The 248,767-nt window shown below is 37.6% G+C and overlaps 15 protein-coding genes across 41 annotated transcripts; 12 read left to right on the plus strand and 3 right to left on the minus strand.

Moving 5' to 3' along the window:
* The first annotated feature begins 233 nt into the window (after positions 1 to 233).
* chd4b (chromodomain helicase DNA binding protein 4b) lies at positions 234 to 16,362 on the plus strand. Of its 8 annotated transcripts, XM_079470464.1 has the most exons (42): positions 234 to 433; positions 528 to 598; positions 1,174 to 1,246; positions 2,663 to 2,772; positions 3,088 to 3,354; positions 3,511 to 3,629; positions 3,752 to 4,047; positions 4,269 to 4,387; positions 4,860 to 4,980; positions 5,512 to 5,681; positions 5,850 to 6,098; positions 6,176 to 6,379; positions 6,634 to 6,845; positions 6,932 to 7,063; positions 7,158 to 7,254; positions 7,341 to 7,532; positions 7,621 to 7,821; positions 7,963 to 8,100; positions 8,262 to 8,383; positions 8,474 to 8,647; positions 9,071 to 9,212; positions 9,310 to 9,441; positions 9,550 to 9,667; positions 9,870 to 9,994; positions 10,174 to 10,266; positions 10,442 to 10,589; positions 10,701 to 10,724; positions 10,857 to 11,026; positions 11,111 to 11,300; positions 11,653 to 11,742; positions 11,853 to 11,944; positions 12,031 to 12,164; positions 12,243 to 12,387; positions 12,468 to 12,624; positions 13,156 to 13,253; positions 13,393 to 13,558; positions 13,717 to 13,770; positions 13,852 to 14,016; positions 14,113 to 14,221; positions 14,590 to 14,722; positions 14,941 to 15,136; positions 16,025 to 16,362. In XM_079470464.1, the coding sequence occupies exons 3-42, from the start codon at positions 1,198 to 1,200 to the stop codon at positions 16,198 to 16,200; spliced, it is 5,829 nt and encodes a 1,942-aa protein (XP_079326590.1). In that variant the 5' UTR covers positions 234 to 433; positions 528 to 598; positions 1,174 to 1,197; the 3' UTR covers positions 16,201 to 16,362. The 8 variants fall into 8 exon arrangements, with proteins under 8 accessions (XP_079326590.1, XP_079326592.1, XP_079326594.1 ...); XM_079470466.1 differs by having other exon boundaries at positions 234 to 598; positions 13,720 to 13,770; XM_079470468.1 differs by having other exon boundaries at positions 234 to 598; positions 11,111 to 11,288.
* A 1,465-nt stretch (positions 16,363 to 17,827) lies between these two features.
* ptpn6 (protein tyrosine phosphatase non-receptor type 6) lies at positions 17,828 to 33,094 on the plus strand (the record flags this gene model as incomplete). 5 transcript variants are annotated; one of them, XM_079469548.1, is made up of 16 exons in its annotated part: positions 17,828 to 18,004; positions 20,061 to 20,089; positions 20,909 to 21,031; positions 22,536 to 22,730; positions 26,019 to 26,199; positions 27,516 to 27,632; positions 28,420 to 28,551; positions 28,963 to 29,059; positions 29,160 to 29,239; positions 29,332 to 29,478; positions 29,699 to 29,833; positions 30,603 to 30,757; positions 31,497 to 31,564; positions 31,742 to 31,893; positions 32,093 to 32,166; positions 32,754 to 33,094. In XM_079469548.1, 15 exons carry the CDS (start codon positions 20,082 to 20,084, stop codon positions 32,848 to 32,850), a joined length of 1,761 nt encoding a protein of 586 aa, XP_079325674.1. In that variant the 3' UTR covers positions 32,851 to 33,094. The 5 variants fall into 5 exon arrangements, with proteins under 5 accessions (XP_079325674.1, XP_079325671.1, XP_079325672.1 ...); XM_079469545.1 differs by lacking the exon at positions 17,828 to 18,004 and adding an exon at positions 19,292 to 19,409; XM_079469546.1 differs by lacking the exon at positions 17,828 to 18,004 and adding an exon at positions 19,691 to 19,804.
* Positions 33,095 to 33,819: 725 nt separating this feature from the next.
* On the plus strand, positions 33,820 to 36,028 carry rbp5 (retinol binding protein 1a, cellular). Its single transcript, XM_079470083.1, has 4 exons — positions 33,820 to 34,238; positions 34,572 to 34,756; positions 34,907 to 35,008; positions 35,424 to 36,028. The coding sequence occupies exons 1-4, from the start codon at positions 34,163 to 34,165 to the stop codon at positions 35,475 to 35,477; spliced, it is 417 nt and encodes a 138-aa protein (XP_079326209.1). The 5' UTR covers positions 33,820 to 34,162; the 3' UTR covers positions 35,478 to 36,028.
* An 885-nt stretch (positions 36,029 to 36,913) lies between these two features.
* Positions 36,914 to 42,819, minus strand: LOC306901894 (tumor necrosis factor receptor superfamily member 5). 2 transcript variants are annotated; one of them, XM_079470082.1, is made up of 9 exons: positions 42,591 to 42,819; positions 42,402 to 42,457; positions 41,149 to 41,268; positions 40,775 to 40,930; positions 40,512 to 40,605; positions 39,609 to 39,691; positions 39,295 to 39,411; positions 38,260 to 38,376; positions 36,914 to 37,298 (listed from the first exon to the last, which is right to left on the minus strand). In XM_079470082.1, exons 2-9 carry the CDS (start codon positions 42,439 to 42,441, stop codon positions 37,135 to 37,137), a joined length of 891 nt encoding a protein of 296 aa, XP_079326208.1. In that variant the 5' UTR covers positions 42,442 to 42,457; positions 42,591 to 42,819; the 3' UTR covers positions 36,914 to 37,134. The 2 variants fall into 2 exon arrangements, with proteins under 2 accessions (XP_079326208.1, XP_079326207.1); XM_079470081.1 differs by having other exon boundaries at positions 42,549 to 42,817.
* A 2,245-nt stretch (positions 42,820 to 45,064) lies between these two features.
* On the plus strand, positions 45,065 to 55,732 carry c1s.2 (complement component 1, s subcomponent .2). Its single transcript, XM_079469000.1, has 22 exons — positions 45,065 to 45,191; positions 45,429 to 45,627; positions 45,841 to 46,021; positions 46,299 to 46,421; positions 47,594 to 47,787; positions 47,877 to 48,024; positions 48,163 to 48,275; positions 48,665 to 48,743; positions 48,927 to 49,052; positions 49,133 to 49,216; positions 49,509 to 50,248; positions 50,704 to 50,843; positions 51,261 to 51,462; positions 51,592 to 51,766; positions 51,926 to 52,066; positions 52,457 to 52,659; positions 53,097 to 53,244; positions 53,745 to 53,863; positions 54,029 to 54,107; positions 54,258 to 54,392; positions 54,497 to 54,571; positions 54,677 to 55,732. The coding sequence occupies exons 1-22, from the start codon at positions 45,178 to 45,180 to the stop codon at positions 55,444 to 55,446; spliced, it is 4,188 nt and encodes a 1,395-aa protein (XP_079325126.1). The 5' UTR covers positions 45,065 to 45,177; the 3' UTR covers positions 55,447 to 55,732.
* A 227-nt stretch (positions 55,733 to 55,959) lies between these two features.
* LOC306902144 (gamma-aminobutyric acid type B receptor subunit 2) lies at positions 55,960 to 64,156 on the plus strand. Its single transcript, XM_079470457.1, has 19 exons — positions 55,960 to 56,329; positions 56,924 to 57,061; positions 57,166 to 57,333; positions 57,596 to 57,697; positions 57,781 to 57,846; positions 58,005 to 58,196; positions 58,352 to 58,579; positions 58,808 to 58,868; positions 58,954 to 59,031; positions 59,257 to 59,407; positions 59,616 to 59,748; positions 59,889 to 59,996; positions 60,169 to 60,291; positions 60,597 to 60,707; positions 60,955 to 61,179; positions 61,275 to 61,499; positions 61,645 to 61,741; positions 61,909 to 61,987; positions 62,121 to 64,156. The coding sequence occupies exons 1-19, from the start codon at positions 56,084 to 56,086 to the stop codon at positions 62,275 to 62,277; spliced, it is 2,688 nt and encodes an 895-aa protein (XP_079326583.1). The 5' UTR covers positions 55,960 to 56,083; the 3' UTR covers positions 62,278 to 64,156.
* Positions 64,157 to 67,661: 3,505 nt separating this feature from the next.
* LOC306902226 (uncharacterized protein) lies at positions 67,662 to 69,108 on the plus strand. The gene is made up of 4 exons (XM_079470618.1): positions 67,662 to 67,845; positions 68,025 to 68,172; positions 68,277 to 68,385; positions 68,498 to 69,108. The coding sequence occupies exons 1-4, from the start codon at positions 67,767 to 67,769 to the stop codon at positions 68,621 to 68,623; spliced, it is 462 nt and encodes a 153-aa protein (XP_079326744.1). The 5' UTR covers positions 67,662 to 67,766; the 3' UTR covers positions 68,624 to 69,108.
* Positions 69,109 to 70,643: 1,535 nt separating this feature from the next.
* Positions 70,644 to 82,745, plus strand: phf20l1 (PHD finger protein 20 like 1). 8 transcript variants are annotated; one of them, XM_079469763.1, is made up of 24 exons: positions 70,651 to 70,774; positions 71,718 to 71,863; positions 71,944 to 72,112; positions 72,364 to 72,459; positions 73,092 to 73,176; positions 73,516 to 73,604; positions 74,034 to 74,193; positions 74,313 to 74,447; positions 74,556 to 74,620; positions 74,706 to 74,931; positions 75,150 to 75,284; positions 75,490 to 75,678; positions 78,094 to 78,153; positions 78,292 to 78,582; positions 78,915 to 79,103; positions 79,211 to 79,267; positions 79,346 to 79,447; positions 79,550 to 79,690; positions 79,890 to 80,074; positions 80,249 to 80,348; positions 80,467 to 80,662; positions 80,834 to 81,098; positions 81,180 to 81,345; positions 81,473 to 82,745. In XM_079469763.1, the coding sequence occupies exons 2-24, from the start codon at positions 71,781 to 71,783 to the stop codon at positions 81,613 to 81,615; spliced, it is 3,327 nt and encodes a 1,108-aa protein (XP_079325889.1). In that variant the 5' UTR covers positions 70,651 to 70,774; positions 71,718 to 71,780; the 3' UTR covers positions 81,616 to 82,745. The 8 variants fall into 8 exon arrangements, with proteins under 8 accessions (XP_079325893.1, XP_079325889.1, XP_079325888.1 ...); XM_079469762.1 differs by having other exon boundaries at positions 70,677 to 70,774; positions 79,208 to 79,267; XM_079469764.1 differs by having other exon boundaries at positions 70,693 to 70,774; positions 74,037 to 74,193; positions 79,208 to 79,267.
* Positions 82,746 to 84,629: 1,884 nt separating this feature from the next.
* tg (thyroglobulin) lies at positions 84,630 to 115,744 on the plus strand (the record flags this gene model as incomplete). Its single annotated transcript, XM_079469001.1, has 48 exons — positions 84,630 to 84,714; positions 84,894 to 85,002; positions 85,614 to 85,711; positions 86,710 to 86,898; positions 87,030 to 87,189; positions 87,442 to 87,548; positions 87,650 to 87,793; positions 87,943 to 88,125; positions 89,016 to 90,053; positions 90,529 to 91,119; positions 91,214 to 91,447; positions 91,542 to 91,679; positions 91,829 to 91,906; positions 92,628 to 92,728; positions 92,843 to 92,963; positions 93,154 to 93,357; positions 93,494 to 93,697; positions 93,787 to 93,932; positions 95,092 to 95,248; positions 95,408 to 95,572; positions 95,797 to 95,946; positions 96,324 to 96,488; positions 96,903 to 97,022; positions 97,135 to 97,250; positions 97,640 to 97,748; positions 98,179 to 98,376; positions 98,463 to 98,633; positions 98,773 to 98,859; positions 99,205 to 99,288; positions 99,717 to 99,854; positions 99,966 to 100,139; positions 102,462 to 102,573; positions 102,646 to 102,725; positions 102,828 to 102,971; positions 103,124 to 103,189; positions 103,279 to 103,413; positions 104,273 to 104,437; positions 104,660 to 104,867; positions 104,992 to 105,076; positions 105,226 to 105,364; positions 106,694 to 106,890; positions 111,065 to 111,229; positions 111,317 to 111,484; positions 111,604 to 111,791; positions 114,186 to 114,293; positions 114,865 to 115,005; positions 115,094 to 115,287; positions 115,474 to 115,744. The coding sequence occupies 48 exons, from the start codon at positions 84,630 to 84,632 to the stop codon at positions 115,608 to 115,610; spliced, it is 8,196 nt and encodes a 2,731-aa protein (XP_079325127.1). The 3' UTR covers positions 115,611 to 115,744.
* Positions 105,494 to 110,749, minus strand: sla1b (Src like adaptor 1b). Its single transcript, XM_079470611.1, has 7 exons — positions 110,473 to 110,749; positions 109,633 to 109,732; positions 109,107 to 109,193; positions 108,917 to 109,014; positions 107,755 to 107,886; positions 107,511 to 107,640; positions 105,494 to 107,386 (listed from the first exon to the last, which is right to left on the minus strand). The coding sequence occupies exons 1-7, from the start codon at positions 110,549 to 110,551 to the stop codon at positions 107,152 to 107,154; spliced, it is 861 nt and encodes a 286-aa protein (XP_079326737.1). The 5' UTR covers positions 110,552 to 110,749; the 3' UTR covers positions 105,494 to 107,151.
* A 1,187-nt stretch (positions 115,745 to 116,931) lies between the features above and the next one.
* ccn4b (cellular communication network factor 4b) lies at positions 116,932 to 120,447 on the plus strand. The gene is made up of 5 exons (XM_079469092.1): positions 116,932 to 117,122; positions 117,649 to 117,925; positions 118,066 to 118,323; positions 118,435 to 118,628; positions 118,710 to 120,447. The coding sequence occupies exons 1-5, from the start codon at positions 116,982 to 116,984 to the stop codon at positions 119,007 to 119,009; spliced, it is 1,170 nt and encodes a 389-aa protein (XP_079325218.1). The 5' UTR covers positions 116,932 to 116,981; the 3' UTR covers positions 119,010 to 120,447.
* A 26,455-nt stretch (positions 120,448 to 146,902) lies between these two features.
* Positions 146,903 to 169,139, plus strand: ptp4a3b (protein tyrosine phosphatase 4A3b). 4 transcript variants are annotated; one of them, XM_079469110.1, is made up of 6 exons: positions 146,903 to 147,078; positions 159,905 to 160,523; positions 160,686 to 160,778; positions 163,629 to 163,759; positions 165,908 to 165,982; positions 166,269 to 168,508. In XM_079469110.1, the coding sequence occupies exons 2-6, from the start codon at positions 160,419 to 160,421 to the stop codon at positions 166,384 to 166,386; spliced, it is 522 nt and encodes a 173-aa protein (XP_079325236.1). In that variant the 5' UTR covers positions 146,903 to 147,078; positions 159,905 to 160,418; the 3' UTR covers positions 166,387 to 168,508. The 4 variants fall into 4 exon arrangements, with proteins under 4 accessions (XP_079325236.1, XP_079325239.1, XP_079325237.1 ...); XM_079469113.1 differs by having other exon boundaries at positions 147,067 to 147,219; XM_079469111.1 differs by lacking the exon at positions 146,903 to 147,078 and adding an exon at positions 159,050 to 159,281 and having other exon boundaries at positions 166,269 to 169,139.
* A 48-nt stretch (positions 169,140 to 169,187) lies between these two features.
* csnk2a1 (casein kinase 2, alpha 1 polypeptide) lies at positions 169,188 to 178,931 on the plus strand. Of its 3 annotated transcripts, none has more exons than XM_079469114.1 (15): positions 169,188 to 169,436; positions 170,432 to 170,521; positions 170,788 to 170,864; positions 171,205 to 171,333; positions 171,489 to 171,600; positions 174,026 to 174,127; positions 174,326 to 174,376; positions 174,462 to 174,521; positions 174,606 to 174,689; positions 174,777 to 174,887; positions 174,975 to 175,076; positions 175,211 to 175,311; positions 176,044 to 176,192; positions 177,499 to 177,588; positions 177,710 to 178,931. In XM_079469114.1, exons 4-15 carry the CDS (start codon positions 171,233 to 171,235, stop codon positions 177,832 to 177,834), a joined length of 1,188 nt encoding a protein of 395 aa, XP_079325240.1. In that variant the 5' UTR covers positions 169,188 to 169,436; positions 170,432 to 170,521; positions 170,788 to 170,864; positions 171,205 to 171,232; the 3' UTR covers positions 177,835 to 178,931. The 3 variants fall into 3 exon arrangements, with proteins under 3 accessions (XP_079325240.1, XP_079325241.1, XP_079325242.1); XM_079469115.1 differs by having other exon boundaries at positions 169,398 to 169,869; XM_079469116.1 differs by lacking the exon at positions 169,188 to 169,436 and adding an exon at positions 169,439 to 169,739.
* Positions 178,932 to 194,607: 15,676 nt separating this feature from the next.
* Positions 194,608 to 196,885, minus strand: scxb (scleraxis bHLH transcription factor b; the record flags this gene model as incomplete). Its single annotated transcript, XM_079470633.1, has 2 exons — positions 194,608 to 194,646; positions 196,322 to 196,885. The coding sequence occupies 2 exons, from the start codon at positions 196,883 to 196,885 to the stop codon at positions 194,608 to 194,610; spliced, it is 603 nt and encodes a 200-aa protein (XP_079326759.1).
* A 15,630-nt stretch (positions 196,886 to 212,515) lies between these two features.
* mroh1 (maestro heat-like repeat family member 1) lies at positions 212,516 to 246,433 on the plus strand. 3 transcript variants are annotated; one of them, XM_079470320.1, is made up of 43 exons: positions 212,516 to 212,747; positions 213,128 to 213,222; positions 214,203 to 214,348; positions 216,080 to 216,211; positions 216,420 to 216,582; positions 216,954 to 217,052; positions 217,162 to 217,313; positions 218,071 to 218,211; positions 218,336 to 218,428; positions 218,979 to 219,057; positions 221,605 to 221,718; positions 221,873 to 221,946; positions 222,555 to 222,677; positions 223,315 to 223,422; positions 225,063 to 225,207; positions 225,679 to 225,722; positions 226,803 to 226,944; positions 227,471 to 227,523; positions 227,713 to 227,820; positions 228,318 to 228,437; positions 228,753 to 228,875; positions 229,506 to 229,652; positions 230,640 to 230,666; positions 231,359 to 231,481; positions 232,091 to 232,170; positions 232,275 to 232,413; positions 232,698 to 232,793; positions 232,877 to 232,981; positions 234,795 to 234,930; positions 235,563 to 235,675; positions 235,805 to 235,957; positions 236,516 to 236,670; positions 237,186 to 237,351; positions 237,874 to 238,079; positions 239,942 to 240,079; positions 240,535 to 240,649; positions 241,145 to 241,291; positions 241,684 to 241,872; positions 242,013 to 242,162; positions 242,502 to 242,636; positions 243,357 to 243,459; positions 243,941 to 244,006; positions 244,270 to 246,433. In XM_079470320.1, the coding sequence occupies exons 2-43, from the start codon at positions 213,192 to 213,194 to the stop codon at positions 244,344 to 244,346; spliced, it is 4,956 nt and encodes a 1,651-aa protein (XP_079326446.1). In that variant the 5' UTR covers positions 212,516 to 212,747; positions 213,128 to 213,191; the 3' UTR covers positions 244,347 to 246,433. The 3 variants fall into 3 exon arrangements, with proteins under 3 accessions (XP_079326446.1, XP_079326447.1, XP_079326448.1); XM_079470321.1 differs by having other exon boundaries at positions 212,531 to 212,741; XM_079470322.1 differs by lacking the exon at positions 230,640 to 230,666 and having other exon boundaries at positions 212,534 to 212,747.
* Positions 246,434 to 248,767: the final 2,334 nt, after the last annotated feature.

A 248,767-nucleotide genomic window follows, 5' to 3' on the forward strand; every position in this document is an offset into this window, starting at 1 on the left:
TTGTTGCTCATGGGGTGCACCAAACACCCAGGCAGGTGGACAGACAGCGGCAGAATATTATGGGCTGTCACCAGCGGCCTTGGGTTTCCCTGGAGACAATGTGACTAGTGTTGTTATTGCTCTTCCCTCTCTTTCAGGAGTTGTGTTTATTATGGGATGGCAGAGCAGCCTGCTTATGACTATTATGGGATGTTCGAGAGGGGGCAGTGTCTCCATAGCAACGTGGTTGCTAAGGGGGCAGGGACTTAGAAAGGGGAAGGCAGAGTGTACTTGCTGCTAGTGTGTGTGAGGGGGAGATGAGTATTATGGTCTGTAGGTTGCGAGGTAACTATGCAGAGTTGAGCGAGGGAGGGGGAAGCGTGCCTAGGATTATTATGGGATGTCTCGTCACCCCCCTGATTTCTTTGTGTGTATGTGAGGATGTTAGCTTCTGGTCAGTAACGCTGGGGATAGGGGAGAAGAGTGGACGACATATCCCTAACATTTACACCTTTAAAGAGATGTTTTAATATTATTTGTCGTTATAGGCCAGCGTTTGATTTGAGGATTCGCGACGGACTGATCGTACCGTGGACTAATCTACACCTTGTGCTGACCTGTAAGTCAACACCCCCCACCCACCTACCCACCGTCAAACACTGTCGGGCCGCCCGCGTTAACATACACAAAATAACTCTGCGGTTTCCACATTGAAACAGTAAACAAACTAATGTTACAGCTAACTTATAATTGTCTTACGTCTGTCACGTCGTTTTGTGAACCGCCATATGGCGTTTGACGGGGGCGTCGCGACCTCCGCGTATTATTTCTTGCGAGAAGTTTTAAAGGAGCGAATGCGTGCACAAATGAAGACAGATAAGCGTTTTAACTCAACTCATCCAGCCGGCTGCCATTTTCCCCGCAGCCGTATCACTGGACTCTGTTTGCTAGCTTTGCTAACTTGATTGACAGCTAAGTTTAGCCTTCTTTTACGAGAAAGTTTACGAAAACTGCCGAAACGACACGATTCGTTTAGCCCGTTTTTACACTCTGTAATGTTGTAACGTTACTTTCGAAATGTCACAATCGTTAATTTGTTTTATTCAACGTAACAGTTAGCCTCCCTGTCATCTCTGTCTGTCAACATGGGGTCAGGCTCGAATCCACACCATTTTTACTCTCTATTTTATCAAGAGTCCAGACGTTTCCAGAAGCATTATGTCGGGGAGTGAAGATGACCGGGACCATTTTGGACCCACGAGAGATGGTAAGAAGACCTAATTTGTTGTAACTGGATAACTGTGTCCAAAAATGAACGTGGGACCCCATTAAACAAATCATGGTCATTATAATCCTCCCAAATGAGCCAACATGCACATTACGTCCTGAAACGTCAAAATACCTCTGGACAACGTGAGCAGAGAAAGCTGCTGACATTTCATGACAATAGTAGTTCAACTCTGTGTTTATCTGAGCCACGTGCTACGATTCTCTCATAAATAAAAACAAATAGTGCAGCAGTTTATAATGCACGCGCAGCTAGCTGAATGCAAAAGTCGGATCACTTCCTGATTCGTCCAGCCGATCAAAACAGATGCGATTTATGCTGCATTCACGCGCTCTCGGAAATTCCCACTTCTGATGTCATGTTTCCGAGATGGTTCTTGTCGGAACGAATGGAGGACCCCAGATTCATGCTTGCGTGTGTCTTGGGAAAATGTTATATGGTAATAGTTTCAACCGTACATCCTGTATAGTTTTACTATTCAGCTTGCTGACTATTCTGGAATATTCGTGAAATACATGCAGTATGCTTCAAATGGTTATACATAAATGTAAACATGTACTAATTAAACGACAAGGCAACGAAGCTGTTGCGGAAAAATGAATAAATCATATCTGTCACAGCAGAAACCCTTCTCCCATCCGCCATGTTGATTGTGTAAGGCCCGCCCATCTCGGGAACTCGGGTATCAAAATGATTCAAGTGGTGCTTCCCAACTTTATACCCGAGTTTCCGAGATGGGCGGGCCTTTGCAACAGCTTCAATGCCTTGTCTGGTCTTTAAGTTAGTACTTATTTTACTGTTACATATGAATAAACCATGAATCTGGCATCCTCCATTTTTCGACAACAAAGCACCTGAACACAACCTGCTCGGAATCAACCTGCTCAAAAGAAGTGGTTTCCGGGGTAAAAATCATATACGAATCAAATTCTCTCTCACTTGCCCCTACAAAACATTAACTTGTTGCGGACAAGTGTTATTGTCGAGCCCTGCCTGTATACATTTCTTCGTTCTTATGAACACAGAGAAAGGATGTTCAGACATTTTTTTGCAGCTGACATTTTTGGAACACCATTGACTACCATAGTAGGACAAACTTATTGTATCAGTTGTTTTGTTCTGCTGAACAGAAAATGAAATATTTGGAAAAATTCAGGAAAGCAAACCTCTGACTACCATTTCCTTTTTTCTTACTAGTTTTTTGGGGTGGAGAGTATCCCTTTAAATTTGCAAACCTATGTTATCTTATAACCATTGGGTCATGTAGATAAATCAGATCTAGTGGCCTATTGGCTCACATGGGAAGGAAGGCTCGACAATGTTTTTTTAATGCTTTTATTGTGTTATGTATGTTTAATGTTTCATTCTGAGCTTACTAGTTTGTGTTTTGAACAGATGAAGATGAACCGATCTCAGAGCCAGAAACACCCAAATCCAAAAAGAAGAAGAAAGCGAAAAAGAGCAGAGAAAGTAGGAGCAGCAAACGACAGAAAGTCCAAAGAGAGGTTTGTGGAGCACCCCAAGGGTCCAGATGGCCCAAGAATTTATGAATTTCACACCCGAGGAATGGAGCTTGAAATTGCTCTCAACCAAAGGCTGTGTTTGGCTTGAGAAATCGCTGTGAATCAGAGCCAGTATGTAAAAAGTTAGCTTGAGGCACGAATGTGCAAATGCAGTCTGTTCACCTCTGCCTTTGTTGCCATATTAATTAGATATTGGAGAAAAAATATAACCAGCTTAATATTTGTGTTTGAATTGATGATTTGCCATTTCTTAAGTGTTTGCAAAAGTTGTTCTAATTAAAATTTTTGTTTGTGTAGGAAATTCCTGTCAGCTCTCCTGAAGCCATGGAAGCCATCAGAATGGTAGCAGGGGAGGAGGAGGAGGACAGTAGGATGCGATCCGAGAGCGAAGGAAGTGACTATGCACCCAGCAAGAAGAAGAAAAAGAGATCAAGCTCCTCCAAGGAGAGGAAGAAGGGAGGTTCAGCTGGGGAGAAGGCTGGCTGCTCATCAGGAGGGAAAAGCAAACGTAAAGATCCAGAGCCGGAGGAGGAAGATGATGATGATGACGACGATGACGGGCAGGTGAGGTGTAGCAGATTGGTGGTCTCGACAACCATTGACAAAAATTCAATTGAGATGTTTATTAAAGCTGTGTTTATTATGGAAAATGTATGTACTGTCTAATTATTATCTTCCTAGTACGGATTTCATCTGTGATACTATATTCTCCTTTCACAGGAGCCCAAGTCTTCCTCTCAGCTATTAGCAGATTGGGGAATGAAAGACATTGACTACACCTTCACCCAGGAGGACTACACTTCTCTCACCAATTATAAAGCTTTCAGCCAGTTTGTCAGGTAGGGCAGTGCAGCTTCTTTGTCATTTTGTCCAATTTCTATTATATCCTCAGGTAAATGTGTCCTGTGCTTTTCTTGTGGCTCATCTAAAATGGGTCTGTATCTGTCGATCTCTCCCTCAGGCCTCTTATAGCTGCTAAGAACCCTAAAATACCCGTATCAAAGATGATGATGGTTTTGGGAGCAAAATGGAGGGAGTTCAGCACTAATAATCCCATGCGAGGCTCAGCGAGCGCCAACGCCGCTCTTGCAGCTGCCAACGTAGCTGCTGCGGTGGATAGTATGGTGACCAGAGTGGATGGAGGAGGGGCTGCACCGATGGCCCCGCCCACACCAATAGCAGCCCCAGCTGCTCCGCCTCCTCCACCCGCGCCCCCAGCAGTCCCCCTGCGGAAAGCCAAGACTAAAGAGGGCAAAGGTTAGCCGAGAAAGAGATGTGAAAAAAATATGAGTTTGGAAGGGAATTAAATGGACAGGGTGAGAGTTAAGAGATAACAAAAAAAAAAATTATTTAAAGGTATATTTAACAAAAAAATTATTCTGACGTAATTTGCTGAGGGTCATGTAATTTCGAGCTCATAATTTATTTTTTTGTAGAAAGAAAAGGAATGTTATCTGTCATGTGTATTTTTACTCTAGGTCCAAATGCACGTAGGAAATCCAAGCCCACCCCAAAGCCCCAGGACAAGAAGTCTAAAGCCAAGAAAGTAGCTCCACTCAAGATTAAACTGGGCAACTTCAAGAGAAAGCGTTCCTCTGTAAGAAACCATTTTTAATATGCACGCATATACTTACTTATGTAGGACACTTCAGATATGGAGGATGAGGAGTGCCACTTAAACTAAAATATATTTAAAAAAAAATTGTAAATTTAAAAATTCCAATATACAAATATAAACACAGACAAATTAGAAGACTAAAATACATATTTATTTTTGTTATTTTATTTATTTATGTATGTTTTTAGAAAACAAACTGTTAATAACAATAATTACTATTATTTTATATTCAAAGTATAAAACGGTGTAAAATGTTTGTTTATTTTTGTATCTAGGACACATGTACAGTGTATTTGTCAAGTTTGCATATACTGTTTATATTTAAATTGAGTTTAAATACATTTTAATTTAAAAATCATTCTCCATGAGCGCAAACCATCAGTTCCGTATGTAATTTATGACTTATGTCACCAAAGCTGACTTGTTTTGTTCCGCTTGTTTGTTCTCTCAGAGCGGTGAGGATGATGATGGAGAGAGTGACTTTGACAGTTTTTCTGTCAGTGATGGTTCCAACAGTCGAGCCAGTCGCTCCAAGAGTAAGAAATCCAAAAGCTCTAAGAAAAAGAAGAAAGGTGAGTTGCTATACATCCATACCCATCCATATCCATCTATTTTGAAAGCATAAACCAAATTTAGTACAAGGCTGGTGTGATAAAATCACATCAAGCTTTTCTGGCAATATTTGTAATCCAGTTTCACTTAGGCAAACTGTTTAAACAATTTACACCAGCACACCTGAGAATTACTTCTGTAGTGTATAACCTAAAGTGATGCCAAAGTTGCGCTTTGAAATGAGCATTTAGCCAACTTTTCAGTTGATCAAATACTAATACTGTTTATTGAATATTTAATGTAATAACATTTCTGCTTTAAAAGCTTCTGTATTTCATTCTACTCTCTCTCTCTCTCTCTCTCTATCTCTATCTCTATCTCTATCTCTATCTCTATCTCTATCTCTATCTCTATCTCTATCTCTATCTCTATCTCTATCTCTCTCTCTCTCTCTCTCTCTCTCTCTCTCTCTCTCTCTCTCTCTCTCTCTCTCTCTCTCTCTCTCTCTCTCTCTCTCTCTCTCTCTCTCTCTCTCTCTGTCTCTCTCTCAGTAGATGAGGATGCTGATGGTTACGAGACAGATCATCAGGACTACTGTGAGGTGTGTCAGCAGGGCGGTGAGATCATTCTGTGTGACACCTGTCCACGAGCCTATCACATGGTATGTCTAGACCCAGACATGGAGAGAGCTCCTGAGGGCACATGGAGCTGCCCACACTGTGTACGTACCCACCGGTTTAAAAACACCTTATGTTATGACAACGTTTGTGTTCACAATGCAAGATCTGTCCTTTCTCTGAGCTTTTGTGCACTCAATGATTGAAACTTGCATTTAAATTTAATGACTGAGGTTTCTGGTGTTTATGCATTATTTATGCCTCTCGTTCAGGAGAAGGAGGGCATTCAATGGGAGGCTCGTGAGGAGAGTTCGGAAGGGGAGGAGGAGAATGATGAAGGCAGGAGGGATGAAGGAGAGGTCGAAGAGGAGGACGATCATCATATGGAGTTTTGTCGGGTGTGTAAGGATGGAGGCGAGCTGCTGTGCTGCGACACCTGTCCCTCGTCCTATCATTTACACTGTCTTAACCCGCCCTTTCCAGACATACCCAATGGAGAGTGGATCTGTCCTCGATGCCTGGTGAGAGAGTGGAAAAATATTTTTGGTTTACTTCAAAGAGCTGTGAAACACACTCTCATAATACATTTTCTTCTCAGAGTGCTCCACTTAAAGGGAAAGTACAGAAAGTTCTCACCTGGCGCTGGGGTGAAGCTCCTCCCCCTATGCCTGTGCCCCGCCCTGCTGACCTCCCAGCCAATGCTCCAGATCCTCCTCCTATGATTGGACGTAAGGAAAGGGAGTTCTTTGTGAAGTGGTGCAACATGTCTTACTGGCACTGTTCCTGGGTCCAAGAACTACAGGTATTGCAAATAAAATATTTTTAAGCCAAGAATGCCACTTGGAATAAATGTTATTGGTTAAATTATACGGATACATTTTTAAATGACATCTCAATGTAAAGGCACTACATTTCATCCGCATAAAGTTTTACAATTGTACAACTATCAAATATTGGCCAATTTATTAGCTTTTCCAATATATTGGTCGGCCACTACTAGCGTATATAATTATTCGTAGAGTTGTCCTATCAGTACTGCTATTTTCCTTTTTTTAGTTGGAGCTGAACTGTCAGGTAATGTTCCGCAACTACCAGCGAAAGACTGATATGGAAGAGCCCCCCAATCTAGAACTTGGTGCTGAGGGAGACGAAGATAAGAGCACAAAGAGGAAGAATAAAGATCCCGTCTACGCCCGCATGGAGGATCAGTTTGGACGATTTGGAGTGAAGCTGGAGTGGCTCCTCATCCACCGAGTCTTAAACCACAGGTGAGAGTCATCAGATACTGAGACTTCTGGGCTCTGATGAAACCATCTGCTAAAAAGGTTATGCTCTCTTTAATTCTCTCTTTCAGTGTGGATAAGAAGAATAACGTTCACTACCTCGTCAAATGGAGGGATTTGCAGTACGATCAGTCTTCCTGGGAGTCTGAGGACATGGACATACCTGACTACGAGACTTATAAACAGCAATACTGGAACCACAGGTACCTGACTTTGCAGAACTTCATGCACGCAGATGTGTGATGATGCTGAATGGATAGTTTGATCAGCATATCTTTCCTTTTTTCTCTGTGTAAGGGAACTTATGCTTGGAGACGAAGGCAGACCAGGTAAAAAGATGAAGAAGGTGAAAGTGAAGAGGGTGGATAGACCTCCTGCAAATCCTGTGGTTGATGTGAGTAACAGCTCTTGCATGCCTTTTTTAAGTTCCTCTTGATGTTCATGATGATCTAATATTCCTCTCCCGCACTGTTTTATCAGCCCACCATAAAGTTCGACAGGCAGCCAGAGTATCTAGACGCTACAGGTGGCACGCTTCACCCGTACCAGCTGGAAGGGCTGAACTGGTTGCGTTTCTCGTGGGCTCAGGGCACAGACACCATCTTGGCTGATGAGATGGGTCTCGGAAAGACCGTGCAGACTGCCGTCTTTCTCTACTCGCTTTATAAAGAGGTTTTTGAGTTTGTTATGACCAACAGCACATTAACTGTACATTTGACACAGAACAATGTTTAAACCTTTTACTGTGCGATTCTTTTAGGGTCACTCGAAGGGGCCGTTTCTGGTGAGTGCCCCTCTTTCCACCATCATTAACTGGGAGAGGGAGTTTGAGATGTGGGCTCCCGACATGTATGTGGTCACTTACGTTGGTGATAAAGACAGCAGAGCTGTCATACGGGAAAACGAATTCTCTTTTGAGGACAACGCCATTCGCGGTGGGAAGAAAGCCTCCAAAATGAAAGTAAGAGACGGGAAATGATTGAAACTAAGTGTTACATTTTAGGCATGTTATCGTTAGAAAAGCAGTTTTGATGATGACGTGCCCTTGTCCTATCTGTCTGTGTGGTTCTTCTCGGTCTGAAGTTTTCCCTTACGTCTACAGAAAGAGGCTTCTGTGAAGTTCCACGTGCTGTTAACATCTTATGAGCTGATTACGATCGATCAAGCCATCCTGGGTTCCATTGACTGGGCTTGTCTAGTGGTGGATGAAGCCCACAGACTAAAAAACAACCAGTCAAAGGTAAGCCGTTTTCCACAACAGAAATGTAATACTAGGAATGGGTGATGAATCTTAAACAGTACGTCACATGCAAACACCCTCCAAACATATCTGACATACCAGCAGAATTTTACAGGCCAGTTATGGATGCAAAGTGAACACGCGCTCTTGTTTTTCCTCAGTTCTTTCGTGTGTTGAATAACTACCCACTCCAGCACAAGCTGCTGTTAACAGGCACTCCTTTACAAAACAACCTGGAGGAGCTCTTCCATCTTCTTAACTTCCTCACGCCTGAGAGATTTAAGTGAGTGTGTGTGTTTTCTGGGTAAATGTGTGTGAAGAGCATGTTTGCGAGAAGGTCAGATCATCAGTACTTGCTGTGTGTGCGTTTCAGTAACCTGGAAGGCTTCTTGGAGGAGTTTGCTGACATAGCTAAAGAGGACCAGATTAAGAAACTGCACGACATGTTGGGTCCACACATGCTCAGACGACTCAAGGCTGACGTCTTTAAACACATGCCCTCCAAGACCGAGCTCATTGTGAGAGTGGAGCTCAGTTCAATGCAGAAGTACGAGATCAATTCAGATTCAGGATATGTCATCGTTCTGTCTGATTTCCTATCCAACTCAAACAGTTATATTTTATCAAACAGTTTGCTTGCTAAAATGTCCTTGTACTACGTCTAAAGGGATAGTTCACCCCAAAAAAAATTCTGTCATCATTTATTCACCCTCGTGTTCTTTAAACATGTATATAACTCTTCTGTGGAACACAAAATAAGATATTTTGATTGATGTCTCAGTGGTTATGTATAAGTACATGAAAGTCAATGTGGGCCAATTTTGTTTCTTCAAAATACTGTGTTCTGCAGAAGAAAGTCAAACGGGGTGTTTTATGATTTTTCCCTTTAAATGTAATGAAGAAAAGCCTACAGATATTGAAGGCATTCTACTAGAATCGTTTGAATTCAGTGTTTATTGTTCTGCAACAGGAAGTACTACAAGTACATCCTTACACGCAACTTTGAAGCTTTGAACACTCGTGGTGGCGGAAACCAGGTGTCTCTACTCAATGTGGTTATGGACCTGAAGAAGTGCTGTAACCACCCCTACCTCTTCCCTACAGCTGCTAATGTAGGATGTCACTCGCATTCTCTCCTCCATAGTAACATTTTACATTAGCAATGGGAGGAAACATTAAAAATGAAAATTGTTTGGTTGGTTTGTACAGGAAGCTCCTAAGATGCCCAATGGCATGTATGATGGCGGTGCCCTCACAAAGTCTTCTGGGAAGCTGTTGCTTCTGTGTAAGATGCTGAGGAAACTAAAGGACGGTGGACATAGAGTGCTTATATTCTCACAGGTACAGATGCATACTAGAAACAAACACAGAACACAAATACTAATGAAAACATATTTTAGTATTTAGTTTCTTATATATATGGACTTGTTTTTACATGCTTGGTTATAGATGACAAAGATGTTGGACTTACTGGAAGATTTCCTGGAAAACGAGGGATACAAGTATGAGAGGATAGACGGAGGAGTGACTGGAGGAATGAGACAGGAAGCCATCGATCGGTTTAATGGTGAGGAAAGATGCCACCCATTTCTGTTTTTATTTCAGATAACTGATTAAGGAACAGTTTACCTATGAATGGTCGCCCAGAAGATTGTGTTCTTCTAGACCTGCATTACATTATTTCTGCTGTTTAACACAACATATCATATTTTAAAGATAATGTCTTTCTCTTATGTTACCTAATATACCAAATGTCTTTCTTACCAAAGCTCCGGGGGCTCCACAGTTTGTTTTCCTCCTGTCCACCAGAGCAGGTGGTTTGGGCATTAATTTGGCAACCGCTGACACCGTCATCATCTATGACTCTGACTGGAATCCACACAACGACATTCAGGTAGAGATGTCATGAAATGCCCAACAACATTGGTTGTCTCACTAAGAAGCATTTTCCACCATTATGTAGAAATGTTTCTTGTATGATAAATTGTGCCATTTTCTGTGTCATGTCTATCTGCATATGAAGATTTGATTTGCCTTGCTGACACTGTATCTTTCTTGTAATGTTGTTCTTAGGCATTTAGCAGAGCGCATCGTATCGGTCAGAATAGGAAGGTGATGATCTATCGGTTTGTCACAAAAGCATCTGTGGAGGAGAGAATCACGCAGGTAAGAAGTAATCTTCATTCTTCATACTATAAACAATGCACATCAAAGACAAGATGGAGGAATGGCACTATGAAATGACAAATAGAGAATTGATCTATATAGTAAAACAGTCAACAAACAAAAAGTATGTCTGGTAATCTCAGAGCTATCAAACTCTCTTTCCTGTGATTCACAGGTGGCAAAGAAGAAGATGATGTTGACCCACCTGGTGGTGCGGCCCGGTTTGGGCTCCAAGGCTGGATCCATGTCCAAACAGGAATTGGACGACATCTTGAAGTTTGGCACGGAGGAGCTTTTTAAAGATGAGATCGGAGAAGGTAAAGGTATACTTTCACATGAAATAGTATATACGTTTTTTACAGATGAAGAAAGTGTTAAAATGTCTTGAAAATATTTTCATTTGAATACAAGTCTGTTTTTTTCTTCTATACAAGCCACAACCACAAGCCGACAACAGCGTATGTTATCAATTGCTTCGTTTCTATTTCTGCTGTTTCTCAAAACCTAAATCATTCTTGTGGAACCTGGCTGTACATACAAACATTTACCTACAAATAAATTGATTCTCTCTTTCTTTCTGTCTCCTCCAGGTGACAATAAAGAAGAGGACAGCTGTGTGATCCACTATGATGACAAAGCAATTGATCGATTGTTGGACCGGAACCAAGATGCAACAGATGACACCGAGCTGCAGAGCATGAACGAATATCTCAGCTCCTTTAAAGTGGCTCAGTATGTGGTGAAAGATGAAGATGAGGAGGTGAGCCGGTGACTTGTTTGTATGTGATGTCACCTGTTGTGTCACCTGTATAGTTTTTCACAGCACATGTGGTGTGTCTCTCAGGAGGAGGATGTGGATAGGGAGATCATCAAGCAGGAGGAGAGCGTCGATCCAGATTACTGGGAGAAACTCTTGCGGCATCATTACGAGCAGCAGCAGGAGGATCTGGCGCGTCACCTGGGCAAAGGCAAACGCCCGCGCAAACCTGTCAACTACAACGACTGCTCACAGGAGGACAGAGGTAGTAGACGGGGTACAGACGCACTTTTAAAGCTTTCCTTTGTCGCCTTTTACCTGTGTGTGCATGTGGTGATCCACGTGTTTCGATGTTATGGCATGATTGGTTATGAAATGTGAGGAGAACGGATGTGTCCATCTTTGTTAAACATGATCACATTCAGTGGTTTTAATGAACGATTTATACAGAGTTTTTTTAAATGATGTTAAAAAATTATATTACGCATTTCAAATAATGCAATTCACATCTGATCGGAGTTAATATTGAATGTTTAGGTGTCTGCATGAATTCAGTCGTGTTTTGTCTCCTCCAATCAAATATTTGTATTGTTAAGTGAACTAAACCACTCGCTGGCTATTTGTGATAGGAGATTGGCAGGATGATCAGTCTGATAACCAGTCAGATTACTCAGTGGCTTCAGAAGAGAATGATGAGGACTTTGATGAACGATCTGAAGGTGAGATACACTACATACATATAAGCAATGTTAACGTTAAATCGTATTTTCATATGAGAAATGATTATACAGTTGCTTATTTGTATTGACACGGGTGTTTCACTTGTTAGCTAACTCAAGAAGGCCCAGTCGCAAAGGCTTGAGAAATGATAAAGACAAACCTCTGCCGCCCTTGCTGGCCAGAGTTGGAGGCAATATTGAGGTTTACCTTAAATTACCTCACATTTTTTCATTATTAACTCCCTCCATTTAGTACAAAAATCCTGAAGACTTCTTTCTCCTCATTAGGTGTTGGGTTTCAATGCCCGTCAGAGGAAGGCATTCCTGAATGCAGTGATGCGTTATGGGATGCCGCCACAGGACGCCTTCACCACCCAATGGCTCGTTCGAGACCTGCGGGGCAAGTCAGAGAAAGAGTTTAAGTAAGTCTTGAAGTGTTTGTGTGTCTATATTTGCATTCGATTAACTTAAAGTTTTAACGAATTGATGGTCTTTCTCAGGGCATATGTGTCGCTATTTATGCGTCACCTGTGTGAGCCGGGCGCCGACGGGGCAGAAACCTTCGCTGACGGTGTGCCACGGGAAGGCCTGTCACGACAACACGTTCTCACGCGCATAGGTGTGATGTCACTGATCCGCAAGAAGGTAAGCAATGCTTTATTTAGATTTCTGATGTGGTATGATTGCGTTCTTTTCTGACTGTTATGATTGGCTGTTTGGAACAGGTGCAAGAATTTGAGCATGTCAATGGTCAGTGGTCAATGCCCTGGATGAAAGAACTGGAGGAAAACAAGAGAGCGGCAGCCATCGCGGCTGGAGAAGAGCCAAAAACGCCCTCTTCTGGAACACCTGCTGATACTCAGCCCAATACACCAGCACCAGGTAACGGGACGCTCTGTACTTTATAAATAGTTTATTATTTTTTTATCTTTATAAACCAACTTGCAGTTTTCTTAAACACAAAGTGACTTAAAGGTCCAGTTTGTTATATTCAGTGGCATCTACGGTGAGGTTGCGGATGCAACCAACAGCTCACTCCTCCCTCATTCTTAGCCCTACGGCTGACACAGAATGAAGATGTGGTCATGTTTTCTCTTGTTTGCTGAAGGAGATAACGTATTTACGAAAAATGCTGTGTAGAGCAGTTTGTCCGTTCAGGGCTATTATAGAAACAACATGGTGAATTCCATGCAAGGGAACCCCAAGTGTATGTAGATAGAAATAGGTCATTTTAAGGCCATAAAAGCATAACGCTTCACTATGTAAGGTCTTTATACACCTCTGAAGACATTGCTCCTTTAAAGAAGATTTAGAGTATGTGTCTTTATTTCACAAGATTAAATATGAATAGAAAAAGTGGTATAAGATAAAAAAGATATTTAGTTTTAATCAGATTCTCATTTATAAAAACAGAAGATCTTTCCAAGAGTGACGACACAGTCAAAGAGGTGGAGGAGAAGACGGAAGGAGACAGAGAGAGGGCAATGAAAAGCTCCAGACAGGAGGATGAGGTACAGTACCAGTTATTTACAGTCTCACGCTTTCACTTCACCTTCTTGTTTCTCTTCTCTGTGTTTAAGTTCTTTGGTAAACACCTGCTTTACTTTTTCTGTCTTCCTGACTCACTCTCGATCTCTGCCTTTCTCATAGATCATTGAGATTCCTGATGAAGGTGAGAAATCCCCCAGTCCACCAAAGAAAGACGAGAAAATGGAGGCCGTATCTCCGTCGAGGGATAAGGACGGAGCTAGCAGAGAGGGAGAAACAGAGAAAGATGAAAGTGCAGAGGCCAGTAGCAGCACAGACAAAACCAAAGGTGCGTGAATTCACTGAGAACAAGCTTGTTTTTATGACTGATATATTGACTTTCACTTCTGCAGTTGAATGTACACATTTTATCAATGTTTTTATTAAGACGTCTGGTTAAGCGATTGGCTCATGCAGACTTCACCAATCCCTCTTCTTTTTTTTCAGAAGAATCTTCTGATGAGAAAATGGACACCGGCTCAGCTGTAGAAGAGAAGAAAGGTACAATACACCCAGATTTATGTCATACAAGAACCTAACCCAGTCTCATTCTCTGAATCATATTGCTAATCCTTTTCTCAGAAGTGAAAGAGGAGAAGGATGCAGTGAAGTCAGAAGAATCCACTAAACTGCAAAATGGAGACAATGCCAAAGAGATGAGCGGAGGAGGGGATGGAGTGAGTGAAGAGAAGAAGAAAGCAGTGAAGCAGAGGTTCATGTTTAACATCGCAGATGGAGGTTTCACAGGTACACTGGGAATTTACTGCGTGTGTGTGTGTGTGTGTGCGGGTGTGCGCACACGTTGTGTATATGAATCAATGAATTCTCTGTTTGTCTCTCCAGAGCTTCACTCACTCTGGCAGAATGAAGAGCGAGCTGCCACGGTCACCAAGAAAACTTATGAGATCTGGCATCGTCGCCATGACTACTGGCTGCTGGCTGGTATCATACAGTATCCTAAACAGTTACAGTTATTAAACTGATTATTATGGCATTTGAAGTCATTTAAAGCTTCAGTCTCAAACAAACCTCTGAGACCGGGGCTGCTTTATGGAGCTCCTACATATTCTTGGCACTTATTCACTTTTTGTGTTTGTAGTTTATAAAGAAATATATACACTAGTGCAATTTATTTGTTTTCAAAATGTAGATACTTCATTATATGCCTTTTGGCAGTCAGTTTATGTAAACTTTTTTTCTACTCCTAGGGTACAATATATCTGAACTGCTATTGAATATTATATGTTTTATTCAAATTTGTAATTATTTGGTGGGTGAACATCAGAAGCTGTGTTATGCCCTTCACCTCTGTACCACCAGCCACGGCTACGCTCGCTGGCAAGATGTGCAAAATGACCCGAGGTTCGCCATCCTCAACGAACCCTTTAAAGGAGAGATGAGCCGCGGAAACTTCCTCGAGATTAAAAACAAGTTTCTTGCTCGAAGGTTTAAGGTTAGAGACACATAAATATATTCACACAGCATATATAATACTTATTTTGTAGCATCTTTGGTACAGTTAAAAGAAGTAAGTAAAAACAGCAAATCAAGGGTAAATTAAATAAATGCACAAATGAAGAATTTTAATTCTATAAAATATTTTATACAATGGGGAATGTATATACAAAATATGGGATGGACAAAATACACTATTTATCTGTCTGTGTGCAGCTGTTGGAACAGGCTCTGGTGATCGAGGAGCAGCTCAGACGCGCAGCATATCTGAACATGACCGAGGACCCATCTCACCCCTCCATGGCGCTCAACACACGCTTCAGTGAGGTGGAGTGTCTGGCAGAGTCACACCAACACCTCAGCAAAGAATCAATGTCAGGAAACAAGCCTGCTAATGCAGTACTGCACAAAGGTACACAAAGCTTCCTGCATTAAACATTACTGAATCATGGCACTGCACACTTGTGTCCTAAACAACGTATTTTACACTGTGCACTTACACTATGTGGTGTAGGTAAACAGTGCATAGTTTATGGTAGAATGGTCTCAAATGCACTCTGTAACCGTAATGAAAGCGTTGTGGGTCCCCAAGTCTAAATTTACAACCACTGTGCTAAAGTACACAAAAAGTAACTGCATGTAGATAAAATATAACACCCCACAGAAGCGTATTTCCAACACTCCACTGCTCAAAGTCACACAATTTCACACCTCAGTTGATATCTCGGCACAATTTTGGACACCACATGTGGCTGTGCTATTATAGCCTATATCTGAGATATTGATCTGTAGAGGCAAAGGCGATAAGACTGTTGAATCTGCATATTTAAATCCTTAAAGGCATACTCCACCCAAAAAATGAAGATTCTGTCATGAATTACCCTCTAGTTGTTCCAAACCTGAATAAATGTCTTTGTTCAGTTGAACACAAAGAGAGATATTTTGGAATAATGGAACTGTTGGAACCAACAGTTCTGAAGCACCATTGACTGCCATAATAGGGAAAATTTAAATGGTAGTCAAGGGTGCCCAGGACTTTTTGTTCTCCTACATTTCCCAAAATATCTTCTTTTGTGTTAAACATAACAAAAAAAAAACATTTTCAAACTATTATACTATTGTAGGCAATGGTGCCTCAGAATTGTTGGTTGCTAACATAATTCCAAATATATTTCTTTGTGTTCAACCGAACAATTAGAGGGTGAGTAATTCATGACAGAATTTTCATTTTTGGGTGGAGTATCCCTTTAATAATAGCATTTTTGAAGTTTTAAAATGATTTCATCACTTGGTTCGTCAGTTCTGAAACAACTGGAGGAGCTGCTCAGCGACATGAAGGCCGACGTCACACGTCTCCCAGCAACCATCGCCCGGATACCGCCTGTCGCTGTGAGGCTACAGATGTCAGAGAGAAGCATCCTTAGCCGGCTGGCCAGCCGAGGGTCGGAGATCACACAGATGCAGGCGCCACGTTGATGTCCTCCGGAAGAATTGTTCACCAATACCTCCCATAACTTCAGTCATGATGAGGAATCACATGACATATTAACATACAGCACACATGCAGACATAAACCTGGGTCAGGTGATCAAATGCTTTGTGAATATATATACATATATATATATATATATATATATATATATATATAAAAACAAGGTCAAGCTGCCCCATCAGTTGGGGAGTGGAGTGTTCTCTAGAGCTAGCACACTGTGGCTCCCTTACATTTCCTGTAAACTCCTATAAATGTAGAGTCATTCCATCTCTTCCATTAGGAATCATTGGGCACACACACCTGATGACCTAAGAGGTGTGTAAGCCTGTTGAAATACACAGCACTTCGCTAATCCATTTCAGGTTTTTCAGGTCACTTTTACACTTGTAGTCTAAACAGGGCAGGGTTTAAACCCGATGTAGATTCTGCCTTGAATGGATTGGAGTGAAAGCTTTGAGAGATCTTTGCAGCGGAAACCCTTTCCTCCTCAGGTGTGCATTATGTTATCACTCACACTATTTGAATCCCTGTTTTTTGCACCAATCTGTTGGAGCTCTGAAACGTGATACGGTTTTCATCTCGCCTGTACTGTAAGCAGTACAGTCATCTGTTTTGCAAGAATAAAAGGTTTTCGCAGATGTCAACACATACCAACTCTTATGATAAGGCCATCAAATGACCTTTCATTCCTGTAGATTTAAAGAAATGTGTAACATTTTTCCTATCATGAAAACTGTTAAAAGTCATTCTGTTCCATATACACATTGTTTCTGAATTAATTTTGTGTTTAAAAAACATGCAGAGTTTTGAATATATCACTTTGTAATGATCATTGTTATCCTGTTGTTGTTATGTCTTTCCTTTCAGTTATTCAGACCTGCAATAAAAAGGTAACAAATTGTCATATGGAGTTTGTTTATTTAGACCGCTATAAAGTTGGTTCTCTGGCACATCTGAATCCAGATCCCTGTCTGTGTTTAGTTATAATATAACAACTAATTTTATGTTACTTCCATTTGTATTCAATTAATTTATATTCATATTTTTTGTGTATTAATAACATTCAATTAAAACTACTCAAAAGTTATAGATTTTTTGTTTAGGTGTTCCAGAAGTTAAGTTTTGAGCGTTAGTCTATATTGTTGCCGCTAAACTGTTTATTTATATTAAAATACAATTTCAAAAGGTTCCTTAGTATGAAGCCTGTCTGAATATTTCTGCGGTGCCATCTAAGCTTAAGGACACAGACTAAATTCAATATTTTTCAAGCCTCGTCAAACACAACTGAACCAGCTAATAAAGTTCTTGAGAATTAATTGGAAAATACAGGAAATCAGAATGTTATGTGTATGTGTTTAAATAGAATTGGATCTCTTTAGGTTAGTGGCTCTTCAGAAGCTAAATTGTACACTGTGGTCTTGACTCGACTGAAGCTGCCAGTGAGGTATTCCTACAGTTAAAATCTTAAAGCAAAACTCTAAAACAGTGTGATGGTGCAGAGAGAGAGAATGAGTTCATGTCAACAGACAGGATGAGGAAAATTATAACAATTAAAGAAAATGGTTGGGTGGAGACCGATAACTTAAACTTCTCTCTGAACATTCACCGGATAAGAAACAGGAGATGCCATCAAGAATGGATACGTTTGTTGGGTCAACTCCTCATTATTTCATGTTCTGACATTGTTAGTTGACAGTATTCCATGTTTTACTCTCTATTATCGTTCCACATAAATAGACAGAATTACTGCATGTTGCAACCTGTGTGGTGGAGAGGCATGTCATACAGGTAAGACATATGTTTCCAGCTTGACATTTGTGTTTGTAAAGTGTACGTGTAGATCTGTACTGGACTGTTTATGTTATGTGGGTGTCACGTGATGGTGTATTCACAAAAGCACTGCTGCATGCAAAGTATTCTACACATCTTCCTGTTATCAGTTTATCTTTTCTCTGTTTACATCTGATTATCACTGGTGAGGTAAATCATTGGTAGCCTTGCAAAAATATAATGAAGTGCCATACTACGGTGATGGCATCAACAGGTAAAACCTGTATTTAATGATGACCTGCCAAGTACTATTTATTTATTTTAAAAAAATTGAATACATGCAAAGTATTCTGTCCTTCTTTGATCACAGAATTATATCTGAGCTTGGCTCTAAAACGTCAGCATGTTTGATATTTACAATTTACAGAAATGCTTTACTATCACGTTTGTGTGTTGCCTCTCTCTAATCTTTTAGTCATTTAAAAATGTTGTCATTTATTATTTTATTTTGTAAAATAATAAATCTCATCTGATGAAGCTGAGCATCAGTTTATACTGCAAGTATAACTATGCAACATAAATGCAACCTTTGAATGTCAAAGTTTTACATCTTTGATGATATATTTGAATTGAAAGGAAGATGTAAATTTTTCTTAGTTGGACACCACGTTTGGCCAATATGTCATTATTTTGGCTTGACTTTATACCTGATGCCTGCACATGATTTTCCCTTACCATTTGAAATGTTAAAGTGTCTTATAGATGTTTAATGCTTTGGTCAGTCTAACCATTGTAAACTTCTTTTGGTGATGACTAGTGCATGTTTGTTCATTTGCAAATGTTGTTTCCATTTCACCATAAATAATCTCATAATAAGCATTTTGTTATGTGGATCCTGGACTTTGCATGTATTCAAATTGTATATGGATTAAGTACAGTCTGGTAACACAACATTTGCAAGGTGAACAACAGTTGGACCCTTTCTGGTTAGACGTATGGTTAAAACTTTCAGATTTATATTCCTAAAAACTTTCAGGTTTTATTCTTTAATTTCATTAACCACGATTTTTAGATTTACAATGACTTGATTATGTTTTGTTTATTTCAATGCCGAGGCATGTACGCCTTCTGATACAATATGGGTTTAACAACTATGTGGTCATGATGTAATTATGTAAACGCAATGACCCTTTCTAATATTCCAATAATATGCAAAGCAGCATGTGTGGGTGGGTCGGTATGTGTTTGTTTTCCCTAAAATTAAAATTGTTGGGTGTGTGAGAGGGCAAGGTCTGTGAATAAGGAAGTGCAGTGTACACTTAAACTACAGTATGTATATTTTATGGTCAGTCACTGTCACACAACCTGTGAAGTCAATCTGCAAGCAACTGGTGTTGGTGAATCCTGGAGACTGTAAATGAGGGTACTTGTTTTTCATTGCTGTCATTGTTATTTTGCAAACCTTGCAGGTTCCTCTTTTAATCCTTTGCAGTTTCTTAGAATCCAGTCTTAACATGCGTCGTGATATTTTATTTTGTTTCTGTTGTGAGATGAACCACTAAAAAACAGGAAAAGAATATGAAATGTATCTGACCTCACCTCTCTCTATATTTGTCTCTCTACGTCTCTGTTGCTTTCACTATTTTATAAAAAAGCCGCAAGAAGGAAGGAAGACGTTAGAATGTGACAGAGCATGAGAGAGTTAGAGAGGGAGGGACGTATGGGGGGGTATAGGCTTATATACGCTGTCTGAAGGACGTGCTCTTCTGAAAAGACTGTTTATGTTTCAAGAGAGAAGTTGAAGCACACTGGGCGAGGGTATGTATGAACCTAAATGCGTGAAGCATTTTGGGAGGGATGTCACTGCACAGGTTTTTAGGAGAGAGAGACACAAGAAAGGGGAGGGGTTTAAAAAGACATGAAGGATGAGTGCAGACTGTGAAGATCACATTGTGAAACCAACAGAGAGTGAAACATTGTACAGTACTGTGTGGATTAATGTTTCTGAGTGTTCTGTATCTATCTGAATATAAATATAATCACATTTCAATTCTTTTATTTCTTTCACTGGAAGAGGAACATTTGAAAAAGGAAGATGGTTCGGTAAGTTGAGCTGCTGTACACTTTTTGCACTTGTTCTCTGTTTGGCTCTTCATCTTCCCGTTTCTAGTTTTACTTTTCTAATGTTTTCCACTTGTCGGTTGTGTGTTTTGCAATGTTATTTGAGCAATTGCTTTTTTGTTCTATTTGCTGTTTCACACTTTCATATCCACCACTGTGACATGCACACTGTGTGTTTGTATGTTGATGCGTCTGGCTGCGCTTGTGCGTGCATCTCTGCAAAATACGCATGGTGGTTAGATACAGACCTACAGCAGGCCTTACGGTCTATATTTGTGTTTGTAGACTGTATGGTTTTTGCATGTGCTTATAAAAAAGTAATAAAGTACAGTTGCAATTTGCTTTTGAAAGAGCTGAAGAAATGCTTTTGGTAATGTTTGTTTGAAATGTGCAATGGTCCCAAAAAGTAGATGCTTAAAAATATATTTAAAAAACTAAATTGCATTTTAAATAGCATCTATTTTAGACAGGTTCCACTAATGTTTAGCTAGTTTCTGTCATCTTTAGAGTTCATATGAAATTCCCATTTTCAAGGTGTCCTTGCACAACTAGAACAGTTCACATTTCATTATTAACATGTTTCATGCCAAACATTTTGCATATCTATGCTTTATCATTTAAGCCCTTTGCTTAAAAAGTGTGCTTTTGACACCCTTTTCAATACCTGTGTGTTTATATACACCAGATTTCAAAATATTGCCCCCCCCAATTTTACATTGTACACTCTTTCGTACCACATATGTGTCCTTGTGGAACTGTACATGTGTATTTTATATAGAGTTATTTTGGTATGTTGACCAGGTGGTTTCACAGAGAGCTCTCAGGTATAGGGGCAGAGACCGTTTTGAAGTCCCGGGGTGTCCATGGCAGCTTCCTTTGCCGACCAAGCAAGAAGAATGTGGGCGACTTCTCCCTTTCTGTTAGGTAAAGCGCTATGATATTACATAATACCCTAATTAATGTATATCCAAAAATGTGGCTGGTCCAATGACCGCCCTTTTTAAGTCGTGTTGTGTCTGGAAAGTTGCCTTCAAAACTACTTAGATCAAGATGTATTTGATTTTCAGTTAAAACATGCTTTCTTTTTTCCGTTAAAGTGGGGGAAATTAGTTGTAAGTGCAACTGGCTCCTTCGGTCATTATGGAAAGTCACACAGAGTTATGCTGTGTTATACGATGTACGGTCATTCATTTTCTAAAAGCAGCATTTTTATGAAATTCTTTGAGATAATAAAAAAACTATTTGCTCTTCACTTTTCCCATATGAAAACAACGGTTTTGTCAAATTTGGAAATGAATTTCACTGAATTTGTCCAAGAGCTGTTGTTTAAACGTGTTTAGTTCTACTGATTTTGAGATTATCTGGGATAAATATTCTATTCAATTCACGTTTATTTGTACAAGGCTTTTCGCAGCTTACACTATTGCATGTAGCTTTACACATGTAGGCTACATAATATAAAAAGACGTAAAAAAACCCATATATATATTTTTATAACCACAATTATATAATCAGAAATGAGTTCCAGATCAGATTAGATAGCCTTTATGTAGGCCTACTTAACTTTCTCTTTAAATTGTGTTGTGGTTTTTAAATCACTGGTTTTAAGATTTAAAGATTCAAATGTTCGAATATTTTCATGTATTTAGCAAAACAGCAGTCACTTCGTTCCTAATAATGTCATAATATTAATCTATTTGCGTGTTTATTTCCATGCACTGTTAAATATGATTTATTCTCTAAATACTCACCAAAATACAACAAAACTGACAAAAATAGAGAAAATGCACATTGTATTACTGAAAAGACTGAAAATTCACTTTGTATAAATGTGTTTTATAAATAAACAACATTCAAATGATCCATTTAAAGTAATTGTGAAAATGTCTATGAAAAGTGACAGCAACATTTGTTTGCCGTGTCCACTTGGCTATTTAATGCAATGGCATTTGTATTAACTGTACTTTACAGTAAATGCCCAGATAAAAGTTACAAATTGCTACAAATTGTTCTTCACAGCGATGCCGTATAAGAACTATTTGTATTTTTTAATTTGTTCATTAAACATTATGACAAGCCAACTGATTTTGTGTGACAAATGTAATTTGTTTTACAAATATTAAAAACATGTAGCATGTCTCTTAAAAACACTTGCAGTGAAGTAATTATTACTACACTGTAATTGTTTCTACATGCTTTCCAATGTTACTGTTACTCCATTTCCTCTGCAATTCCTGTATTGGTGTTAACATTCCGGTGCTTTTGAATTTTGCCACAAAATAGCCTGACTTATCGTAATTGTCACGTTCAATTCATATCATCCTTTAACGCACAAAACACATTCAATAAATAGCTAAACTCAGTGAATAATACATTTCCTTTATTTAGCATGATGTGCTCTCACTCTCGTTCCATATCTTTCTCTCAGAGTAGGGGATATGATCACGCACATCAGGATTCAGAACACCGGCGATTACTATGACCTGTATGGTGGGGAGAAGTTTGCTACTTTGGCTGAACTGGTGGAATACTACACTGCAGACCATGGCGTTCTACAGGACAAAGATGGGACACTGATTGAACTCAAATACCCTTTAAACTGCTCTGATCCCACTACTGAGAGGTAAGACATCACATTTCACCATGGACATGCCCCATTCTGATATCAGTTCACTCAAACATATTTTTGGTGGACTGTTGACTACCATTGTCAGTTTTACTATGATAGTCAATGGGGTCACAAGAACTGTTTGGTCTCAAGCATTCGTCCAAATATCTTTCTCTGTATTCAGCAGAGCAAAGACATTTATACAGGGTTGGAACAACTAGAGAGTGAGTAATTCATGGCAGAATTATCTTTTTTTTTCATTATGATTGACCAAATTTACATATCCAGAATTAACGTAAAGTGATGGCCATTGGTAGTCGTGATTTCAACCGACCACTGATTATTTTTCACATGTTAGTTTATCAGTATATACCACCACTAATCTGCTGTATCAGTCTTCCAGGAGAAAGTTGCATCTGTGCTGTCCGAGACCTTACATTCTTACAGTTTCTCAGAGTAAAGATACATATCACAAATAAACCTTTTTCCTATTATATGTATAGGCACACAAGCTTAAACCTGGTTTAGCAATTTAACATCAGGATCAATTGTGTTTTGCATGAGTTCACAAAATATTTATAGTGCATGTTTGGGTGCATGAATGCCGTTTATAAATGTTATGAGCTTGAAGCATTAGAAAAGACACGTATAGTTTGAATACAATACTCTTCTCCACACTTACACAGTACAGTTGGTTCTATGCATCGGACAACGAAATGTACATTTTTGGTTTACGTGTTTGTGGTTAAGTTCTTAAAGAAGATCAAATACAAAAAGTAGAAAATAGAAAGTAACTACATTTATAAATATTTCTAGAATGGACAATTCTACATTAAAACTACAAGGACATATTCTATTAATATTCAATACATTATCGGGTGTGAGATTTTCCATGATAGTCGTTTCCACAAACTTACAGCTTGTGTGCTGAAAAATGCTTTACAAATACAGAAGATGCTGATGTCCAATAACCTACTCTATCGGCCGTATGAATGAATGATAAATGCTTTGACTGCAACTTTATACAGTGGTGCATTTACATGCATTGCAATTTTAGAACAGGTCAGTTCAACATATATGCCAGTAAAAGCATGCAAAAATGCAAACCGCTAATGAGCTTTATGATTTTGTACACTTTTAGCTTTATTTCATGTTGCAGCACCTTGAATCGCAAACTCACTCCACCCCTCCCTCTGCCATGTCTGACTTCCTCTTCTCGTCTGCGGTTGGAAACTTTAGTTTTGACACATTTGCAAACAGTGACCAGAACCATTTAGACCTTCCTTCATGTCTCTCCACCCCTCTGACACTGTTTTTCCTTTTTTTGGTCATACTCATTCTTCTGATGGATGTCCTTTTTTTAATGGACAGAGAATCTGCACACATTTACTGTCTGTCATAGGCAATCCCAGTGTATGACTTTCCTGGATGCGTGCAAGTGCTAATATAGCCTATGTGATACGGGAGTTGAAATGTCGTAGCCGAATATAAAAAGAGCAGGCCTATCACTGTACCCAAAAGCCGCTGAAAATGTCAAGTTCTCATGTTTTCATGTGAACAGCTCCAAAAAATCTGTAATTCAAACAGATCTTATGGATTTCTTAGGTTAGAGATATTCAAAGGCAAGAAATTCCTACACAAAAAAAAGTGTGACAGAAGTCTTGTGACTTCTCCGTGCTGCAAAATGTCATTGTTTATCTTGATAGACTTCAGTTCCCAAACAAACCGTAATAGAAAACAGCTTTCTCATTCTGTCAAATGATAGATAAGGGACTTTCAGATCAATGATAAACCACACTGTAAGAAAAAATCCTGTAAAAACTGTAATATCCCATCAGCTGGGGCAACAGAAAAAAGTGTAAACAAACCTTAAATCTGTTTTTGCTTAAAAGTGTATGTTAAAATAACACGTTATTTTACACCAACTAAATGTGCAGTTTATTCCTGTAATTTAAAATTGTTCAATATGTGAAAAACTTTAAACGTAAGAACGTAAAATTACTGTTCTTTTACAGGGCATAAATAAACAGCTATATGGGACAAAGGCCAGTTCTGTAATGACATTAAAATGTCGGTATCAGACACTCATGGGAGACACACAACGCATCAAGAACAGACGACACTGTTGCGCATATAGTGGAAACATTTTTAGAGGCTTCTATCCCAAAAATAGTTACAATAGTTACCACAGTGGTCTAAACATGTGGTGTTAATATAGAAATATAAAATACATATAGATTGAAGTGATAGTTCACCCAGAAATAAAGATTCAGTCATCATTTACTCCCTCTTGTCATTTCAAACCTTTATGACTTTCTTTCTTCCGTGGAACCCAAAGGAAGATATTTAGAAGAGTGCTGCAAGCTGGCCCCCATTCACTTGCATTGGTTTTGTGGGCCATTTAGCAGATGCTTTTTTCAAAAGCGACTCACAAAGACTTACATTCACTTCTATACAATAAAAGTGAATGGGGGCCAGTGCTGTCCGGGTACCAACGTTCTTTAAAATGTCTTCTTTCGGGTTCTGCAGAAGAAAGAAAGTCATAAAGTTCAGACAGAATTTTCATTTTTGGGTGAACTATCACTTCAATGATGCATAAACATTTAATTGCATGTCTAGATTTAAACTGAAAAGTTGTACAGGTCCTTAAAATTTACATTCAACAGTAGTCTATTATATTGACCATTATAAAATGAAATCAGTTTTATATTATTAATTTTATGTAAGAATATACTGCAATTTCATGTTCATTACTCAAACTACTCATTTTAATATTTAATATTTTAAACATTGTTGTATAAACATCAATAAAATCTAACTCTTATTGAACAATCATGGAAGAACCCCAGAGAGGTGATGTAGCAAGCATTTTTTTTCACAAGAGAAGAAGGAAGGACAAACTAAAAATAAACCATAGTCTCGAGTCAAGAAATCTTGTCATCAGAAAATTTTCCGACCACAGTACAGGAAGCTGAAATGCAGAAATTGAGAACTGAACCCAATTGCTAACTCGAATTTTAGAGGTACCTCACTGCTAAAAATTCAATTGAGCTATATTAAATTGGGACATCTGTGCACTGCAAATACACACACGGAAAGGTGCTATAATATTCATGTTTGTGTTTTTGGCTGCTGTGGTTGTGAAGCATGTGACGCAACTGAATGTATTTCTTTTTAACTGTAACTGTCATCCTCAAAACGGCTCTGGTCTGTGTGTGTCACATGTGTCTTCTGATCCTAATGTGTAATGATAGCTGTCACAATAACCAAAGGCCTTTCTCTTTTACTCCTGTGTGTGTTTAGATGGTACCACGGTCACCTGTCAGGTCCAAACGCTGAGAAACTGCTCCGCGAACGCAATGAGCCTGGAACGTTCCTGGTGAGGGAGTCGCTCTCCAAACCAGGAGACTTTGTGCTGTCTGCACTGACCGATGATCTGACCAGTACCGGCAGAAGGGTCTCGCATATCAAGATCATGTGCAATGTAAGTGGTTGTGTGTGTGTGTGTTTGGTCTCACATGTGTAATTGTATTGAATCAAGTTCTGTGGCCTTAAGATCCAAATATGCAAAAACCGCTGTGTTGAATGTAAAACATTATACTGAAACTTGTTCGAATACACTTCAAGTACATTTTATAGCATTAATGACACAAAAAAGCATTAGACCGCTAAAACATTGAGTAAAAAATGCTTCTTTAGGTCACATAAACATCTGGAGTGATGTTATAAATATATATAATCTAAATAGATAAGTACATGCGTTTAACGAAAAAAGTGAACCATGGCTATAGCACCACATTGTACAAGCAGAGCTTCAGGAACACTTATTTGTCTTGAAATCTTAAGCAGATTTTGTTTAAGGCAAACATCAAAAATAAGGATTTACTTCTATTATCGAAACATAACCACAATATAGCAGCAACTAATATATATTTACAAATATCCACAGCACAACATTTAAATGCATCTAAAATCGCCGCATACGATCAGGACTTACCCCAAAGAATCTAGACTGGACTTGAGTCATGAGTGTGTGTGAATGCTATAGTGGGGGTGGTCATGTCCCACTCAGAGCTCAGAACCTTTGAAAATGAGGTCACTTGTCACTTGGTCTATTGTTTTATTTATTCCACTTGTATGTACAGTATCTACGTATGCATGTCAGCAGAGGGTCAAAGTGCTCTGCACTGCATTGCATTACTGCGTGATTAACACAACAGATTACCTGAACAAACACTGTTCTGTGAAGAAGGTTTTAATCAGCTCAGCTCAAAACTGAACAATGCAGTCTTAAGATTTATGAAACCGGCGTAAGTTAATCCTGTTTTATCCAGGAGGTTTTAAAACCCCCCACCAGAGTGCAGCTTCTGTAAATTTCGGTGATGTAGTACAAAGTTTTAAAGAACAAATACGAATTGACTGTTAAAATGCGATTAGTGAATGTATTGTGTAGAAAGGAACATCGTATTATTATAATGTCAAACATTTGTTTGTCTATAGTTCATGTGACTAGCTGCAGCTGTAGTTACTCTGCATATGACACCTGTGTAAACTTACACCTAATAAAATTACTTTTGGACATTTTGGTAAAAAGTAATTTCAGAAACAGCAAAGTTGTTCCTGGGTAAAAGTTTAGCATAATGTGTTCGCAAATGCCATGTGTTTTGATGCAACCATATTCAGTCATTTTAAATGTGCCAGTGGCGCTAAACCTAACATTGTTCATATAGTGAATTAAATGCGATTGTGACTGGTAAATTTGAAAACCTAAAATTCTTATGTTTGTTTATTTCGTTTCAGAATGACCGCTACACAGTTGGTGGTAAAGATATTTTTGACTCTCTGACAGACCTTGTCGAGCATTTTAAACGTTCTGGCATTGAGGAGTTATCTGGCACCATGGTTTACCTTAAACAGGTAAAAAATTATAATAAATTCATTGCTTTTCTTATTTAATCCTAATGGGTTCCATGGTTTTGATGGGGAATGATCAAGGATCACTGTACATTTTTTATATAATTTGTTATGTAAAAAAGAAAACAGTTAAATTCAGGCATTAGAGCATTGCGTTTTAGCAATGCATAGTTACCGTATTTATAACGTATACAGCCATGGAAAAAATTAAGAGACCATCAATGTGTAAGGCTGAAAGCATAACAAGACACATGAAAACTGTGATAAAAATCAAGGTTATCACTTTAAAAAAAGGTATTTTTACTTTTCTGCTAATAGAAACAATATTTTTTAGTGTTGATAGTTCACAAAATGAAACAAAAATGATAATTTTACCTAAACGCATACCTATAAATAGAACATTTAGAAAAACTGAAATGGTCTGAATTTTTTAATGGTCTGTTATTTTTTCTTTGACTGTTGAAGTTACTTTGGTTTACCATTTTGTTAGATAAAATCCCATTGATGATAATATTGATCTTTGACATTCAAAGTGCCTAATATTTTAGTTAGATAAAAGTATTGAACTGGAAAATATCTGTGTTGACATGAAGTCATTTACTCTACGGTGTGACAAAATGGCTCAAGAACTGTGGGAAGCACCTTAAATGTTGTGATTAATCTTTGCCCTCTCTGTCTGCATCTCACCTCCTCTCTAATGTCTGACTTTCTATCTTCACAACTTGTTGGGCCTCTTGCTATTTCTCCGTTTGTCTTTTTTAATATCTGCCCACCTCTCTCTTTTCCCCAGCCGTATTACTCCACAAGATTAAATGCGGCTGACATTGAGAGCAGAGTAAAGCAGCTGGACTTGACTTCAGAGAAAGAAAAAGCGGATGGGGCTGATAAAAAGATAAAAGGCGGATTCTGGGAAGAGTTTGATGTGAGTCAATCCTAGTGAAAAATGACATTGCTCAGATGTAGCTCAGAATATTCTCAGTTATGTTGGATTTGGGTCCATTTGATAAAAATGTTCATATTGAAATCTCCTTTTGCAACGCAGCATCTATGATAGCAAGACCTCAGTGTGGTTAAAAAATGTCTTCATTCAAACCATGTTTGTGATTACAACACCTGACATAGTATGGCTCAAGACATTGTTGCTAAAATTAGTGTATTCTTATTACTAAGATGCTGTTTGGTCGGAGTAAGGTTAGACCACAGCTGCCGAACGGTTGTTCAGAATCACTCTCAACAGTCAGGATGTGGTCATGTAGAAGGATCTCTCTGTCGCTCATCATTTCCTTGCCTGTATTTACTATTTTCGGTCTATAAATCAATTTTTTGTCTGTAGACGCTACAGAAGCTTGAAACTAAGGTAACAAAGAGCAGAGATGAAGGGATGAGACCAGAAAACAAAAGCAAAAACAGATACAAGAACATCCTTCCCTGTGAGCATAAACTGGATATTTCTTTTCCCGTACAGTTATTAGTTACACATATAACTTCTTTCATTTAGCAACACATTCATTAATTCTTCTCTTTTCTCAGTTGATGAGACCCGGGTTATCATGGAGAATGCAGATCCGAATGTTGTCGGCTCTGATTACATTAATGCCAACTATGTAACAGTATGTACACAATAAGTCATGACGCATAGATAAAAACAAAATCTGTTAAACTTCTCTCTTCCAAACTTTTTTCTGTTTCTGTTTGTTCACAGAACAAATTAATGGATATTGATCACCAGAAAGTTTACATTGCGTGTCAAGGCTGCCTCATGACCACTGTAAACGATTTCTGGCAAATGGCATGGCAAGAAAAGTCACGAGTAATCGTCATGACAACAAGGGAGGTTGAAAAAGGAAGGGTTAGTACAGTAAAATACAGTATTTATAATCAAGTTGAAATGTGTTCAAATAAATGATAACTGTTTATTATCGAGACTAATATTATTCATGTAATAATAAGTATTATTAATATCAAGGCTTTAAAATAAAACGATTTATAACAAAAGTGTAACTTCAAATGCAATATTTTATATTCTGTAATTAACAACCACCCTGTTCCTGCACATGTGCTCTCTACAGAATAAATGTGTGCCGTACTGGCCTACGACTCAAGGAGAGACCAAGGAAGCGGGCAGATACTTGGTGACGTTACTATCTGAGAAGGATGCTGCTGATTACAAGGTCCGAGTGATCGAACTCTCAGCTCCTCATCGGGTGAGAAAAGTCTTTTTTAATATTATGTTTTTCTGCAACTTAAACAGTAGAGTGTAACGCTATGCCAAAGCAATGCCAAGATCTTGGGTTTGATTACCAAAGCATACGCTAATAAAACAAAATAAAGTCTATAAAGTGTCTTTGGATAAAACATCTGCCAAATATATATACGTACGTGTGAATGTACCACTGTGCAGACCTTTACATTAGTACACAGAAGAATTTATCTGTACCGCGAGATACTGCGAGACGGGTGGGTTTGATCTGCGGCATGTATAGATCAAATGCTCTTAGTTAATGCGATGCTTTATCAGTTGAGCTACAAGAACACGCTTGTGTCTTCTGGTGGATAATGAAATGCAGCAGGGATAAAATGTTGTATTTGCATTTTCAGCCCGGTTGAAATAATCATTATTGAGCCATATACATTATCTGTACATTACATTTTTTTGTCATTTTAATGTTGGACAGGCATGAAACATTTGAACTACTGATCATTGGAATCTTGCATTTCGATTTTCATTGTTTTTGTAACAAAAACATTTATAGAAAATGTAATTATGTCTTTATAAAGATTTGTTTGAAAATAAAAATTTTGTTTATTAACTCAGTTTGGCATTAAATTGTAGTTCGATTTTGGGTTAGTTTTGCAAATCTAATAACAAATGAGGTATTAGATAAATATTCAGTGCCTACTATAATATTTATATCATATGTATGAATTCTATTCATTCATTTAGACTACATCTCTGTAATTTTCTTATTCCAGAAAGAGCCAGCTAGGACCATTTGGCACTACCAATATTTAAGTTGGCCAGATCATGGCGTGCCCCAGGAACCTGGTGGGGTTCTTAGCTTTCTGGAGCAGGTCAACATCAAACAACATGAATTTTCCTCATATGGACCAATGATAATTCACTGCAGGTACTGCCATAAACACAACAAGAACTTTTTGTAGCTTATTATTGCTCTAGAAACAACATTAGTATTTTTTCAATTTTACTTATGGTTGAGTCATATACAACAGAGCGGCCATGGTCACAGTTCTCTGGTCTTTTTGTTCCTTCACTCTCTGGGATGTAATGTAATGCATCCCCCCGAGTAGTGAGATTCATGCAGCAGTCACACCACTCAGCATGCAGTAAATACTTGAACTCTTCATGATCCCTTAATTCGAAAACTAAACCTTTAATTAATAGTTTGTTTACATTTGAGCGTCAACATGTGCTGTAGGACACTCATACTGACTTGTGACCTCCGCAACTGGATGAGATAGCCTTAAAGAGATGCTTCAGGCTTGAATCCAAATTCCCCCAATGTTTTACTTGCCTTCAATGCATCCTAAGTGAATGTGACTTTCTTCTTGAAGAATAATGCAGTAGTTCAAATGTTGCATTGCCTGTCCCACATAAAAATACAAAATACTCAAATGTAATGTACAGATAATGTATATGGCTCAATAATGATTATTTTTATTAATGATTACAGATGTTTTAGCCAAAGCCACGTTTTATTAACTTACGCTTTGGGAATCAAACTCATGATATTGGCGTTACACTCTACTGTTTAGGTTGAAGAAACATTTAGTCAAAGGTGTCATTTGAAGTTTGATTCAAGCCAGAACTATCAATTTCATATGTGGCTTCTTGATGTGTTTTGTCAGTGCTGGTATCGGACGAACAGGAACCATTGTGGTGATCGATATGCTTATAGATGTAATTGATGCTAAAGGTGAGTTTACAGTCTCTCTATTTTTAAAAACGTATCACTTCTGTGAAGTGTTTAAAGTCAGCAGGAGTAAAAAGGTGTTTATTTTTGTATTCATGACATGGGCATCTCAGGGTTTTTGATTAGAGTCCTGCCAATTACTGAAATGCAATGGTATTCTAATGATGTTGTCTTTGACAGGTCAGGACTGTGACATTGACATCCAGAAGTGTATTCAGATGGTTAGGGAGCAGCGTTCTGGCATGGTGCAAACTGAGGCTCAGTACAAGTTCATTTATATGGCCGTGCTTCAGTATATAGACTCGGCCAAGGTCATACGTAAAGCCGGCATGGTACGTCATAAATATTAATTTGTGATGGGGTATTTTTGTGTGCATGACAATTAATATAATGGACAATATGTAAAATAGATAATAATGAATATTTGTCTAATCAACACCAAAATAGGAGATAAACAACTCCCACTCCCTGTACGTCTCTTTTCTGTTGTACTTGGTGTCTCTCAATCTTATTTTTCACTTTCTGTTACAGGAAACAGAAACTGAATACGGAAACCTCTCAATTCAACCCAAACACCAAAAAGCTAGTCGCAAAGCCTCTGCAAAGTGAGTGTGCATCTGATCCATTTGCCTACTATCATGTATCCCTAAATACTCCATTTGTACTCCACAAACATTTCACACAGTCCCTTATCTTCCACTAACTAAAGACCAGTTAAGTCAGTGGTTCAAAGTTCTCTCAGTCACACGGGTCATTCTGCTTACACTTGCAACTTGGAAGCCTAGAATAGTTGTGCAACATCCCATTCAGAAGAGAAAGAATGGGATCGAGTGGGCCTTCTTATCTCAGATCTGCTATAGTCCCTGCTTTACCTTAATCTAATCACAGTGAATCTAACTAATCATTGGCTTATTAGTATACCATGTTTGTCAAGTCTCTCTCTCTTCTCTGTCATCTGTGTACTGATAAAACATAAAAAAAGATAAATGCATATGTAGTGGCGTATTAATAAAAACTAACAACTAACAAAGTAGAATGGCATGAATTTTTATATTTTAAAAGCGTTTTAATGAAGATTTTAAGGATAATGATTCATATGGAGGGCAGTTTTTAAGTTGGAAATGAAATTCTTTTGAAGTGAAGTTTTTGATGATTAATATAAGTTTGTGACTCTCAGCAATTTTCTTTTCAGAAAAAATGAAGATTCTTATGAGGGAGCCAAGGGAAAGAAAGATGTCAAAAGTCATAAATCAGAGGATAAGAAGAGTGGCTCTGTGAAAAAACGATAAGATCTGAACGTTGCTTTTTGGTTGTACAGCTTTCTTCAAAATAAATATTCAGCTGTTCTGCAGACATTCTGTTTAAAAGCAAACTGAGCCAGGGGTTCGCAGGTTAGCAGTTCTGCAACACTGTTGTTTGTCTTTAAAAATAGTTTTACAAAATAAAAAAAATTAACAAAGAAAAAGTTGTATCTGATCGATCATGTGTTTTCTGTAACATGTTGTTCTTGGTTTTAATAAAATCTCAAAGTTATCCCTGCTGCCTGTTGCATTTATCTACTGTAAAAAGATAGACATGTAGCCTATTTCCGGGAAGATATTATTCCAACAGGAAAGGTTGATGTCCCGGAGAGATGATAAAGACAGCCCTTGGATTGATGCCAGCTGAGAAGCAGGTGCCTCATTCATATTCTATACATCAGAGAGCAGCACACATATGGGTCAAACATGGCGCTTGATCACTGAACCCCACACTGCGCTGACCCCATTTAACACTGAGGCCCAGCAGGAAAAAACATTAGAGGAAATAAATGAACTTTACAGAGTGCCACATAAACAACAGCATGTCAGAGAAAATGAGTGCGAGAGAGCGCATTGGAAATGAAGTGTTCAAAAGGTTTTCCGAAGCAATAATAAAACAAATCAGAAAACAACTATATAGCGTGTGTCTGGGGTCTTATTCCAGTGTTTTAGTCAGTGGTGTTCAATTGGTTTCCATTTGCTAGATAACGAACATCTTATCAACACATTTCCACATGGAGAGACACAGAGACTATTCAAGTGTCCAAAGACGGGACAGTTAACCCAAAAATTTCAATTCTGTCATGATTTGGAACAATGGTGAACTGTCCCTTTAAATCCAATACAAATCATTTTTATTATAAATGTGCACATTTCGGTATATTTGATAAGACTGTCCTTTATTTGTATGTCATATTTTGATAACAGCTAAATATTCTAGTAGCCTACCCCCACACTAAGCTCAGTTAGGAGGTTGGATTTGGACATTTGTTCTGAATGGATTTGATCTGTTCTGGGAGGAGTCACGGCCGCTTTTGGGTTACTTACAGAGCGACTTACCGATCGGTCCAGATAGCTTCACGGAAACGCGGAGCTGGGATTCTGCGTTTATTTGCATTTTCTCAGTCGGAAACACTGTGGAGAACACTATTCTTTATAACCAAATGAAATAGCATACGATGCGACAGTGCCTGCAAGAGATCAAGAGAGACACCGCAAGGAAAAATCGAGTTCACAGTTACCATTCAGACCAAGTTCGGTTGTATTCGTGTCGAATCTAACTTACGGAAAAAAGTTGACGATGGCCAAACCTAACTATACTGGCGTTTACCACATGGTTTCCCAAGACAACTTCGAAGAATATCTGGCGGCTTTAGGTAAGCAACGTTTATCCTTTGCTTTTTACGTTTATCATGTGTTAGTACTAAATATGTAGATGTTGAGTAAGTTTGGCTTATTTTTCAAATAATCTTTTCATAACCAAAAAATGACAATAATTGGCTTCATGGTTGCTGACCGTGATGTTTCTCCACCTGTCCTTTTAACTCTGCGTGCAGTCTTCCGACGGAGACCTTCCTTTCATCTGTGTTCCTGTAATGAAATACAATCTAACAATCTTTTTCCTATCGGGTAGAAGGTGTAGCCGAGGTCACAGCATTTCTACTTGACTGATGATGTCCCTTTATTTGTCTCCTGTGATTCATATTTAGATGTCAATTACGCGTTGAGGAAAGTCGTCTGCCTTTTGAAACCAAGCAAACAAATTGAGCATGATGTAAACACTGGAAGCATGAAGATAAAGACGGTCACTACATTTAAGAACTTCGACATGGACTTCACCTTGGGAAAGGAGTTTACAGAGGATCTGGGGCCGGTTGATGGGCGAAAGTGCCAGGTTTGTTGATCTCTTACAAGCTGTTTAGCTGTCATTGAACTTATGTGTTTGGGTTTCCCCTCTTGCTGATGTTATTGTGTGTGCGTCTTTGAAACGGTCACACAAAAGACTTGGAGCTTACTAATGGATAATGTTCTCCATATGTTTCAGACCACGGTAGACTGGGAGGGTGATAAATTGTTGTGCGTGCAGCAAGGAGAAAAAGAGGGGAGAGGGTGGACACACTGGCTGGAGGGAAACACTCTTCATTTGGTAAGAAACAAAGGCCAGGCAAACCGCTTTACGTTCTGTATATGGGTTTTCAACTCTTTGTGAATGTGTTGTGAAAAGTAGCTTATTTTTGTAACATTCATTTTTCTGTAAGGTTGAGAACCATAGAGAAACGGAAAGTACTTTGTTTTAGTTCAAGTTTATTTTGTACCACATGTAGTTTTCATTTATTTTACTACATTAAAGAAAAATTCATAAACAATATAAGAGTGTGAGAACCGGACAGACACAAACTTGCAGTTTTGTTTTACTGCAAGTGATACATTGTTCTCCAGTGTCATGTTCTTTCATGGTTTCATTTAACATTTTTATTTAAAGCAACATGGAGCAACATTTTTTTAGGCGGTCTGACAGGGTCTTCCACGGTATTCTTTATCTTCTCTTTCTCTCTCTGCAGGAGTTGAGGGCTCAGGGTGTCACTGCCAAGCAAGTCTTTAAGAAGGCTGACTGAAGGATGGCAATAGAAAGAAAGAGAGCTTTTGAGTTCAGTGTGTTCGTAGAGCTCAGGGCTCAGAGAGAGGCCATGTTACCACAGAGATCTGCCCCCAGCCCCCCATATGTCCAGCAAATAGTATTGAAACAGAGACCACCAATGACAAAATTGTTCCCTTTCTATGAAATGTTTCAACTTTACAAAGTCTATCCCTCAATGAGTTCAGTTTCAGCCCCATTGCCATAAGGAAGCATTTATGAATCGTACTGTAAAGATCTGTTTTCCAGGCTGGATTCATGAAATCCTAAAATGTCTTGCTGAGTATGAAGAAATCAGCCAGTGCTTTTGTATTTAGATAGTCAAGCACAGCTTGAGTAATTTCAATTCGTAAATATAATGCACGATGTCCTGCTACTGGATTGGAACAATAACTTTGTGATAAATGCACTGTACTTTTAAAACCATGCCCAAGTGCTAAAACATGTATAGTCCCGGACACGATGCCGTGTTATTGTGTTCTCAACTATACAATACTGCAGTTTATATTACCATAAAATCCACTGACTGTGAAATATTTGCTTCTGGTTGCTTTTTAATACTAATCCACAACTAAATGCACTCACAGCAGGGTCAGGGAGACCCTGCATCACAGAGACCCTTCATCTGTGTCTAAATTGAATTAGATCTGTTGTGTGTGTGATTACAGTTCAGTTTTATGTTTGTTTTGTGTGTGAACTATTTTTCTCGTTCTTTATACATCAGAGTTTAAGTGTTAAAAATGACAAAATGACTATAGTAATTAGATTCCTCAAACCTAGTAAACCTTCCCTTCTGCCAATCCTTCATTTGACCACCAGGGGGCGATAAGAGACCACTAGTTAAACAGCTAAAAAGCTACTCTTATTTTTCCGACAATAAAGCGGCTCTTTGTCTTTCTTATCTAAAATTGGATATCTGAAATCTTGCTTAATCGGGGCATACATTCTGCTTGAAAAACAAATCACGTGACTATGGCAGACTGATATGCTTGTCAGTGGAATTCAATATAGACGACTATTAATCGGCGTGCTCTGGTGGTCAATTGCGACATCTACTGGTAAGACAATGGTATTGCACTAACCAAAAGTCATAGTTCACTTGATCATTTGCTCACTCATTCAATCTGCTTGACTAACTTCTGCTGAACACAAAATAATATATTTTTAAGAAAGTTTGTAACCAAACTATACTTGCCTCCACTTCCATTGTCTGTTCCACAGACATTTCTCAAAATACCTTCTTTTGTGTTTCATGGAAGAAAACGTTATAAGCTTTGAGCAACTTAAGGGTAAATAAATGATTAGTTATTTTAGTTTTTAGTAGGCTACCTAATCACAGATTTCATCATCCAAATGTGAACTTTGTGTTTTTAACTCTTATTATGTGTCAATGCGAAAGCATACAAACAAACTATACAGGTGAAAGTTTTCAGGTTTAATTCATCTAGCTCACTGTCGATGTAAGGGGATCTTTGTGAGTTGTAGAATATATCTGTTCTGCTAAACAAATGGAAATCAAATATTTTCTACCGGGATCAAACTGTATCGAGTACAGTTTCTATACTTACAGAGATTACAAAACATACAATACAAAATATGCATAATGGTTAAATAATCAGGAACAGGTTAATGTTCTGTTAATCATGCCATTCCGACTCTTGTGGCTCTGATTGATAGATGGAGGGAAATATGATTCTATCTGTACACTCATTTGCAGTCTTGTATTTCTCTGACACTCTCATGACTTGCGTTGTCCCCAAATCACACGTTGTGGAACAGTCCATGTTTGAGTTATTTTCAGCTGGGGAAGAAAAATCATACACATTATTGAACACAAGTGAACATCTAACCTGATATTAAGTTTCTTACAATTTTAGCTAAATTAAGATGGCTTTTTGATAACATGTAATATATTAACATATTCAGAACAGTTTCAATACAACGGATGCAGCTGCAGAGGAAATCATTTAATTGACTTGTGTTACAACAGTTTGTGAATCAGGGCTTGTCTTTCAGCTGATACATCAAATACTTTATCTTTCGCACTAAACTATGTGCAGGAGGGATGTGTAGGAGTTGTGGGAGGCCATTGGAGTTTAAACCGTGTTCGCCTCTATGTCATGCAGTGAAAGACGACACTTATGTGGTTTTTAACCTCCTGTCTGTGTGGCGATAAGATCATAAGAGGTCAAAGGAAACTTCGTAATCGTTGATACAGTGACGCAAAGCCATGGTTGAAATAGCACAAAGTGTGTTACTGTTCATTTCGAAACTCTCCCGACTGTTATGGTTGCTTATCGGTGGAATATTTGGTAAGACTCTAGAATAGTGTTTGAGTTTTATTTGTCAGACCTACAGCCAGGTCACAGCCTCGGTAATACTAGAGGTACGGTGTTGTCTGTACAGGCCTGCCTCAGAAATATGTGGATGCTGATCAATTATTCATATAGTATTACTGTAAGTTCAGTATTGGATTGTAACACAACATTGCACATTTATTATATTTCCCATGTTGGAAATTTGACTATCATTTTAGACAGTTAGTGTGCTACAGAATTCGGATTTGAGTCAACAGACACAAAAAACGAAAATACAAAAAAAACATGTGACTTCTGTTTTTCTTTATAAAGGGCATGCCTTAGGCATAATGTGACTGGCTAAAGGTTACTCGTGAGATCTGAGTATAAAAAAAATGTAACAGTTATGTGTGCAAATGACACAATACAATGCGTTGTGCGTATTATTAACAGAAAGTGTTTTACCTATATGCGTGAGTTTCTGATCGTCTTGATATTTCTCAACACCACAACTTGCAGGACATTTCAGGATGTCTGGAGGAAATGTCATCGAGGTGGGGCTACAATACGCTGAAAAAGTGCCTAAAAATACAAAAACTGTCATCAGATGCCTCACCAGCCAATCAGAAATCAACAATTGAAGTTTCTTGGTAAATTGTTTCTGATCTCGCTGCAGTTAGTGCATAGATGTTTGCTTTCACTGGCTGTCCACTTCTACCAATGCAAAATATTAAATTTTTTGCTGTGCAGCTATAACAAAAAATGTTGAATGTAAGAAAAGGTTTGCAATTTGGTAGATAATTATCATACGTTGTTTCTAACTTCTATATAGCAACCTCAGATGTTTTTGATTATTTTTAAGCGCTTGTGCAGTCGACACCAAGGTGATAAAAGTCTGCGAGTCTGTGTGTGCCATTGAAAGGATGTGGTCTACCAGTAGCATATTTTTCAAGTCTTGTGCACTTTGCAGATAGTTATTGACAAAGCACACAGTATAAACGCATGCATGATGTATTTTCTCTTCACTACATATTCACTGATGATAAAAATTTGTGACGACAGCAAAAGTTTTACCATAGATACTGTAGTATTTCATCAGCACAGTGACTTCTGGGAATGAGTCATTGTACGTATATGTGGTTGTGTGTGGTTATATGTGCATCTATGTTTGTGTTCATAGGCTTGTGCAAGAGTTCGGGTTTTCCCGTCTATTAGCTCGAAGCATTGACGTACAGTACACAAACTAGGACCCTTTAATGTACGTCAATGCAGGTTTGATCTGATCTCAGCATGGCTTAGTGAGGCCACTGGCTGAATCATTTATCACTATTGTTTTTAGTATGTTTTAAAATTCATGGGCAAAGACTTTATTAAGGCTTATCTGTAAATTTTTTATCCTTCACCCAAATGTTTGTTAGCTGACTGGGATTAGCTGCATGTCTCAGATTACTTCACACAATTTGTTTTTACACTAAGACAAATATAGGACATTAAACTTACCTGAGTTTTTTGACCGACGTTTGCTTCTCCAATAGATAATAAATAGGACCAGAAATATAATAAGGGCAGTAACCACAAGCCCTGCCCACAGACCAGCAGGTAACATCCAATTACAAGCTGATGGAGAATAAAGAGTTCCCAAATGGTTACATTTAACAATTTATAAATTAAATAAAAAACGTTCTTCTTTTTTCAGGTTTCTCAAAAACCTTTTGAGTTTGCTATTATTGGGTCTAATTTATAAAAGGTCAATTATACAACTCCGGGTATGAACGATTTTCTTATTTTGAGTAAAATTATAGGTGGACACTTACATCTACATGCTTTAATATCTCCACATTTTGCATCTGTCGTTGGGGTCCCAGGATCCTTTACACCTCGACCCAGATACTCACAACTGTAAAATAACAGAGAATGCAAATGATCTCACAATCAAATATACATGTTTGAAGTTGACTTCACTTTTTTCATATTTTTTTGGGTTAGTTGTGTGTGTGCGTGTGTGTTAAGAGAAAAAGGAAACATTTAATGTGCACCTTTACACATGTCTCATATTTAGAGATAGGTTGAGGAAGCAATACCTGCTTTGAAACCCACTCCTTTATGTACCTTTAAACTTCTTGAGTTGTATGTTAGTACACTGAATGTGCTCTTATTTCGTGTAAGAGAATGACATCAGACACATTTACACAAATTCCTGTGAAGGAAATTGCATACAGGCTATGCATGCATACCCCCTTTCTTTGTTCTTTTATAAAACCAAGCGAGAGATTTATTTCAAATACAGGAAGATAAATTATAGATACATAAACCTTTCTCACATGCAGAACACATTTCTGTGTCAGTCAATCAATCTGTTGATCTTAATATAATTATTTGACATAATCATAGCTTTATGTACTAATAACAACAAATTGGTTCATGTTTACTAAATATGGCCAAGGAAGAGTTGTTTGTGTGTGTCCGTGGGTATGTGAGTGTGAAATGGAAATACTTGTGTGATTCAGAAACCCGCAGTTCTGATGACAGTTTCGCAAGTGATACATTTACTAATCACATTCGTCTGAATCAAATGATTTAGTCATATGTCCGGTACCGCATGAGCTTGTATTTGTGTATGATGAGGACATTATAAAGATATAGATATAAAAATGTGACATGTCTTTGTCTGCTTTGTAGTATCATATGAGCAACTGCATGATCTTTCTGTGCTTTACCTGGTATGATTTTGGCAGCTGGAGATGTAGTCTGTCACATTACTGTAAGTGCCGACTGGACAGGGCTTGCACTTTGTGTCTTCCAAGTCCGTGTCTGCAACACAACTTTAGTTATTCAATATTCCACCCAGAGCGCTTATGAAAGCTCAATTGGCTTTAAACCGTGGCCGTCTTCCCATCATAGCCATAAACACACAGTACTGTAATTTTATTAATTGCATAAGTAATTCACACCGATATCAAATGTACAGTAGATTGCTTACAATTCTTGGTAACCCCTTGCCCTGGGGGGCACCTGGACACAGGAGAACAGTGTTCGCAGTGGTCTTCCATTAGATTTTTGCAGTAGAAGCCTGGCTTACATTTGCACTGTCTGTTTCTGTCTGCCCCACACTCCACTTGTGTCATTAAATTACTCTCTGTACAAAAACAAAAATGAAAAGGATGAGGGACTATACTAGACACTTTTCATTAATAAGGTACTAAATAAAGTTTTAAAACGTTTTTGGTGAGTTACAAAAAGGTACTTCAGATGATGTGCATCATTGATATGTTACAAATCATCTAAACTTACATGCACAATAAACAATCATTGAGAATTTCAGACTAAGAGATGAAGAATGAAATGTGAAATTACTGCTGGGGCACACTCTGCAGGCTAAACATCTGTCCACATGGTTGGCTACAGCAGTGAAGGTGTTAGGTGGGCAGGGTTCACATTGTGTAACTGTAGCATTACACGAATGGATAAATGTTCCTGAGAAAGAGAGAGAGAAAAATATCTTAAGATTCGACAATCATGTAGAGAAATTTAAAATGCTGGCAATGCGATTATTTGCTAATTTTGTTAAGGAATTTTTCATCCCATCACAAAGATATATGTTTCGTATGGTTTTGGACCCTAACACCACTCAAAATTGTATGAATAACATCAGTATGTAAAAGTCAGTTCCATTAAGTTTCCACAGGTGCTTAACAGAGTAACAGCCGGTGGAGTTTTTAAATTTTTAAACACCCATTTACTCACCATCTTGTCATTTCAAAGCACAAATCACAACGTATGAATTCATAAGCATTAGCCACCTTGTAAAACAGTTACAAACTCCTGTGAGAACTCCAGGTTTAAAACCTTTATGACTTTAAACGGAAAATATTTGAAACAATGTTGGTACAACTGCAGTACCTATTGAACATCAAACAAATGCAAGTCAATGGGTATCGCTGTTGTTTGGTTTCCAACATTCTTCAAAATGTTGTGTTCCGCAGAAGAAAGGGAGTCATATTTGAAATGACATTTACATTTACACATTTGGCAGACGCTTTTATCCAAAGCGACAAACATTGCATTATACTGCACATTTGTTTCTAAGAATGTGCAACCTCTGGGATCGAACTCGAACTGCTTACCTAAAAAAGATAATGTACAGTATCCCATGCTCTAGTTTATGCATTATGCATCGTCCCCCCAAAATAAAACTGACAACATGGACAGGATTTCCTGTGTTAAACACAGACTCTGATGGGCTGATTTGATCTCGATAAAAGCTACAATACAATGTATGAAAACTAACAATAATGCGGCACTTCATATTTAGTGCCTTTTGGTCAACTGAATGACCAAATTGTGTTACTACATGGAATGCAGATGCATTTTACATCACCACTGTAAAAGTATCATAAGGAAAGTCAAAAGACAAGTCCACAAAAATTATTTTCACACATGAATTAAATAAACAGCGTGGTTTTATGTAGCATTTTTAGATCTGTAGTTTCAAAACAGTATTGATACAATACTTGTATAGGTGTGTAAAATTCTCATTGTGACCACCTGGGTGTAACAAAATAACTGGTTACAGAGCTGTTTATACAATAATGATATGGAACACTTACCTTTTTGACATTTTGTTTCTTTGCAATTTTTTTCCCCCATTTCTGCTTCTTCTGTCCTGTGAATGAAGAACAGTTTGAAAAGTCATATAAAGCCTGAAATCCTACTTCCCTTTGTAACCATATGGTTTATTTTGGTGTAATTGTTACCAAGGAATCAAGGATTATTCAGTCATGCAAGTGCAGTTTAACCTTTTATCTTCAGTCCTCGCTCTCTTTCCTCACTCTTTCTCTCTTACTCTCGCTCTTTTTTGCTGTCTCTTCTCTGCTGTCTTTCAGCATTTGAGTTAATTCACCACAATCATAGGAATTTAATATTTTTCCTCTCTATAGGTCTCGCTCTTTTCGTGTCACCCACTCTAAACCCCCTCTGTTACTCTTTGTTTGCCCTCTGCAATGGAAACCCCCGCTTCTACTGTACGCCCTCTGCATTTTGCTTACGTTCTCTTGCCTTCCTTCCTTCCTTCCTGTCGTCACAGCACACGTCTTTAATACATATAGGGACAGAATGTATTCAATTTTTGCACTTATTTTGTGTTGCTTTTTTTCCACGGTCAATGAACATTTTGCAATCATTTACTCACTCTCAGGCCATTTTATAGCAGTGTGAGAATATTTATTCAGGGTTTTTCGAGAAGCAAAATGTACAAATAGACTGGCTGCTTATGCCCTTAACATGCCAAAGGCTCTAGATGAATATCATGACTTCCAGTGAATAACTTTATTATGATAAATGAATAACTTTATTATGACCTGTTTACACAAATATATCATATCTTATAACATTAGAGGACCTGGAATATATGGGCTTGGGTTATAACGCTTAAAATCCTTATATGTGTCATTGCTTACAATGCTGATGAGTGCATACAATGCTGATGAGTATCTGAGATGTGTCAATAGGTTACAAATAAAACCACTGAATTACATAGAAATTATTTTACTCTGTGAAATGAGGAAGTACTGCATCAGCATTTTTAAGACCTTACTGTTACTGAAAAACGATACATTGTGTCAGGACAGGCAAGTCTTCTCAATATTTCAATTCATATTGATGATTACGGGTCATAATACTTTTTTGTCACTTCATTTTTGTTCACTAAACATAATTAACATTTTCTACTGTTATAGCTCTGAATCACTCACTGACTGTAACCTACTTGTCAGAACAAAATGAGGTCTCACTTGAAACCCACAGATGACATACAGCAATACCATCCCTGTGTGTGTGTGTGTGTGTGTGTGTGTGTGTGTGTGTGCCTACTTCTTCCGTCTTTGATCAGACGTGCTAACAGTAACGTTTCATTCATTACTGTACTCTTTAATGTTGTGAGCCCACGGTTGCTTGCCTCACATACTGTATCACATATTCATGACAAAATAATTTTTATATTTAACCAATGTAGAGCTAGAGTAATATTACATGACTTTGGAGCAGATAAACAAGATATGCTGTCTTTAGAGTTACATTGAACAAATAAGTGTTAGTACATTCATAATGTTAATTTTAACCTTTTTTTACCAAAACTCACCCTCTTGTCATTTCAAACCTGTATGACTTACTTTACTTACTCACAAATATGTTGAAGATTGTTCTGCAGAAGTCATAATATATATTTTGTCTATAGCAGTGGAGAGTTTTACTTTAAACTTTCCCTTTTTCATTGTGAGGTGTGCATTATATACTTTGTTATCAGAAATGTGAGTCATTTATGGGAATTACTAACTATGATGTTAAATGTAATGTAATGAAATAAAGGTCAGGTTTACCCCATGAAAAAACAAACATACCCCTTTAAAAAGACATACTAACTATAACGAATTAAAAATTAACTTGTAACACATATTGCCAGTGGCCATATCACCCTGTAGCCCAAGACTAGTGACCCGCTAATTGAGCCTGGTCAGTACCTGGATGGGAGACCTCCTGGGAAAGCTGGGTTGCTGCTGGAAGAGGTGTTAGTGAGACCAGCAGAGCATACACACTGCGTGGTCTGTATGGGTCCTAATGCCCCAGTATAGTGATAGGGACACAATACTGTAAAAAAACACTGTCCTTCGGATAAGATGTTAAAACTGAGTTCCCGACTTCCATTAAAGATCCCATGGCACTTCTCACAAAGATTAGGGGTGTCACCCCCGTGTGCCAGAGTCCCTCCACTGGCCCTTGTCAATCATGGCTTCCTTAAAATCCTCACCTTCTGAATTGGCTCTATATCTCTCTTCTCTCCACCTATAGCTGGTGTGTGATAAGCGCAATACTGTACTGTGGCTGCATCTTCCAAGTGGATGCTGCACACGTGGTTGAGGAGAGACCCCCCTCATATGACTGTACAGCAATACACAATAATGTGCTACATAAATGCTTCACTCACTCACTTATTTTTAACAACAATTGTTACTGTAAAGGATGGGAAAACCTTCAATAGAGGGCAGAAAAGCATCCTGTTATTTAGGCCTAAACATCTAAGACTCATCCATTGTCTTTCTTTTCTCAAACTTTCCGGCATTATATAATATGAATCAGCTATCTTGTTTTTTGGGTTCATTTTTATATTGATAAGTATTGATAATCCTCTAGGCTGTGTTTACTGAACATTGGTTTATTTGGTTCACATCAGTTTAGGGTTAACACCCAGTGATCACTGTTGGGAAACACTTGGCTTGTGTGATGGTTGTTTGTTAAGGAAAACGGGGGATGGGACATGATGATGAATACGGAGTCGGAAAGTGAAAGTAAAGAGAAGAGATGACGAGCTTTGCTTAAACATTTCTCATCATGATCATTTTCTGGTATGTAAACATCTCTCTAAATAGACACTGTTAAGCTTTCTCTATTCTTTATTGAGATTCCTATAAGTGGTCTTTTCCCCACCATACCTCTTGCATGTTCTTTGAATACTGTTTTATCTTTCCTGTATCACAATTTTCTTTCTGTTATGCTCTTCTCTCTTTCCCCAATACTTCCCCCCCAATGGATTTCTTTCCTGAATTCTTCAATATCTTCGTCTGTTTGTCTTCTTTGTCCAGTATTATTGTCCTTGCCCTTTCGGCGAGCGAGTCAAAGCCGTTGGCCGGTTGGGTGCAGTCACCTGGATATCCGCGTGGGTATGACCCTGATTCAAGCCTTAACTGGACAGAATGTGCCCCTGCTGGACTCAAATCTACACTCACTCTAACACACTTAGACCTGGAAGAAGCCTATGATTGTGAGAATGATTTCTTGAAGGTGTGTATGTTACCGTGAAGGTTTGGTTTTGAAAATGTCGAACATGTGACAACATGTTTTAAATTAACTATCCAATTGCACACATGCTTATTTTTAATATATATATTTTTCCTGTGTAAAATCTCTCTCCAAACAAAAATAGCAATATACATAAACATTATTAGATTATATTTTTACTATCTTGTATGCTATCTTGTTGCATTTTTTGGTCAGATATTTGCAGATGGGGAGCTCTTGTTCAAACTGTGTGGACGCAAGTCAATGAAGGAGCTGCAGACATCCATAAACCCCTTCCTCCACTCCTCCTCTGGAGGCTGTCTGTTTCTTTCATTTTTAGCAGACTACTCGAATCCTGTGAGACACAATGGCTTTCGGGGCTTTTACAGCATACAGGGTGAGGAAAAGATACACTGTTAAAGGTGTAATTCACTTCAAAATTTGCCCCCATTCACTTTCCACGGTGAATTTTATTCCCACATGGAAAGTCACACTGTAGAGTAAACCCTATCATTATTTTTGGAGTTTCTTTTCGCAATCCTAGTGGTGCAGAAATTAATCTTCAGGTTTAATTATTTTCATTATTTTACACCACATTCTGTTGTTCTGGTATGGAGAGTTGGTTACCTAACCTTCATTACTGTGTATTTGTTTAACATCCTGCTGATTTTCAGATGTTGATGAATGTAAGGACCCTGAAAATGAGTGCACTCAACTCTGCAATAACTACATTGGGGGTTATCGCTGTTTCTGCAGACCAGGGTATTTTCTCGACCCCGATCAACACACATGCAGAGGTATTTTATATACAACTTTCATTTGACATCACAAGTTTAGCGCAACAAAACTTAGCATAAGGGGCTTCTTAGAAAAAGCAGTCAATAATATTTTTTCAAAATTGAAAAAAAAATGGATTTAATTTTGTTTAGATTTTTTAAATATGTATAGGTATAACTTAAAATATAAATACTAAATATATGCAAATTTAGTTATAAACATTTAGAGTTGCATTGATACACATTTTGTTTGGCTTAATATTTAATATTTGTATTGTGTGGTAACTGATTCGTGTTGCGCCTAACAACGCCAATCAGTTACCTATTAGTCACCCTTAATGTTTATCACTGAGAACTGCAAAAGTCTAAACATTTAAACAAATTAAAAAGAGCTTGTCAGCTTTAACATATTTTATCGTCTTTTCAGGGGCAATTTGGACATCTAAGGTTTTGATAAGACTGCAAAGATATATATAAAATAACTTTTTAATCTTTGGGTTGTATCAAAAACCACGAGGTTAAAATCTAAATTAAATCAAGGTCTTTTAACTACTTACAGTTAAACCTATAGTTAAGCCTATGGCTTTTATTTAATAATTTTTTTACATACAAGACATGTTTCTGTGTGTCGTTCACTGTGCCCCTTAAACAAAAGGGGTGCGTGATGCCCCAGGTTGCTCCTAACTTAAAAAGTTTGCTCTTTGAGTTTATTTTCATTGTAAATCTAGATCAATCTTAATGATATTTGCTATTTCAACTTGCATGGGGTTTTAAATAATGAAAATATACATACATGTCTACATTTAGTGGAAATGTTTGGTCAAACAAGGAAAGACAGAAACCATGCTTCACACATACAATGCATGGCATTTATTATAGATTACTAAATCCACAGACTAGATTGTGAGGGGGCATGGCTGACCTCCAGTCTGGCTTGTCCGTTGTGAAGTGGTGTAACACAACAACAACAAAACTAGAACAAACAAAGCCCCATTAGATCTAACCTCTGCTTAATTTTAAATACATTGTTGGCGAAACCCAGCTAAAATGTTTAAATACATCAAGTATTTAATAAAAATACAAAAATTATTTAGAAAGATAAATACTGAACTCATTTTTTTTAGAAATGTTTAAATGCGTAAGCACATGCATCAGCTTTGTCAAAGTAATTTTTAATTTTCTTTGTCTTTCAGTTAGTTGTAATGAAGATCACACAGACTCTCAAACGGGTGCAGTGATGTCACCTGACTGGCCTGGGTTATACCCGGAAAACCTTGTCTGTTCTTACACACTGTCTGCAAAAGAGGGTCTGCAGTATGAGATAACATTTACAGGACAGTTTGATGTGGAGATGACTGCGAACGGACAGTGCAAGGACTCATTAACTGTAACCCTGAGTTGTGAAACATTCAACTGTACATCCTTGAATACAAGATTTCTTCAGGCCTCATTACTTTCTAAATAATTTCTTTCCAGATAAACACTGTCTCTGGTGATGAGATGTACTGTGGGAACAAGCGCCCTCCTTCCCCATTCATAACCAGGTCTCGACATGTTGAGATTACCTTTAGGACAGATGACGGGGGAACAAACAAAGGGTTTAGACTGACGTACAAAACCAGAGGTTTGTCGTTCTCTATAGAGCTTATCATCATTAAAAACCAAACTGCATATACAGCACAGAGCCTTCACAACATTTAAACGCATCTTGAGAAACAAAAAACACGTTGTGATGTATTATTGCTGAACATGTTTTTCACAGAGATGACATGTCTTGGAACTGTGACAGAAAATTCTCATCTGATCCCACATAAATCTGAATATTATCTGGACAGTGAGGTTACAGTTCAGTGTGATGAGGGTCATATACTTAAAGTAAGTGTGGTGGAGATGTTAAATAACCTGTTTAAAGGGACAAAAATGTTAAATCAGTCATCATTTACATTACATTCCAAATCTTTATGACTTGAATTCTTCCGCAGAACACAAGAGAATAAGATATTTTGAAGAAAGATGGTAACAGAACAGCACTGGACCCCGTTAACTTCTACTGTTTGGACACAAAATGCAAGAGAATTGGGTCCAGTTTTTTTTTTTTCTAAATATCTTTTTTAGTGTTCTGCGTTTGAAAGACAGTCATACATATTTATAAATATAATGATTCATATTGCTATTAATAAAATGCTGTGACTGTCAGAATACATGTCATTTTTTCCGCATTTAATCAATACAAGTACTGTATGCTTCATCTTTGTGTTGCTTAGTCTCTCGATGAGGTGAAACGTGAGTACAAATCCACATGCAAAACCAATGGACAGTGGAGTCTGGTTATCAAATGTGAACGTAAGAAAACATTTTCATTTGTCTTGAGTTCTTGATAATTCTAAATAATATTTTTCTAAAAAACAACACTTTTAGAATTTGACATTTGGGGAAAAACAACAAAAAGGATTCTAATAGCCAGCTGTTTAGATTGTTTCAGAGAAAGCAATTGATAATGTTTTGTATTGTCTTTATCCCCCCCAGCTGTAGATTGTGGCAACCCAAATTTTCCAGATGTGTCAGAACTAACAGAAGAAGATCCTCTCACAACTTACAAGACACAAATCACTCTCAAGTGTAAATCTGAATATTACCGGATGACTGGAAAGGGTGAGATGCGTCTGGTTATGTGTAAACTATACTGATGTAAACTAGGTGTTTACACCTGTGTTTATCTTCTTTTTCCTTAGATATCTTCACCTGTGATGCCGGTGGTAACTGGGTATCTGAGAGTGGTCAAAAACTTTCTGAAGATTTGTGTATATGTGAACCAGGTAAACTCAGTTGTCCTGAATTCCTTATGAAGCACATAAATACTCTTAAAGTGATAGTTAACACAAAACCGAAAATGATCATATCATACAAATGCATCTTTTCATCTGTTTACATAAAAGGAGTTTACCTGCTGAATGTCAAAGCTTCCTTTCTTACAATAAATGCGAATTGGACTTTTGTGTCCCATTCAGAAAAATCATTTAAATAAGGTTACATTTTTGGGAAAAAAATGTGATATTTTGGGGTGTTCTTTAAAAATGTTTTCCTTCTCTTTCATGTTCTATTTTTCAGTGTGTGGAATGAATACAGAGAGCACGGTAGGTGGAAGAGTCTTTGGTGGGAAGCCATCCACACTGGGACTGATTCCCTGGCAGCTTTTACACAGATTAAATCCCAGAGGTGGTGCAGTTCTGATCAGTGATTATTGGGCACTCACAGCAGCTCATGTAATAGATGGATATGAAGATTCCACCATGATTTGGCTCGGGGGAATGGTGGATGCTCAAGCTAAAAACATAGTCACCATGGAGACAAAAAAGATAATAATTCATAAAGATTATAAAAAAGTGGGCAAAAATGGGGTTCAAAGAAACTTTGATAATGACATTGCACTGATCAAAATGTCTGCCAGAGTCCCACTTGGTCAAAACCTCAGGCCGGTGTGTCTACCAAATAAACCTATAGCGGAGGGATCATATGGCACAGTGTCAGGGTTTGGAGCAGCTGAGAAAATTGAAAAAAGTAAATTGTTGCGTTATGGGGATGTTAAAATATATCCTCTTAATCAATGTGATTCAATGGGTCTGACTGTAACTGACAACATGATCTGTGCCGGAGATGAAGGTGTTGATAGTTGTAAAGGTGACAGCGGTGGTCCATTTATTTACCCCGGACTCCAGCCTAAATCTGCAGATGAGCCCTATAGGCTTCTTGGTCTTGTATCGTGGGGTCCTTCTCAATGTGGAGATGAAAGATTTAAAGGTTTCTACACTAAAGTGCATAACTACATTGACTGGATCAAAGAAACCATTGCACAAAACTAACATCAGCACATTGAAATTACATTTTGCTTCACCTGTTATTCATTGTTGTTGTTAACATCCATCAAATCAACATGTATATGACTCTGCTATTTAGATAAACACTGTTTGTATTTTGTTACATACATATTTGAATCCGTGTTTCATCATCTATTGTTCAATAAAACACTTTTTTATGTGTAAAGGCATAGGGTCTTATTTCTCACGCACAAAAATTAAAATTGTCATGGTAAACACTTGTGGGACCTTAAGACATCGATAATATTATTTTATAATGAAAACGATGCTTCTTTATAACAGACAAAGATAATGTACTACATGTAAAATTGTAAGGATTTAAATGGATTTGATAGATTATGTGGTATCTGTAGACTTTAACCCTTGCTGTTTGATTAAACAGGTTAAACACAACATGGTTTACAGGAAAAACTTAATCTCCCTCTTTTTCTGCCATAGCCAAATCAAACAAGTTTACCTTTTTCTTGACTTTTAGACTCTTGTTTTCTACTTGTGATGCCTGTGTTTTTACCCACATTATAAGACTGCATTACATGACTGTCATGGGTGAAAAATGTCTCATCATTTGGTGAGTTCTTTATTTAATTCCTTATTGTTTTATAATCAAATTTAATTTCGGTTTGCTTGAATAAGTCTGTACCTGAACAGTACCGTCTTAAAAGTAAAGCTGCTCAAAAGGTTCTTCACAGCGATGCCATAGAAGAACCATCTTTAGTTCCACAAAGAACCATCTCTTTCTTACTTTTTTATAACCTGAAAAAATTTCACCACAAAGGTTCTTCAGAGGTTAAAGGTTTTTTATGGAACCAAAAGGTTCTTCTATGGCATCAAATAACCTTTAGAAGCGCCTTTTTTTAAGAGCGTTGGCCAAAATGCTAACAACAATATACAACAATAACAATTTTACGTCCTATTTCTCTTTACTAAAATTATTCCAGCAAATGTCCCTCTTTTCTATTTTTTTCTGTTGAAAACAATGATCCAGCCTGCTGTGGGCATTTATGAATCTGTGTGAGTGTGAGCCGCTCATGTTTGGAGAGGTGACTTCTCCATGGTATCCCCAACCATATTCTACAGATCTCAAGGAACAATGGGACCTAGAGGTGCCAAAAGGGTATCGGATCCAGCTAACATTCAATCATCTGGACATTGAACCCTCTCCAAACTGCTACTATGATTATCTCTTGGTTAGTGACTGACGCTTCAAAACACCATTTTTGGTTTACTTAACGGCTCATACTTGACTATTGTGACCTTATTTGTACAATCCATGTAGCTTCTGCTGTTTGTATTGTATTGTGATTATTTATGTTCAGGTTAAGTCAGATGAGAATGTTTTGGGGTCGTTCTGTGGCAAGAATTCCACAGACAGGTTTTACCCAGGACACAAGCCCATTTTAGCCCCTGGAAACCGTCTCCAGCTGATTTTTCATACAGATGACTTAAATCATGAGTCTCATCTGGGCTTCAATGCCTTTTACCAGGCCGTTGGTTAGTTCTAAAGTAGTTTGTCTTTTCTTAATATGTTACAAACTATTTATTGTTCTGTGATGTGCCTTACAATCCAGCAGTTTCATTATAATATCGCAGTGATATGTGTATACTGTATCAGGTAATGGTCTGACGGACTTTATATACCTGTTCCCATAGACATTGATGAATGTTCCACTTCCAGTGTGGAGAATGGATCTGATCCCCCATGTTCACAGATATGCCTCAACACTTTGGGCTCCTACCTGTGTGCCTGTCATCATGGTTATCAACTGAGACCTGACAATCGCACCTGCATCTGTAAGTGTTTTAAGTGATGTCTGTGTGCCATTCTTATTAAGATGTTATTATACTTTATTATACGCTCTAGTTATGTGGTTGTCCGACCGTTTTATGCCCACTGTCAGAAAAAATGGTCAAAACTTATCCTAGCAGAAACTGAGTGGTACTATTGATTTTCACCTAAAGAGTGCATATTAGTACGTCAGAGGTACATATTGGCAACAAATGTACCTATCCGTACATAAGTGGTACTATTTTAGGACATTTTTAAAGGGTACTGTCCCAGTGACAGCTTTGGTAAATGTGTGACTTTCTTTTTGTTGTTTCAGTACATTAAATAAAGAAGCAAAATGAACTGATAACGTATAACAAGGAAATGATTTGGTTTGTGGTTCCTCACTCTGTTAGTGGACTGTGGAGGTGGAGTCTACACTGAACCAGAGGGGACCATCTCCAGTCCCGGCTACCCAGACCCCTCCCCACTTGATCTGGACTGCCTCTACACCATCTCCTTGCAGCCAGGCTTCACTATTACCCTAAGCTTCAGTCAGACCTTCCAGATAGAGCAGGTCAACAATCAGGGACCAACCTGCCTCTTCCACTGGCTGCAGGTATTGTATATTTAACTACAAATGTTTATTTGTCTTTCCATCCACCCAAGCTACCTCTCATTAAAATGTAATACATTTGTTTTCATAATGGTAAAATATCTGCCATCATTTATTCACGCACTTTATTACAAACCTCAATAACTTTCATTATTTTGTGGAAATACAAAGAAGGTATTGTCAATATACAATGCTATACAATAGAAGTCTATGGTGAATTCAAAATATAATCTTGTGTGTACTGCAGGAGAAAGAAAGTAATGTAGGTTTGGAGTGACTTGAGAGTTGAAAATCAATGAATCTTGATGAGAAACAATGTGTCTTGGCACAGAAATTGTTGATATATATATATATATATATATATATATATATATATATATATATATAATGATCTTGTGGTGGCTTTTACACTTTTTCTAATGTATCTGTGGTCTTCTTAGGTGTCTGTCCCAGGAAAAGACCCTCAGAAGTTCTGCGGAGACAAAAGCCCTGGTATCTTGAACACGGGCTCCCACATCACCCAGCTGGAGTACCACACTGACAGACATGGACAGAGCCAGGGATGGAGTTTACATTACACCACCCAGAGTGAGGGAGAATTATAGACATACAGTAGCCAAACTACTGTATATGGACACTAATTTATTAAAAAAACGAATCTAGGAAGATGCTTTATTAGATTTAAAATAGAGAAAAAATAATTCCTTAGCCAATTTTCAATAAATGAGTCCTTTTTTATTTATTTCATTCAACAACACAGCTAAAACAAAGCTAAATGATATTTAATTGGTCCTTTTGATGGCCATATAATTGTAATTTTTCCCCATTTCAAACATTTAATAGTTGATAAATGATTGATATCTACAAATGATCATGTAAATAAATGGGAAAAAATTGGTTTTATTTAAAGCTTATATAATGCCTTTTTATGTCACGTAGCTAATATTAGCCTTTTGATCTTCACAATAATCTTTTTTTTCGCCCATCCGTAATCTAAATTCTGCATGTGAGACAACTGTACATGGCATGATAGTAATATTACTAAAATCCTCAAATAACTGTGCTAAACCACAAACATTCACTTACAGGGGTGAAGTGTCCAAATCCGGGGCAGATAAGCAATGGAAAAGTCACTCCAACATATCCTCAGTATTTGTACAGAGACTACATTCAGGTGTTTTGTGAGCCAGGATACAAACTCATGATGGTGAATACATTTGCATATAAACAAGAAAGTCATTATACATCGACACTTCCAATCCTGTTGTCTTTTCTGACAGGCAACATTGAGAGTATGATCATATTGTTTAACATTGTGTTTATTATTATTTATTTATCTAACTAAATCATTTTCTCTCTTGCCCTGTATTAGGAAGAAAAAGAAATTAAAAGTTTTTTATCCATGTGTCAGAGTAATGGACAATGGCACATGACATTGCCATCGTGTAGGAGTAAGTAAAACACTACATTTGATCAATTTATTGTCATTGTTTTCCTTTGCATCAGTCTTAAATAAAATGCCATGGCATCCCCAGAACCCATTTTTGTAGACGTGGATGTGGTTATACATAGCACACACTTTAAATTGTGACATTTTGCAGTTATTGATTGTGGCCGGCCAAAGTCCCTGCCAAATGGAAACGTTACAAATATCTCTGGATCAGACAATGAGTATCTTTCTAGCATCGAGTACCACTGCGATGAGCCATATTATGCCTTTGATGGAAATCCTCAAGGTCAGCTAACTTGAAACACACCTTAATTCTAGCAATTTCAAGAACTTTTACAGCGTTAATTGAAGTTTAAATGTGTTCTTTCTTTCTTTCTTCCTCTTGTGTAGTTCGATACACCTGTACAAGAGAACGGAAATGGACAGCAGTTGGCCACAATGACATCATTCCTCCCTGCCTTCCTGGTAATGACTGTGGCGAAACTTGACAATATGTTTAGACAGAAAGACAGAACACACGCAAACATACACATTCATGTCAAACGAGTGACACCTCTTTCTTTCTCTCAGTGTGTGGCATGAATACAGAGGTCCTGGTTGGTGGAAGAGTCTATGGTGGGAAGCCAGCCAAACCTGGACAGATTCCCTGGCAGCTTTTACACAGACCAAATCCTAGAGGTGCTGCTTTTCTGATCAGTGATCAGTGGGCGCTCACAGCAGCTCATGTAGTAGATGGACGTGAAAATAAAAGCATGGAATTCACTGGAGGAATGGTTAATGAAACTGATCAAGGTTCAGTCAAATTACAAACCGAGAAAATTATAATTCACCCAAAATATAATAGGGTAGGTAATGATGGAGATCAAAATAACTTTGATAATGACATCGCCCTGATCAAAATGTCCCAACAAGTGAAACTCGGTCCAAACATCAGGCCGTTGTGTCTACCAAAAAAATCTGATGGACCTGTGTTGGAGAAGGATACGAAGGGTACAATCTCTGGTTTTGGAGGGATTAAAGATAAAACAAAAAGTTCTCTTTTGCGTCATGGGGGTATATTAGAGTATCCCCTTGAAAAATGTGAGTCCTTCAAACTGCATGTATCTGATAACATGTTCTGTGCTGGAAATGAAAATGAACGTATTGACAGTTGTCAAGGTGACAGCGGTGGTGCATTGTTTTTCCCTGCTTTGGGGAATGCGTCTCCAGGTCAGCGTTATGAGGCGAGGGGCATTGTGTCATGGGGTCCTGCTTTTTGTGGTCATGCAAGTCATAAAGCTTATTACACAAAAGTGCGAAACTACCTGGACTGGATCAGAGATACTATGGTTAATAACTAATATACAAGATTCCTCTTTCAGTTTTTTCTTTTACAAATTTGTAATCTTACTTAGACTTCCAAACATTCAGATCTATTAATTTTTTTTAAGTTTGATTGTTTATTGTGACTGTATTTAACATCAAATAAAACATTTAATACTGTGAAAAAAGAGGTATGTTCAATCTTGGTGAAGTATTCACATATACAGTATTTAATGTTGACAAAATGACAAAATGTTATATTGTAAGTCGCTTTGGATAAAAGCATCTTCCAAACGAAATAAAGGTAATATTTTTTGACTATCATTATATCTGTCTTTTCTCACACACCACATACTGTATGTCATTTTTAATTGAAGTGCCAAATATTTGGTTATAAAATGGGTGCAAAAGGCCTGTGGGCATTAAACCTGAGAGTCCTGAGATTTGTGTGCAGCAGGGTTTTCTTCTCTTCTAAGGATTTAGTGTACAGCAACAGATGTCAGCAGTCAGTCATTATCCCTTTATCCCTGTGGAGAGTGACTGTTCTCCCTATGTTCAACAGATGAGGCTTTAGAATGCTTAAGAAAGCAGAACCTTATTCTGGCTCGCATATGGGCATAACAGACTTAAGATACCGTGAGAAGCTCACATTCTTAGGCCTGGTTTTCTGGGAGAATGTCGTATTGGTGGATCTTGCTGAATGTTTTCGCTTTCTGGGGTCTGTCTCAGGGGCTGTTGTGCTATTGTTTGGTGCGACACCAATTACCTGTTTTATGGATTATGCCACTTGGCGAAGAACCAGGAAGGGGCAACATTACAGCAGAAGTTCTACCTGCTGTTCAGATGGCGCTGCATCATTTGAGTGAGCAGCCACCTCCTTTAGGCAACTATGAGCTTCAGTTTCAGCTCACAGACTCCGAGGTAACACAGATGATCACCATTCTTCTGTTATGTTAAACTAACCGTGCAGGGCAAAATCTGTCCTATAAAATTTCAAGACATTTTTACTATAGTTATTGTAACTTTTGCCATTTTTGTCTTTTGGGGGGGGGGGTATTTTTCCGGTAAAAAATATTTTTAATCTTTTCTTTTCTGACATTTAATGTTTTGTGGGTCACCACTATGCTGAAGAGTGGGTTTAAGTCAAGGTCAGCCAGTGAGGTACTAATATTATGTTGCATGTTTTTTATTTCAAAGTGACTTTGATGTTTTTTAATGATAAATTGCAAAGAAATAATAAGTAAATGTAATGTTTTCAGTTTTATGCATTAGGTCCTTATTTTTAGTTTATATTGAAAAAAAGTGTATTTACATGTGCAATTTTAAATACATGCTCTTCATATAAAATACTAAAATCTAATAAGTTCATGCATATCTTTTAAGTTTTTGCCCTGAAGTTTTAAACTGCAAAGCTGTTTACTGCATTTTATGGAATTTTAACCGACAAAATCTAAAATCTATTCTTCCATTAAATCTACGGAACATTTTAACAGTGTGTTTTATTTCTGATTTTAGTGTAATAATGCCAAAGCACTCAAAGCATTTTTAGATGCCACATTCTACGGCCCTAAACCCCTCATGGTCTTTGGAGGGGTGTGTCCATCAGTTACATCAATCATAGCGCAGTCACTAGAGGCCTGGAACCTTGTGCAGGTAATCAATCGATGAATTGTCATTATTTATTGATCTAATGCTTTTGGTACAATTTAAGTCCAAAATGTATGTTGTATATCATTAAAACTAATGCTGTTTTCCAGTTGTCATTTGCAGTAACGGCCCCTTCACTGGCAAACAAACGTTTTCCAAACTTCTTTAGTATGGTTCCATCAGACAGTGCAGTCAACTTAGCTCTGGTCAGGTTTCTCAGGCAATATGGATGGAACAGAGTTGGTACATTGACACAAAATGACCAGAAATTCAAAGAGGTAAGCCTTTTATGATGCTTTTGCTTGTTAAAATTAAAAAAAGTTCCTCAAGACTGTGTCTGAGACTTTATGTTTAGTGGATTTTCAGACAAATTGTTCAACAGCTACAGTAAGTGAGGCAAAAATAACAAGTAAAAGCTAAACAATTCTTGTTGTAGTAATTGTTGAAACAGTTTTAAGAAACATTTCCTGCCAGACCAAATGACATCAAGCATGTTTTATGCATGAATCAGTTGGTGTTTTCCCACCTGCTTTTGAAAAGGTACAGAAAGACCTTAGCGGACATCTGGAGGTGGCAAACATCCAGCTGGTGGCAGCAGAGAGCTTTTCTGAAGCCTTGTGTGATGGTGTGCAAAAACTGAAGGTATATGTGAGGACGCTTAAAACTGAGTTAGAATTTAAAAAGACTTTCTAGTGCTGACATCAGTTTATTGTGTTTGTTTGCAGGAAAATGATGTGAGAATAGTGATTGCTTATATTGATGTGCGCTTAGCTGCTGAAGTCCTATGCTGTGTAAGTATGTTCAGAATTGATTTAAAGTACCAAAGGTTCTGAGGTTAATTGGATTGAAGTTCTTGCCTTTTAAATCTTGCTCTTATAGTCAAATGATCTAAAACAAAACAAAATAATTATTTCTACCAGTTAATAGTGAGCATAATGTTACGTCACAGGCGTATAATCTCAGCATGTATGGTCTGAAGTACCAGTGGATTCTACCGTACTGGACACAAGACAGTCCCTTGTGGACCATCACTGACATCAACAACTGCCCTACTAACAACATACTGACTGCAATGGAGGGCTCCATCAGTGCAGGTTTTCAGACCCTAAGCTCCAGACACATCAGAGGGATCTCTGGTAGGGTATGTTTACAACAGTCTGTTGATCATGGACAATGCCTATGAGGAATAAGAGCATCTAGGTTGATTTTGCTGTAGTCCACATTTCCGTGGACAGCCACTTGAAAAGCATTATAACTTTTTAATTTTTCGTAGTATCTCTGTTTGTTTCTGCTCAGAAACCTCAGGAGTACGAGAGCGAGTATGACAATGAGCAGCAGTTGAGCAAATTTCATGGCTTTGCATATGACGGTACATGGGTGATTGCCAAAGTTTTGACAAGAGTCATGGAGACAGTGAGGTACAGAGAAAGATACAACATCCATCGCAACTTCACTGTCACTGACCAGGAAATGAGTGAAATGATTCTGGAGGCCATTGAGAAGATCAACTTCTTTGGTGTGACAGTGTGTACAATGTTTCACAATTCTGCATTTACATTTTTACATTTACATTCATGCATTTGGCAGCACATTACATTTGTTTTAACTTTCAATGTTTTTTGATGGGAAGTGTACTTTATATATACAATATGCTTAGTTTTACTTCTGTATTTTATTATAATTTTTCAGTTAAATGTTGTGGTTGCTTTTGTTTCACATTTATATGTAAAATTGCTTCAAACTTTTGTGTAGGGCCAAGTTATGTTTCTGAAAGGTGAGAGAGTGGCCAATGTGCAGTTCGCTCAGTATCAAGGTACAACATCTTTAAATGTGATTTCTTATCTTTCTTCCCAATGTTTGTATTATGTTTAAGCAGTAGCCTATATTTTTTTTCACAGATGGAAAGGCTGTCACAATGGGAAAATATAAAACCATGACAGATGAACTAGAGATCACCAGTCCAGTCCAATTTCAAGGTAAAAACATTAATTGGAGAATCAAGCGTTGTCACTGGAATTTATTGGGATGCTCTGTAATGACAGCAGACCAAACATCTGAATCACACGGCAGTTATTTTATTCCCTTATTTAACTTGAACACTGTAAATCTGAGCAGTAACAAAATGTATGTACGTATGTAACAATATCTTTTCATGACTTGAACTGGTGATGAAATGAACCACTTGTATTTGTCTTCTATAGGGGCCGAACCCACAAAAGACCGAACTCATGTGTACAGGCAGAGAAAACGCATCAGTATATTTCTGTACAGTATCATATCATGTCTTACTGTCTCAGGCATTCTGACAGCTTGTGGTCTCCTAGTGTTTAATGTGAAAAACCGCAATCACTGGTAAGCCATGCTGATTATCCTCATTGTTTTAATCATTGCATTAATGCATCAATTTCTTCCTTCTGTCCTTCGTGAATTCAATTATTCATTTAACATTCAATTTAAGACTTATTCATTTGTCACTGTACTAAATGTTGCAACAGTGTTCATGATATTATGCAAAAGTAAGAGTTTTCTACTTATGACTGTATGCCTTTATCATTCGCAGGTCCATTAGCATGTCAAGCCCTTTTTTGAACACTTTGATTGTTCTTGGTGCACTTTTGTGTTATCTCTGTATCTTCTTCCTGGGGCTGGATGGGTCTTATATTTCTGATCAAGCACTTGAAGCCTCTTGTTCTGTGAGTCACCATGTCCTTAAAATAATGTTAATTAGTTTCACATATTTTTTGTATACTCATTTGTGAGATATCGATACTGAATGCAATATATTTTATGAAATATATATAGAAAGTATTTGTGACATTCTGCTGTTTCACAGGTACAAATATGGCTCCTGTCTATCGGATGTACAGCAGCCTTTGGGACCATGTTTGCAAAAACATGGAGAATTCATGCTATCTTAAAAACCGACAGAATAGAGAAAAGGGTAAAGATTAGTTTTATTTCATGTGACTTTATGTTTTGGCAAACAGTTATTTACTAGGAAACAATTAATTAGGCTGACTGATGCAAAAATATTGGTTTTCATTGAAGGCTCATACATGTCTCATCTTATTCTGCTTTTTCTCCCTTTAATTCTCTTTGGGGGGCATCATCAGATCACAAAGGACCACGGGCTGACTCTGTTAGTCCTATTTCTTCTATTGTTTGACCTGAGTTTGTTAATTTGTCTGCAAGTTTTGGACCCTTTGAGGAGGACAGTAAAGGAGTATCAAATTCAGGTGCGATTGAGCAGCAGGCAGAACTTAATTTGGTCTCATGGACAATATATTTATATTCAAATAAAGGTTTGGGAATGGAATGATAATACAACATAAATTTTGGATTCTGTTGTTGTTGGAGCAATTCATTTGGAGGAAGGGGTTAGGGAGCCAATGACCACTTTAAGGTTATGTCTGTACATGTTCAGTGATGAAGTGAATAAAGTGCAATACTGTAGCTATTCACTTGTCAATGAAAACGGACATTGCGACCCCTATTCTCTTTATTGTGCACATCAATCTCCATGTTTCTCTCTCCATTTTAGCCTGACCCTCATGGAAGAGATTTCTCCATTCAGCCCTTTTCAGACCACTGTGAAAACACACACATGGGTTTTTGGATAGCTGCATTTTATAGTTTTAAAGGGATACTTCTGGTATGAGATCATATACTTATATATTAATGTAGTTTAATAAATACATTGATATTAAATTTATTCTTTTGAAAATTGTACATTTAGAAAAATATTTGATCAATGTTAATGATTGTGCTAGGAACCAAGAGCTTTGTGATATAGATATATAGTTCATGATATAGAACACTTAGCACTATATAACATTATTGAGAAACATATCATGTTTGTTTTTAAGTTAATATGTTTGGACATCTTGTCTTCTGTCCAGCTGAGTACTGGTTTCCTGGTCTGGACAAAACGCCACGTGAACACACCTTCTATAAATGACATCAGGGGCATCCGAATCAGTTTGTTTGTGTCTGGCCCAGTGATTCTTATTGGTACATATGCGCCCATGCTGTTCCAGGAACAGCCGAATGTGCAATTCTGCATTATTGCCCTTGTAATCATCACATGCTGCTTGAGCACTCTGGGCATGCTGTTTGTTCCAAAGGTAATGAGATGTCTAAGATGGGTCTGTCTGTCAATCTATCTGCATGTCCATATACAGTATTTATCTCTATTTATCGGTCTAATCTAACCTGACAGATTCTCATCATTAGGATGGGTCCTACGGCCTTGTCTAGAAGACACCCCACCCAGTGGGACAGGGAGCTTGAACCAGAAAGTGAAGAGCATTGTAAAGAGGAAGACTTTAGGAAGCAGAGGAACTCGGGAGCATCTGACTACGTAATTGATATCAAACACAACATCTCTGCGACCCTCGATAGTCGGCTCTCAGATAACCTGCGTCTCCAGCGGCGCATTGCTAAAGTGAGAAGCTTCCAAGGGCAAAATAGAATAGTGATCATGCAGACTGTGCAATAAGTATATGTGGTGTTATATGTCAACCAAAATAATGATGAAAGATTCCTTGAGTCCATACTATTTGTTCATGTATTTTTGTTATCACCTGCAGCTGGATTCAGAGTTGGAGTATTTGACCAGGCGACTGAATGAATCAAGGCCTAACCTTCTAGAGAATCCTGTCATCAGAATTTCTGTGCACAAAGCAGGTTCGAAAATAACCGAGAATGCTCTTGTGCAGATGCCCTGATTTATAAAACAATGATTAAAATGAAATTAAATATTTTGATGAAATGTAAAATCGGAGGGATTTCACATCATTCATTATCACTGATGATAACTGATCATAATTACTCTCCATGTTGTGTCTTTTCAGGCAAGAACAAATGTCTAACTCTCCCTGAAAGATCCAGCTACAGAAGGAACCTGCTAGAGGACATTAACTCGCCTGAGCAGTGAGTTTCTTATGTCTGATGTCTGTGTTATTTATTTTTATATACATTGGAATTTTATGTCAACTGAAAATCCACATTATAAGTGAATGTCCTAACGGAAGTGATTTGGGTTGGTTTGTTGTTTCCTTTACAGCATTCAGCGCAGACTCTCTCTGCAGTTTCCTATTCTGCATCATGCCTACTTGCCCTCTATTGGAGGAGTGGACTCTAGTCCAGTGAATAGCTCCCATGACATCCGTAAGCAAAATATGATGCCTGAGACAGGAGAAGTTTTGATGCCAAAGCCATAAATTACTCAAATACTGTATACTCAAAACATGTCATACCGTAGGCAATTCAATCAGTCATTTCAGTCTGTAGCGAGGTAGGCGGGACGTGAGAGAGGACCATGTGTTTGTGGTTTATGGCCGGCAGTCTACCGTGAGGTGGCTGCCAGTCTTAACATCCGTGTTTATTGTTTGTTGTTTATTTTTTATTAAAGTTTGTTAAATGTTCGCCGGTTCCCGCCTCCTTCCTTCCCTTTTATGAAACTTTGTTACACAGTAATTTTCACTTTAAATGAAATGTACAATAAACTTTACAGTATGTAGATTTGGTCTCACAGCAGCTTTTATTTAGAGCTGACAGAATTAGTTTTGGTTTGATACTCCGACTGAAGCTCTGTCAGGTGAGGTTGATGGATTTTGATGGGTCTGGTTTATCTCTGCATTTCTTAAATCCCATAAATAACAGAATCAGAGAGATAAAAAACTCACATTTTGGTGATACTGCATTAATAAAACAAGCTTATTGGAACAGGCAGTTCCTTTAAAAAGAAAATGTCTAAAAATCTAATCAAACACAGAACATAACATGACATCATTGTATGTCAATAATCTCAAACTTTCAACAACACACTAGCAGTTCATCATCAACTACATCCATGTTTTACTCACCTGAGAAATATTTTGAAAGCTCGAAAATGTCATTTGTTTTTCTGTGGTGTCATGTGTTTTGTTCAATGGCTGACACCATGTGGTTGAACGAGATCCGTCAGTCCTTCCCATGAAGTTCTTGCATGAAGTATTGTCCATCAAAGAACAGCAGCATAATCCAAACAATGGCTATGGACTTTTTTTCAAGTTACAGTGGAGTGCAAACAGTTTGAACATTCCTGGCTTTGAATATAATACGTGAGTGTGGAGGAAAACAGAGCAGGAATCACAAAGTATACTAAAGAGAACATCAGATTTGTCTGTGGATTGCTGTGGATCTCCAGTATTTTTTCAAGACCCAGCAACAAAACGCTAATGATTTGAATAAACGCCCTTTTTCACCCAATGTACCCATCATGATCGTTTGTGTTGATGAGACAGAAATGTGTTGGGACTAAAACTGAAAGTGCTTGCTGAATGGCTTTTGCACAGTAATGCACAACCTACACATTTTGGATTTTAAAGCTAATTTGTTTGCACAAATTTGTTCTTATGTCACTGACAGTCCTGTTTCTTTAAAAGTCACTCTTCTGTGGATGTGTCTTGGTTGAGACTGTTCACCATGTATTTATACATACAATTGCACATTTTGTAATGATATACGTTTTATATAGCACTGTTTTAGGGAAGCTCATTGCTCTCATGCAATCTCAGCCAGTAATTTAGGTTTCTGTGCATCTGTGCATTTTCCATAATTCATTAATATATCATTTTATGTTTGTTGACTAATATATTCAATTTTTTAAATATTAAATGATCGTAACAGAAAGTAGATGTCACTGTTTTGTGCAAATAACAGCATGCATGTATTTTCAGGATTTACTGTATATACAGTATAATGCTTCATGAGAAAGTAGCGTGTTTTTTTAAGGTAAAAAAAATGATGAACACTAGCATCAATTCTAGTTGTTAATAATCACCATCTTACTGTGTGTAATCTCTCCGCATGTTACTCTTCCGTTTTAGCAAAGAATTAGATCAGGAGCAGTGCAGTCCCAGTTTCTAAGTGAAATTTGAGGACATTCTAACCATTTTACTACAGTGGACGGCTACTAGAATTATTTTGACATTTTAAAATGAATTGCATGTCTGTTCCTGAGTGCTGTTAATGTTTACATTATATTTGTCAGTCGAACAACACAACTTCTGATCGTTGGATACAAACTTCAGAAACTTAATAAAGTCTGTATTACATAAATATCTTGGGTCACTTTCCTTGTCAAGTAAATGTATCTTGAATTTCAGATATCTAGATATTTGTACTAGAAAACAAGACAGAAAGTCTTAGCAAGAAATGTCTTCCTTACTAGATGCAAGGTTGAATTCATTACATTGTTATAGGTGAATTTCAAGCATGAGGTTTGTGAACATGAAGGATTATTTTACTATATAATAATTCAATTCTGTTCAATGCTGTTAGGTCACGAAATACTCAAGAACACCCATGTGTTCATGCAATGTTTTTGAATCAATCTTAAAAAAAGAAATTTGAATCTAATTAAAGGTTTTTCCTTTTTCATATTTTGCCAAGTGATAAACATAAACAGTAACTTGCACATCCTGGCCTTGTGCTTATCATAATTCATAAGTGTGCGATTTAAGTCTTATCAGTCTAATCAGTAAGTGAGAATGACAGGATGTGGGTTTAAGACTATGATAAGAAAGCATGCAGTAGGCCTACAATACAGTATCAAGACAAAGTTGGCATTTAATAAATGTTAGTAGCAAGATCCAAATCAAGTGAAGTAATTCATTGCATTGTGCCATTCCATTCTTTAATCATTCAACCTCAATGGCATAGGCCCAATATAATACAAACAGTTAATTCAGCATTAACATTTGGTCATGTTACAAAATGCAATGCACTGGGTATAACAGGACGTTGTTACCGATAACACTTAAGTCACATGAGAAACAAATGCATATTTGAAGAGTTTGATTCCAAAATGAGATAATTTTTTCAAATGACTTTTCAAAATTCATGATTTTTTACTGTGCATTCCAATTAATATCAATCAAACTGCAGTTGGTTGGTTTTGATCTAAGCCAAACACAAAAAATACAGCTAACTAACACAATAAAACACAACAACAACATGATAACATAATAAAAAACATGATTTTTGAAGATTCTTAAAAAACTCTTCATTTAGATGTAGGTCAATAAGACAGTGGCAAAGCTATAAACTATTAAAATGCAAATCTATAAATCATCTCATTCATGGTTCAATCTTCTTTGTGACTAAATAATGGCAGATTTACACCTTTCAGCATTAGATGTCATTAATTAAGCTTTGCTACGAGATGTTGGAGATTGATCCATCATATCCACACGGTTGTGATCTTTGGATCTGGTCTAATCTTTGCCGAATCTCTTGCATCCAAAACATATCAAAACCAGAGTGATCAGAAGCAGAACGCCCAGTCCCACTGTCTAAAGAAAAATGTTTGTGTTAATGTTTAAGGCATTACATAACAATTCAACCCATGCAGGCTGGCACATGGTTTCTTTGTATCAAAAGCATTATTGTGAGCATTATAGCCTTATTAGAACGGCAACAAATGATCAGTCAAGCATCACATTCATTATCTCAACGATTTACTCACCTGAGATATATTTCGAATCTCAGAAAATGTCACTAGGTCAGCTTTGTTGTCAGCAGTAATGTTTTCAATAGGCTTACACCATGTAAAAGCAATATTATCCGTTTTAAACATCAGTCCTTTCTGTGAAGCTCTTGCGCAGGCAAGGTATTTTCCATCAAAGAACAGCAGCATGACCCACATAATGGCTGGAAGAAGACAAGTTACAGTGGAAAACGAACGCTTAGATTTGCATTGCGGGCTTTGGACGTAAAACATGAACGCGGATGAGAACAGAGCAGGAATCAAAAAGTAAGCTAAAGAGAAGATCAGATTCATCCGTGGATCACAAGGACACGCAAAATCCATCCCCAGAATCTTTTCAAGGCCCAGCTGCAAAAAGCCAATGATCAGATTTGCGTAAACGCCCTTCTTTTTCATAAATTTCTTTAAGCCAGACAAAAATTTCTTCCCCATTGTTGTTGTTAAGAAGCAAAAAGGTTTTCGGGCTAATACTGTTGGTTCTCAATGATTGTACAGTGATGTATGTAACACCCTTTTATATGTTCGTGTGTCTGTGAGGAAAGCGAACATTTGATCTCTATCTTACACGTATGCTCTTCACATTGGTTATGAACATGTCTTTGAGAGATTTTAACCTCTGCAACGTGGCCCTTTTGATCATTATAAGAAAATCACCATAATGTATTTTCAAAAGACCTTTTCTCAATACCGTCTCAGGTAAGAGCCCAGTATTCTAAACCAGTGGGTTAAGTTTTCTCTGACATTATTAAAAAAAATATATGTGAAATATATGAAAGAATCTATTCGGTTATAACCAAAAACAGTAGATGTCAAACTTAGATATTTACAGTTTCATTTTATTTCTTGACAAACATCTAAGTAGGGCTCATATAATACAATCGTGTATTAACATGACAATTTTGCAAGGCCAGATGCGGTTACTTAAGCAAATCGTGTGAGAAGCAAATGCACATTGTGGGGTGCAAATAAAAAGCAGAGATATCAGAACCACAATGGCCAGTCCCACTGCCCAGATAAAATTGTGTTACTGTTTGATGCACATAGCAACACTGTTAAACTTTCCGTATTTTTTTTTAAATATGTGCATTATTAAAAAAAGGATTCATTAATCATTAAATATTTATACTATACTGATGAGTTTTTTACCCATTTTAGTGCATTAGTGCCATGGTCATTTCACTATCAAGAACAAGTTCTGTCAAACAAAGTGTGTTTTCTTTTGAATACGTTGCACAATTTGGGATTTTCCAGAGCTTTATTTGGCAGTAAAACAGCATAACATCTGGAAAATATCCTGAGCAGTACCAGAAGTGCACCAAACCAGTGATTGATCTTGTTTTGGTGTGATGCAATGGCAAACTCCCCCAAAAAAGATTAATCCTATTTTTTATAATTAATAATAGTTTTTTGAAAAATATAGTAATAACACAATTTACTATACACTTCTCTGTTCTTGGACACATGCTTAAAGATCTCACCGACATGTTGAGCTTGTGAACCCTCGTGATCACGGCATAAAGAGATTTGCTTCATGACAAGAGCCTTTTTTTGGGTGTGGACCAGGTCATTTATGTTCTGTATTTGCCAGTTGTGTTCTTCTTTTGTTAATCCGATCTTAAGTGAGTAACTATAACATGCCTTGTAACATGCCCAGACATTAAGTCAGTCATTTAATCTTTGATGAGTGCTCTTTTAATAGATGCCACCATTGCCTGAACGGTGGATGAACTAAAGGAATTTGTTTAATTTAATGTAATGCCTCGACGTTTGCTGTTTAAAGTCTGCAAATTAATCTTATCTGGATTACTCAATCATTCACATCATTTCAAGTGGAACCGATTGATAAATCTCTTAAAATTGTGGGTTGTCTTTTATAGCCTATGTTTCCGAAATTACAGTCATTTTTACACTTTATTTTAAAAGTAAATAATAAGTGTTGTTTTTCTGTACATAGGTATTTAGTTTGTTGGATCTCAGTAGCCCTCCCTAAAAATGACTTTTTTGACATTGCGCAATCCAGCTCTTTCCCAAAGCCCCTCCTGCCCTGTCATGTTTTTTTCTATTAAATCGTCAACGAATATTTGCAGTGAAGGGAGGATCATTGAATCAGAGAAGTATAAACATTCTGCCCTGGTGAGAAACTCTTAGACTTCCAGGCGTTTCTGTTTGCTGTAAACCATGATCTCCTGCAGGACTACACTGGCCCTGGTTCTTCTGGCCATGTTGGCTGTGCTGTCTGAATCCTCATGGGGCAGTGGTATATTTACAAAATATTCGTTTTTTGTTTTGCCTAAAATACCTAACAGTAGCCTACATTGTCTGCAGCTTCTCTTGAAGTTAAAAGTTCATTCTACAGTTAAACTTAGTCATTGAAATTATTGGTCTGCCTTTGTTTTGCACTTCGAAGTAGTTATACATTTTTCCAAATCTTTTCAGGTAAAGGAAATTCATATAATTATGATCTCTCCAACATGTCGGATCTGAGGAAGTTGTACAACTCCAAAGTGTTCAAGGCGGAGAGAATGACCAGACCTCTAGAGAGTTTGTCTTTTCAGCTTGGCATAATCAGCCACTCAGGAGTCAGGTGATTAATAGACACCGTCAGCAGTTCTTTAACTTAAGTTTAAACAAGAAGATCAAGACTACTGTTTCAGTTTTATGCAGGTATTCTGTTGGTTATGCTTTCAGAGTTACTCTTGAAGATGGTACAAAATGGTTGGTTCATAAAGGGGACGGCTATGGCATCTCAACTCAAACTGTTGTTGTTGATGCCCGTCACATGAGCAAAAACTGGAAGGCAAGTATTTGCATGAAATGGGTGTAACCTGTTGAGAACAATTTTGGTCTAGTACAATTGCATCTGTTCTGATGTAAGTACTGTATATAAACTACTATATTTAACTGGACAGATTATTGAGACGAAGAATTTTGGTGGGAGCAAGACGGTGTCTGATTTTGTGAAGGCTGGAGGAACCGATTACAAATTCATCTTTGATAACTGCCACAATGCATCTGGCCGGATGATGAAAGACTGATAGGACAACTGCAAATTTGCTGCACGTTCTAAAGAGAGTATCAGTCTAATACATGGTGAAATGTAACATGTATTGCAGTTATGTTGCTTCAATAAATATTTGATGTCGCATTTTGTTTCGTTTGCTTTTCGTACATTTTTCTTAATTTTCAGGTGGTTTGTTTCATACTTTTGAATTACAATATTTTATCATGACATAAATAATCAGATTTATAAATAAAACTGCCGAGAGTCACATGGTTACATGCAACCAACCCCCTTTGAGATTGCTGATAACGGCTTTTATTGTGCAGTTGTTGACACATCACAGATTCAGCAAAGTTATCTTATCCCTTAAACAACATATTTCAATAAAAGGAATAAATGTCAAAATAAGAATCATACTGTAAATTATGAAGAATAATAAAGAAACTTTAACTGTTGTTAAATTGTCATTATTTAATGTGCTGAATGATATGATATGCATGACATCTAATGGTTAAGAGGGAAATTACACCCAGAAAGTAAAAAGTAGACTGAACTCTACTGCTAATATTAAAATTCGGTTCGACACATCTGCATTTTCCACAGGAAGACAAACATGCAAATAGCATGTAAAAATCCCTACCTGCCACCCTAAAGTGATTCCCTTTGTCCTTCATAAGAATACATTTAGACAATTTTCAACTATTTGGCAAATCTTAATTTTTCATGTATAATTAATGATTACGTTTCAAGCTGAATATTTTGAGTGAAAAACATGTATGGAAGAGGTATAGAGACAGTTAGCACTTTAACATTTTTAGGAATTCATTGGATTCAAAATTGATTTTTGCAGTTTAAGAGAATGGAAGAAAAGTGTAAAAAGGTGATGCATGTTATGAGGTGTTTGAGGGGGTAAATGGGGTTCAAGTATCATCACTGAAAACAATAAATGTAGCGTTAATTCGGTCAAGCCTATCGAAGTATAATATATGGATCAGCAGCTAAGTCTCAGTTAAAAATGTTGAGGTAGTGCAGGCACATGCTTTTAGGATCTTTTAAATCAACACCTGTGTCAACTTTACTGTAATGCAGTGTTTCTCAAAGTGTGGGGCGGGCATTTCTATTAATTACTTAATTATTGACCATACACTCAAAACCAAACAACGACATTTAAATGTAAGCCTTACTTAAAACAACATCAGATTGCAAATAAATTGCAAGAAGGATTTTATGTCAGAGGGTTGTGACATGGAATGAAATGAAAACTGTAGATTCAGCACCGGCAGAGAAAACCAAGACAGACAGAGAGGACCTAAAGTTTATTACCATTTTGTTTTTGGCAATTGGGGACAGGTGGGGCTCGGACCCCTACCCGACCTCCAAAGCGGGGAATGGCAGAAAAAGTTTAAGAAACACTGTTGGGAGAACTAAGAAGGAAGCAGTTGATGGGAAATTACTGGGCAGGTAAAGGGGAATAATCATTCACAAATTCCATATGGAAATGCTGGCAGTTTTCATTTCATTATGTTGGGTGGAACACACAGGACAGGATAAAGTTTTGATATGTTCATTTACGTTTATTAAATAAAACACTCGAGTTGATAGGGAAGCATGAGACTGGTCTATGTGAGGTGTGTCAAGAAGAGGAATCATCAAGTAGAACATATTATCTTAAGATGTAATTAGTATGTGGCACAAGGAGAGGTGACGAAGAAGAGGATGCGAGAGGAAGGCGTTGATCTCGTCACATTCAAAGGGTTATACAGTAGAAAATAGGTTATATTATATTTTTTGGGGATTTTCTAAAGGAAACAGGGGTTTATATTAGGATATGAAGGAAAGACTATACCTAGTGGAGTGTTAGTGTTAATAAATTTTTATTATGTAACAGGACAGATAGGGAGTGAGAAAATGTGTCTGAATGGGAAAGAAGCAGGGAGACGGATGATTGTGTGTGAACTCAGTCTCTGGTCCACACTCCGGAACAGAGGGTGGCGGTAATGCACCAAGACGCTGGATGGCAACCGCAGTAAAACAAGAAGAAGATTTTGCGCGTTCCTGTTTTCAGGCATTTCGTGCGTAGCACGTACGTGCGCGCACCCGACCAGTTTGGGTAAAAGTAACTGAGCTGGAATGAATACAAAACACTGTAGGAATTAATTGCTAGCCTCTCAATGAATTTTCAAAGGTAAATCCGTATGAAGTACATTCAGCATACGCCAAAATCAGCTGTTATTGTTTGAGCCGTTTTAACAAGGACAAAAACTGGCCTGTCATTGTTTTTCTTTTTAATAACATTTTTATCCCATCGGAACGGTTTAACGTTAGCTAGTCAGCTGGTACAGCATTAGCTGGTTGGCTAGCTCTGCTGTGCTACGTGGAAATGTAGAGGTTTGGCATCAAATTGAATCTAATGAATGTTTACAAAATATTATAGTGACTTGCTTATTTCCGTCAGATTTGTAGTTCTTACTTAAAACGTTGCAGTTTATTACAGGCAGCAGAAAATAAAGACTACTTGTTAGCAACCACATAGCATTAGCGAGCTATGATAAACCAGCGATAAGAATCAGTTACCCTGTCTTAGTATATTTCTCTTTCAGTATTTTCCTCTTAAAGTTACTTTTAGCTATTTCGAAGTGTTATTTTGCCTTTGAGGATAACCAGATTAAATTAGTGCATTTTATTTGTGTGGCAGGCTGTTATAAACGGAACACAGTTGCTTGTTAGCTTACTGTCCAGCCAGCAAGCCTTTCTCTTCACTTCAGTATAATTGCTTGAATTCTGTGGTTTACAGTTAACTGAAATACTAGCTGGCAAGGGAAAATTTCCTGGTTTTAGTGACATACTGTTAAGATTTTTGACCGAGAGTGAAGCAGAATACTGCGGGTTAACCAAAAGCCGGGTTTAAGTTACATTTGGTACAGCTGGTAAAAAAGTTTAACCATTCAAGGTACTTTCACCATGGAGCTGTTTTGCAATACTAGCTGTTAAAAGTATAAAATGCATGAAACTGTCAAAAAGACTTTATTACTAGACTAGTCTGTATTAGTATAAAGTTCATAGTGTGTCAAACACTTTTACATTGTTAGTTGTTTCCTTATAATATGATAATTTCTTCCCATTCATAGGTGCATTCAAAGGACGAGCGAGGACTTGTGTTTGGAGAAAGACCTGGTAACAGTACAGTCAAAATGAGCAAGAAACCCCCAAATCGACCAGGGATCACTTTTGAGGTTGGAGCAAGGGTAGAGGCCCAGGACTACCTACAGAAATGGTATAAATTCATTTTAAAAGCTACGGCCATTTGTTTAATAAACCGGCTATTAAGTAGTCTGTTCTCTTTTTTCCTTATAGGTACTCTTCCCGAATCGAGGAGATTGATTATGATGAGGGAAAGATGCTTGTGCATTTTGACCGTTGGAGCCATAGATACGATGAATGGATTCTGTGGGACAGCAACAGACTTCGGCCAATAGAGAGACCGGCACTCCGCAAAGAGGGTCACAAAGAAGAGGAGTTGTCTGTATGTTTAACCTGACTCCTATAACGACATGTTTAAGAGAGTATTTTGTCAGATTTTCACCTTTATAGTCTAAAATGTCTAGGATGATATTCCCAAGCATGAGAAATGCAGCGAACTTTATTGGCTGCTATAGTGTAGACCAGCGTATAGCTGTTTTTAGCTACTCAAATTAAATGAAAGAAAATCTCATTGACCACTTGTTTATGAGATTATTCGTGGATTGATTGTTGTTTTACGAACATTTCTGCCAGGAGAGACTCAGCGAGATGAGAGCATCTCGCCTTCGTGAGCTTCCTGGAAGTACAGAGAGCACAGAGGACCAAAAAGACTTACCACAGCAGAAACAAGTACATACCTCAATTGCCCATCCGCTTTGATCTGGCTCTCTCAACTCCTTGTCCGATCATTGTTTGGGTTTTCCTCCATCTTCATAGCTAAATGTTTCAATGTTCCATTAGGGGAAAAGCACCATTCACATTTACATTTAGTCATTAGCAGACGCTTTTATCCAAAGCGACTTACAAAGAGTTCGGGGAGCAATAAGCGATATCATCCTTAAAATGTATTTAATTTAAAGCTTTTGGAACAACATGTAATTCCATAATTCCGTTATATGTCCTTTATTGCATTTAGAGAGCCACATCTTCTTCGTTTTAGATACACATCAGGAAAACAATCACTGGGAATTCATTGGGTTGAAAACACAGTTCATTTACATCTATGAGTTGTTTGAATGGAATTTAAATTGGTATCTTTGTGGTTATTTAATTTATTTGTGCTAAATTATGTAATCTGAGTTTTACCTTTTTCATCAGTTTGTTCTGAAAAAACAACTCACCTAATCACAGCACATGCACATCCCATATTCTCAATTCAGGCTTGGTTGGGTTTACTTGTCTAAATCATTGCTCATGCACTGATGAAACCCAATGTAATATAACTGATTGCAATTCTGTTTTGTTTTTATTTCGTACTGTAGGAATTGAGAGATGGTGAGGAAGTGCTTGCTCGGTGGACAGATTGTCGCTATTACCCTGCCAAGATTGAAAGTTTCAACAAGGAAGGTAAGATCATACGGTGTCATACTTGAGCCTGTGTGCACGATGGATGATGAGATAATGTTTATTTTATTACTTTAATATCGATAAAATGATCCAAAACCTAAATAATATTATAAAATAAGTAAAAACAGATAACTGAGCTCATATGTTAAAGGGATAGTTCACCCTAAAATGAAATTTCTGTCATGAATTACTTCCTGTGTCGTTGTTACAAACCTGTATGCATTTCTTAGTTTGGTTGAACACAGAAAAATATATTAGGAGGAATAACCCAACCGGTTGTTGGCCACCATTGACTACCATGAAATCGTATTTTTAAAAATGCTGTTATTTTTTGTGTAGGCACTTACACTGTACAGTTTTACGATGGAGTCATTCGGTGCGTGAAAAGAATCCACGTCAAGTCCATGCCGGAAGATGCAAAAGGACAAGTAAGTTTTTCAAGGACTGTCATGCGTGAGGTTACAAAGCGTTATAGATATGCATTTCTTTTCAGCATGATAACTGTTGTGTGACCTAATGCCATCAATTCTTAGCATGCTACAGTATATAGTCAAGTATATATTGAAGTGTGGCCCTCTGCTGTATTGTCCTTGACCTCTTCCTCTCTTTCAGAAGGTAAAATGCATGGGCTCAATCCTGAATAATATTTGAAGACACAAGCAGCACGTCCACACAGCTTACAGTTGCTTGAAGAGTCTTTGTGCCAGTCAGGCAGCTCAGGGATGCCACCTCGGTTCCCTTTACTACATTATTAAAGCTAAAAAGAAACAACTTTTTGCATGCTAGCCACGGCCAGAGGTGTGATTTTGTGTCTAGTAGATGTCAGTTGTGACTTATCATTCCTGTTTTTGTTCAAGCAGGACTGGATCGCTCTGGTGAAGGCTGCTTCAGCTGCAGCTAAGAGTAAAGGAGGGAGCAGGCCACGCACCAGCGCCAACAGCAACAAGGACAGAGAACAGCGCTCAGATGAAGAGCTTGACAATGAGGATTACAATGATAGTGAATCAGAGAAACTCGGTATTTGAACCAAATCTTCACCTATTGCGTCAAATTTTGTGACTATATTAATGCTGTTATGTTGTAATACTGCTATGTTGTAATGCTGCGTTAACCATGTGTGTGTTTTTCGTTTTTAGCAGCAGACCTGGAGTCAGAAGAAGAGGACAGTAAACCTGCTGCCGAGGAGCTTGAATCTGCTACGGCAAAGAGGAGAAGCAGAAGACAAGGCAACATGTGCAGTAGTAAAAGGACTCGTGTCAGTAAAGGGTCAGGTAAGCATCTGTAGAATGCACCATTGATCCCATCAAAGCTAATACATTACCAACATTTTGTGATTTTGATTACATTTTTGGGTTTGCTTTTAATTTATTATCATCAAGAATATCCTGACACAGAGTCTGAATGCAAAGCAGAGCCGAAAGAGCTTCCAGTGACCTCACAGCAGGTACAAATGAAACTGACATACTGTTATCAATCTCTTTAAAATGCTAAAGTACACTCACACTGACATTTATCTCACTGCCCCTCAGAACTTGTCTGGGCCAGAGGACACTCCAGCAGAGGAGAAATCACAGTCTGTCAGTGCTCAAAAACCTCCAACATCTCTCTCTACCTCCTCCCCGTGCAAGTCCCGCTCCAGAAGACTGAAACACGACTCGGGAGAGTCTACCTCTAGCAGTCAGAACACAACGACAGCTCTCGAACCCAGTACTTCACCCAGCTCGACTAGTGCCATGCCAGATAGCAAACGCAGTGGTGGGTTAGCCGTAGGATGGATCATCTTTGTTGTATAAACATGTTGGGGAGTGTCAATAGGAGTGAACACATGTTATCTTTTCTATAGATCTACAAATATACTGGTTATATTTAGTCATATTAAGCCCCTTTCACTCATTCAGTTTTTGGAAATGTGATGGAAAGAAAACCTGGGGTCTAAATTAGTGTCATTTATATATGTGACTTTCTCTGCATAGCCCCTCCCAATTCCTCCCTAAAAAGGAGACGATCTCAACGTCTAGCGACTAGCTCTGATCAGACCTGTTCCACCTCACCGCACAAGAAAGATTCTAGCTCCCTCCCTCCACCCCCAGATGGCTCTCAGAAAACTGGTGAGACACAAGTTTAAGTAAATGGACCATTGGTTTAGGGTTATTCTTTGTTTAGTCTTCAAACGTCAATTCGACATCATTTAAAATAAGTACATAAAGTAACCTGCCATTTTAGGTTTCAAATATAGATGGCAAAAGTTACAATATTGCCTCTTATTTTCAGATCTGATTTATTTAAGTCATGCATGTTAAATCCTCTTTGTAGATGAAGAAATCAACACCGTTGTTAAAACAGAACCACCTTCACAAAAGCCAGTTTCGGGAAGCCCATCCACAGCTCCTCCCACTGACAGTGCTCAATCACCAATCCATGGGAAGGACAAGATGATTGATGTATTACCTTGTATTCAACTGAGCTCAACAGTTGGAGAGAACTCACCTCCTGTAGTGACAGGTAGGTTGTACATCAAACCAAAAGTTTTCCAAGAATGTCTTAAAGCAATTGTTTAGTTGATACGACTGAAAGGCTGCCACCTTTCAGTCGTATAAAGTTTATACGCACCACATTAGTCACTTTACATAGCTGTTCGCTCTAACACTACCGATAACTTGGATGAAGGAATGCTATTGTGAGCATGTTTAAATGGTTTTTTTTTCCAAGGATGTAAGAGTAACATGGTGGCTAAAAATTAGGAATATGAATCCTACGTTTGCCAGTTATTTTGAGCATATGTGCTGCATCCCTCTGCCATCTGTGCGCTTCAAACGGCAGCCACATCTGCTTCATTGTGTGCAGGACACAGAGCTCAGTTTTCAAATGGTGCGGATGGACAAACTTGGGTTCCTGTGACATTCCAAAAAGCTAAATGTGTCTTAATTCATTAAGATTCAATATACACCTTAATAAAGCATATTATGTACAGAAATCCAGAAGAGCCTGAACGTAAAAGGAAAGCGCATAGATAAAGGATCACAGGACAAAGTATGAGTGCTTTGCATTCATGTTCGAGGCTTCTGCTTTTCTTTACATAGAAATATATATGTAATATACATATGCTTAATGATATGGTGTATACAGAACATTTAATTACATTTTATTTATATAGCACTTTTCACAATGTGCATTGTTCCATAGCAGCTTTACAGGTGAAAATAAGATAAAAAGAGAAAAGGTAAAACACAGCACAGTTCATGGTGTTTAAACAACAAGCAAGATCGTTCTACTAAATAATATCTAATAAATGCAGTCTCCCAGTGAGCAAGCAAAAAGGGCCCTATAGCGAAGAACCCAAACTCTAATTATAAATAATGGAGAAAACAAAACCTCTGGGAAACTAGTAAAACTGAGTAAATGTTTATGAAAAATAGTGAGAGCTTATTAGTTGTGATTAAGGAAATGTCATTTGTTGAAACTGTTTAGGTCTAATTGTGTCTTATTTTGTGATCAAAGAGGAACGTTATAAGCAGGGAAAATAGTAATGGCATAATGTGACTGAGTGCAGCTATAACTTCGAACTGCTGTCAAGTTTAGCATTAAAACTAAATTTTGACTAAATTATAAAGTTTAGCATTTAGTGTTTTGGAATGTCGCGGGAACATAATTTTGGTTTATTGTTGGGAAAACTGATATCTGTGTTCTCCGTGAAACCGGTTCGCCCGTCTTTATGAAGAAGAGCATGATGGCAGAGATGCAGAAAACAAATGAAAAACTGAGGTCAGTTAAGTTTATGGTTTACAATGGTGTAGTGTTTAGTTACTGCTTTATATTTTATTTATTCGTTAATACAATGTAATGAATATATTTATTTATTCCTATTTAATTCAATTCAATTTTATTTATATAGCGCTTTTCACAATTTGCATTGTTCCAATTGCATTGAATGCTTGGCTGAAGAAATGCGTCTTTAATCTAGATTTAAATTGGGCGAGTGTGTCTGATCCTCGAATAATATCAGGAAGGCTATTCCAGAGTTTAGGTGCTACGTATGAGAAAGCTCGGCCCCCTTTGGTGGATTTAGTTATTCTAGGTGTTATCAAAAGTCCTGCGTTTTGAGATCTTAGAGAGCGTGATGGGTTGTAGTGTGATAGAAGCTCTGTTAGGTAGGTAGGGGCTAAACCCTTTAAGGCTTTATTAGGGATTAAAAGAACTTTAAAGTCAATACGATACTTAATGGGTAGCCAGTGAAGGGTTGATAAAATTGAGGTTATTTGATCGTATTTTCTGGACCTGGTTAGAACTCTGGCATTTAATGTGTTGCAGCCTCAGAGTTTTCTGTGATTCTCTTGATTATCTCCACTGCTATTTTTTCTTTAAAGTGCTTCAATTTGCTGTATTTTTATTTATTAATTTATTTACAAGTTATTTTATATTCTACGTTTAAAATATTGCTACAATTTAATTTAGTTTTTGAAGAAAATACTCACATTAAAGGCTTTTTTTCACATTGTATGCTATTATTGCAGTCTTTGCATTTACTCCATCTTTTGTTTTTCACTAGTTCACTATAGAAATATTATATTGAGACGTGTAATCATAACTTGTGTCTGTAATTTAGAGCAATGTTACATAAAATATATTTTTCATACATGAAGCTTAAACCATCATCTGATGTCCCCATTTCCATGTATATAGAAATATTTAAATTAATATCATAAACCTGCGAATAGTCAACTAATGGCCTAAATGAACAACTACTAGTCGACTAAAGAAATCTTTAGTGGAGGGCAGCCCTAGTTGATACTGTAAACAACAGTCACACCAGTATATCTGAAAATATCAACAGCAGATTTGAAATAGGATGATGGTAGTTTCACATCACTGGAATTTGGTGACAGTCAACGCTGTTTGATTTCCTTATTTTATGTCCAGCTGCTGGTCAGAAGGTTCCTTCCAGGATGCCTAAAGCCAACAAACATGCAAGAGAGCCAAGTATGAATCATTGTTTGTCATCCATAAACTTCATGTCATGATATCATATTTATTTTAGCTACAGTTTCCAATCAAGAGTTTTCTACATTGTTTCAAACTGTTGTTTTCTAAATATGCGCACGTTTGTGTTATTTCCAGTTATGAACACCAAGAGGTCAGATGACTCTTCTGCTTCCAAAGAGTGTGTGATAGATCTGGATCATAATAAATTTAAGTGCAAAGTCTCTGGCTGCTCTAAAGCGTTCCGGAAAGCAAAACTGCTGGACTATCACCTGAAGTACTATCATAACACTGAGAAAGATATGGACAGCGAGGCATGCTCACCAGAGAGGGTGGGCCGCACCAGGGCCACGTCTGCTTCCATGCCTACAAGCACCCTGTCTGATATCCCAGACAACAAGAGACGCAGGACCGTCTCGACTTCCTCCTGTAGGTTTCCTCCTTCCTGTTTATGTGTGCTTTGTGTTGGTGTAGGACAGGGGTGTCCAAAGTCAGTCCTGGAGGGCCATTGTCCTGCACAGTTTAGCTTTAACCCTTATCAAACACACCTGAACAGATAATCAATGTCTCACTAGGCAGACTAGAAACTTCCAGACAGTTGTGTTGGGCCAAGTTGGAGCCAAACTGCAGGACACCAGCACCGACTTTGGACACCTGATGAAGTAGAAAATATATTCACTGTCATATGATTAGCAATGTGTGTTTGAACTTGAATGACTAGGACAGGATATTGAGTATTATATGAATATTTCCTCCCTCAGCTCTTTCCTCTCAAGGTTTTATGCTTCAGATGGACAGCATGGGCTCTGCAAGGCCTCCTTTGAAGTTCTGTAAGAAGAAACGGTCTTCTGCCTCCATGAGTTCAGACAGTACAGAGGTCTCTCTACCGCCTCCAACCTTTGATAACCTTCACGACAAGATTCTGAAGAAGGAAAGGCACCTGGATCCAGGTGAGCTAATTCTACAGACTGAAAAGGTTATGGACGGATGGGTTGGTGGGTAGATGGATTTGTCTTTGGTTTCTTATATTTAGCCTGAAAGTTTATTGCCTTAGCAGGGCTGTGTACAAAGACAGAGAGAAAATTCAGACTGGAGGATAAATGTCAGTTGTTTGGTGAGTTCACTAAATTGTCAAATGTCATATTCTTTAACCTGAAATTTGCCATCTGTAACATTTGTTTCTCTTCCATAGGGAAAAAGAGAGATAAAGACAGAAGGGACAGAAAAGACAAGGACCTTTTCAGAATAAAACAGAAGAAAAAAAAGAAGAAGAAGAAGAAATCAAAACAGCACTGTAAGTTGGAATTTGACGTATTTTATTTCTTGACATTTCTATGACTGGTTGCAAATGTTCTCCAATGAAAGCGTCATATTTTGCTCTCATCTTTATGCTTAGGTTACTCTGACCTGGAAGAGATGTCTTTGGCTTACTTGGAGCATTCGTCTTCCCCACTACAACGTTCTTCCTCCAGTGCCTTCAAGCACAGCACTTTCCAATACCCTCGTGCCATACTGTCTGTCGACCTCACTGGGGAGAGTAAGTCAATAGTCTTTTTTTAGATAAGAATTCGTCTTCTGTTGGTGGTCTCAGTTTAGCTGTAATATGCACTCATTTATTGTACATATAGGTCTAATTTCTTATGTGCATGAAACCTGTACTGTTTTTTTATATGTAATCTTAAACATATTGTTTTTAAGTATTTAGTCTGAATCGCTTTTTCCTTTCTTCCTCTCAGACCTATCAGACATTGACTTCCTGGAAGACTCTACCACTGAAAGTTTGCTGTTCAGTGGAGATGAGTATATACAGGATCTAGACTCTATCACTATGGAGGACTTCCAAGATGAAGATGATGTTGGTGCTGATGAAATCGTCCGGTGTATCTGTGAGATGGATGAAGAAAACGGCTTCATGATCCAGGTGGGATTACTATCGACAATAACAGTTAAAAATGTGTATTCCAGTTAAGCAATCGCCATATCTAGTTGAATTATTGTTGGGAAAACCGATAGATCTAGTTTAGTTTCTTTACTTGTGAATCTGTTTTAATGTAGAATGGTTATTAATAGTGAAACATAATTGTTTTGTTTTCAGTGTGAGGAGTGCATGTGCTGGCAGCACAGTGTGTGTATGGGGCTTTTGGAGGACAGCATCCCAGAGCAGTACATCTGTTACATCTGTAGAGATCCTCCAGGTGAAAGCCTCACATTGACAGATGACTTGTTATCTGGTTTACAGATGTTTCTCTCAACTGTGTGCTTCTACTGTTGTATAGACGTCTAATGTAAAAAAAAACTGTGTGTTTTCATCAGGTCAAAGGTGGGGTGCTAAATACCGTCATGATAAAGACTGGCTCCAAAAGGGCCACATGTATGGCCTGTCCTTCCTCGCAGAGAACTACTCGCAACAGAACGCCAAGAAGATTGTCTCCACTCACCAGCTGCTGTCTGATGTTTACAATGTCAAAAACGTGCTTCACGGCCTTCAGCTGAAGATGGACATTTTACAGTAAGATCCACTGTGCCCTACCATAAAATTGTATATAATGTTAAATTACTCTTTATCTCTTAGTACAAAGCTAATGCCTTTTTGTTGTTTTCTAGACCTGTCCCACTTAAAATAAATACTTTTTGTTAAACAAAAATATGCAAGAACAAAACGCCTCTTTCGTTTTCTCAGGAACAAGAATAACCCAAGTTTGCACTTATGGGCCCGGTCTTGGGTGAACTCTGATGAAAACCAGCCCATGGGGGGTGTTCCGGACTGCCTTCCTTTTAAAGAGCACCTTATCCAGAACTCAAACCCTGAAACTTATATCACCAGCGAACACAGCTACCAGAAACCTCCGGGTATGGGCCTGGAACACATGCATGGCATTCAAAGAGATGAGCAGGGGACACAAACTCCCTCACACACGATGCAGTTTAATCTGAAGGAAGAAGAGGTGAGCAAAGATGAATCAAAACTCAGATCAGGTCTGCTTCAATCACAGTTGATTTGAATGCAGTGTTTATGGTTTGTGTAGGTAAGCAGCGCCATTGCACTATCAGGCTGCGTGAACGACAGCAACCGGGGGTCCATGGAGCAGTCCAGGAACTGTCTGCAGTGGCAGATGAACCTGCTCACGCACATAGAGGACATACAGAACCAACTGTCGGGTCGGATGGACCTAATTGAGAAAGAGCTTGATGGTAAGGTGAACTTAACAAATAATTACAAGAAGCGTTTCTTTGAATGGGTTTCATTTTTACTCTCTCTCTCTCTCTCTCTCTCTCTCTCTCTCTCTCTCTCTCTCTCTGTCTCTCTGTTTGTGTGAAGTGCTGGAGCACTGGTTTGACTTCACAGGTGAATTGGAGCCCCCTGATCCTCTGGCCCGACTCCCGCAGCTCAAGTGTCGAATCAAACAGCTTCTGACGGACCTTGGAAAGGTGCAGCAGATGAGCACGCTCTGCTCTGTGTGATACACAACACACATTATATTGTGTGTTCTGAGCTTCTAACACCCTCTCCTGTTTCTTCATATACACCCGCTACACGTTTGAAGAGATTTAAAGCAATGCTCCTGTTTAGTAGACGTGAGTGCACACGTGAAGTAACAATGGAGAGAAAATTGGTTTGCTCTGCTACAAACTGTTTTACAATGCTTTGCACCACAAAGTGTGAGATAGGACAATTCACACATGAATGTGCAAGACTGTAACTGAGTCTAAACCACATCTGCTTAATAGGAAGAGAACACATGCCACAGGGGATGTTAAGTTTTAAATGGACTGAAGAGGTTATGACATCTTATATCGTGAGAAAATTCATATTTTCACTCTGTGAGCTTATGGAAATATGAAGTTTTAAATATGACATTGACTGAATGGGGTTACTAAAAGCAAATGGGTTGAATTTATTTGATGGATAGGCGCCTGCTAGTCAAAGGGTGAATGGTCACTTTGAAGTGCCAAGAGAACAGACGGCTGCGATCTGTTTTTCGACACGTGATATGATTAAAGGTTTGAAATGGATGTTTCTTGCTAGATAAACCGTGTTTCCAGTTGGTACACTGGCACTAAAAGTTCACAATGCCAACAATTCATATAAGCGACAACTAGGTTGTTTTCATGAAGCAGTTCCTGTGTAATACTTGTTTTAGCATGTTTATTTACAGTCTTGATGGATACTGTTGTTGATTTACAGGAAGACTAGCTATTCGGTCATTATTCAGCCCAGAGATTGGTGACTCTTCTCACTGAAGTCTGTTTATCATGTTGATACTTTAAGAGTTGCTACAGTAAAGTAAGCTAATCCTGAGATGGATGTAAACGCATATAAAAGATACATTTAGTTCATTTTGTGGGGGGGGGGTGTATTTATACAGTTTTTATAACTGTCTGAAAACAACAAAAACTAAGGCATAGGAGGTCAACACTTGCCTGTTTAATCTCTCAGTTTCTATTAATCTGTACAAAAAGTGTTTTAGAATTTAGATTTAAAACTTGAAGCTTGTTTTGATGAGATACCAGCTGTACATTAAAGAGTTTATTTAAAGACCTGATGTAATTATCTGTATGTACAACTTCATTAAAAATATTCTTGACATTTTGCAAGTTTACTTTTCTTTAGAATTTAAGAATAGTTTACCCAAAAAATTAAATTTTGTCATTTGTTTACCCTCAATGTCATTTCAAACCTGTATGACTCTGACTTCTTCAGAACACAAATAAGAACCCCACAGGCCCCCATTACATTTTTATTTTTGGAGGAACCGTCCCTTCTATCCCACTCTTGCTACCCAGTCAAAAGCAGATTGTGTAAAATTAATTTGATCATATTTGTAATGACAAAAGGGCATACACTTCATACTGTATGCCCTGTGTTCCAAAATTCATACATGTCTCAAATTCACACTGCTGACTGTTTAGCCCATAACAAAAGAGTTGATGAGCCTGAAAATTGCTGTCAAAGAAGGGGATCAAATAATGCTGGCAGATGAGAATGTCACTGTCAGATAAGGTTCTCCAATCTTCAGCAAGGGATAAAGAGAGGATGGGGTAGGGTTAGGCTGGGTTAAAATCAACCATCTCGGATTCACGAGTCAACAGTTCTAACCACTGGACCACCATATTGGTCCTTGGCAGGCCCTCCAAATTTGTTTTCTTCAACTTCAAAGATTTGTCCATTATAAGTGGGGGAACGGTATCTGTCATCTGTGAATCTTCTTGTCACATACGGTTTCCCCTATGTTCCACTTGATAGAACGTTAAACATGTCTCAAATTTACACTGCTGACATTTTAGGCCAGAACAATATTATGGCAACATTTTGCCATCAAAGAAGGAGTCAAATTATGCTGGCAGATGAGTTCCCCCTTGCGGGTTCCTCTTCACTGTTTGCACACTGGCTACACTCGTTTTACTCGCCGGGGCTGCTGACATCAGCTTTAGAATTTTGTATTTGTTAATATTATTTTTAAATGTAAAATTGACCTTGAATTATTATGAACCCATATAGGAATTGATAGTCTGCATAATATATTACCTGTGTTTCTCTTCTTGTATCTTCTGTCTCTATTTCTCTCCTGCATGGATGGCGGCAAGGCGACAGTTTCAAAATGCGAGATTGATATGATCTAAGAATGTTTTTTTTAACTAATGTTGAATTGTGCAGTATTTAATACAGAATATCATTTTAAGAAAGTTAATACTAAATAAAGTGGTATAACACTAACAAAGTGTAGCAATTATTATCCTACAATTTCGTACAGTTATAGCATACTACAGTAGGAGAGAGCAGATGCTAAGACCAAAATGCATGTACAGCTCTGGATAACTAAGACCATTTTTTACTAAAGGTTTGTGCTTATACAAAAGTGATAATTTTTGTATCTATTGGTGAACCACTGACAATATTCTCCCAATTTCCAAGTAAATATGTTGGATTTTTCTTTGCATTTAGGCAGAAAGTGCTGAAGCTGCACAAACTGGCATAGATTACATAGAATATGCAATGTTTTTATTCGTTTTTAAATGGTATAATACTCATATTTCACTCATTTTATGAAATCAATAGATTTTTCATGTAATTTATTGGAATTCTATCGGAATAACTCACAGCTTTCTATTGTCTTGGCATGGTGTCTGATGTTCAAAATTTGACAATTCAATGTAAATTACAAAAATGAAGATTTAGCTTTCTTTCTTAGGATTTCTTTTTTTATTGGTTCTGGCAGCAGCCGGGATGGTTTAGCTGGCTCTTCACTGAAGCACCCTCAAAAGCTTCGAGCTTGGCTGCTTACTGTAGAACAAACATAATGTTCTTATTCACTCCTATGCTTTCTAAGCAAGCTGAAGAGGTTTGTGTTTTGTTAGTAAAAACTTGAAACAACAGAGAGTGCTGAACAGGTATGACGATGCACATCCTGTCTGTGGTATATAAATTGCTCCAGTCTTAGGTCTTCTGCTAGGAGAGTTCTTGCATCCTTGAGAAGATGCAGAATATAAAACAGATGAAGCTACTCTGTTTAACAACCTCACTGCTTGGCATTCTCTGTTTGACGTTTGGCAAGATTTCAGGTAAGAACCTCCTTGGCTTATGTACAGCAATATAGGTGAGCCTAAAATACCACGATTGTTTACTGCAAATTGTTATAGAGCCTGATCTGCATTCACAATATCAGGCATCTATGTTTGACATGATCTCTGTATGAGTTTGTATGGATGAAGAAACCCATTGTCCTGTTTTTCGTCATCAGAGTATCAGCTGGAGACAGAGACTTTGAGTCAGTGTGAGCAGCTCAGAGCTGTTAGTGCGTCAGAGGAACGTGAACATGTTGCTCAGTGTTCTGAGGACGGCCGCTTCAGGTGCAGTAACCTCACCCAAATTAGTATATACAGTATACTGTTAATATGACTAACAAAGAAGTATCATGTAACTTGTTTTTGGCAAACCCTAGAGAATACGTGCAAACCTTACAGACCCTCTTAACTGTGTATGCATTAAAGGTCCAATGTCTAATTGTTTGGTTGATCTATTAAAACGCAATATAATATACAGAAATATGTCTTCAGATGTGTATAAAGACCTTGCATAATAAGGCATTATGTTTTATACCTTAGAATGAGCTATTTCGATCTACATACACCTTGCATGGAATCGCAGTAGCCCTAAACAGACAAACTGCTCTACAGAGCAGTAATAAATAAGTTATATAATACATTAATCTCCTCAGGCAAAGAAAATTAACGTGAGGACATCTTAGTTCTGTGTCAGCCACCGTAGTGTGTTGACAAGGGTGGAGTGAGCCATTGGTTACACTTCTCAACCTCAACTCTATAGATGCTGCTAAATTTAATATACTGGACCTTTAGGTTTGAATTAAATTTCAAGTTTTAAACATGAGGCCCTTATGTCTTATTTACATAAATTATGGCATGTAGGTATTGTACAATTAATAACATTGTTTTCCTTGAAGACATGTTCAGTGTAATCGTGGAGGTGGCGAATGTTGGTGCGTAAATGCAGAAGGATTGGAGATCCCTGGAAGTCAACAAAATGGGTCCACGGTTCATTGTAAGCCCCTATACATTTACCCTGACATAAATCACCTGTAATGTATCACCTAACCATATACAGGAGTTCTGCAACTTGTGAAATACAGAGCACAATAAACTGGGATTTAATATGTCCTGGATTGAAAAATTGCTATTCAAGTACCTTTTTTGAAGTTTACGGCTTTCTCAGCAGCAGAAGTCATCATAGTTGGGTAAAGTTCTATAGCGGTAAATGGGAGACCGCCACAAATATATTTTTGCATACTCATTTGCTCAAATAGTAAAAGAAAAACTCAATGATAGTGTTTTTACTACTTTCAACAAAATATAAGTTTCTGAAGACGACTGTCAAAAGAGAGAATAATGTCAAAAATACTGAGACTTCCGTAGAAACACCCTCGCATTAGTGTTAATAATGAGTAGTTCACCTTCAAAATGAAATTTATGTCATCTTTTACTCACCCTCTTGTAATTTCAAGCTTGTATGACTTTCTTTCTTCCGCAAAACACAAAAGAAGATATTTTGAAGAATGTTGTTAACAGCCCCCCCCTTGCATTGGTTACAATAGAAGTGAATGAGGGTCCATTCTTTTGTGTTACCAACATTATTCAAAATATCTCTTATTTTGTGTTCTGCAAAAGAAGTCATACAGGTTTAAAAATGACACAAGGCTGAGTAAATGATGACAGAATTTACATTTTGAAGGTGAACTTCTCCTTTCACTATTGTTTTTTTGTAATTTGATGCAAAGGCTTATTTATTTAATATAATACAAAGTATAGTGTTTTAAACGTACATACATAAAAAATTACTTTCAAGGATTTACTATGCTGATGACCATTGAACGCATCATTACAGGCTTGTGGAAAAAGGTCCATTATGGTTTAAACGCAAATGCAATTACATTTGGTCCATAATTAACACAATGAAGCCATATATAAAGGTATTTTTCACAATCACCATATCCTGAATTAACCATATGACTGAATTGTCCACATTTGGTCTTTTCCCTATAGGTTTGACCTCATGCCAGCTCCAGAGACAGAGGGCACTGCAGACTGGAGACACAACCCTTGTACCTGTATGCCTGGACTCGGGTGAATATGAGCAGGTGCAGTGTGATGCATCACGTCGCCAGTGCTGGTGTGTGGACCAAGAGGGAATGGAGATCTATGGAACCAGACAGAATGGAACACCCTCAAAGTGTTAGTGTGACTACTGAGATGCTGGATTTATGTTTTTGTTTTGAGTGCTTAGTAGCCTATAGATGAACGCGAACGCAAAGTGAATGCAAAGTGTTTTTGGATAATTGTTACAAAAAGACCCTTGACCCCAGGTCCTGGTACGTGTGAGGTGAGACAGCGGCGGATCCTTCATGGTATTGGAGAGCCCTCACCCCCACAGTGCTTGGATGATGGGGGCTTCTTACCCGTGCAGTGCAAGTTTGTCAACACCACTGACCGTATGGTGTTTGATCTGCTACACATCTTTAACAGGTGTGAAATGCTCAATTTCTCCAAAAAAATTGGACTCATTTAGCCTAGCGTAGGAATCGTTTGGTGTAGTTTTGTTGCTCACCACTAGACAGCAGTGTAGTATTATATATACATATATAATATATAAAAGTGTGTTGACAAGCATTTGAGCTGGTCAAGCTCAAAACAAACAGAGCTTTAATACATGGATATATTGTTGCACATTTTTCAAGGAAATAAACAATATATTTTAAATTGTAATATTTTTTACAGAATGCCAGAGGTGTTCCAGACTTTTAGTGGCTTCAGAAAAGCTTTCCCAGAGGTCTCTAGTTATTGTTTCTGTGCAGACAGTCGTGGAAGAGAGATGCATAGTACAGGTGAAAAATAACCTAATCTCATCATGATATCAATCATTATATATTTTACAACTTTTCACCGGTTTCATATCTCTTTTCTGTGTTTATTGGCATTCATTTAGGTGTTGAGCTGTTGTTGGATGAGGTGTATGATACTGCGTTTTCAGACCAGACTACAAAAAACACCTTCTCCCAGTCAAACATGTACAGAATCCTACAGCGCCGCTACCTCGCTGTCCAGCTGTCTGTCAACGGTAGATTTCGGTGTATGTATGCATCTTCTTTTTTTAAACTGAACACCCCTTCAGATGTAAAGAAGAGTAAAGGACTAGAATCGAGATTCGGAACAAAGTAGAATCAGAATTTAGTTCTTAAATCTGTATGATAATGTCAAACTTATCTCTTGTTGTGTAAGGTCCCACCCCATGTGAGAGTGAACGAGCTGCATCCGCGCAGGCTGGTAATTTCTTTGTACCTTCCTGTACTGATACTGGAGCGTATGTCCCGACACAGTGTCAGTCGGGAGGTCAATGCTGGTGTGTGGACGCTGATGGCAAGGATATCTTTGGTACACGCCAGTATGGAGTACCACAGTGTAGTGAGTGTATTGGATTTCTTATATATAGTAGACATCACACATCTTGCACGTACAGCTGCGGAAGAAATACAGAAAGACCATTCCAAATTTTCATTTATTCTGCATTTCTAGATGTATTGTGGCAATTCCAGTCAAGCGTCAATTTAAATTAAATCAAACCTCAGGAGTGACAAAGTCATCCAACAGCAATGTGAAAGACATATGAAAACTTAGATTTTTTTGTTTATGTACAAATATTACTGTTGCATTTCTTAAAAGTGAATATTAACTTTTTGGTATTTGAGGTCTGAAAAATACAAAGCATCTTTTCTGTTATTTTGACCTGTTTCTTCAGTTTTCATTTTCTGCAAATAAACGCAAATAGGATTTTTTTCACGAATATTTGGGAGAAATATTGTTAGTAGTTCACAGAATGAAACAAAATGATAATTTACCTATATAACACATACCTATAAATAGTAAATTCAGAAAAACTGAAAATTATTTTGAGATGGTCTCTTAATTTTTTCAACGGCTGTATATATATATATATATATATATATATATATATATATATAATATCTGTGTTAACCAGAAAATCACAAATTGATGTTATCAATCAACAATGTAAGTTAGAAGTCAAATACTGTAGTACTTACAGAACATCTATGTATTGGTATACTGGTTAATTCAACTCAGTAGTGTATCTTGTATGTTCATTTAATGTTTGTTGTTTTTCCTCCATAGCTGTTTCAGTGGGTTGTTGTGTGGTCATTGTAATCTTAAATGTAGACGAGTGATTTTACTGATCAAGAGAGCGACAAACCAAAAACACTTGAAACAGATATTCTGTTGAGTAGAAGAGTTATGTGTGTCAGCGATGTTTAATATTTTGATTCATGTTTGCTTAGGCACTGGAGTGAAAGACTGCCCGTCTGAGAGAAGACAAGCCCTCTCCGGTCTCTTTTTTAGCACAGCTGGAGACTTCGGCAAAAACAGCATGCTCTCAGTTTCCAAAGAAAACCGTTCCCTTCTTGATCCATGCAGCCCAGAATTTCAGGGGCTCTTGGCCAACTCTGGTCTTTTGCAATCGTTGCCAGACTTACAGCGTCCAAATGTTGGGGACATGTTGGCAGAGGTCCTCCAAGGAATGTTTCCCTCCGGGGCACTTGCCCTGAAAGCACTTGCTCTCACCCCTAATCCCAAAAGACTCCAGGAGAATCTCTTTGGAGGAAAATTCCTGAGGAACGCTGGAAAGTTCAACTTTACAGGGACTGTTGGGACCAGAGGTACGCTAAGTTTCACTCAGGTTTTCGGTCAGATAGGTCTGACACAGACTGCAGAAGACTTCATGCAGTTGGCAAAGACCTTTTCGGAAGACTCTGCTAGTGTAAATCTAGACCAAGTGATCACTGATGCCTATGGCCGTTCTGTAAACCTAAAAAACAACCAAGAAGTGATTAAACTGGTTTCACTGACTCTTGAGAATCAGCAGTTTCTCACTAACCTTGGAGAAACCATCAAACAGCTGAAGGCAGAAGAAAACATTCAGTTAGGTCAACTGTTCCGAGCCATTTTCCAGAATTCCCAAACAGATTTTTGTAAACCTGTGACATCCACTGCGACTCCATACGTGCCCCGTTGTACTGAAGATGGACGATATCAGGATGTTCAGTGTCAGGGCTCAGAATGTTGGTGTGTGGATTCTCGTGGTCTGGAGATAATGGGTTCTCGCTCCACCGGACCCGGACAGAGATGTCCATCCAAATGCGAGAAGGAACGTCAAATGGCTATTGCAGTTAAAGCCAGCAGTTCTGCAGGCTCTGAGGTTTTTATAGCTAAATGTGAGAGCAATGGTGCTTATGTAGCACAACAGTGTGTTGGAAAGAGTTGCTTCTGCGTGGACCGATCTGGAACAAAACTCAAAATTTCAGGAAGTTCTCTTCAATGTGAGTCAAAACACTAAACCCAGAGTGTTGATTTTACAGAGTGAATAATCCTTATATGAGTTAGACTCATATTTATAGGGACATATTGATTTGCCATTCAAAACCTGTATATGACTCTTTCTTCTGCGGAACAAAAAAGAAGATATTTTGATAAACGTGTTATTGTTTTTGTGTCCATACAGTGGAAGTCAATGGGGGCCAATGTTTTTTGGTTACCAACATTCTTCAAATTATCTTTTTTTGTGTTCTGCACAAGAAAGACATACAGGTTTGGAATGAAATAAGGTTGAGTAAATTATAAAAGAAGTTGAATTTTTGGATGAACTAAATAAGGATAAGACACAATATTTTAACAATGAAACATGGCACACCTGTAAGTGCTTAAAATCGCAACGCATTCCATCAACATTTTACTCCATGAAAACAAGAACCACACCATGATACTTAAGTATAATATTATTCTCTTCTTTTAAAGGTCCCACGAGTTGTCAGGCCACAGCAGTCCAACAGTTCCTGACCGCAGTTCGATCTGTTCTGTCAGATCCATCGTCAACATCCCAGCTTTCTGACATTTACATTCCTCGTTGTGCATCTGATGGCAGCTGGCGCCAGATCCAGTGTGATGGACCTCCAGAACAAGTCTTTGAGTTTTACCGTCAGTGGATACACATCACCAGAACGGACCTACCTGTGTCAGAACTTCTTGGAATTCTGCAAACATATGCAAGAAATACAGAAGCAATGGCAACATTTCGAACCTTCCTGGCTGAATTATTCAAAGCTGGCTACTACAAAGTATTCCCTGCCCTGGCCAGGTTCGAGAAGTTCTCTGATATTCCATCTGACATGTTAGACGGGAATATTGAGGCCATTTCTGGACCATCAGTTTTCCTGAACCCATTATCTCTATGGAGGCTTATAAGAGGGGACGATTCTGGTTATCCAGGCCCACTATCAGACTTCAGTGTTCCTCTTGGGAGCGTTCATCTGCGTCAGTGCTGGTGTGTTAACCAACAAGGCGACATGGTAGCAGCCAGCAAAGCTCCTGTTGGCCAGATTCCCAAATGTGAGTTCTACTCTAATAATTTATTATCTGTTTTTCCTTATAATTTATTAAAATCCTCTTCTTAAGTGTTCTGACTCCTTCCTGTTGATTTCAGGTCCAGACACATGTTCTGCGGTTCACAGCGAGGTCTCCGAGTTCCTGAAGCAGGCTGAAGAGCTCATCTCTCTTTCCAACAGCTCACATGTGCCAGTGGGTCATGGGTTTCTGCTGGCTGAGAGTGTCTATATGAGCCCTCAGGAGCTGGAGCAGATGCGCTCTTCAAAGTTCTCCATCGCTCAAACTTTGTTGAGCAACACAGACTCAGCGCTGAGACTTGCAGCTCATTCTAGTAATACAATGTTTTGTTATGTGATTATGTGGTTTAAAGTCATAGGGTTGTAATGTTCACATTGAGAATTGAAAATTCTTTAATATCTCGACAGCCCTACATTTCTACTGGCAGAGCAAACTGATGAGCAGTGAGACAGACAGGCAGAGTTTGATGCTGGGCTATCAGCCCTACATTCCACAGTGTGATGCTTCTGGCCAGTGGCTGCCCAGCCAGTGCTACCCAAGTACAGGTGAGCATCCTATGATTATTAGTCAGGATATGTCATATAAAATAATTTGTTCGCAGTATGCAAACGCATTATTTCATTCATTTTCTTAGGAAATGTTGAACGCATGTTTAGATCATGGAGTCTATATTGTGATCTGTTTAACAATATAGGTCACTGTTGGTGTGTTGATGAGGAGGGTAGATACATCGCCGACTCTCTCACTTCTCGGTCTACACCCCCTCAGCTGTGTAAGATAGTTTCATCTCTTGTTTAAAGGCATCTTTGCTATATCCAAAAAACACTAGAACAGTGTTATATAAAGCTGCGGAAAGAATTAAGAGACCATCACAAGTTTCAATTTCATCAGCATGTATTGTGGCCATTGTAGTCCAGAGTCAGTTGAATTTCAACAAGATCAAACTTTAGGAGTGACATAAGGTCATCCAACAGCAATGTGAAAGACTGACACATGAAAACTGTGATAAAAATCAAGGTTGTTACTTTGAACTTTTTCTAAATACATAAAAAATATTACAAATAGAAATATTGTTTGTAGTTCACAGAATGAAACAAAAACAATAATTTGACCTAAACACATACCTATAAATAGTAAATTCTGAAAAACCTTTTGAATTTTGAAATGGTTTTCCACGGCTGTATTTTGTATACTTATGTTCTGACAAAAGGTGGACATTTCTTTAAGTATCTGTACATTATCACATATTTTACTTCACTTATTTTACTTCACTACATTGTATAATAGCCTACTTTTCAGTCCGCTACATTTAACAAACATGTGTTGTTTTTACCTTTAGTACTTAAGTGAATTAAAAGTCTTAAATGTTTTACGTAAACATTTTTCTTTGAGTTAAATATCAAAGTCCTACATTTAATTTAATTGATCTGTGCAATGCCTTATTGTCAAAACAGTGAAAAACGGTAGAATTTAGTTTTTCTTTAAACTCTCAGGTCAAACTACATGCCAGAGACTTCAGAATCACTTCCAGCTCTCTGATTGGACGCAAACAAGCTTTAATAACACATACACATACAGCCCATCATGTGACGAGGTGAGTTTGTTTTGAGTTTGTTTTGAGTTTGTTTTGGATCGTAGCCATTAGTGGCATATCAAAATATCTCACCGTGTTAATAAATCCTGTGTATGTGTGTGTGTTCATCTGTAGGACGGCGAGTTTTCAGTACTCCAGAAGTCCATTTCAGGCCGTTCATTGGGGTTCTGTGTGAGCCCAATAACTGGACAAATCATTCAAACTGCCACCGTCAATCCATCTGGAGACCTGCAATGTAATGGCTTAATTCATCTATCCAATAATTCAATTTTTTATAATCTACACATGGTTACAGTTCTACAATAACATAATTTTTTAAGCTAAATGTAACATGTTTTATGCAAAGGATTTAATTAAGAAAGTTGTTCCTGTCTTCAGGGTATTCAAAGTTTCAGTACAAGCATTTAAATACTTTGGAATTGTAGGTCCAGGTTGGTGTTCTCTTCAGAAGACTCAGGCACTGCAGAGAGATGCTGGTTTGGGGTATGAGCCTCAATGTGTGCAGAATGGAGAGCAATTTGCTCCTCTTCAGTGTGACTTGTCTAACTGTTGGTGTGTAACGCAAAGTGGAAAAGAACTTCCAGCCACACGGACTACCCGAAACACAGGACTAACCCCAGCCTGTGACAGTAAGTGAATCAACATGAACTGAGTTTCACAAATTCGCTGATTGTGTCAACCCGCCGGGGATGATGTCTGTAAATAATATTGTAGGTTGTACATAAAGAAATGTGGCACGACATTATATTCCATTGTTTGTTACAGGTCCTGAGTGCCCCCTTCCATTTGGAGACATTTCCCATGGTGCCATTCTGTGCGACACTGAGAGCGTTGCAGGTCAGCAGAGGCAGCGCTGCGAGCTCTTCTGTGAACAAGGTTATGCCAACGCCCTTCCTGTCACGAACTTCTTGTGTGATCCTCAAGCAAAGACCTGGCTGGATGATGCACCTCTGTCTTATGCCTGCCAAAGTAAATAAGAACACACCACACTTTTTTCTCTTTGAAAACAAACCAAAACAGTGTTATCTATTAATTTGATTTAATTTTATATTTATCAGGGTCTCAGGTATTACAGACAGTCCAAGTAAACCTACAGCTTCAGGTGACCTTGGCTGAAGGTCAACGGAGCTGCAGCACACAGAGCGTTGAACTACAGGCTTCTTTACTGCGTGACATGAGAGCTGCAGGCCTCTGCAGTTTACAGGTACAATACACATCAACTACAACACAACAAAGCAGCTGTTACCCTACAGGCACACTACAGCACAATGCAAAATGTCAGGGGTGTGGTGGAAGAACCTAAGCGCAGACAGCGGTTGTACACGAAAAGTACACGAAAAAATACCTTTATTTTTAACAAAACAAAGACCCACGATGGGGTAAAAACACAGACATGACTACAATAATAACACGATGCAACATACACAAAGTGTCAGCACGACCACCAGTGCGAAGAAGCACAGGACGGAAGACACGAGGGCATTATATAGGGAAACTATGGAAGGAGATGACAATGGGCAGATGTGGGTAATGAGAGACAGGTGGGAAGCTAATAATTTAATAGTAAATAAATTGATAATAATTTGACCACAATTAAAGCAAGAACAAAGGGTTTAGCCTTTTCCACAATTGTACATTGAAAATACACCAGATCTAGTTGTGCAGACGGTTTCTTCTTAACAACATAAACAAATGTTACTGCGCATGCTCTCTTTTGTGACCCCAGCTCAACTTCCGGTACACATTCGCAAAAAAACTGTAGATTATTTCTGATAACAATCAAAAGAAACCGAGAAGAACTGTTTCTTGGCTAAACTTGTCTCCCCAATATTTAGAATTTACTAAGAATAATACCAAGCTCAACCACTAGAAATCAATGTACCATACGGTTTGTTTAAATGCGTCAAAACTACAGGACCCATTCAACAAATTCTTTATTTAATGAAATGAAAAAGTAAAGTTTTAATAGTTTATTTAATACCATTATCATGCAATAAAATAATAATGTAAATTAATATTAACATAAAATAAAATAAAATATAAATAGTTAATATTTATAATAGTAAATATAATTAGACACCAAACACAAACCGGAAGTTAACTGGGCGTCCGATGAAATGGTCTATAACTGTCCTTTTATTCAAATGTAGTTTAATATTTTAAAGTACTGCCCTTATTTATTTACCAAGTACATTTACCAATGTCAACTTCAAGGCCCTAAACCTAATCCTGCATGCTAATTGGCTGTTGAGAGATGTTGATCCAGATTTTATACAGGTGACAAATGATTTAAATGTGTGCTTGTTCCAGTTGTCTAAATATATTTGCTGTTAAAATGTTCCATTTGTGCATGTTGTTTTTAGGTGACCTCATTCGGTCAGACCAGTTCTGTCGGGGTGTGTGACGAGTCGTCTGTGTCTCTAGAGTGTATGAATGACAAGCAGGTCAATGTCCGCATCACCTTTAGGAGCCGCTTTTCTGACCTGCCAATACAGTCACTGCCTGATCTTCATGACATTGGTGAGGAAGTGATTAGCAACCTAGGGGTGTTACACAATCCTACATATTAATTTTTTATTTGACATCATACCCTGGATTTTGTAATGTTTTGAATCCCAAAACATTTGGTGTACAGGTTTTCAATGTAGTTGAAGCTCAGTGCATGTTTTTGTTTCTCAGACATGGCACTAAGTGAGGAGAGGTTGTTAAATGGTGTGATGGCATTAATCCAAAGGGAATCGTACCGCTCTGTCTTCCTGTACGACGGCTCTCTGACTCTCTCCACACCTCCCTCGTTTAGCTGCATGCCTGGCTATATGCAGCTCCCACAATCCACTGGGTGTGGTATGTTGGCTTCTGTACCCATTGCTTCTCATAATGATAGACTGGCCTGTGGACTGTAAAGAGAATGGTTTTACTTGCACTTCTGAATGTTCACCTTATAAACTTCTCCATAGCTTATGCATGTGAGTTTACTCACAAAAGTAGAAACGCATGGTGTACATACGTGTAAGTGTGTTTATATGTGTATCGGTGTTCGCTTGTGTAACCGCCTCTCTCTCACACAGTGTTGTGTCCAGCTGGTTCGTTCTCAAGTGCTGGTGTATGTTTTCCATGTCCTCGTGACATGTTTCAGGCGGAGGAAGGGCAGGTCTTCTGCTCTCCCTGCCCCACCGGAACATCCACTGTGGCCCAGGGAGCCTTCAGTCCTTCCCACTGTGAGTGAGAAGAGCAAACTCAGCTCTGCCAAACGGTTTTGAAGAACACATAATTATTTATAGAGTAATCACAGCACATAAAGAAGATATGAAACAAAATGAAGCTCCAATAAAATCAGGTGTAGATGGTTTTGGCTTTAAATTCATATGCATAGCTGTCGTAGATCACAGGTTTTAGAAACTTGGATAATTCCAGTGGCTTTGAATAGCTTGCTGATATTTGCCGACGTGCTTAAATGGAAATTTATAGTTTTGTAGTGAATGCATCATTTTGCGAGGTTCATATTTTATCGCAGTTAAACCATCGCTCTGTTTCTCTATAATTTGTAATGCTCTATAATTCTCTCATGTTCTCTCTCACACTCTTAATATTTAAGGTCTTACTAAGTGCCATCAGAGTAACCTAGAATGTACAAATAAAGGCGACTTCCTGATGGCCCAGATACACCCTATGTCTGGAAAGTGGTTATGTGTCACTTCACAGGGGAAGGAGCTTTCTTGGACATCTTCTGATGGTCCAATGACCGTTGAAGAATGCCAAGGTATGTGCTACAGTTACATTAATGCAATCGGCAGACACTGTTATTCAAAGCAACTCATTTAGGTACACTAAGTGCACAGTACATTTAATCAATATATGGGTAGATGACAAGTAAATGTGTAACTTATTGATTTTTTTTAAATTATCTTATGCTATATTATATAACATGAATGATATAAAATAATATATTATTAACTGTTTTTAAAAATGTCACACCATAGGACACCTGTACTGTATATCTGTCAACTACCCATATATTATCTTTATGTGCATTCCCTCGTGTGAACCCATGACCTACGCATCGCTGATGACATCACTTGTGCTGCTGTTTGTTAAATGTAAAATTAATTAACATAAGCATGAATCATTTTTTGTGTTGAGAATATCAGTGTCTGTCTTTCTCACTCTTGTGTAGTGATGGTGAAATTTGAGATGCTGTCCACTTCTTCCCTGCTGAAATCAGAGAGCGCCGATATCCTGAGCTCTGATTCTTCAACCCTTCCAATAGTAGCACAGCTTAAGAAGTGTGTGCTTGGTAAGCTTTACTGTTTCTATTGCTGTTGTACACCTGTATTTGTAGCAATGTCACTTCATTAACTAATTACTGTAAATAATATTAATCATTTTTCTATATTGGTTTCGTTTAGATTGTGCTCACGAGGACTTGTGTCAACATGTGTCGATTTTCAAGGACGAGCAGAAAACACATTGCACGCTTTACAGCACGAATGCGAATAATGCTGAATGCAAGACCTCTCAACAAGTACGGCAAATAAGCGCATACAATTTCACCCATGTGAATGGCATATTTAATGCTGTGTATTTGTTAATGGATGTAGGTTGAAAATTGCAAAAATATCAATTGTATTTTACTTTGAAAGTCAAACTGCTTTACACAAAGCTTTGGCAAAAATATACAGAATAGCCACTCCCTACATAAAACTAAGACCCGCATTGTAATTCCTTACTTAAATCAACAAAGAATTGGACAAGGTTAGACCACTGTGGGAGTTATAGTGTTTGTGCTAGACCACCTGTCGGAAAATTAGGGCATTAATCTTGTTTCAGTGTAATTTTCATTATATGGCACTTTGGGGTTTTTCTCTGTTTCATTATTGCAAAAAAAGTCTTGCGGTTTGTTTGGCATTGCAGAACAAAGGGTTACTGGGAAATGATGGCGCTGAAACCTTCCAGACTCTCAGCTGCGTTCTGAAAATAAAAGAAGGAGATGAACCCAATCTGATAGTACTGAGAAAGAAAGGTACCTTTATGTACACCACAAGTCACACTTAAACATTCAAGTGTTAGTCCTGAATACAGAAAATGTACTTTTTTGTAATAAATTGAGGCTGTGCAGTATCACAATGACCCGCAACCCTAAAGAGAAAGTTGTGGTTTTTGGGTGATGATTGTAGCTTAGTGGCTATGTATTTATGGCAATGTTATTATCGTAAAAACATTCCTTAGGCTTGTTCTGTTATTAGATTAAATATTTCCCATGTGAAATAAACAACTTGATACTTAAAATCTCCTCTTTGTAACAGAGGAAGCTTGAACTAATCTCTCAGTCATTAGTTGTTTTTGGCTACTCAAAAGCATTTAGATGCACTTGTGTTCCTTGGCTAACTGCTGAAGAGTTTGTGTTCTTTCTCATTCTCATTTACTCTCCACCCTGCGTTCTTTGCCTACAGGTCAAGAATTCAGCACAGCGGGACAGAAGAGCTTTGAGAGACTTAGTTTCCGTAAGAGCAGTTCTGGAGTGTATCGCACAATTGTATTTGATGCGAGCAGGACTACGCTGGCTGATGTCCATCGCTTCTGCGTCAACTCCTGCAGCCTTGAGAACTGTTGTGATGGATTCATCCTTAACCAGAATGTTCTCAATGGAGGTCAGAGCCACAAAATCACACATTACAAATCATTTTTTGGTCCCCTGTGATCCTAAAAAACACATTCATTTTTTTGTGTTGTGCAGGCTCTGTGATGTGTGGCCTTCTGAGTTCTCCTTCAGTGCTGCAGTGTAGTGATAAAGACTGGGACGTGAGCGGTGCGGCCTCCTCGAGTCGAATCTGTGGTGCTGGTGTTGAATACAACAAACAACAGAAACGTTTTACTTTCAGCTTTGGAGGATGGAATTTCACCATCTGTATGGCTTCACATAAACAGACGTTCATAATAGCAGTTTAAAACGTTACCCTTTGTTGTTTACTATGGTTGTTGTTTTTAAATGATTTGGTACATGTTTGTTATATTGATCCAAAGTTTCTGGTTTACTGTAAATGCAGCTGATGCAGCGTTACCAGCATCCAGCAAAAACAAAACCGGTTACCAGGAAACTCTCATCAGCTTCCAACGAGTCTATCTGTGGAGAGGTACTGACATAATAAACACTGATAAAGCTCTCTGTTAACTTCTATTGCATTAATATTTATAAATATATTTGTAGTATATATTTTAGCTAACATTAACTAACAATGAACAATACTCATCTTTATCAGTTAATTAAAATGTATTAATCTGATGTTAGTTAATGTCAGTGGTTGTGCATTAACTGATTTGTTTTTTGATGGAAACAAACAATATTCGTTGATAAAGTAATGTGTCTGCTGATGACAAAAATAATAAAACATTTGAGAAAACACTGAGATGTATTATGATGTAAATCAACAATTCTAACAATTACAATATTTCTAACAACTTCAATATTTTTTTCTCAGAGTCTGAGATGAATACGCGTCCAAAAAGTTCCTCAGCTTGCAGTGCATCCGCTTCCTTCGATGATTCCAGAATTATAATTGCTGGTATGACTGACATGCATCCAAACCCCAACATTTGTTTTGTTTCATCCTCATATAGAGATTTTATAGAAATGATATATCATTTTCTGTAAATCATTTTCATTCACATGGTAGTACCATTGTTTACATTTTTTGGAATTCACAGTAGATCAAAGAGTTGTAAGTAGAATATTTAGTCATCTTTAAATCTGTATTTCATTGCATACAAATCATAATTTATTTGTGAAATAATATAAATGTTCATTGAGTTTATAGAATGCACGAGATACTTGTTTTTAAAAAATTTAGTTTTTATTTAGTTGTTTTTATAGAATCATTATTTTTGTTTAAAAAAATAAATAAAACCTCTTTATGAACAACAATGAAGATCTAATACAGTACCATGATAATTCCACAATAACCATAGTATATAATCAAATTCATCCCCTCAGATTCAGTCAAAGAGAATTTTGATGTTCTGGAAGTTACCAGTGTCAAAGTGGACCCAGATAAGGAACATCCCAGCCAGATTTACTGGATCTTTAAACATCAGTACACCTTTCAGGAGGCTCAGCTGTGGTGTCTAAAACGTAAGACACAAAGCAGAGAAGACTGACACCACTAAAGCATAATCTCTTTATTTATAGAGCAATACTGATTTCATATTTGACAAATGAATACGTGCATGATTTGTGTTTCAGGATGCGAGGAAGAAGAACTTTGCCACGTGTCCGACATTCGGGATGAGGCCCAGTTGTATTTCGAGTGTGTGTTATATCCTGACACTCGTGTTTGTGGGGCTTATGACAAACCTCTCAGACAGGCATGCAGTCTGGTGCTGGCACGGAGCCCTGAATATACACACCAGAAGAAAAGTGAGTCATCCACACACACATGATTGTATGTCGTCTATGTTTCCACTTTGCATTAACATTTTAAATACTACATTTTATTTCTTACATGCATACAGTGTACTTGACGGACTTTAAAATGCATCTTACATAAAAAATAAGTGTAACTCAAAGACCACCAGACTCTTATTTACGCTCAATTCACAACCCATCCCCACCAGTTTTGCCTCTGAAAATATTACAATTCCCATTTTCTGACACAGTGACACATACACCATATTATTAAATATAATACACACCTTCATATTTCTCAGTTTTGCTGGTCTGTCATTGATCAGACAGATGGCCTTTGCATTACGCTAGAACCTTATGGCTGTGGTCACTGAATAGTCTGATGTCAGACTTATAGTACTTATCCTACAGTTGAGTCTTTCTGACACTTCCTTTGCAACTGAATGTGGAATGCAGATGATTCAGATGTTAATAATGGAAATGGGGAAAATGACCAAAGCATATTTGTAAACATAATGTTTTAATTCTTGCAAGGGCTCTCATTGCTTTTGTCGCACATTTTACATTGAATATCATGCAATCTAGAGAGCTGTGTAAGAATTGTACAGTAAAGTTTACATTCTTTGTTAAATAATTGTATTAAATTGTAATATTTTTCTAAATTAAAAAAATATTTATGTTGTGTTCTGCAGCAGCAATAAGGTCATACAGGTTTGGGTGAGTAAAGGATGAAACATTTTTAATTCTGGTTGAATTATCCCTTTAAACCAGAACCATTATCTTAATTTCTCCTATTCTTTCCACTAACTACAGTGAATTGGTGATGCGCTATAATGGATCATAATAGAGACCATACGTAAGTCTCATTTAACAATTGAGCTAGCGGTTACAGGAATTTGGTTTGCCATTCTGTGATCCAGGCATTTAAGTGAAGTGAAGTGGCAAAACTCCACATCATCCATGTGGTGTCCAGACAGAGATGAGCTCATCCTGTCTGCGGTGTATGGAAGTAAAGACTAATCTAACATGACTTCCTATAATACCCACAGACCTGTAGAATCAACAAACTTGAATTTCTTCATTCTTCAAAGTCTTCTAGTTAAAAAATAAATATGGGTTTAATTTGGCCTGAGTCATACATTGTAACGTGACAGATTTCATCTTCATTTCAACATCTGCGCCAGTCTTCACCGTTTCCATTTGGTATGTTCCTGTAGCTGTCAGTCGAGGAATCCTGGGACAACTTTCTGGAAAATAAACATTCGATAGTTCACGCACGATGCTCACTGTTACCTATAAATTAGAAATGGAAAATAACCGTTATGCAAGACTGTGAGTGAGCAAACAGTAAAGCGGCTACTCTAAATGTCTGTCTGAACTTCTGTACAGCTCCAGGATTTGAAAACACAACTGTTTTATTCTATCTGAGCGGACAGATGGAGTCTCTCAGATTGCTTATGTCATTCATTCCTCTGGCAGAGATGTTTCAGTTGCTCAGGAGTTTAATGCTTATTATTAATCTCTAGTTTTCTTCTTGTAATGATATGGACTGTTTGAGAATTATAGACTATTTGTTTAGCATTTAGTTTTAGACTTAGCACAGTACAAGACTTTCCTTCTAGGGGGGTGTCTGGTAATTTGATGTTAATTTGATCACTGGAAAAAAAATCCATATACAGTTACGGATTGTTACAGGTAATACTGCTTTACACGATTTATTTTATTTGTGTTGAATGAAAAATTGATAAAATATTTGTATTCTATAGTTTTTTGTGCTTAGAGCAGAAGTACATAATAGGGGGACACGTGGGATTGTATGTTTCAAGGCCTATAAAGTAATCCACAACAAAGAGGCTCGATCATAAACTCAAAACATGTGGTCCGTCTGCTGTAGATGTTGAAAAGTGGAAAATCATGCTACCTATTTGGAAATCAGCTTTCTGTAAGTGCCATAAATCCAGTTTCCAGTTTTTTACCAAAGAAACTTTTTTTCTCAATGATCATAACTTGGAGGTTTCCATTTAAAGGGATAGTTCACTCAAAAATGAATATTCTGTCATCATTTACTCACCCTATTTTTAATCCAAACCTATGAGTTTCTTTCTTCTGCAGAATACAAAAGAAGATATTTTAAAGAATGTTGGTAATCAAACAACAGCGACACCCATTGACTTGCATTGGTTTTGCGTCCACACAATAGAAGTGAATGGGTTCTGTTGCCAAAGTTCTTCGATGACTTCATTTCAAGAAGAAAGAAAGCAAAATGTTAGTTTGTCACTTTTTTGATCCCAACACTTTTTATAATGTGTCCATTGGTGTCTTTGTCTTGGTCAGTTTCTCTGACAGGAAGTGTGAAGAGCTTCTACAGTCGTGTTCCATTCCAAAAGATGGTGTCTTATTCTGTACGCAATAGAGTGAGCATGGCCAATAAAACCATCACTGAAGGGTAAGCAGAACGGTTACCTTCTGTCTTCATCTCAGTCCCTCGTGAATAATGCTGTTTGACTTTCTCGTGCAGGTTCTTTGAGTGTGAAAGGCGGTGTGATGAAGATCCATGCTGTCGTGGCATTGGTTATGTCAGAGATTCGGGTGTGCCAAGTAAGAAAGATATTTTACACTCAACTTAGACAAACTATACAGATCATGACAGTTTCTATGGGATTTTGCAGTGACAGACGGTTGTGTTTTGCTTTTGGACAGGTTCAGATGTGTTGTGTTTGAATTTGAATAGTCTGGGTATCCAGACGTGTGGTGAGAATGATGCCACAAACTGGAGGATTCAGGACTGCTCTCCATCCAAAGTGCAGACTGAAGTCCATCCATTCGGCTGGTATGAAAAGCCAGGTGTGTGTGTTATTTCAATCCAGATTTGTTGTGTTGTGCACTTTCAATCTTTGTGATCTAATGGGAATTGAGGAAACAACTTCATGGATTGTTCCCCGGAAGTTTGTTTGGATTGTTTTTTTATCCAATCATCTTTGCGTCTGTCTTTGTAGTGAACCAATGGACAAAGAGTCCCAGTGTGTGTCCACGATTCAGTCTCCGCTCTCCCTCAAAGAATGGTAAGAGACTCTTGAGCTTAAACAAACATGTGCTGTATATACACGTATTACATGGGTCAAATCTTTGTGGGTGTTATATTGCTCAACAGTTGATTTACAGAAGTGGAAGCAGTTGGATTCCTCCTCTGTTCAGGTGGATTCATCTGTGTCTGCATTTGACATCGTCCACATTAGCAGAGATATAGCAGAGGACATGGATAAAGTCAAAGACTGGTGTCTTTCTGGTAACTTTGTTTTGTCTTTCACTGTTTGCTCGTTTTCTGAGGAAGCTGTTGTGCCATCTTGTGTTAAATACCACACATATGTAGCAGTACATTTACCTTCGTAAATAAATAGCAAAAACTTATTGTGTTATATTGAATAATTATTATTTGTATTTAATATATTTGTATTATTATTAAAGGAACAGTTAACCCAAAAATTTTAATTTTGTCTTTATTTACTCACCCTTATAGGGAACCCAGTGTAAAGAGAGATGTATGGCTTAATGCGTTGTAAAAGCCTTACACTACTAGCATTTGTGGTTAGATACATATCAAATATTTTTAATTCTTAAAAAACAACAATGTAATACAAATTTTAACCTAAGGATGCCGCCATGTTCTTTTTCGATGACTTAAAATGGTTGCACCCACAGCTAGGCAGCCAAACTAAACACAGACATACTAATCAGTTCTTTCTGTATATAAGGTTCTTTAGGATAATATATATATATATATATATATATATATATATATATATATATAATGCTAAAATAAGAAAGAAAATAGAGATGCTATATGGTGTATTTTCATACATTTTAATATTTGTTTGTCAGAATACTGAATACTGTGACAGTTAAACTGTTTTTTAGTTCACAATTATAAAGTCAATGCCATTGTTCATATAATAAGACGTACATCGCTCTATACCCAAGGATCCTACCAAATATGTTTCTCTATGTTCATCAGACCAAAGACATTTACACAGATTTTGAACAACTGGAGTGTGAGGAAATGAGGACAGAAATTGTATTTGTGGGTGAACTGTCCCTTAAAATTGATGTCCCAGAATGGATTCTCATAACAGTCTTGTTTCCTATAGCCTGTGAGGAGAGTGAGTCCTGTTCAGCTGTGTCTATCCATAGCAGAGAGTCTGCCGTAAGATGTGTGATGTATCCAGACACACACACATGCCTTCCCGCAAAAAGTGGCCAGCGCTGCTCGCTAGTTATCAAAGAGCCTGCTGATTCAGTTTATATCAGGACAGGTAAGAGTTTGAAACATTGAATATTATCTCTGTACATCAGGAATAGTACATTTCATTTCATTTATGCATTTTGCAAATGCTTTTATCCAAAGTGATTTATAGTTCAGTCATTTTCAAGTAATCTTAAAGACTTTAGTTAGCTTGTTCAGCTAAACCCAGCAGGACAGTGGCCCTCCAGGGTGCAAGCCAATCTGCCTAATCCAATATTTCTGTATGTTGAAGGTTTACAGGCAAATCTGACATCTGTTTCCATTCCTGATCATGGAACACTCATTGGAGAAAGTGAAGTGAAACCAATAATTGGCTCAGATAGCAAGCGGGTGTCCTATTTCCTGGGTGTCCCTTATGCTCGTCCACCCATCAGAGAGCTCCGTTTCAGCCCTCCGCAGCCAGCTGACTGGACCAGCACCTGGAATGCCACAATTTCCCGGTATGTAGAGTTTGATCGCTTGCTTAAAAGGATTTATATGCTCTTAGAAACAGTTAATCCCCAGAATGGCAACTACCTTAGTAAAGAATGTATTACGGTCGATTCATTTCATCTATTGTTTTAGACCCAGCTGTCTTCAACCAGGCGACATCAGTGATTCTTCCAGTGAAGACTGTCTGTACCTAAATGTATTTGTACCTAGTAGCGTGGTAAGATCTCAAGACAAACTTAAAGTTAAAAAATGTATTCTTTTTGCAATTTTTGTACTCTTATATACGATATGTTATACTTGTCAAATTGGATTTATAAACATGCTAACACGATAATTGTGCAATTGTTGCTTAATTGTTTACCACAGAGAAAGGATGCATCGGTTCTAGTGTTCTTCCATAACTCTGGATCAGATCTCTTAGATGGTTCTTACCTGGCTGCTGTTGGCAACATCATTTTAGTGACAGCCAGTTTTAGAGTGGCTGCTTTTGGATTCCTTAGTACAGGTACACAAACACACACAAAATTAATCTATATTGCTGTTTACAGTCATAACTTTCCAGACTGCCCAGGTGCAAAACCACTGAAGAAGCCGGAAACAGCAAAAATGTGTGGGGATGTGCAACAGCTATATTGTATATTTAATTTACTCTGAAGTTTATTTATTTACTCCAAAAAGACATGTTTGTTTAGGGAAACAGTATATGGTAAATGTATGTCATCATTAGTTATGAACACTATTTAATACATACTGAAAACCTACATTATTTTAAATTATGTATATACAGTCGGGAAAACAATTATTATTTTCAGTTTTTCAGAATGTACTTTAAGTTAAGTTTATGTATCTTTAAGTTAAATTATCATATTAGTTTAATTTTGTGAACATGTGAAAACATTTCTCTCAAATTTAAAAATTAAAATTATTGTATTGAAACGGGACGAACTGGTCAAAATAACAGAAAAGATGCAATGTTAGCAGATCTTACATACTTAAAAGAAAACAAATTCATATCCATATTTAAACAACACAATTATAATATAAAACACTATTACATTGTTTTTAGGATCAGTTCAACCATGAATATATGAAGGAATAAACTTTCACAACTTTCATGTGTCTTTGCATTCTCTCAGGGTCATTCCTGAGGTTTGATTCTGTTGAAATTCAACAGACACTGAACTGGAATTCCCACCATACATACAGAAATGCGAAAATTGAGTGTTTTCATCCTAAAAGCTCATTTCATTATTTTTGGGATACATATTGATGTTAAGAAAACAATTGAATTATATAGTATTTGACACCGGTGTTAAACCATGTCCAGTAAGCTGCTTTAGCTTGGAACCAAATTACGTATTGCAAATATTGGATAGTTTTTTCCATTCAATAGAAACCCAAAATGGACTGGAATGTGGTTACATAAGGTCCATGTGAGAAGTTCCATTTAAGACACAGTGGTTGTGAAAATAATCAGGTTCTTTTCCCCAATGCCACCAATGTCTGAATAAGTTTAAAGACGGAGACTTTAGAGTCTGTAAGGCTGGTATTTTTGAGTGGCCTGCCAAAATCATCAGATTTGAGGATATAGAACGTTTGCTGTCCCTCCAGAATCGTCAAAGAGTAAAGACTGTAGGGAAGCCTTTATACAGCTTTGATGATGATAAACATTTAACAGTTTTTATTTATGTTCCCTGCAAAAGAAAAACCTTTTCACTGATTTTACAGGAAAAGCTTTATAAATAAGATGATTCCTTCATTTCCTTTCTCAAGATTAATCTTTCGTACTTGGATAATGTCTAGTCACACAGTCTTTCCTGTTGACTCTGTGCAGGTTCTAGCTCTTTGCCAGGGAATTATGGGCTGCAGGACCAGGCAGTCGTATTGGGTTGGGTTCAGAAGAACATTGCTTTGTTTGGAGGAGACCCCACTAAAGTCACAGTTGGTGGAGAGAGAAACGGAGCCGAAGTCGCAAGCCTTCATCTCACCTCACCGTCGGCCTCATCGCTATTTCGTCGAGCGTTACTCATGGTATGACTGTTCTTTTCTGATGTGGAAAGGAAATGCACTTGTGTAACACGACTGATTTCCCGGGTCACTTTTACAGTAAAATCATATTAAGGCCAGCGATAATGAAACAAGGTTGCACAATCATCTTTTCACACTAAAATACTTACAACAACATTAATGAGAAACAATACTGAACATTTAAATGATTCATTTTGATGCATCTAGTCTTATCCTGACCCAGTCTTTGTGAGTTATCTCCACCAGTAAGCCTGTTGTCATCTGTCAGCGCACTTCCTCATAATCATCTTCCACAATGGCCAAACTCTCAAGCCTGTCGTCAGTGACCATGTGGACAGACCTCCATTTCTTTTTCTTCAAGCTAAATTTTTTCTTTGCTGGTTGCTCCTGTTCTCCCAGCAAGCTCACGTACGAGGACACACTGTCTTGGACCCCGTGGCTGAACGCTGAGTCTTTGTTAGCAGCGGAAGGGCTTGTGTTGTGGTGGATGAGCTCCGAGCTGAGAGAGGGACAGTGGATTTATTTATTTTTTCTTTTACTACATTGGTGAATTGAGAAGTTTAAAAAGTGTTTTGGATTCATTTTTGTACCTAGTTTTGATAATTCTAACTAGCTTTTAGTACCTTCTCACTGCTTTCCAGTCAAAGGACTTCTTTCTCTGATCGGATGCCGTTGGAGGGAACAGGCTCAAATTGGTTTCACAGACGTTCAAACAGGGACCAGTTAGAACACAGCACAAACCGTCTGCTCTGTCTGAAAGTGAGCGAGAGAGAGAGTAAAGACCAGACCTTTCACATGGTAAAGCAACACACAAATGGTTATTTGTTGGTTTGCTTCATTCTTGCGTTGGTGTATTATGAAATTTACCAGAGTAGTGGTTGACTAGCTCTTCCAGGCATGGGAAAGTGAGACTTGGGGAGATGTAGTACCAGTTGTTAGGCATCCGAACTATTCGATAATGCTTAATAGCTCTGTGGCGAACAGACAAGGTGTACATTCCTACAAACATGCAAGCGATGTGATTAAGTCATCCGTTGTGTGATTGTAACATCAGTTTATAGATGAGAGCAAACATTTTCGTTTAGTTCATGCCTGTACACTCCTGCTGTTATGGAGCTCACCAAATCAAACACACCTCAGACATACATTGGCCACTTAAACATGTCAACGGTGTCGCAGGACAAAACTGCCACATGCAAGTGGGAAGGGCACCATGTGGACTACAAAGACGATAGCAAACATCTCAGATATGTCTACTTGATATCTGTATTATATCTAAAAGAAGTCTTTCGTCAGATGTCATGCATTTATAAGATATCCATAAGATCCTTTATAATTTAGAACATTTATCAGATATTTTTTCAGATCTTTAGCAGACATCTTACAGACCTGTGTTTTCTGGGTTTGTCATCGTTTATTTAGTAAATATCTTCTTGCAGAAACATATTTTAGTTTTTGATAAATTGTTACTTTTTATACAAAAGAAACACAGCTCCCTGTTCACTTGTATGTGTTTATATTTCTCGAGCTTCCCAATATTGCGGTGCCATTGGCTGATCTATTTATTTTGCAGACATTTTCATGCAATATGGTGCAGAATGTGCAGTACTTCAAAATAAATAAAGGTAACACTTCAGTATAGGGGCAATTCTCACTATTACACTATTGGCTGTTTAAACATGTGCTGCTTACAACATATATTCTGCATGTCCATATTTTACATCCCAAATCCTACCAAATACCTTTACCTAACCTAACTACATAACTAAATATTAATAAGCAACAAATTAAGAGTTTATTGGGTGAAAAGTCGTAATTAATATTTTTTTAATGGCGAGAATTGCCCCCGATACTGAAGTGTGACCTACATAAAAAAATATAATGGTTTTCTAATAACCATTACACTATAATAAGTACAGTTGTTGTTAACAGGCTATTTCGTGGGCAGAAAGAAACGTTCATAGTGGAGGTTATCGAAGTATGTTCTTCATGCGAATGTAACGTTTTTACATTCAAAATGAATTCTGACCTTTCGCACTTTCTCTGATCAGGAACGACCCGACTCGGTTTCCAGGTAGACGAAGCAGTTCCTCAGCTTTTGGTCTGCTCACTGTTTCAAACAGCCATCTGAGCCGGTAAAAATGTTGGCATTAGCACTAAGTGAGCAGAAAGAGTAAACCTCTAGCTATCACGGAGGCCATTTAGGGATCAGAACCTACCCATGGTAGACTTTTGTTCCATGACATTGCGGTATATAATGCACTTCCTTAGTTTCTAATGAGTAGACCTTCCACCAGTACCCTTCTCTGAAAGAGAGAGAGAGAAATATCACACTCACTTATCACTAGGCTCACGACACCTATAGAAAAAAAAGCATATAGACAAATGTTTTTTTCTTCTATTCAGTAGGTTGAAGCATCAGACACTGTGAATGCTGACAGAGGCAACAGAGAGGTGGTTTGGTTTCATGGTCAGACACTCACACTCTGTGCATCAACATTTTTTAGTGTTATCTTTCTGTACACATTATTAACATGTGAATATACATTTCAGTTTTTACGGTGTAAATAAAACATGTTGTAAAACTTAATTCAAGGATCTTATCTAGGCTGTATATCTTTGCCTAGGCTGACATATCTTGAGCAAAAGTGTTAGGTTTAGGGTGGTCATCTTTTGTGAAAGGTGACACATTTTCTGAACACAGCCAAATATATATTTTTGGAAACATGAGATGTTGATGCTTACTCAGACACTACTTTCAGCCAATCTCCCATATGAAATATAGGCTCACAGATATGAGGAGAAGGGTAATCATCCAACACTACCGCTGTGTCTTTCTCATGCACTACAAAACAGAACATAACACATGGTTATATTAGTATAACATTTAGTTAAACACCTTTTAAAACATTTAGCTATAATGCATAGTTCTATAATGTATCACAACCTTTTGATTTTAAAGGTCCTTATTGTCTACAACATGAAAGCACCTTCTATCCAATTAAATTTTCAAGAGCTTGTCATAACCAAAATGTGTTTTTATTATAAAAATAAGCTTAACACTAAAGAATATCTTGCTTTTGAGTTGTTTGAGTTATATTTTAATGTTTGTAAAATCATCATGACCCTCTTGTTGAGAAACACTGCTCTAGTTTCAAGGAGTCATTCATTTAGCAAAGTAATAAAGTATTATAGAATATTTTATAAGTACATTTTACTCTTGTCATGATAGCTTTGCATATTCTCTGTGTTTTTATATCTACGTTGCAATTTCAGGAAGTGATTCGCTCTAATGGCTACTGTTTGTTTAAGCTTTTGCCTAATGTTTTAGTTTAATAGTTTAAGTTTGTGGTATCTTTTATCCCTCTTTTGGTGATGTGCGCCAAGTTTTGCATCGATAAGTGTTTTATTCACGGTAAAAGTTGTGGTAATTCTCCAGTTGTATTTGCCCAAAAAAAGAAGTTCAGTTTTAGATGTGCTTGAGTATTAGATGAATAATAAGACACAGTTTTTACAGTTTTATCATTTCGTGGACACAAGACATAACACTGCGTGAATGAGTGCATGGTATCAAGTGTTTCATACCTCTCGTGGGAAGATCCTCATAAGTAATAGTTTGTCTGAAACCTTCTGGGGTTCTTGGGCTTGTCTGAGCGCCTCCCATTGCCACTCATAAAGTCCTATTTCTATTCTTTATCCCATTCAACCAGCCACCCGACGAGTGTGACCATCCAATCTTCTGTAATTATGTTAAGGCACATTGGACTCCACTGATATTTGTTGTTACTTTCTGCTGATGAGAGTTCACAGAGTGTAAATGGGGAAGCTGCGTGCATCTCACCACACTTTCCACTTCACATATGAGCAAAAATAGGAAGCTTAAACATGAAAAGTCAGTTTAAATGGCATGCAAATGTAATGAACAACGTATGAAACTAGAGCAGGTTCTGGTAAAGCCGTGTATAAATAGCAACAATATGCAAAGAAAAGCACTCATGGTTGTACGATTTTCTGTTTTGAAAACATAAAGGTTAATAAAGTTCCTCCAAATGACTTTTGGCTGACAAGCATTCCTAGCTAATTTGATAAACCTCTGATCCCGTGAACACACTACAATGATCTCAGCACCAATCAAGTAAAAGAATATACACTGTTAAAGCATCCTTTTGTTTGTTAGGGTGGATCATTGTTCTCTCCAGCCGTTGTGATGAGTACATCTAAAGCCCAAGCTCAAACTGCGTCTCTTGCTAAAGAACTCGGCTGCACTGCCTCTGACATCACACAGTTACTGACCTGCCTGAGAAGCAAACCAGCTCAGAGCATCAACGCTGCCCAGACAAAGGTATGTGTTACCTAAAATTGAAATGCTGTCTGTATTATCCGAGTGATGAAAAAAGTAAAAAAGCAACCATTCTTCATGTGTGCGTAGTTGTTAGCTGTTAGTGGACCCTTCCAGGCGTGGTCACCTGTGGTTGATGGAACAATAATTCGAGAAAATCCCTCTGCAGCCCTTAAGTCTGGACGCTTCCACAGAACAGACGTACTGCTGGGGTCATCGGTTGAAGACGGCCTTATCAGTAGAGCGAAGAACATCAAGGTCAGAATGCAAACACATTCACGCAAATTGTGACATGGAATAGAGACATTGAGTTTTTTTGAAAATGAAAATACTCTGAGATTTGATTGTTGAAATCTGTTTCTTTTATTTTTTTAAAGAATTTTGAGCAACTTCAGGGAAGGGCTGACAGTAAAACAGCATTTTATGAGGCTCTGTCTAACTCTCTGGGTGGAGATGAGGCAAATGCTTTCGTTAAGGAAGCGGCTACCTGGTTCTACTCTTTGCAACATTCCCCTACGCCTTCGGGATACAGCGTGTTCTCTCGTGCCCTGGAAAATGCCACAAGGTAATGTTCAAGGTCAAATCAGTGTGTGTATGATATATGAGGTCAATGATGCATATTTAGTTTCGTCATTATGTTGCATACAAAAACAAATGTGCATCCAACATAAGTAGGTAAAAATTAACGTGAGAAACATGATTGATGAACAATACATTCATCATTTTCAGCATAAACAACATAAACAAGCGTTATGCGGCCCAAACTTATCTTCCGGTAGACCTCCGCAAAGAATCAATAACTGTAGAGTAGTTTTAATTGAATTTAATACAATATTCTATTATAATCGAACACAGACCGGAAGTTTACTTCAGGTCAGGTGCGTGCGTCTATTGAAACCATCTTGTTTATGAACCAATATGGACCACATCAAATGTGGAAACATTGCTCATCGGTTTACTGTGTCATTTTAAAGCTTATATTAGTGGCTGCAACTGTTACTCTAGATGGCAAAATGAACACTTTAAAGGTTTACTCCCTCGCTGTGCTCTCAGTTGCCTTTGTAAGTAAAGAGGTATGCTTGTTAGAAAACCTCAAAAGAACGTTTAAGTGGTCTGGAATGCTTAGGAATCCAGTACTGAAATAATTTTGTGCCTTAAGGGCTGTTACTCTCAGCATGAAGCAAGGCCATCTATACAGCCTGCCGTCATAGCTTTACTAAAGGTAGAAAGGAAGGAAGTGGCATAACGTAGTTTGACAAATAAAACTGGGGGATGAATGTGTTAGCTTTATGTGACTCTCATCACTGATCTGTAAACATTTTATGGTGTTAACTGTAAACTGGGTAGAGCGGAGATAGCAACAGGAAGAAAATTGATAGCTCATTTATATGTTGTGTCCATTTCATCATTTTGATAAAATAACATTTAATTGCACGTTTTACTCTCCCTATTCAGCCCTGTGTAAAGCATGATGGAAAGTGGAAATCCTGTTCCTATAGTTTCTGTACTTTAATACAACTAAAGTCATGCATGTGTTGTGTTAACTTGATTTGTTGAAGTAAATTGAACAAGCATCCAATATTATTTTGATCTGCTTGATTGAAACATGTTAATTTAAAATGTAAACATTTAGTCAAGCCAAAACATAACTATTTTTAGTCTGTTAACACAATGCAAGTGTTTTTGATCATAAAACCAAATACAATGAATTGTTTAAATGAAGTGAACAGTATTTTTAAGTGATTTATTTTTATGAGGAGTTTAAATTCTTCCATTGTGCTGAGCATTATTTCAGTACTATTATGAGGACAGGTTTTTTTGTCCAAAACCGTCTGGAAAATATGCATTCTGTGGGTTGGAATGTGGAATTTTGTGTGTTGGGTGATGAGAGTTCATTTAACAACCAGTTCATTCTTTTCTCTTTGATTTATTGCTATTTATGAATTTATTGCTATATTTTAAAATATTGTAGTGTATTAAAATGTGAAAACAGGCAAACATTTGAAATGAAGAAGCATTGTGTATAATGGAATTTCTTTGAAAAATGTTAAAATGATATCCATGTTATTGTAATACTTTACTTTAACAAGACTTTACTAGCATTGCTAGTGTCAGAATCTATAGCTTTTAGCTGAAAGGCAATGAAACATATTTCCATCTAAATGTCATGCTTTGCTTCAGGGCCCCTCTGTCCTTAGTTGCACTAAATTCTTGCTGCTTTTTCTATGTTTATTTTGCAGTAAATCACAATGTAGTTCAGAAAGAGGGTGAGCCTGCAGTCCACATAATCATTATTGTCAAATATAGAACAGACCTGACCGACATGTGACACGCCTCTCTGACCCGCTGCACACGCTGCAACATAGAAACTCAAACACACCAGTGACAACAAGCCAACTAGAGCACACTATACATGCAAACTCATATATCCTTGACTTTTTCTAAATAGGAATTTAAATCTGCATATGCTCCAAAACATTCTGCCATGGTTTGGGTCTGGCCTGCATAATTCTCATCATATTATCAACAATGTATATATGGTTCCTACCCTTAAGGCTCACACTCCCAAATAACTGGCGAATGCATGATCATTAGAACAGACCAGATTATTTCAGACCAATTTTATATAGATCTGGTTGATAGTTCTGCTTCTGTTTATTCTCTAACATAAGGTAGCATGGAAACTTCTGACTGCTGTAGCTCCATATTTAGTCAGTGTGCAAATATCCTGCGTTCCCTGGTGCAAAGCTGAACCGTGGGCTAAAATAGCATGTAAGCTCTTGTGAAACCCTCATTCAAGATCTCCAAAAAAGGAAATAATTAAATAAAAAGCATGGGCTGATTCTTTAAATGTGTTACAAGTTAATTGCAAGGTATCTAAATCCCAAGTGAAGATTCGGGTATGAATGTCTCCACTTTTCCATGCGTGCATCCACATCATGCCTCTTTATTTTTGCAGAGATCTTTTTATCATCTGTGCCGCTGTGAACATGGCTGAATTCTGGGCATCAAACACTCAGTCCAGCGTCTACCTGTACCACCTGCCTGAGGACACCGCTTCCAACAGGTGCGTCTTAATCCAAACACATGATACCAAACAGACCACATACACAACGATTATTAATAAATATAACTTCATTTAACTTCAGTGCAAGGTTGTATTTGTTATTCAGTATACAATAATAAATGTAATAACATTTCTAGTTCACTGAAAGAAAGCTTTCACTGTTTTATTATGAGTATCCAGGGTTATTTTGAAATCAGCATTTCTTAAATATTTACAATGTAATACTTTTGCACATTTTTGTATGGAGTTTGAATAATAGCTGTTTTTGGTTTTACTTTGTGGCTTTTACACAATCAGTGAACAAATAGTTGCTCTGTTAAGAATGTTTCTAAACAGTAAGCAGCCACATTTCTAACTGACTACATCATTTGAAAAGCGTCTGGCAAGGAGAAGCCGAACTGTGACTTGGTCTGCCCTTTCGTGACATTATTTAGTAGTTACGCAGACAGTGATGAAGTGGCTCTTGTCATTTTGATAAATAGATCTTTGAACTGACACAATTCTCTAATCTGCTTGACTTTAACAGAGCAACAAAACTGTTTTCGTTTGTTTGTCTGTGTGTTCGTAACAGTGTCGATCTGTCAGCTCCCTTGGATGTGCAGTATCTGTTCGGGGTTCCTCTTGCCCCGGAGCAGCGTGACCTATTCAGCTCTGAGGAAAGAACTCTGAGCCTGCAGATCATGAACTACATGGCAAACTTCATTAAGTCTGGGTGTGTATGATGAACTGTTGGTGTGTTACAAATGGTTGATTATTTCTCTTAATGTTTTGTCAGCCTGTCCATTATCTTCTCTTCACAGAAACCCAAATTTGCCTCTTGCTGCATCTAGGACATTCTTCAGTAAATTTTTGCCCCTATGGCCTAAGTTCATGTCTCATCCTGGTGGCCGGGGCTATAAGGAGATGTCCTCCACACTCAGTAACCGCAAGAATCTCCAGAACCCTCAATGTTCCTTCTGGTCTCAATATGTGCCTGCTCTGATGACCTCGACTGGTTAGTAGTTTCCAACATAGCTTTTGCAGTTAAGGAGGTGGAAGAGGGTGTTGGCCCATGCCCAATGTACATGCAAATGAAACAGGACTGGAAATGACTGAATTATTCGACTGCTTGATACATTTGTTGATGTTTTCTGGTAATACATGGGTATACCTTAAAACCAATATTTTTTATACTTTATAGCCAAACTCTCCTGTGGAACATCAGTAGGAGAAACCGGAGGTATTCAGACTCCAACCCAAGAGCCGAAGTCGCTAGCAGACTCCAGCATCTTTCTGACTCCAAGCAAACCCAAATCGGAAAAGGATGCTTACAGTTAAAATATGATTGATTCCCATTTCAATTCCAGATCAAATTCCATTTTAGCACACTGATATGTAATTTGGGTAGTTCTGTCTTTTATAAATCAATGACCATTGTATCCATTGTAGGATGTAAACAATAAACTACATTGAAAACAATTTCTGTTTCTGATTCTTTTTTGTTTGTCTGTTTTTAAAATGTTATCTTTGGGACCTTGTAATGTGTGAATTAAACAAATCCCCACTGCGATGTAGTGATTATAGTGAAAATGGTGATATCTCTAAGTCATTTGGAATAAAGAATGATGAAAGTGCAAGGAAGGACATATGGGTAATTCTGACTGTGGAGCTTCTCGCATGTCTCCAGATGTTTCTGCAGTATTGTGTGCAACTGGCAGAGGGGTATTCTGAGAGCTAATTGTCACTGTATTTTTGTAAATTATAAGAGGTCTTTCCTCTTTGTCTAGACTGTTCTGTTCCATTATTCTGTGTCTAGACACTTTTTTTAAATGTGTAATCAGACATTTTTTTTAATCGCTTCCCCATGTGCTATGAAACAATCTGTAATTTGGGTTTATGTAAAACAAATGCATTTCTGTTAGTCTGGTGCATAGGATATAAACATTTCATTGACTGTTTTCCTGTTAAGTGCATCACTGGCATATTGCCATGTCAGCTTAACTTTGTAAACAGCCGTACATCAAGAACACATTTTGGCAAAATGTGAACATTTCACACAAATCCTTGCTATAGCTTAACTGAAAAGCATTAGTTAAGGTTTTAAAGGTTTATGTATATGAATACATTTATATTCACATTTTGTTTGCATTATTATGGTATAGGTTTTGATCAGTGTATGGTTGGGTTTCGGCCACAGGTGTGTGAGTTATCAATGCAGTTAACAAAACAGAGAATGTTCACCTTTTGAATGCATCAACGAACACCAGCTCCTTATTTGATTAAGTTGTTTGTTTCTAGATCTGCGTTTGTTTACTTTGTTAGAGACACGACGTTGTCTTTTCTTGTCCAGTTGCTAAGCTTGAATTAATGTTTATTTTTTCATTCCCAAAGGCTATAGAAGTAATGAACGAACGAATGTAATTCGATTCAGATAAAGAAAAATAACAAACATTATCATGTAAAGACATCGTATCCTCATTTTTTATTATTTAATTAACATAACACGTGTTCATTTAGAAATAAGGGTTGGTGCAGAATAAAACGGGAAAATTGGATTAATAAAGGATCGCTATATTTGATTGCCTTTTAAAACGTGAACCGGAGTCAACTAAAGGAAAATCTCCGGGCAAAAAACCACATCGTTTTACAGACTGACGTAAAGCAAGACCGAGCGACACGTGTGCGAGCGTGCCAGTGCGCGCTCTGTGGATGCCACGAGTGGACGAAACGAAGTGTGCTGTGGATTTGAACTGTAACAATCTACTTTTCTTGTTTCAATGTATTTCATTCAGGAATTTAGTAATGTGGAGACTCCTGTCGTGGATTTTTCTGACAGCCAGTTTGCATCAGGTGAGCTTTCTTATAATACTGATCTTATAAATCATGCTTTTGAATATTTGCACGTGATGTTTATTATAATAACACTAGACATACATTGACGATTCATGGCGTTATCATGTAACAAAAATGAATAGAGTTGGACGAGAAGAGATATGTTATGATTATAGTGTGAATGAATGCATGGAGATTTTTGCATTTAGAATAAAAATATATTTTTTATTCTTTGTCTTCATATCACTCTTCCATGCTATAGCATAGGCAGTGTTTGCTTTATTAAAATTAAAAAGCTATGTAATAAGCCTTTGTATTTCACTATAATTGGAGCGCATTTATATGTACTACAATAAACAACCCCAGTGCAGTGTAAATCTAAACATACTGTCTTGATGTAAAAAAATACATCTACTAAAAATTGTTTATTTGGGAACTAACAAAATATAGGGCCCAATTTCATAGCATAGCATACTCTCTGCTGCCCTATTGTGGCGATGTTTGTAATAGTGCCTGTTTTTATTTTGTTCTCTTCTGCATGTAGGCCAGTTCCCAAAACACCACCAACTCACCTCTTGTGACCACAGAGTTGGACCCTTATAACCGGTTTCGATACTGCAAATGGCCTTGTAAATGCCCGAAGAGTGCCCCCTTGTGTCCACCCGGGGTCAGCCTTCTGACGGACGGATGTGACTGCTGCAAACACTGTTCCAGGCAGGTGGGCGAGATCTGTAATGAGAGAGATATATGCGACTATCATAAAGGACTGTACTGTGACTACAGCGCTGACAAGCCGAGGTACGAAAAAGGAGTATGTGCGTGTAAGTGATCCCAAACATTCTCTAATTCCACTTGATATATATTCATATTTATAGCTTAATCATATATAGGTATTTTTTGTATAAATCTTGGTTTGTGAACCGAACACCCATCATTATATTTAACACGTTCTGTTTTTCAGATGTTAGGGGAACCGGCTGTGAGTATAATGGTGTGATTTACCGCAATGGCCAGAGTTTCCAACCCAGTTGTAAGTATCGCTGTCTCTGTGTGAATGGGGCAATTGGGTGTGTGCCCCTCTGTACTGACTCCCAGCCACCCCGGGTGTGGTGTCAGTCACCCAAGCGTGTGAAGATTCCAGGTCAGTGTTGTGAGAAATGGTTCTGTGAAGAAACGCGTAAAGTGCGCAAGACCAACCCCAGACATGCCCCTGAGGAGGGTGAGCAGTGCATGTTTGCGTTGTTTAACATTTATGTTTTTTTTTGCAGTTTTGCTCTTTGTGTTTCTGAACGGTGAATCTCACGCTCCGCATTTATGTTGTCTGTTTCAGAGTCCTTCTCCACTAATGATATTCAGGATAAAAATTGCATTACCCAGACAACCCCATGGAGTCTCTGCTCAAAGACTTGTGGGCGGGGCATATCACTCCGTGTCTCCAATGACAATGCTGAGTGTGTGATGGAGAAAGAGACTCGACTGTGTAATCTGCGACCATGTGAGGTGGACATCACTAAGCACTTTAGAGTAAGAATGCTACTTCATTCAGTCATTCATGGGATTTGTTTGATCTCAGTTCACTAATCAATGGTCTTCACTGTGCCTCAGCCCGGTAAAAAATGCCTGAACATCTACCGTGAGCCAGAATTTCAGAACTTCACCATCTCAGGCTGCGTCAGTAAGAAGCAATATTGGCCGAAGTACTGTGGAGTTTGTACCGATGAGCGCTGCTGCATTCCCTACAAGTCGAAGACAATCGAGGTGGAGTTTGTATGTCCTAATGGATCAATCCTAACCTGGAAGTATATGTGGATCAACGCCTGCTTCTGTAACCTCTCGTGCAGGAATCCAAATGATATCTTTGCAGATCTGGAGCAATACTATGAGGTTAATGAAATTATGAACTAATTCGTTAACAAATAGCCATTTGAAACCTTTAAGATCTTATAAGTGGTTCATCAAAGGCATCAATGGTGTGGTTTAATCCTCAGAAAGAAATAATTCACCGTGGATGATATTTGCAGTTACACCTGTTGAAATGGCTTGTGAGAAGAATGTTAATTTAAGATGAAGGACATTATGATACAAGAAGATTTTTTATGGATGCATGGAGAAAAACAAATTCAAGAGTATATTTAAGAAATATATTAAGAGAAAATTATGAGGTTCGTTTCCGTCCTGTTTTCGATCTGCAAAACTAAAACTCAGAATGACAAAAAAACACGCATTTTTGAGAGTAGGACGTCTTTCAATTCTTCTTGCTTTTCTAGCAAAAATATTTTTTCTGATAATGATTAAAGGAAATCTCAATAAAATGAAAACACATCAGATCTTAATTTATGTTAGATAAAATAATTTAAATAGATTTGGTTTAGAACATTACAAATATGTATATACAAGAGAAAAAACAGTGATCTCTTTGTTATTCAGCTACTTATTCTGGTCCTCATGGGTATTTTCATTCTGGGAATATTGCAAGTATGTATCTTTTTTGATAGAAAGATGTGTGTCTATGCATTAGCTTGTATTTATTTATTTTGGTACTCATGGTAGTGTGATATACAGAAACACTGCAAGGTGCAAATGTGTGAAAGTCACGGCACCCATAACGTTCCTTTTTGAATTTGTGAAATTTCATATAACATTTTATATACCACACATCTAATATAATTTGGACAAATTATGTTGTAATTGTTATTTAGTGTATTGTGTTGTATTATAGTTTAATGGAATGTTTTACAGCACCTCACTTGGAGGGTGTTTTACAGATGTATAAAACATATTCAGCATCGAGTTAGTCTCCAAATGTACTTTTTTTAAATACAGTTTTTAGATACATTCAGAGAAGTTCACAGTTGTCTTGTTTATCAATATAAGGTCAGTGGGGCCAACATAAACCACATAGATGTTACATCAAAATGTATTTATCAATAACCCCTGTATATCCTTAATAGCAATCCTATCAGTAAAAAGAAAAAAAACTAACATATTAAAATTATATGAAATGTTTAGATAGGTAAAATGTTTCGTTTGATGGAAACCATTCAACACATTTTCATGCTTATTTTACCATTGTAATATATCTGTACAAATTCATTTATAGAACCAAGCTGTACACGTCACATGGAACCTTAAAACAGAAATGTCCGAGTGAACACGACAGTTAACGAAAGCTGTCGCATTAACAGGTCGGTTATGCAAGAGACAGTGGTTGAATCTGCAAAATTTGTAATTTGGTATTTTTTTTTGTATGTTGGTAATGTTTTGCTCTTGGTCTTCTACTAGTGCTAACAACTTGTACAACATATCCGCGTTTTTTTAATTAAAGTTAGCTGTTTGTCTAATCAAATTATTGTACTCAACGATCAGATTTAAATAATGTCCTGTTGTTGGCACACTTTGTAGACAATCCCCCCCAAAAAAACAATGTACAACAATGCCTTCACAAAAAAGAAGACAGAGAGAGAATGAGCGAAGGGAGGCTGTTAAAGGCAGTTCAACACTGCAAACATGGATTCAAAGCTCCAGTTTAATTCTTGTAAATATATTTCCCATTGTAATCACTTGTCTTAGTTCTGACTAGCACATCTTAGGCTCTAAATGAGTTGTATATTAGCATAGTAGGCTATATAGCTTAATGCTGTATGCTAATATGAAATTAAATGTCTATTACTTATTACTCCATTGAAGATGAGGCAGAGGCAGGCTCAGAGAGTGAGGGAGAGCCCATTGAGCATCAGCCAAATCAATTCAATTCAATTGAGTTCAATTTTATTTACATAGCGCTTTTCACAATCTGCACTTTTCCAAAGCAGCTTTACAGGGGGAAATAAGAAAAACACAAAAAAAGGTAAAACACACTACATGAATAGTTTAACTTGTTATATAAACACCTAGTAAATAATATCTAATGTCAGCATCTCCCGGTGTTTTTTTTTTTTTGCATATTTGCTTTAAGTGAATGCTTGGCTGAAAAGATGTGTTTTTTAAATTTAGATTTAAATTGGGCGAGTGTGTCTGATCCTCGAATAATATCATGAATGCTATTCCAGAGTTAAGGTGCTACGTATGAGAAAGCTCGACCCCCTTTGGTGGATTTAGTTATTCTAGGTGTTATCAAAATTCCTGAGTTTTGAGATCTTAGAGAGCGTGATAGGTTGTAGTGTGATAGAAGCTCTGTTAGGTAGGTAGGGGCTAAACCCTTTAAGGCTTTATAAGGGATTAAAAGAACTTTAAAGTCAATACGATACTTAATGGGTAGCCAGTGAAGGGTTGATAACATTGGGGTTATGTGATGATATTTTCTGGACCTGGTTAGAACTCTGGCAGCTGCGTTCTGAACTAACTGTAGTTTTTTTATTGATGATGAAGGACAAACACTAGCGCATTACAGTAGTCAAGTCTTGAGGTCATAAATGCATGAATAAGCTTCTCTGCATCAGCAACACATAGAATATTTCAAAATTTGGCAACATTTGTTAGGTGGAAAAAGGCTGTTTTTATCTGAGATGTGATTTCGAAATGACAGGTTGCTGTCTAATATAACGTCTAGATCTTTAAATGTATTTGTTGGAGTAACAGTACATCCTTCAACTTGCAGTTTATAATCAGAAATATTCGGTTTGCGTGTCTTTGTTCCGATAAGTAATATTACTGTTTTATTAGAATTTGGAAGACGGGAAGAAATGGAGAGTGAGGCAGCCACAGCCATGTACACAAGGGAGAAAAAGCCAGAAGACTGAGTTTTTGCTTCAGTTACAAAATCCATCAGATCCTGCGCAGTTAAAAAAAACACAATATAATGTACAATGTGGTACAATGAACAAGTACGTTCTTTTCAGGGACAGTGAAGAACACCCCTGGTTAGAGTATGTTCTATCAAAACATCTACAATAAAGTCTAAAATGTATTTGAGCGTGCGCTGAATTCTTTTTTAATTGTATATTTTCTAATAACTGGATAATTTGTGTTAACAAGCAACCACCCCCTTGGTGCCCCTTTTTTTGGTTTAGGCCACTGCCCCTCAAAATGTCTGTGCACGGCCCTGCTGTTGAAGATCAGTGAGAAGATGGAGGCCAGCTGGTCAGCGCAGGTCTTCAGACAGGCTGGAAAAAATTCTATGACACTTATTTAGTTAAAATGTATTTCTGCATTGCTTTCTATGGTGCTTCACAATAATGACATATTAGTACACGATGAATAGATGACAAAATAAATGTTTGTGACGTGTTTATATAATATATGTGTGTGTGTTGTGTATATCTGTGGTCCAAGAGGGACAGCCTTAGGGCATAGGGAAGAGCCCTAAATGGAACCCAGGGTGTCACTTCTGGTGTCCATTCAGAATGCACTCGTGCCCTGTGTGCTGACCCTGTACACGAGTAACTTAAATCCTAACAGTTAACAATTGGATTATTCAGTTTAAAGTGTTAATATTCAGATGTGTTTCTTCGTTGTTAGGTGCTGATTTTGTTTAGCAACACCACATTTTTAAGTTCTTGGGTCTGCACTATTCCCTGTTAATCAAATAACAGTGCAACTATATTTGTTGTGCTAGAGTTAGTCAGAAATGTGCATGTGCTGCACAATTCAGACATATATTATGTTCATATAGATTGGTGCAGGGATGTCCTATTTAGGCCAACCTGGAAGTTAGCGCCGCACTGGTTCCAAAAGCCTATACTGTATATTTTTCCCCATAGACTTTTGGAAGATGGCAAAAAATAAGCTATCTTTGGTTTATGATACTACTCCATGAATTAATCTCCATCCACGATTTTAGAGATTTGTGCCCATGTTGCGTTATATGTAAGATTTTTATGTGTGATGACGTTTAATGTCGCCGCAAAAATATGAAGTCGCTTTTAACAACTTGTTTTCAACCACTGTTTTTAAGACACAATAAAGCATTAAAGGGATACATCATCATTTACTCACCTTAGAGTTGATCCAAATCTGTATACATTTCTTTGTTCTGATGACAAAAATATTTGGATGAATGCTTATAACCAGACAGCTTTTGCCCCCCAATGACTCCCACAACTAATTACTTTATAATATATTTTGTTCTGTTTAAAACAAAAGATGACATTGGATTGGAGGTCTAGGTTCAGCAACGTTATGTGCCCAAAAATGAGGTCAGCGGACTACCTGAAAATTCTGTACTGAATCACCAAGGCTCGGTTTTTCAAAAGGTTTAATCCGGATAAAATTGATCCGGATTTAGTAATCCTTTTTTTGCGATCCGTGATCACGTAATCCATTTTACTTTTGGAGCCAGTTTTTTAAAGCAACATCGGATTGGATCAATCTGATCCGGATAGGAACTTTTCAGGATCACCAAATCTGGATAACCAGTGCTCAAACAGGATAGGAAATCACAATGTAGAACTATAGATATGTAAAGAGCAACAAGTGGAATAGCCAATGTGGGGTCAATATAAGTTTATTTTTATTTGAAATGAAAACACACACATTTTAAAAAAAACTAAAAACAAGAAAAACCCCACCCCATCCTCTTCCTGCAGTCCGCTCATCTGAGCCCTACAACACAAACACTGTACATTGAGGATATTTATAACAAGCATCAAGTATAGATATATTGAATTAAAAAAAAGACTTAATGTCAAATACTCCACAATAATTTCAGATTTCCTCATCTGATGTGGAGAGACCAGCTTGTCTGAGAGTAGCCTTTAGGAGGCGGATCTCAAGTCTGGCCTTGGTTTGCTGCAGTTTGGTCAGAGTCAGTTGTTCCTCTGCCAGAACGAGCAAACAGGACGTGCAACAAGGGACGCAATAGTTAGACACTATTTCTGATTTGGTTTTGTATTGGATTTCAAAAATCAGTGATTGCCATTCTTTGCATTTTTTTGGTTATTCTGTAATCCTTGCATGCATCACTAATAAATATTCTAAAAACAAAAATATTTTCGATTGTGATGAATATATATATCAATTAGTGACAGAATAAAATTTATTGTTTTTGGTTTGGATAATTATTTTATGAGGCCAAACTCTTTCTAATTTGCTTTAGGCCTATACTGAAAGGCTGAATACGTTTAATCACTGTAGCCTGACGGATGAACAAATACAATTAAAACCTTATGAATTAATAGGATATCTTGTAAGATACTGCATGATCCAAATATAGTATTATTTGATAAATTTTTTAAGTTTTCATTACATTTTGGGCATGAAATCCACGCTGAATCCTCCCTTCTGATGGGATCAGTTAAATCCAGATATTTTGGATCAAAGTGATCCAAATCCTACAAAAAAGTTCAGAAAAACCCAAACTAAAGGTTTGATCCGGATCAAAACCAAGATTGGATTACGTGATCTAATCCGATTATGTGATCCGTTTTTTCTTTTGAAAAACACATTTTCAAGATTTGATCCAATCCGTTATCCAAAATCCTAGTGGATTACTTTTGAAAAACTGGGCCCAGGTTATTCTATCAAAGAGTTTGTTCTTCCCTGATGGCACGGCATATTTAAAGATGACAGTGCCAGGATTCATAAGGCTCAAACTGTGAAAGAGTGCTGTTCAGGGAGCACGAGACATCATTTTCACACATGGATTGGCCACCACAGAGTTCAGACCTTAACCCCATTGAAAATCTTTGGGATGTGCTGGAGAAGACTTTGCGCAGCAATCAGACTTTCCCATCATCAATACAAGATCTTTGCAAAAAATGTATGTAACCCCAGACGGGGAAAATTTTACATTCTTGACATCACAGAAGCTTATCGAAACAATGCCACAGCGAAAGCGTGCCGTAATCAAAGCTAAAGGCGGTCCAAAAAAATATTAGTGTTTCTTTTAGTGTAGTCTTTTTTTGGACGGGCAGAGTGTAGCACAGCACAGCCCAGTATTGTACTGTACAGAAGACCAATCAGGTGAAAGTGGCGTTTCATCACCACCCACATGAAGCCATAATTTGTAAATTGTATTTTCTGTTTAGTAAACTAAACTAAACAACATGTCCTCTTATTCATTTATGTTAAAAAAGAACAGTTTTAACAGTTGGCACTCTAAAGTTAAATTAAAGATTTTTTTTCACCACAAAATTAAAAGTTTTTAGTATTATGAGAAATATTTAGTCAATTGATCCTCAACTACGGTATATGTCTAAAGATTGTTTTCTCTATATGGAACAATCTTTTCTGAGGTCTCCCCTTCCTCCGGAAGTGCCCTTTGGATGGCAATATATACTGTGTGCAGTTATATTGAAAGGAATGGGTCCGAAATATAATCCGGATTGGCCAGTGAACGTGTCCATCACACATTCCAAGACCCTTCCATTTTCGTGGCTCCTCCTCTTTCATTCCAGTACTCGTTTCCTGTGTAACTCACAAGATCAGACTCTACGTACGTTCCTTCAGACGATTGGGCAAATTTGATGTGGAAAGTCATTGGCCCGGTCAGAAACAAACACACATTGGATGAATGTTCCATTTTACAGTAATAATTTATTAGTCATATTTATGAATTTTCAGGTTTTGTTTCCTATGTTTTGTTTAAATGCTCCTGAAAACTCTGAACTACACTGCAGAACCAATTATTATATATACAGTTATTTTCTGTGCAATCTGTTATTTTAATGTGTATGTTTCAGTGTTGTCAGATGAATTTGTACACAAATAAATATCTAAGGATAAAAAAACACATTCTGAGTAATCTGAATTTTGTTTATTTTCCGAATGTGTCCTACAGAGAAAGAGAATGCTTCATTTTTACTTAAACATCATCTTTACCATACAGTACATGTATAAGAGACATTTGGCAGATTTGTCATCTCAGTAAAACTGGTCACAAAGTTCACATTTACATTTAGCAGACGCTTTTATCCAAAGCGATTTACAAAGAGATCAGGGAGCAATAAGCGATATGTCAACAGTTGACAGCATAGAGCACAGGTGAGTTTAAAACCACATATTACGTTTTCCTCAAATGAGTAAGACATTAGTTTTGACAGCTTTTGCATGACATTTTTTTGTATCATCAAACGGTATGCGCTGTATAAATAGTTCTTGACAATCACAGTATTTAACCTCTGCTAGACACATTTGGGCTTGCACTTAACTGTGATGTAGCTTTAGGCTCAATATACCTGACAGAACCTTGAGTCTTCCTCAGACAGAACCTTAAGTCGTTTACACATTCATGTAGAGTGCAGTCTTTTGCACTGAAAGGACACTTAAATCGCTAACACCGTCACAGACCATCTGGTGATCCATCGATCCATAGCACCCCTGGAATACTTATAAGACCAGATGCTGCAACATGGAGGTCTGCTTGGAGGTCCTGCATTGCCCTCAGGTACGACTCTCTGGCAGTGTCCTCATTTTTAAGACAAAAGACGGAGTACAATTCCTAGCTTTTAATCATTCCTATACTTATATTAGGGCATATTAAAAGTATTTGAACTATTAAAATAGCAATAATTATAACAAATACCTGCTCTGGTGTGAGATGCAGCTTCTCAAAGGTCTCGGCACCCTCCTCCAGCAGTGCTGGTAAATCCATTTCAAGTCTGGGGCTTGCATAAATAGTGTTCAAAGTGTTGGCAGATCCAGTAGTACAGTCTTGGGCATGCATCTGATGGATTGGCCCTCGATGACTGACAGGATGGCACTTTTCTTGGGCTCTGCTTCTTGGCCTTCACTTTAGCGCTGTTCACAACAGAACGTAAACTCATAAGCAGATGTGCAGTCTTATGTGCTGCAAATGGGCTTGATTTGCAACTTTCACTAAGTTATCAAAGATGTTAAGATATCGTACTTAACTTTCTCCTGATTTGCTTTGTCCATGTTATAAGAGAGTGAATTAACACATTATTTGTGTAGTATATATGGTTGAAGGAAAATTTGCATTAAAATCCGTGTTTGTTGCAATTTCTTAACTCTATTATCAAAAGCTGATCTTGCATACCCTTCCGAAAATGTGCTGTGGCGCCCCTGGTGGAATATCGATATGAAACATCAAACACTTGTTTCAAAAACAATTAAACACAACTAACATTAAGTCTTACTAGAGTAACAGTTACTAATGTTAGCGGCATGTTGGCCCTTTAGCTGATAACTCACTCACGTAATACTACAAGTATGTATTTATTAAATGCTAGTACTTATTGTTAAAAACTGAATTTGTATTCAATGTATTCAGTGCCTATTCTATTTAAAAGGCACTCGTAGTTATTCCAGTCTGACATTCACATTCTAGGTCTTACTGAGACGTGGATTCATCCTGAGGACTCAGCCACACCTGATGCTCTCTCCAACAACTACTCCTTCTCTCACTCTCCCCGCCAAACTGGAAGAGGAGGAGGCACAGGTTTGCTAATAAACAATAGTTGGAAATATTCCACCACACTATCTTCCCTGTGCAACAACTATTCATTTGAATACCACGCTGTAAATATAACTTCACCTACTCCGCTCAGTATTGTTGTAGTTTACCGTCCAGGTCCTCTGCACAACTTCATTGAAGAGTTAGATGTTCTGCTCTCATCATTTCCGGAGGATGGTGTCCTTCAATGATCACATATCAAAGACAACGCGATCCTGTCGATATGCCTTATTCAACATTCGAAAGGCTAGACCCTAACTCACTGTGCGTGCGGCACAACTCCTAGTCCAGGCCCTGGTAATCTTGAGGTTGGACTACTGCAATGCTCTCCTTGCTGGTGTTTCTGCAAAGGCTGTCAAACCCCTTCAGCTGGTCCAAAACGCAGCAGCACGCCTCATCTTCCAACAGCCCAAGAGGGCTCATGTGACACCCCTTTTCATCTCTCTCCATGTAGAGGGCAAGAATGTTGTGTTAAGAACAAGAAAGTCCAAGTACAAGTCCTGTATAGAGTGTTTGTATGTGCACTGTGTGTTTGTGCATTAGTCTTCTGCATCTCCTCCAGTAGGCTCCCTGTTTTAGGATTCAAAAACAAAATAAAAAATTAGAGCAGAATCATGTTTTTTTGATTGTGCATTCCAATTAATATCAATCACACTGCGGTTGGTTAGTTTTGATTTAAGCCATAATAACCAAGAAAATACAACACAATAACAGAAATCTGGGAAAACCCATCACATGTTGCAATGTTACATATTACAGGTTTTGATATCGTATGAAAGCTGGGTTTTCCTAATTTTATTCATACCTTGTATGTAACAAAAATTGTTTATCAGAAGTTGGCTGAATGTTACAATTTGCAGGAATGGAATTATTAGGGTTAAAGATCATTATGTTAACGTGGTCACTCTCTCCCACCCATCGGCTCTGAAAACATTGTGAAAAATTTAAACATTGCGGAAGAGATTAATTAAACGTTCCGAATTCAGAAAACATCATTTTGATTCGTAAAAGTAATAAAACTCCTAAGTGGCAGCAATCCTTAGGCTACCGGTCTGTAGTAATCTATGGCAATATCTGCCGGGAATGACCTTTAACATCAGCTTGCTACTATCATTTGTTATTCTTTCGCAACAAAAATTGCATTTTTCAAAATTCAGCCATTTACACTGATGATAGACCTGATGTTATATAGAATACTTTATTTAAAACCTAATTTTGACAAAAGACGACAAAAAACGTAAAAAACATGTGATCACGTGTGAAAAATGTGTAAAACTCATGTGACTTTTCTGTAAGGCCGGTCACAATTGTTTTTTACCTGTCATATGTAATGACTAGTAGTCAGAATGGCCATTGAAGAGTCAAATCGCAAATCTTACTAGTAAAATAAAACATTTTACTATTGAAAAAAGTACTAGTATCTCGTGAACAGGTACTAGTATAAATCTAATAAGTACTGGTAGCTGATAAACACATTTACGTTTCTGATAAATAAGTACTAGTACCTAATAAATTAATATTAGTACCTTATGAATAAATACTAGTACCTAATAAGTAGGTATTAGTGACTATCAGAAGACACATTAGTCAGAACTGAATAGTTGATATCTAAATGACAGATCTCCAATCTGAAATATGTTACTAGTCAAAATTAAATCATTACTAATTACTGTCACTGATGTAATAAATACTATAGTATCTAATGAATAAGTACTAGTATCTAATGAATAAGTACTAGTATCTATTGAATAAGTACTTGTATCTAATAAATAGGCACCAGTATCAAATTTTTAGGTACTTCTATATAATGAGTACTAGTGTCATGATCGTAAGTGGTGAGACACGGAGAGAGGACCCAGATGCAGACAGTGGGTAAGGGGTTAACAGAAGACTTTAATATAAAAGACAAAACAAAACCTACGAGGGGGTAACGGAACAAAACATGGGAATATAATGACAAGACAGAACAGGACTAAGACTAAAACAAACTTTAAACATACACTACATTACACTACATTACACTACATTACACTAGACTACACTAGACTACACTAGACTACACTAGACTAGACTAGACACCACTAAACACCACTAAACACAGGAACTCACCACACAAACCACAATGAACCAGCACAAGACAGAAGACACAAGGGCCTTAAATAAGGGAATAATCAAGATGGGGACAGGTGTGGGGCATGAACTAATTAACAAGCAATAACAAGGTAACGAGAGGATGGGAACAGAGACGAGACCGGAGAGAGCGTAAGGAAGTCCAAAAGGGCCAAAAATACCTCTCTCCACACAAAACATGAGTTTCTGACATGATATTGCCACTAAACCAAAAGAAACATGACATGATGCGGCAGAATCATGACAACTAGTATCTAATAGAATAGTTACTAGTAACTCAACAATAAGCCTAAAAATAGATACTAGTAAACGTCAAGGGTTAAATGACAAAATTACTTGACATAGTGCTGGGAGTGTCTACTGATACTGCATAGAGACAGAAAGATCGGATGTTAAGGAGCTAAAGGTGTTCATGTACTGTTTTCATTATCTTAAAGGGATAGTTCTCCCAAAATAAAAAAGTTCTGTCATGATTTACTTACCCGCAAACCTGTGTGAATTTCAAGTTCTGATGAACACAAAGATGTGTGGAAGAATAATCAGCAATTATTTTCAAATAACTTTTTAAGTGAGTGTACAGAATTATGGCATTAGTGTACAATGGGAGAACATCAAGCCCAGGACAAGGCAGATGTGGAGATGTCCCGGACTGCCGTGAGTATTGGGCTGCAGTGCACCACACCACTTCCCCAACGCTTGAGGCTGAACTCGGCGCACAGTGTGAAGCCTCATCCCGCTCCAATGCCATTCTTCACATGGGTGCATGAAGTGCTTACTAAGATGTGGCAGGCCCCCTTTTCGGTGCATGCATGTCAGATGAGCTTGGGCGCCCTCACTTCCATCTATTCTGGAGCTGCTAAAGGATACGTCAATGTACCCCAGGCAGAGAGTGCAGTTGCGGGGAACCTGTGCCCGCAGACAGCCACCACCTGGCAGGACCGACCAAGGCTTGTACGTTTTGGTCAGTGCAGTGTCGGGGCAGAGGACGGGCCCATTGCCCGCTCTGGTACTTCCTGACCGAGGGCCCCCTTGGCATGGCTGCCTTAGCGCACAGCAGGCGGCGGGACTAGTGAAAGTACACCTTCCCCCCCAGCGAGCCTCTTCTCACTGGTGCTGAGCAAGGTTAGGGAAGAGGAGCATCAAGTGCTGCTAGTTCACCTTATTGGCCTGACCAGACTGGGTTCGCGGAGCTGACGCTTCTGACGACAACTCCGCCCTGGCTGATTCCCCTGACGAAGGACCTGCTTTCTCAGGGGAAGGGCACGGTCTGGCACCTGAGACCAAATCTCTGGAGACTCCATGTCTGGCTCCTGGACTGGGTGCGGTGTGCAACGGGCATGCAGTGTCGGGGCAGTGGACGGGTCCCTGCCTGCAGTGGCATATCAACTGCCTAGAGTTGCTGGCTGCTTGGCTCACATGCTACCCCTCGTTCAGGCCAAGCATGTGCTGCTCCGCATGGACAACACAACTGCTGTGGCCTACATTAACCACCAGGGTGGCATATGGTCACGGCAGATGTCGCAACTCGCCCAATGCCTCCTTCTCTGGAGTCATTCCCCGGACAAAGGACCTGCTTTCTCAGTGGAAAGGCACGGTCTGGCACCTGAAACCAGATCTCTGGAGACTCCAAGTCTGGCTCCTGGACGGGACGAGGAGATCCTGATGGGCCTGCCCTCAGGGGTCAAGGAGACCATCAATCAGGCCAGGGTTTATGGAGGAATTATTTGTTCAGATTGTAAACTAAAAGTCTAAAACTAAAAGTCTAAATTTAATACTAAAAGTCCAAGTCGAAAATGAATTTGGTTTATAGGATTGGAAATTTGGTATTTAGGATAGGGCATTTTGTATGTAGGATTGGGCATTTAATCATTTAGGTTTGAAGATTTGGGGATTTAGAATTTGGATTTTAAGGTTTGAGGATTGGGCATTTGAGGGTTGAGGAGTGTATGCAAATTAGAAGGCGTGGCCCAAGTAATGGAAGATGGGTTTGAATTGGCTGGTGCTCAGAGGCTTATGGACAGCAGAGGGAGCTCCCAGTACAAAGGAGCACACTGTAATGAAACCAAAAGGAGCGAGTGAGGGGCTGGAGCGAGGATATGAGGCGCCGTATAGGGTTTAAATCAAACTGTGCTTATGAATACATGTATATGTGTGTATGCAAGCTTTTATATATGGCTCACATATACATGTATAGTATTGGATGTTCAAGCAAACACGTATGAAAACAATGTGCGCACTAATGTGAAATCCATAACAATACATATTAAGTTAGTAATGCATGCATGTACACTTTTTCACGCATACATATAAACTCGATGCGTGCAAACAAACCTAAACAACGCTTGCACATACATACAAACTATAGCACACACACACATCTATAAAACACTCGCACATATATTCACTCTCGATAATATAAGCAATATATAAAAGCGTGCATACACACATTTACATGTATTCATAAGCGCAGTTTGATTTAAACCCCATACGGCGCATCATATCTTCGTTCCAGCCACTCACTCGCTCGGTTTCATTACAGTGTGCTCCTTAGCACTGGGAGCTCCCTCTGCTGTCCATAAGCCATTTCAAACCCATCCTCCAGTATTTGGACCACGCATTCTGATTTGCATACACTCCTCAATCATCAACTGCCCAATCCTCAATCTGTAAATTCCCAATCCTAAATCCTCAAACCTAAATGGCTAAATGACCAATGTCCAATCCTACATACAAAATGCCCTTTCCTAAATACCAAATATCAATCCTATATACCAAATTCATTTTCGACTTGGACTTTCAGTATTAAATTTAGATTTAGTTTTGGTTTAAGACTTTTAGTTTTAGACTTTAAGTTCACAATCTGACCAAATAATCCCTCCATAAGGGCTCCTGCCACTAGGCGCCTCTATGCCTACAAGTAGCTCCTCTTCTCGTCCTGCTGTGCTTCCCGCCGCGGAGACCAAGGAGTTGTGTGATCAGTGTAGTTCTTAAAATGTATGTTGCCGCCATTGCTGAACATCACGATAGAGTTTGGACCAGGTGACTCCTACGTTCTGTTGAGACCCTGGCCAGGCTATGTGCCCAAAGTTCCCACCTGGTGGGAAGACTGGTGCGTCATACCATTCGCCAATTTCATTGGCCTTTTAAAAAGTACAATCAGAGTTGATAGGTTGTCAAGATCAAACCCCATCTGTCGGTTCGACACAACGTCTCATTCCCTCCATCAGGGAACTGAGGTTACATCCATAACCAAGACGTCATGTTGGCTTGAGAAAGCCTATTTATTTATTTAAATTAATGATTGAGTAATTGACGTCTTCAAGACTTTTTGTGCTCTACCAAACTCGGCTCAGTCCTTCAAACTAGCCTGACATGCGTTGTTCTGGTCGACTTTTAATGCTCTGTTAAATTTACATTGATTTACATTATTTTGAGCAATAAATGCAGTAATTCTTAATGCTGTCCACTAGAGGGGGCGACAGGATGATCTTATTCATCTTTTCAGTATAGTTTTTCTTGTTCGATTATGTCAGTTTAAATGACAAGTAAATGCAAACATTTTATTATTACAGCCAGGAATAGGCCATATATGTGTATGAAAACACTTTAAGCCGTACAAAAGTTCCCATTGGGGCTTTCTCACTGTGTGTTCACATAGAGCGCGAATGAGGCATCAAAAACGCGCTATTCGCGAGTAGTTGGACGCTTGAACATTTTGTGTTTACTCGCTTCATTCGCGCGTGAAATTCACTTTTAACAGGTCCATGACTAGAAATGCACCATCCAATCCTTTGAAGTAAATGAAGGAAAAGATCAGGAACTGTGATCTATGTTTGGATGTAGTGAACCTATAGTAGTGTAGCTAGTACAAGCTGAGGCAGGTTAGCCATTTATTAGTTCTTGATTCCTCATCATCAGTTCATGTGGAAGGAGTAATTCATTCATATATTAGTACTTGATCATTCATGGACACTTATTGTATTGTTAACCATTTTTTATTTAATATTGCATTCCTCTATAATGGGTGCCTGTTTTTTATCAATTTCATAACATTACAATGTCAGCCACGTCTTGAATATTCCACTCCTTATTTTTTAGTTTTTTAAATGTTTACAATAAAATTTGTGGTTTGTAGTATAAAATTGTATAAGTAATTCATTAGTAGTCTTATACATTATTTACTGATTTTGTTGTTATGAAATAAAATTAGTTGTTGAATTAGTATTTCATTAGTAGTCTTATACATTATTAACCAACTATAGAATAATACATTCAAGTACGTAAATGCCTAAACCTAACCCATACCTTCATGGACACTTATTGTATTGTTAACTATTTTTTATTTAATATTGCATTCCTCTATAATGGGTGCCTGTTTTTTATCAATTTAATAACATTACAATGTCAGCCACGTCTTGAATATTCCACTCCTTATTTTTGAGTTTTTTAAATGTTTACAATAAAATTAGTATAAGTTTACAATAAAATTGTATAAGTAATTCATTAGTAGTCTTATAAATTATTTACTGATTTTGTTGTTATGAAATAAAATTAGTTGTTGAATTAGTATTCAAATTAGTATTTCATTAGTAGTCTTATACATTATTAACCAACTATAGAATAATACATTCAAGTACGTAAATGCCTAAACCTAACCCATACCCTTAAGCACCTAAAGATTACCCTTATGCTAACCTCAACGGTCTAAATCTTACTCTTAAACTACTGTACCCTTAACCCCCAAGTACCAACACTTTAGTGAAAATGGTCCTAAACTCTACATTATTTGTAAAACGTGTATATATAATACTAATCAAGTATATATGTACTCTATGAATATATATATATATTATATTTGTCTGATTATATTAACTAGACACTGGCACTATTAAGACTATGCGTCAGGCATTTGGAGAGGATAGCCATGCCTTCGTGGTTGGGATAATAACCATCCCCCCCAAACAGGTCAGGTCTATTGAAAAAATATTTCCAATTGTCAATAAATCCAAAATTATTTTGTGGACACCACTTGCACATCCAATCATGCAGTGACGATAATCTACTATACATTTCGTCGCCCCAAAAACAGGGGAGGGGACCAGAGCATATTACAGTGTCTGACATAGTTTTAGCCAGGTCACACACCTCTTTAATATTAATTTTGCTGATCTCGGACACACGGAGTTGAACCTCGTTAATTCCTAGTTGAATAATAATTCTGTCAAATCTACGGTTAGCATTAGCCAAGACAGTTAGTTTGTTTTTAATGTCAGACGCTCTGGCCCCCTTTATACAATTAACCACGGTCCCTGGTGACTCTATTTGTACAAGTTTCAAAGTAGAGTCACCTATTACCAGGGTGCTTACCACAGACAATCCAACCGGATTCTCTTCGCCGGAAGTGGATCTGTCTGAAATTATTACAGGAGCAGGATTTAAGCTCCATTCCACCTCATGAGCATGTTCCTGTTCAGGAACAGCCTGGACTTCAGATGAAGATCTATAAATACATAAAATATTGTTAAGACCTGTTGAACATTCGAACAACAAGCAATTTATGTCTGATAAAGGACAACAGGTAAACATTGCAAACATTTAAGCTAAAACTAAGAGGATTTGCTAAACTTACTGAGACTTATCGAAGGGAGAAACTTCTGGATCACTGAAGACCACTGAATTTGGTGGTTTTGGGGCGAGTGGAGAAGTTGCTGAGAACAAAGCACAAACAGTAAATGAAGCACATTATATGTTGTTGCAGCCTTTAAGTCCTTGAGTAAAAACACTCCTTAAATGTTTTATAAATGTCTTTGTTCTGATGAACACAGAAAGAAATTTGGAAGAATACCAGACAGATAGTAGGAAAAACTACTTTATACTTTTTTTGTTTTGTTGAACACAAAAGAAGAAATTTAGAAGAATGTAGGACAGCAAAAAGTTCTGGGGCACTTTTGACTACCACTTAAAATGTTCCTACTATAAAGTCAACAATATGCAAGTCGCAAAATATGTCTGGTTATAAGAATTCTTCCAAAACTCTTTCTTTTTTCGTGAGTAAATGATGACAGAATTTTCATTCAAGTAAGTAAAGCGCCAGGGTAACTTTAACTGACTAAAAAGTGCAGATTTCTCACATCGCCTAACTAGAAGCATCTCACACACATTTTCAGTCAATGTTTAAACTTCTTAATATAAAAAAAGTTCAGCCTTCATCCACCAATATTGTGATATTAAGACAGATGTAGCAAACAATCTCTGAACGCTAACCCGATTACACATTTGCTAAAGAGTTGACAGTGAGTTGATATCAAACACTTATCAGCTAGACAGTAAAGCTTCATTCGAAGAACAACTGTGAAAGACAAACTTACAGATTTTCTTCTCGTCAGAAGGCGGTGGAAAATAATCGCTCCACTTAGGCACATCTATCTTAACATTTTTCTGTGATGTTGAAGCGATGTCAAGCTTCATCTCAGTCCGCCTCGAACAACGTGCAGACTGGACACGTAGCGGCCTCCTTTGTAGCAACATCTCAAACTTCTCTATACGCCTTTGCTGTTAATACAACAGACAGAGAATGAATACATGTGCCACATTCATGGAAAAATTAAAGTTTCATGTAGTCATTGTGGTGAGGCATCAGTTATAACTCTAACCTTTGAATCATCACTATTGTGACGACCGCTTGGAGTAACAAGCAGAGGACGTGCACTCCAGGTGGATACAGGATCCTGAGATGAAGGTCTATAAATACAAAATATTGTTAAAAACGTTTCTGTAAACATTCAAGGACAAAGCATAATAGTTATTTTAATTAACACGGATAAACCTAAACAAATCTGTCTCTTAGAAGTTATTTTAAAACTTAGTAACTGTTCATTAGACTTTGAACTGGTTCTTTATGTTAACTGCGCAGGATCTTTCATTACCCTGCAGCGAAGGAACTGTTAGTCCCAGCCATCGGTTCATAAGATGTGCAGTCCACTCTTCTGGTCTTAACAACTGGATCTGTATATACAAAAAAAGATCATAAACATAACAGTACAACAAGACTGAAAGAGCACAGCAGCATATTGTCAGATGGGTGAGAAAGACAAGTGATGTCAATAACATTAAATAAATAAATAAATGGGTACGTTACCTTATTAGGTTAACTCTACTATACAAGATAAGCAAACATCATATTTATTCTAGATTTGAGCAGATACCATTACCTGAGCTTCTCAAGTTATTTTTAAAGGGTGCAGCCAAAAAGTAACAATAAAACTAAAACGTATATGTAGGGCATCGTGTGATTGGGCCGTAAAATAACTTCAGTGACAGACACTGTCCGATGAGCAACACAATCAAATAAATAGATATACTTTATGGATGTAAATTGTTAATAACTTACAGATTTTCTGTACGATTTTCTGCAGTGACTCGAGCGCAGGATCTTCTCTGTTTTTGACCAGGCGCATATAAGGATGGCCTGTCGTCCTCTGGCGCTTCAAACGGAGCTTAATTGAGCTCAACGCTTTCCGCTGAACAGAGAAAAGCTCAGTTGTTTCCTGTAAATACAACCGACAGAGAATTAATACATGTGACAATTGCAATGTAAAAATACATTTTGTGTAGTGATTGTGAGGAAGTTTCAGTTATAACTCTAACCTTTGAATCATCACTAGTGTGACGACTGCTTGGAGTAACAAGCAGAGGACGTGCACTCCAGGTGGATACAGGACCCTGAGATGAAGGTCTATAAATACATACAAAATATTGTTAAAAATGTTTCTGTAAACATTCAAGGACAAAGCATAATAGTTATTTTAATTAACACGGATAAACCTAAACAAATCTGTCTCTTAGAAGTTATTTTAAAACCTTGTAACTGTTCATTAGACTTTCAACTGGTTCTTTATGTTAACTGCGCAGGATCTTTCATTACCCTGCAGCGAAGGAACTGTTAGTCCCAGCCATCAGTTCATAAGATGTGCAGTCCACTCTTCTGGTCTTAACAACTGGATCTGTATATATAAAAAAGATCATAAACATAACAGTACAACAAGACTGAAAGAGCACAGCAGCATATTGTCAGATGGGTGAGAAAGACAAGTGATGTCAATAACATTAAATAAATAAATAAATGGGTACGTGACCTTATTAGGTTAACTCTACTATACAAGATAAGCAAACATCATATTTATTCTAGATTTGAGCAGATACCATTACCTGAGCTTCTCAAGTTATTTTTAAAGGGTGCAGCCAAAAAGTAACAATAAAACTAAAACGTATATGTAGGGCATCGTGTGATTGGGCCGTAAAATAACTTCAGTGACAGACACTGTCCGATGAGCAACACAATCAAATAAATAGATATACTTTATGGATGTAAATTGTTAATAACTTACAGATTTTCTGTACGATTTTCTGCAGTGACTCGAGCGCAGGATCTTCTCTGTTTTTGACCAGGCGCATATAAGGATGGCCTGTCGTCCTCTGGCGCTTCAAACGGAGCTCAATTGAGCTCAACGCTTTCCGCTGAACAGAGAAAACCTTTGAATCATCACTAGTGTGACGACTGCTTGGAGTAACAAGCAGAGGACGTGCACTCCAGGTGGATACAGGACCCTGAGATGAAGGTCTATAAATACATACAAAATATTTTTAAAACTGTTTCTGTAAACATTCAAGGACAAAGCATCACTTTGACTTTCATTCTAAACTTAAAAGAATCCGTCTCTTAGAAGTTGTTCATAACCTAGTTGCCGTTCATAGACGTTCAACTGATTCTTTATGTTAACTGTGCATGTCTTTTTTTACCCTGTAGTGATGGAGCTGCTAGTCCCAGCCATTGGTTCAGAAGACTCGAGGTCAGCTCTGCTGGTCATCACAACTGCCTTAAAATGAAAAGCACATCATAAGCAAAACAATACAACAAGACTGAAGGAGCACAGCAGCACTTGTCATACGTGTCAACGACATTAGAAAAATAGTGACCTTAAAAGGTTTAGCATACTCTACTATACAAGATAAGCAAACATCATATGTACACTACATCTGAGTAGATATGCTTTACGTGAGCTTCTCAAAATATTTTTACGGAGCAAGTTACAATAAAACAAACACTTTTAGGGCATCGTGAAATTGGGACGTTAATGCTTCGGTGACAGACACCGTCCGATTAGCAAAACAGTCAAATAAACATATATACTTTATGGACGTAAAGGATAAATGACCTACAGATTTTCCTCGATATCTCGAGCGCGGGATCCTCTCTGTCGATTGTTTGTTTTCCGTCGAGAGTGTCGCTGAACCCGTAAAGTCGTTGCAAGCACGGAACGCTGAACGCTGAACGCTTTACTGAACGCTTGGAAACGCCAAAATGCAAAACAAACTCGATAAAGCACCGTGAGCTCTCACAAGCATCAAACGACCGAACCGAGTGAGTAAAGCTGGCAAAGCGCTCGAGTTTAAATAACTTTTGCTCCACTATGACGTAATGACGAACGTACGCGTTTAACTGCAGAAAGGCCAAAACAATATTCAAAGGCTATTTAAAGGTACAGCGCGTATTTTTTTGGGCCGATGTATTAATAGAAATGCAATATACATAGCTGTGTCCTCAGAGGTGTATAAAGAGCTTACACGATGAAGCCTTATGATTTTATTACCATGTAATTCGTCCATGTTCTGTCAACCGTCGTAGTGTTTCGAAAGGGAGGGGTGGAGTGAGCGTTTGCTTGCAATTCTCAACCTTGTCGCTGGATATCACTGACTGGACCTTTAAGCTTTGCATGAAATACCTCAATAAATCCTTTTCGATATATATAAATGTTACACGTCCTGGCAGTATTTATATATGCTAACAAATGAAAAGTTTTAGTTCACTTTATGTTACACGTTAGATTTGTACACTGATCGGCCTTATAGAAATAAAACTGTTGAGGCAACTTGACAGGGACGTGCACAGGGGGGTTGCTCTGGTTGCCCGGGCAACTGCAAATATGCCCTTCTCGACTCACGTTGCCCTTCCGAGGTGGAAAATAAATAAATCATACAATGGATGCAGAATTTCACACACGTCTAGATCAGCAGCGCCTCGCCCATAGAGGGCGCCGACCTCCCTGACAGTTTTTTATTTGTATTTGTATTTTTTAAAAATAGTTTTTTTCTAATAATCTCTCATTTTGAAAAGTAATCTGTGGTAATTACATGATATTAATGGTTTTACTTTAGAATGTGTTCAGAACTCTCCAGAATGATATTTGCATGTCGTGTAGTAGTAGTAGCCAATAGGCTGTCTTCCCTGGGCTCCAGTTCGCTCAGCCCTACAGTGCTGGAATTTGCCAATGATTCCCCGGTTGCTACGCAAAAAAGTTTATATTTCGCCAATCATCGTGGTCTAATTTTAAGGTTTAGGGGCTCTGAAAACAGGGCCCGTGGTACCAAGATTAGAGCAGTGCACCACGGGACATTTACCTCAGAGCGGAGTGCGAGTGCAGTATGGCGGCGCCGGCGACGTTGAATAGCATTAATGTAGTCGTGGGAGTTAATCTTGCCCCAGATTCAGTTAAATCTCTACACCTGTATCCATTCGAAAGAAGAACATTAGCGGAAAAACTAATTGTAAAAGAACTCGGACCAGACAAGCCAGAAGTGAATGTAACCCAACAGGTGCGAGAAAAGGAGAAAACCTAAAAGAACCTTTTCCCGAGGTTGGTTCGATCGAAAGGTTTGCTTACTAGCTGTGGTTACGCCAATGCAATCTTTTGCTTCCCTTGCTTACTGTTTAAAACAAGTGCTTGTGATAGCTCGTGGACACAGACAGGGGTTACAGACCTGAAACATATGTCAGAACGCATTAAGAAACATGAATGGGCAAAAGTGCATATGGACAACTCTGTGAAGCTAGCCCGAATTAGCATAGCCACACAGCTAGATGAGGGACACCGCATTGCCATAAGAAGGCACAACGAGGAGGTGGACAGGAATCTGCATATTTTGTCAAAGATCATTGATGCCGTGAAATTTTGTGGTGCCTTTGAACTTGCTTTGCGTGGTCACGATGAGAGTGACACATCAGAAACCCCTGGCATTTTCTTGGGTCTAATTGATCTTATGGCCTCAATCGACCGTGAGTTGGAGGTGCACCTGGAGAACGCCACTGTTTTTAAAGGCACTTAACTTGCTGAAACGTCAGACATCATTTAGTCCGGAATGGACAAAAGAGCACAACTTTATATAAAAAAAAAAAAGTACAGACACTTTTCATGGATGTCGCCGTGAAGTGGACGTTTGTAGTAAAGGGACCTGCGACATGCCAGCACAGAAAAACAAAAAGTCACCGACAAGCTGCAGGAACATCTTCCCTTAAACTTAGGTCAAATATTAATTGCCAGACAATTAAAAAAAACGAGTAGACGGTTTCAGAATCACTGTATCATGAGACCATCGATATGATGCACAAAATTGTATTGTAGTTGCGAGTACACCAGAGTCCTATGCTATTATTCATGCCTCACTAAATGCTGCAAAGTGTCCTCCTTTTTGGTGTTATGGAAATAGCCACCCTAACGTTGTCAGAAAAGGTGAGTTTGTGATGTATAACAAACGAACGATCATCATCAAGTTTTATGAAATGAATTCATCTTCAAAAATCCAGGCTGAGTTTGCTACGTTTAGCCTAAAAAATAAAACAGATAGCTTGAAGACAAGCAGCCTAGGCTACTATTTGTTTTTTGGTAGGTAGGCATTAGGCAAACTAAGCTACTGTCATGGTTCTCGTGGTGAGACACGGACAGAGGACCCAGGTGCAGACAGCGGGTAACAAGGGGTTAACATATTTAATAAATAAAACAAACATCCACGAGGGGGTAACATAACAAAACATGGATACAATAACATGACTAAGAGTAACTACACTTAAACAAGACTAAAATAAACTTTCAACATTAACTACAAAACTACACATGCCTAAACTAGACTGACAAGAACTCACCACACAACCTCAATGAACCAGCACAAGACAGAAGACACAAGGGCATTAAATAAGGGAGCAAATCAAGAGGGGAACAGGTGAAGGGCATTAATCAATAACGAGGGTAACGAGAGGATGGGAACAAAGACGAGACCGGAGAGAGAGTATGGAAGGCCATAAGACCAATAATTGTCTCTCTCCACATTAAACATGAGGTTCTTTCATGATCCTGCCACTATACTAAGAGAAACATGACAGCTATGTGTCTAGTGATATTTAGTTTCTCACATTTCGTTTGAGCAAGAAGAATGATTGATGGAAGCAATACATCACATTAATTATTTTATTCTAAATGGTTAAATGCCTAAATCCTTTCACTATTTTGGGTATTGTTTGAAGCCAAGATGCCCACTGAAAAGAGGCTGATTCAGGAGAGGGAGAGATATTTCAGGGAGTTATGTTTTTCTGTGTTATTATTAGTACTAGTTACGGTGATTGAGTGCTGTATTTCAGTGTTTTACTTCTTTATATATATATATATATATATATATATATATATATATATATATATATATATATATATATATATATATGAATAAAGATCCTGTTATTCTCAGTCCTTCAGCCTGTGAGGTTTTTTTTGGGGGGGTTGCCCTTTTTCTGGTCAGAGCAACTGCCCCTCAAAATTCCTGTGCACGTCCCTGATTATAAGAAATAAAAGGTTGAAACATTTGAGCAGATATTTTAACTTAATTGTAACTACAGCCACAATGACAAATTTAGGTACAATTTTGATATTTGCACAGGTTCATTAACAGAAAATGTGGGTCCTGAAGGGCTGTGCTTTGTCTCTATGCTGTTAGAGGTGCTGTCCGTGGAGACGCCCATGCTGACCCTGTGATGTTACATCGGTTGACTACTTGAGCTACTAAATGAGCTACTTCCGGTACGAGCCGAGTCTTACCAGCAGATGGCACTGAGAGAAAAGACAAAATACATGAAGAACTCTTTAATTGACCATAAATTTTAATGTATTTATGATTTAATTATGTTTGATAACAAACACCTTCAGGGGCCCATGGCGGCTTTACACTAAATCATAGCTCAAACAGATGGCTAATATTTAGCCGACTAAATGGTCTGTAAACGTATTGTTAATTATTAAATGTAAGATAAGACTGCTTCAAAATACACTGTGGCCCATGCCCTAGATGATATATTTGAAAGCTTCAATAAGTTTACCAGGCAGCAAGAAAACAGAATGCCATGTAAATGTAAAGATTCAATTTTGCATGTTATTTTATGTATTCAGAGAATAGGCTATACCTGATCAACCTGTGGAAGACTCAGCCATCTAGAAAAAAGGACCACGGAATTTTTAATTTGGAAATTACATTCATTTACATTTCTACAGTTGAATGTTAAAATATAGCTTGAGCAAGGGGGACTTGAGGTGCAGGGTTCATACACATTAGCGTTTATAATACATACGTAATTATACGTAAATTCAAACCTCTAATATACATGTAAGTGTGCATGTGTTTTAGTAGTTGTCCCTACCTTTTTAAAAAGGTGTGAAATAGTATCAGGGAGAGCATGAGTCCAGCGTGTGATCTATTTAGTTATTCAATGTTATAAATTTGCACACTGCATGTGCAATAAGCGTTTTATCATCAGATGGACAACCATTTCTAATCCCTGTTAATGCAACTCAAACAAAATGAAAAAAGCATTGTTGTACCTTTTGTGCGGCCTAGTTATTGAATCCCTCTGCCTGAGCACTCATATTTATCAGAACAAGACCTTCAACCAAGTTTCAACTTTGGGAGACAATGAATAAATAAATGATTCAACAATTAAGTTTTCACATTCATGTGTATTAACAAACATGTACTACGTGATGTAATTATTAGGAACTGCCAGTGTTGACATTTGTGGCAATGGACACCATTAAAATTGCAGAAAAGAAGAAAAGCATATAAAACTCAATGCAAACTGGGCAAGAATGTTGGAATGCACCAGCCCCCACTCCAATCACACTCCTTAGGCTATGAGAGAAAAGAGCTACATTTCAGGTAGGGTCTATTTACAAGACCACCAAATAAGTAAACGTTTTAACCAGTCAAACACATGACTTCAAGGTCTATGCTAGTTAGAGTCAAACATTCAAGACATTCACTTAACCAAAGTGCTTGAGAACCATCAGCAAATCTATGCTAACTGATCCATTGAAGGGTATGTAAAGTTTCAATAATAGACAATGAAGTGAGAATTTAAACATTGTTTTAATTGTCCGTTTCTGTCATATGGTAAAATATAGCACAGTTTGTGCCGTTGTTGAGATCCCTTTTAAAATCTCATTTTTAAACTGCGACGTCTGTGTTGCATTTAATCTCATTCCTTTTTAAGAAAAACTATAGCAATTTCAATAAAAAGTCACATTTGTGATTGATGGAGGTCATATATATGCAATCATAACAGGTCAAGATTGACTAATGGCGTTTCTGAATGTTGCTCTTGATGGTTGTATTATGGTGCTGGATGTCAGTTGTATTTCTGTAGCAGATGGCAGATCATAAACATGTTCTCTGTTCCTCTCAGACACAGCGACAGGCATGCTGACCTACATTCTGCCTGTCTGGTGTAAGTGATTGGAGTTATCCGTGTTAAATATAATTCAGAATAGATTTCCTTTCTTGGAAAGATTGAGGAAAAACATTTAGGCGGTGTTTGACTTTGTTGACAAAACAAAGTCACCATGACAATAATTTGAGTATTTTATTTATTTATTTATGCTTGCTTAATCCTTGCTGTTGAAACTGTGTGAATTTACAGCTATACTCACGTTTTAATCTTCATCTCGCCTTTGCAATCACTGGTAAACTATTCTTTTACCACATTGACCTCTCACTTACACTGTGGAGAACCTGCTTACATCATCCTGCTGTCCCGGGGCATCAACATGGCACACATCAAAGTGTTGCATGATCTCATGATCTCTTGCATGTCTTGGAAATAATAAAAAACACATATCTATAATAAAAATGTGCGGAACAATTATCAATATGAATTGTATGAAAATGAATTGTAAATAAAAATGGAAATAAATAAAACACCTCACGATTCAGGGCACGGCGGTTAAAACTGGGTGGTCGGCTGAAGCGTCAATTTCAGAAGATAAATTATTTTAGGGCACCATGACCACGGATACCGGTATTGGTACCTGTCGACCACAGCCCACAGCCGACAAACAGCACCAGAACACGACCGAGGACGACCCCCGGAAACACAAACGGCTACGGAAGAGGCCCGTCCACCCGCTCGCGATTCCCGTACTGCTCTCTTCTCTCCGCCTGCTCCAGTCGTGAGCTGCAGTTTTTTTGTCTTTATTTTTATTCATTTAACCGTGTTAATTGATTTTTTTTATTTCTTATAATTTAAAGTTCTGTTTATGTAAATTGAGGGCCCCCACAAGCTTTGCTTAGGGCCCCAAGACGTCTGAGATCGGCACGGCCTGAATATCTCTGTGATCTTTTAAACCCAAATACATCTGTTAGATCGCCGAGGTCTTCTGAGCAAAGTGTGTTGATGGTCCCGAGATCTATTGAAGTTGAGGGGTGACTGTGCTTTTTTAATTGCTGGGCCGAACCTTTGGAATAGTCTAGTCTCCCTCCGATTAGTCTCTTCAGAATCTGAATTTAGATCCAAGTTAAAAACTTTTTCCAAGGCTTATGACTCTCCTTAGAGTGTAAGGATCTGTCACCTATCAGTGTTTGTTTTTCTCCTTTTTAGCGTATTGCGGTCATATTGTTTGTTAATTAATTTGTGTTTTAAGAAAGGTTTGTAAAGCACAGTGGTCAACTACTTTTGTTTGTATTGTGCTATATAAATACATTTTGATTGAAATTTTGATTCTTGCCACATGTTTTTGCAGGCGTGAAGCAGTTTGGACCAGATGGCATGTGTCCAGACGTCAGCACCGCTGAGTTCCCACTATATCTGCTGAGACGCACAATGGTGGCCTGGAAAGCAGAGCGCTGAAATCTTCTTGGAAGCTCAGTGTGACGGCGCGAGGTGTTTACTCCCTCATCAGTGTGTCACTGTTACAAAGCTCAGCTTTTAAGCGTTAAAGGCTCAAATGAGAACTATCAGATGAAACTCTGTAGCATTTAGAGCAATCATTTTAAACAGATAAGTTAGAAACTATTTAACCACACCAGCATGTGCATTTTGTTTATAGAAAATATCAGGGATAAAGGATATACGTGTATAGCCTAGACAAGTTTTTGGCTTTGCTTTGGTTAACTTAAATCAATTAAAATATACTTAAACATCTTCTGCAGAAGTGCAAGTCAATGGGCACAGCTGTTGTTAGGTTACCAAAAATATTCTTTTGTGTTCTGCAGAAGAAAGAAAAGCATACATGTTTGAATTGACAAGAGGGTGAGTAGAATTGTTGTTTTGGGATTAACTATCCCTTTAATAAAGGGTCCTTATCAATGAAGTGAGAATTTGCTAGCCCATCTTCCGTAAGACAACTGTTTTCTGCTCTGTTAAGACCAAACTGTTGATTTTGTCATTAGGCGTACATTGTCACCTTTGATCAGCATAATACAATGATATTAGAGCGTCTAACGCCATCTTCATATAAAATTTGATCCTCAGTGATCCAGGAGATTCCAGCATAGATTTTGCAAACCTTTGGGTTTAGCCTACTGTTATATTTGAAATCAACAGTTAACATCCTGGCTGACGTCAGGACTGACTATCCATCTGTTGCTGCACACATATTATCCAGATCTTTTATTATGTAATGACCTGCATAAATTTGAAACCAGACAGGATTTAACATATAAAGCGCGGTGGAAAAACGGTTGACCTCATTATTTTTTTAACAATGGAAAGCCCAATAGAAAAAGGAATTGTGTAATGAAATCATAAAATAGCCAAATGAATCTTAGTGCTTTATCATGCGTCAAAATACTTTAGATTTTTTTATAACAATGTTTAGGGGAATAACTTGTATGAGTTAATATAGAAACATTGTTCTTAGTTCTCTGTCATTTATATTCCACATAATCTCTGATCTACTGAGACGTTTTCATTAATGCTGCACGCTAGGTGGCGCAACAACAACAGTATTTAATTTTAATGTTTCATTTTTTACACGAATTACACCATGTCAATTGTGACGATGAAAATGAATTTGATTAAAAACCTGACTACACCTGCTTTTTTAACTGAATTCAGCCGTATATTTCAACATTGATGAAATGGTTTACATTACAAAACTCACAAAATTGAAACGCACAAATCATGTGTTACATGTTTGTTCATTACCTTCTGTGCATTAGCAGAAATGGAGAATGTGAAGTCACTGGAATTGTTCTTCTCGGTTGCTCTGGGTGACGCTGCGTCTCCATGGTTGCAGTCGGGGGAATCACCGCACGCACGCACGCACGCACGCACGCCACACCACACACAGCGATAGATACACACACATACAGTGAATCACATGGAGCGACTCTGACAAATCTGTGAGTATGAAAAGGCTCAAGCTGTATGAAAATGTGCATAAAGCCGTCGACATAGCTGCGTGGTTTATCAACGTGTTTAACAGAGCTTTGTGAAATCAGTTGCGCACGAGTTGTAATCCACGAGTATTCTGTATAAAGGCGGTGAGTTCGTGCTGGGCGAATTTTTGTATAGTTTTGGAGATGTTATAGACAATAATTTCCAAATAAACCATATATATTATATGCACCAGTAATGCCTGACGTATAATGATTTAAATGTTGTTTTCGTCTATTTTGTAAAGTTGATCTGTGAAAGAAATCAATCGTATTGTGACCGGCGTTTTCAGAACAAAAGCGACGACGGCTGCTAATCCGCTAGCGCGTTGCTAACAGTGTGTGTTGGCATTTCCCTCACACAACACCAGTTATGATATGATATTGTCTTTGTATTTTTCTTAGTTATAATAATAATAATAATAATAAAGAGACTGAATATCAAGTGTAACGTTAGTTTCTTTTCGCGCCGTACGTCAACTCTGCATGGACAATGAAACAGCTGCACGCACATCAGCATCATCACATAACGATGCAACTTAAAGTAAAATAAATGCAACTTTGATGCACACGAGCTTTAGTTGTCTCTATTAGCCTCAGTTAATTATATTTCAATCATACGTAGTTGCACAAAGGCAACAGGTTGGGATCAAGCTGTGTTCGTGTGTCTGATCGGTGTGTGTGTGTGTGGTCTCTTTGTCTGTGCATCTTTGGGCGCTGTAGTCTTGCAACATTTACTATTGATTCATCGGTATATGATTTGCATAGTAGCTGTTATATTTATGGCACTTGGACTGCCTGATGTCAGGTCTGTTTGAATTGTTGTTTGTCTTCTCGAGAAGACGCGATCTTAGATTAAAGAGCTCTCTCATTCTAGGTTATCTTAAATTCATGTTTTGCTTTTTTAAATTTATGACTGTGTTACAGATGTATGCTGGCGTTACAAGCGGACATAAAGCTGTCTTTGTTGAGATATCATCTGTGTGAACCACAGTATTTATACCTTCTTAAAGTGCTTTACTCTGTGTCGTTGGCATACGAGCAGCATTTGACCCTTAAAATGGAACATATAGGCGAAAAGCATTGTGCTTGAGTGGAAAAGTCACTTTCAAAAACTTTGGATATTGTATTTAGCTGGAAGTTTTATGACAATGCATGTGTCTGAGGTTTCTATTAACTTCTGGTGTTTTTGTCAATCCTTTTTAATGACCTGTATAGAAAGTGTCATGTAACCTTACTGTAAACAGGCCTTTTTTAATTATTTGGAAAGTGGGCCATATAGGTTTCCTGTCAATCCTCTTGTATTATGCAGACCCGACACGACTTCTTTTGCAATGGAAGGAGGTTAAGCCCACCTCTAATCAGCAAGGCAGGAAGAGGTTAGGCAGGGATGGGGTTCCTCCTACCTGCCGTGCACTCCACGCTGCTGGTCACCCACCCACCCTGACGCTCCATCCACTGTTTGGAATGGAATGTTGGAAGAGTTTCTTTTGGCTCTGTTTGCTGAAATTTAATGAATGACGTAAGCTGCCACCACGGGGCAAGGGGTGGCTTCCTCCATAGAAAGTGAGTTACTCCCCTTTTATTAGGAAAAAGTGAGAAGTGTTGGAAGCCCTGAAAGAAGTGGAGAGAGAATAAAGAGGTTGGGTGTGAATGTTTTTTATTTAATAATATTTTGCTTGTATATATTTCACAGTTTTACCACCTCTGCCTCTCTGTTCTGGTTTCCATTTCAAAACTGATGTTATAGTTTGTTTTTTATTAGAAGGTAAGTTAACCAGAGCAAGCAAGTCTAATCAAAGCAAACGGCTACATTCGAGGAAAGTCAGCCCCCAAGGATATGTGACATTTACCCAGCATGCACTGATCTAAAGCCTGCTGCTGGGAATTCCTCCCTCTTAGGGAGTCTTAGAAACCTGTTTCTTACTGCTACATAATAGTAGTACTTTCATTGCAGAAATAGGCCGGAATGGAGCTGATCAACCCACTTCAATTCTGCCTGTCAATCATAGTGGCCTCATATGACTTAACAATGCCTGGCAGTTCCTGGCTGCCCGCCAGTCATATAGAGAGGCAAAAAAGGGGAAGAAAGTATCAGAGTTTCAGAAGTGCACTGTTGCTTGCCAAATAAAGGGTTATGCTGCGATTCCCAACGGTGCCATTCTCCCTGTTCCTCCAAACTGGCATTTAGGGCCATTCATTTGATTCAGAAAGCACAATATAGTAGGGCTGTGCAATTAATGGAACATTAATCGTAATCGTCAATTTTAGCCTTCATCAATTACAAAACAAAATAATCGAGGTAAACGATTATTGTGCCGCATTCCGTTTTGCAAGGATCCTCTCTTTTCTTGCAAATCCACAGCGCACACCTTTCCTTTACAGCGGTTCAGCAGTGCTATTTCTTCTTTCAGTTAAATTCAGAGTTTAAAAGCCAAGTTTATTATTTACGTTGTTGTAAATGTTAATGAGTAATCGTGTTAAATAATCGGGATCTCAATATTGGCCAAAACAATAGCGATTATGATTTGTGTCATAATCGAGCAGCAATAATGCTTGGTGGCATATACAAACTCACTCGTGAACAAATTCTTTGTGCACTGTATTTTAGAAAAAACATTTAAATTATAATGGGAAAAATCTGTCGTTTTTTATTCGTGGTCTCCAATGAAAGATGTGTACAGATTGTCCGCTGTTTGTCGTTTAAACATCCTCATTTTAGTTGTGAAAGAAGTTTTGATGTTTTTAAAAAGGAAATGCACCACAAAGTAGGTCACAATGGCAACTTTAGGGCGAAGAGAGTGTGCAGTGTGACCAAGTTTAGCTACAAAGGTGGTCAGAGCATATTACAGCTTTAGTCATTTAGTTCGTCTTTAATCTTTGTTGAGAAACAATAAGTTGTCCCTTGTTGCCTTTAGGGTTGGTGTTTCATGTGTTCTTCACGAATGACATTGCGCTAAGCTGCCTGCTTTTTGTTTATGGCATGCTTTTTGGATGTAAACAAGTCAAACATTTTCTAAATATCTACACGTTCTGTATTAATGTGCCATAGTTAATACTAATTATATTTGCTTGGCAACCATAAACACTGGATTACTAATATAAATAGGGCTGCATGACCAAATTCAACTTTTTTCAGGATCTACAGGTTTGTGGTTTGCACGGCATCAAAGAAACATAAACATAATTCCAAACTGAAGTCGTGTATGCGGGAGCTTTCTGACTCCCACCCTTAAACAGCAACGTAACTGACATTCTGCGCTTTGAAGGGTACAGTGGAATATCAATTTATTGTACATTTGGGTATAACCATTACAAAAGCTAAACATGCAGTTCTCTAATTTTGCATTAGTTAATTATTATGCTTGACTGATTGGTTAACTGTCATTTGTTAACATACACAAAATGAGAGTTCACACAGCACAGTAAACTTATTCACAATGAATGACAACAAGTTTATTTATTAAACATTGTTCAGTTTTAAATGCAGTTTTATCTATACAATTTGACATGAATAATTTATTTTTGAGGATATTATTTAAAAGCAAATTATGATTTATGTATTAAAACTTTTAGATTGTATTTTATATCACCAGATTTCCCTCCACAGCGCTAAAAATAGTAATTGACTTGTTTAGCCTTAAAAAATAAGTTTGTTGTTGTTTGTGGAGGCAGTTTGCAGACTATGTTGCAGATTAGCCGCTCTGCTTATCATCTTATTCATGCAGCAAAAACAGTGTTTAAATGCCTCTTGCACCAAAATTCTAGTGCTAGTGCTAGACTCGCATGCTTTCCAAATTAGATTTTACTAAAATTAATCCTGCAGCTTCTCAGATGACTGATGATGTTCTGGGGAGTGTAAATGCTTGGGACTGTGTTGCTGTTTGTTTTGTGGTAGTAGAGGGCAAAAGTATGAATGCCTGACAGGAGATAAAGAATCGGTGTGATGAAACAGAAACCAAAAGAAATAGCGCAGCACAAACTAGAGAGAGATCAAGCTGATGTCCAAGGCCCATGAGATTCCTTGTGGACAGTGTATAGAGGCACAATGAAAGGGAATATTTCCGGTGGAGATCCCGTAGAGTTCTGCGTCCACTGCACCGTATCTGTCTATTGTGGGATTGATCTCTGTGAGCATCATTTGCATTCATGCTAGTGCACGGCTTGTACACTGTCACAAAAGCAAACAGTGGTCTGCAGGGCTGCTGGAAAGCACCCAGGATACAATATTTTTGGGGAGTTTTGAAGTGATGCGGTATCATGAGAGATCCCATGAGACAAGATATGCTCTCTGCAGTTTTATTTCTCATGGCTGAGGACATAGATGTTATGTCATGCGTATTGAGCAGCTGAATTTTGCGTTTTCCAAGCGCACAAGCAAGCTGTTTAGATATAAATAAATTAAAATCTAAACAAAAATCTGATGCAATAGCAGCTGTGGCCAGAAATGGCTGACCTGGAACCGTGGATCCCCTACTAATGTCACTGTTTGTACTGGCCCATCCAGAGTGGGTGTATGCTTGTAGACCAAAAATGACTGATTTGATGCCTTCTTTATGTATATTATATATATGTAAAGCAGTACACTTACTAGGACATCAGAATACACCATACTTTTAAAACAGTAGATGGAAACTACCCAGATGACCTACTGCATTCACAGCGATGGTAAAGAGTACATCTGATACATGGTGCAAACAAGAAGGTCAGACTCTAAAATAGAGTTTGTTGGGAATGTATTCAAACTATTCATCTTTATATTGATCAGAATGTCTAAATGGTCTTCATTCAAATGAATGATAGATTACTCGTTAACTTTAATAGTCTACTGTCCAATATTCCTCAATATGCTTGATAAGGAGCGAAAAATGCATAAAAATCAAACCCAGTCCGAATTGATCGGAGACGGCTGTAAATGTGATTGACACAATGTGAGGGCGTATTTATTTTGTAACGTGTGGGAATTTCGTATGCAAATTTCACAATGTGCAATGATGTTTAATGTAAATGATTTGCAGATTAATTTCTAATAAATAGGTCTACCTGGTTAAGCTGCCTACTGAATGTGTTGCGGTGGAACCCGACAGTGTTATATCATTCTTCATTGATTCATCTCCTGAGCTGTATTATTTATTTTGGTATTAAAAAAGATATATTTTTTCCTATAATATGCTCATACTCTAATAACGAAAATTATTTGATTTTGCTTTTCAAATAAGGAATGCCATTATCAACTGACACTCATTTGTCAGTACAAAATTCCAATCAATTATTTGTATTATAGCGCACGCGGTCCAACAGTCAGTTGTGAGGGCGATCTTATCAACTGAACTCAGCATCATCTTTAGCTCTTCTTTTTTCATGTCATAACTTTCTTCTAACCGATGGTTATCGTGCCTCTCGATGGTATGTTGTCGACTGGCTGAATGAAACGGATTAACTCTCGAAAACCATTACCTTCGATGATGCTGATTAATTTTACACCTCACGCTGTGATGCCTTTTGAGCATAAATTACTGGCTTAAATGAAGGTTATTGTGGGTTGTGCAGATCCAGTCACGGAGATTGCTGGATGCATTTTTTAAGTGATACATTTGTTGTGTTGTATTTAATACAGTATTGCAATGTTTGGAGTGGACGTTTTCACCTCTTAATGTGAAATGATCCCTGACGTAACTCCGGTGCGTTGGCTTCTTTTCTCCATGTGTTTGCGTTTTGCGCATGAACTAGTTTGACAGTTGTTAAGTTTTATCGAGTAAATAATTATCGACAATTAATCGATCCTCGATTAATCACAACATCTCTTCCTCAGACACACATTTCTGTTTATTTTGGATAGATTTACGGGGAATCCTAAACAGTAATCTGATGTCTTATATCTCTCATGAAAACATTGGGGCATGGGAATGTTATTGCACAAGTAATTGACATATTGGCGAGTTATCACATTATTATCTGGCAGTACTAAATGTACGCACTAAAATATATAATATTTGGGACACATTATTAAAGATGGCATTTTGTAAACTGGTTGTGCTACTGCTACTTTGAACGGAAGGGTCAGCCAATTAGATTCTTGAAATCGGAACGCTTTTAATGGGAATTCTGTAGTGATATGATATCCACATATACATGAGGTGATTTAGGATGTTTATAAACACAAAGCTGATTCCTGGAATTTTAACTCCTCATGTCAGCTGTGCAACATTATGTTTCTTGACCTTTTGCCGTGTTTGCTTGTTCCTCTTCATTCATTGGCAGCATACGCGAGACTCTCAGGCGGGTTTGGTGTCTTTCACATAGGTTATGGAGTAATGAGTGATGGTGTGAAATGTTTAGTACAGGCTGAGTGGCATTGGGCAGGTGGGGGTGTCACTGGACTCTTGCACTCTCTGAAGGAGAAGGTCTGAATATGTAGGACATGTTCTTAAAGGCATACCTAAAGGGACAAACTTCCTTGAAGATGAAAGATAGTTTGTCATTTTTGAGGGAATTAATTAGAACATCATGTTAAACTTCCCAGAGACCCTGATGTTATTGAAGAGTGTACACAAATCGAATTCAGAGTTGCATGTATTATCACATATGAATGCTACATTAGGGGATGTTCAAAGGTGTGAAAACACTAGCTGTTGTTAGGAGTACACATCATTATTCAGCTATTAGTCTTTATTTGTATTTTTGTGTAACAGCTGCAGGGGTAAACATCAGGCCTGAAGGAATCTCTTTTTGCTTTGCTGTGGTCTGGCAGCTTGAAGAGTTACGTTTCTGTAGATGGTGAGTCTCACCAACATGCACGTACAGCACGGAGTCTGACTCTGTTTGTCCTTGCCATAAGATCACACGCTATAAATTAAGGGGGGGGGGGGGGGCTATAAGGTGAGATTCTTTTGTATAGCTCAAATATTTGGTCTTATTAGGCCCATGGCTTTTAACAAACCACCATGACCATTCAGCACAGTTGGAAGCAGCCCTAAGATGTTTTTCTCAGATGTAATTTACTAGACCTCCTCAAAGGCTTGAAGGGAGTTATGGGAAACACCCTGCTTCTCTTTTAAAGAAAGACTTTGTTTAATCTTAATATAAACTGTAACCTATTTTATTCAATGGTGTGTTTCTAAAATAAACTGAACAAAAAAAAAAGAAGTTTAAATAGAACACTAGCTCACTACTTTTAAAAAACAAAGCCTAAAGAGAAAGTTGAGTTTACCCAAAAAGGAAAATTCTGTCATCATTTACTCACCCTGGAGTTCCAAATCTGTATAAATGTATTTGTTCCGATGAACACAGAGAAAGATATTTGGAAGAATGCTTGTAACCAAACAGTTCTTGGCCATCAATGACTATCATAGTAGTAAAAATGACAATGGTAATTGGCTAAATCAAAAGTGACCCAGAACTGTTTGCCTTCCTACATTCTTCAAAATATCTTTTTTTGTGTCCAACAGAAGAAAGTTTTTTTCCTTTTAGAAATAACCCTCTGTTCCAGAACGTGCCTGGAAGGAGCTGATTTGTGTTTGGATTGGTCATGTGATTGGAAAGCAGAAGGTGTTTTTACAGGGATTACAACGTTGCTCATCTCTCTTCTGATATGAGGGACATCAGGTCCAGCAGGGTCATCTGGACACCAGGTCTAATTCAGCATTTTGTCCCCTTAGAATTATAAGGTTCTATCTTACATTTTGGTCAAAATTGTTCTCATTCTGTGACAACGTATATACATTATGACATGTTTTTTTTTATTTTTGCATTTTGGGACATTTTTGAAGAAAACAAAAACGCTTCTTTGTACAAAATCGAATTATAATTTGGTGCTATAAGGTTCTATCTGCAAAGGCCAATCAGCACTTTGAATGCACACAAGAGGACCAATCAGCACCAGCTTTCTTTGTCATGTGACCGGACTCCTCGGTGACTAGCACTAGCTTCCTAATACCTGTATTTACATAGACTCTCATAATGACAAATAGTCAACAATGTCAAGAGTCTGGATTACAAGAAGTAATGCAAGTGATTTTTCAGAATCAGAAGTTTCTATCTGCGTGTGACCGGTTCCAAAAAAAACTATTCAGTTGGAATACATGAGGTCACTATGTTTTTCATGTATGAAAGAGATTTGTTCCTCATATCATTTTTGCTATATGAAATGCTAAAACTTCATAGCTCGATATATCAAAACTACTTCGACTGCAGATAGAACCTTACAATTCCAAGGTGACGATTTGTCTGGAGTTAGATAATCCACAGTAAAGGAATATACTGCTAACACTACTTTATATACTGTTGGTAATGGCCACCACCCCACTCATTTATTTCATTACTATGTTTAGTCTTATGTCACCATTTTTATGCACTCTATTTAGACCTCATTCATCCGAGAGACCTCATTGAGTATCTCTGAATTTGATATTTAATTACACTGTGATCTAAATAATATTTGTAATCAACATATGCTTGTCTTCACTAATATGCTGTAATTGAGTTTTAAATCCTGCGCTAGCTGTGGTTTGGCCAATACCAAATGCTAGCATTATTTCTGTTGAAAGCATTGCGCCCTACTCGTATTGAACACATTTGCCCCTTTAAAGTCGGGATGTCCGATTTCCGAATTACACTTGTTTAGACAAAGTTGGGCAGAGTACCAAAACAAACTTGTAGCCAATCAGCAGTAAGGTGCACAGTGCACAGGACGGTCAGTAGTCGAACCAAGCGCTGACGAAAGTGAAAGATGGGGGCAGGGGTGTGTTTGTTTTGGTGATTTGAACATCAACAATGGCTAAGAGAAAACGGACACCCCGCCTTTAACCGCCTCCTTATGCGCATTTTATGCCTAGTTGCAAATTGCACTGAAACTAACATCCGGACCAACATATGTGTTAGTCTGCACGTGTTTCTTACTAGCATGCATGTTTGTTTTGGTCATGGTCACCTGACCTTATCGTAGACCAGATCTTTGCATGCTTTTAAAAGGTGATAATTTTCATGCTTTTTTACATCCTGCTTTTTTTTACTAATAACTAAGTACACTCTACCCTTAACTCTGTGTTTCTGTATCTTAGCTGCTAGAGAATTTCTCAGTCAAAGTCCTCTGGGTTTGATTCAGAAGAAACAAATTTGATCCCACTGCATAGGTCACGATTAGAAAATCTGAATATCTACTGATAACCCTTCATTATGGAACTGTAAATTTACCATTGTCATTTTCTATATGGTGGTAACCAAACTTTGCATTATGGGATACTACCAACCATATCATGTTGGGTAGGGATGGGACCCGGTATCTCAGTAGCTGTTCGGAATCTGTGCTCGAATGTTATAAAGTAACGTGGCCATGATGGCACATATATCTAATTATTTTATTCCGTTGTAAAAGGTGAAAGCCTTCCGAGTTGCTTGTTTTTAGTGGATACTCATGTTTCAAAACAAGTACCCAGTTATTTAAACCTCTCTGACCCTCTTCATGTTGGATCTGGCTAAATTTATTAGATGACAGCTGGCTGAGAGGTATATTTAGAACACAGGTGGCCATGAGAGTCTTAGCATCCTGCAGTTCCTCTCCAGTCAAGTGCAGAACCGAGACAGAGCAAAGCCAACCCAATCTTTAACCATCACCGTCAAAAACAGGTTGAACCCTACCAACAGGTAGACACCTGCAGACCTCTTTAATGTAATAACGCCTCAAGATCTCTTTGGTTGTTTTAAGCCTGTTATATATTGTTTGTTGTCTAAACAAAATCCAGAAATATAGTGGAGTTTCACGCAGAGTTATATTAATCACCCAGTAATTGTCACATAGGGCTTAACTGATTATCCCAGAGTTGCCAAAGTATGATCTAGAATGTGTGTATCGATGCTTCCAGTGTGGCATTTGCTGCCCATTGGTATTAACAGACCGTGCCATGGGAGCTCTTGCTTGAACACAGCTGAGTGGGAAAGAAGGGAACTGTTTTGCATCTCACCTTTAATAAATGTTGACCTCATTCATCAGCTGACGTTCTAGAGGTTTGTTCTGAAAAGTCCTGATCTATTCTAGAATTTTGAAATGTATATTATGAATATATATTTCACAGAGCCTACTCATAATGGGAGCATTGAAATCTTTATTATAAAAATTCTAGAAAAAATACTGTAAGGTTAAGATTGAAAAGATTCTGCTAGATAATTCTAGAACGGATCTCCTTATCACCACACTTCAGGCTATAGCATCTGCTACAAATAGCTACTTTACTTGCAGCACTGCCTTTACCAACCTTCAATTTCAGCTGTTCAGGAATGACATATAATTGAGTAGTAAGGTGTATGTTTGATTCCAGAATGTTAGATTTATATAAACTTTCTAGAAATATCAGTTGTCTTTATGCCTGTTTACTAAACTCTCATCTGCCATTATCAGAATTCTAGTATAGATGAGTCATGTGTTTTGTTTGATCAGTTAGATCACTTGTCCTTGATGATGTCATTTGCATGTAATCCATCAATTAATAGCCCCCTTTAAAGCCAAGCCAGGACTTCTGGGAAAACTTTACAGGGTTCCTATTGTGTAAATCTGTTTACAAACATGCCTTGTTGATCACTGTGGCAGGTTAATTAGAAATCTAGATGGATGCTAAAACTTTGCAAAAATAGGATTGTTCCTTATACGCTTCATGTGGTGGTCTGTTTTTGTTTTCTTCATTCTGCCTTTTTTCTTATCTTTTCCTTAGCTTCATCTTTTGTTTCTCTTTAGATGGTCTCATCAATACCTGGTGTGCCTGTAAAAGAGCAGTTAAATACCACAGATTAGTGTGCATTCACAGTGTCTACAGTATATTTATTCCAGAGCCAACAGTACACCTGAAAACACACTGCACTAGTGGGCTGTGTACCTATGGTACCTTCCAGCTTAATGTAAAAGGATTAGGCTCAAGACGTGCTAAGCCCTCAACAAGAATGGCAGGGTAACTAAAGGGGTAGCCGTCTGTGGCAAGTTGTTTTTCTTGTCTGTGTGAGTTTTACGGTGATAGATTTTACATGGTGAGGTTACAGGACCTCATTAACATTTTTGTGACTCTGACATTACTTTTAATTTATGACATTTTCCTTTTAAATTACCATGTGCAAGAGTACAGGACACTATTTTTAAAGAAGGTGTTCACCGAAATGTAAACATGAATTGTTGACATCGGTACCCTTAGGAAAAGTAACCATGGTCCTCCTTTAGGAGAAAGAGTACTTTCACGTTATTGAACATGATTGAGCGTTAATGCTGTAAACTGCACATGCTTTCTCTTATTATAAATATAGTGTGTATTTCACGTTTATTTTGAGTCTAATGTTTTCAAAGTAGGCTTTAAAAAGTTATCAATATGATGCATATTCCCTCGGGTTATTTGTGAAAGCAGTTGCAGTCCAGACACTAAAGGACGTCACTTTGATTTACAGTCTGTTCTGTTCTCACAGCTCAATTCATCCACCGTTGAGTCACCAGATGCCGCAAGTTTGTTGTGAGTTGCACGTACATGACATTTATGTATGCTAACTTCCTTCTGTCATGTATGGGGAAATTAATTGACATCATTTACAGTCCTAAATGTTCATTTTTAAATCGTGGTAACAACTTTTTAGTGTGTGTTTTTATTCAGTTACACTATTAAAAAAAGTACTTTGAAAGCATCAAAGATTCTATGCCATCGAAGAACCTTCTGGTTTCACAAAAGGTTCTTCGGCATTATCCAGATTATAAAAAAGTAAGAAAGATATGGTTCTTCTATGGCATCGCTGTGAAGAACCTTTTAAGCACCTTTAATTTTAAGAGGGTATGTTGCTGTGCGAAAATAACTGTCTTGTTATATCGCAATCTGCCTTGAAACATAAACAAGGCATTTGCATATGTGGTGATACCTTTATGGTTCATTGGCTGTGCTATTTTTATGTCAGCATGGAAAGAATGAGAGAGAGAGAGAGAGAGAGCGCGAGGTGGTGGGGTGGGGTAGTATCCACTCCTCCTCCTAAGAGCATTACGAGCGTGTTTGTTTGTGACATTAGCGGAGTGTGCTGTCACTGTCATATGGCAAGCCAAGGCAGCCTCGACTGGTTTAGAGCAGACACGGTTATTGTAGATCGCGGCTGTTCACCCTTCGCTATCCCCTCTGGAGCCCTTGGCTTAATCCTGAGCGAAGCCTGTCACAGAGGTAAGAAGGGAAACTCGGACGAGCCACAGGCAGATCCGCTCTGGGACTCTTCCGATTGATTTTCTCAGGCATGTTTATGGTGAAACTGAAATTTCTTCGAGCTCTGTCGATCATTTCTGATTATTTATCTTTGGTTGTTATTAAATTGGCAGTTATTGATGTTTTAATGGTTGTTTTGTTTAAATGTTGTCTTCTCTGAGACGTTCGCCTCAAGTGAACAGTACTTTCGAGTTTTGTCGAGCTGTCAAAATCTCCGCTCCGTCCCTGCTTGCTCACTTTTGTCGCTCTCAAAAGAGTTTGTTTTGATTCTTCTAACAGAAGTTTTCAAATTAAATTTTTTGTCAGTTTTATCATTGTCTGTTGTTGATTCAGTGTTGCTTCGTGAAAAGCGTATTTGATGCACTAGAAAATGTATTTGTAATGTATCATTTTTTTTATTAAGGTTTGGATGATTCTGCAATGTGTATTTAAACTTGTCTTTCAGTGATAGTTGTATTCTTCCATTGTGTCTGTAGACATGTACAATTGACAGTGGTTTTATTTTTGTTTATTGGAAACTTCACAAGGTCGTAAGAATGAATATAATAAATTAACATTTCTGTCTTGTTCTCTTTATTTAACAGCTTTCTCATCCAGCATCTTGTCCATTAATGGAGTTTCGGCAGGGCAGCGGGGATTACTGCCACGCCCAACATCGCAATGCTTGATCTGGGGTGAGTTCGCCCGGACCTGCACTTGAATGTCCAGAGAATCGCCTTTCCTGCTCTTCTCTCGCTGGTCTTTTTGACTGACCACCTCGCTGTGCGCCAAATGGGTTAATTGGTATCGTGGCATCTGGCATTTAGCTACCAGACACTGGTCCATCCGTCAAAGAGAAAGAGGCAGATAAGTTTGAAGAGGAAAACTGGTGCGGCCTCTCATATCCCAGAAAACCAGGCGGCTTTAATTTTTTATATACTGATTAAGGGTGATTTATAGAAGAGGATCCTGCAAATCCTTCACACCCTTTACTGTGATACCGCATCTGCTGTAACACTGCTCTGTAAGACAGAGTAAGTGCAGTACTGTCAGTGGAGCTCTGTGAATTCTGGCCTGGATTGGGTGATCCGTTTTCTGTAGAGTTGGAGGGAAACCAACATGACCATGATGAACCGTCCGGCTCCAGTTGAGGTCTGCTACAAAAACATGCGCTTCCTGATCACGCACAACCCAACCAATGCAACCTTAAGCAGCTTTATTGAGGTGAGAGATCTTTCATACTACTACTATACACACATGAAAGAGAATAAGATCATAAACACCCTGCTTTGAAAGAGCCTGAAAGACCAATTCAAAACATTGATTCAGTTTCCTGCTTTATTGTGTCTGTGGCACCTCACAATTAGCTCCATCTTGTTTTTTTAGGATTTGAAGAAGTATGGGGCAACAACAGTGGTACGTGTGTGTGAAATTACTTATGATAAGACACCATTGGAAAAGGATGGAATTACAGTCATGGTAAGATATGTTGTGTACTGTACCATACTGTAAATAAGTGTTCATTGATTTAAAAAAGCTTTGTCTCCTTTGCAATCTTTTCACTTTTCTGTTTGGAAACACAGATCTTTATTGGGGTTGGATTAAATTGATAGACTGTGGTATTAACGTCAGCCATGTGTTTTGACTTGTAGTCAATTTCATGGATTTTCTTAGCTTTTGTTTACAATCTTCAGACATATTGCGAGGCTTCATCTACATACTGGCTGCACACGCTCGCTCTGTCATCTGCATGGAATTATCCCAGACATTTCCCCAGCTGTGTTATTGCATGACATGCGGTTTTTAATTAACACTTAAGCCATACTGCAGTGATGCTGTTATAACAGGCACATCTAATTAATATAAATAACAAAATGCAGCCTTTGCTGGGCATGTTTTTCCTGGTCAACACAGACCATATCTACACAGGCCTTTAGCCTTATCTCTTTCTGGAACACATCTCCCAGCCCTCAGATATTTCACCTGGTTTTGTACGGCTTAAATCCAACATCCACATGTGTTTTCAAGTTGGCTTGTCAACATTTCCTGTTACCATGGCAGCAGGAAGGGAGCCTGGTCTCTTCCTCTCTAGGCTTTTAACTAGGATGAATACTCCCCAATTCTCTTTATTCTCATCATCTCGTTCAACATGTGTTTGGTGCTGCAGATTTGAGAATTATTCCCTGGCTAGGCTAGGATTTGTAGAATGCCTGCCAGATTGATCTGATGAACATGACATCAGATTTATGGGAATCCACTTCCTTCTCAGGATAACTTTCAGTTTTCATAAGAGAAAGACATGCTATAAAAACAGAATACAGAAACTGTTTGAGATTTTGCCGTTATGTGTTTATGCTTAACAAGCTGAACAGAATGTAATGCTTTTAGTCTGATGACAACCTTGTCTCTCAGTCAAGAGAAGAAAACTACAACAAATCTCCATGGCTTTCCATCAGCTTGCTATAAACAATGCTTTGTTCATGCTAGGCTAGACACGATTTATTGTTTTTGTTTACTTTTTGTTAAGTGTCACAAGAGTGTTGTTTGGTTTCAATGGAGACTGACAAATTCTCTAGTGCTTTTTAAATGATGAAAGATTTTTGGCGGAACTAGGCCTATTTCTACAAAAAAGTATCCCTGTCTTCCATTGTTTGCTCAAACAGGTAATCCCACCCCAAACTCGGGCCATTGGTTGTGCCGGTATGTCAGACCACTCAAACAAACACCAATGTTTACACTCCTCAAGGAAGTCAGCCTTTTCTGCAAATTGACTTTTCTGTGCTCTTTGCTCTTCTTTCTGTTTACTGTGTGGGGTTTTTGTTATATAAACTGATCACTTCAGCTCTACAGAAGAGAAGATGAGGTAATGGCTTTGCAGGGGGGCACAATGTGGAATGGGACTTTCTCTCCATTTCAATAAACTCCAGATGGATTTAAAACGCTGCCCATTTTACATGTTGCATCAGAACAATGCATCAACTGTTGTGGGTAGTTGCAACAAGCCGATGATAGAAGATAGAAAAGTGTTTCAACGTTGATTCCAATTATGGATAATGATGGTATCGACAGGTCAAGACAAGACGAGTACTTTTTAAATGCTTATATCTTCTTAATGTGAATTTCATCTGTGTTTTTTTGTATGTGGATGTAATTAAGTATGTGGATGTAATTAAAAAACTTGCGTTTTAATTTCATGTGCACTTTAAAGGCCAGAAACCCATCTGATGAAAGGGCTGAAACGGAAGCGTTTGTCGACAGCTAACAGGTGCCTTAAACTTCTTCCACTGTCTTGTAAGCAGAGAGTCATGAGAAATAGCAGGCATGCGATTCAAGGAAAACGCAGGGACATTTTCCACAATTAGGTCCACACTGCTGGTTCTGGAGTCTGTGTGCCCTGGCAAGAGTACATAGCACTTTCATCTTGGAATGGCCTCCTGGAATTAATAGCCTACTGTTGACATACAAGACGCGGAGGGGCCTATTAACCTCTTAGTGGATTAAAATGTTATTAGGTAGCCCATGTAGAAAATGGTCCCCTTAACTTGCTTCTCTGTGTAAAGCATTTTGAATTGTTTTGAATAGTGTATTTCAGTCAAGCACATTTGTATTTCTAATGCCTAATTTAGATTCAATCTACCAAGAAAAGAGGAAAAATAACTGTAATATCTGCACGCGAGTCTGATTGTGTGTTTGTTCTCCTCTTGAGAAGTTCAGATCCGCTGAAGTATTTATCACAACCCTGCAGCGTTTCTATGAAGCGTAGTTTTCGTCGTCCTTCATCAGAAATCGGATCATAAAAATCAAAAGAGTATGAGAAATGTAAAAGTCAAACACTTGAAGACTTTGATAGGAAAGCTCTCTGAACAGGACATTTTTGTAGTTGTCCCTGTGTTTGCTCTGTAACTTGTTTGATGATTAAGCTCTTGCACATGGCGTGCATTGAGCTGATCGTGACAGAAACAACTGAACTGACAGAGTTGACAGGACGAGTTGATGTGCCATGTTTGCTGTTGCAGAACTTGTGAAAATCACACAGGAAGCATCAAAGCGTTTCGCAGGGTGACAGCAGAGATGTTAAATTCTAAAGAGCTGTAGAGCACCACCTTCTGGTGAGGACTGAAATAATTGGTTTTCCTGTTAAAAGGCCATTTCCCCCATCATACACTCCCATGTTGTTCAAACCCTGACTATGACCATTCCTCTGTACAACACAAAAAAATTCTTTTGAGAAATGATTTAGTGGTTTTGTTTCCACACAATGGAAGTCAATTGAGGTTTTCTCTGTAATTCATAGAAATAGTGATAGCATCTTTTTGTTTTTTCGCTTAGGACTGGCCATTTGATGATGGTGCATCTCCTCCTACTAAGATTGTGGATGACTGGCTCAGTCTGCTGAAGAATAAATTCTGCGAGGATCCAGGCTGCTGTGTGGCTGTGCACTGTGTGGCTGGACTAGGACGGTGAGTGTAAGGAGAGAAGTGTTTGTCCTTTAAATCTAGGAATATGTGGGAAATCATTGAAATTCTGCATAAAATTTCCTGACCTTTCAGTGAAATTTCGCAGGCATATACAGCCGTGGAAAAATATTAAGTGGCCATTTTAAAACCAGTTTTTCGGATTAAAAAGTCAAATTATCATTTTTTTTATTCTTTGAACAACTTACAGTATTTCTCCCAAATTTCAAATAAAAATATTGTTTTTATTTGCCGAAAAAAAACGGTCAATATAATAGAAAAGATGTTATGTATTTTTCAGACCTCAAAAACTGCAAAGAAGTTCATATTTACTTTTAATCACTACAACACTAATATTTGTACATGTGTTTTGAAATATTTAACCTTTTTCATGTGTCTTGTCATGCTGTCAGATTTACATTGCTGTTGGATTACTTTGTCACATGTGAAGTTTGATTTTGTTCAAATACAACGGACACTGGGCTGGTATGGCCACAATACATCAAACATTTTTTATGAACAATTGGAATGGTCTTTAATTTTTTCCACAGCTGTATTTATATATTCTTATATATAGAACATGTAGACGTGCAAATGTTCATCAGAATTTGCTGGATGAGTTCAGCTTTACTCACTTGGAAAGATTTCTCAAACAAATCAAAGCCATTAAACAGGCTTTCCCAGGATCTGTTGCTCTTTTCTCCCCATCAGAATGCAATCAAGAATTTTGTGCGGGGCGTCTCTGGCAAAGTTGTAAGCCGGGATTTTTTGGCGTGTTGTTCGAGTTGTATTGTTTACATTTGGTTTCTCATCATTATTTATGCTTGACCCCAAATACCCCCCAGCGACAGGCCTGTGTCCCCTGTAAGGTCAAACTCATTCTCCCGTGTGCCAAAACTCACTCTCCACATGGACACACAATATTCATTTAAGTTTATTATTGGAGGCACAAAGGTTGACGTCCAAAGACGAAACAGGAAGCAGATGATAAGCAGTTATTTTAATTGCTCCCCTGTGTTCCCCATATCGGCTCTTGGTGGAGGGTCCTGGTGCACTGCATTGCCCTCTTATCTGGCCAGCTGTCAAAACACACTCAGGCCTTAATTAAGTTGTGGAGCTGAAATCGTTGTGCCTGCCGGTCAAATGCAGGAGAGGTATGGTAATGGCACTCTGGTCTACCCTGTCTGCCCATCCTCTCACTTTGACCTCTGACTGCTTCTCCCGACAAGTTAAGCACCGTCCTCTCTGACGTTGGTTGCGGGTCCTCTGGGAGCCCTCAGCAGTTATTGACTGCGAGCCAATGTTTGCTTAAGTAGGCCGAGTTTGTTTTGTTACGCGTTGAAAAGGGGCACACTGAGTGGAGACTTCAAAGCGGTCAGTTCCGTGAGTGCAAATGGTAAAAATAGATTAGTACTCTGACAGGAAGTGACACTCTTTAAATCCCAAATTATTGTATGTATTGCAAATCTGGGATTGTCATGAAATTTCTTTTTATATTCCTAACCAAATTGCATTTATATAGCCTAATGATATTACAATGAGAGGTAGAAATGTATTACTGTCTAAAACATTTTTATTAAAGGAGTAGTTTACTCCCAAATTAAATGTACTTATGTTTTTCCAAACCTGCATGATATTTATTTTGTGTAGCACAAAACAAGAAATATATGTACTGGTCACTCTTTTCGGTAAAATCAAAAAATAAATGGACATCTTGGTTGGAAACCTCTATATATATATATTTGGCACAAATCTGTTCACTTGAGTTACATTTTAAAGAGTATCCATTACATTCTTAACATCTTCTCTTATGATTCATGGATGAAAACACAAGGTAAGTTTGGAACAACATGATGAAAGGAATTTCTCTAGGTTTCTTCCTTTAAAGGTTAAACATTTCGTTTGGATGTCTCTATCCTGGCAAATGTGTATAAAGATAAAAAATGGTTATGATAGACTGCTGTGCAGTACAACTGTGTGTCTTACCCCTCCCAAAAATGACCAAACCTGTTCTCACATGTACTAAATCCTTGCTAAGTGGATTAACAGAAGACTTTTTCTTAGAAAGGGCTATTGCTTCAGGCTCTGATCACGGGCTGTTTGTACAGGTGATATTTCCTGGTTGTAAACACTGTGTGTGTGTTTGTGTTGCAGGGCTCCGGTCCTGGTGGCTCTGGCACTTATAGAGAGTGGAATGAAATATGAAGACGCCATTCAGTTCATCAGACAGTGAGTATAGTACAGAAAACAATACCCCACCAACAGCTTACAATAAAACTTAATCATTAAAGTATGACTATATATACTATATAGGTGCTATATATAAAATAGTAACTAGTAAGTCATTATAATAAATTATGCAGCTGAAGAATTATGCACAAAACTTTTTGTATTTTTTATCTTCATTATACATAAAAATGTGTAGCTTTTAATAGCTTTAATGAATTATATTTGGTGGTATTGTTGGCAATACAAATCCTCTGCAGTACCGGTGACGCATAATGTATTTCTGCAGGAAACGCCGGGGTGCCATCAACAGTAAGCAGCTGACGTACCTGGAGAAGTACCGGCCCAAACAAAGACTGCGTTTCAAAGACCCGCACAACCACAAAAGCAAGTGCTGCCTCATGTGATCCGCTCTCTCCAGCCCGCCACTGAAGGAAACTTTTACTGACAGACGGAAATTACTAATCTAGTGCATTTGAACTCCTGTTACTTTTATGGAGGGGAATTCAACCCACTTTGGTGTATATGCGAGACCCGTTTGTTTACCCAGGGTCTTTACCATCTCAGGGCTGTGAAAGACGAGCCTCTCGAATTTGTCTTCACACACAAACCCCCATCATAAGTGTTTTCACTACTTTATCGTGAACACACAACAACGCATATTTTGACACACACTCGTGCTACCAGCTATCACACTGTACCAGCAGCACATAGTCCAAAGTTGATCATGGCCAGCCACCTGCTCCTCTGGCAGTGTCAAAACGATGAGGGGATAGATCAAAATCACTGTATGCTATATTCTTGCTTTTGTATGAAACTCCTTGACTACCCTGTTCGTGCGCGCTCTCTCTTCTTGTTATTTTGAAGTTTCATAATGCATGTCACCGTGTCGGCCCATCATTTTAAGTGTGGGAGTGACATTGTTAAGCTCTTTTTTTACATCGTATCATTATTCTACTCTGGGATTCAAGTGTTGTACCACTGGCTGCTTACTGAGAGAACAGCGGAAGTGACTGGCCTCTGGCTAGATCATACAGCACACTTTGAAACGACTTCAAAGTTTTGAATGTTTTGCTGCTTTCCCTTAAACCTGCTTTTAGCATAGCTTTGTGCATAAAAATCCAGCGTATTTGATATACTGTAGTGCCCCAGAATTGCAGCAATGAATGAAGAGGAAATCCATGAGTGAGCACTGTAGTATGTACTCCGTAGCCATGTTTTAATGTAATATTACAGCCACAAGATGGAGTGCTCACACTAGTCACAGCATTCTTGAAAAACAGCTTTATGTATTTGTGTTTTTTTGTGCTAACGGATGGCTGTTTCTGACTTGACATAGCTGTACTTTTGGCACTTTAGACATGCAGTCTCTATGAAATGTAAAGAGAGTGGATTAAATACTTTGTCTTGTTCATTTGATGAGAATTGAAATGATCTGGTCGTATAGACACCAGGACAAGAAGTGTAAATGAATCTGATGGTTCAGACGTTTACGTGCATCTGAAAGTGTATCTTGAATCTGCTTTCCTTTGGAAAAATCTGTGACGTACTGCATAGGACTCTGGGATGACGTCACATTTTCTGCCTTTGAACTCGGTAACGAATACGATTGGTCGAAGTCAGTCAAACATATATTAAAGAAATGTTCAATAAATGTGAATCTTTGTGTAATGGCATTTCAGATACGATTGTGAGGTTAAACTCCACAACAACTTACATTTCATATTTTATTTGACATTTGTTTATATGTAATTGATGACATATGATATAAATAGAATTGGCAATTATTTATATTTGTCAATTGTATATACAATTATGTTAATTTAAATCAATAGCAAGGGCACAAAACAATTCACCCTATAGTATGCTGACAAATTGTTTCTCTTCAAACAATAGATACAGACAGTAAAATATTTTCATTTGAAACTCTCAACCCCTGGTTTAGTTTTTTTTACCTGAAATATCATTGTTTTGACATATAATGATTGTCTGGATGATTCTAATAAATCATCATCATGTCTTTGAGAACATCTGACATCAAAATAAAATAATCAAAGTAAGAATACATATCATTACCAGTACCCGTTTCAGCAAAGCTTCATGTGTTTTTTGTTTTTCCGGCTTTAAAAACTGTACTGAAAATGTATCCTGCCTTCATTCACTCAGGGTCTTAATAACATCATCCATAGGGCTATACAGACATCTGCTTCCCAGAAATATTTGGTCTTTTCCTCTTCTCTTTAAGACTTTCTTGTTTCAATTTTGTCCTCTTATATTTACCTCTTCAGTTGAAATGGGTTCTCAGAAATGATATTATTGGATGACAGGTTTCTAAGCTGTTTTTATTAAACAATGACCCATTGTTTCCCTGATCATATATACAGCAGCCGCTTTTAAATTATTGTAGCCTATTATTGATATTATGAGTTTTAAAACCACATCACAAACAAGAATTTATGTATATATTTCTCTTTTTATAAAATTGAAACATTTGTAAAAATCTGAAATGTGGATTAATAAAAAATATGTAAAACGAAGCCTGAGTGTGTATTTGCTCGTGCTGGACAGTAGTCCTGCTGCATGAACTATGTTCACCACACACATTCCATCTAGTGGTCATTCTGGTCTTTACGTGTGTTTTAGTGTAGAACGGCTGTCAAATGGATTTTATTTGCATTTCTTTAAAGTTGCTCATGTCCACTACAGTTTGGAGAGCAATTATATTCGTTTCTCCTAAAGTCTTGTTCATAACAACGGCAACAGGTTTTCAAGTTCTTCTAGCTAGAAATCCATGTCAATGCCATATACATTGAGATGGTTGGTTTTGCCAAAATGCTCAAATTTAAGTTTCCATTTCTTTTGTCTCAAGAGATTTCATTACGTTTGTTATTATAAATATTAAGGGCCAAAGCCTCTTATAACATGGGATGTTTTATAATTTTGCACAAATATATTTTAATGTTTTACTTATTTCTTTACTGTCCATTTCATTGTATTTGGGAAAATACTTAGGCATTAGTGTGAATAATCCTGTAAAAATGTACACAGATTTGACCTTAAAATGTTAATTCAATTAATAGTAGGCTATGGAAATTAAATGTCTTTGAATTTAGGGCGCAGTGTTTGCTTGTTTTGTGTAATAAAGTTGTGCTTGCGCGTTCACATTCAGAGTAAAGAAGATTTATTTCAGTGGAGGCTACGGATCGGAAGCCTTCATAAACATAAACAAGCATAAGCGTTACATGTACTAGGCATAAAACATCAAGAAAGCCGGTCTGTCTGCGCATTCTCTCTCTACTGTATCTCAAATCTCGGTAAGCTGCCTATCTAGACAGCTTTTCGGGGCGTTACGAGCGCTTTCTAAACGCTATAGTCAAGAAGACGTTCAGTAGGTATTGATACGCAGCCTTTTTCTAGTGCAGCGTCCGCCATATTGTCTATCAGGAGACGCCGAGAGGTAATGCAGTGTGCTCATACAACCAGTTCATGCATATGATGCTATTTGAACGAATCGCGAAATGTATTTTGAGATGAGGATAGGCACATGAGGCTTTATACGACTAAAATCCACCTATGTGTTTTTATACCGTCTTGTTTGTTGGTTACACACACTTAGCGCGTGCCATTGCTACACGCTAACCGCTAAAAACCGCCGCCTTTTCTTTGTAATTTGGTCAGAAGCGCAATATTTGGTTTCTGGTCGGATTAAACCCAAACATTAACTTCGAGGAGGATCTGTAATTTCTGTAAATTGCGCCAGGTGATCGTTTTTATGCATTTATTTGTTTAAAACCCTTTGTGCGGCGTGAGCTTTGATGTGGCGTGTTGCGCCACGTTCGGCCAACGGCGTCTGCGCAATAAATCACTACGATATTTAACTTTATATTGAGGTATGTTGTCATTTATGCTTCTTAGGTTTGTTTCATAGTGGTGCATACAATTTGGTTTGTGAATTTTGGTTAAACGCGACGGTAAATGTATTAGAATGCCTTAGGCGTGGCAAACGCTAAGCTAGTTAGCGATTAGCAGGCTAGCTAACAGCTGTTTTGGAAGCTTATAATTAGATTGTGAGAAATGCATGAATCGATTTGTTTATGTGACTTGTTTGTAATGAACGTGGATTACATATAAATGAACAGTGGAATGTAGTAAAGCACTGGGTTGACTGGTTTCTTCGGCTGTGTCATCAGGACTGTGAATCAGTCCCGATAACACGACTTCGATCTAAGCAAAAATTGACCCGTTGTATGTTAGTTCTTCAAAAACAAACATTGAGTATTTGTGTGTTTATTTAACATGTCACAAACACTAAACGGTTAACCCGATGGCTGTACAGCAGTGAAGTAAGCTGGTTGGTTATTAATGGACGTTGGTCTGTAAATCGGCACTTTGACACGCAAGCTGATGTTGCAGATTCATAACGATGTGTTTTAAAGTTATCATTCTTTCCAGCATCTGGAGGGCCATGAGGAATGACTTTTAGGATTGCAGTGTCTCCTGAATGAACCTCTGGATGTCCTCTTTGACTAGAATTACAATCAGGTAGGTTGAGGTCCTAAAAGTGATAGTTCACCCAAAAATAAAAATTCTGTCATGTACTCACCCTCTTGTCATTTCAAACCTTTATGACTTTCTTCGGCAGAACATTTTTGAATAAAGTTGGTAACTGAACATCTCTTCGCTTCTAGTAAATGATGACACAATTTTCATGTTTGGAAGAACTGTCACTTTAAATGCAGTAAATCTCAGATTCAAGAGCATACGTTTACTTGAATGTAAGCTGACCTGTTTACGTGTTTATTATGTAGCCTATGCTCCACATCCCATCTGGCATTTGCCTTCATCAGCCCCACCTGTCATTTGCTGCTTGGAGAAAACCTCCAAGGTAATAACCAACCTTTAAAAGTACATATATGTGAAGGTGACCTATTTGTCAGTCATGGTTAACCATACCTGAAATATGACCTCTGCATTTAACCCATCCAGAGAGTAGTGAACACACACACACAGCAAGTCGTGAACACACGTACACCCGGAGCAGTATAGCTTGAAAACTATATGTCTGTTTTCAAGCTGTTTTGTTTATAGATTTGGTGTGCATGAGTTGCCTGCCCTATTTGCAAGAACTCTTGACTACAACCTTAAAATATAAGACTAATAAAGGCTTTGTGTGTAAGACATTTCACTGCGCTGTTGTAAACTGTTACCTCATTTTTTAATCTCAGGTGTTTCAGGGAATCCCGAGTGTAGAATATGTCTGTCCCTGTCCCAAGTCGCTCTCGAGTTTACCCTGATGTAAACACACAGCGCCCCAGAGAGTACTGGGACTATGAATCCCATGTTGTTGACTGGGGGTGAGTTGTCTTCAATTTGTTCGACGCAAATGCAATATTGTCCCTGTGGATACTTTCTTTGTAGGGTTGTTTTTCAGGTCCATATAGTTGCTTTTTTTATGGATTGGATGTTGGTGATTGAGTGTGTTGATATACTGTAATGTTTATGTGTACAGAAATCAAGATGACTACCAGCTGGTGCGAAAGCTGGGCCGGGGAAAATACAGCGAGGTGTTTGAAGCCATAAACATCACGAACAATGAGAAAGTTGTCGTCAAAATACTCAAGGTATCATTTGTTGTTTGCGTTCATTAAACTGCTTTTCACAGTGTTAAGGCATAATTTAGTTAAAATTAGGGATGCTCATTTAGGTTTGTTTCTCTAACCGACGCTCGATATCCGAACATTTACCGTTAACTGATAAGATTTGAATATTAAATTTGAATAAAAATTCAGCGTCTTCGGAGGTCGCATTCTCGGCAGCATATGCCTTCGCATGTGACATCCGTAGGACGCAGCCTCCAAAATGAGACACAGCTACAGTTAACAGGGGTGTGTGATGTGAAAAATACCAAAACATTTTTCAGAGATTTATTTTAACATACAAACAGCAGCATAACGAATAGATCAACAACAGCACCTGCATTCCCAATATCAGCATTTTTTACAATGGCGATAAACTAAAATAATAAGTCAAAAGCATAAAATAAATGGTCAAGACAATAACTTAAATAATTAACATATTATGACAAATGAAAACACAGAAGAACATAAAATAAAAAAAGCAGGCCTACCTCAATCCAAAGCTTGGCTAGTTTTCATTTAAATCAAGTAACATGTCTATGTGTTGTGGGGACAGTCTGGAGCCTGTTGACTCTTTCAGATGGCACGGATGTCCCGGGAGTGCAGAGATAAGGCCTCAGGAAGCGAGTTTCTGTTTGTTTTCCATCAGCCAGGATTAATATTCGAAGAGTGCTCTTGGGCACATAAATGTGTCTTAGCTAAACAGATATAAATCTGATCTGTTGTAATCATTAAGGCTATTTGTCAACATTAATGGACCAGAGCTTACATAAATGGATGAATTGTTTAACTGACATTCAAAAGAGCTTAATAATTACTTGAACAAATTATTTGGTCATTCATTAATGTTTGTAAATACATTTAAATGATTCACCAATTTTTATTTAGCTTTTATTCACATATAATCTTTGATAAGTGCACATTGAGAGAGAATTGCAAACTTTAAATGTAACTGTTGCGGAGACTAGAAAGACACATCTTTTTTAACATAAATAAAGTTTAACCAGGGCTAATGAAACGAGTGGATGAAAGTGGTCAGCGCACATACAAAGAACGTAATGGTAAGGGTAAATCCCGTGTATTGACATAAAAACAATGTCCAGACAATTTATAGACATGACGCGTTTGTGCATTCACTCATAGAGAGCATGTTTTCGGTTTTCATAGAAATGATGCTTTTATCGTGTTAACTGTCATATATAAGAGCAATGTGCGGGATTTAAAGATGTAACACGTTTGTGCATTCACAGTTTAAACCGTGTGCTCAGTTTTTAAACGCATTTGTTTTATGTACTCTCACTTATACAAAACAATGTGTTTGGTTTTACATTTAGTCATTTAGCAGACGCTTTTATCCAAAGTGACTTACAAAGAATTCAGTGAGCAATAAAAAGCAATAGTACGATCGGTGCTAATACAAAGTTACTAGTTTCAACAAAAGCTAGACCACTACCTGTTGAGAATAGAGTTAGTGTACTTTTTTAAATTTGTATTTATTTTCTTAATAAACACATAAGACAAGGTTCTGAGAGATGTTGTTGACCGGAACGCGTTAGGAAGAATGTTCCACCAGGAAGGAGTTTTAGCGAATTAATGCTCTCCTTTTAAAGTTAAGACCGTGTTTCTCATACGCTTGATGGCCATTCTCTTCAGACTCACAGAGCCATGTGCTTTCTGCTGGAAAGGAGGCGGAGACCAGCAGCGTATTTGCATTTAAAGAGAAACACACCTAAACACCCTGTTTTTCCTCACAGGCAAAATAGAATTGTAGGGCACAGTATAATAAAAGATATGTGGTGTATTTTGAGCTGAAACTTCACAGACACATTCTGTGGACTCCTAAGATTTATATTACATGTTGTAAAAGGCTACATGAGAGGGCCTTTAAAACGATGAACTTGAGCAAATGTAGCCTCAACCATCAGATGAATTACACTTGTCGTGTTTCGTCAAGTGGTGTGATCAGATTTTAATTTGTCTCAAAAACGTTTCGGAGGGCAGTCGCGTCAGCACGCTCTGTGATTGTAAAGCATATCTTTCTTTCACAATACAGAAAACTAAAAAACATTATTATTATTATTAAAAAATGTTAACACTATTATTTAACTTAATGTAAACATACCTTTTAAATCATTTAAGTGATGGTTAAATGGCCAAAATGAACATCCCTAGCTAAAATGCAAATCTGTCATCATTTACTTGCCCCCATGTTGTTCCAAACCAGTTTGATGGGTTTTTTCTGTCGGTCACAAAAGGTAGAATGTTATGAATGATAGACTATCTAGATGTATTTTTTTTCATTTCTATACGATAAAAGTGAATGGTGGCTGAAGTTGAAGATTTTCATGTGTTCGTGTGTAGGCAAAATTGTTTTAAAAATATCAGTGTTACAGTTGTCTTGTTTGTTTAGCCAGTAAAAAAGAAGAAAATTAAACGAGAAATAAAGATTCTGGAGAACTTGAGAGGAGGCCCCAACATCATATCACTTTTAGACATCGTAAAGGATCCTGTGGTAAGTTAATTAACTTTTCTAGATGTGCCCTTTATTGTTTTCTTCACCTTAGTTAATACAAAGTCTGTCTATTTTTAACTCTGGTTCACTTTGAGGGCGTGGAGGTTTTTTATTTTTCGAAAAGGCCTACAATAGCACAGGAATATGTGAGGTATTGTTTGTGTGCACTCAAGTTAAAAATCTGTTTCTGTGCCACAGTCACGAACGCCAGCGCTGGTTTTTGAGCATGTTAACAACACGGACTTCAAGGCAAGAGATGTTTTTTCACTACTTGTAAGATTAGTTTGTGCTTGGTTTGATTTAGTAATTAACTGTTTTTTTTCTGTCTTTACAGCAACTGTATCAGACATTATCAGACTATGACATTCGCTTCTACATGTATGAAATTCTTAAGGTGAGATGATCACTCCTGTACTTCTACACAAAGCAATTTGTGGACCACAATGATGTGCTTGATCTAATGTTTAATGAACTCCAGGCTCTGGACTACTGCCACAGTATGGGGATAATGCACAGAGATGTAAAACCACACAATGTCATGATCGATCACGAGCACAGAAAGGTATTTAAACCCTGCCTGTGTTGTGAATACACCGAAAAATCTCGTTTTTGTGAATTCTTGATATGTTAAATATTATTACTCTTGAAGCTTCGGCTGATCGATTGGGGTTTGGCTGAGTTTTACCACCCAAACCAGGAGTACAACGTGCGTGTGGCGTCCCGATACTTTAAAGGCCCTGAACTACTTGTGGACTATCAGGTGATTTCAATTTTGCAGTAGTAGCATAATAAAAATGTAAACTGATGTTTCGGAGCGAATGTCAAAACTGTTTCCTGTGCTCATTAGATGTATGACTACAGTCTGGATATGTGGAGTCTTGGATGCATGCTAGCCAGTATGATCTTCAGAAAGGAACCGTTTTTCCATGGACATGACAACTACGATCAGGTCGTCTATCTTTCTTGTTTTGGATGAACTAACAGGAGCTTTTTGTTACTAGTAGTTACTAGTAGAATTGTTTTAGTTTGGTTTAAAGTGTTTACTGCTGAGTGATGCGTGTTGATGTGTTTTTCCCTCTTTAGCTTGTTCGGATCGCAAAGGTCCTGGGCACAGAGGACCTATATGATTACATTGACAAATACAACATTGAACTGGACCCACGCTTTAATGACATATTGGGCAGGTGTGTTTTTATTTCCTCAGAATATTTATCTGAAACAGACCTAGGTTAATGTTAGTGAGTACAGTCTAACTGTGTGTTCACATCGAGCGCGAATGAGGCGTAAAAAACGCACTATTCGCGAGTAGTTGGACGCTTGAACATTTTGTGTTTACTCGCTGTATTCGCCTGTGAAATTTGCGTCATTCGCGCGTGAAATTCGCGTCATGGGAGGGGCTTTAGCGGGAACGTATTTGTAAAATAAGGCAAATAAGCTCAATCTACCGCCTTTAGCTACCTTGTAGTTTCAATATGTATATATAACTCAAATTGAGTTGAGAGTGTTTTTACAATTTACCAGATTCTCCGACCTCCTCACTCTCTTTTTTCCAAGCAAGATCCTTTTTATTCCTGTTTTTATAAAAGTAGGAACAAGTATCGTAATTCTCCGGGTGTCCACGAACAGATATTATGAGCTTGTCCTCCATTTTGTATTTCTGTCTCCGCTTGCTACGTCACTACTAGAGAAGGCTCCTGATTGGTAAACGCGGTGAAAATTTTCGCCGAAGTTCAGATTTTTCAACTCGCGCTTTTCGCGTCATTCGCGCCGCAAGCGCGTCTTTCGCGTCTTCGCATTGACTTAACATGTAAATCACTCACGCTTGACGCCTCATTCGCGCTCGATGTGAACACGCAGGAAGTCACATAATGTGTCATGTTTAAAGAATGTTCCAACATCTCCTTTTATTTTTTCAGACACTCCCGTAAGAGATGGGAGCGATTTGTGCACAGCGAGAATCAGCACCTCGTCAGTACCGAGGCTCTGGATTTCCTGGACAAGCTGCTACGTTATGACCACCAGGCTCGACTGACAGCTCGTGAGGCCATGGACCACCCTTACTTCTGTGAGTCACAACAGCTGAAGTTTTTTTCTATTCTCTAAGCAGTGTTTGAATTTAAGTATGAAATCCACGGTGATACTTGCATTGCTTATAAGAAATATAACACTAGACCTATTCAAAGATAGCCATGCCAAGGTGCAAATATAGATTTTCATGCCATTTGGCATTTGATGATTCAAAGGTCCCGTGTGTAATTTTTGGGGTGATCTATTGATAGAAATGCAATATAATATACATAGCTATGTCTTCAGAGGTGTATAAAGAGCTTACACAAATTCTGCCAATCTCATTAATCTTGAGCACCTATTAGAGTGGTATTGCATACTTTGTATCTTCGAAGAGGACCTATTTTAGTTTGAAGAGGACCTATTTTAGTTTAGTTTGACCACATTTATAAGACTGATACAGCTGTATGATTATTTCTGATAACAGACGTCATCCTGAAGGAGTGCTGGGGTGGATCTAAAGCACAAGCACACAATACATCATCGCATTGATTCACTAAAAGTTTGTGTTTAACTATGCGTAACACAAACAAACACTTGAATCTGTGACCGCATGAGGTTCATGACCGGCATCTTTTGGCACTGGGACCGCTCCATCTATCAGTTTCATCTCCAAATCCAGCATTATATCCACCGTTTATATGACATTCCTCACCGAAATGCATTGAACAAACAAACACAGCTGAACTTTGCAAACGATGGAGCACATTGATGGGCATACCATTTTTTTTTTTCGCTCTTGCTGGTTGACGCATGGGTGTGCTTTTCCGTGAGAATTGCCCAATAAAGGACTAAGAAAGTTGTTACCTATGGGAATTTAATGTTGACCCAGCACTTCCTTTGGGTACTGTATCGAGCACAGGAATACTACGTTATACCTCCAACTAGTTTTTTGACATGTTGACCATGTCAAGAATGAGAAGCCAGTTGAAATACCAGGTGATTGTTGAATCACCCCTTAAATATTTTAGTGCCTCAGCTCAACAAGTTTTTAGGCAACGTTCCTATTTATTTTTACATAATATGCAGGGCAATATTTAATTTCAATTTACAGAAATGTTTTACAGAAACTGTAATCATTTTGCTCAAAATTGTTCTGTTGTATTTATTTGACCACATTGTTCAAGTACAATGAATTGTTAACAGTGGAGGAAGTTTAGGGTACTCGAAGATTTCTGTATTCCTTTAGTGCATTTAAATGGGGTTGATATGTTCAGGTCCTTCGAAGTCTCCATAGGATTTTGTCATTTTATTGTGTTTGACATTAATAATGATATGCTCTTGTTTTGTGATTGTGTGCGCAGACCCCATTGTTAAAGACCAGGGCAGAGGGGCGCCAGCTACAGGAATGGCTGCCAGTTCCACACCAGTGAGCTCCTCTAGCATGATGGCAGGTAAACCTCCTCAGTCTCTGTAGTTCCTCTACCACCGTGCATCTCTTCCATAATAAATTACCTGTATTCATCCCAGTCTACAAGCTCAGCTGAACATGTATCGGTCACTGTCACACTGCAGGCATCACCTCTATGACTCCGAGCACACAGCCGAACATGGCCAACATCAGCGCTGGTTCTCCCGTCATCCCTGCCCCAAACACAATGGCAACACAAGTGCCCACTGCCGCAGGAGCCCAGCCCTGAACACCAACTGCCCGTCTCTCTCTCTCTCTGTCACACCTCTAGCTCTCTATCTTCTTCAGTGGGCCTGCTTGGAATTGTGAATCGGGGGGCCATTGATTTTTGTTTTATGTTGCAAGTAACAGAGAACTAAAATGCTAAGTTACAGTTTTATTTTTTCTCTTCAGTTGTGTTGTTTAGGGGTTAATGGACTCGAGGAAACCCGTCATGTTTTTGCACCTGTCTGTGTGAGTTAGAAAAGCATATGGGTGTAAGCATTCTATCACAGTGACTGTTTAGAAACACACTTAAATGTCCACCTGAAGGATAATAAAAATTAATTTTATATGTCCCTCTAGCATTCTTGTGCTTGAAGACCATTTCACTTGGCTTAATTTTAATTGTGTGTGTTTTTTGTTTTGTTTTTTGGGAGGCAGGTATTTTTAGGGAGTGTTTTAAGGTATAGTCCCTGCTTTTGTGTTTTACGGTCCGAGCCTTGATCACAACAGTTCACAAAACCTGGTGATGTATATAATGAATGTCTTGAGTAAAAATGCCGTTAAAGAGCCTGTCGTCCCTTAATTTCGAGGAATACGATGTTGGGGACAAGAGAAAGCATCTTGTGGGAGGTATGCTGGGTAAGAGAGCTGATTGGAGAAGCATTTGTGCTGGTGTCATGATTTAACCATTTATTCTGTTTCAGCTCTGAAATGGACTGAAGGCCAGATCAAATCAAAACTACTGTAACATTTTTGAAGATTTGTGTTGAATCGTGTAACAAAATCCACTCACCAAAAAGGAACATCTTACATTTCAGTTCAGCTGCGCTGGTTCTGTGGGTTGGTTTTTGGACTCGGTCACAGGTCTTGTTAAAATCTCAATAGCTGTTTGAGGTCTTGTACCAATTGCTGAGTAACACAATCAATAATATGCCAATTTTTGTGTTACTTTCAGTTGTGTGTGTGTGTGTGAGAATGTATGAGTTTTTTTTAAACAAGTTTCAGACGCATGTGTTTGATACTATAAAGAGTTTTTGTAATTTTCTTTTGAGAGGGGACTGTTCATTGAAACACACATCTCTTTCTACCCCAGGACTGAATCAATTAAACAGGAAAAATATACATTTAGCTTTGCATGTTGTGTTTTACTGTGGTTTGTCTTGGTCGACCGGTTGAAGAAAGAACAAGAATATTGCGGGCAGTTTCTGTGACTCCCTCGAAAAAAAAAGTGTAGACCAACTGAATCTTTTAGTATATTATTGTTTAAATGTTTCTTAAACTGTTCTTTTGGTCTTGTCTATTAGTGAAATAATCCCATGTTGAAGACTAGCTCTGTAGTGGAGGTCTAACTCATGTTTGTCCTCTTCCTGTGTTTAAGTGTGAAGAGTTTAAATATCTTACTGTATTGTGAAGTCATTCATTTAGAGTTTGCAATAGATACTTTTTCAATCAAGAGATATTTGTTTTATAAATAATTTAAAAGAGAAAGTATATTGTTTAAGGATAAAGACCATGTCACTTGCTTTATTCAGCTGTACGTTCAATGCAGCCTCTATTAAAGTGAATGGTGTGTAAGAAAGGTGGAAATAACAGAGGCTACCTCACTCACATTTCTATGGAATTCAATAAAAAAACGAAAACAACTGTTGCCTCTCGTTGAAAACCAGGTGAATGTTGGACCGCATGGGCTGAATCACAGAAAGCTAACTGAAAATCATATGGTAAACATGTGATACGCTCCACATCCTCCGTGCTGTGTTTTCCCCATGCTGGTTCGAACGTATCGTTTGGATTTTTGTAACCATACAAACTGTTTAATTAAATATAATATCAGCAATACACCGACGTTATAAGCATTTGTCCCAATACAGTTATGTCTATATTCACGCATTAACTAGGCTAGACCTATTGCTTCTGGTTAGGGAAATGAATTAGTCAATGTTGAAATTAACACGAAATTAGATAAAAGCTTAAGAAGTATTGTTTATTGTTGGTTCCTCTGTAACTGATGATAAACGTTTAGCGTCATTGAGTTTCTCGTTTCTCTGGGAATCGAATCCTAAAATAATCGATTCCAAGTCGTTGAGAATCAAGGGTCTAAAACAGTACAGACTTTAGAAAAAACAAATGGCTTGAATGACAAAATAGTCTGCAAAAGCTTTGTTTGCACACAATGCAGATATAATAACATGTATCCACACATTAAACAAATCATATAAGTAGCCCTACGTGTGTCTTTTCAGATAGATTGTAAATGGAACGTTTTCTCTTGCTCTCCACCCATGAGCTCAGAATGTGCGTTAAGAAAGTTGCATGTATATAAAGTCTCACAACATACGAAGAGTTTGGTTCCTAAGTAGTTATAGACCAAGTCAGACTTTGCACTTCTGTCTACGAAGGAAAGCGAAGTAGCAGAGTTTGGTATTACCAGGCAGGCTCCCTAAATGAGATAACTCATATTTTATATGAGATTATATCTAATCTTATTTTATTTTTCTCCAAAAATCATGTTTTTAATATTTTATGTTTTTGTTGTGTTTAATTGCGTTTTTCTTAAGTTATTATGGCTTATATCAAAACAAATCAACTGCATTTGATGTAATTGGAACGCACAATAAAAACAAGATTTTTAGATGAGTTATCTCATTTTGGAACCAAACTCGTCTTATTTATTTGGATGTCTGTTTAAAGCTGGACAGAACTTTTTCCAACACCTGTCTGCTCTATTTGCATTTAGAGATCTGTATGTCATCTTTCGATTCCCAGACCTAAAAATCAGAATCGAACAGAATCGATAACTTTTGTTATCGTCCGTAGCGCAAATTGTACTTCTCCAAATCGAAACGTTGCCTAGTTGACCTTTCTGCCATCTAGTGGTCAGACGGGACCGTATATTAAACATTTATTTCTTTTCAAAACATCTTTGATGTGACAATTTTTTTAGAATCTTCTTTTCCAATATATATTTTAAAGTATGAAAAATTAGGTGCGGTTTCCCATGGGCTTGTCACAGACTATCTTAAATGTTAAAGGTGTTTTGAACGTAAAACAACTTACACTGACATATCTTAAAAAATATGCTTTTTAAAACACATTAAATATCTCAATTTAACTAAGGCCTAGTCCTGGTTAAGATAATCTCTGTCTGGGAAACCGCCGCTTAAAATCTAATTTTGAGACAAGCATCATATCATTAATAGTTTGATTTCCACTACTCAGTCAATATGAAATATATCAAGGTTGTATTTTACCAGAATGATTTTATGTAGAAAACAGTAAATCAGACTGTCATGCATATGAGTTATGTGCCTTATAACACTATTTTAAAAAAGTCATTTGTTTCTTAAGATTTTCTTTTTAAAAGACCTGTGATCGTCCAATGTAACTAGTCTGAAATAGTTTTGTGTTTCTTTACAATGGCACAAACAAGATCCTTCTCTGGATCTCTTTGTAGAAAAGGAAATGCCATGGGGTAAATGCAACCGTGCGTCCCGTCACTATTTTGAAACACACCTGCCATTCAGAACACAGCAGGTCTGTGTGGTGTCTCAGGCTGTCCCCTCTGCAGTATCATCTATGACTCTATTGTCCAGTTCACTTCCTCTATCCAGATGAGTGGTCTTTACCGCTATAAGACCTCAAAAACACATGAATGCTTCAAAAGGACATCAACATTCAATATGAAGCTGTAAGTACTAATCTCTTGCTTGTTTTTAGCTCAAGCTTTGTTTAGTCAGCGTATTCTGTTACTAATATGAAATCAGGCTGAAATAACTGATGTTTGAATGATGAGAGAGACAGATCGACAATGTTAAGCGTATTTGTTTTATGTTATTTTCCCTCTCTTTTTATCTGGTTGCTCAGAATTATCAGCATCCTGACTGTTCTAGTCTTTTTGAATGCTGTATATTCAGCAGCAATGAGAGGTAATCATTTTTTTTCTAATTATAAACTTTTTGAAAGATTTATAACATTACTGAGTGCGATTGTGTTGCTGTTAATAACCTAAAATAATAAAACCGTTAGTAAATCATCTTAAGTTTCAGTTGCTTTGACAAAATAGTAAGTCATATCTTTCCTGTTTTCATATTAAAAACTGATTTCTTTAGACAGGAGTGAAGATTTGTTACATTTCCTCAATGGTGAGTATTTTCCCTGATTCTCTATATCAGCTACATCAATCATTTTAAATACCTGCTAAATGCATACTTAATTTTTCATGTTTTTCCTAAGACGCTTTTCAAATGAATCTGCCTGCTGACAACCTCGAACCAACTCAAATCACAGGTCTGTAAACTGTAGCTCTTAACTTCATGTGCTATTCTTTAAGTAGTCGGCCGTGCAGTTATGATCGCAGAACCCAATTTGTGAATCTGAAAGAAAACAAATCTATAGTTTGGATTGGCTTTTGCTGTTAAAATAAGTGTTTTTTTATCATAGAAGCAGCTCTGCAGACAGAAAAGATCCTGTATCCTACATATCCAACAGCAGGTGAGTAACAAGACAATGAAGCCATCTCACACATTTTAATGCATAAACAAAATCTAAATATTTTATCGTCTTGTCTCTGTTTTTCTTTTTTTCAGAATGTAAAGCCCCAGAAACAGTTAATGTTGCTGGTATGTTAGTATGAGTTAAGTTATTTATTCTAAACTTTTGAACATATTGCTTGGACAAATTCGAAGTGATTCAAAAGTTATAATGTGTCTAGAAATAAAATCATTGGCATTGCTGATGTGTTTGATAATTGTCTTTAATGTAGAGTTTTCCAACACAACTCCCAGACCAAACCCGGTTGAAATTACAGGTACACATTAACAATAAGAGTTGTGTAATTTATCAACAAAACACTTTTTACTTGTTTATTTATTCTCTTAATATTCTCTTAAATGCATGTAGTTCTTGATGCAAGCGCTTATTTTATTTCTGTCCGTAGGCATTGCTGAGGAGATATCCATTGAGAGCAGCAACTCAGGTAAGCCATCAAGTAAATATCAAGTTACAAATAAAAATCAGATATTACAATATGTGAAAAATAATTGTTCTTTTTTTACAGACAGTGGATTAACTGAAAGAACATCAGCAGAGGACAGCAGAGGTACATGTTTATTTTATATTCATTATTATTGTGTTAGCATAATTTGATTTTAGTTAAACACTCGTACTTTCTATTTAAAAGCTATTTGAAATTAGAATTAGTTCATATAACATGCAATGAACTGTCTGTTGTAGAGGTTGAAAGCTACAAGAGGTTACAGCTCAAATCCAAATTTACAGGTATTTTGCTGGATTTTATGTGATTTGTTGAAATACAGTCTCAGATTAAAAACTCATTTGACCTAAACCTATTTTTTCTGCTGCGCACTTCAGATGCCCATACATTACAGGAACAGTATACAAACTCGGGAGGTGAGCAATAGTGCCATGTGTTTCCTTATATTTACACTGTATGTAAACAGGCTGATAATCTTAAATTTTTCTGAATATAGAGAGCGTCAGCATAGACACAACAGACATGAACACTGAAGTGATGAAGGACACAAACAAGCATCCCAGTAAAGTGACTGGTATGACTCAGTTTTATAACTATCTGATGAAATCTCCACATATTCACAAGTCACAGTAATTTGAAAACAATTTAATGATAAAATGAAATGAAAACAAGATGGCATTTTACATAATATAGCAGGTATACTTCAACGTTATAAAACAACAAATACAACCAATGTGTTATAAAACCAATAAATATATTGTTTGATAACACTTTTTTTGGTATCTGAGATCGCTTAGATATATCTTAAACAAAAGTCTTACAGATTGGTCAAATGTGACTTAAATGTCAAGTTAAGTGACATTCAATGAAATTTAGTGGCACCTGGTGGTGAGGTTGCAAACTCCACCTCTCCCTTTCGAAACACTAGGAGATGACACAGAACTAAGATCACGTTTTTCATTTTTGAACATGACCAACATGGCCAATTCCATGCAAGGGTGTATTTAGATAGTAATAGCTCAATCTAAGGTAATAAAACATCATGCTTTTTTTCTAAGGTCTTTATACACCTCTGAAAACAGACATATACATGAAGACATATATTATATTGCATTTCTTTATATTATATTGCATTTCTGTCAATAGATCCAAAAAATGACACGTCCCAATATGTTACGCCTCTGTATCTATAACTTGTCTCTAAATATCATATTTAATACCTAAATCTTTTTTTTACTTGGTTAAGGTTATCTGTTCATTTTCTCCATCTCTTGTCCTCATCCTCTTATGTCTTAAGTAATTGTTTATATTTGACTATTAAAATAAGTAATTTGATCTTGCTATAAATGTGAGCATTTTTTCAAAGTGCAACATGAATTTAAGGAAAAGATCATATTATAATTTTTATCTGTGCAGTGTTGACAGACATCAGTAGTGAGGAAGTGGACAAACCTGAGGAGAATGTGAGATACCGAAGCCTTAAAACAATAGAAAACTTCAGTGCTCATGAGAGACAAAAATTGGACTTGGTGAAAGAAACCCATCCCATAATTCAGAGCTTGCCTGGTCGAACAAACCTCAAAGACCAGTCTGCCCTAACACATGAAACTGTCAAACAGCAGCAGAAGATTTACAAGAGGGCAGTAGATTTTGACAGTCCGGAGATTGTGGACACCCCTGACAGACAGATCTATGATGCTGCTAGTGAAGAACAATTTGGTGGAAAAGTGGCTAGTCGAACAGTCAGGATCATCTCAGATCAATCCAACATTAAAACCCCTCTGCAGAGCAATAACCAGACAAACAGAACTGCCGATAAAGAGACATTTAATCCCAGTTTGACCAAAGCTAATTTAACCCTGGTGGACAACAGCACAGAAATATCAGGCCTGAAGCCATGTACTGAAATATCTGTTGGAAGTCCCACAGAGGAGAACAACAGTTTGGATCCCTCCAAGCTGGACCAAAAGATCCAAAAGGACACAATGAGCTATCAGAACCAGCTGATGAAAATATGTCCTGGTAAAAGAGTAGCGGCATTGAAAAACCAAAGAGAACAGCTGGATTTTGATAGTCCAGACAGAGTGAGCCATGCATGAGTTTCTGGACAAGAAAAGTAGTTAGAGACTGAAGGAACATGTGCCGGTTAGAGACTATTTGTAGACTAGTTACTTTTAGATTGTGTCAGTGTGTCATTTTAAAGTTTGAGGGCCTTTGTTGGGTTTTTTTGTTTGACATTGGATTGAAATAAATAACCAAGTAACTGAGTGTTATGTTTTTTTTAAAGAAACTCTTTATTATTATTTCTGTTTTGTTGTGCAGTGCCAATAAAAAAAACATCTTAAATCATGATTTATAAAAGCAAAATGATCTGAGAAATGAAGTCTTGTTTTCTGAAAAATATTTATCGGCATCTAGTGGACAGGTTGCGAAGTTCAATCAATGGCTCCCCCCACCCCTCGATTTGGTAATCCAGTACCTCGGAGATGACGTCTTTCTGTAGGCTAACTCGGAAAGAAGCGCCGTGCTGGTTCCCTCGACCTAAAGCCAAGGCTTTGTCTGAAATAGCCTCATATACACTCATTGACTATTCCCTACATTAGTCAACTAATACAGTCCACTTAAAGTAGTGAATGAAAACGAGTGAATGAATGCGGACACTAGGGCCCCGGAAGTGTTTCGTCAATGCCGGATTTAAAGTGTTGCGTAGTTCGGACTTGCATTATAATCTTAACGTAAATAACAGTGTAATAGACACACAACAAATATTGTATTGTTTAAATAAAAGGTAATAAATAATTATTGTTTTGTGTGAATAATAAACATTTTTTTTAAAAATGCAATCTGTCACGGAAACTATTCAAAATGATTTATTATTCATTTACATCTGTACGATTCCGCAACCGCCATCTTCTTCTTATGATGCCTTATATTGATTTAAGAGTATTTTTACATATTTGTACTGGAAAATCAAACAAATATTTGGAAAATCAACATAATTAAAAAAGTCATTTATTTGCAGTGTATAGTGTAAAAAACATACTGTCTAACATACAGTATTTTATTATATTTGCTATATACTAAACAACAGTTAAAAGCAAGAATGAATGTTAATGATCTCTAAATAAGTGAAGTACATTTTTAATCTTTTACAGCCACAATGATCCATTCTTTCACTGAACTGTGTCTCCTCGTATTTCTATAAGTGTCAGTAGGCTACTTTACAAGATGTGAATGCTTTTTGTAGTGCTAAATGTAGTCCCAAACTCCGGTTTGAGCTTATCATTGATTTAACACAGCTCAATATTAAATCTCTCAGCATGTAGCTTTAGGCAGACAAATAGACTGTATTTGTTTGCTATATGACAAGACCGCTTGCTGCTCTACTGACGCAACGGTGATGAGTGTGTCTAACATGTTGTCCAGATCCACCTTTCCTATCCGTTTATCAGACAGATCGTACACATTTCTCCATTTATCATACAGATCGCACACCTACGGGAGGTTATTTGTCCTCTAGTGTTGATTTTGGTAGGTTTTCAGGATCGGTGTCCAATCGACATACGCAAGGGGCTGGGGGTGCCGTTGGCTCGATGATGTCGGGGTTATAAATCATGCAGTCTCTTTACTATGGCGGGTTCCATCAACTCTACCAGGCCTTGGAGAGCCTTTTCATAGCTGTAATAATGACAGAGATGTCAACATATATTCAGAGATTTACAGGGATTCTCAGTCAAAGCGATTGTGCTGGTTCAGTCTATCGATTTCCTCCCAGCAATATAGGGGTTATTGAAGACACATTAATATAAAGACCGTCGCTCAACAAATCTCCTTGAATGAGAGAAATACTTCATTTGAAACAAAACTTTCTATCAAGCCGTTATAAAAACATTTCTTTATTGAGCCTTTCTTTAAAATTCCTGCTGACTTTCTACAGAATGTTGAACAGATCTTGTATTCAGTTTTTTGGTTTCCTTTCCCAAAATGGCTGTGTAAGATGTGACGAACATTTGATCTTCATATTTAAAGCTTTACCCGGAATCGCATCACTTTATAGGCCATAATCTTTTTTTAAAAGGATATGAATCGTTTTTATGGGACTAAGTTGTTTACACTGAACAATACCAACTACTTAATTCTTGAGATTCCTCATTTATGGATGTTCTGCTCTGGAACTTGAGACCTATAAACGTTTTTCACTGAACACCATCGGCAAATGTCTTCGTACCCATTTGGTCTCCATGTTGGAAAATACTGCATGCACTCTAAAAAAGTGTTTTTGCAAATCAGCGTTGGGTCAAAAATGGACATATTTAACCTATTATGCCATTTCAACAATTGTGGAAATCTATATGTTAAATCAATCACATCCACCTTCACGTGCCCCAGTATAAACTTGGGGTGGCCGTGCCCCATTATAAAAGTCAAGTTTAAGAATTTTATTTATTTATCAGTGTAATCATTTACACTGATAATAGCGGCAAAAGTAACCAAATTCACGCTTGTCAAAGCGGCGCAGTCGTACATTTTAACCGGTCCGAAACAAAAACTCATGCGTCATGCAGTAGCCTACTTTTGACAGAAATCCATGTCCACGCGCATCTGTTTGTTTCCTTTCAACAATGCAGCACGCAGCTGCGTAGTGGGCACGCAGGCTGAGGCCTTTATCAAATTTTTTGGACTTGGACTGTGAAACCAGAAATATCGTTTTTGTTTAGACAAAATATGTTCTTTATATTAGTTGGAGCAATAAACGACTGGTTTCTCGAAATATTGTAACTGTATATTCTTGAAAAGGTGTAATTATCCACACAAAATTTTCAAGTCACTGCAGAAAGAATTGTCACTTGGGCAGTAGCCTAAAAAGTGCACATTAGTTCCCAAAAGGTATATATTAGTATAACAAAGGAACACATTGTTTCCAAATGCATACATATCTGTTCCTAATGGGACATTCACAATCTTTTGTTTGGCGTTCATGCATCTTAGTCGAGTTTTCTAGTTTTTGGACCACCTTTTTCATACATCACTGTTTCAACATTAGGTCGAAAGGCCAGTTATCATATATTTTTGAAAGAAGACCTAAATGGCCTAAATCATTTATTCTGAGTGGGACGTTTTGTCATATCTTTATAAAGTATCAAAAACTTTCGAGGTTAAGCTGCAATCATATATTAAGAATTAGATTTCATATGAATAAATGTGTGCACGTTCCCTCGGGTCCTGTTGGATGACTTTATGCTCTGCTTGATACACTGTACAAAACTGCACATGTTGAGGAAACTTTCATGTTTTAAATTTATACAGAAAGATCAGCCAGTTGGCTCTGCTTACAAGACCATTGAGTGACCACTTTGGACTACAACTATAGATACTACATCAAAAAGATTTTTTTCTCAGCCAGAAAAAAGAAAAACAGAATAATGAGACTCGGATGAAACATGAAACACTTTAAGTTAGACTTAATGGTGACAGAACTGATGGTTTTATTGGTAATCTAATAGAGCCTCTATTACAGCTTTGCTTTGTTAAAGACATGGGCTCTAAAACCAAACCCTGACTTTGTATGAATTACTGAAGCCTAATTTGAGGTCCTGTCTCATGCATGACTTCTGGATAGCTGACAATCCGCCAACGAGTCTGGTTCTTTTCAAACTCTTTTACAGAATCTTCCGGTTCTGTATCCAGAACCTCCCGCGGCCCCCGATGCAATTTGTCCATGGACGCTGAACCGCATACAACAGATCAGCCATTTGTGTGTGCGTATGTTTGCCACGGAGAGCTGTTTCCGTCTATGTGTAGTGAGACGGAACACGTGTGACCACTGCACGTCTGGCTGCAGCCACTGCGGGAGGAAGTGGGGTTTTATCCTGCAATGGCTTTTCCAGGCAGAACATTGAATGGGAAGGAGGTGCGGAGGGAGGGAGGAAGGAGAGGGAGAGAGAGGAGGAGAGAGAAGATGGGAGAGAGGAAACAGTGACGAGAAGAGAGGAAGAGGAACAGGTCTGGATTTTGTTTGAGGCTAAATTTCATCCCCATTCACAGAGCCTCCACACACAAGAACTTTATTCAAGATCTGTAAGAGTTAAAACAGCAACTCATTGAATATAAATGATGGGTGTAATGTGTGTGCATGTGGGTTATAGGGGGGGGGGGGGGCAATACGTACATTTTTGTAAAGAAATAACTCTCCTTCAAGTATTATGAAGTTACTCATTATAGAGTTTGAGCAGTAGTTCGTTTCAATCTTTAGGCACTACTAAATATCATTTGCTCTTGAGGCACAATTTAAACTATAAGAACTTTTGTAAAAAAGAAATATTAAAGCATAATTTTATGTCTCATTTTGTTAAATGAAAGTTTTCAGGTTTTCAAAGTCTCTAAAAATGTTCATGAGTATTCACTGTACAAATGAAATAAACTCTAATGTAAAACTATGAAAAATATGTTTTATGGCAGTTTATTTGATATTATTCCAGTCAAGTGCCCAAATAGAGTACCTCAGAGATGACATATTTTTGTTTGCAAACCCCAGAAACAAGTTAACATTGTAGCACTTCCATCGCCCCAAAGTCTACAAATGTTGTGGTTAATAAATCCTTTAAATGTTTTCATGTTTTAATCTATGACATAAAACACACCACCTGTTCGTGAATTTTAAAACTTTATTGTGTCTTTAAAACGTGCTAACAAGTTGCATAAAGCGACTACATCCTGTGGCTGTCGAACGTTTGGAGGTCGGGAAATTGATATCGAGCGACCATAGTGTAGTCTGTTAATATGCCTCATGCTTTCTAGTTCTGGTGATTGTATTTAGGCTTCCAAAGTAACAAATTTACGTATTTATATAAATGTGTACTAATAGTATACTTTATTTAAGCTAAAACTGAAACTTTCAGTTCACAATTTATGTTGTTCTCAAAAAAATGCCCTTCTCAGAAAAACAGCTGTAACCTAGTTAACTTAGTTTACTACTGTTACACTTAAAGTACACTAATTGTACACATTTGTAAACTTTAACGTTTAAGTTGAAATGCCCGTACATGTAGGCTATAGTATTACTTCATAAAGTACTAAAAAATTATTAAAACGCTGTTTAAATATACGTAATAAAATGAGCCTGAAGTATGCTTATTTTATGAAGCGACCGTCTTTTGATATGCCTCATGCTTTTTACTTCTGGTGATTGTATTTAGGCTTCAAAAGTGACAAATGTTAATTTGTAAAGATGATCTTGATAGACAAAATGTGTACGTGTCATGATCCTTTGTTAATCACGGAGCTTCTTTTTTGCAATTTTTCAAAAGTCTGTGAAGAAAAATGCATAGGCTTTTGGTCAAGGGAACCAGTGCGGCACTAACCTCCGGGCCTAGAAAAAATGTATGTGTGTAAATGTGTACTAATAGTATACTTAATTTAAACCAAAAAAAGAAACCTTCAGTTCACTATTTATGTAAGTAAATTTACTAAGAGTATAAATGGATTTATGATGATATTATGGTGTGCTGTGAATATGCATTAAAGACTAAGAGCAGTTTTTGTCAGTGACACTACCTATTGAAGACTTTCTCTCTGTGGATATCCACACTGGTAAGTGCAATTTGCTTTTTTTTAAATCGACTCATTCTTAACAATGTTTAGACTAAAATTCATGTACCCCCTTCATTTATCCAGTGAAAACAGGAGTGGTTTCACTAAAGTGGGGCTTGTGGGTGACACCCTGTGAACTAAGCTTTTGCTTCTTGTAGGAAATGTGATTAAATTTGGCAAAGTCTGGATGACCTGCATGTCTGGAAGTGGAGATTTTTCATTTTTCTTTAATACTCACGTTTAATTTCATGATTGGCTAAAGCTCCAGGTGGCTGCTTAATGTCCAACAGATGGGCTTCTCTACAAACCCAATTTTCCATTGCTGGCTGATGGCAATAAAAGGAGGGATTTTCACAATTCCGCAGGCACCCCTCGCATTTCCACTCTCCCAGGGGCAGAGAGAGAGAGAGTGAGCAAGACCGCAATGTTATACTTTGTTTTTATTAAAGCATTTGATTGACAGCAAAGGAAGATTTTTTCCAGTATTAAACTCTAGGGTGAATGGAATAGGACAAATAAAAGGCTACCAAGTCTTTATCTCTGGAATTGGAATATATCACCTCTCCTCCATCTTTGTCTTTCCATCTTTGTCATGTTCATTCTTTTTCGGTTGTGATGTGAAGTTAGCGCTTCTGTGATGAATCTGCAGGGAACTGTAAGATTGGCCTCAAGGCGTCTTTTACAATTCAAATTTGTTACTTACATTACGAGTTTAGGATTTGGATAGGATGGAGAGACAGAGGAAGGCTGTAACTCACCCTTGGGGGGGTTGAGTGTTAATAAGGAGCATTCTAGGGTCTTGAGAGCACATGTTTGGGCTTTAAAGTATATGTCAAAAAAGAGAAGCAGCTGCAGACTTCAACACCCTCTGCCCCATCCCCTTCATCACTATCTACACCGTGGCATTAGATGTCACAGGTCAACAGGGTCATACAAGACCAGAACAATTAAATATATTATTAGATTTTCACCTTACCAAATTTATGCAATCCACCAGAAAATTTCCAGCCTTTTCAAATGTGTTGTTTCAGAAATGGTCAAAAACTGAAATATTGAAAAAGCATTTGCTTCCATCTGATTGTACATCACATCAAAGGTTAAAGACGTTTTATTATCTGTCTCAGATAATGTAACATGCAAACATGTATCGTTTAAAGTTTGCTCCTGATCTGTACAGGCTTAAAATAAAGGGTATTCTAAGCAATTCCCTCGATAATCCTTAAAATAATCATTTCTGTCTGTGCAACATTTTTACAAAATGAATGAAACAAAAACGTTCTGTGGATGTCAAAGGTTTTTTATGGAACCGTACAGACAAAACATTATTCTTCGATAGGATCGTGTCGCACCCTTATTTTTAATAATGTACCCTGACACTTGACATAAAGCTGTAGATAAAAGCTGGTAAATAAAGACATGATCCCATTTTCTAACCATAGGAATGTTGACACACAGATGATGCTGGCAGAGAGTCACAGGTGTGTGTATTTGTGTGTCGTTGTTGCAGAGAAGGGAGTAACCGAGCTCTTTGGACACCTGTCATTCTAATGTTTCTTTACTGCTTGCCATCTAATGGTATTTACATGACTCCTGCTGCACCTCTGAGAGCTTTACCAGAAGCCTCAGGTATAAACAAATACACTTTTACAAAAGACAAAACAGATCATGTGCTATAAGACAGAATAAGATACATAAACAACATCTTCATACACTTAATTCATTTTAAAGCCCATATCTCATTTCAATAGAATACAAATAGATTTTGATTGACACATGTGAAGATCTTGCAGGATTCCTGGAATCTGACTGCCTATTCACTTGGCCTTTGAGGACCTTATAAAATACAGTTAATTCAGACCCATAACTAAAATAATGGCATGAGGAGATTCGTAACATTTCCTTCTTTAGTGTGCAGCTGCTGCTGGTTAGTTTATTAAGTGTACGGTTCCACTTAGACTTTGACTGACTTGAGCATTTCTTAAGAATTTGTAATAAAATCACTCTGATCGTCTTTAGGTCAAGCAAATTGGGTAAATGTGTGGTGCCGTTGTGCCGCGTTTTGTTATATTTAAGTGCATTTTTTAAAATCCTTTCCTTCTGTTGGAAAAAATGAACATTACAGTTCATTTCCTTATTGGTGCATCTTCAGCATGGAAGAAATCTAATCGTTTCAAATCATTTCTGTGATTTTTACGCGCCATGTGTTTGGGTGGACTGTGGGATTGGCCTCCACTGGATTGAGTTGAAACACACACTCATTTCCGCACCTGTGAAAAAGGTATTGTTTCTTTATGTGCTGTTCAAGTCCTGATCCCATAACCTTAGTTAAAATGTAGACTATTAGACTAATTTTCAAGCAGAAATTGGTTTTATTTGACCAGTTCTGCTGACACAGTAACTAGTCCCTATAGTGCCATCTTAAGCCACAATGGATGAGAAAGCGATGTTGATGTTGGATAACCTAAGCAGATGGAGAGGGAAGGAGTGAGTTTAAATGATCTGAGAGCACTATACTGGTCACAGTTCACCGACTCTATATTGAGCAAAATACGGCTGAGCTGAACAGAGGGATTCACTGAGTGTGAGACTTTACTGAGAAAGACAGAGAGAACAATGCTGAAAGCCTTGTTGAAGTCTTGACTTGCTATAGTGTCACCAACCATAACAGAAAATCACTAAATTTAAAAATGTTAAATATAAATATAACAAGAAAACATTGTGACACTCATTATTGCGACAGTTTTTAGAATCCGTTTTAAAGAAACTGGGTCTAATACAGATTTTAATGCTGCATCTGTTTTTATGCCTAAACCAGTTTGTTTTACATTCGTTTTATTTGTAGTGTTTGCATATCTTTTTTGATATTGACCCTGCTAATGTTAGTAGATGGTGTCTGTACATGTTGCAGGTGAAGCTGTATTGTTTCTGTGTTCATGTGTTGACAAATGCGTTATAAGACCTCAAATCTGGAGTAGTTAAAGGGCTATACCCACTTGTTAAGTCGTGACATAAGAAATAGTGTTTCCGGGTCCAAGCCTCCCCTCATTTCAGTGGAAGATATTATTAAAACAGCTGTTTATAAGCAGGGGTTCAACCCTCGATAAAGCCAAACCAAATAAGGGGTTCCTTTGGTAAGGGACTTCATATGCAATCCCAGACTGTATGTGTCGGTGTGAGAGAGATATTGTAGTCAGGGGTAAAGTCAAGGACGCTGTCTGCCAGAGCGGTACCTGCAGATCTCATCTAAACTTTACAGAACCAGACTTGCCACTGCACCCCCACTCTGTCCATCTCTCCCCCTTCTCGCTTTTCATACGGTTAATTGTTTGATTTAATTTATTTCCTTAGAGAGGAGCTATTGCAAGCCTCACAAATGTTACATTTGTTTAAACATACCAATGTTTTATTGACATAAAACGATTCATTGACATAAATAAATAATGTTTATTCCGTTACAATTAAAAAAAGAACAAAGATGTTTGTACTGTACAAATACTGTACAGTAAGTGGAAAAAGTGTGTCCAAATGGTCACAATTGTGATGTGATCAGTGTACTGGTTGAGTATAATTTAGTCTCATCCTAAGCACACTCACAGACAGCACACAAAACTGAAGAAGACTACGGTTTTGTACTAATGTGTTCCTTACTCATTATTGTTTCGGTTGTGCCATTCAATTCATTTATTCTTGCACACTGGTGTGATATTTAATAACCCCTATTATATACCTAAAATGGAGTAAAATCAAAATGTACTGTGATTGCTAATTTTATATGTCAGTCAGACAGATCATATTGTGTAGGTCCAGTTTATGCATTTTTGGGGTCTTTCACAGACCAAACAGAAGCTGTGTGAAACTTTGAGACAAATTTAGCTGTTGCAAAAAGTTTTTCTCATTTAGGGAGGACGTGTAATTTTAAAACTGCAAACATTCTACATTCTGTAGAAAAGTCAAGACTTTTATAAGCACAAAAATAATACATTTACGATAAAATTAATGCAGTTTACTGCTTCTAAATATTGAATAGCAGATTCATTGCAGATTCAGTTCACCTGTCCATAATGATGCAATCCACCGGGAAGTTTATACTGCCGTAACTGGATTAAGCAAAGTTACAATCATGTTTATATACAGCAAACGCACACCGGATGTGCAGTTCGGTCAGTCGCGTTTGTTCAGAAAGAAGTGATGAGAATACTTTTTCTCCTTCCTTCATTAACTCCTTAAGGCTGTTTTTCTTTCTCTGCCTTTGTTCTGAAAGCAAAAAAAGCAGTGATCAGAGAGTGACTAGATTGTAGGTTAAAGGGTCTTTATACATCTTGTACACCCATTTATTTCGCAGACACATAAAAACAATTATCTCATTAGATTTCTAAACAACTTAAGACACTGATGAGCAGTTGAACTCTGACCGTCATTAGTAACAGGACAGAGTTATTCAGATGTCTGAACCTTAAACAGTAATCTCTCATAAATAGACCTTTTCACGGAATCTGATCTCTTTGGGGTGTTGGGGGTCTTGCCATAACGTCATGTTGGGGTGCAGATCCACCTCATGTTTTTCAAGTCTCATTGTATCAGTGTGGCCCACCTGGTACATATTAATCAGTGCAAACTAGTGAGCGTGTGTGGCGATGTGCCATTTAGTTAGCGATGGGATCATTGTGTGTGTGCAGTTTACTGGTTGACTGGTTTAATGTTATTGCCGTTACATGAATAGCGCAAAATCAGTTTACTTCGTAATCTATATTAATATTCAAACACTGAGGGATTTAAAAAATATTCATATTTATGATGTGACTCTTAATTCTAAGCCATCTTTTCTTATAAGTGTACTCAAACTGATATCACACAAATGTTTATTAATTTAGATAACTGGCAAGTAATGCCAAATGGTATCAATGTTGTATATTGCCTTGTCTAGAGGAAACCACTGAACTAAATCATACAGAGAAGTGAATCATAGTTTAGCTCATAACAAAAATATTAAAAGCTTTCAGCTGATGAGACTTTTTAAAATCCTCAACTAATGTTAATTGATCACAGCTGACAAAAGTTTGATTGCGAAATAAATAAGTCTCTATGGCTCATGAAATGTGACCCAATTATTTTTGTAACAGCCTATGAAATAGTAGATGAAAGTCTAAATCTGAGTGTTTTTATTAAACCGTGGTGTTTAAAGGGTCTGTTCGGGATTAGCCCTTGTAATGATGATGAGGGTGTTGAAGGGTTTGGTGGAACTCAGGACATACGTGAACTGCACAGGAAGACGTTCAGGTTGTCATGGGAATAGACCAGATGTTTTTAGCGCTTTGCGCACACACAGCAGACGCAGCAACTTGTGCAAAGTGTTGTGTAAAAACGCACAGAATGTGATGACATACAATGTTCTGGAAGTTAAATAAATTCTTTGTTTTTCTCAAATAGGAAAAACACTTTTGAATTACAATATGTATTCTGACTTTGCGGTTAAACTGAAATCAAGGTTTGGGTAAGTTTCAGAGCCTAAATGAAAAATCATGCTGTAATCTAAAAAATGCTGGGTTATTAAGTCAAAAATAGACCAAATGTTTATTTGACCCATGTGTTGAAACAACCCAGCGTTGTGGGAAAAAACCCAACAATATGTTAAAAAACGAATTAGAAAAACAGTGGCTTTTCTATCAAATATCACAACCTTTAGGCAAAGACCTTTTAGCTCTCAAATTATCGTAATGTGATGACTAGAAAGGTCTGAATGGCATACATAAGTGACAATGCATTAACCCTTGACCTGTCACAAAATAACACAGCAGTTGCATCACTTATCGACTGAAGAATATGTATTTTTAAGTTCTCTGTTTTCAATACAGTATTTCAGAAATACGTTAGATATGCAGTTATACACACTCATATGTTTTTGGCAACTGCATTTAAGCAGTCTACTCACCAGTCGTCTCTGGTTACTGAGGCAGAAGGTGCAGATTTGTCTGGGCTGAGAGTTCTCGGAGTCTGGGCTGGGTGTTGTGTTTTTCTGGAGGTTGTGATGGTGATGATACAAAGCTTCAGAGCTCCTGAGGCAGGGCTGGCCGTCTCCGCACTCGTCTCCAACCAGCAGAACGTTCCCAAGGTGAGAGATATAGCTGGACGCCAACCTCAACGTCTCGATCTTGGACAGTTTCCTGTCAGAGGGTTCAGTTGGTATCAGCGTCCTTAAATCGGTGAATGCTGTATTAACGCTGTTCGTGCGATCTCGTTCCCGGGCGTTCGCAGTGTTCCGCTGCCGTACTTCGGTAACGGGGGAACGGATCTCCGTGGTAATTGCCACCGATCTGCAGCCGTACCTTTTGTTGCGAGCACCTAGCTTGAAGGTGCTGTAGCTGTGAGATGCCATGCTGAAGGTTTTGTCGTCGGACCCAGAGCCTTCGCTACCGTTGTCATCATCCTCAGAGAGCATCCTGACCTCAGAGCACAGAAAGTGACCTGGGGTTGGTCGCACCATCGCAAAAGACATCCTTGCCTTCTTCAGCACCTTACGTCCCCTCGACTCTTCGTCCTCAAGCACAGGAATAAAAAAAATTATCTAGTCTATACAAACTAATGAATAACTTGATGTTCTAACCTTTATAAGCACGTGGACGCACTTCAGTCTTATTCCTGAGTCTACATACAAAGTGACAAGCTCCTCCTGTACTCATACAGCCAACACAGTCCTTTAGGAATCCAGCTACGGTCTCAGCCAATCCTGCAATGCTTGACTAAGTCACTTCTGACTCACTCATTCATAAAAAACAGTCTTTTCTCCACTGTCATCTGTTATTTAGGGTAATAGCGCTCCCCGCATGTGTGTCTGTGTGTGTGTGTGTGGGAGTCAATGAGTGTGTGAGCTCCAGATCTCTCACACGTGTGAGTTTAGCCGAGCGTTTCCTTATGCCTCGGATTTATAGTCAGGGGGTGTGGCTGGGGTCTACTCGCCCTTCCACCACTGTGGATGTGAGATCCAGTGAGTTAGTGGGAGGAATGGGGGTCTCACTCTCTCGCGGTCTCTCTCTCACTTCATTTTTAAGATCTTGACACTGAATTTCTTCTGTTGAAGATTAATCAATGTGACACATTAGCTCATGTCTTTCAATTTATTGACTGTCCACATTTTCAACTTTCAACACCATTTCACTCTTTCTGTCAGAAATCGAAATGGTCAGAGCCAAACGCTTGTCTTTCAATCCAAGTCAGAATGAATTTAACATTCGGTCTGTTGAAGTTAACCCGGATCTTTTTACCTTTGAATTCAGAAACGATCGCATATCACAGAATATAATATAACATTTAGTATATAAATCATAATGTTGTTGTTGCTCGTTGAGACAGCCGCTAGCAGCTCTCTGGCTGATTAAACAGGAAGTGCTCAAGGCTGGGGGAGCTTTAAAAGTAAGCTCCTGATGGATAATGGTTTATGCTCATAATGAACCCCATAATGGTTGTGTGGAGACAATACAATATGATGTATGCTTCGGAGTGGGTTTGAAAGTCTCTGTGGCAGTCGAGTACACGCAGACATGTTCATTTGTCATTCTTGTCCCGCTTTGCCAAAAAATAGAAAGACAGTTTATCGCTTTTTAACTATTACAGAACCCTACTGCACACAAGTGTAATTATGAAAGCTTAAGATCTCACAAAAGCACAACCTCACATTTCATATAAATGAGCCTCAACGCTGTGCACACTGGCACTGGATGTCTATAAATCACATCAGATCAGCAGTTTGTCTCTGCATCTGATTATCATTACGTTCTCTAAAACATCTGTGCAGTGAAATGCCATTATCTCTTTGTTAACTGCCTTATCCTTATGCTCTGTGTAGTTAAACTTGAGCGTCGTGGGTCAGGAAACTGTCAAAATTCATCCCTAATCTTTTTCTCAGGACCGCAGACAGTCCGCTGGACGCATGTCCATTCGTCTAACCACAGTTGAGGACAGGCCAGCAGACACCAACCACGCCTGACAGTGCAGGACCCACAGCTGGCTCATGTGTAAAGAGAGAAGCTGTTTCATTTTAAAGCGCATGTCACATTAAGTGTCACAGTTGAGGTCTAACTGGTAAATGAACAGTGACCTCATGGGTTAGATGTATAGACTGGGGTGGTTTCTCTGGAACGGAGCGATGCTTAGAATAGGCCACATAAGCCTGCGGTCTCAGTGGAAATGGGAGGAATAATTTGGCATCTAGAAGTCATCTCTCCACTGTTGACTGGTAATTGCCTTTCTGTGGCCTTGCTTCTGACTTCCAACCCTCCAACCTCTCTATTTCAGGAGCAGAAATGAAGTCAGTCTTCACTGAAATTCCATGCCGTAATCGTCCCGTTCCTCCAAAGCCAAAGAATTCAGACAGCAAGCAGGTCAGTGGGGCTGACAGATGGAAAAAGTGAACCGTTTAGAAACTTCTGGAATTCTGTGCCCTCCGGTGCACTCTCTGACGAATCGTAGCCTTTAGAAACCTGATTTAACTGAGGTAATTATTTCAAAATGGCTGAAATAAAACTCTAGATATCGAGTAGATTTAAATGTAGATGTTATAAATTAATCTTATTTTTGTTTTGTTCAAATTTGAAATGTGAAGTTTTGTTCATTTTTATTCACAGTAGGGCAACAAATAATTGTTTGTTTTGAACTACCATAATCTGTGTGGTTGTACTTTTACAATCGTTTTATCTTAAAGGAATAGTTTGCCCAAAAATAAAAATTCCTTGCTAATTTACTCAAAGATGTACAGCATTTGATTTCCTTTAGCTAAACAAATTTAACAAAACAAATAATTGTATTTTACAATGCTATAATAGTCTTCTTGCATGGTACTCAAAAGGGCGGAATGCCAAAAAGCACATGCATCATCCATCATTAGAGTATTCCAAATAAATCAGTGTCGGTAGTGTTTGTCTTCTGAAGCAAATCTATACTTTTGTGAGGGAAACTAAACAGTTTTCTCTTATAATATAATTAGTAATAAATTAGTCTTGTTAAAGGAATAGTTCACCCAAAAATGTAAATTCTGTCATCATTTACATTTACTAAAGTTGATCCAAACCTGTATAAATGTTTTTGTTTGGTTGAACACAAAGATAGATATTTGGAAGAATGTTCAGTAGCTCCACACTGCAGAACGCGACATCCAAGGGCAAGGATACAGATCCAGGGCAGATACAGTTTACTCCCATTGCATTGTGATTGGTCGACACTGGATCCAGTCTTTTTCCACTGCGTTTTGATTGGTCGACTGATGCAAGCTAGACTCACGTGACCTTCCAGATATGACACTACTATTGATTTTGGTAGAAGTGAAGGTAGCCTTTTAGAATATGTTGTGAGTAAAGTCTTAAAGTATCAAAAGTACAAGTCTGCAGAAATGTAAAGACTCAAGTAAAGTACAGATACTCCCAAAAAATACTTAAGTACCATACAGTTTCTGAAGAAAAACTTTATTTATTAACATATTTTTAATAGCATATTTTAATAGATTTAGGTTAAGGGAAAGGGTATTTTTAATAACGTATTTTATTAGGTTTAGGGTAAGTGTTTGGGTTAACAAATATGACATTGATAAAAGCAAACGTTGGCGATCAAGAGTTGCCAACCTCGCCCCTGGATCTTGTATTCTGCAGTGAGGACCATTTCAGAATGCAACTGTGCTTCCTGGGTCACCATTGACTACCATAGAACAAATAATCTCATATAGCCTATTTTTTTGGTTCTGCTGAAAAGAAAATATTTTGAAGAATATTGGAAAACAAACAGTTCTGGGGCACATTTGACAACCATTTGAATGGTTTCAGCAAAAAATGTAAATGGACAAATGTTAACAAGCAAATCCAAGCCATAAATTAAAAGCTATCCTGTGCTTCAGTCTGCTTCAGTTAACTTATAGTCCAACTCAATACTTGTGGTCTTGTAGCATGGCTGAAAATTCACACACCATCTAAACATTATACTATGGACCATGCAAGCATGCCTTTAAACTTCTCTCACAGTTTATTTTGAGTCTTTTTCAGTGTGTGCCTGTGGAGCCCTTCCATCATCACATGTGCGACGGGTTTCCCTGAAACACCATTAGTGAATGGGCATTTTCTCACACACACACTGGATTGTGTCACTCAGAATAAGTCATTACAACTGAACCGCGAGCCACGTTGTATTACTCGCACCGAGTAACTCGGGAAAGGCATGTAGTTGGTGGTGTGGCAAGGAACGGAGGGGGGTAAGTCAAGGTCTTATCTTTGAAGTTTGCCTTGTAAAGCAGGCAGCTGGTGAAGCCAATCCCACTGCGACTCTTCGCCCTGAGCTTATAAAATCCACCTCCGCCCCTCGTAACTGGAGCCCTGGGACTAACCTGTGGCCCTGCTAACAATGGCTCACTGCTAATTTAGCGTCTTATTAAAATCAAAGCATTCTCCTTTTTGTTCGTTCTTCATTGTGGGAACACTTCATATATCTTCTCCAGGTGCCACCGCAAGACCAAAAACACCTGCTCATCAAGCGAGGATCGCGTATTATTAGTGTGCAGCGTCACACTTCCACATTTTAACAATTCTTGTTATTTTTATATTAAGCTCTTTACAGGTGAGGTAATTCTTTTCAATGTTGAAATAATATAATACGCATAGACTGTTTAAACTCAGTCACTCCTTCATAGCTATTTCTCTAAAAACTAGCAAGACTGTGGCGCCCCTTATGGAAAGAAATATATATTAAATACATTTCCAATATATAATACATAATTACAATATATGGAAATGTATTATTTAATATAGGCCTATTGCCATATATATTTTGGTTTGTAAGGGGCTATCAAGCAACATTTGCTTAACCAATAGTGTGAATTTTGGGTGGGACAACCAGAATAGCTAATGGAATATTGGTGCGTTTGAGGAACCTGCTTGAAAATAGATTTGAATCCCTTTTGGGGGTAAAATATGGACAAAGCCACCCATTGCTATTTATTGTTACCCTAACAAGGTTTTAGACAAACTTTTTTTTTGAGTGCATTATTTTTTGCAATTCAGTGACAATAGCCATAATGACGTAGGCCTATATACTTGACAGTCAAGATTTGCCAAGTTTATCCACAAAGGAATGAAAAATAGGGCATACTTTATATTCGATAAACTGAATACATTTTTTAAGAAACATGTTTTGTCATCAAGCTCTCCTGTAAACAGTGTTTTCAAAATATCAAAATAATGTATGCTTTTTAACAGATACACTTTGTTCTTTATGTCAAACTATACTCTATAACTGCAGGATTGTTTAAACCCATGGTTGGTTTAAATGAACATAGAAAATGTCCATACGTGACCCAACCATGGGTTTAAACAACCCAGCATATTTTACAGTGTAATCTTTTCATAGCTACTTCTTTAATCAGCCACCTCTTAAATGCGGTTTAGAAAAATTAGCGCTCATGTGAGATTTCGCAGACTTAAGAAGAGAAAAATTACTCATTTAGTGGCACAAGTGCTTCTCAATATAGGGTGGCTCCCTTGACAGGAAATTTGCAATTTGCAGCTATTATTTTTTATTAATGGTGATTACACAGTGACATTACAGAGTCCTGTTTGACCAAGGCAGAATGTCAGAGGCCAGAGGGTCACAGATGTTTTCATTACAACATTCAGCAGTGTGGTTCGTGGTTTGAAATATGTTCATTACAGCTCATAAAGCCTGCTGATGGTGAATAATGAAGGATGGTTCCTTTCAAGCTCACTAGAATACATGAGTAACAATGAGTATCAAATCTTGACTATATTTTGGTAGTATTTAATAAAGTTAAAGTAAACATAATGTTTGTGTCTGAGAGAAATATCTTGCACGGATCAACTCTGCATAGCAGCTAAACACACACACGCAAACCTCTAATTTAACGGAAATGAACCTTAAATGGAAAGTTAAGGATTTCCTTTTGTCATTCATTTCACCATGGACTGGTTCCAACCCTGTTTCTTCTCCGTCAGCCTCGCGCACCCCGTCCTGCTGCTCGTGGTCATTTGTAATGTAAGCAGTAGCTAACTGGCTGCCTATATCATCTTTGCTGCGGGACCAATGAGGTCATTATTTTTGGCTGTGAGGTTCTGTTAATATAGATTAGAACCCAAAAACCAGTCATCCATTTTGGGTGTGGGTGAGTACATGCAGATGGATTTTTGGAACAAATATTTGCTGGCTCCTCTCACGGCTCCATTATGGAGTAAAAGCCAACACTGAGTATAATGTTCAGTTGTGTCTGCTTTATCCTGAAGCGTTGGCTCTGTTATGTCTTTTCTTTATAGCGTTTGGCAGAATAGTTTAACTGTGGTTGCCAGATCAGGGAAAAATGAAAAGCCTTAATGCCGACAAATAAAATGTGTTCAAATGGTTTACAAAACAGCCCCAGTAAATTTGGCACTGAAGCTTACAGTCAGTTTTCAATAAAATGTATGAACTTTCAAACGTACATTTTCCGGAGACTGACAGGAAGTTTTTGCTGTTCGTTTATGAGCGCTTTAATGCTTTTGATCATGTCAATTCTGATTTTTTTATGATTTCTGTGTACGTATGTGTGGCAGAGTTTGAAGTATGGACATATGCTTGTCATTATCCAACATGAATGAGTGTAAGGGAAGTCCGAAGAATATATCAGTCATAGACTGGCAGGACATCTGCCCCAACATATCCTTTTCTAAATATATGTCCTAGATAGCCTCCAAAAACAAATAACTGTGGTCACATCGCCATCTTAAATGAATTGCCCTCTTATTGCTGCCTCATTTGAGATGAATTTGTGCTGCTGAGTTATGACTAAAAGCTGCCCGGGACAGAGAGGTGCATATCAACACTTCATCAGCACCACAGGAAAACATTCTTAAAAAGAGTTTCATCAGCGCTGGATACGTCAGCATGGGATATAAACGGACGGGCTAGAATTATGGATCTTTCACTTGTAATTTGTAATGATACCGTGAGGAGTCATGCTGACAGTTCCTGTGTCAAAGGCGAAGCAGTTTGGGCTGTTTTGTTGTAACGTTTGAGCTGTGTGGGTTTCTGAGCTATTTCTAAAGAGTTATAAAGTAAAAGAAAGCATGTAAAAGTTGGGTTTCTATATAGACACCCAAAATGAACTCAGAGCCAAAAGCTGAAAAGGATTGTCCTTGACCAGTTGGAACTGCAACTAAATACATAGTTTTAATTAAATTATAACTTGAATCTGACCTTCACTTTCGAGTTGGCCTTTCGAGATTTAATTTCAGTTTAGGTTTTTAGCAATTGTGGTTTAGTCACTTGTTTATTTTTTACATTGCTGTATAAGTTTATTACATTTTTACTTCAGTTTTAGTTTATTGCTGAGGTAGCATTTTTCTTTATTTAGTTAAGTTATCAAATAATATTAATATGTTATTTTGTTTCAATTAATAGAAATGTCTTAATATTTTTAGTAAACTTTAACCTTGGCTTTTACTGATGTGGCTTTGCAAGTGATGCAAGTGAATAAAAAACACATGGTGTTTGTCACAAATATTGAAAAAATAATGCCTTTATCATGGTAATGCAAAGTACCGCAACCGTTTTATATTTTAAGAAATATTTTAATATTTTTGTCACACTAAAGAAAAAAAGGCGTTCATTCCAACAACATCGAAAGTATCTTTTACACTATCATCGATAATCTCTATAGTTTTCATTTCTTTACTGGAATCGATTTCATCTGGAGTTTTTCCACAAAGTGTAATGAAATGACGCTGTGTTGATTTAACCTTCGCCCTGAAACTGTCTTCCAAGAGCATCATGAATAAGTTCAGTTGAAATGTTCTCACAGCAGCCTGCAGAGATTACAAATCATAGAAATGTGTTTGTAATGGCTATAAAATAGAAAATAAATGCAGGGAAAGTGCAGTTTACAGCTCAAATCCTCTGCACGCTTGATGAAATACAATAAATTACACCCCAAAACCTGCTTCTCTGTGCACTGGAACTTGAAAAATATTTTGCTTCTTTCCAGAAGTGAAGTTCCTATTTTATATTCAGGCGCTGGCTGGCTAGCTTTAAATGGAGGGAGAAGCTTTATGACTTAACGGTGAATGTTTTCATCCAGCTATAGATGCTATAGATTCATTTTTGGGGTTTTTCTACAATAGCCGCTCACACGCTGATTAGTCCATTAGTCTTTCAGCTAATGCAGTTCACCATTCTATTACTTTCATTTCCTTTTTAATACATCTACGTCTGAACTTTTCAATGTTGCCCTCAGGAGTGGTTTCTCTGCTTAGTTAATGCTACATGAGGCAAGATGTTTTACTTTAAAAGGGGTTTGCGATTTAAGAAAGTTAGGTTTTTTCCTCTTACAGGCCAGCAGTACGTGTGGGGCATCACTTTTGGTTAAGTTTCTACCCACAAATACAGGTCAGAACTTTAAGGAGCTTTGGGACATGAGATCTCAAGACTATCGTTTCTTCCTCTGTCTGGTTTGTTGACCTGACTTCCTGCACCAGATCAGCAGCAGTAATTCACCCTTTATCAAGGTGAGCGTAGAAAACAGAAGTTTGGAATATATTTCAACCATCAAGTTCCCTCAGAAGTCATGTGCTAAGTGGCCTTCTTTAGCTCCGGGTTTGTGACTGTAGACATGTTTTGTTTCATTCTCGGTCTCTAAACCTAAAGCTGACAGTGGTTGGAGAGTCTTTCAGCCAGAAAAATGCTCTTCTGCCACTTTTGTCTACTGCGCTCATAAAGCTCAACCACATATGCGTGGACAGAGGCTCCTTGTGAAAAACAAGATGGCCATACCGAAGTTTGCCAAGAGAAACATTAGTAGACAGAAAAGCTTGAGTCTGAGGAACATTCTTCTCTTCATGGCAGATTCATCATTTTCGAGTTCCACATGGTTTGTGTCTGAAACGTAATGCGGCGTATAATAATGTGTTGGTTTTTGTGGAGTTTGTTTAACCTCTCTTCCCCTTCACTGAACCTGATACGCTCCTTTATTGCTGATTGACTTGTCTGATATGATTTTTGTCTTATGTAATCAATGTTGCCTTGTGCAATCAATAGACACACATAATACATTATTAAAATAGTATATACGTTTGTTTGCATTCCAAATGCCTATTGAATTGTATTACATTGAAAATCTCCTGGTAAATTTTTGGTTTAAGTGTAATTGTGAGAATGCTCTGTTTACGGTAGAGTGTCATTATGTATTAAATAGACCATAGTTTTCCATTCACATGTATGCATAGACCTTGGAGTCCACATCTGTATGTATGTGGTTTTTGTGTCAGCAAGGTTTAATATCACTCCAAATGTATTATGCTGAATAATTTAGATGCATGAAAAACTGTCCTGGCTCTGAGTTTGCATTTCCAGCTCATATTTCACTATGCTGTAGATAGTAACGTCTGACTTGGCTTGGCACGATGGAAAAGAGCGATTTTACACCCACTGAAAGAAAATCATGTTTAATCAATGTACACAATTGAGAAATGAGATTTAACAATGACAAGATGCATTTTAATCATATAGAAAAATTCTGCATATTGTATAATTTAAGAAATTGATGAAGTTCAAAAGGGTTCACTTATTTTTCCCTTATGCAAAACACTGTGGGAGGAATATCACGCCATTTTTTTGTTACTGAAACCTCTCAACATTACATGGCTTGATCCTATGTTGGTTTGTGAATAATTTTTTTTACTTTACGTGAAGGAATAATCTTTAAAAATACAGGAAATGGAGTGTTTTTACTTTGGAAAAAATTGCTTCACTAATTTATAAAGCATATATCCCTTAAAGATACAGTGTGTAATTCTTGGGGTGATCTATTTAAAGAAATGCAATGTAATATGTCTTCAGAGGTGTATAAAGAGCTTACACGATGAAACATTTTGTTTTTATTGCCTTAGAATGATCTTTTTCTATCTACATACACTGCGGGTCCCCTTTTATGTAATCTGCCATGCTCTGTAGTGTTTTGAAAGGGAGGGGTGGAGTGAACGGTTGGTTGCAATTCGCAACCTTGCCACTATATATTACTGACTGGACCTTTAAGAACATTTCAAATCTGGTACTTCTTTAACTCAAATATTTTACTTAAATTTAACCATAATAAAAGAAAGCACTAGATTTTGAATGTACTCAAGTATTAAAGGTAAAAAAAAGCATAAAAAGTACTTGAAAAATGTAGTAGAGTAAGAAGTGTGATATTATGCTTCCTATTTTTTCAAAGTGAAAACACGAGAGTACAGATGCTCAATGTGCATGAGTACAGTTGACGATTGTCCACCTCTGCTTCACTAACAATCTCTGCTCTTGCCAATATAGATACTTCTGCCTTTATTTTATTTCAAGACTAAAAAATGTACAAGCTAACTTGCCAAAATTTCTATGTAACATAAGTTAGTCAACTTCTTATTAAGGAATTGTTGTATGAAAGCAATATCTTATGAAGCCAAGAGACACCCATGGTGGGTGAGGCACCTTAGATCTTTCACGTGCACTTCATATCCAGAAATCAGAGGAGACATTTTATTACAAATGTCAAAACGTGAAAGCAGTACTGTAAGGGCAGGTGCTGTAATGTTTCCTGTGTAATTCGTTTTCTTAAGAGAATACCCACCCAAACCACTTTAGCTGTCAAATTGTGATCATGGCAGCAACTCCTCCAGCTTCCCTTCCTTGATTAGCCTTTCTCTCTGTTGTTTCACCTCCATCATAACCATACCTTGATTTATCTCTTCCTCATTCTCAAGCGTCAGCTGTGTATTGACCTTCAGCACAACAGGAAACCCCCAGAGCTCCATAAAGCAGAAAGTGAGAGTCCTTAGCTGTAAAGCACCTCTGCGTCTTTCCTTTTCTTTGCCTTGATGTCTTTCTCTTTGTTTCTCTCAGCTTCTCAGTTTGTCTCATTCACTCTTTGTGTATAAGAGAAAAGTGACACAGAGCAATAGTTTCATATGTTTGCTCTACGGGGTTGATAAATATTAAGTGCACACGTGTTCGTGATGTTTGTTATTATTGTTTGTAGGGAGACTAACGGCCTCCACCATAGTAAATCACTAGGCTCTCTTGAGGGAAGCAGATCACCGTGAAATGAATCCCTGGTCCTCTTAGTACAAAACACATGCTTGACAAGTGCATCACTACCAACAGATGGCATTAGGTTAGTCTTGGTGCAAGGCATCAATAATGTAGAAAGGACACTCAGTATATTTAGTATTTATACAGTACTAAACATGTTATCCCTGTACAGTATGCTGAATAGGGATGTGTAACCCGATTGATAGCCATATCGTTTTTATGTGTTATATGTGGAAATATGAACTGTTAAAAATGGACATTTAAAGAAACAAGGATATCTTAACAGTTTTTATGAACCTCATAGGCCAGAAAGATTTAGGACCTCAGTGCTTCTCCCGGGCCTTATATGCAATCTGAACATGTCCTTTGTGCATTTTAACCGTTCAAGATTTCTGTCCTAAATGTAAGCCAAGCACGGATGGAGCATAAATTCCTACTTCTGTTTTGTTGTAAAGTATCTTATAGTGCCAAAATTTATACAAAGGACAAAATATTTTTCTCTTGCTCAAATTTCTCGGACTGTTCGTTCTTAGCCACACTGTGTACAAAGAAAGAAAAATATGAATATGTGCACCAATATGACTATAATGTTTCATGGTGTGTTCTGATTTTCATCATGCTTTCTGACTTTTATTCTCATAAACACTGTGACGGTTTTAAACTATCAGTGTGTGCCATGTGACACAACTAAAAGGAAAGGTCTTTCACAGTTGTTGGTTTTCACTGTATTTTCAGGACATCCCAAGACTGTTAAAAGAAGTTCAGATGTGAAGTTTGACATAAAGACTTCAAATACATCCGCCTCGAATGTTTTCAAATAGGCATATTTAAGAGCTTTTTTCTTATTTTCTTTCTCTCATTTATTGTTGGACATGAGGTGAGCTGTAAAGTAATGAGCTTTAAGATACTCTTCCTTCTGTTCTTCTTTATACGCTTTGGACCAAATTCTATACATTTATTTCACAAAATCAGTCTGAAAATACTGTATATGTGAAAATAATGTATTGATTGATTATTTTACTCAAATGGACGTGGATTCCTTGGATGTACGAGGTGAAATTTGAGTTCTGGTAAGCTGTAAATTTGTGCCTTACATCCTTGAAGTGAACACAGTCTAAACTAATCATAATTACCAATTTAATACAATTAATATTTCAAACGGACTCACTTGACTTCCCTGTTAATATGTGTTTAAACAGATTTCTAATTTCTAATTGACAGTACATATACGCCTCAGTGCTTCACAGATAGATACGGAAGCACCACAGTCCCACAATGCATCAGCATGAGTCATTGAAGTTTTTATATGTCATGAGTCAGCAGGTGTGATTTGTCTTTTCAAGAGATTTAACAAGCAATTAAAAGTATTCACTGTTCAAACATTATCATGTATCATCTGACTCATTTCATATATGGCCCAAAGCACAAACACACATGAGCTCAGCACTGGTATGCAAAGACTAACCTGAGGTGACCAATCACCCAAAGCCCAGAATAAAACTTTATTCACAGAGATTTACCGATTTACAAGCTGGTGTCAGTGTCCAGGACGAAAGACAGAAGAGGGGTGAACTCATATTTTTGCAAGTGTTGAGTGTCCTCAGGAGAAGTGAAATTGTAGTTCACAGCTGTTCAAACACACAGCTATTTCAGCATGCTTAATAAGAAAAAGCCATGAGGGCTGTAAAATACATGTAATAAAATGCTATGGATATGGAGAGTGGCAAAGATCCTAACGCTACATTTTGTCCCTTAAATCTGAAAAGATAGACGTTCTGTCGGATAGGAATCACATTTTTTGATATTTGGTGTTATGTTCCACTGGTTTATGGCTATGTTTGGATTATGGCTATTGTATGTGCCCTTGGTCAGAATATACTGACACCTGTCGGTGTGGATCTAATACGTTTTTATTAATTGTTGCTATTTTAATGTACCCTGAAGCTGATTGATTGATTTTATTATTCTAAAACAAATATGTATTTATTTATAGCTGTATAGCATTCACAACATGGCCAAACATTTCATAATAAATTATTTAAAAATAAATCCCATTTAAGTTCAGCATGGTCCAAGTAGCAAATTTTTCCATTTGGTTTGTAAGCATTTGGAAGGATTTCTGTAAGTGGCACAATTTGGGATCTGACAAAGAAGAGAAGACAGAAAGAGACACAACAGAAATTGTTTTTATACAGGTACACTCATCCCACAGGTCAATAAGATGAGCTCATAATAATGACTTAATTACTTTTTCCTCTGGAGACGAAAATGTCATACTGGGATATGTATGAATTGAACCATATTTGGATAATTTAACTCAATGACGGTGACAACACAATTGGAAAGCGTCTTGTTTGGGGCAGGTCTGATGTGATAAATCTGGCCTGTGGAACCGAATGTTTCAGAAAGGCAGGACCTTTTTTATCTCTCTCCCTGTGTTTGTGGAATTGAATTAATGTCAAGAACATGAGAACCAAATTTGAAAAGCTATTGGACAGCAAAGCAGGAGCATGAACCGCTATAAAATGTTCACAGCCAGGTAAGAATTGTTCAAAATGCCCAGCAGACTAATACGCATACTTACTCTGCAAAAGTTGCATTACAATTCATGTTTATGACGTCTTGTTTGATCCAGGACCTTTGTTGCCAGATTTTTGACAGGTATGCCATATCAGCTTTCTTATGCCACAGGGCTCTCACATGTACTGCTTTACCAGCCAACATCGGATACTCAACAAACACAATCTGAACCTCAAAGACAGTTTCAATGAAAACCCTACAGACATCATAAACCCGTGTCTGCCATTAATAAGAGCATTTGCTCCACGTCCAATCACCCGTTGCTTAGCGTGATAACAACTGAATGACATCATCACAGGTAATCTCCAGCTGTAGATATTTAACTTTAAAACAACTCTAGATATTAGACCCCTGGGCAGTTATTCCATGCAACTGCAATAACTATGTCAAGTCTGTCTAGTATAAAAAAACAATAAAAGGTGTTTTCAAACCAACCGTCAACAAATTCATCTTTAAGAGTCCTGCAGTTTTTAATTCTCCGAGTTTTTTTAATCTTTGAAAACAGAATTGAACACAGATCATATTATTCTGTTCATATATATCTGATCACCTTTATGTACGTATCTAAAAATTATTCATTAAACTTAAAATGGGAGTTTAAATGTTATGGGTAGCTTAATAAAACTAAATATTATTTTCAAATTAAAGAAAATCTATTTTAATGCTTTCTACATTTTTCTTCATTTTGATTTTTTGACAAGAAGCCCCCCTAGAAAATTTATTGTAACTCAACATTTTCAAGAACCTTTCTATGGCCCTGGCAGCATATTGCATTGAACACAATCCCGAACTGTTCTCAAACATCACGTCACAGATCTGGTCTCAGATCAGATTACGCTCCTGTCTGTACTGATCCACACCACTCTGTGCTAGCAGCAAAACTGACCCTGACTTACAGCTGCTGTTTGGAATTTTTTTCCTCCACATGTGGTCCTGATTTCTTTGTCTTTAAGCCGAACGTAAATGGTAGATTTAGAGCTTTGGCGTGTGCCTAACCTTTCTATGGGTTTCACCTCTCATTTCAGTGAATATGAAAATATTAATTTTAGGGGTAATGACAGAGCTGTATGGATTCTGAAATTTGTCATGTCCTTCAAGGCATTGAATGCATAACAGACACTCCTTTATGCAGCGAGGGGGGCTTTCTTTACCCACTATACATATATTTATGTACATTTCAAACTTTGAAATACTTTATAGACGCAGATATACGGATAAAGTCCTATATTAATCTAACTGCTAGGTGTACACCATATTTATTGAGTGTATAAATGCCAAATGAATTATTGAGCAACATAAAAGCAAATCATGGTGTGCATATTTGGATTGCATTATAGGGCCGTCAACGAAAACTGAAAAATATTCCTTTCCACCTCTAACGTGTGGTTTAAGCAAACATATATTACAAAACGTATTTATAGCAATTCTAAGATGTCACATATTTTAGGACTGAAAATATTTCATCTGCTTATTTGGCTGTGTGGTGCATACATGTCTGTCACACATTAAGTGCCTCTCAGTAAAAGCAGTAGGTTTTTGTGTGCGATCCATCCCAAACTGTTTATTAGACTGACTCCGTAATTCTGTCTCAGACCTGGAGTCCCAACTGTGCAAAACTGATTGACTTTAATGGTGGCCAATTTTCTCCGCGCATTAAATAAAGAGAAAATGTGTCGGCAGTTTTGCATTTGTAATTAAAATAATAAAGCGTCTTGTGGATTTTGTAGCCTATAGAACAAATAGAAATCCCCAATGTGTCTCGTCAGATGCAGTAAAGCTTTCATCTCACTCTCTGACAAGGCCAAGAAAATAAAGAGCAAAAAATATGGTGCATGCCTTGCAAATAAAACCGGTGTAATTACAGCAGTGTCTGGAAAGCAGGTTCCACAAATCATTTACAGTCGAGGCACTGTTAAAATGGTATTTGAATATTAGCACCAGGAAATATACAGAATGAAACGAACAATTATTAGCCAACCATTTAAGGTGGTTTAGATGTAATTGTTTTAACACGAGGAGCAATAGAAAATTCGCGAATTACAGCAATAAGCAATGGATTGCAGTAGGCCTTAGGTTTGCAATGAAAGTTGATGTTTCCAACTGCAAAAGCATGACCAAGACGCACTGTTGAAATGTTCATCAGCTCCCTCTAGTGCATTTAGTATTGCAGTATTTCACTTTTCATTATTGGAAATTATTTAGCAAATCCACAAATACAGTAAGAACCTGCTCAATCGGCAATATCTGTTGAAATGCAGCTTTATGTATAAAAACGTATTATATTTTAGTTTTAAAAAGAATAAGGTTTTAAAGTCATTTTTTTGTTAAGTTTTCACTTATTAAAGTACACGATCAAACAAAACGATCAAATTTCCCCTGACACGGTGCATATCAATAATATAAAATTGATTTAATGATTGTCTTCTTCGTTGGTGTTTGGACTGCGCGCGGCCCCGCCCACTCCGCTGAGTCGCTCCTCAGCAGCACGTGATTAGGCGTGTTTACCTACGATACAATGTAGCGCCTATGAGACCATCAACCTCACATTAATACAACAATATACCGTCGCGTCTAGGGTTACAATCACCAACTGGACACTGGGGTCTTCGTATACCAATTACTGCTCTATGCGTCTGAGAAAAGGGGATCTGAGTGTGTAGCCTGCGGGCGAACAAGCAACGCGGACGTACGGGGTAAAGGTAATACACGAGTGACATATCGTAATCTTTACTGAAATGTTTAAACAAGATGAACGTTTGTATTCGGGTTGCACTGCTAGCTTTCGGTTCATACCTGTAATCGAACAAATGTAATGCAAAGGCTGTCACTGTACTTTATTATGTCGTTGGGTTTTGAGGAAGTTGACATCGACTGTGTGGACGTGACCTGCAGTGTTTACCAATACGCTCTGTGTTTTTACGACACCTTACCTAAACTGCGCTGTGTCTGTGTCTGAACACGAGCCGATCACAGGGCACCCGACTGAATGTTTGGAAATCCCGAAGATACATGATATGACGTCTAGGCAGCTCGCTAGATGTTGACACGCGTCCTTGATGTTGTTGGTTTGTGTCTGCAGAGTGAGCTCATCCTAGGGACACTGGACAACCAGATGCATTCCTAAATCTGCTGCTGGCCTCGGTATGGGCATTATAGAGGAGACAGATGTTGAGCGTGAGTAACAGTCTAATTCATATCTCTATTCTCTATGCTCCAAAGCAAGGGATCTAATGTTTGACCACACCTGTACACGTTATATGTATATGTAAAGTATATGTAATGCTATTTCACGTGTCGATTTTCATCTCAGATGTTTTAATCTAATAAAGAAACACTATTTCAGCGTTCTTGTAGGGCTTTTGGCTGCCAACCAAAACAGGCCAGCCACCCAAAACAGGCCACGTACTGAGATAGGTAGATTGATAGAACTATACACACTGGAGCTTTATAAATATATGTTGTTGATCCCAGAGGGCACATGTTAAAACCTTAAAACTGGTTCATTTTGAACTACACCGAACAGAGCTTCTTTTGCTTTTAGTGTCTTGTGTAAACTCTTTAGGTAAGATTTGCATCAATGATAATGTATAGATTGCTTGAGGAGAACAATCCAATCAGATAAGCCTATTATATGACCAGATCATCAGACGTCTGTTATGGGATATTCTGCATTGCAGCTCTTTTCGTGCCCTGTTGTATCTCTGTATTGTGAGTTAGGGAGCAGGAATGAGTCATATCCATCCATCATGTTATGTGCTCTGTCTGCTGGTCATGATGTAGCAATGTTAATCTCAGATCAAGTTTATTACAGTAATTCCAATGATTAATTGATCAGATATTCACAACCACTGGAGAGGTACATTTGAGTGGGTGGGGGAATTTATGTTTGGTGTCGACAAAACATTTGTTTAAGTGTGGCATGTCTGATTGCCCCCAGAGTAAGAAATTATGGGGGTCACTAAAAGCTTTGGGTCAGGTTTATCATTCAAGTGTGTTGTGTGTGAGAATGTCATGACAAATGTTTCTGTTAGAAAGATTTGTAATATCCTATTAATATTTTTATGTTTACTTTTTTATATGTATAAATATTTCCATCCATATCATAAATTCATCCGTTATCATCAAATGATATGTATATGTGTTTGTCCAATCAGAGGTGACCCTGGCTCTTTTGGATGCTGCCAATGACAGGGATCCAGTGGTGCAGGAGCAGGTCAGGAAGTCGATCTTGACACTGGGGAAGCAACAGCCGGATAAGGTCCTGTCCATGTGCCAGGACTACCTAATCAAACACCCCAAGGTCAGCCAAAAAGTCATATTAGAACATCTGAACTAGTTTTGAGGAAATTTTCCAATGAAATTATAGGTTTGACACAGATAATTGATGTATGACAGAGAATCCCTAGTTATTGAATGGAGTTCAGGTCTAGGCTAATTGCTTGTTACTGAGCCTCGTCTCTGTGGGTTTGTTTCAGTTGTTTGTGTTTTCCTATTAGAAGATTGTAATGCTGTTTTCATAGACTATACATATAGCTTAATATCATTTTCTTAATGTAATTTTGTGTGGCCTTTAAATTCTGACAAGCATTTACTATCATTGTGTTGTCATGAATTGTTATCACATTACTGTGGAAATAAATTATTTCTGCCTGACGCACTTTTTATAACAACAGGGAACATGTAGTTGTTCGCTGCTGTGAATATAGTTTCTCTTTACCAATACTATGTTCGTATAGTAGTATAGTATTAGTACCTAAACTGTTTTACAAAACAGATCCTGAAGTACTGTGTAAGGCAATATAATATCAAGGACATACTGTACATAAAGTATTAAACATTATTTTACTGAGCAAATTCTTTTGTGCAAGTTCAGATAGTCTCTAACACTGTACACAGTGTTAAGCGATGGTAAATGGTTCATAGGTGAACTGGTGATTTGCGTCATACTGTAGCTTTTGCTACATAATGTATTTAATCCTGATTGAAAGATTATTTAATCTGTAAATAAAAGCATACTGTATTCACCTCTCAATTAAATGGATGTATCTTCACATTGAACGTTTAGGCCTACTAACATTGTGATCTATCACTCTTTAATAGACTTGTTGTATAGCTTGATATAGTGTCTGATGCAGGTCAGTCCACATACAGTATGTTTATCTAAAATTGGTTGACATGTTTAACAGGGTTCCTGTTAGGTACTTTGGTATATTGCAAATAGTAGTCGTAGTGCAAAATTTTAAGTTCCTTTTAACACTAGTTTATTTTAGGCATATCAATGGATTTTGATTTTATACTCGTGTATGTAACAATGAGGCGGCATTGAAGGACACTTGAACGATTGCATGCTGACAGAAAGCAGCTCTAGTATCACTCTATTAGTTTTCCTCTAATAGAGCCTCTGAGGTCAGGATCCCTTTAAAAGAGTTTCCCACAAAATGAGCCAAAATAGGGTTCAAGATAGTAAGATAAGAATCAGTGCCAAATGTCTGTTTCTTAAATAGAAAGCATGCACACACACACCATTTGTAATAAAATATTTATTTGTAATCGAACCTCTTTGTTTTATTGATTTGTAATACCTGAAATAGTGTTGCAGAGGAACCTCGTTACTCACAGACAAGTTGCATTTTAATCACCACGATGGCCTTCTTTAATAGTTTAGTTAATAATATGGTTACATAATTCACAGTCACACAACAGTCATGTGAGTATATACTGTACATTACATACCCTGGGGGAACAATGAATATTACAATGTATGCCTATTTGGACTCTGATTCGGCTTGTCTTTTGTAAAGTCGTTTGCTTTATAAGATTGTAAAACCTATATGAGCCAGTGCTGAGGGCCGGGGCCAGTGTAAGAGTTCACATTAGGTAATGGAACTGTCGATTGCAATATTAAGTGCTTATTAGGCCAGTCACTGTGTCCTATGTTTGATGATCTTGTATCGTAAGCATTTGATGTGCTCGACATGGACACATTTCTTTAAAAGTGTGAGAATAACATCTTTGTGTTTGTCCCATGTAGCTGGTGGTCGGGCACAGAGTGGTGGTCTTGCAAACCATTGAGTTGGTGGTGAAGAGCAGGATAGATGACATCAGTTACCCGAAAATCAAGAATGTCATACATTTGGCATCAGATGAGATGACAAAGTCAAAGGTGATCTTCACTGAGACTATTGTGAAAATTACTCTTTTATCTAAATGCCTTACGGTAAAAATATGAGTAATGTGACTAAATGTACTCTTAAACTTGCAAAATGTTTCTGTTACAAAGATTTGTATGATCCTATTAATATGCTGTTAATATTTATTATGTAAGAGATCTTTTTTACTTTTTATATGTTTAAATATTTCCATCTGCACAGGACGTTGTCCCTGAATGGCAGCAAGCAGCCAGTAATATTTTGGTTGCCGTGGGCAACAAATATATAAATGACATCATGGAGGAGATTCTCAGCAAATTCCAGCCAGGAGTTTTGCCGCACTTCTTTGTGGTCCAAACACTAGCCAATCTCTCAGACTCGAATGGTGCGTGACTAACTTTATTTTCTAATTTCAAATCTCCTGATTCCATTTATAAAAGGCCCACAAGCCTACATTATAAACACATTTTAAATTAGACGTTTGAAGCTTTGTGCTCCGATGTCGTCAGATGATGCCCGGTCATGCTTTGTGCATTTTTCAGTTGATCATCGTTGTTTCACTTCCTCATTTAAAAGAACCTTGTGCACCTTGTGTATTATTGCATTATTATTGCATTATTATTGTGTTTTCTTTCAGTAAAGACCATATTGTTATTTGTAAAAATATATATATATACTACTTATTTTTTAGTTGTCATCCTGAAAACACTCTATACCTTTTGTTTACGGTTTCTGACAGCCTGTTTCTTTTGACAGTGTATGGCATGGTGCCTTTTCTCAATGCTATAATGGGGACCATGTTGCCCATGCTGGGTATGGCCAAACAGGACAACATGAGATGGGTTTTTTCTTCTGGTAAAGTGTTCGACTTCATTAGTTTTCTTGTCGTTTTTAGTGGAATTATATGTTGTGGTCGGAATGAGGTTAACATAAAAATGGTACCAACAATAATGTTCTTTCTTAGCGCTCTGCCGTTTCAGCGAGAGCATTCTAGAGTATCTGGCCAATTTGGACAAGGCTCCTGACCCTACTGTATGTAAAGACACCTTCTCCAGTGAGATCTACTCAGCCTATGACATCCTGTTCACCAGCTGGATTCAGAGCCGAGAGCCCAAGGTACATTCAATGAGATGGAGCACACATCCAATTACTGCTAACTCACTTTGAGTCTAAAGAGAGTCTGTTATCTCAGCAGAAGAGATAAACATGTTCCTGCTGGGTTCATTTTGGTTTTCTTGCTGTTTGGAATATTTAAATGATATACAACTCAAACAGTTTGTGTATTATTACACATCCAAAAGAAAAAAAACACTTAACAGGGAAGAAAGTAATGCTTAATGCAAATCGTACAATCCAACTATATAGTCATGCATGTTTTAAGATAGTGACCTAAAATGAAAAACATCTGTAGTATCATAAGTCGTTCAAAACCTGTATATGACTGTTTTGTCTATGAAACACAAAAGAAAATATTTTGAGAAATGTCTCTGTGGTTTTGTGTCCGTACAATGGGCCAATGCAATGAATTTGCTTGCTTGCATTCTTGAAAATATCTTCTTCTGTATTCTTCAGAAGAAAGAAAGTAATACAGGTTGAAGTTTTTGGTAAGTCGTTTAAGAAAGCAAAATAAATAGGCTAATTGAAAAGGACAGACAACATGCAGACATGAATATTATATAGTTAGTTTCATTGAGTAAATTAATCTTAATTTATATAAAGTGTCATGCGTTTATATTGTGTTTTGGTGAAAATTTAATTTGGGTCTTGGAGCAAAGCCACATGAGGACCTCTGTGTTAGATCGTGAGTTCCTGTGTTAGGAAGTGTTTTGCAAGTGTTTGTGATGTGACTTCTCTCATGTGTGCTGTATTGCAGCTGCGTCTTACTGTGGCAGAGGCTGTTGGGTCATTGAGTCACCTGATGGCTCATGATAAACTGGAAGAACAGCTTCCCAAACTTCTTCCTACTATACTTGGTCTCTACAAAAAGAATGCAGAACACTACATCATTAGCAAGGTAGAGTCGTCCTCACTGTTATGTAAAACCTTAAAGTTAGTTCACCCAAAAATTTTAAAGTTAACTTCTAGATTGAAATAAGTAAAAATAAAAAATCCTTATAGTCTTGTGTTTGTTTCTGTAGAGTCTATGTCAGATTCTGGAGGCCTCTGTGAATATGGGGAGCAGAGTGTTGGAGACTCAGATTGATGGTCTTTTACTCGCACTGCACCAGCAGGTCTGTCTGTCTTTCATACATTCTCTCTATTTTATTCATGTCATGACAGGATGTTTTGATGGACTTCCACGTCTCTTTCGCAACTTCTTTTAAATCCTGTTTTCATTACAGTAGAACAGGTTTTAAGTTGTCTTACCACAAACTCACTCAGCGAACAGCCAAGAGCCATTTAACGGACTTAACAGGAAATCACGAAATGTCTGTTTTCACAGAAGTTGTTGTGGAATTTGTTTCAATTTAATTAGGTCAATATCTTAAATCGGGTTAGAACAGATGTTTATTTAATTGACTTCAAGCTGTACAGCTTCTGTTTTTTTAATACTCTGTAAAGCCGTGTTTAACCCAGTTATTAAATTCCAATTTGTTGTTCCTTATGCTTGTTATAGCCAATATTGTTTTGGACAACCGCCAGTCACTAAAAGAAACGCAGCACTTTTAAAAGCTGTGATTTATTTGTATACAAAGTTCTTTGTTTTTTATTGGTATTTTTTTTGCCGATTTACATTTGTGTTTGTTTTTTAATCCATTAAATCCTCTTTTCTTTATTCAGATATGTTCACCTGTGGACTTCAGCAACCCTCCAACTGTGAAAAATCACAATGAGGTCCTGCGATGCTTCAGTATCCTTGGTGGGTCTCCATTACGCTGTATTTGATTGCATTTGAGTTGAAATGACACATAACATTGTATTATTATTATGGATTTACACAGTTGAACAGAAGCATTGTTTTTCTAGCCGTGTGGACGTTATAATTTTTGAGCTATTTACAGCTGCATCACTTCTTGGCCGTAAACCGGTCTGAATGTTGTATTTCCAGTCAGCTGACCGCTGTAGAAATATATCCAGGTCATGTGCTCTGAGCAGAGATTTGGTTAAAGTGTCACACCAGCAGTCTCCTCCAATCAGTGAGATAAAATTGTACAGTCATGGGTTTGGTGCTGATTTGAGCTGACGCAGACCAGCTGGATCTTTCTTTACATTTTTTTATGTGTTTCAAGGGGATATAAGGATTTTTTTCAGTCAGGACATTTTAAACAATGTGTTGTTCAACTGTGAAAATATTTGGTTACGCGAGCATGCATTCAGTGTGTTGTTTTGCTTTTATTCACTGGGGTTTTCAACTGTTTTAGTAGCGGTTACAGCTATGTGTCTAGGCCAGGGGTCTACAATGGGGGTCTCCTGGGAGTCCATGTCAGTATTGAGTGTTTGCCAATTATAAATTGTTCTCAACTATTTTTTTGTTACACAAAATACAAAATAAAAAAGTTTAACCAAAGTTAGGTTCATCTATTTAAACGCATTATGTAAAAAGTTAATTAAGACTTAAAAATAAAGACTTTACAATAAAGTTACGTTTGTAACAGTTACATTCATTCATGTAAAATTAAACTTTAGTTAATGCACAATGAATTGACATGAGTGAACAATATACATTTATATTCGTATTAAGTAACATCAACAAAAATGAGCAAAATCTGTAAAAATATGTTGTCCAACTAATGTAGGACGGTATAAAAGATGTCCGAGATATGTCCACTGATATAATGTGGCAATGACGTCATTAGGAGCCATATGTCTAAATAATAGCTGTTTTGAGTAACTGAAAATCGACTGTGCCATAGACCAACTCAAACCTGGTCTAAAGTCAATGGTTACATTTATTTTATTTATTTAAAGACAGCGTTACTAGATAATGCACCTCTGGGCTCACCAGCACACAAATATAACAAAATCAATGGATTACAGTGTAAAAGATCATTAATGTTTACATAAAGATAAAAATATGGAGAAGCGTCCAAATTCCGCCGTTCAAATAGCGAATCCTACATGGCGCACCCGCAACTGGCTCTTAAAGGGGTCATATGGCGCAAATTCATGTTTTTCTTTGTTATAAGTTGCCCATGCATGCATAAGACATGTAAATTAGCAAAAATGTCTAAAAGTGAATGCTCAATACAATTGCTTTGGAAACCGATGTTACAAATATACCAATCACTACTCGCTGGTCACTGGCCAATCTTAGCACACCACGCTTTTCAGAGCGATGAGCTTTGCAAAAAATCTGGGCATTTCAGAGAGGCGGGGCAAAGAGGTGACACAAACATGCACGGTATGTGGAAAACACAGCGTTTTTAACCTTAAATCGTGTATACACATTGCATTACATCTAAAACACGATAATATTCATTTTAGCTGTGTCATATGACCCCTTTAAAGGGAATGAGAGATGAGACTCTGATTGGTTTACTGCACTTTACGCCCAAAAAACACCCATTACTCATTACTTGATAATCGGGACCACCCGTCTAGACCATGCACCTGGGCGCGCCGATCGATTTCTCATCGTTAAATTAACAAAAGTGGATTCGGACAAACCCTGGGTGCACCTGCGCCGTGCGCTTTAGACCATGCACCTTGATCGTTAACATAGGGCGCATAGTCTGCGCAGTAGTGAGCGTTAAGGCCTTTAGGTGGAGGCGCGAAATCAAGGTCCCGCCCATATTGGCAGATGTCTTCATCGGATACAAAGAAATCATGTTACCACGCACCTATTTATAACATCTAATTACTAACTAAAACCAAGCTTATTAGAAAAATGACCTAAACCATCTTGTGTGATTTTATTTTTTTATTTGCCGTGATTCCTGTTCGTTTACATAGAAAGGACGGGACCTATAATCCAGCCAGCCACCAGGGGGCAATCAGTTGCTTTGGCTTCACTTTTCAGGTTGTGTGCGGTGCTACCAAATAATGTAATACATTATTAAATGACTCTGTGTGTCAATAATGGTTATTTTAGCTTCTTAACAAAGCATGCAAATGCATTATCATTGGACTGCATTTGTTGGTTTTGGCTATAAAGAGGACAGTGTTATTTGTAATGCTTTTACATCGTTTCTATCCACCAATGGGTTCTTGGCCTGAAAAAGGTTTAAGACCCCTGTTTTAAGTAATGTAGCAGTGCATAAGCCAAAGAAGAGTTTCTATGGGTTATTACTATATTGGATCATTTACCAGACATTAAAACCAGACACCATTGCCTAACGTATACACATACGTCTCAGTGGTTTGTACATTGGCACAGAACACCGTCAAAGTCTATGACAGTAATCGAAGGTGAACCTGATGAATTGTGCTAATTTTCTCTTTTATGTTTGGCTAATTTTGCCCAAAGCAAACACGTTCCCAGACCGTCTGATGGTGTTTGTTCTCCAGAGGCTGGAGAACAGTAATGAGAGGAACAGAATGGGCTCTCTGGCTGTGCTCAGACACCTCATCAACTCATCCAGTGAGTTTTACACCTTTAATCAAGTGCTTTATTGCTTCCTCTGTGAACAGGACACTCTCATCCACTCAGGCTTAGTTATGCACAGATTTCAATGTTTTGCTGACTTGGTCATGTGAAGACCTGAAGGTTTATGGCTGTGCTCCGTCTCTTTAAGCCTCCACTATGGAAACCAAGAAGCTTATGATTCTTTCCAGCCTTCGACAACCTCTGGCTGACCACAGCAATAAGGTACAGTGATATGTTTTCCTGTACTGAGTCCAAGAGTTCAGATGCTTTGTATTCTTTCTAGATTTTATGTAACAATTTTTTTTATTGCATATTATATTATCAGTTTTATAATTTGCGTGAAAAGTTCAATGTGTTACTATTGCTTTAATGGTGAGATGCACTCATGCTGGCATGGACGTCAGCGCAAAGCCCAATGAGCCATGTTATCCATTACCATCTAAGAAAATTCCAGAGATCTTCTAGTGTGGTTCAATTGTACAAATTTATTTTGTTCAAAGTTAATGTCACTTTATTTTATTCCATAACTAAATCATAGTCTATAGTCTTTAAGAAAATCCCTATTTTTATGTGGACTAAAACTTTTAAATGTTTAATTCTGTCATTCTTTCTCATCCTCTTGTCATTTCAAATCTGTGTAGAAGGTTTGAAATGAAAATAGGGTAAGTAAATGATGACAGAATATACATTTTTGAATGAACTATCACTTGAATATGTTGGCATATAAATCTGTCTTCTAGTTTTATGTATGAAATTCATTTGGTGGAGGATACATTTGCAGGTGTTCTGGTGTTAGAAAAGAAAGGTAATGCTTGTTCTTACCTGTTCAGGTGAAGAAGAGAGTGGTTCAGGTGATCAGTGCCATGGCTCATCATGGATATCTTGAGCTGGATGGAGGAGACCTGCTTGTTCGGTTCATTGTCCAGCACTGTGCTCTACCAGACACTTACAATGTATGAACATCTGCAACCAATGCCCATGTTTCATTTTCTCACTGCAAACAAAAAAAAACTTGCATTAAGGGTAGCTGCAGTTATGGGATATTTTAGCGTGGGTGTCAAACGATTAGTTACAATGAATCGCATCCAGAATAAAAGTTTGTGTTTACATAATATTTGTCTGTGTACTGTGCATATTCATTTTGTATACATAAAAACATACACATGCATGCATTTTTTTTATAAACATATAAAAATGAATAAACATATATAATTTAAACTATTGGTAAAGATAAATAAATAATATGTACATTTTCCTTAATATGATTGCATGTAGTATGTGTATGTTTTTATAAATACAAAATCAACAGAACACAGACATTTATTATGTAAACACTAAGTTTTATTCTGGATGTGATTAATTGCGATTAATCGCTTGACCACCTTATATTCACTTCAATAAAATGGCTCAAAAAACCTTTAATGCCCTGTAATATTGAATGAATCATATTAAACTGTACATTAGTATCCACATTAATTGGTTATAATTTAGTTTATCGTCCATATAAACATTTATATCTCAGTCCAGACCTTAGTTTTTAGCTATAGTTAAACTCACATAGTGATAAATTGTGTTTATATGTTTTTATAGCGTGGTCAGAGACCGCCAGATCCAGAGGATGTGACCAACGAGGATCTGCGGAGCATGTGCGACAACACGCTGCATCTTTTCACTACTACAGTGGGCCGGTTGACCGACGTGAGTACACAGAGCAAGTACACACAAGCATACGCCCTCTTCAAACAAGCCAAGTAAAGTTTCCTTCACATTCGAAGTCAGACATTTATTCCGTTTTTTTCCCGAGCTAATGTTATTCCAGAGCAATGGAATTCTTATGGCAGATTTAGGGCAACGTTATGATTGACTGATATTGTATGTCATTTGTCTTTTTCATATTTCAAGAAGTGAACTTGATAAATGTCCAGCTGTCACATAATATCTCAGCTGTCATTTTTGATGCAGTACATAGAGCTTCTACAACATTAAGGAAGCCGATGTTTCATCTCGCACTCGAAAGCAACACCTATTTATTTCATCATTTTTTGTTGCACATGGTTTAGTGGAGTTGGCGGAAACATTTTTACGCGCAATATAAACCTATTTGGCAAGTCAGTCTTTCCAAATATAGACGTTTATGAAGCAACACAAAGTGGAGTTTGAAAAAAAAGACGTCTGTTGAGCTTGATGCTTGTGAAGATCCATACAAGGCAACAAATAACATTCAGTAGCTTTGACTGAATCCGGATGATTTGAAGGGACAAAGTTATTTCATCATTTATTCACTCTCTTGCCATTTTAAACCTATAAACCTTACTTTCTTCTGCAGAACACAGCGAATGTGTTGAAAAACGTTGGTAACCAAACAACATTGAACCCTATTAACTTACATTGTATGAGACATTTCTCAAAATATCTTCTTTTGTGTTGCACAGAAGAAAGAGTCATATACAGGTTTCTAACAGTATGGTTAATACATCTTGATAGATTATTTATTTGTAGGTGAACTGTCCCTTTAAGCACTTTATAGCCACACTTTGTCTATAGGTACTTTTACACAAAAGCACCTGCCAAATCCATAATGAAATTTAGCACATAACCATAAGATCCTATCACAATTCTGCATCCTGGACATGTCACTCAGGCTTATCACAGCTTTGCCACCACTACAAGGTATCTTTACTTTTGAGCAAAATCTGTTATACTGCGAGAGATGGGCTTTAGAGTCACATAACACAATACACCATCTTCACAGCCAAAGTCAGCAGTCCCATCTCTGCCCCACAGCTTGTAAGAGAGAGTATCTAGAGAGACATTAGATCTTTCTTTCCTCTGGGCTTCCCAACATCAACAGCAGCCAGTTGACATGGATCTCTCCTCAAACAGACAGAGGAAGACAATTTATGTGCCGATGAGACAGTCTCCGTTCTCCTCCAAACATTTGAATAATAACCAGGAAAGTGTCAAGAGAGGTTTACATCTAGACAAACTATTTTTATGTGTGGTCTTGTTTTGAATGTTTTGGTGACGTTGGATTATTTGAGTATACAGTGTTTCACATTTTCATTTAGGTGTTTGTATGATGTTGTTCATTTTCATAGGAAATTGCCTGTTGTTCGTCGTTTTGGTTTAAAATGACAGTAGATTGAATTCCAAAATCGTGCACATGTCAAAGATTAAAGAGCTGACTCTCCCTTATATAATCTCAAAAGAAAGTGCTATGAGGTTCAAACACTATACACAACATTTTCTCAATGCTCTCTGATCCTCGCACCTCTTTGATTTGCCGTCTTTACTCTTTGTGCGTTCACAAAGCGCTGAGTTTGTTTTTGTTTGTGTAGGTTCTGTGGCCGATGCTGCTTTGCTATCTCACCCCAAACCAGTATGCCAACGCCACAACCCCCCTTTGCAAGAGTTTAATCCTGCTGGCCAATAAAAAACGAGCAGGACAGGAACCCAGCTTCATCATTGACTTCAACGCACGAGGTGTGGACACACACACACACACACACACACACACACAGAGAGAGGGACGATCATGATGTCATTGACGAGTTCAATCACAGACTCTCCGTCATTGTAGACGAGTGTTTCCATCGTGACCCTTGAATCACGTCGTCTTGTCTCTTCTGCACTGCGGCAAAGCCAGCAGTCGCCATTAGACGTTTTTTCCAGCTTTGGCTCGGAACTCAATTTTACTCGCAGACATTTTGTTTTCATTGCGGGTTGTTTGCTCAGCCAGTATCTGGTTTCACTTAGTCAAATGAAAAGTGGTATTTATCAACTGAATTAAGTTTGCGGGGCAGAGGGTAATTGTTTCTTACGCTGACAATGATTAAATTGAACTCCAGTAGGACAAATAAGTCCCGGGCTCAGTGATTATTTATTGTAAAGCTTTTGGATCATGTGCTGTACTAATGGGTTACCCTGCTCTGCCCTCTCTTTCTCTCTCTGCAGGGTCCAACCTTCCCTCACAGTATATTCTGATGATAAGACTCATGGTAAGAGTTGAATTTAAAGTGATTTGCATTGAATAAAGGAAACTGTAAACATGTTTTTTGTATATATTACTTCACAGTAGTTTAATGCATGATATGGCTAAACATTGAATTGATTCCCAGCTAACAAAGTTCATTTGGAAGTGTCTGTGTTTTCTTATTGACACTGTATACAAATAACCATTTTATAGATTTGGGTTTATTTTTATGTATAACATACAAACAGTACTGTGTAAAATGGCCACCATTAGATTTCAGTAATGGTGTTTTAGTAATGGTTTAATGGCCCTACTTTATGTAATTATTTCGCAGTCTCTTTATTAGATTTCAACCGGAATACAGCAAAACTGTAAAACAACAGCTTTTATTGGATAAACTGGCATAATAAAGAAAACTTTAGGAAAGTCAAAATGCGCTCAGTGCTAAAATCAAACTAAAACTGAGTTTTGCCTCAATAAGCCATTTTGTTCATATTTTTTTTAAAGTTGTGTACATACAGTCAAACCAAAAACGATTAATTCACCAGATATATATATGTAAATTTTTTACTGGTGGATGCAGGTCAGGACACTGTAGTTCATCTATCTAAATCGATCTTTAATAAAGTACACATACATACCCAAACACAAATAATCTTCATACAGTGGATTATCAGTAAAATTGATCAAAATTAAAAATGCTTAAATGTTTTTGCTCTAATTGCTAATGCGATGTTTTTATTCCACATACTGAACACAATTTACCATCGCTTGGTTATTTCTTGCCCTAAATTGGTATTATCTAATTGTTCACCTTAATTTAATGGCTGACAGTTGACGACTTCAGCCTAATACGTTACATACTTTCTATCACAGTTATCTGACATTATCTAGATGCATTTGTTCTGACACAGTTTAACTCTTGAGTTCTTGTCATATTTTGTGACCATCTTCTAAACTGTCGCCCATAAATGGTAAATAGAGACACCATGGCACCATGGTGTTTTGTATCTTAATAAAGAGAACAAAATAATAGATGTCAATAACACAGAGACTTTTGCACATACTGTACATTTTTTTGTAACAGTTGTGGCGTGTTTCTCAGGTTAACGCCGCATTCCCGTTTCGATGTCGTGGGCACGGCGCTCCCTCCCTGAGTCTGCTTAATGCAATCGGTCCTAACATTCACTCTAAAGCCGAAGCGCTGTGGGAAGACCAGATTCCAAAGCTGCTCAATTACCTTGAAGGTCTGTTACGATGTTGCCAACAGTGAATAGTTTCATTTCTATTAATTGCAAAAGATATTTTAAAACAATCTATTCAGTTATATGTTCACGTTCAGATTTATCATTCATCATTCATTCATAAAGAGCCCAAAATAGTCGTTGTCTGAAATGATGAGTGCAATTGTGATAAAGTATAAGGGCTTAAAGTCTTTCCTGCGAGCGTCACTTTAGCAGCTCTTGTTTCTAGTTTAGAAGTTCTTGATATATCTGCCAGGTTGATGTTTCAGATAAGCTCTCTCTGAAACCACAACCACCTTTCTTTGGAGATTTCTCAAGTCTACCAGATGTTTCCAAATTGCAGCCAAAATCATATTCTAGCGTATGAAATCTTGTTTTGTTTTCTAAACTTTTCCAATTTAGTTACATGGTGAAGTTTTAAACAGTTCTATTGGATATCTCATTACCTTTGCTTGCTGTTTTCAAGTGTGTGGTATATCAAATTATCTCTGAATGAGTCTTGTGTACTTTTCCTCCGTTTTCTTACCAGAGTCAACAAAAGAATCATTGGACCAAAAGAATTGGGAGGAGAGTTTACTTCAGGTCAGTATGCATTTGTGTGTCCGCCTGCAGCTTTAATTTGGAAGGAAGACATCACGATTTGGTCAAGTAGTCTTTAAGAATAAAGTTAATGTGAAAAAAAGACATCATTAGAGATTAGGACGAGGCAAGATGTGTTATCAAAGTTGTTAACGGTGATTAACCAGCCGTTGCTTTGTGATTGCGATGAAGCTCCTGTCTAAAACACTGGCAGTCATTGATGAAAGCAGATGGACCAATCAACTCGCCGTGGAGACCACACGATACCTCACGACTTATAACAACTCACTGGAGGAGAAGGTCCGTTTGAGTATCTGATTGTGTCCCTTTATGTTATTATTATTATATTTGCAATATTATCATGTTGTTAGCGTTTATATGAGTGGGTTGGTATTTATAACAGCATTTTTAAAGGTCCAGTGTGTAATTTTTGGGAGAATCTATAAATGCAATGTAGTGTGCACAACAATGTCTTCAGAGGTAGATAAAGACCTTACACAATGAAGCTTACATACACCGCGGGTTGCCTTACAAGGAATTGGCCATGTTGTTTCTACAGTAGCCCTAAATGGACAAACTGCTCCACAGAGTGGTATCGTAAATACGTTATCTACTTCGGCAAAGTGATATCTTAGTCCTGTGTAAGCCACCGTAGTGTTTCGAAAGGGAGGGCCGACCGTTGGTTGCAATTCACAAGCTCACTGCTAGATGACGCTAAATTATATTACTGGACCTTTAAATCTTTGGAGTCGACAGGATGGAGAATCAGATTCAACCTGTGAACATCTTGGGTTTAGAGTTTTTTGTATAGGTGTGTTGGCGTGATACTTCAGCAGTGCTGTAACAAAGAGTTGGTCCGAAAACAGCTACAAGAAATCCTGATCAGCACTCGGCACAATGATGCAGTTGAAAGAACGGTACGTTTGTCTTACGACAAGCTATTAACATGCGTTTTAAATAAACACATAGTTGATTTATTGGTAGCTGTCTTAAAAACTGCTTGACTATATACTATAAGAGTATTTACACCCCTTAAAACTTTTTAACGGATAATGAAAAGTGAAATAAAAGTGTGAAAATAACATGTATTTTTACTTTGATCTTTAATTCAGATTTAATCGTAGACTGGTCTTTTAATGTTGGGTACTGTTTGGAAATGAGAAGCTTCAGCAGTCATTTAAAAGCCTCTAATTGACCATGATGGCAGTAACAGACAGTTATTGGTTTTACAGGGTGTTGCCATGGCAATCGGTCTGTGCGCCAGCAGCCATCTTGAAGGCACTCTTGAAAAACTGGAGGAGTTCGGGAAATCTGATGCTTTCAGGAAAGCTTCAGGAATATTTGGTCTGCTCAAAGTAGGTCGAGTTTGGTTGTGCCAACACAGAGCAGATCCAAAATGTCTATTTTTGCTTTCCTGTAGCTCAACTCATACATTTACAATCCTTTGGCAGATGCTTTTGTCAGGAGCACTTAAAGTGTATTAAAGGGATAGTCGACCCCAAAAGTTGTTCCAAATCTGTATACATTTCTTTGTTCTGATGAACACAGAGAAAGATATTTGGAAATATGCTTGTAACCAAACATTTCTAGGCCACAACTGTCATTGTAGGAAAACTGACACGGGTAGTCAAAAGTGCCCCAGAACGGTTTGCTTTGCTACATTCTTCGAAATATCTTCATTTGTGTTCAACAGATGGTAGTCAATGGTGGCCAAGAACTGTTTGGTTACAAGCATTCTTCCAAATATCTTTTCGAGTTTCGTTCATCAGAACAAAGACATTTATACAGATTTGGAACAACTCGAGGGTGATAACATATGTTATGTTAGTTTAAAAGGATTCAAGTCCATCACATTTTTAAAAGCACTATAGGTTGTTTTAAAAATAAATGTAAGCAAAATAAGTTATTGTGACTCCAGTTGTCAATTTTATATTGTTTTTTGTATTAAATTTGTTTGTACGTGCCTTTTGCTTCTTGTTTTCCAGGATAAAAACGATGTTGATTTGGAGAAAATGAAAAGCACACTGATTTTATGTTATGGATATGTAGCATTACATGCACCAGAAGATCAGCTCCTCACTCGCATTGATTGTGATATTCTCCATAACATCTCCAAGCACTTCAACACAAAGGTAGGCTGTATTCAGCTATACCTTTCTTGACATTGATCAGAAACGTTAAAAGCTATTCAAATGTTTGCCAGTGTTATGTCAGGCAGGGAGATTTGATCAGAGAGGTGGTTCTTTTTGAGGTTGTAAAACTATAGCCATAAAACTTTTCTGGTTAGCCAGGTTTGGGAGAAATCACATGGGGTTGTTTTTATTGAAATAAAATGTATGGAAAAGGAAAACATGTTTAATGGTCTGAAATTTTGCGAATTTGAGACTGGAGACATGTTTTGATATGTCACTACTCAAATAAATAATAGCACTGTTTATTTGGTGGTCTAATGATGGGGGGTATTGACATGTTTATGCCTTTGTAATTCTGTTGTGTTAGGTGTTCTGTTGACTGTTAATTGATCATTTCAGATCGAACACATTAATCATTTCTTTGGTTTGTGATCGAAACCTGGCTGGAAAGTGTACCTTGTGTGAGGATTTTGTTGCTAAATAAGTCCTCTGAATGTCCCTGTACATCGTGGATCAGAAGTCAGCATATTTTTGACAGTTATTTGATCTGCTGGATCCAAGGATCATTAACTTTCTGCATATGCTGATTCATATTTTATATTCATATCAGAATACAATTTTGCTGTTTCAAAGTTATTTCATTCTGCGTCCAAATGTTGTGCTAGGCCTAAAGCAGACTTCTTACATCAGTGTGTTCTGACCATGTACATGTTCCAGTAATCCAATTCTCTGTTCAAACATTATATTTTATAACATTAAATACACATAGCATCTGTGTATCATTTACTCGTAATCTTAAAACTTCTCAGGAAATTGCCAGTAGCGTTTTACTGGCATTTTTGAAAAGTTTGTGTTCCCATGTGATGGGATTTACCAGTACAGACTGTATGTGTGAAAAAAGGCTAATGTTTGTGACTATTGTTTATTAAAATGATAACCTTTTATGTTTGTGAATTAAACTGGGCCATTACTTTTATTGTTGTACAGGTTCTGGGAATTAAAGTAGAGACCAAGGTACCGTGAAGGGAAGCCACCATAAGGACCTTCTCTGACTTTTAAACTTTACCTCACTTCTTTCTCTTGCATTCCGAACCTTTATTGTATAATCCTTTGAGCTTCTCAGAAAACCATATAAAACGTATTTATCTCTGTGATAATGAGACTTTATCATAATACTGCTCTTAGTAAGTTTATGTACTTTGTGTACAACTGTGTATATGTGCAGAGCAATTTTATATTACACGGGTATGTAGGACAATGAGCTTATTTGGTTCACTTTTAAAGACAGATAAAGTTGAATGGCTTCTGAGAAGGCTAAAGAGTGCTCACTAACCTGATCAGTTTTGTCTTACTAAAGCGGCACAATCTAAGTCTTATATTCTTGGTTTCCTGGCTTTTCTGGATTTTAGGTGGCTTGAATCATCAATTCTGATTTACTGATTTACAGTGACGTGCTTGTGGGTTGTGATTTTATAATCTCTTAAAGCACAATGTTTATGATACTGTGTGAATGTTAAGATGTTTAACACACCGATGATTTTGTAATAAGCGTGTTGGGTAGGAGTGCAAATCCTGGTCAGATTGTAATGCTGACCGAGGTAGGTTTGCTTATACTGGGGTTGCCGAGTTTGATTTGCTTGTGGTGTATGACATTCGCACCACAGTTTAATTTTGTGTTAAATGTTTGTTCTGTTGGCACTTTATAGGATCTGACTATGAAGCTCAGTCTCATTCACAGCGTTGGACTCATTGCCAAAGCCATAAACACTTCTGTCCGAAGACAGGGCTTCCGGTTCTCCCGCAAACAGGAGCTGATGGGTGTTATGATGGTAGGTAGTTTAATTTTATACTTTATATTGCTCTTTCCTGTAGTTTAATAGTTAGTAGTTTTTGAAGCCTACATGCAGGTGGCTTTATCCAAATAAATAATAAATAATCATGTAATGCTTGAGTCAAATAAGATGTACGCGAGCTGAATTTCATGTCTTTCTTTTGGAAAGCATATGCGGTAAATGTGTTTTTAACAGGGTTAAAACCTGTGATTATAAATGCAAATAAATGTGATGTAATATGAAGAAGAAATGAATTCTTGGTCGCGGATGAATTAAACTAATGTGTGACGTTGGTCATGTTGTACTAAAGGTCAGATTTCTTTGCTTCATTGAAGCGCATAAAATGTTCTGTGAAACATTTTCACGTCGTGCTGGGATAACATGGATCATCAGGTTTTGGAGAAACCTGTATAAAATTCGAGTCAAAGGAAAAAAAGACAACATAGACATTTTTTATTACAAGGAACATTATGCAAAGCAGTTTTCGCTGCTGATCTTATGAGACTTATGGACCAAGCTGTTCCATCAAGACTTGTGAATACATAGAAAACATTGAATCACATCTTCCATAAATATCTAACATTTCCGTCTCGTGTTTTACTGCAGGATTTCATCAAAGCCGAACCACCAGATGTCATGCGGACTCCTGTTCGCTATCTAGTTTTGACGACATGTGCCAACCTCATGTATCCATTTCACAATAACACTTGCATGAAAATGTATCAGGTTTGTTATTTAGGGAAGTGATTCAACAGAACAGTCTCTTGAACAAACTTAACCAAACCATCAGAAATTTAGACCCTCCTTTAACAGAAAATGAAAACTTTGACTTGTTGAAAACGTGTTTGAACGGTGTTTATGGGCTTCCTACTGCAGACACACCAGATAAAGCTAAAGATGAAGAAGCCCTGGATCCACAACAGAAAGAGGTCAGTAAAAATGTGTGTTCACATCCATGCAGATGTCTTTTAAGATGGAGTGTCATTTCATTTCTGTACCACTAGTTACTGTGTTGGGTTAGTCGAGAATGTTTTTATCGAGGCACACTGTTAACACTTTGCAGAAAAATCCATTTCAAAATCGATTTTGTATAGTTTCTTCTGCATGTTAACCTGTTACACACTTCAGCTTTAAGTAATGTTTAAGTGACATTTTTTATAAAGACTCAAAATATCTCAAACATTTATGTTGTGAGACATTCTGTTTCTCTCAGGTCTTGTATACAGACACCTTTAACGCTCTTCATGAATTGCTGAGAAATGTGTTACATAGAGATATGAGTCCCGATGGTCTTCAGTCTGTGTTCAAGGTAAACAAGAAGCTTTGATGTTACTAGTCTTTAAGAGTCTATTTATCTGAAATCTGTTCATTCAGTGATTTTACATCTTCAAGCACGTAGAGAGCTGGTTGAGCTCAGGGCAGGACCATGAGCGGGAGAGGGCAGTAAAGACCACCGCGGACTTACTCAAGTTTTACTTGGACAATCTCAATGTGAAGGTAAAGAACCTTGTTTTTACACTTAAGTTATTTATACATAGCGATTTATTAATAAGGACATAATCTTATTATTATTATTAATAAGAATATAATTGTATCTGTAATCTGTAAAGTTTCAGACACCAAAATACTGGAAGAACTGGCGTAACATCAGTTTTGGCAATCAAAGGAAATGTTTTTTCAACACCGTACATCTATAGTAAAACAAGATCAATGGTGTATGTCTAATTTACAGTAACTGTGTCATGAATCGTATCAAAATGTGTTGAGAGCCCTAAATATAAATATATGAGAGTTTGGTTCCTAAATGAGATAACTTTTAAAAAAAGCATTCAAATGTATATAAATCAAACTGCAGTTAGTTAGTTTTGGTTTAAACCACGATAACAAAAAATACAGCTACATAACATGATAACATAATAAAAAAAACATGATTTTAGATTTTTGTTTTTATCTGAGTTATCTCATTTCGGAACCAAACTCTACATGGGCTATCAACGTTAACGCGTTAACACGTGCAATTCTTTTTTTTTTAGATTAAATGGATAAACTATTTCATGCAATTAACGCAGCATCCGTTTATTTAGTCATCCTTTTTCTAGCGTGACATTATATAATCACGCTCTTATTCATGTAAAGGCCTTTAAACCATTTAAGTGCGATTTGAAACAGTTGCTTTGATGTGTTTCGTATAGAAAGACAGCTTATAGCTCTGGGACGCGGCACAATGCGACAGCGGTCCCGTCTGGTGTATGCGGTCACAGGCTAAAGGCTTCGTCATTGAATCTCTGTCAGACAGTGCATCAGTATAAAGTTCTCTATGATGCTTGAATGAACAAATCCACACAAGATTGTGTCAGAAAGCCCGTTTTTAGAAAGCACAGATTTCAGCGTGTTAAATCAAACCCTAAATGAATGCAAAGAGTTTTGAAAATGGGAAAGTGGCTTAGCTCTGCGTAGAGCGGCAACTCTTAAAGGGGACGCATTCTTAAACCTGCTGCTTTGACCTGCTGTCATTAATGTTAATCGAAGTACAAAAGAAAAGAGGAAATCAATGTGTTTTGTAGCTTTAATTCTGTATTTAATTTAGAATTTAGCATTAACTACTGTGAAGTGTTTGAGAACTTAATTCAATTTCTGTATATTTCCTACCAGTTAGACATGAGAACTTAAATGTTAAATGGCTATAATTAATGTTAAAATAAAGAAAATAATATTTAATGGAGACGCCAGTTGCAGTACTAATATCAGTATGAGGCCTTTCATTCATAAAAAAAGGAATCTGAAAGAAATCTGTTGTTTCTACATTAATTTGGAGATTAAATGTGAAATTATTAGAACGTAAAAGTATGTTTAAAAACATTAATATTATGTGTTATTAATCATGATTATTCACAGAAAGAATGTGTGGTTAATCAGATTAATTTTGGAATCGATTGACAGCATTAATGCATTTGATACAATAATGTAAAAATCGCATGGCCTTCAAATAAAAGCCGTCTGATGTAATCTAGTCCCAGTAATAGTCTTTGAATGGCTCTGTTAAGGACTTTGACAAATCTCTCGCTTTCTTTTATGTCCTCTGGGTGTTTGATAACTGTGGATACAAACATTTACTTTAAACACCTATTAGTTTGATTCTGCCCAAGCTGAAACATTAAGTGGGATCATTTGTTTTCGTTTTCCTAAAAACTTCTTTGGTTCCTTCAGGCATTGACTAATGAGAAGTGTGCTTGAAAAAGAATGTGGGTAAAATCTCATTAGACCTCATTCTCACTGTTGATTTTCTCTCACACTCCCTCTCTGTGACTAGAATTTAGTCACGTTCCATAATTTGGGCGCTCTTTTGGGACGTTTGGCCCCAAGGTGCACAGACCCAAATCCTGAAGTGCGGCGGGCAGCCATAGACTGTGTCTATAGTCTACTGTACATTGAGCTGCGTTATGAAGGTACTGTCCTGTCAAAGTACAAGCATTTTAATCAGTCCCAGTTGGCTTTTGTTGTTTTTTAAACAGTCTATACATTCCAAATTGAAAAGTGTGTGCACATGATTTCTTTACTGTGAGGCTCTACTACAGAAAGTTGCAGATTAACAGTGTTGTTATGTACAAATGTAGAGATGCACCAAAACTAAATGAAGAGTTTAAACTGTTCCTTTTTTCAAAAATTTTTTTTTTATTGTGCATTCCAAATAATAATAATCAAACTGCAGTTGGTTTGTTTTGATTTATCCATAATAACTCAATAAATACAGCTAACTAACACAATAAAACACAATAGAAACAGGATTACATAATAAAAAACATGATTTTTGAAAAAATGAGTTTTTTTCTCCACCGATATCAATAGCCGATTATTCAGAGTGACATTTGCCGATACCGATACTAAAGATTTAATTAATATTTTATAACATTCCGAATGTTATTAATTCATATAACGACTTATAATTTTGAAAATCAAACTGGTGATGCTTAGACTTTTTCCGATAAAATTGCTGCAACCAATTATATGCCGATATATCGGTGCATTTGTACATAAATGCAATGATTAGCTGCTGTATCTTTTGCTCCGCTTCTAACAGGCTTCTCATTGGACTACAAGGACGATTCAGTCGAGAACTTGTTAGATATGCGTGAGAAACTAAACAATCCCGACCATTCAGTCTTGTACAAAACATGCTCTGAGCTGACCAAGGTAAAATGTACTGCAGTAATGTTCTCCTAAGGCCTGAATGCAACATACTAAAATAAACTAAAAGATCATAAAACATTAAATGGAACGTTATACAGAGCCTACATGTCTCTCGTGTATCTCACGTCTTAGATTATCAGTAAGCGTCTGCCCCAGCCGCAGTTGAGCACCCTGCTGTTCATGTTGTTCGATGGTTTGGTGGATTCTCAGTCGAACTGCTCCAGAGCGTCCAGCGTGATCCTCAACACCCTGCTGAAGAACAGAGGTGCTGGACTGCAGGATCTGGTACTTTACACCTTTATCAGGTTATGGGAAATAAAAACGATTGCAGCATCAACAGATGTTGTTAGATGAAGATGATTTACATGCACCAATAAAATGGGGATGATGATTAAAGGGATACTTTTACATTTAGTCAACTTCAAGTTGTTCCAAATCTGTATAAAATTAAAGATATTTGGAATAATGCTTGTAACCAAACAGATTTCGACCCCCATTGACTACTATAGTAGGAAAAATTACATTTTTCCCAGAACTGTCCTACCTTCTTCGAAATGTCTTCTTTTGTGTACTACACAAAAAAACTTATAAAGTAATAATGGGAGTCAATGGGGGTCAAGATCTGTTTGGTTAAAATTTTTCTCTCTGTTCATCAGAACAAAGAAATGTAAACATATTTGGAACAATTCAAAGGTGAGTAAATGATAGACAGAATACAATTTTTTGGATGAAGTATCCCTTTAATAAGTCCTATGTTCTTTTTTTAGATTTAATAGAAGCATCTGCAAAATATATAAATACAGTTATTTGTCTTTTTTTCTAAATTCTATGCTTTTTTGTCAGGTGCCAGAGATGCTAGAGGTGTTACACAATCGGCTTCAGGTGATCACTGAAGAGCAGGTGAAGGTGGCCGTCGGTCAGTCTATCCTCATCCTCGCCACACAGCATCTGCAAACTCTTATAAACACGCTTGTCGCCTACCCGCTGCCTTACGACAGGTGATTATGCATGAAACTCGTGCTTTCTCTTACACTTCATTATGACATGTTTATTTGGTAACACTTTACATTAAGGTATCCTTTGTAAAGCATTTATAAATGTGGACATTAATGACAAATAAGTCATTTACAAATGCATTATGAAGCAGTTATAACCGCATGGATAAAAAGAGGGATTCTAACGAAATACCTGCCAAATAGTGAGACGGGTTTAACTCACATGTTATAAATGCTTAATAAATGTATTTAAGAGAATTGTTATCTTGATGTTGTTTGCAATAAAGGCAGACTGGACACTGCAGGGTGTTATGTTGTTTTTCTTATACCTGCTCACAATTTGGCAGGTATTTCATTAGAATCCCCTTTTTTTCATGCAGTTATAACTGCTTTATAATGCATTTGTAAATTACTTGTTAATCATTAATGAACACATTTATAAATGCTTCATAAAGGGTACGTTAATGTAAAGAGTTAATGTTTTTTATTTATATTCATGTGTGTGTGTTTTTGTCCAGTTGGTGTTGTGAGATGTGGTTGGCTCTTGGAGCAGACAGCACTTTGGCGCTGCAAGTTATGGAGATGATTGTTGAGAAGCTGAACGTCATGGTACCCTACGTGGACAAGAAGGAATCCATGCTAAGGCCCGGCTTGACCAAAGTTGCCACAAGTCACCCGCTGGCTGTGAGTCTAAATGTTGTATTAGTCGCGGTTCAATTAAATGCATCCTTACTTGTTTTAATGCACTGGGTTTAGAGAATCGTATCATTATGCTGTCAAAATTACAAGAGGAAATAGAACACGATTGATGTTTATGTTATACAGCGACGTGTTTATTATTCAGGGCCAATGAGATTTCACTATAGGCAAGACTCCCTGTCACGATGCACCAAAAATAGAAAGAAAGTGTATGCCACGATATCTTGACACTGTTGAGAGTCACACTGGTAAGAACAAAAGCTCATTAGCATGTTGGAGATGTGATTTATCACCGCGGATGCTTTATCGCGTCATGTCCTAAATTAACAGTCACCAGGATCCAACGACAAATAAAACTTGTCAGTTAAAATTAAATTGATATTTATTTCAACATTGTTTTTAGGAATTGGCACATTATTTCAATAACACTGTAAGAATTTTGGTATATTAGTTTGCAATTCTGTATTTTACACACTTGTTTTTTATTTGTATGTATTCTGATAACAGATGACATGCGCTCTGCGTGAGATGATGCTGAATGGTCAGTCAGCAGACGCAGTGGCCGCATTCTTCCCAAAGCTCTTCAGCGCTCTGCTGGTGCGTTTGGCATCCAGCGTGGGAGTTCAGCTGCCCAAAGACCTCAACAGCAACAGCATCATCTCCGACCGCAAAACCACTAGCAAAAACCACATGGCCAACTTTGATGTCTGCGGGTGAGTGCCAGTGTAATGTAGGGGTGAACGGTTTGACCTAAAATCAAACTCTCGATTAATTGAACATTTTCTCTCGATTACAATTATTGAACGATTCTTTGTTTATTTTTTTATTTTTTATTACTGTAGTTCAATGACGTAGTTCACTGACATGGTTTGCACTGTAAATATATATTTTTAATTAAACATTTCTTATCTCATATTATTTTAGAATTATCAAAGGAAATACAAACTTTATTTGTCTTCATTGAACATTGTAATATTTTTTGGAAACATTGCCTTTGATGCATCTGAAGACAGGAGAACGATACAACACAAATCCGCAATCATCCGTCTGCATGTGTCGTGGGAAATGAGGTGTCCTAAGAGCTGTCACATGAAAGAAACAGACGGAGTTGAACTGAGTCTTTATAGTTGAGCTTTAAAACTCACCAATCTTTAGACATACGTTTCATGTTTGTGTCATAAGTATTTACAGAGTTTTGGATCAGTTTAGGGACGCGTTTCAGAAATATGGGAGCGGATTGGAGACTGCTGATAACGCATCCTGTTAATTTTCTTTATTTTACAAAAGCACAATGTGTACGCACTTAAAAGTAGACAAATTACAGTTTCTAATACTGTTTTACATATATGTGTATGCCCAAAAATAATGCAGTTTTATAAGTCTCTTTTTCTCTGATAAGAAAAAAGTGAGGTTGCGGCATCCGTCGACATGGCCGTTAAAGGGAAAGTCATCTAAATAACCTTTAATAACTATAATAACTACTTTTCGATGAATCGCCCAGCCCTAGTGTAATGTCATAATGATTCAAATTGCAAATCTGTCACATTATCTTTGTTAAGGTTCCACTGCATTCCATAATTTTATGACTTAAAACTCATCTTTAAACATTAAAATAGCACATTATGATAATTTTTTCTTTATGCCTTAAAATGTAACTCTATATTCCCTTGCTTCATTTAGTATACGCAGATTCATGAATATTCAAATTAGGACCGCCTCCATTCAATCTCATGAGCTCAGACCAATGGTTATAGGTACATAGATGCCTCATTCGAGGTGTAAGATGCATGTGCTCGTCTTGCAGAAGCAGAGCTGAAACAGCAGCGATCTTTTTAGTGCCGAGTCTATGCGCTATCCTTTTCTATCAATGGCTTAAATCTGTTAAAGTGATTGGTTACAGAGTTAAATATAAATTATTTGTGAAGTAAAGACAAAAAGAGTGGAAGCTGAATCAGCCGAAAAGTATATTCAAGCATCATTTTTCTTTTTTTACCTGGAAATAATTTTCAGGTGCATTTTATTCTTGATTAAAGCCCATTGTTTCTAACCATTTAACAAAACCGTGTTGTCTGTTCACGTTGAATACGAAAGTAGCTGTAAATAATGCATGAGGTCTGCTAGAACACCTTTGAAATAATTGACCAGACACGTTTTAGATTACAGATTTCTGCTGTCTGTGCGTTGCAAGGTCACACATGTCACACAAGTTTAGTTAATGTTGTATTTTCAGTCATTTTAATACGAATTCAAAGTCATCCTTAAGTCCTCCTGGTTGAGAAAGATTGATAATAAATATGTCAGTTTTATTATCCATCATCTGTGGCGTTCTCTTTTGCATCACATTTTTAGGTTTTTACGTTTTTGACACTTTCAATGACATTTCGCCATTAGCCCTGGTTACTCGCTCTCTCTGCACTCTGATAATATATCTGCTGCCCACAAAGAGGGTCTCAAATTCATCTATTTTGGTTTGGATTCTGAATTAGAAGATAACTGCACATGTAGACAGGAAGACAGCTCGGTTTTTGGAACAGAGCTAATAAGACATCTGTGTTTTCTTCTCCGTGGCGTTCAGAGTGGCGGTAGAGGCCCTGCGGATCCTGTTGGCTCGAGCTCAGCTGGACGCTGTCATGAAACCATTAGATCAGGAGGGAGCCTGGGACAAAATGAAGGACCCGCAGCAGCACACGACAGGTGTCACGCTGCTCTCCAGGTACACGCACCTGTCCACACATAACTCCACTCAGACAAACCAAACATCTTTCATTATGTTAGTATTCACGGCTATGATGGGAGACGGAGGAAAGCGTTCCTTGTGACAGGAGATGGGGTTGACAGTAGAATTGTCCTTGAAGAGACATGAAGTGTGTAATGACAATATGTTGAGAGTAGAGGTGAAACTTAACTAAGGGGGTTCTCCAATTATTCTGCCAATAGTTTTGAAAATGTATGAAAACTTTCCACTCCATAATGCAACATTTGCAGGGATGAATGACCATATGAAAGATTTTAAACATATACAACAAAAAAAATTATGTTGTTTGTGGAAACTATCAAGCTAGGAAACTTAATGGAGCGATTTATTATATGCACAGCTTTTAAAATTGCTCCTTCACAATGCTACATAAAGTGCATGTTTTGAGGGTTCTTGTTTATTCTTTGTATCAGAGCAATGGCAAAGCATGCTGGTCCACGACTTCCTGCCATTGTGGAGAGTCTCTGTCCTTCTCTCAGTAATATCTATGAGTGCCAGAGGATAACAGTCACAGCTTTCTTCTCTGAGGTAGGACACAAGTCTTACAAAAGCGTTTTCACAGCTTGTAGCCCTCTTTTCTTTCTTTCTTTCTTTCTTTCTTTCTTTCTTTCTTTCTTTCTTTCTTTCTTTCTTTCTTTCTTTCTTTCTTTCTTTCTTTCTTTCTTTCTCTTTTATTTGTTTGCTTTATTTTCAACATGGACTTAAAAAATCAGAGATGGTTTTAGGCTTTAGTGTTGTGGATGGCAGAAGATGTGAAAAGTTATGGTTTGAAACATTGACATTTTGTGTACTTGGGTGAGGATTGTTGAGCTGACAAAACAAAATTCATGCCTTTGCACAGATGATCCATTTTGTTGACATGTTCAGCTTTTTTTTTATCAAAATAATTTTTGTGTCTACTAAAAATAAAGTAAAAGCAAGCAACAATTACAAAGATAGATTTTTTGAGAAATGGCAACATTTATTGCAATATACAAAAAGAAATACTGTTACACATCATTGTGACATGTTGATTTCTCTCAGCTGTTGAATCACCACGTTGCGACTGAACTGATGATCTTGGACATGTTAATGAACAACATGATGGAAAGAATAACTGACCCTTGCAGTACTGTCCGTATGCTGGCGGTCCGAGGCCTGGGGAACATCGCTGTGGGTTCACCTGAGAAGGTACAGACATTCTTGCTTGACAAAATCAAAATCAAACATTTCTCTATAAAGTGATGATTGTTTATTCCTTGCGTCTTGGTTTTCTGGTTGATACATTTCTTGCCATATGCAACAGGTTTTCTGACGCACTGAATCATTGCACCCTGACATCCATTCTCAGATGTTACCTAGCAACTGCTGCTTAAAAGTTTGCCAATGTTGATTGCCAAAAGGAGATACTCAAAGACTTGCTAATTCTCTTATTCTGCTCGGTTATTATTCTGTTCTCCATATTTGTATGCCTCCTCTCTACAGGCAAATGAAGATGCACGTCATTCCTTACAAAAGCAGTCATTTATGTAATTATACGTTGTTATGCAGTGATCTCTCTGCTTTTGTTTATTCTTGGTCAGGTGAATAAATACGCCAAGGAGCTTTTAGCAGCCATGAGTTCAGGTATGGAGGAGAATGACGATCCAGGAAAACAAATCACACTGGAGGCCATGTCAGGCATGTCCAAGATACTGCTTTACCTGGACAGGAAGAATGTCCACCTGCTTGTGGTTTACATCTTCATGAAAATCAAACCATTTTTGGAGAATGTGAGTGTGAAGACGCAGAATTATGAAGGTGTTATAGTTACGCTATTATGTTTGGTTACTGATTCAACTTTTTTCTATTATTATTATTGTTGTTGATGTTTTGTCATGTGACTTTTGTGTGCTTATCTGTGTTCTGTCAGGAGAACGATGAGATCCGATGTGCTTCCATCATGCTCCTGGGGAACCTGTCGAAGTTCGGCATGGGTGAGCCTGTCTTTAAGGACCAGATCCACAATGTTCTGGTCGGCCTGCTGCTGCACCTCAGTGATCCAAACCCTCAAGTGGTGAAGGTTAGTCTTTATTCTACACACTCTTACAGAGATTGCTTGTGTGTTACTTAGTCCCATTTTCATTTTGAACCCTGGCTGTAAATATAAAAGAAAATGAACCAACATTCTATAAACTGCTGCTAAATTTAGTTGCAAAAGTGATGCAAAAAGCATATCATTCTTACAGGTCTCTTGTTTTGTTTGTTTTTAATAATCCTCTCATTTTGTTATTGTGTTCCCATTACATTCCTATCTAATCTTGTGCAATATGAGAATATTTACTGCTGAAATAAGAAAGATAAAGTGTGCTTGTTTTTGCGTGTGTGTGTATGCGTGTGCGCGTCTCTCTTTTTCCCTCAGGCCTGTAAGTATTCCATGCGCGTGTGCGCTCCGGTCGTGGGTTCAGAACAGATCTCCACCATGTTCCTGAATCATCTCCATGAGGACAAGGGTCTGCATTATGGAGAGTTCATCAATGACCTTACCAAATACCTGGTACGGCAAGAGTCAAAGCTTTATTATAACAACTGCACAGTGCATTCTAATCATTCAGTACAACTCTGCATGCTTATTAGTTCATCATATACCATTATTATAAGAGTTTTTAATTTTATTCATGTGTGACATAAAAATTCTCAGACAATCTATTTGTTACGAATATATTGAACCATCTGTTTATGTTTTACTAAACCCTTGTTGATAGAGTCAAAGCATCAGGAAAATGTCGGTCTATGAACACATTTTCTATTTTTAAAAAGAGATATGAACATGCGTTATTGGATGTGTCAAAGAAGGACACAGTTTTTGGGAGACGTCAAACTTTGAAGGATTTCTATATTAAAATGCACAAACCTGAAGCAATAATATCCAACAAATGAAGAAGGGATGCCTCCTTGTAGAACATTTTATTTAGTCAGTTTATGAGGAATACGTACCGTTATGGAGATGACAATCCTGAAAATGGCACTTACCGGACTATGAAAAAACATGCACTAAAAATAAAACAAATGCTTTAAATACTCGAAGAGAGACCTCACATGGATATTTAAACCACCAAATGTTGATATCTGTGCTGTTAGCATAGTAAAAACCATTGGTAAAACCTTAATTTCTTCAGGATAAGGTTGACATTTTCATGGGATTCCCCAGGGATTGTTTTCTTTTACTGTCTTCGAATGGAATGAAGTATTAAGTATAATATGTGTTTTTCTAAAGATCCAGGATTTTCCGGGCATGCTGAACTTCTACCACATCTCAGTGATTCAGTTCTTCAAGAGTAACTGGTCAGAGATCAGAGCAAGTGCTGCCATGTTCATTGGTAATATGTTTTCTTAGTTTGATGTTATTGTAATTTTTTGTTTATATTAATAATAGGGCTGTCAACTCAATTAATCACGAATAATTGATTCCAAAATAAATATTTGCGTATTTCCATGTTTATAGCAATGCACACACATACATATGTGTATATATAACAAATATTTTCATAAATAGATATACATTTTTATTTAAATATATTGAAATATTATATGATGTATAAATATAAATTACACATATTTCCTAAATGTAAATGCGTATGTTTGTGTATTTATATATATATATATATATATATATAAATATACACAACACACAGATAAACACAAAAAAATTTGACAGCCGTAATTAATAATAAGAAAATTGGTTACTAAATTCTTTAGATAGTTATTACTGCATGCATGCCAAAATCCTTTATAATACAAGCTCTGTTGATTTGCTATTTAACTGGTAGCATGTTTTATCATTGTTTTGTGAATTTTTAGGGTTTTTGCTTGGTAACCTTCCGGAGGAGCACTTCTCACACATGAATATGGATTCGGTGACGAAAGGTGGGTACAGTGAAATCTGCAGCGTAGGGGTCTCAGAAGGGACAAAAGATATTTGTTATTGTCTAAAAATGGCTGTTTTTAAGTAGCTTTGTTCTAAAATTATAATAGAGATTTTTTTTCTGGTGAGATGTAATTGGTAGTCTGTATTTTTTATTTTATCACAAGATGCTCTTGTTTGCAGTCACCTAACTTCTACTTAACAAAGCAGTCAGTTTTATTTGATTCATGGACAAACAAAGAATGTCTCTGTGTCTCTTTCTCAGGTCTGGTAATGTTACTGAAGGATCCAGACCCCCTGGTACGAGTTAAAGCCGCTGAGGCCATGGGTCATTTCCACTGATGTCATTTCCGTTCTACAATGATTAGTCTATGAATTTTAATGTTGTAGCCTTTGAATATGGAGATACACTTGAGTTATTGTTCTATTATAAACCTTTAAAGGTTTTTATTGTCGACCAAAGACTGTGCATTAGTTCTGTAAGAATTCTGTAAGAAAAGAGAAGAATAAACGGGAGAATACACATATTGAATTTATAGCACTTTTAAGTTATGTCAGATATGCGGTGTGTGATTTGTGTGTTGGTTTATTTTACGCATTTAAATGCGTTGTAGTACACTACATAACAAAACATATCGAAAGATTTTGGTATGTCAGATAAACCTTAAAATCTTTTAGCAATTTTCTGCATTGATTTTGGGGGAAAATGTGGATTTGAAGATGGTAAAATGTGTTAAATTAATCTTGCTAGAATCATAATTCGGTTATTTAGCCAATAGTTTTGAAACAAGCACACTTGGGTGTTGTTTTTTTGCGGTGACCACATGTCAATGAAGTACAAACCTGGCAGCGTTTCAAATAAAAATGAGATTTACAGAATAGTCTGGTACATACAGTAAATACTTGATATTGTTGATATTATATGCTTGCTTTGCTATTCCTGTAGCGTGCACATCAACACTTCGATTCATTTAAAATGCGTGGTATGAATCAATATACTTTAAACTAAAATCGACACTGTTAGGTTTACATACTCAGAGTAGATCTTAAAGGTTTAGATTTTAATCCTATGAAGATGCTTTAAGGAGACAGTTGAGTCATATTGACCATCATAAACTTTAAGCAATAAATCAGCCTAATAGGGAAGTGTATTAGCATAAGCCCTATATCACCTACTGCAGCTGAAACCGTGTCTTGTCCCTGTTGTCTATGATCAAAAATGAGATTTATAAAAGTAGTAGTGCTCTTTGCTGATGCAATATTCGATTATATTTCATGCACTACAGCTGACAGTGAATGAAAGCGTGCTCCCTTATGGTCCTAGATGAAGATTATAAATCAAATAGTGCCAAAAAAAGATCTGTATGTTGATAAACAATACAATAACGGTACTGATCATGCATCTACATTCGGTACAGACTATCTTTGTCTATGTTCCATAAGAAATATAACTTTTTTTCCCTATATACAATCTTTTCCAATTCTCTTTTTGAATTAAGTTTATTTTTCTTACAAGTATTTTTCTTGTTTACAGATAGCCTTCTTTTTTTTTGTTCATAACTAACACATATTTGTTTTTCAGAAAACAAGTCTAAATTTCTTATATGCTTCTGTACTTGCTATTTGTACTGAAAACATAATTCATTTTTTGTAGTGCTCTACATTAAATGTATTGTCCAGTTCATCTGTTTAAATAGCCATTATTATAGTTTATAGTTTCTTATAGCTATATATAAATCATAACATGAATCTTGGCATTGATGGATAATTTAACAAATTGTTTGTATGTTGGTGTGATTTTCAACCCCATAATGGCCGACCATAGTTTGTTCCATTTTGTACTGATCAATGTCTACAACAGTGTGGGATAAAAAAATATTAAATGTAAATATGTAGTATTATATATATGTAAAAATGGTCTGTTTTGTGCAAGATTAAGAATTTATTTTGCCACAATGAGGAAGAAGCTTTGGTTGCAGAGATAAGAGAAACACTCTAAAAAAATTCTCAGGATGTTTAAAAAGTATCAAGCACAAGTCAATTGGAAAGCACTTGCTGTAGACGTAGACCTTTGATGTAATGGAAATGCTTTATCCAGAGTTTAGCAATTAGAGGTGGTTATTCCATTCATTCAGAAACCCTGAGCTGTAATGACATTGGAATTCATTTCTGGCGAACATTCGGAGTGACTGATAGATTGTTTTTCCATCTTGGATGAATTTCTGAGCAACCAAGCTGCCGCAGCAGGTTTCACAGGTCTGCTGTCGAGCATGCTGTTACATTTACATCTTCCCATTGGTTTGTTGATTTGTTGATCTTTTAATATGTCTGTTGTTTGCTTTTGTTTTCTATCATGCAATAGTGCTGATGTTTGGATAATGGAGTTGAGAATATGTACGACTGAATCATTAAAGTTATTATAAAATGACAAATGGAACCGTCGATTTAATCGGAAATAATGCTGGAAAAAATATATTTGGCCACTAATGAGCAATTGCAAATCATGCTATGCGCTTCTCTCACATCCAGTTTGTTGTTGGATTGCTTTTATTTGTGATAAAACTGTGAACTCTAAATAGACAGTAATTCTAAGACATCAAACCTAACCAATTGTTCATACTTTGTAGCATCCATCCTTAAATTCATATGATTGCTTTTTTGGGTTTTGAAGTTTTTTTTCACGTTTGTTTTAAACCAAGCAAAAAACGTGTAAGAGGTCTACGGTAAATGTCAATGACTATGAAGATAATCTAATAAGCATTCAATGAAACATTCCAATCAGATAAGATTAAATCACCTTTGATTTGAAATATGCTGTGTTATCACCTTTACTCCTGTGTTCCCCTCAGTGATGCTGTAAATTGCAGGACTGAATGATAAGCACCATAGTTCTCAAGCTATTAAATCCAAGCCAATCGTCCCTTTTTTAACATCTTCGTGCATGTCAATACCATCTCTTCTCCTGTGGGTTTATTTAAGACTCAATGTGGTTTTCCAGAGAATGGCCAATGAGGTCATATGGAGATTTGGGTAATCTGTTGACCCTCTTTACATAATGACATTGAAGATAAAGCAATCACTGCATTAATGCAGCTGTGAAGATTTGATGTGAAGCTGTGTGTGTGTGTGTGTGTGTGTGTGTGTGTGTGTGTGTGTGTGTGTGTGTATGTATGCAGCGAGGAGACGAATCTGTGGTTACGCTTCGAATTTATAAGCTTGACGTTTGGTCATCATGGAAATGCGATTACATAACTGCATTTGCAATGTGTGCTGTGTGAGATATGAAGGAATCATCTCTCCAAACCCGCCATTCACACACAAACGTTAGTTGAGTTCAACAGGTTTGAACTGAGAAAGATAATGCAAATTGTAATGGTTTCCATTCCAAACACCTTATGAACCATTGGCTGTTTATCATTAAAAGCATTACAAAGTTCCTTTATGAAGGGTTGGTTCTTAGTCCAGTATGATGATGTTCTGTTGGTCCCCATCCACCAGATAACATTCTAGCAATATACCCAAACACATTACCAGTTGTGACCATTTAGGTTCAGTAAAACCAGCATAAATCCCATTTTAACCATTAAATTAAATAATTAAATTGTGATTTATATTGTCTTCAGAGGGTGTATCGGGCACATCAATTGTTCTTACAGGATTTTGGCACATTGTAATCTTCTCTATTGCTGTTTGGAATCATACATTAGTGTAAATGCAGGTTGAAACACAGCAGGCAACACATAACAAACAACAAAATTTTAAGACATGGCACAATGGAAATACCATGATATATATCAAAATATAACCTGAAACAATCGCCTCAACTGTACTTCTGTAATGCTTTTTTCTTGCTGTTTTCGAGCTAACCACAAGAGGGCGCCACAACGTATGTTAAAGAAGCCCCTTGACACTGATGCAGAAGCTGCCTAACAACATAAATGACCAGACTAAAGTGAACGAGATTGCTCATCCAGCAATAATTCTGCCGGACCAAAAGGCCAGAGCTACCTTGATTAGATGCTGATTTTCAAAATCACATTATATTTGCAGGCAAATAGAAAGGCCTTTTAATCCTTAATGAAGGAGTTTGAAAGATTAGAGGTGGGACTACAAGAGACCGTGGGCACGTGGCGTGTGTACCTGAGGGTAATTTTCTCTGTTGGATGCTTTGGTCGTCCTCCCTAATCAAACCGATCTTGCCTTTCAGCTCACGTCTGTCGACTCTCTCCGGCTCTTCTGCTATCTAGAGCTGCGAGAATCTGCTTCATTTGTTTGCAGGTTGATAACGTTTTCATTGTGCACACCTCTCAAATGTACAATGTGATGGAGAGGTAAATCACATTGTATGTCCACTCTGAATGTCCTCGAAAGTCAAGCTGACAAATATTCGTGTTTAAGAGCATGAGGTCTAAAGTTGGTTCAGTTCTTTTCATCATGATAGCGAGTTTTATGACAGGGCCTTCTGCATTAAAAACAAGCTGAAACATCAAAAAACTCCTCGAGGCTTCATTGAAACATGTGCGAGCATCCAAGTTCTGATGTTCCTCTGAAATAATCAGCTCATGCTGTCCTGTATTTCTGTGCGCTTTACCTGCGGAACTCCGCTTTAGGCCTCCCAATGTATGTAATATTAAATAATATCATATATATATATGGCTCCGAGCTCTCGAGGGGTGTCTTATTCTGTTCTTATAAATAATACACTTTCTTACTCATAAGAAATTTCTTTCTACCCACAGAGCAAGAAAGCAAAGGTACACGCT

This window comes from Barbatula barbatula (assembly GCF_947034865.1).
Source record: "Barbatula barbatula genome assembly, chromosome: 12".
NCBI lineage: Eukaryota > Metazoa > Chordata > Actinopteri > Cypriniformes > Nemacheilidae > Barbatula > Barbatula barbatula.

Excerpts from the sequence above, each read along its gene's own strand:
- mroh1 (XM_079470320.1), top strand. The coding sequence starts at position 213,192 with ATGGGCATTATAGAGGAGACAGATGTTGAGC. Across the intron at positions 221,719-221,872 it reads ACACCTCATCAACTCATCCA|CCTCCACTATGGAAACCAAG; the intron begins GTGAGTTTTACA and ends CGTCTCTTTAAG. Across the intron at positions 228,876-229,505 it reads GAATATTTGGTCTGCTCAAA|GATAAAAACGATGTTGATTT; the intron begins GTAGGTCGAGTT and ends CTTGTTTTCCAG.
- ptp4a3b (XM_079469110.1), top strand. The coding sequence starts at position 160,419 with ATGACCATGATGAACCGTCCGGCTCCAGTTGAGGTCTGCTACAAAAAC. Across the intron at positions 160,524-160,685 it reads CCTTAAGCAGCTTTATTGAG|GATTTGAAGAAGTATGGGGC; the intron begins GTGAGAGATCTT and ends TTGTTTTTTTAG. Across the intron at positions 165,983-166,268 it reads GCCATTCAGTTCATCAGACA|GAAACGCCGGGGTGCCATCA; the intron begins GTGAGTATAGTA and ends GTATTTCTGCAG.
- phf20l1 (XM_079469762.1), top strand. The coding sequence starts at position 71,781 with ATGAGCAAGAAACCCCCAAATCGACCAGGGATCACTTTTGAGGTTGGA. Across the intron at positions 74,194-74,312 it reads TAGTGAATCAGAGAAACTCG|CAGCAGACCTGGAGTCAGAA; the intron begins GTATTTGAACCA and ends TTTCGTTTTTAG. Across the intron at positions 79,691-79,889 it reads TGTCGACCTCACTGGGGAGA|ACCTATCAGACATTGACTTC; the intron begins GTAAGTCAATAG and ends TCTTCCTCTCAG.
- sla1b (XM_079470611.1), bottom strand. The coding sequence starts at position 110,551 with ATGGGAGGCGCTCAGACAAGCCCAAGAACCCCAGAAGGTTTCAGACAA. Across the intron at positions 109,194-109,632 it reads TGGCTGAAAGTAGTGTCTGA|AGAAGGGTACTGGTGGAAGG; the intron begins GTAAGCATCAAC and ends TCTCTCTTTCAG. Across the intron at positions 107,641-107,754 it reads GCTAGTCAACCACTACTCTG|ACAGAGCAGACGGTTTGTGC; the intron begins GTAAATTTCATA and ends GCTCACTTTCAG.
- csnk2a1 (XM_079469114.1), top strand. The coding sequence starts at position 171,233 with ATGTCTGTCCCTGTCCCAAGTCGCTCTCGAGTTTACCCTGATGTAAAC. Across the intron at positions 171,334-171,488 it reads TCCCATGTTGTTGACTGGGG|AAATCAAGATGACTACCAGC; the intron begins GTGAGTTGTCTT and ends TTATGTGTACAG. Across the intron at positions 175,077-175,210 it reads GACATGACAACTACGATCAG|CTTGTTCGGATCGCAAAGGT; the intron begins GTCGTCTATCTT and ends TTCCCTCTTTAG.
- LOC306902226 (XM_079470618.1), top strand. The coding sequence starts at position 67,767 with ATGATCTCCTGCAGGACTACACTGGCCCTGGTTCTTCTGGCCATGTTG. Across the intron at positions 67,846-68,024 it reads TGAATCCTCATGGGGCAGTG|GTAAAGGAAATTCATATAAT; the intron begins GTATATTTACAA and ends AAATCTTTTCAG. Across the intron at positions 68,173-68,276 it reads ATCAGCCACTCAGGAGTCAG|AGTTACTCTTGAAGATGGTA; the intron begins GTGATTAATAGA and ends TTATGCTTTCAG.
- ccn4b (XM_079469092.1), top strand. The coding sequence starts at position 116,982 with ATGCCACGAGTGGACGAAACGAAGTGTGCTGTGGATTTGAACTGTAAC. Across the intron at positions 117,123-117,648 it reads TGACAGCCAGTTTGCATCAG|GCCAGTTCCCAAAACACCAC; the intron begins GTGAGCTTTCTT and ends TTCTGCATGTAG. Across the intron at positions 118,324-118,434 it reads CAGACATGCCCCTGAGGAGG|AGTCCTTCTCCACTAATGAT; the intron begins GTGAGCAGTGCA and ends TGTCTGTTTCAG.
- c1s.2 (XM_079469000.1), top strand. Across the intron at positions 47,788-47,876 it reads AGTGCAAGGACTCATTAACT|ATAAACACTGTCTCTGGTGA; the intron begins GTAACCCTGAGT and ends ATTTCTTTCCAG. Across the intron at positions 48,744-48,926 it reads TCTGGTTATCAAATGTGAAC|CTGTAGATTGTGGCAACCCA; the intron begins GTAAGAAAACAT and ends TATCCCCCCCAG.
- rbp5 (XM_079470083.1), top strand. The coding sequence starts at position 34,163 with ATGGCCAAACCTAACTATACTGGCGTTTACCACATGGTTTCCCAAGAC. Across the intron at positions 34,239-34,571 it reads AGAATATCTGGCGGCTTTAG|ATGTCAATTACGCGTTGAGG; the intron begins GTAAGCAACGTT and ends ATTCATATTTAG. Across the intron at positions 34,757-34,906 it reads TTGATGGGCGAAAGTGCCAG|ACCACGGTAGACTGGGAGGG; the intron begins GTTTGTTGATCT and ends CATATGTTTCAG.
- LOC306901894 (XM_079470082.1), bottom strand. The coding sequence starts at position 42,441 with ATGGGGGAAAAAAATTGCAAAGAAACAAAATGTCAAAAAG. Across the intron at positions 39,692-40,511 it reads AGCTGCCAAAATCATACCAG|TTGTGAGTATCTGGGTCGAG; the intron begins GTAAAGCACAGA and ends GTTATTTTACAG. Across the intron at positions 38,377-39,294 it reads ACGTCGGTCAAAAAACTCAG|GCACTTTTTCAGCGTATTGT; the intron begins GTAAGTTTAATG and ends TTGTATTTTTAG.
- chd4b (XM_079470464.1), top strand. The coding sequence starts at position 1,198 with ATGTCGGGGAGTGAAGATGACCGGGACCATTTTGGACCCACGAGAGAT. Across the intron at positions 2,773-3,087 it reads GACAGAAAGTCCAAAGAGAG|GAAATTCCTGTCAGCTCTCC; the intron begins GTTTGTGGAGCA and ends TTGTTTGTGTAG. Across the intron at positions 9,213-9,309 it reads TCTTCCCTACAGCTGCTAAT|GAAGCTCCTAAGATGCCCAA; the intron begins GTAGGATGTCAC and ends TGGTTTGTACAG.
- LOC306902144 (XM_079470457.1), top strand. The coding sequence starts at position 56,084 with ATGTCGTATTGGTGGATCTTGCTGAATGTTTTCGCTTTCTGGGGTCTG. Across the intron at positions 59,997-60,168 it reads CCGACAGAATAGAGAAAAGG|ATCACAAAGGACCACGGGCT; the intron begins GTAAAGATTAGT and ends GGGCATCATCAG. Across the intron at positions 61,500-61,644 it reads TCCAGCGGCGCATTGCTAAA|CTGGATTCAGAGTTGGAGTA; the intron begins GTGAGAAGCTTC and ends TATCACCTGCAG.